The 288,358-nt window shown below is 41.4% G+C and overlaps 2 protein-coding genes and 1 long non-coding RNA gene across 10 annotated transcripts; 2 read left to right on the top strand and 1 right to left on the bottom strand.

The window, feature by feature from the left end:
• The first annotated feature begins 5,975 nt into the window (after positions 1-5,975).
• LOC136014253 (uncharacterized) lies at positions 5,976-15,332 on the top strand. Its single transcript, XR_010612574.1, has 4 exons — positions 5,976-6,025; positions 8,889-9,010; positions 13,641-13,687; positions 14,282-15,332. It is a non-coding gene; the product is annotated as an uncharacterized LOC136014253 (long non-coding RNA).
• Positions 15,333-36,205: 20,873 nt separating this feature from the next.
• MOCS1 (molybdenum cofactor synthesis 1) lies at positions 36,206-65,596 on the top strand. 5 transcript variants are annotated; one of them, XM_065680040.1, is made up of 11 exons: positions 36,206-36,336; positions 42,418-42,550; positions 43,227-43,394; positions 47,416-47,580; positions 51,828-51,889; positions 55,440-55,551; positions 55,870-55,982; positions 56,606-56,716; positions 57,525-57,645; positions 59,052-59,114; positions 62,253-62,341. In XM_065680040.1, exons 3-10 carry the CDS (start codon positions 43,238-43,240, stop codon positions 59,105-59,107), a joined length of 897 nt encoding a protein of 298 aa, XP_065536112.1. In that variant the 5' UTR covers positions 36,206-36,336; positions 42,418-42,550; positions 43,227-43,237; the 3' UTR covers positions 59,108-59,114; positions 62,253-62,341. The 5 variants fall into 5 exon arrangements, with proteins under 5 accessions (XP_065536112.1, XP_065536107.1, XP_065536108.1 ...); XM_065680035.1 differs by having other exon boundaries at positions 36,208-36,336; positions 59,052-59,099; positions 62,253-65,596; XM_065680039.1 differs by lacking the exon at positions 36,206-36,336 and adding an exon at positions 42,311-42,331 and having other exon boundaries at positions 59,052-59,099; positions 62,253-65,596.
• Positions 65,597-82,639: 17,043 nt separating this feature from the next.
• Positions 82,640-282,521, bottom strand: DAAM2 (dishevelled associated activator of morphogenesis 2). 4 transcript variants are annotated; one of them, XM_065680032.1, is made up of 27 exons: positions 257,890-258,176; positions 233,504-233,686; positions 204,110-204,312; positions 182,067-182,156; positions 161,003-161,077; positions 154,504-154,598; positions 147,597-147,930; positions 141,208-141,318; positions 140,118-140,221; positions 137,880-137,946; positions 136,842-136,959; positions 135,438-135,576; positions 133,956-134,014; positions 133,379-133,563; positions 132,104-132,421; positions 125,321-125,428; positions 122,506-122,538; positions 118,187-118,293; positions 109,507-109,591; positions 107,992-108,098; positions 107,197-107,285; positions 106,285-106,453; positions 104,437-104,544; positions 103,303-103,363; positions 98,678-98,809; positions 90,308-90,478; positions 82,640-88,388 (listed from the first exon to the last, which is right to left on the bottom strand). In XM_065680032.1, the coding sequence occupies exons 3-27, from the start codon at positions 204,281-204,283 to the stop codon at positions 88,173-88,175; spliced, it is 3,255 nt and encodes a 1,084-aa protein (XP_065536104.1). In that variant the 5' UTR covers positions 204,284-204,312; positions 233,504-233,686; positions 257,890-258,176; the 3' UTR covers positions 82,640-88,172. The 4 variants fall into 4 exon arrangements, with proteins under 4 accessions (XP_065536104.1, XP_065536105.1, XP_065536103.1 ...); XM_065680033.1 differs by lacking the exons at positions 233,504-233,686; positions 257,890-258,176 and adding an exon at positions 282,348-282,521; XM_065680031.1 differs by lacking the exon at positions 233,504-233,686.
• Between the last annotated feature and the right edge of the window lie 5,837 nt (positions 282,522-288,358).

The raw sequence follows: 288,358 nt of genomic DNA, 5'->3' as shown, positions 1-288,358 counted from the left end.
CTGCGCTGGTAAAGAAGGGGAAGAACAGTTTTGGAAGGAGGCTTGCCAGACTGGTCAAGGAGGCTTTAAACTAGATGTGTTGGGGGAGGGGGGCATTATTCCGTCCCAACACACCCAGTCAGTTGCCAGCACCTATAATAAATGCTCGGAGCAATGTAGATACATTCCAGCTGCTCCAGCCAACAAGCCAGCTTCAATTGGAACTCGCCTCAAATGCCTCTATACAAACGCCTGTAGCATGGGGAACAAACAAGAGGAATTAGAGATGTGTGCACGTCTACAGGGGTATGATATAATAGGCTTCACAGAAACATGGTGGGATGGCTCCTATGACTGGAGTGTTGGAATGGAAGGTTACAGGCTCTTTAGAAAAGACAGGCCTGGCAGGCAGGGAGGGGGAGTTGCCCTTTATGTTAGGGATAGGCTGGAGAGTATGGAACTCTGTCTGGGGGCAGGTGAGCAGTTTACAGAGAGATTGTGGGTCAGGGTTAAAGGGAGAACACCCTTGGGAGACATTACTGTGGGGATCTGTTACAGGCTGCCTGATCAAGGAGAACCTGTGGATGAAGCACTCTACAGACAGATAGGAAAAGCCTCACGCTCGCAGGCCCTTGTTCTCATGGGGGATTTCAACCACCCTGACATCTGTTAGAATGATGGCACTGCACGGCACAAGCAATGCAGGAGGTTCCTCGATTGTGTGGAAGACAACTTCCTTCTGCAAGCAATAGACGAGCCGACAAGGAGAGGTGCCATGCTTGACCTTGTGCTCACCAACAGGGAAGGGCTTGTTGAGAATGTGGTACTCCAGGACAGCCTTGGATGCAGTGATCATGAGATGGTCAAATTTGAGATCCCCAGGACAGTGAGAAGAGCGTGCAACAAGCTCACTGCCCTGGACTTCAAAAGAGCAGACTTTGGCCTCTTCAGGAGCCTGCTTAGTAAGGTTCCATGGGATATAGCCCTGGAGGGCAGGGGGGCCAAGACTGTTGGTTGATATTCAAGGATCACCTCCTACAAGCTCAGGAGTGCTGCATCCCAACTAGAAGGAAGTGCAACAGGAGAGCCAGGAGACCTCCATGGATGGATAAGGAGCTGCTGAGGAAAATTCAAAGGAAAAAAGAGGCTTATAAAAAATGGAAGCAAGGACAGACAGCCTGGGTAGAGTACAGGGATGTTGTCTGGGAAGCTAAGGACCAGGTTAGGTCCCTTGAGGGCCCTTGAGGAAGCTTTCGGGAGAACTGGCTACACAGGATTTGGAGAAGGCTGAGGTTCTGAATGACTTTTTTGCCTCGGTCTTCACTGGCAAAGGCGCTGACTGCACCACCCAGTTCTTAGAAGGCAGACGCAGGGACTGTGAGAATGAAGACCTTGGGCCCACTGTAGAGAGGATCTGGTTCGAGACCATCTTAAAAATATGAACACGCACAAGTCCGTGGGACCTGATGGAATCCATCCGTGGGTCCTGAAGGAGCTGGCAAATGAAGTTGCAAAGCCACTGGCCATCGTATTTGAAAAATCATGGCAGTCAGGTGAAGTTCCCGATGACTGGAAAAAGGGAAATATAACCCCCATTTTCAAGAAGGGGAAAATGGAAGACCTGGGGAATTACAGACCAGTCAGTCTCACGTCTGTGCCTGGCAAAATCTTGGAGCACATTCTCCTGGATGGCATGCTAAGGCACATGAAAAACAACAAGGTGCTTGGTGACAGCCAGCATGGCTTCACTAAGGGGAAATCCTGCCTGACCAATCTGGTGGCCTTCTATGATGAGGCTACAGAATTGATGGATAAGGGTAAAGCAGTTGACGTCATCTACCTAGACTTGTGCAAAGCGTTTGACACTGTCCCACACAACATCCTTCTCTCTAAATTGGAGAGATATCAATTTGATGGATGGACCACTCGGTGGATAAAGGACTGGGTGGATGGCCGCACACAAAGAGTTATGGTCAATGGCTCAATGTCCGGCTGGACACCGGTAACGAGTGGTGTACCTCAAGGATCGGTGTTGGGACCGGTCTTGTTTAACATCTTTGTTGGTGACATGGACAGTGGGATTGAGTGCGCCCTCAGCAAGTTTGCTGATGACACCAAGCTGTGTGGTCCGGTCGATATGCTGGAGGGAAGGGATGCCATCCAGAGGGACCTTGACACGCTTGTAAGGTGGGCTGATGCCAACCTTATGAAGTTCAACCATGACAAGTGCAAGGTCCTACACCTGGGTCGGAGCAATCCCAGGCACAGCTACAGACTAGGCAAAGAAGAGATTCAGAGCGGCCCTGCAGAGAAGGACTTTGGGGTGCTGGTCGATGAGAAAATGAACATGAGCTGGCAGTGTGCGCCCGCAGCCCAGAAAGCCAACCGTATCCTGGGCTGCATCAAAGGAGCACGACCAGCAGGTCAAAGGAGGTTATCCTGCCCCTCTACTCTGCTCTTGTGAGATCTCACCTGGAGTATTGTGTGCAGTTCTGGTGTCCTCAACATAAAAAGGACATGGAACTGCTGGAACAAGTCCAGAGGAGGGCCACGAGGATGATCAGGGGACTGGAGCACCTCCCGTATGAAGACAGGCTGAGAAAGTCGGGGCTGTTCATCCTGGAGAAGAGAAGGCTGCGTGGAGACCTCATAGCAGCCTTCCAGTACCTGAAGGGGGCCTATAGGGATGCTGGGGAGGGACTCTTTGTCAGGGACTGTAGTGACAGGACAAGGGGTAATGGGTTAAAACTTAAACAGGGGAAGTTTAGATTGGATATAAGGAGGAAATTCTTTCCTGTTAGGGTGGTGAGGCACTGGAATGGGTTGCCCAGGGAGGCTGTGAGTGCTCCATCCCTGGTGGTGTTCAAGGCCAGGTTGGATGAAGCCTTGTGTGGGATGGTTTAGTATGAGGTGTCCCTGCCCATGGCAGGGGGGTTGGAACTAGATGATCATAAGGTCCTTTCCAACCCTAACTGTTCTATGATTCTATGATTCTATCTCAGATACAAGCAGATGCCAGTGAGACACCAGCTCCCCAAAGAGAGTGCCATGATCTACTGCAGCTAGGGAAAGACATGAATCTCCTGCTCATTGCATGACTCAAAAAACCCAACACTGCTTTCATGGCCAGACACAGAATTGGCATGATGTCATTGATTACCAATAACCTGTTATTTTCTAAGAAAATCCAATAACCAGAAGTCTTGCTAAAGACAGTGTTAAAAACAGCCATTAACCATGCAACAGTCAGGTTTCCTGCAGAGACAGGATGATTCCTTGAAATGTGCTCAATAGCACTCTATCTAATCTGCTTTTCCAAATGGCCTGTGTAACAGAGCTTCCATCACAGCCCTTGGTAACCATCCCATAACCTAGTAGCTCTCATCTCTTCCTGTTCTGCTAAAGTGTTGTCTTTTAGCGTGTTTATCCTCATCTTACATTCTTGTACTCAATTTAAAATCACTCCTTTGTGAAACTATTTAGTACCCCCACTTCCCAAAAATCCAAGATTATTTTTCCTACACTTGTTTAAAGATTAAATGCATCCCTTTTGTAGTGACCAGAAAGAAAGACCGCATTGTTCTCTCCTCCATGCTTTTGCCAACCAGAAGGGATCGGGCTGTGCTATGCTTGGCTAAAGGAAAAGCATGGACAAAATACTTTATGCAGCATTTATTACTGTGGACATTATAACTGCATCAGTTCAGTGCCTACTCCAAGCTTTTTTTCCAGGTAAGGTATCCAACTCTCTGATTCCCAAAATTCAAGATTTACCAACACGTCCTAAAGGAGGCATAGTTGCATGTAAAAAAATGCAGCTATCTGTAGCTGAGAAAAGCCTCTGAGTATACCTCAGCCAGGGAAGACAAAACTGCACACTCCAGGATGAGTTAAATGCCAGAAGAAAAAAGGCTGTTTTCTGAAGCTTGAGTAAAGCCTTTGAGAAGAAACTCAGATCACAGGATAACACAGTGATTCTGGCATTGCCTCACAATGAACTAGAAACCCAAACTCTCTGGAACACAGAAAACCACACAGATTAATGCTCTAGAACACAAAAAAACACACAGAGAAACTATTCTGGTATTTAAACCTATGGGAATCAAAGGTTCTAGCTCCTTCCCTCAAAGTGAAGGATCTATAAACATTGACTACTCATTTCACAAAGAAAGAGTTATAATAAAATCCTACCCTTTCTTTCTTAGTGGTAAAGAATATCAAGCAAAACTTAACTCATTTTTGCTTGTAGTAGCTGTCCTTTTAATACAGAAAGCACTCCCTAACTCTGAAACCCCCACTACACCTACCCAACCCCCTCCTCCCCTCCCCCTTTGCTTTTACTCTTATAAAACCAGGTGTCCATAGTCAAACAAAATCCTGAAGAGGGAACAGCTGAGCTAACAGGGTCTTTACTCATCAGAACCATGCGATACTTTACATGGTCCTCCACAAACAGCATCAGACTATATAAAGTGGTTTACAGAAAGGATGGCAATATGTTTTTCCAGAGTGCCATGTGGGTGAGGAGGTCTGGAAAAAGTTAAGTCTTTTATTACCTTTCTTGGTTAAGCTAAGACTTTACTGCAGTGTTTATGAACAGAGGTAATCCTTTAGCTAAAAGGTAGCAGGTGCTTGGGGCTTAAGACCCTGTCTGTGGTTCTTGTTGATGGCTCAACTTGCAGAGCAATGTCTTCTGTGTGGTGCTGCTATCTGAATACAAATTGCTCTGACTTGTAGCTCCTTTAAGCTTATGGGAGGTGAGTAACTTAGGAAAAGAGAAAAAAAAAAAAAATGAGAGGGAAGTTGTCTAGCTGGAGGGAAAAACTGGGGGAAGAAGGCTTGCAAGCAGTTTGGTTTAGATCCGTGAGTGAGTATAAGGAAATGAATAAGTCCGAAGAACAGTAATGGAGGTAGTGGAGCATCTTACAAGGACCAGCTGAGGGAACTGAAGTGTTTTTAGCCTTGAGAAAGGGAAGCTTAGGGGAGACTATCCTTTCTCACAACTACGTGAAAGGAGGAGGGAGAGAGATGGATGTTGGTCTCCTCTCCCAGGTAACAAGTGATACGACAAGATGAAATGGACTCAAGTGGCACTAGGAGAGGTTTGAATTGGGTATTATGCAAAAAAATCCTTCTCTGAAAGGGTTATCAAACATTGGAAGAGGCTGCCCAAAAAAGTGATTGAGTCACCATCCCTGGAGGCATTTAACTTAGAGGAATAGATGTGGTGCTTAGGGACATGGTTTAGTGGTGGAATTGACAGTGTTAACAGTTAGACTTGATCCTAAGCGTCTCTTCTAATCTAAATTATTCTATGAACTGGAGTTTAACTAGTCTGTTTATCACAAGTAGGCCTCAACTTAGCAAACTTTTCAGTGCATTCATGTTAAGGACTGAAGAACTCTTCAGGAAATAGACAACATCTATGCACCCAAAGTGACTTCTGAATTAGCTAATAATTTTCTGTGAAGTCCAATTTCAATATAACATTTCTCATAGGGACAGCACATTCTGAGTCTTGCTGAAAAAAATATGGTCTTCAGGTCACAAAGATGTTTTCACCTTTCTCACCCTGAAAGGTCACACCTTGAGCAGAATCCAGGTGGGTGGATGCATAATGTATAAGATCACAACTGTAAGCCTGATTACAGTGGTTATACAACAACATTGTGCCTGGGTGAGTTTTGTCCCTGTGCGAGCTAATTTTGAGAACCACTTGCTTAGTGATTTATTGTTGAAGTTCCCTGGAAAAGTGAGCTCTTACAAGCCCCTGATGCTGCAGCCTAGAATAAATGCATTCTGATATCAGAAGAAACAGAAGGAGAGGTGATGCTTAAAAACTTGGCAGAGGTAAGCCTGTCTCAATATCCTTTTTTGCCATATGAGGCAAAGCTGATGTAGTATGATTATTGCTTTTGTAGAAATGAGAAACAATTGTTCAGTTGAGAGCAGATTTACCTATTTTTTCAGAAAAGTTTCCTTCTGTATTGGGGATCCCCCAAGCTGTTTCACAAAGCTCTTCAGAGAACCCAGAGAGTAAAGTGAGGTGAGCTTTTGCAGGTGTGCTAATGTAGATGGGTCACTCAAAGCAAAAAGGTAGGCATCCAGATATCTTTTCTATTTCTCCACCTCTAGTACTAATGTTCTGGGTATCCTTGAGTAGAACAATTGATCATTGCAAGCCTCACTTTTTAAAAAAGTCTTCCTAAGTTGAAATGCTTAGGTAGAAGCACCTATATTATAAAAGATAAATTCTCCCTCATTAAACAAGAGTGTCCAGATCATGAGAAAGCCAAAGGAAGTCAAGGAGTTTCTGTCAGCTCACAATAGTTCAGACAGAATCCTCAAACCTGAGATGAAAGCACATATAACAAATATTTAACTACAATCTTTAAGTGTCTTGAGAAATCGCTGGTGTCTGAACTTTACCTCACTAAAATGTACCCCAAGGTGCCCATTGAGTAGATCAAGGGTGAAATCATGCTTAAAAAAGAAGCTGTACAACTCAGTTATGTCTCAGCTGCAGGACAAGCATGCTGTATGGTAGCTACTGATTATCTAGGTTTGGCAAGGCAAGGCCTGCTCGCTGAATCACAGCCCTTTCACAATCTGTGCTATTGTGCACTGAGGGCTTGGTCACACCAGAGCACAGCTCATGCATGCTTAAATAGAAGTGTACTCCTGCCATAGTCAACAAGCAGCTTCCCTTCAAGGAAGTAAAGGCTAGTATGTATTTAAAAGCTTTGCTGTATCTGGGTAAATGTGCCTCATGACTTGAGGGCTTCTGCTTTCATTTCACAGTGATGCAAATTAGAATAACTCCACCGACATTAGTGGCATTACTTTAGCTTATACTGCTGTGCAATAATGCCATAACTCAACTGTATTAAGTGCTCTGCACTTCTGAGGATACCTTTGTCAGGAATGTTAAGTTTTTGCAGAACTGACTTGTTATATGGGGCAACTGAGAGATTTCCATCTCTGTAACATTAATTTGTTGGCTTCTATCGTCAGGGCCTGGAGGAACCACCTTTCAACCGGGATATCTATAAATTCACTAATATGTATATTCCTTTCCTTTTCAGTGCTTGAACTGAATACATTTATAAAGCAGATATTACTTTAATCACAAAAATATCCCCCGCAAGCAGACATGTTACTGTTCTGGTTTAGCAGGGGTTCTGGTCGTTTCTTCTTCTTAGTTAACAGTTTTGGTTGTTGAAAGAAATGTTGAACCAAGGAGATCTCTGGCCATCTAGTGGTTCACAGGGAAAACTGTATCTTCATCTGTTTTGAGGATGAACTGACGGCAATACAAGAAGAGCTGATAAAGAGTGCTACAGGGAAAAAGTTTTACCTATTCCAACCCCGGTAGGCAGGGAGCTCTTGTCTTCGGTCACAAAAGTTCCGTTTCTTAAAAGCTTTGCTTTGTCGCTGCCCAAGATTCATCACCACTATCAAATGACAGTGACAGGTACCAGGCAGGCTGGAGGAACACAGGAGTGTGATCATTTGCCCTTTGCAGCTTTTCACAGACTGTGATAGAACAGACTCCTCCTAACTTTGGGGGTGGAAGGGGAAGTAAAATGGAGGACTAGCCTTGTGATTAATGGGATACAAAGCCAAACGTGGATTTATGCCTCCATTTTCCTTGCGTGGTTAATGGCACATACTAAAAATTTAGTGTTTACAATATGGAAATGCTGCTTACTCCCACAAGAATTGTCTCTGTTGAGTAGAGAAGCAAAGAAGATGGAGTGTACCTGACACAGTCAGATATGTACCGTTCAAATCCTTATTCTTGTCGACCTAAAGTGCAAATAGCTTGGCTAACAGTGATAATTTTGCAGTCTATTAAATGTGTTTCTAAGGGCATTGTTTTTTGTATGGCCTAAAGCTAGACTACAAGGGGCTCCTTTCTAAACTCTGCACTTCGCAGGCAACACTTCACTTTTTTCTTTTTCAGACTGCCCAGCTGAGATCAGAGCTTTGCTCTGTCAAGCGTTGAGCAAACACATGAAAGAGAGCCCCAAAAGGTCTAAATTAAAATTCAGTAAGAAATTGAGGTGAAAGGAAAGGCAACTCATATGTAGAAACAGTATAAGAAAATAACACAGGACAGAAATCAGTAAGGAGGGCAAATAAATAAATGAAACCAATTGTCACTCCTATGGCCACACCATCTCCAAAGGCCACTCTAGAGCTCCCCAGGCTCAGACTGTTGCCCTGTGTTTTTTTGCAGTGCAAGATAAAGCACAGGCTCTCTGATTTAGATGCCACTGTTAGGACAGAAACAAGTACACTTCCCTCTTGATTGTAAATTAGATCTATACACTATAAGAAGTGAAAAGGATTTTATTAAGATGACAACTTTGCAGTGCAAAGTTAGAAAGTGGCAGAATGATGGCAGTACACAGAATTTCAGTTCAGTCCTCTTGTGTCTCTATTATGGCACACTTTAGTTTCTTGATTGTGTGCTATTATTATCAGCAGCCCTGTGGCATATTGCAGACCTGGGTTGAACTGATCAACAAAATTATGCATGGCAACTAGCAGGGAAGCTGTCAGCTGCTGCAGAGATCTACAATGAATTCAGTAACACCAGCAAAAACAGATACCCGTAGTTCACCTGATAAAGGTTAAAGTTATGATCAGTATATGTGCACAGTTTTCCAAAACTGCATTTGTGGGTCTAAAGTCCTCTAAAGTCATCAGGGAAGACCTATGTCAAATAAGTGATCAATGTGCCTATCAGATGGTGCACAGCCTAATATGTAAACATGTTTGGAGCCACTCAGCAAATGCATCACACAGTGACAGACCATATGGCTCTGTGTAAAGGAAAGCATAGTTAGTGTACGTTGGATTCTGGCTACCAGATGAAATGCTGTTGGTCATTCTTTCCCCAGGAATATCCAAATGCTGTGCTGCTTGGTGTCTGCCATTGCTAAAGTAAAAATATTTAAATAGCGGTTCCAGTACTAATTCAAGTCTGCGGCAAGGAAGACCAAACATGCATAGGCTGGAAAAGGTAGGCAAAGTAAGGGTGACCAGTGATAGCCAATTCTGCTGGAGCTGCTGCATTATAAAAGCAATTGGTACAACTTCTCTTAAGGGCTATTTGTTCCTGGAGCAAATAGATCTCAATGATGTGTTTATTCTCTGGCATAATATACAACAAGGCATCCCTGAACTCCCAACTGATCAGAGATTTGCATTTCCAGCAATTAATTTTAACAAATGTTACTGCATTTAAATGTTGCTATATGTAGATTGATCTTCACCATGTTAAAAAAATAGAATGAGATGTGAGAGATGGAACATATCTATCTTATTAAGACTATGGAGTTCAGATTGATGGTAAATACTTCAGAGAGACAGTGGTGCTGTGCAAATCAGAGTGCCAGACTTAACTTCAAACAGAAAGTATTCTGTGTAGTAGGAATGTTTAAAAAGGCTGAGAAAGACACATCATGACATAGACCGAAAAGAAAAACGTGATTGCAGCTATGTAGTGTTTTGTGATTCAACCACAGGAAAGCTACTCAAGGAAGATAATAAGATTTAAGATGTTAGATATAATAAAGGATAAGATTATTCAGAATTATTGCAAAGAATTACATTATCAAGAAGTGCATTTTAATGCTGAATGTCCTTGCTAGGATCAGATCACTGAACACTGGACAGGAATGCTCTACTCATATGCTTACATGGGTAGAAGTACTCCTACCCATTCTAACCATAATTATCCATGCCTATTCAGGGGTTATGTGAGGAAGACTTGTGCATATCCTTATTATTGATATACTGCCCTCTCCTGGTAACTTCAACTTGAGTACTTTGCTAATCAGTTTCCAATAATTTCAAATAAGCAGCATGCATCGCACAGAACTGAGTGAGGAGTTTTGGGGGAAAGATATGTCTATGAATGTTCAAATAAGTGCACTGAAGGGCAATTTCTTCCTCTGAGAAAAGAAAGTTGTTTGTATACATGTGAGCATCTATTTTTCCATAAGATTATGAAAAGAAAACACTGGAGAAAAGGAACCCTAAATTATTCTATTAGAAGAGGATAACCACGTCCCATCTCTTCATCAAAACTGTTTTTCCTTTCTTCTTGTAAAAGTATAAACAGCATTATGTGTTGCTTCATGATACTTTTTGCCTCCTCTGGAATATATGAAACTCCTAAGAATAGAATTGAGAGAGTGGGATTGTAAGAGTGGGATAATTTTTGTTTACAACTGTATCAAAAAAAGATTGCTTAAGAGCAGCAGAACCAAGAGAGATGACTGTTTCCTGATGTTAGCTGAATGGGCTGGCTCCACACTGCTGCTTGCTTCAGGTGAAGAAATTAGGCTTATTCCTACATTATCCTTTAGGGAAATCTGGTAGATACTGATTTTTCATTTTCATTTTTTTCTTCTTCTCCTTCCCGCCCCCACAGGGGCTTAATGACATTCAGGGCAGCAGTCTATTGATCCATGGAGCAAAGATTCTATCCAGTTCTTTTGTGGTGCAACCTCATGCCGAAATCTAACCAGTTCATCCACTTACTAAAACTTCTCTCTAAGCTCTTTTCTTTTTTTAAAAAAAATAAAAATTATTGAAAGCATTGAAAGGGAAAGAGATTTGAAGCAGACCTGAGTATCAAAACTCAGTTTCTCTTCCTGATTGTGCTCTGATTTACTGTGTTACCCTGCAGACAATGTGGTGACATCTCCTAATGCCTTGCCTGCTTCTGCTCTGTAATATGGAAGTAATTAAGAACACCTGTCTTAGGGTAATGCCTTACACTGATACTTAATGGATTAACATTTGTAAAGCTCTTTGAATGCCTTAGATGTGGGTCTGTATAGAAATTCAAAGTATTGTTATCTTGCAGGATAAACAGGCATTTCTTAAGGTCAATCCTGCTTTATTCAGAGTATGTGAAAGACAATAAAATGCGGGGATAGACACATCACTATAATTCACATAGAGCAAAGCCTGCTGGTTTTCTTGTGCTTCTCAGACTAGCATCCTGTCTTCAACATCTACTCTTTATATCTTAGCCTGACAGCAAAAGTCGCAGTGTAAGGGTAATTTAGGACCTAAAGACACAAATGCATGTGATAGTTTTTGGAGAAAATGGATATCCTGGTTAGAATCTAGAACAAATATGTGTTTTTCTTCATGTATTGCGCAGGCCAAGAGAAAACAACTTTAGAAGGAGTTTTACCCATGGCTGTGGAATGATGTGATCTTTTCAATTACAGGTGATATTCCCTCCTAGCCTCTGGCACCAAGAACACTTTTAACTCTGGCCATCAAAGCTGTCTCTTAGTTCTGACTGTAAGGGCTGTTACACCTTACAGATAAAGGATAAAAGTTCTGATCCAAGTTTTCTGTTTGTATGTAGATTATATATCAGGTTTGTCTGCTGTACAGAGAACAGGGAGGCCTTCACACAATCTCTCAAGTATGTAACTGGGACCTCTTAACAGGACAAATATGTAAGTAGCACAGGTCTTCAACATGCATGAAATCACACAACTACAAAAACCGGCAGATCATCAATCAGACCATGAATCAGCTTATGCATTCACTTTACTTTGGTGAGGGAAATGAAAGACACCCAAACTAAAACCAGGTTATCCTATTCATGTGCCTTGTGGCTCTTGGCAATAACACGGATTTGGAATACATTTTTTAAATGTAGGAAGGGCTCTTTTCCCATCTCTGTTCTAATTCTTCTGTTGCCATCTTCCTCCCTTACAAAAATCAGTCTATTCTGTTTGTAATTCTGCTTAATACAGGCAGATGAAGTGAGTCAAGTCCTTTTTTGTTATTTATAATGGACATGATATTTAGTTAAAATATTACAACCAATCACAAAACCACTGATAATAGAACAAATAAGATAGTTGTGGTTAAGAGCCTGAAGGATGTGAAATAGAACAATCTCATGCTGAGAAAATAACTACGAGGAAATCCTCAGATTTGAATTTGTTTTCATCTAAAAAAAAAATTAAATGTAGAGAGATATGAACTTTCAAATGAATAAAAATTGTATATACACCAAGGGAAAATGAGAAAGCCTGCTCTGGTTTTAGCAGATATTTAGATGGAGTTGCAGCCTATAAGGCAGACTAACCAGCTCGTTGGTCTTGTATGTATGAGAGTTAGAGGTCGGAATGTTTATTTGCCCTTTCCCCCCTGCCCCTCCCTTGAGATATACTAAAAAGGATCCCATGAGTTCTTTTCAACAACAATAAGCAGTACAACCTGATGTAATATTTGATAAAGCACATGAATTTCAAGGTACAAGCCAAGATGCAAGAACTTTCAAGATATTTAAATCTTTATTGACATAATTTCAACCATTTCAATAACATACAAATAAAGGGAAGCTGTCTTTGCAGTTGTCTTCAGTTTTACTCTGGAATAAATGAATACTGACAGTGGTGAGTTTGGGTTGGTTTTTTGAGTGATATGTTGTGAAACATTTAGTTGTGATCTTGACTTAATTATAGGAGTGGGAAAAGAACAAGCATTCAAGTGTTTTACCAAATACATTGTTTTTGTTAACTTCTCATATACAAGCAGATTAAAGAGTATAATGCAGAAAGCAAGTACATACTGTGGGTATAATAGATCTGATTAGGAAATAACTAATGAACATGTCTATAGCTTAATTATTATGGAAAGCCTCACTGTCGACTTCAGTGAGGAAGCTTAAATCTTTAACATGCATTAAATGTCTTCCTGAGTCAGTGCCTATAATGGGAAGTCTAGGGAATGCCTTCTTTCTTTTTTGGAAAAGGGGTTCTGTGAATTCTCCCAATTCAAGTGAATATACCCACTGAAGCATTTGCAAACTATCTTTAGAACTTTGCACAGTGGTCTCCAGTTTTGCAGATTGCTGTGTATTACTCAGTAAGCATGCATTCCTACCATTGCAACTTGTGTTAAATCCTGCTGACATCACTGGACTTACGCTAAAGAGGAATCCAAACCAAGTGCTCAGCAAGCAGCAATGCAATGTATGCTAGGACTTCGATCCATTGAGGAAATAATCATTATTAACACTCTGGGGTCCTATTCCGGCTGCATGCTGGTTTTGCACAGGAGTTATTCCATTTACCTCATTGAATTTGCACTAGAATCAAGTTTGTTCTCTCTCTTATTGCATATTTGGATACATTAATAAGTGTTTATTTTAGGGGGAGAGCATTGCTGAATTTCAGTCTCTTCTAAATTGTGGGATTCAATGACTAACACAAGCTAGATCCTGGCCACACAAAGCACTATGCAGCACGAGTTTAACAGCACAGTGTTAAAAATGAGTCACTTACTTAACAAAGGCAGAGATTGATTAGCATTGAACAGAATAAATTGTACACAGCTAAAATATTTCTCTGCTGTTTTCTTTCAATTTATTTCTTACTTTAAATTGCATGGATTAGGGAAACCAGGCTAATATATTTCACCATGCAGTCCCAGCCTGAATATTGTGGTGACAAATAACAGTGTAAGTTAAATATGCAACAAGTGACTCTATAGATACTCATTTAGATTTGTTAGGTGAGTGTTATTTGGCAGGGGAATATTAAGTTAGCTGATGGCAACTCCTAGAATTCTCAAAGGTGAAATATATTCTCTGCTGTATATCTTTCTAGGTGCCAGCCATTTCTCTGGAGAAAACATCAGGTGTATTAACATAGAAGTAAGGAAATATTCCAAACTTACAGTTTTATGTAAGAAGCTGTTGCGTATCCTATTTCTGACTATAAAGGCTGAGTATTTTCTTTTTCTTCTAATTTTTAACTTACAGATTGTCTTTATATAATCAAAGTATTGTATTCTGCCTTGCACTTCTTGTTTTCTGTCATGTCAGCTAGTTGAAACGTTTCTTCTGCTATTCTTCTATCAAACCAAAAAGCCTGGCTATTAGAAGGCTTTCCCTTTCCTGCATCTGCAGTTTTCATTTCTGCTGCCTCTTTCACTGATCATCTCATTAGTGGTGACAGCTCACTGAAAACATTCTTTTAAATGTCAGCAAATTCTGTGTACTGCCTTCTTGATGGCCCATGTTTGCATTATGAAGAAAACAGGATCATGATCAAAGCATTTTGAATCTTCTCTCCCCTACACCCTCATCTTTATCCTCCCCCTTTTTTTTTTTTTTTTCCCCTGGGTTTATAGGGACATTCCTCTACTCTCCACTCTGCCTCTGTTCTCTACCTCTAAAATGGAGACGATAATGGTGATCTAAAGAAGGGGAAGGTTAAAACAGCTAATGAATTGTTTCAAATTACAGGAACTATGAAAGTACTATCTATGAAACAAAAATACAGATCACAACTGAGGTATGGCAGACAACCATAACAGAAATTCCTGGACTCAGATAATGAAGTGCTGCAAGACAAAGATGGAAGATACAGTAACTTGCAAACTTCCCCATGCTGCACAAAGCTGAAGACACACTGACCAATCATCTTTTTAAAAAGTAAAATGCTGTCAGTTAGTGAATGGTAATAGGAACAGAAACAACTGCTGCTGGTAAGCTTATTATAGACTCTGATGTATATACCCCCAGGAGAATTACAGCAAAAGAGAATGTGATTAGAGGCAGCTGCCAGAACTAGAGGGTAGATGAAAAAACACTTCAGAGTTATATAGGAAATGAGGTGAAATGAAATGAACTAGCCCAGCTGAGATAATATAATGGTATATGCATTTGCCAAGTTTATAAATAAAACATAGACCTATTATTGCACTTCCAGGGCGTACATATCCCAGGGAATTTAATACAACATGATGCACATGTGGGGGCAGAAGGGAAGGTCATATACAAAAATATGATGCTGTAAATGGCTTTCATGCAGTCTGTACAGGGGGAGGAAAGAAAAAAAACCCAGCATTCAAAACCTGACTGTTGCTCTTTTCTTTAAGCCAAAATTCTGATCAGGACTTGGGCACAAAAAGTAAGTTAGACTTCTAACAGAGTCATTCAAATGATAGGAGATAGACGCACCACTTCATTTATTACTGTCTTTAAAAGCTTTCTAGCTCTCTTTCAATTTTTGTCACTATCTCAGTCCATTGGATCTTGATGTTGTTTTCATTTGCAGCTGGTGCAAACCTTTCTGATAAACAGGAGAAACCATCCAAATAATGCGAAGTGTCTTGTTGAACACACACAAACATTTGTGCTTTTAAAAGCAGGTTCTCTTTCTTTAACTCTTGGTGTTTTGAAAGGAAGGAGAAACTCAGTAGTATATGTTCCAAATGGAGCAGGAGAGTATTTGATGAATGTACAGAACATGAATAAAATACGGAGGTATCCTGTGGAGTGTCTTTGATGTAAACGTGATCTCAAAGTGCTATGTGATTTTAAATTAGGTAGAAGAATGAAGAAATTAAAACTCAGGCAGGTGAGGAAGTTGGGAAATATTTTTCAGCTGATAGGATGTAAAGATACAGACAAGTTTTCAGCTCTCACATGATAATAGAGAAAGGTCTTTCACTGAAGCAGTAGAGAGGAAGTTTAAATTAATAAAAAAATACAGAGGCAAAATCTGAATGTATTTACAAAATATGTGCATAAAACCTCTGAAGGTTTTGCATATTTCATTGGAAACCCGAAGAAGGAAGGGGAAATACCAAAGACAGGCAGAAGAATGTTTGATACTGTTCCAGAAAGATTTTAAGAGGTGGCAGAAAAACTGGATGTCTGCACTAATTAAATAGTTGTCCCTTTTCCAATCTATCATGCAAGCAACTTTATTTTCCATATCTGTGTCTACAGGTAGGCTTTGGTTTGATTTTGTGTGTTTGTGTTTGCACACCCTCCTTCAAGCAGGAACTGCCTTTTGCTGAGTTTTGTCGGTCTTTTGAATGACTATTGACACAAAATTGATTCACCTATGTTTACCTGCTTAGCTGTCACTCTCCAAAGTCTTCAATGGCTCCATTATTGCTGACTTCAAATATTTGCCCTTGTAGGTGAAGAAGGTCATTACAGGTATGACACCATGTTTTATATCTGGATGCTCCCTATCCTTACCATATTCCTGCAACCTAGAAATACAGCTGGAGAGAGGGACGTGCCTTCGGTTAGTTTACCTTTTCATAACAGTTCTTTGGCCATCTGACAGTTGCCTCTGTATTGCAGCAGACAAGATGTAATACAAATAAACTCTTGACTCTGAATTCTGCTTCTGCTGCACAGTGCACAGTACTTCTAAATGCTGCATGGAGCAAGACAAGTTACATCTGTCATGTCTTGAAGCTCTTCTACTAGGGAAAATGAATCTCTGGCATTCAGTTACATAGACTGATCTGGTTTTATATAAGAGATCTGTTTTCCAATTAGTGTTTGGATTACTATCTATAGTGTATTTGATGTTAGGTATCTGAATGTTAGCTCTGAAAGCTTTGTAATATTTACAGATATCTCAGCAATTTGCAGTAAGGCAGGTCTACTTTAATGCTGAAATGGCTCAATGCATTTGCCTAGCTCCAATAAAAATGAGTTAAAATTAATATCATACCAAGAGCAGCAAGGAGGATCATTTACAGGGCATGTTGACAGCAGACTTCCCTGACATTTTTTATCTGTTTTTTTTTTTTTTGTTTGTTTGTTTGTTTTGTTTTTTTTGTTTTTTTGTTTTTTTTTTTTTTTAAGGAGAAAAAAACCAAACCCAAAACATAATGACCATCATAGTCCATTTGTCCTCCAGCACTATGAACAGACTTACTCTGTATTTAAAGCTGTTCATGTACAATTAACTCTTTCAAACCAGCTGGCAAAAGCCTGGTCAAAGCACTGCGTTATGCAGGACCAGGCATAACCAATGACCCAGCATGTGGCCAACACCGGGCTACAAGATGATGGCATAAAAACAGCTCTGCTGAAAAACAGAGTATCATTCTCTGATGAGTAACTGGCTACACAGTGACAAAGAGACTCCAAGAAGGGCTCAGTATGTACTCTCACGCTTTCATTAGCCTGCCACCACAAAGATGGAACCTTGCATAGCGTTTACAGAAAGAGGCACCAGGGCAGCCTGTCATAGCCCACAGATGCTTACCCCATCCTGCTGCAGCATGTAAAGGCTTGCATTCTCATGTTTGTATGCACACCACCTTCAGAGTCTAAGTAAAAATCCCACTAGATTTGCTCTTCACTGAGTAAGGCATCAAGGGACTGGATTGTCATGCACTAGCTTGCAAGTGTGATTAGAAGCACAAATGGAAACCTTCCTCATTCCTATCACTCTCTGGTCTGGCTCAGGTTCCCTGTGATAATAATAATGGAGTTTCTAATGGCATTAGTCATTCCTTTACATTCAGGGAGTTTTGACTAGTAAAGGCATAAAAATAAGCAAGGCACAGTACAGATAAGCAGCAGGTAACAATTTTCTATACAATTCCTCTGAGCACATTTTCACTGCAAATGTCACTGTACAAAAGAACTATATAATCAAGGCACAAATAAGTAAAGAGTGCAGAATAAATACAACAGCCCTCTTATTGCAAGATACAAAACTTGTACTTATTGAACTGTAAAGAGTGTACTGAACACTAAGGAATGGATCACCTGCAGTAAGATAAATTGGTTTTCTTCTGGTGATATAGTTTCACATGGTGTGGTGTCTCAAGATGAGGGAGGGAGGAAGGCAGAAGTAGTAGAAAGAGGAGGAAAGAACAGAGCTTTCCATCATAAGAGGAGAATGAGATGCATAAACTAGTGAAAAGGCACTCAAGCTAAGAAATTCAGCCGTGAGATACTTTTAGTGCAGGGAGAGGCCCCAGATTTTAATCTACTTGGTGATTTCAGAATTAGACACTAACAGTCCTTTTTGCGGCCCAAACAGAAGCATAATTTTGCCTCTTGAAGCCACTTGAAGACAGATGGTCTCAATAGCTCATTGAACCTTTTGGCACCTGAACTTCAGACAAGTCTCTATTCAGACTGAGTCCCATTCCTGGTCTGTTAATGCACAGCTTCCAAAGGGACTGTGACTAACTGCATGAACTGCAGTAAGCTCCAGAGTAATAGAGAAGATGAAACTGACTTCTAGAAAGATGCTATATGGAAAGAGATTTAAGAAAACCACGCGTCTCAGTTCAGCTGAACTCCACCTTCTAATAATTGTGTTGTCTTCAGATTTTGCTATTGGATTAAAGCTGGTGAGCTACATTGTTCAAATAGTCTGTCAAACACATTAATGTAGTGATGATGCGTTTGTACTCGGTGTCATTTATACTGCACTACATAGTAATATAAAAATTAGAAGTTAACCTCAAAATCTGAATTGTTAGGAAGCACAGAAATGATTCAGCTACAACAGTTCTGTAGACCTCAGGAGCAGTATGAAAGTACACCACCTGGAAAATAAACCTTATAAATGCACTTAGTTTGCTGTTGCCCTTAGCTACATAAGATTTCTGTGGGAGTTTTGTAACAAAATACTTGCTATTTTTGAGGAGTTTAGGGGAGTCAAGGAAAAGTAACTGGAGAACTGGATAACTATTAAGGGTAAAGAACAAAATTTGAATATATTATTCAGGAGAGGGTTCACTAGAGCATGTACTTCCATGTGCGCAACTAGATAAATACCCCAAGCTTTAAAGCAGATTTTCAGTGTCTGTAACTTCTGCCGGGATTTCACTTTGTTCTATTCCAGTTCAAGTGAGACAATCTGCCACATATTTTTGGTAGATCATAGAATAGTCAGGGTTGGAAAGGACCTTAAGATCATCTAGTTACAACCCCCCTGCCATGGGCAGGGACATCTCACACTAAACCATACCACCCAGGGCTTTATCCAACCTGGCCTTGAACACTGCCAGGGATGGAGCATTCACAGCCTCCCCTGGGCAACCCATTCCAGTGCCTCACCACCCTAACAGTAAAGAATTTCTTCCTTATATCCAATCTTATTTCATGTCTAGTACTTGTAAGCATGAATTTGATTTAGAGCTTGTATAGAGTTTCCGTATTTCTCAGGAAAAACATCTCTTCCTCTGCCACTGAAGTTTCCCATTATTACCTCAATTATACTGCTCCACGGAGGGGTCTTGCTGTAATTTCTGTTTGATTTGGGGGCATCATGGGAGAGGAAATAATTCTGAAGTGACTAGTATTCCTGCAGTACAACAGACAGCAAAACATACTCTCTGAAGCAGTTTCTTACTCCTAGATCACAGCCTGCATTTATAAAGTATCATGTGTAGCATGGAAGACCCCTTATAAAGCATTACTAATTTGGTTAGGATTGCATAAGCCTATGGCACCACCTAGCTGCAAACAAATGGGTTTTATTTTTTCACTTCGAAAACCACCTTTTTAGTTCAGCTAGCACTGAATTAACTAACTAAAAAAATAGTTAGCCCACTTAAGGGCTAACTATTACTATAAATCTACTTACCATCTGATCTACGGTTCTCCAGATCTGTTCCAACTCTTCTGCATGCTTTGGCTTGTCTCACTGATTTGTTACAGGATGGTGCATTAGTGCTTAAGTTACGTGAACTGACTTAGTGGAAAGAGCTCAGCTCTCTCAGGTTCATTTTAAGTATAAGATTGCTCATCTGAGCCAAGTTCCTAATGCATATTTCTTCATTCTGGACCCCAGCACATGCTGAAGTTATTTGTCTGTTAAATCACAAATTTGTTTTATCACCCCAACAGAGAAAAATAATAAATCTAAAAACAAGCACAATAAATAAATAAATATTTATTTTACAGTAGGAATTACAGCTGATTTTAAAAGAAATGTTGATGAATAACTGTACCAAACTGTGCTGTTTTGTGGAAACTAGAAGAACTTTTTCCTTTGAATCAAATTTAGCGATTTTCCACTTCTCAAAAAGGGGTAAAAAATGTTAAGCTTTCCAAATTATCTTTTTTTTTTTTTCTGAAACCTCTCAAAAACGACAAATATATTTTTGAATAAAATCAAACACCCATATTTTTCAAGTTTAAATGAAAATGCAAATACAGAAATGAAACAGTTCCCTTAAGAGGGGCATCAAAAGAAACATTCTCACTCTATACAAAATGGTATTTTGTCTATTTTCTTTAAATAGATATTAATTTCTATGTTAATCTAAGCCAACATGTCTTCCTTTTCTGAGACATTTCTAACAGCCACTGAACAAAGTCAAATACCCTATTATTTAGCCAACTCCACACTGCAGGCTGGAGATACATCGAGATATATTAATACCTTCATTGCTCTTGATACATTTCCCTGAAACCTTGGCATAAAAGAAGTAGAACTTGACATTTACAAAATAGGTCATTTATGAACATGGTGGCCTTGCATAGGCTTTGAGTCAGAAAGATGCTTGAGTTATAATAGAAAGGTCTTCATGATTGAGTGATCATTTTACCATTAATAGTTATTATATTTGGCCAAAGAACAGAAAGCTGATGTTTTTCTTTGTTACTGTTCTTCATCTCTGGCAGGATTAAAAAAAATGCCTTTGATAAAGACGCAGTACCTACTTGAGAGAACAGAGAACAGTTTTGGGGGGCTTCTTTTTCTTTGAAATTGCATTTTCGACATAGAATCAAAGAATAGGTAGGGTTGCAAAGGAACTCAAGATCATCTAGTTCCAACCCCCCTGCCATGGGCAGGGACACCTCACACTAAACCATCCCACACAAGGCTTCGTCCAACCTGGCCTTGACCACTGCCGGGGATGGAGCACTCACAACCTCCCTGGGCAACCCATTTCACTGCCTCACCAACCTCACAGGAAAGAATTTCCTCCTTAAATCCAATCTAAACTTCCCCTGTTTAAGTTTTAACCCATTACCCCTTGTCCTGTCACTACAGTCCCTGACAAAGAGTCCCTCCCCAGCATCCCTATAGGCCCCCTTCAGGTACTGGAAGGCTGCTATGAGGTCTCCACGCAGCCTTCTCTTCTCCAGGATGAACAGCCCCAACTTCCTCAGCCTGTCTTCATACGGGAGGTGCTCCAGTCCCCTGATCATCCTCGTGGCCCTACTCTGGACTTGTTCCAGCAGTTCCATGTCCTTTTTATGTTGAGGACACCAGAACTGCACACAATACTCCAGGTGAGGTCTCACAAGAGCAGAGTAGAGGGGCAGGATCACCTCCTTCGACCTGCTGGTCACGTTCCTTTTGATGCGGCCCATGATACAGTTGGCTTTCTGGGCTGCGAGCGCACACTGCCAGCTCATGTTCATTTTCTCATTGACCAGCACCCCCAAGTCCTTCTCTGCAGGGCTGCTCTGAATCTCTTCTTTGCCCAGTCTGTAGCTGTGCCTGGGATTGCTCCGACCCAGGTGTAGGACCTTGCTCTTGTCATGGTTGAACTTCATAAGGTTGGCATCAGCCCACCTCATAAGCGTGTCAAGGTCCCTCTGGATGGCATTCCTTCCCTCCAGCATATCAACTGAACCACACAGCTTGGTGTCATCGGCAAACTTGCTGAGGGCGCACTCAATCCCACTGTCCATGTCACCAACAAAGATGTTGAACAAGACCAGTCCCAACACCGATCCCTGAGGGACACCACTCGTTACCGGTGTCCAGCCAGACATTGAGCCATTGACCACAACTCTTTGTGTGCGGCCATCCAGCCAGTTCTTTATCCACCAAGTGGTCCATCCATCAAATTGATATCTCTCCAATTTAGAGAGAAGGATGTCGTGTGGGACAGTGCCAAACGCTTTGCACAAGTCCAGGTAGATGACATCAACTGCTTTACCCTTGTCCATCAGTTCTGTAGCCCCATCATAGTAGGCCACCAGATTGGTCAGGCAGGATTTCCCCTTAGTGAAGCCATGCTGGCTGTCACCAAGCACCTTGTTGTTTTTCATGTGCCTTAGCATGCCATCCAGGAGAATGTGCTCCAAGATTTTGCCAGGCACAGACGTGAGACTGACTGGTCTGTAATTCCCCAGGTCTTCCATTTTCCCCTTCTTGAAAATGGGTGTTATATTTCCCTTTTTCCAGTCGTCGGGAACTTCACCTGACTGCCACGATTTTTCAAATACGATGGCCAGTGGCTTAGCAACTTCATTTGCCAGCTCCTTCAGGACCCGGGGATGGATTCCATCAGGTCCCATGGACTTGTGTGCGTTCAGATTTTTAAGATGGTCTCAAACCAGATCCTCTCCTACAGTGGGCCCAAGGTCTTCATTCTCACAGTCTCTGCGTCTGCCTTCTAAGAACTGGGTGGTGCAGTCAGAGCCTTTGCCAGTGAAGACCAAGGCAAAGAAGTCATTCAGAACCTCAGCCTTCTCCGAATCCTGTGTAGCCAGTTCTCCCGAAAGCTTCCTCAGGGGGCCTATGTTGTCCCTAGTCTGTTTTTTGTTTGCTATGTACCTATAGAATCTCTTCCTGTTATCCTTAACATCCTTAGCCAAGTTTAATTCTAACTGGGCCTTAGCCTTCCTAACCTGGTCCTTAGCTTCCCAGACAACATCCCTGTATTTTTCCCAGGCCGCCTGTCCTTGTTTCCATTTTTTATAAGCCTCTTTTTTCCTTTGAATTTTCCTCAGCTGCTCCTTTTATCCACCCAAGGAGGTCTCCTGGCCCTCCTGCTGCACTTCCTTCCAGTTGGGATGCAGCACTCCTGAGCTTGTAGCAGGTGATCCTTGAATATCAACCAACAGTCTTGGGCCCCCCTGACCTCCAAGGCTATATCCCATGGAACCTTACTTAGTATGCTCCTGAAGAGGCCAAAGTCTGCTCTTTTGAAGTCCAGGGCAGTGAGCTTGTTGCACGCTCTTCTCACTGTCCTGGGGATCTCAAATTCCACCATCTCATGATCGCTGCATCCAAGGTTGCCCTGGAGCACCACATTCTCAACGAGCCCTTCCCTGTTGGTGAGCACAAGGTCAAGCATGGCACCTCTCCTTGTCGGCTCCTCTATTACTTGCAGAAGGAAGTTGTCTTCCACACAATCGAGGAACCTCCTAGATTGCTTGTGCCATGCAGTACCGTTGTTCCAACAGATGTCAGGGTGGTTGAAATCCCCCATGAGAACAAGGGCCTGCGAGCGTGAAGCTTTTCCTATCTGTCTGTAGAGTGCTTCATCTGCACGTTCGCCTTGATCAGGCGATCTGTAACAGATCGCCACAGTAATGTCTCCTATGGCTGTTTTCCCTTTAACCCTGACATGTCAGCTTTCTTGTTTTTTTGCAATATGCATTCAAGATTCGTTTATGTCATTGCACAACATTACTTGCATAAAATTAGACTTGCAAAGTGTACAAACTTTTCTTTCTGTATCATTATCAAAGGTTCTGCAAAAAATGTTCAAATGCCAGCATTAGCACAGCTGGACCTGTGCTTTCTCAGCATACAGTGAACTCCTTCACACATGTCCTCTGATCAGTGGGGAGATCTCACGTAAGTCTGAGTAAAATTTTGCACACGTGAACAAAAAAGTACAGCCAAGCAAATCTGAAAGGCGAAAGCATCTCAATGGGAAGTTAAACACTTAAACATTTAGAGAGGGTGCCTGAAAAGATACTGAGGTGTTTCTGGCATTAAGACCTGCCCTTCTACACACACTCTTTCCCACTATTCAGAACATACACAGCTGCTTCTGCTGTATGGCTAGAGGTTGCTCCATAACTCTGGAATGGTTTGTCATTTCACCCAGAGAAACAGAATTCATATTTAGAATCATAGACTCATAGAATAGTTAGGGTTGGAAAGGACCTTATGATCATCTAGTTCCAACCCCCCTCCCATGGGCAAGGACACATCACACTAAACCATGTCACCCAAGGCTCTGTCCAGCCTGGCCTTGAACAGTGCCAGGGGCAGAGCATTCACAACTTCCCTGGGCAACCCATTTCACAGCCTCACCACCCTTACAGTAAAGATCTTCTTCCTTATCTCCAATCTAAACTTCCCCTATTTAAGTTTTAACCCGTTACCCCTTCTCCTATCACTACAGTCCCTAATGAACAGTCCATCCCAGCATCCCTATAGGCCTCCTTCAGATACTGGAAGGCTGCTATGAGGTCTCCACGCAGCCTTCTCTTCTCCAGGATGAACAGCCCCAACTTTCTCAGCCTGTCTTCATACGGGAGGTGCTCCAGTCCCCTGATCATCCTCGTGGGCCTCCTCTGGACTTGTTCTTATGTTGAGGACACCAGAACTGCACACAATACTCCAGGTGAGGTCTCACAAGAGCAGAGTAGAGGGGCAGGATCACCTCCTTCGACCTGCTGGTCACGTTCCTTTTGATGCAGCCCAGGATACGGTTGGCTTTCTGAGCTACAAGTGCTCACTGCCGGCTCATGTTAAGTTTCTCATCGACCAACACCCCCAAGTCCTTTTCCGCAGGGCTGCTCTGAATCTCTTCTTTGCCCAGTCTGCAGCTGTGCCTGGTATTGCTCTGACCCAGGTGTAGGACCTTGCACTTGTCATGGTTAAACTTCATAAGGTTGGAGTCGGCCGACCTCACAAGCATGTCAAGGTCCTTCTGGATGGCATCCCTTCCCTCCAGTGTATCAACCGAACTATACAGCTTGGTGTCATTGGCAAACTTGCTGAGGGCGCATTCAATCCCACTGTCCATGTCACCAACAAAGATGTTGAACAAGACCGGTCCCAACACCGATCCCTGAGGGACACCACTCGTTACCGGTCTCCAGCTGGACATGGAGCCATTAACCACAACTCTTTGTGTGCAGCCATCCAGCCAGTTCTTTATTCACCCAGTGGTCCATCCATCAAATTGTTGTCTTTCCAATTTAGAGAGAAGGATGTCGTGTGAGACAGTGTCAAGCGCTTTGCACAAGTCCAGGTAGATGACATCAACTGCTCTACCCCTGTCTATCAATTCCATAGCCCCATCATAGAAGGCCACCAAATTGGTCAGGCAGGAGATTTCCCCTTAGTGAAGCCATGCTGGCTGTCACCAAGCACTTTGTTTTTTTTCACGTGCCTTAGCATGCCTTCCAGGAAAATCTGCTCCAAGATTTAATGTAATAGGACAAAACAATAGGAAAGTAAAGAAATTTGCTAGAGCACAGGCATATAAAATACTGAAAAGAATTTCTTCCTATCCTAAAAAAAGGAGGAAGGGATTTATTCGGGGAATTAAGAGTTTTATTTCCCGTCTGTACCTACTCCTGCAAGACGTCACATGACATGGTGTTTGAATAGCCCTTATCTGGATGACAGTTGCATCTGGGCTGATAAATCCTATCTGTTAATTATAACCCTGTCAAGGGGAATAATCTGGAAGGATGAGCTTTAGAGATAAGAATCAACTAGGCAAGAATATTGGGAATGAGAATGGGGTGAGGAGGATAGCCTTGACCAGAAAAGAAAGTTATGCCCTGGAGATACTAAAGTGGAAGTACAAAAATAGTAAGAAATCATAAATGCCTGTCAGAACTTGCAGTTAAAAAAGAAAAAAAAAAGTTGCATATTTGTAGAAATAAAAACTAATAATGAAAGAAATGGTGCTGCTATGTATGGAGATGGTATGGACTAGAGATAACTGATATATAACCAAACAGTAAATACTATCTTATTCCCTGTTCTGCATATATATTCCTATTGAAAGTGCAGTAAAGCCAAGACTGTTAATATAAATGAGTGCATAGATATGGAAAGTATGCACATTCAACAGAGAAATAACTGACCCAAGGCTGGTGGCAAGGTTATTAAAAAAGCTGTCGCTTCTAGTCGGAAACGGTTCCATGAGATTTAAGGATAGGATATTTTCTGTTTAAGAAAGGAGTAGTGGTGTGATTCAGACAGCTGGCTGATTAGTTTAACCTCAGCTGGTTAAGCACTATCTAAAAATTACACACAACATTTTCCTGAAAGAGAAGGCCTAGAAAGAGATAGCTAGTGGAGCATTTCAGTATCTGTCTTCAGAATTTTCCTGTCCACTAATAATGCTTGCTCAGGAATCTGGTGTGCCGATGAAATTTGCTGCATAGACTTTGCAGTGATTAGCAAATTGGAGGAGGTATTGAATACCAGAGAGGAAAAATTGGATTACTACAGAGCCCTGAGTAAGAGAAATGAGATGAAACTAAATCACACAAAATGGAAGGACATGTGTTTACCTCATGTGTTTACGAGCATTATTGCTCGTTCCTTAGTGATGTAATAACAGAAGATTCTATGTTTACGTGTTAGTCATACTTGCCTATTACCACCAGTATGATGTGGTCTTCAAAAAGACAAATACATTTTGGGATCATATTAGGAAAGGGTTTTCCAGCAGCCAATGTGTTGAGAAAGGATTAATTTTAATACCTAACACAGTGTTCAGACTTAAGCTGCTGTAAGGATGTATCTTAGAATTTATCTCTAGCCAGCCATCCAGGTGAAGAAAAGGATTTTCTTATTTCTTAATGCTGGAAAGGTGCAAAGAGAATGTTGGGTCATGCAGAAAGACGATCAACATATATGCCACGTCTAGTGGCACTGGGAGTTTATAGCACTGTTCTGTAGCCGAGGGCCTCCAGGAATGACTGCCAAAAAGTAGCAACACTTACCTGGCTCACAGCACCCCAAGAATAGTAAGAACAGTTAATTGCCTGGGAGGAAACTTAATTACAGCAGAACAAGTGCAGAGAAAGGCTGTCCATTTCCCTGCTCACTCTAACAACACATCTACTAAGAGAAATCTGAAAGACATGTGCTTTATCTGCTCTGAGAAAGAGTACATATGAATGGAAAGCCAGGGAAAGATGTGCATATAGGATAGAGACCAACTTGCGCGTAAACTGCTGCTATTCTTTTTTTTTCAGGTTGATTTTTTTTTTTTTTTTTTTTTTTTTTAAGTAAAGGGTGGTTTATAGACATCAGAGCTCCTTGGCAATAAGCTGGCTTCTCAGCAACAGGAAAAGTACAAGTTTATGATGTGGCTATCTATCTGTAACAACAGACTCATCTCTATGATCCTCACAGTCCCTTCCTGTCCTACTAAATTTCTGGGCAAAAATTTCCAGCCAGTCTTCCCCCTTCGTGATTTTTCCCTCTGAGAAGTACCCCTGTGATTGTTGGAGGCCATAGCAATCTGAAAGGAAGACAAAGAGATGATAGCAGGCAGTGAAACAATTACAAAACTCTAGTAGGAGTCAGTTGGAAAGATAAGCAGAATCTGAAATGATGGTGGCTTTTGTTTTGGTCTTGCCTCTGTTGTAATATGTTAATTCTTAGAGTTACCATCTGCATTCTCCAGACTCTGCATGTGAATTGAATGAAGTCTTTGTAAACTTCCTCAAGACTGAGCTAATATCCTAACCGTAAATAAACTAGGAGGATTAGGGCCATATCCTTCCTATCAATCTAAAGACAAACTTTTTTCTTCATTTGAGCTGGAGTCAAAATTAGATCAAAGGGCTCAGTACTCTGTAGCCTTGTTCACTCATGCAATCATTTATCTGTGCAAGATGACCGTAAAATTATTGTACAAGGTAGAAGTCAATGATGACTTGGATTATATTTTCTACTTAAAGGAGGACTTTCTGTTCCCCCTCAAACACCAATTGTGTTAGCAGATAATGTGAGTTGTTAAACTGTTTAGTTTGTCTGAAATAGCTTTTTCCAAAGGAGGCATTTTCCATGAAAATTTTTCTGAAGTCTAAATTTTATGAGAAATTTCTGAGGAAAAATTTTTATATTATTTTTTCATATTTTGCATATTTTTGCAATATTAAAAAAAAAAACAAAAAAAACCCACCCAAAACAGACAAAAAAAAAAAAAAAAACAAAAAAAACACCAGAAGAGGAGGAAAGATATAGGAGGAAAATCTGAAAACACCCTCAATATATAAAGTGTCTATGCAGAAATGAACAGAAAAAAACCCTCTCAAGGCACTCAAGTTTACAGACCAAAGATAACAGATTAGAATAAGCCATAGACAGGAATGTTTCATTCAATTCCACAATTATATTTTGTCCTGATACAGTAAAATAGGCTTAATTTGTTTTTGATTTTCCCTGCATATTAATCACCCTAAAGGAAGTGCTTTATTATGGCTATGTTCTAGATCATATTTTTCTATGACAGTCAAATGTTTTGACAGTGCAAACAAATTACACAGAAGTTTCCAGAACATTTCTTTGTCATTACTCACCATTAGCTATCTGCAGAAAGTGGAGCCACCTCGGTGGAAATTAGAGATTATCACTAGGTCCTGCAGGTTCGGGGGTAATTTTTTTTTTTTTTTTTTATGTGTCTTACCCTCCTCCCTCACCTTTCTCCCATCGCATATCTTTTCAAGTCAGAACTAAGTTCCTCACTATGGGTACTATCTCCTCTGGTATGAGTGCAGAGCCCAGGTCCCTATGGGTATAGTGTGCTTTAGCACAAGAACTTTACTATGATGTTCCCCATGACAGGATTTTAGTAAGACTTCTGCTCTTGCTTGTATCCTTCTGCTCATGTGTGAGTTCTACACGCTGCTACTGACCAAAGAGGTCAGTCTCTTTCTGTTTTCTCATAATACGTCCAAATACTTCCTTGATGGCAAACACAAACCCACAGTCTAAGGACCTGCAGGCTGATGTGCCATGTCAGGTGTAGACTGCAAGGTGATCAGGTAATTTTCTTCATGTAGGAAATGAAGGGTTCAAATATCTGCATTCCATTCCCTGCCCTGGACTCACACACATCTTTGTGGCAGGATATACTTTGGCCCTGTGACAGTGCTGCGGCAGGTAGTTTCTCTTCAACATTACTTCTCCATCACCCCAATGAACTAAATAAATTAAACACTAGCACAACTAAGAAGTGGGCAGAAAGTGCAGCTGGGCTAGGGCTGGAGGATCCCATCTATCAGATTACAATGGTGGGAGAAGGCAGAAGCAAGCACAGGCAGTAAAATTAAATAAGTATTCCTACTGCATGCCCTTAATGAGGATTATTTAGTCTATGTTACAGCTATGTTGTCACTCCTTCCAAAACTATAGACATTTCCTATTGTCCACAATTTTGCCAAAGACCAAAGGAAAATGTGTATAATGAAGCTCATACAAGTAAGTGAAGGTAAAATAACTTAGGTTATTATATTGAAATGTGAGGATTTGATAAGACTAATTAAATCACTGCTCCTTAGATAACTGAGGGGAAAGAAGGATATCCCTGTTCAGATAGCGGCCTTTGAAGGACTTGATTTTCTGTTACACTATTTTACCTATTTGTAATCACTGGCATGAAGGTGAGTGTCAGAATGCTCTTCTCTAGAAATAGCATCTAAAACCCACTTTTCCATCACCTAAGTGACTAAAAAATGCAGAGGCAGTAATGATGCTCTCCCTAAAAACTCAAATAAAGTTCTTCCAAGTCACTGTTGTATTTTCACCTCTTTTGGAAACCAGCTTAGAAATTGACAATGCAGAAAACATTGGGAAGAGGAGACGAAAGAACAGAGTGAACCTGCAAACAGCTCCTTTTTGTCTTTCTTTTACAAGACGATAGCCCAAGATGCCAAAGAGGGAAATATTCAATGAGATTTTGTATGCTTAATCACAATTCTTTACTGTGATTTGCAAGAACTGAACACAACTGAAGTGCCTAGAGGATCTGAAATGACAGAGAAATATCTGTGGGATGCTAAATCTGGAAGTGACTTAACAGTATCTGAAAAAAGCACGGTCTTTGATATATGCATCTACCAAACAAAAATGCTAACAGCCCATAAAGATGCCCTGATGGTTTTATTATTTTGTTTTGTTCTATTTTTTTGCCTCGTGACTTTCTGAGGTGATATAACTCTTTGGATACAAATTAACTTTCTCAGAGAGCTGTTTGTTACAGTTTCACTTACCTTGATGGACTGTTTAACAAACTGGAAGTTGGCTTGTTTCAACAATGAGAAGTAAGGAGAAAAAAATACTCTCCTAGGCAGATTAAGGACCCAGCCATAAACACTACCACCTAATCTTGAAAGGGACAAAACAGGTATACTTTAGAGCCTTGATGGAACTTAATCAATTTTCAAGTCACATCAAACTCACCCAGCACAAAAACAGCCTTGAAAATCTGTGTTCTTGCTTATTGTTTTGTTGGGATGTGAAGGATTTTTTTGTTGTTATTGATAAAATTTCCCACTTCAAAGTAAATGAAATGGAAAATATTCATAATATTTCATAAGATCAAATGTCCAGCTGTATTGGAAAAGAGGCAGTATAATTTCTCCTCTTAGAGTAGATAAAGTCCAAAGACTGATTTGTTTTGTCCAAAATGCAGCTGAATTCTCAGATCTGAGTATCACCCACTCAGTGCCTTATGCCTGTAGCATCAATGGTGCTGATACCTAAAAATCCATCACACACCACCAACACATAAAGTGTGTTCATAAAGTTAAGCAGGATTTCTTTAATGTGGAAAGGAGGAATGAATGGGAGTTAATCATGGGAGGAGAGGGGAGAGCATCGGTAGTCCAGGTCATCTGTAAGAAAGGAATAAGAAGTCTCCTGGTGTTTTCTGACACTCGGGCACTCCTTTTACTGTGTCCTTGAATTCAGTAAAATATGAAAAAAAATTTAGGCATGCTAACAGATTAACCCCAAATCTACAACCTAGGGTAGCTGCCTGGGGCAGAATAAGCCCCCAGAGTTAAACTAGGACAATGTCTGACTTTGTTTAAACCTTCCTTTGGTTATGTCTGTGTCAACCTTACTAGATGGGGTTGTTGTGTGTAGTATATTTCTTCTTCTCCCAGTTCTCAGGAATTAAACATACTAAGCACTCAGAAAAATTGTGGTCAGCCCATAAACAGCCTGTTTACCTGGAACATTGAATAAAGGGTGAAACTGTGCAATCCTGCTCCAGACAAACAAAACCTCAGTAGCTGTCTTGCACAGAATTTCTAGATAAAAACAGGAGGGCACAAAGTGTTATTGTTCCTCAACTGTGTAATGCTGAAGGGTGGTGATGATGATATTTCGTGCAAATGAAGAAAGCCAAGAGAAAAAAGTATGGTCATACATACGATAAGGTTAAGCTCACAGCTCTTCTTTACTTTCCTCTCTCTTTCTTTCCCTCCTTCCCTCCTTCTCTTCTTTTCTGCTTTTCTCCCCTTCCTTCTCTTCTTTACTTTCTTCCTTTTTTCCTCTTTTCTACTTATGTCAGCTGCTATTTTTTTATGCATTTCTTAATTTCCTTTCTGTAGTGTAGCTGTGCAAAAGTATGGAAGAGTAGAATAATAGAATTGTTTAGGATGGAAAAGACCTTTAAGATCATCAAGTAAAGCCGTTAACCAAAACCTGCCAAGTCCACAACTAAACCATGTTTCTAAGTGTTTCCTCAGCTGCTTCTTATAACACTCGTGTTCTAGACCTTTCATCAGCTTCACTCTCCTTCTTTGGACCTGCTAGGTTTAGCATGTAGGATCAGTTGGATTTCATGGTATTATACAGCCCATTACTCTACACGCTGCTAGATACTGCTCAGAGAATGCCACAGATTTCATCACTATGAGCTTAGTAACATTAAAAGATCATTTTTCTTTTCTTGCTGTTGTAAGCAGAAAAACTGGAGGACATCAATGAAAATACAGCAAAGGAGGAGAGTAATAAGATGAGGAAGGAGAGTGTTTCTCTCATACAGAAGGTAAGGAGGTATAAGAGAAGATAGCATTGACACGTATTTTCTAACCAGCCTGGCTGGTTCTATGCTAATGATTCTCAGACCATTTTGATTAGAGTGGCAGGTCTTGTTTTAACTTCTGCATTTTTTGAGAGGCTGCCGTTTTGGGGCAGCCTTGGCATGGGTATTTACAAAATCCCTGCTTGCAACTCTGTGTGGTTTTTGACACATGCTTTTTAATTGCATAGAAGCAGTATGCCCTAGAGAACTGTGGATATTATTTTGTGCCAGCTACTAGGAAGAAACACCAGGAAGGCTCTCATGCCTTTTTCCAATGAGGAAAGCGAACTATAACAGAAACCTCTGCTGTATCAGCTCCCTATGATTTCTCATGTGTACATAATTATACAGTGGTATACTTCGAACTGAAAAATGCTATGATGTTCATGAGCAACTGTGAGATGTCCTAACCTAGTCATTAATACATCATATATGCCGTGAAGTTTACTAGTGAATCTCTATCCTCCTGGAGGTTTCTTTAAAGGAGTGCCCATGTTGCTCACTAGTAACAAACGCAGAGAGTGACAATGTATCTGCTCTTGCAGGAAAAAGACAAAACAATCAGCCTGTCTTGCAAAGTCTATAAATTACTTCATGCTCAAATTGCAGGAAGCTGGATGTGGAGGCTTTCCCTTAGTTTGCACTAGACTAAGCACTCCCACAGTCTTTCCTAACTGCAGTCCCAACACAAGCTCTGGCTGTTTTCCAGCCCCATAGGAGGACAGGACTGGGTCTTCCACTTTGCTCTGTTTTTTTTAGGCATGCAGCCCAAAGTTTCAGAAAGATGTTGAGAAACTCTTAACAGATGCCTAATCTAGATTATGAGGCAACCGTGACTCAGTGTGGCAGATCCACCCAGCTCAAATGCTGTGCTCTCTATTGAAACTTTTAAAATTATTATTAGTATTTCATTATTAACATATCTTTAAAACTTTGTCTCATGCTTATTTGAAGCATGAATAGCACTGGAAGTAGTCCAGCACTTTGTATTTTCATATTATACTGGGATCGGCTCCCAGAGGATGCTCGTACGTGACTGGACTCTGCCCTTCAATTGCTCATGTAGACATAGTGCACCCTGGCAGACACACAGTTTTATGCATGGCATGGTGCAGAGTCTCTCAAGGAAAGCTAATTAATCTCTGAATGTGCATGAATGCTGAATGAGACCTGTAAGGAGTTAAGTGTGAATTCAGCAAAATTTGAAGCAAACACACAGCTAAATAAGACATGCTAATATAGGCTCCCTGTATTTCATAAAGGAAGGCAGCAGCAGGAAGGGCAGGAAATTCCTGTCTTTGGAATTCAGACCATAGGATCACTCTGTGCCAAACACGAGTGAATATCTGCATAATGTCTAAAAGACAACTGAAAGACCAGTGGCAAAACTTTCTGTGGATCCTAAAAGCGCCTTGAGCAACTGTCTTGAGCTTCACTAGAGTGACAGTGGTCTCTGCAGCTAGGTGTAGATAGGAATGATTTTACCCACTACAATGCAAAGATATGACAGTGCACAGCACCTTGGCTTAAATATATAAGCCTCAAACCTTTAATTCTTTACTGAGTATTAGCTCTTTAGATAGCTGCTGAGAAAGGAAAGAAATAAACCTCCAGCTGCTCTCTCAGATGTGCAGAAAACTTTACTCTTCATTGACCTATGACATGACATGACATGACATGACATGACATGACGGTGTCCCAGTAAAGTTAAAACAGAATTCTCTCTTACGCAGATGCTCTTATTCCATTAAATTTATTTTATGGTTTCCTTTAATTTTTGGCAAATGTTTCTGTTAAACAGCAGCAGCTACTTCTGAGAGTAAGAAGTTGTCTTTGGAGATGTAAAAGCCAGTTTTGTGCTGGTTTAGTAAGATATGCTTCTATTTGTGCAATCTGATAAAACAGGAAAAATACAAGGCTTCATATATTCAAAGACATTTCACTTCTTAACTTTCCTCATATGCTCATTGTTGCTATATTCAATTGGATTACAGATGTAAGTCAAGCTTAACATAGTCTTTAAGTAAAATAAAATAACTATAGAACCACAGAAACAGACTCTTCACTGTAGGTAAGAACATTTACTGGAGAAAAATATTAGAGATCCTGCAGATTTTTGTTAATGCTAAGTGATATTTTTTTTCTCCCTGGGGTTGTAACAAATTTTGAACTTCAATTACTTTACATCTAATTAAACTTATTTTGCAATTGAAAGGTTCACTGAGTTGAACAATTACTACATCTAATAGGAAGTTGAAATGCTCTGTGTATTTCAGCCTTCATTGTCACTTGCTGTTCGATGAAATTTAGGAAAGCTTTTAATTACAGTTATTCCAGTTCTACAGGAAGAAGTGAGGCTTCATAAACCTGCTGTAAATGTAAATATCAAGCTTGTTTCTGCATCCTTTGAAAACTGTAATTAAAAACAGTATTTTGCTTTGTTATCTTCTCTATAATTTTGTTCTACATATATGTTACCTTGGCATCATACTGATGAGAAAGGTTTCAGAATGGGTATTTGGCCACAACACAAGTCATTAATTTTCATTCATTGATTTTCAAATGGCTTCAGGTCTTTTTTTTTTTTTTTTTTTTTTGAGCTGGGGGGCATAGGGAAGGAGAGAAATAAAAAAGGAAAAAAAAAAGTTGCATTAAGTTTTCCTGCTAGTTTCTACCCAGACTAAATTCTGAATAAAGTCTAAAGTCTAAATTCTTAAGACTGAATTGGACAGAAGAAGGTGTTTTACTACAGAGCAAAGATTTAAGTATAACCTGTCTAAACATTTCAGCACATATAACTATGTCTTGAAATAATGGCTGACACAAGCAATTACAAGGCCCAGTTACTCATACATCAACAAGTACTACACAGGTCAAACACTAAATGACTGTGCAGAGAATCATTAATGTTTTTGTAACCATTAGTTGAAAATACAAATACCCCTGACACAGCAATTTGGTAATGGAAAAGTATTTAAACTGGAAGACTTATCATAAAAGCAACAGGGTGTATAAAGCTGTGGGGTTTCACAGCTACAGCAATACAACAGCTGCACAGTTCTAGGGCTAAGAGCAGTAAAAGTCACTTAGGGAAAGATATGTCTTTCATAAGAGTAGCTGACATGATTCAGGAAGGGGATCCAGGGAAATTTTGGGCACCCAAGCTCTCCTTTCATGTGTGAATTAGGTTCAGAACAAGTGCTTCAAGTTCAGCTCGGCAATGGGTGACCATACTCTGCAGACCTATTGCCCACAGGCAGAGGACAGTGGGCCGCCAAACATTTTGCCAGAAGGCCCCTTGTCTGTGAAACGCTGGGAGTGTGGGGAAAAATATAATGGACTGGAAAACTTAAATACTGTTTTCTTATGTCCCGTTAAGACACATTATGCCCCACTTAGTTCCTGTGGCCATCTTCTCTCAATGCTTTACAGGTTTTACTTGTGATAAACACATAAATGTATTGGCTTTCACAAATCATAGGTGTGGTTATGTGGATATAACTGTATGAGTTTACAATAACAGAAACAAAGCTCACTAAAGACACAAGATTAGACAAGAAGTTAAAAAGGGCCAGAACTCTTGAGCAAAATGGAGTCACATAGTAAAGAATCTGTAAAGGTAAAGGAAGGGGGGGGGGGGGGCTGGGAAACATAAAGTACTTTTTAGCTTAACTTAGGTTGTAGAAAAAGAATGTTTATGTTGTAAGCCTGTGGAATGTAGTGGCCCCACTAAACATGAGTTGTTTCACACTAGTCTTCTAAAGTATCTTTAGCTTTAAAGAACAATGTTTGTGTTGTAAGTCTGTGGTGAGATAACAGGATTTAGTGACCCCACTAAACATGAATTATTTCACACCATCCTTCTACTTATCAGTTAGTTTAGAGACAGCCTCTCAAACATCTGCTAGCTTGGGATACTCCTTGTCTGCCCATCCTACAATAAATTTTGCAGGAAGGTTGCACTGTTTTAAATCTTTGCTGGTTATCAGAAGTATTACAGATATGGCTGGTTTTAGCTAGTTGTGTGATTACTGGGGCGTCCAACTGTGCCAAAGGTTGCTTTTGCTTTATTGACTTTGTCTCTCAGTAAAACCTTGTTATCTTGTTTAGAGGAGTGAGTTTGTATTTCACATACTTGAGACTCGGGCAGGACTGAGGCTGAAGCTGTTGTTCCTACCAGAAATGTGCCCAGCTGAGGATAACCGTGGATCCTAGTCCTCTGCTTGTCCCTGCTGGGACCCACACTCCGCGCGCGAGCCCTTCAACACCCGCCTCTCCCATGAAGGCCTCCCTGCCCAGGCCTCGAGCTCTACAGCTGGCTCTTGGTGGGCTGAGGCAAGGACAGCGGAAACAGGCAGTAAAGGCTGTCAGCGCAGGCTTTGCCCTTGCTGCTGAGGGGCATGGCGCCCGGGATCCCTACCGCAAAGAATACAGATCTCTGCCACCGATCTCTCCCGCCCTCCTCCCTGAGGAGAGCGGACTACAACTCCCGGCGTGCCGCGCAGTACGCGCGACAGCTCTGATTGGCTGCCGCCCCTCCGACCTCCCCCGAGTACGGTGTGAGGCTGGTGGCGGCGCTGGGGTTTCTTGAGTGCTGGGGGCTGGCGGGGCCGCATGGCGGCGGCGGCGGCGGCGCGGTGGGGGTGGAGCGGCGGCGCCGTGTTCCTGCGGGGGGCTCTCGGGTCAGGGCCGCGCCGCACCTGCAGCTCCGGGGCGCCAGTGTGGACTCCTGCCGCCGAGGCTCAGGTGAGGTCAGCGTGGTGTGAGCAGAGGGGTTGGGGGGGAAGGTGGTGGCCGGGGCGTGCGGGAGGGTGCTGCTGCCACGGGGAGGCGTGCAGTGCTGTTGCCGGTTTGGAGTCCCCCGACCGTGCCTTGCAGTTAAAATGAAGACAACGTCGTTTGTGTTTGTAATAACCGAGGGTTGACCTGACCGGGGTGCCCGAGCGGACTGCCCCTGCCATAGCAGTCTGCAGCGCGGTGGGGGGCCTCAGCTGCAGCCGGCCGGGCTGGGCGCACCAAAGCTGACCCGCGGTTTCCAGTAGGCACGCTTAATTCTGCAGCCTGTCCCAGGACTGTAGGTGATTTGTATGGTGAACGTGACTTGATTATATGGGGCGGGGGGGGGGGGGGTGTCAACAAAACGTGGAGTAATGTATAATTCTGTTGCCTTACTTTGCTGAATGGCACCTTCCTTTGGCATTAAGTAGGACATTCAGGCTCTGGGCTGAACCAGTTCTGTGTTCTCTCTTGGTTTGAAGAAGAGGTTACACAACATCATTTGTTCTTGCCTAGGTCAAAATCAAGTGGTTTGGCAGCTTTTGGTCGTTGTGCTCTGAGTAGTCATGGGAACTTTGTGACTGAGCTGTTTGTTTGTTCCGTCCCTGGTGTGAAATCAGCGCAGGTGTTGTCTTGATCCAGCTCCTCCTCGTTTCACTTTTGGTCCTCAGGTGGATCTGATCTCTTAGTGTCCAAATGCAGGAGAAAAAGCTGCGCAGAAAGGCAAAGGTTCTGTATAGCAGAAATAGAGTATGACAGGCAGAGTAATCCCAGCTGGGACATGATGTATTGGTTTACTTGCAATTACATGTCTGACTTTAAGGAGCAGACAATAAGCTAAAACTACTAGTGACAGTCTTTGTGTCACCAAAATTGAATGCATTCACTACCATTTATTTACAGAGAGCCAAATGGAGTTGTGTGTTGCTTTATTGAATGCTTACTTGCCTCAGGAGTCTTGAGAAGCTATTGAGTTTCTTCTGCTTTTTCTAAACCATGTACTTTTTTTTTTAATTTTATTTAAATACTTTTTATGAATCGAGTAGTTCTAACATACATTCAGGAATACTTTTGAGAGAGCTTGATTACATCAGTCATCTCTGAAAGCCCTGTTCCCTTAGGGGATGAAAGCCACAGTGGTTGAAGAATGGGATGGGTGATTTGAGGCAGGTGTGCTGGAGTACTCGTGATATCCTGCAGGGCATGAGAATCAGCAAGCTCATGCAAAAGCAAAGACAGTGCAAAATTAGTAACTATGCAGTGGTAATATACTCACTGCTCATCACTGTTCTCTGTCTCTCCCAGCATGCATCTTTAGGGAGGAGCAATTAGTGTTACATCCATAGGGCAGTGAAACATATTTTAAGGTGATGGGATGCTCAAAGCAAGTGTGAGTATTGCTTGACCATCTTTTGGGTTGGTTCTGAAAGTGGTCCTGGGTTCTGTTTAGTTTCATGAGATTTCAGTTGGGTTCAGGGGATGCAAAGGGGAGAAGAGATTCTGTGTTTAATCCCATTTTAAAACGATCCTTCCAGCTATGGAAAGAAGAACTCTGTGATTCAGGAGCTTCAGATGACTGAAAGCTGGTGTCCATTATATATCTTTAGGTGAGGTTATAAACAGGGGGGTCAGTATAGCTACTGTATTGGTGTTGTGTGGTGAGCTTGTGTTCAATTTATGATTCTTTTAGCTTGATACTGCATGCTGGTTTTTGAGATAGTGGAGAATGTATGCATAGTATATATAGTATTCTGTATCCTCCTGCATTTGCTATTTGTAGTAACACTTTATATGAATGCTTGGTAAATGATTCCTTCCAGCAGAAAGACTTAATAGCTTTATTTGTGTATTGAATGCCCATTTAGTTCTTAAAATGTTCTCTATATGAAACGTGATGAAAATGGATGTATTTATAAAATTGAAATTATACTGACTAGATAACCTTACTGGGCAAATATGAGGCTGTAAAAATTTGTGTCAGTTTTGAAGGTGAAATCAGATATGTCTGGGAAGCTGATCCTAAATTGTTTACAAATAAACCCTAGAACTTGGATCGGCTTATTACTGGATTATTTTGCATTGAATGAGCCTGTTTGTATCTTGGTATTTAAGATACAATTGTCAGTCTGGAGATGTGTGCAGGGTGGAGTCCCTTTTTCCGAAGACTACATAATGGCAGGTAGCAACAGGCTCTATGAAAGCAGTGTTTTCATGGTTGGTTGATTGTGTTCAAGCATTTCTTGACTAATTCACAGTTGACAGGATAGCACCAGACTTTCGTTTGTTACCTTGTACACATGATGATACTTGTCCAAATTATGTTCTCAAATTAAAAAAAAATCGTATAGGATTATGTATTTCTACTACAGCACTGTATTTTCCAGTATAATAGAAAAAGTACATTGTACTTTTAAGATTATTATTGTTTTTATTGTGAGCTGGAACTTTACATGGAAAACCACCAACTTTTTGAAACAAAGAAGGAAGATGAGAGGAGTCTTAAGATAGTGAGGCTTGAGAACAGTAACAGTAAGGAACGTAAGGCTTTTTTCCTGCTTTTCTTGTATCATTTCCAGTAAAGGTCTTCCATCCTGATACAAAGCTTCATTTCAGCTTCCTCCATCTGTTCATGTAGATCCTTTAATTCAAACAGAACCACTTGAAATTTTCTGTGGCCTCCATGAAGTCTTCACCACTGGGATAAAGGGCAGAGTGCAGCTTGTCTTGGAAGACCTCATACGGCCCTTATTTTTTGTCAGTCATGTCTGAAACTCTGTGTCCTGGAGCTTCATTTTGTGGGTAGCTGGTCGAAGCTGAGCAGTATCCTCTATGTGTCAGTAACCAGAACTCTAGCACGCTGTGTGGGGTCACCTGTTGGGCAGCAGCTGCTGAGCCCTCAGAAATACATTTTTCTTGGACTCTCACCTCAGGCCTCATACTGGCACTTGGCGTATTTAGACCCATTTCAGCCTTTGTGGTTGTCTAATTTAGAGGTTGAACAAGGACATTATGTCACCACTTCACTACAGATTATGGTATTAAAGGTAAGGCATGAAACAGAAGAGCTTTTGTTGAGTGGTGTCCATGATGCTGGCACAGCAACATTAGGTAGTGTGGTGAAGGTGACAGCGCTGAAGCACAAACCCAGCAGGATTGCAGGAGCTGAAAGAGGCAGTAACTGTGAGAGCAGCACTGGCAGTGTCATAAGTACACAGCCTGTGGTGGTCCCTGAGGCCTGTGTTTGCAAGCATTACTGTTTCACAGTGCACAAGTGTCACTGGTGATAAGGTGAAGGTGAAAAGGTAGAGGAAGTATAGTACTCGATCTTCAGTTTGATAAATAACTAACAGCTCTGTTCTCTTCCCCCTTGTGTTTAACTGAGCATTTCCAGTATCTATCAGTTTGTGGTGTTCCTGGTAGCTGTTAATACCCCTGGTGACAGCTTCAAATTTTGCTGCTTTGTTAGAAGAGTTCTCCTGGAAATTACAGGTGAATTGGCAGGTCTGAAAGCCTGACAGATTGTCAAAATATAACTGCTAGGTGCAGTTATCTAAGCTCTTGTTCGTTCATGTCGTGGTTTAAACTGAGCCACACAGCTCGTTCACTCACCCCCACCTCTTTCTTTCCTTCCCCTCCCCACTCCCGGAGGGATGGGGAGGAGAATCGAGAGAACGTAACTCCCACGGGTTGAGATAAGAACAGCCCAGTAACTAAGGTATAACACAAATCACTACTGCTATCACCAGTGATAATAATGATAAGAGAAAATAACAAGGGAAGAGAATACAATACCACTCCTCGAACTGGACAGAAATGAACTAAGCTTAAAAATTTCCTTCTCCAGTTCTTCTTCCCTCCCAGACAAACCCATCTTTGTACACAACAAGAAGCTGGAAAAGATGAATAGAAACTAGTAGCTCTGAAAAACTTTATTCTTTTTCCCATACCAGCACTGGGTATTTTGCAGCAGGAGAGCAAATGTTATTTCTAACAGGAACTTTAAAGTATCTTGACACCAACTGCCTGTTAAGTGCCTTTTAATACTTTTGCACAGTTCACTTTAGAGAAATTAATGAAGGGCAGTATTTCTCACTTCACTCCCTCCCTGTAAGGCACACTCTGAAATGAGGAGGCAGGATATTCCTACTGTTCTGTCATCAGGTGGAATGGGTAGGAAAGCCTGGCTCTGAAAAAGGTGCAAAAATGAGATACTGAGAGAAAAACAGGAGAGGAGTGCTTCTACAAGAAAGGCTCAATTAATTTTGGTAAGCTTGGGAGTGCTTTCCCTCTTGAATGTGAGCACCTTTCCAAAATAAAAGGAAGGAGAACATCAGAAATCAAGCCAGGTGAGAAAGCTCTGCAGTTTAAAATGAAAATAATATGCACAATAAATGCAACAGAGACAGCATTTTGAACTTAGGTTCTTGGGGAAACTAAGGCTGTGCAGAGCTCATAATGTGCAGGTGCATAGGCTGGATTAAAACCTAGACGGTTTGTGCTGTCTGTGCACGCTGGAGAAGATGGAGATGTAGGAACCTCTCTAGGTGTGAGCAGCGTGCATGACTGTGGAGGGGTTGCCACTGACACCTTTGGTGCTGCAGGGAGGAAAGGCCAGGCCTGGGGAGGGCCTTATCTATCTGCTGCTGTGGCCACCGCTACAAAACAGAAACTGAAAGAAATTGCTTTCTTGTGGCAGAAAAGCAATTACATGGAACTTCTGTTTTATCAGGGGTAAACAGATGCTTTCTGGGCTTTGAAACAGCCACTTTGTGTCTCCTTTATCTTCTCTGACCCCCCTGCAGTGGATGTTCTTAGGGATCTTCTTCACAGGTTTTATATGATGTTGTTTGTGGGCATTTGTATCTACTACCTGAACCAAGTATCCACCAGCTAATTAAAGTATGTTGGTAAAATTTTGCTTTTCTGCACTACTGTGATAAGAACTGGTTCTATTGCTATATGTTTCACTGAAGGTATTGAAATATTTTCCAAAAGTAGCACAGTATTTTCAGCTGTGCATTACAGGTGTAGAAAAATAGAGATATAACATGGTAATTTGAAAGTCATGGGCTAAAGGCAGTGGGACTCCCTGAGCTTAGACCTTGCTATAGTGTTTTGGTGTTGGCAGTAGCAATGTTTTAAAGATGCTTGGCATAAACTTGAAATGTATTTGCTTCCATTAGCAGCTACTGGTTTGGGATATTTTATACCTAAAGTGACCAGTCCTCATTGTGGAGGGCACATACTCAGTACGTCCTGAAAACTGTGTTGCTTTAGAATATGTGACTCTGTGCTTTAAAAGACCCAGGGTATGTAAACAGAAATTGCTTTTAATACTCACTTCATGACAGTTAATAAAGACGTCATTAAAATTCTGAATCTTTTCATTCAGGCTTGAACATGTGGAGTGTTCAGGATCATATATTTCTCTTCCAGTCCCACTGTGCCCTGTATTATTTGTCATCTTTTAACTGAGACAAGCTGTTTGGCATTATTCTGTTGGATAGATTTGAGCAAGACCATGTTGGAAGTGTTCTTGAAACAGATAATTGTACACATCAATAATTCAGTTTTGCTGTTAACAAGATGTTATGTCTTGCACATTAAAGTTGGTTGGGACACGAGCATTCCATCAACTTATAGTTCTCTCGTGCTGAAACACAGGGAGGGACCCTTCTATATGATTTCATTTATCTGAGAGCTTCAGTGAGATTGTGTGGTCCTGTCTCATTGATTCTGGAAAGTGAAGAGACGCACAATTGAAAAAAAGGTGCTTCTTATTCTGCACAAAAAACCTGAAGCACATGTGGCAGAGAAGTGTATCTTAAAATGCACAGGGAGGGGTGTGGTACAGTTCCATGGAATTAAGTAGGGTGTGAAACTTAATAAATGACCAGTTTTGAACATAAAACAAGTTACATTTTTCTCTTGTGCAGCTGTCCCTGTGAGGCAAAATGGAATAATAGTTAGTTGAGTTCACAGTTAATGTTTATACAGCAAGTTGGCAAGATAACTATTCACATACCTAGCACTTGCTTGTTTTCATTACAGGAATTGCAAAGCTCAGGAAGAAGACGCTTTCTACTGGAACATGCTGCTCCCTTCTCTGCTTTTTTGACAGACAGCTTTGGGCGTCAGCACAACTACTTGCGAATTTCTTTGACTGAGAAATGCAACCTCAGGTGTAAGTGTCTGCTTGCTTGCGCAATGACTTTGCGCACCATGAATGACTTTGTGTGCAAAGGCCAAGGAACCGAGTTAGGATACTTACTGCTGTGTTGGCTGTATGCTGTTTCTTGTCTTCACAAAGTAATGGTAAAGGATAGACTGATTTGGGGCTGAGCTGCTGGTGGGATGGGATGGGATGGGGAAGCAGGAGCAAGCCTAGGGATTGGCCAGAGACAGGTTGGAGTGACAGGTCTTTCACGAGAATTGGTGTGGTTTGGATGATGGTGGTTGTAGATGCTTGTATGCTATACCCAAAGTGTGTGATAAGCATGAAAGGTTGTACCTAGGTGTTCCCAAATTATGTCTGCAGAGTCTCTGGCAATGTCACAGTGCTTGCTAGATCAGTTTGGTGTTGCTGAATGCAGATTAGATAGCAGTAAGATCAGCTTCTCCTTCAAAGTGGATCCGTTGTAATTTTGAGACCTGTCAAATGAGTTCTGGGTTTTCTTCTGAAGGAAAGCAGGAAATTGTTAGGAGATTTTTTTCTGAGATTTGGTGTGTGATCTCATCTGTATTTAAGAAAAGCCAAGTCACATTAAAGACAGTTGTGCTTGGTGCATTTTGGCCATCAATATTAGGTTAACTGCTGCTGGTTACTTTTTCCCCACGTATTTCTGTGTTCTTTGTTTCAGGCCAGTATTGTATGCCAGAGGAAGGTGTTCAGCTGACCCCTAAATCAGACCTACTCACTACTGAAGAGATAATCACTCTGGCCAAACTGTTTGTGAAAGAAGGTGTAGAAAAGATCCGACTGACAGGAGGAGAGCCACTTATCCGTCCTGATGTGGTTGATATTGTGGGTGAGTTCCCAATAAATACAGTGTGTTTCAAAATAACTTGCTATATATTGATCCAAAACCTATTCTTATCTACTAATACAGTCCAACAACCTGAAGAATAATTATACATTAAATGATGGTGCTTTTTCCCAACATTGTTCCTTTTGGAAAACTTCTAGTTCTGTTCTGCTTAGAGGGAGCTTATATCTCTCCATATTATAACAGCTGAACTTACAGTTTTATTCAGAACCTAATAGAATTATGCAGCATATTACTTCAGTGGAAGATAAATTACTGGGTAATTTTTAGAAGTCTAGCTCTTTCAACTGGTATAGTGTATTGTAGGGAACTGAACTCATCTGTTTCTGCACATCTACTCTTGTAAGTACTGAAGATAAGAAAGGATTAATACTGAAGATGAAGGTCTTGAAAGTAGAGTGGCTGCCTACTGATATACTGAGCTTTGGTGCAGAGAGAGCAGTTTGTCTCTGCTCCTGGTTTGTTTTGTTCAGGATTTGGAAGATTTTTAAGGTCTTTTCCAAAGGAAGCAGCGGAGCGGTGTAGTAAGTAGAACTGACCTGTTCATAGCTGGGAAAGGTATGGTTAGAGTGAGCTGGCTTAGGTATTCTTGAACCTTGATTGTGAGGAAGCTGCACTAACTTCATCTTTTTGGAACTCTGGAATTCTGTAGGGCATTTTGCCCATGCATGATAGCTTATTTTTTATTTAGGATTGAAGTGCAGCTTTATTATTCACTAGCAGTAGCTGATGGCTTCTTGTACTCACCATGGCTACTCTGATATTGAGGGTGTAAGTCGAGTAGCCAGGTGGCTGCAAAATAATTACAACCTTTCTGCAATTCTGAAGTATTGATACTGGAAGGATAGAAAGCTTTTTTTTTTTTTTTTTTTTTTTTTGTCCTTACAGCAACAATAGAATTCTCAAAGGTTTATTTCTGTGGCTGAAAGAGGGAGATGGGTCTTTTTGAACCATTGGGCTTTCATTACTTTGTGTTCTTGTTAACATTTGAACTTTGTAAGGTTCGTAGTGATAACTTTAATGGATGACGAGAGTAGTGATCTTGGGGTAAAGATAATGGATGTTAAGATGATTATGCTGTTGCATTAGTTCATTTTGTCATGAATTTGTATTAGCCTGACTGTTTTTTAAGAAGGCATATTGAAAATTGCCAGATTAAGTCTATAAACACTTTATATCTTCTCAGACTTTAGTGTTACACTATGATGCATAAGCCTAGGACCAAGATAAAAGTCTCAAAACTGAATAGATCCCGTGTAGCAGCTATGGGAAAACTCACTGAAGGAAAAAAGCCCCAAAATGTCTTCTGCAGAATTTGAGTTAGGCATCTGTATTGAAACCATCTTTAGCATTATGTACTGATTCAGGCTGGCATAGAGTTAATCTGGATTTTTAGATGATTTATAGGAGCTGGCTGCAATATTTCGGGTGCTGAATAGGGTTGAGGTTTAAGTTAGGTTTGTTTTCAGCAAACCTTTCTCTTAACCATAAATGGTTTATGAAATACCTATAAAGCTCAAAAATATTAATGCTGGATTACCATTACTGTATTTTTCTAATACTCAAGTGAAAACTTTGTTGTTGTTTCAATGAACAAAAGTGTTTTGAAGCTACTGTAGGAGACCACGTTATTCAGAGACCTGCTATAGTTCTTTAGATTATTTCAAGTCTTTTAATACATGCACATAAATAAGCTATGACTTGGCAACTAATACTCGCTGAAAGCTAAATCATGTCCTGATGACTGCTGAGAACATGTTTGAGACTTTTCTGAAGCAGCTTGACAGTGGAATATAGAATCCATCTCCTTTGAACACTCAAAGTTTAAATTATCACTGGATATAAACTGATAGCTGTTTATTATTAATAGTGTGAGAAATACACTTCTCCACTGATAAAATAATTTTCAATGGGGTAGGGATGGTTGGTTAGATGACTGTTTATAGCTATATACACATTTCAAGAGTGAAATGATGTAGGATAGACTTGTTAACGTATTAGGAGATACACATACTTTATTTGATCAGGAGAAATGCAGTTGAGAAAATGATTGGAGGGGAACATGTAAGAAGCTTGTCTGTTTAAGAAGATGCTCCTGATCATAAATGAAAAAAGTAAATGTTAGAGGGTTTGCTTGATTGCTTGAGCCTGGCGTAGAAACTTTTAGCTTCATGCTGTTGAATTACAGCATCTGTTCTGTTTCCTTTCCTGCTTGACACTTCTATTGGTTGTCTTTTCTTGTGCTGATTGTTGCTAAAGCTGTGATCACTGATAAGCAAATGGAATTAATACAGGTACAAGGTGAGTTACAAAGTTATGAAATCTCTGTAATCTCTTGAACTTGAAGGTCAACAATCAAGAAACCAAGCAACTGCAGATGTTCCACTTGTTAGCTTGCACAAATAAGGCAGAATGTACTAACTGGTCCTTGTTGGTGTTAGTGTTAAGCCTTCGTCTCCAATTTCTCACAGTAAGCTTCTATCCAATTTGTTATTACAGGCGTTTCCACTTATTAATGTGTTTCTAGTGCCACATCCTGTCTGATGAGGAATAAGGTGCATTGGTAACAGCTGCTGCCTGCACTAACTGACCTGATCAATTACAGTTTTTTTTTATTTTTCCCATTTTAGTGCTACTTTTTTTTACTTTTCCCGTTTTAGGCTGCAGCATGACTGGTTTTACTCAATGCCTTCATGCATTTTGTGTTTCTAGTAGTGAAACCTGTATGTCTTTTTTTTTTTGCCTCTGTTGTTAGGAGGTTAAGCATTTTGTGCATTCTGAGGCTGTAAATAAAAGCAGTGGTGTTATATGCTACCCTCTGACTGCAATGTGTTCTTGTGCTCTCACAAAGACTAGGTTGCTAGTGGTAGCTAGTGTTAAAAAATCTTTGGCAAACTTGTGGCAGTAACACTCATCCTCTAAGAAGTTATTGCTCTTCTGTTACAACTTCAGGTTCCAAATGTCTTCACAGAGCTCTTACTCATGTTGCAAAATGAAGCTGCTGTAAATTTCAGCATCTTTGGTGTGACCCAGCTTGTCACATTCTAGATAGAGTTTTTTGCCCATCTTAGGGTGAATATTTTGAGAATAGCTGGGAAATGAGATAAAGCAGAAGTAAAGCTCTTATCAACATGAACAAGTAGAGGCAGAATAGGGAGGAGAGAAGGGACTAGGAAATATTTGTGCTGTAATTAAAGGTGCCTCAAGAGTAAGGGTTCTTCAAATGTTTCTCAACTAATTAGGGTGGAGGCTATGAGAGAAGGGAGGAAGGGAAAATAAGCAAATTACTTTGCCACAGCTCTGTTTCTGCGAGTGGTTTGTGAGGGTTTTCTCCTATTTGTTATTGTACTGATAACTGGAGGTTTGAAAGCATGCTGTCTGCAGAACTGGTGTGCTGAGGGTTTCTGCATTTGGCTTAGGAGAAGGCAGCTATTTTCTAAATGTTAATCACATGATATTAACTGTTTCTTATGTGGTTTTCTTTCATTAGCCATTTTTTAGTGTCTTGCATAAGCACACTTCAGTTGGCTGGGCTACTACTGTGGGTAATGAAAATATGTCAGTTGTCAACTGCAAGTGTTTTGTCCCTTGGAAGCTGTTGCCTTGGATTCTCTGTAATGGTCCAGTATGTTGACATTTTTCTGTTTAGTTAGGAGTATATGTGGTATTTCTTTCAGCAGCTCAGAGTCACAGCTGCTGGTAGCTACCTCTGGGTTAGAACTGGTTATTGGTATAGTAGGATAAAAGTTCAGATGTCAGATGTAAAAGGTGTGGCTTGCAAAAACCTGCTGTCTTTCATACCTTCTGGAGTGGATTTATGCTAAAATGGGTCTCTTAAACCAGTACAGCTGGAAGGAGGCTGAATCACCAAAGTGTCCGTGTTTTCCTCACACCCTCAATGATATTTTTCTTGTTTGTTTCACAAATCTCCTTTTGGATTTTCTGTGTAACTTATAGTTGAATTACTTCTCTTAAAGTGTTCTATTTACTTTTATTTTCCTAGGTCAACTGCGCAAGTTAGAAGGTCTGAAAACCATTGCTGTCACAACCAATGGGATGAACTTAACCAGATTGCTGCCCCGACTGAAGGAGGCAGGACTGAATGCCATTAACATTAGCCTGGATACTTTGGTCCCAGCTAAATTTGAGTTCATTGTCCGGAGAAAAGGTACAAGCTTGGCTTCTAATGCAGCTGTGTTCATACTTGCAGTAGTGTCAGGGGTTGTTTGGCATGTTGTTCAACTTGGTAACTTTGGTAGGGGAGTGAATTGCTATCCTTCCAAGGCTGGAAAATGTAGTCTATACTAGCTTAATTGGTAGTGACTCTTTTTCCTTCTTTCTACAACCTTTAGGCAGGTAGAGAGCCTTTAGTTGGAGCTGGTAGAGTAGAAGATGCTCAGCTCAACACAGTCGGCAGGACTGTGACTACAGTTGACAGTAAATGGCTGATTACCAGTTAGTCATGGGCATCAAGAGGACTTTCCAAATCTTGTGTTGGTCTCATGTGCTGCTGCTATTTAATACTGTTAAAAAGCCAGATGTTCCTGCTATAGCAGCCAGGAACTAAGATGCTGCAAGAACAGAACTTATCACAGATAGTGGCAGTTTCTGGAAGCTGTATTTGGGCATGCTAGCAGTGGTCTCCCTTTCGATTAGTGATGTTCCCTACTTCCATAATTTTTTTAATAGGAATAAACATAAACCATGCCTGAGGTCACTTGAGGAGGGCTATTGGCTTTTTAACTTTCATCCAATTGAGTAGTATTCCAAGCAAAGTCTCAAAAATGCTTGCGTGTGCCCAGTGTTACAGATTCTTGTCTAAATGAATCATAAAGCTCATTATGAAGTTCAGCTTCACGGTTGGGCTTCCTTCCAACCTAAAGCTGATTTGATCTTGTGTCATTCTGTTTCTGTACAGTAATGTAACTTTGGCAGTCTGTGAACTTCTAGTTCAGACAAAACCTTCGCATAGCCACTAGATGGTGCAACAACGTAAGATAAATGTAGAGAAAGGGCTGTAGAAATCTGGGGTGCTGTGAGAAGTAATTTCAACGTTTGAATCACTCTGCTATCAAGTTCTGCTGGCAGGTGCAGAAAGGTGTCCTTGTCTACAGTCTCACTAAGAGCCCTTCTTCAGATTTTTACATCATGATGCCAGAATCTGTTCCTTTCATAAATCTGACTGGAGCATTATTGTTCTGGTATAGGCTATTGCATTAATCTGGTTGTGCCATGGCACAGTTGGCTTCCAGAGCATATGTAATCACAAGCAGGTGTGGACTGTGCTCTTTCCTACTGTTCTCTGCATTTGAGTATTACCTGGTTTGTGACATTCACTGGAAAAACAGCCCTTCCTTTGCTACTGAAGGGACAAACCTAATCCTTCAGCTTCCTGAATTATATGGCCACAGCTCTTCATATCTGATTGGAAGCTGTTAGGAATATGCTGCTTAAAAGTAAGCTGAAAGCTTTTGGGGAATGGGAGTAATTTTTATTTATATAAACGTTCTCTTCCCCTCTTCCCCCTTTGGAGAAAAGGAAAAAAAAGTTTTTACCACAAAGAGAGAAATTGCTCAGCTGAATAGCATAGAGAACGAACAGAGAAGTTTCTATGATTCAGTATTTTTGAGGAGGAGAATACAAGTCTCCAAATCATAGATTTTTTGGGTTTTTTTTCCAAGTTAAAATTAATAATGCTGAGTTGGGATTTTTCTTTTATTAAGGGCTGAAATTATAAAAATGTATTTTTTTTTTTACTGTGTTTGAGGGTTTTTCATTTGATAGGAGATTTCCAAGTACGGAATGAGCAGAGAATAAAGTGCCTGCCCTACTGTGCTATCCTGTCTACTGTGGCAGTTCCAGAGGTGACAAGATGTAGCTCTATTAAGGTGAGAAGGATTCTTGATCTTAGAGTCCCATAGGCTGGTAAATTCTGTGGAAGGTAAAGGTGGCATCTGATTGTGGAGCTAACCAGGAGCTTGAGAAACTTGAATGAATTTTTCTGCTCCTCTCTTAAAACCATAGAATGAGTTTCTAGAAGGCAGGAATTTTGTGTCTTTGGTGCAGGTGACCTGCAGTACATCTGTTTTTGTTCCCAAATGATTGGGATAGAGGGACTGACTATGAGGTGATCAGTGTTTTCACTGATGTATGAAAGCAATTAGAGGACCATAGTATTTCTACTTCTCCCCATCTATCTATCATGTTCTAAGGGATGAACAAATTAAAAGTACTTTCTTGCAGGTAGCCAGTCTAACTTGTTTTCACAGCTGGTTCCTTCTTTTTTGTTCACTACAGAAAAATCAGATAATATTGTACTGTAATTAAATCATTAAACATTGGCTTTCTTCTTGTAAGGATTGAATGCTGGGAGGTGTCCCACATGGGGTTGGTCTGGATGTGTCTAAGATTATCTGTGCTTTAAATTTGGCTAAAGTTATGATTTCAGAAGAAACCTGAACTGATGAAAATATTGAAATATTTCATTGGGTGGATAAGAGGTTGTCAGTTTTTAAATATCAAACAAAAACTTAAAGAAGTTCTGACCCTTGACCATACTTGCTGACACAATGACATCTAGTATTAATTTCTGCTCTAATGTTTTGAAACATTGTGTTTATTCTTTTTGTTATTCCATTACCACACAAGGACTTTTATCTAGAGAGGGTGTTTCAATAAATGTGACAATAGAAATAAACTCCTAACAGCTTTCCATAAAAAAAGAACAGAAGACTGTTAACGTCAAAATAGGAACTGCAGCTACAGATTTGCTTTTTTTTACTGTAACAAATCTTTATTTTTAATATACCCCTGCCCCAAAATTCCTTTAGTAGAAATAACTCATAGTTGTTAATCAGAACAGCTTACTTTGTTTGTAGAAATTCTTGATAGCTGTTCTAAACCACACTCTTGTGCTAGCATAGCAGGAGGTAAGAGGCAGGACTGGGAATAACGCTTGAGTTAGATGCATTGCAAGCTGTAATCCTGTCCCATACCATCACAGCAAGCTGAGCCCAGCCATGTGAGTGTTTTGGGTTAACAGTTGGACTCAATGATTTTAAAGGTCTTTTCAAACTAAAATTACTCTGATTCTATTCAAACATGTGGAGGTTTTGATCTTTTGCTTGCTAGTTGTTGCTTCCTGGCCTTTTTAGTTAAGTTTCACCTTTTTGCAATCCTGAAGTCACACAAAAGGTTTTCTGAGCTATTGCAGAGATTTTTGATTCCATTTGTGGCTCTGGGATGTGCTTACAGCAATATATCATCTCTTTGCCACGTTCAGCCTGTGAACTTGCTGAAATATACCACCGGTACTGCAGACTTCCTGGGCACATACAAAACAAGTAGGTGGTGAAGGAGAAGGGTGACAAGTCATAACTTCAAACAGTTGCTTACAAGAGTTATTTCACTGTCTTCTCCTTGCTCTTCACTTCTCCTTTTGCAGCTAGGACTAGTATGAGGACTGGCTCATAAAGCTGTTTCTTCTGCTTTCTGGTTCCATGTGTAATAATGCCTTTACCAGCCAGATGGCAGTTAAGTGAAGTTTTTGTGTCTTTCCTTTAGTTTCTGATTTTGAACACATCCAATACTAAGTATGCACAGAATATGATTGAATTATTTCTTATTCCTGGTAAAGCACCTACGAACTTCTGGAAAATATTGCCCTTTTGCTAGCATGCGTAAAGTATTTGCTGTTGAAGACTACAGCTTTGGAAGAAGGAGCTCAATCTCATACAGTGTTTGGTTTCTCATGCCTGAGTTTAGTGTGCAGAACAGGATGGGAGCTTAAGTCTAGTATGTGGCAGCATAGGAGACTCATTCACAAACATGATGATAGTATTTGAGCACACCCGCTCACCAGAAATGCATACCCAGAGCTCGGTAACTTGCTGTCTCATTCTTGTTGCTATCACATTTCTCTGCCAGCTGACGAGTGTGGCAGAGAAGGAATAATATGTCAGATCTAAAATTGATATCTTGATGAAAGGTCTTAACTTTGTTTAAAACTGACAGAAGGTGTGGTTTGAACGAGATGATTAAGATGCTTTCCTAAAGGTTTTTGGAATTCCAGAATTACATTGTTACTTCATTTTTCCTCAAAATTTAAGAGGAACATGTATGGGTAAAGATACTTACCCTAAATTAACTATCTATCTCTCTCTACCTGGGAGGAGCTGACAAGTGGAGGCCACACTACATGGTAGGGTGAGGCTGGGCATTTTGAGGGGGGGTACTGGTGTAGTTTAAGCCTCTTTACTTGCAGCTCTTCTTACCTGCAGCCCTGTTTGCTGAATCAGATTGGGGTTTATTTCTTTTTTTGTCTTGTACTTAATAAATAACCTCTTAACAAATAAATAATTCAAAAATTCTGTGTTTAAACAGGAGAAATAAATTTTTATTCTTTTTATATCTTAGGCTTTCACAAGGTAATGGAAGGAATCCACAAAGCCACTGAACTTGGCTACCATCCTGTTAAGGTAAAGCCAGTGTTCATTTACACGGAAACTGTTGTGTTTTACCATAATTCTGATTAAAAGATGCAGTTCACCTAATGAGGAATTTATTATTCTCTCCCATAAATAATTTTTAGTGAAACTGAAAAGAAGTTTCCTTCTGCAAGTAATAGAGGAGCTGACAAGGAGAGGTGCCATGCTTGACCTTGTGCTCACCATCAGGGAAGGGCTTATTGAGAATGTGGTACTCCACATTCTTCTGGATCTACTTGGATGCAGTGATCATGAGATGGTGGAATTTGAGATCCCCAGGACAGCGAGAAGAGCATGTAGCAAGCTCACTGCCCTGGACTTCAAAAGAGCAGACTTTGGCCTCTTCAGGAGCCTGCTTAGTAAGGTTCCGTGGGATATAGCCCTGGAGGTCAGGGGGGCCCAAGACTGTTGGTTGATAATTCAAGGATCACCTGCTACAAGCTCAGGAGTGCTGCATCCCAACTAGAAGGAAGTGCAGCAGGAGGGCCAGGAGACCTCCTTGGGTGGATAAGGAGCTGCTGAGGAAAATTCAAAGGAAAAAAGAGGCTTATAAAAAGTGGAAGCAAGGATGGGCGGCCTGGGTAGAGTACAGGGATGTTGTCCGGGAAGCTAGGGACCAGGTTAGGAAGGCTAAGGCTCAGTTAGAATTAAACCTGGCCAGGGATGTTAAGGATAATAGGAAGAGATTCTATAGGTACATAGCAAACAAAAAACAGACTAGGGACAACATAGGCCCCCTGAGGAAGCTTTCGGGAGAACTGGCTACACAGGATTCGGAGAAGGCTGAGGTTCTGAATGACTTCTTTGCCTTGGTCTTCACTGGCAAAGGCTCTGACTGCACCACCCAGTTCTTAGAAGGCAGACGCAGAGACTGTGAGAATGAAGACCTTGGGCCCACTGTAGGAGAGGATCTGGTTTGAGACCATCTTAAAAATCTGAACGCACACAAGTCCATGGGACCTGATGGAATCCATCCGCGGGTCCTGAAGGAGCTGGCGAATGAAGTTGCTAAGCCACTCGCCATCATATTTGAAAAATCATGGCAGTCAGGTGAAGTTCCCAATGACTGGAAAAAGGGAAATATAACCCCCATTTTCAAGAAGGGGAAAATGGAAGACCTGGGGAATTACAGACACCTCTGTAATTACAGTGTCACCTCTGTGCTTGGTAAAATCTTGGAGCACATTCTCCTGGAAGGCATGCTAAGGCACATGGAAAAACAACAAGGTGCTTGGTGACAGCCAGCATGGCTTCACTAAGGGGAAACCTGCCTGACCAATTTGGTGGCCTTCTATGATGGGGCTACAGAATTGATGGATAAGGGTAAAGCAGTTGACGTCATCTACCTGGACTTGTGCAAAGCGTTTGACACTGTCCCACACAACATCCTTCTCTCTAAATTGGAGAGATATCAATTTGATGGATGGACCACTCGGTGGATAAAGAAATGGCTGGATGGCCACACACAAAGAGTTGTGGTCAATGGCTCGATGTCCGGCTGGAGACTGGTAACGAGTGGTGTCCCTCAGGGATTGGTGTTGGGACCGGTCTTCTTTAACATCTTTGTTGGTGACATGGACAGTGGGATTGAGTGCGCCCTCAGCAAGTTTGCTGATGACACCAAGCTGTGTGGTCCAGTTGATATGCTGGAGGGAAGGGATGCCATCCAGAGGGACCTTGACACGTTTGTGAGGTGGGCTGATGCCAGCCTTATGAAGTTCAACCACGACAAGTGCAAGGTCCTACACCTGGGTCAGAGCAATCCCAGGCACAGCTACAGACTGGGCAAAGAAGAGATTCAGAGCGGCCCTGCAGAGAAGGACTTGGGGGTGCTGGTCGATGAGAAAATTAACATGAGCTGGCAGTGTGCGCTCGCAGCCCAGAAAGCCAACCGTATCCTGGGCTGCATCAAAAGGAGCACGACCAGCAGGTCAAAGGAGGTTATCCTGCCCCTCTACTCTGCTCTTGTGAGACCTCACCTGGAGTATTGTGTGCAGTTCTGGTGTCCTCAACATAAAAAGGACATGGAACTGCTGGAACAAGTCCAGAGGAGGGCCACGAGGATGATCTGGAGCACCTCCCGTATGAAGACAGGCTGAGGAAGTTGGGGCTGTTCATCCTGGAGAAGAGAAGGCTGTGTGGGGACCTCATAGCAGCCTTCCAGTATCTGAAGGGGGCCTATAGGGATGCTGGGGAGGGACTGTAGTGACAGACAAGGGGTAATGGGTTAAAACTTAAACAGGGGAAGTTTAAATTGGATATAAGGAGGAAATTCTTTCCTGTTAGGGTCGTGAGGCACTGGAATGGGTTGCCCAGGGAGGTTGTGAGTGCTCCATCCCTGGCGGTGTTCAAGGCCAGGTTGGATGAAGCCTTGTGTGGGATGGTTTAGTGTGTGGTGTCCCTGCCCATGGCAGGGGAGTTGGAACTAGATGATCTTGAGGTCCTTTCCAACCCTAACTATTCTGTGATTCTATAAGTTTAGTAGGTTGAAGATTGTGTTCAGAGGCAATGGGAGAAATCCATATAATATAATTGCATAGCTGAGGGTGCTTGTCTGACCCAGCTATGAACTTGACCAGAGGAGTTAGTTAACAGGTAGAAAACTACCCTGCAGGAAAGACATCAGTTTTCTCTTAGCTTATCTCCTTAGATGCTTAGAGCAGACTCTGATGAGTACCAGTGTCACGGAGAGGCAAAGGGAGTCCTTCTTTGGGGTGCAGGTAAACCAGTAACATGAAACTTCACCATGACTCAGCTGTTTGAGGTTCTGCAGCTGTGGTTCCCTTCAGTTTTTCCAGTATTTGGGAAGATCTGTTACGTGTGAGTGGTTTAGTCTATAGAGCTATGAAAACCAGTTGAAATTAAACTAGGTTTTGGGCTTTCCTGAAAGATCTTAAGAATCATGATGCATGATGTTCAGACATACAAATCTGCCTTACCACCAGGGAGTGTTTCAGCAACTGCATAGCTATCTTTTTCTACAGATAAAGCAAAGAGGACCTGAGGCTCCAATATAAATATTGTTTATGAGGAATATGCAGAACACTCAGTTTCAACCTGTTTTGGAGGAAGACAGAACCAGTCCTGGAGACTATGGTTATCGAGTGCACTGTGAACACTTCTGGATCTGGGGAATTTGCCTATGCCATAATTAGTGCCATAGAAGGTCCCCTGCCAGTGCTTTTGCAGAAGCTGTGCAACATAAGAATGGGGAGTGAAACTGTCATTTTAGACAGTAAATACTGCCATACACTAGATGATCAAGATGATGCCTTTGTTGCCTACCTCTTGTTAGTCACCTTGCTAAATGGAGAACTAAAATCTTTAATGTTGTTGGATGCCAAAAATTAAAATGCAAGCTTGGCAGAAATGATTGTCTGTATCATTGCAGTCCTGCTGAATTCTCTCATCATTTTTGCTTGCAAAAAAAACCCCAAAAATTCTTTTTATGTTGCCTTCTACAAGGACTGTGAAACCTTGTGTTAAGAGGGAATAAAGTCATACTCTGCTCACTAATTTCAGGTGTTTGCTTTTCCTGCAGGTAAACTGTGTGGTGATGAGAGGCTTCAATGAAGATGAACTGCTGGGCTTTGTGGATTTCACAAAGGATCTGCCCCTTGATGTGCGGTTCATAGAATACATGCCCTTTGATGGTAAGCAGTCCTGCTTTGAGATTCTTCATGGCAGGCAGTGTGCCTTGAACACAGGTGAATCTAGTTGGTGGTTATTCACCCTGTTGACTCTTCTCTTAAGGTTCTGGTGAGCTCTTTTGGGGAATTAGGAATTGCTTTATGTTATATCTTTTGCAGCTTACCTGTCTTCCTGAGATAAGCTGGAGAAGGATTGGTGGCAGGCTTAGCGGGGCTGGGACACCTACAGGGAAAATGAGATTTGTGGAGAATGTAAATGTGGTTCTCTGCTAAAAAAATATATACCACAGTTTAAAGTTATGCTGGTTTTGTTAATTCTAGGCAATAAATGGAACTTCAAGAAGATGGTGAGCTACAAAGAAATGCTTGATACAATTAAACAGCAATGGCCTGAATTGGAGAAATTGTCCTGTGAAGCTTCCAGCACAGCCAAGGTTGGGGTTAGGCAAAGATCATGTGAAATGTGTCCCCATTCTTTCCCAACCATTTATCCCCAAATTCTCCCAAATCTAGCATTTATATTTGACGAGCAAAATAAAAATACTCTGCGGTAATGGTAGGATTTTAGTCAAGCTGCCTGCATGTGATTTGACTCATCACGGTCTTTACCTTTAGAAATACAATGTGTTTATTGCGTGCCTCAGTCAGATATAAAGAATGTGAGGCCTGTATCCTGTATTTACAATTTTTAAAACTGTCTGTCTGCACATCAACAAGCCTGATGAAACAGTTGTTCAATGAAATAACAGTACTGCTTTAGAGTGTGTAGTATCACATGGGGAGTTTCTAGCCTACATGAATCTATGGCTTGTGGTTGCCTGAGTACTGGCATCACCAGTCATTTGATAAGTAAGTACAAGAGTAAAAATTTAACAAGCTTGTGAATTTCCAGGAAAGGGCAGAATAAACAGGAACCCCTGACAAAGCTGACTTTGTTTTTTTTCTTACTCTGCTGTAACCTTAGAATTGAAGAAAATCTGTGGTCTTCAGACAAGTGCAGCATTAAAAATGAGGAGTAGATGTTTGACTTTCTTTATCCTCCTCTGTATTTCTGTAGGGTTATAAAGTGCCACATTTCCAGGGCCAAATCAGCTTTATCACCTCCATGTCAGAGCACTTCTGCGGATCCTGCAATCGGCTGAGGATAACAGCAGATGGGAACCTAAAAGTTGGTAGTGAAACAGGATTTTCTTTGCTTTCATGCGGCAAAAGTAATGTTGAAATTCTTCCCTACAACGTAGCTGGGATGTAAAGTAGGATGGAAAGATAAACAGGAGTTAGCTGGTAATCCTGTATGTATTCTTGTTCAAGCTTGTTGGGCTGTTAGGGAGATGTTAAATCACCTTTCTTTGGTTTCTCTGTTTCGCTACCATAGTTAACTTCACTTGTAAAACATGGTTGCAAGGCCAGTAAATATAAACATTTATTTTAATCTTTGATTCAAAATCATCTTAAACATGTGACAAGCAGATGATTTCCCAATAAAAAAAAGGATCCAAGCAGCTGTGAGGGCTGGCTTTTGTGTTCCACAAGGATCCTGTCGTGTTTCACCGAACATCTTCTTGCAGCTCTTCTCATTCAAAAGCAGCCCTTACATTTGTGGAGCGGCTGTAGGAAAGGGAAGGGGAATAACTATTTCTTGCCACGTTGAAGCTGGCGGTTTCTGGGGGAAAATTAAAGTTTTTGATTAAAGACTGGCATTTGCACATTGTCACCTGATATTGACAACAGCTGTGCTGCTGTCTAATGTCAGATGACCGAGGCAGCCTGAAGTCCCAGTAAACTTGCATTACATAAACATCCCAGTCTGTCTATGTGTGTACATAAAGAGAGATAAATTAAAAAATCTCCGTAAGTGTTCTTTTTCTTCAGTAGGATGGGCCTGTTCAAACCTCTTTACTCTGAGTTTACCATGAAATACTTGTAGAAGCTATTTATTATTTCTCATTTCTCCTCTTTGCTTGGGTTGGCTGTAGGTGTGCCTTTTTGGGAATTCAGAAGTGTCCTTGAGAGATCACCTACGGTCAGGTGCCTCAGAGGAAGAGTTGATTCAAGTCATTGGAGCAGCAGTGGGCAGGAAGAAGAAACAGCACGCTGGTATGTTTGTTGTACCTGAGAAATAACAGCAATGATTAGAGAAAGCAGTGTCCTGGTACTGCTGCAGAACGCACTGACTTGCCAGGAGAAAGAAGGAAAGGAAAGCTTCTTGAATGGAGCTGCATTATTTAAGGAAAGTATTTTCCCTTCTAGTAAGAGTATTGTCTGGTAGAAAGCTGGTAACATACCAGTCCTGCAGGTATTCCAGAGTCTGAACGTTAGTTTTGAGTCTTCTAATTTTCCATGAGGTAGAATCTGGACCATCTACTAGTCTTTCAGGCTGACTTTTGTCTTTAAAGAGATGCAAATACCACTGCTCACAACAGCAGGAAAGTGTAAAACTAAGTAGAAATTGATGGAGTTGTGCTGGATCCCTTTTTCTCAAAATTAGTTTGCTGTACAATAAGTACCAAAATGAAATTGAGCTGTTGGTCCAATTACTGCATTAAATGACAAATCCCTTTTTGAGTGTATAGAAATTCTTAACCACCCATCTATTGCTCTGCATCAGGTCATGACACAAGATCCATGATGATGCAGTCACATCCTCAGGTTAGATTAGTCTTCTGAATTTATATTCATAGCAACTGTATTTCAGTCACATCTGTACTTAACCATATTTTTGTAATCTGGCTGCAGCTGGTAATGCTGAACTGGCTGTATGATTACACTAAAAATACACTTTGGCCCTTTTGTTTTCTTGCAGATTCTGCCAGTTTACTTACAGTTGGTTTTGCCCTTTTTGCATGATGTGTAAAAACAAATGTAAAGGGAATTGTTAAGTCTGGGCATAGATTAACTTCAAAGTTCATTGATTTGCCCAGATAAAATAGTGCTGTGTAAACGTAAGGGAAGGGGTAGAAGGATTGGTTCCTTTCAGGCCATTCATTTCTGACTTTCTGAGTAGGGGAGAAGAGTGTTTTTCCCCTCTAGTAAAGGCATTTTGCCATCAGCAGCATTTACCTGGCATTGTCTGTCATCTTCCAGTTTGTGTTAATCCCAGTGTTGTCCCTGGCGCCCTCTGTGATTGGACAACTCTGAACTGGAGCACTGTTAACAGCTTATCCATAGAAGTAATACAGTTAAATGCTATTGTTAAGAAACAAGAGAGTCAAATTGTCTGAATTCTGTAGTAGGGAGACTATAATTCAGATTACGGAAAGCTTTCTGGGAAAGGGTTCTACAGTGTGCTAGAGCCATAGCAGCTGGATGCTTGTAGGCTGTGGCAGTTATGATTTTACATGCTGGATTTCGCCTCCTCCAGCTTCCTCAGTCTTTACTGAGCTTTGATTTTTCCTAGGATGCAGGTTGCACTGTGAAGAGGAGAAAACAAAATATATAAACCAGATGCACGACTTCAAACCTAAAAAGCTAGGATTTTTATGTGTTCCTTATTTTATTTCTAGGCATGTTTAACATTTCCCAGATGAAAAACCGGCCAATGATCCTGATTGGTGGGTGACAAATCAGTACGTAATAAACATACAATGATTTTGTTTGCTTTTTGTCTTCGGGGGAGCAGGGTAGATGGGTCTTTCAAATCTAACTTGTATTTGGTTCTGGCTTAGGTTTAGACAAAGAAGTGTGTTTCTATAAAAGGCAGTTGTGGTTCACAAGCCAAAGTAGAAGAGGAGAAAGGTTTAATGTCCCTCCCAAGCGTTATCCAAGACCATAGTGCTTGTACTTCTTTTGCCTTTGTTAGGAAATAGGATCTACAGCGGTCTTCTACCATAGGTTTTCACTGGGTTTTTCACATCACTTTGATGCCCCACTTTAGAAGTTCATCGCTTTTTCCATGTTGAATTGGTGCTGGATTTCTGTTTTCTTTTGCTCTTTTGTATTTGGCTACTGCTATGTTGTGTTCCAGGAAGAGGGGAAAGAGGACCCTTTGTTTTAAGTGGGTATTGACTTTCTGCATGAGGAGTAATGTTCTGGTTTGGAGGGTTTTTTCCTGGGGGGTTGTTTTTTGGTTTTTGGCTTTTTTTTTCTTTTCTAATAGTATTTCATCTTTAAAAAATACTGTTTATATTAAATATCATTATATTAAATATATAAATATATCAAATAGTATTTTATGTTTAATAGCATATATATTGAACTCTTGACAGCTCACTGGGACCTACGTAATTTTTCAGGATGCATTTGAAAAAATCTCCACATGCCAAAGTTAGCATTAATAGCAATGTTTGTAGGGCTACAGCTCTGATCCATCCAATTTCCTTTTGAGAAGTGCTTTAACATTGTCAGACATACTGTAAAAGAGGCAGCCTGTGCAGGTCCTCCCCCAGCTCTTCCAGGTCCCTTCGAGATTAACTGCTGGCAGTCACTGCAGGCTGGAGATGAATGGAGAGTATCCCGCTGTGACACATGGGGACTCATTAGGAGATTTCCCAATTGTGTTTTGAATTACTTACAAACTTCAAATAATGCTGGCATGCAAGCAGTCAGTGGGGGTGTTTGTATGGAATTAATTTAATAAAACTTAATGAATGCTGTGCAAATAGCTAATTGGTTTTGCTAGTCCCAGTGAGCCAAACCTGGCTTCTTCTCTGCACTGCTGTTGTCTGATCCTTTGCTGTATGGTTTGTATCCCGTTTTGCTTAATCAAAATATTCCTTTTGGCAGGTTGGTCTCCTCATGGGTTCACTTCAGTTATGGGAATTTCCTCTGTAATTTAAGTATCTCCTGCCTCCCTCCTCCCCCCAGGATTGTGCTAGTTGTAAGCTAACACAATTAAACTTCAGGTGCAGTAACACAGTAACAAAATATAAGGAGATGCAGTGTATCAGGTGGTTTCAGTTGTGTTATATACAGTGCTGTAGGAAACTTTTTTTTTTGTGTATATGTAAGAGCAATTTGGGTGAAAATAGAGATGATTAGGTACAACTTGAAGAAAATCTAGACTGTGATTGTTAGGAAAAGCAAAGATGTTTTGCATGCATTACTGTCTATTGCTGTCTTTTTACTTATCACTACTTGAGCAAACAGCACTTCTCTTCCCTGCTCGCACCCATGTGTGTCTACGCTGTAGAATACTAGTCCACCTTTGGAGTCCAGCTTCTGAAGACAAGACACCTTGCCAGAGGTTTAGCTTCAGCTTTAAAGCTAATCAAGAAATACAGAAGACAGTACTTTGAGTTCCTGGATTTCAAAAGGAATATTCATGTTAGGCCCCACTGTATAAAGAGAGAGGGAAAGAAAGAGTAAGAATAATTCTCTGTGTTCTTCTAAAGCAGAGCAATGTTGCGCTCAAAACATTTCTGTCCATTTAATTCCATTCCTCTGAGGGTAAACACATTAACACTAAACTTGCAGGAATTTTAATTTTAGTGGATAGGCCATCACTTGCAGATCAAAAAGGGACTTTGCCTGAATTTCAATGCAACAGTGATTTTTTGATTTTTTTTTTATTATTATTTTTTTTTTAATACCATGAAATCTATGATTGATTTAAGCTTTCAGATCAATGTTTGGAGGGTATTATGGATGAAAAAGCCGCTAAGCACATCAGAGGCTGGGACTAACAAGAAAAAGAGATTGCTTGGTTTGGTTTTAAAGAAAGAGGGCACGGTGGCACAACCAGTACCCAATGCTCTGTCTGTTACTGTCATGTGGACAGTCCAAGGGGATACTTGTAAGTGTGGTCTAATTCCAGATTTCTCAGACCAAAGAGAGCAGGAGCTCCAGAAAAAGAAACATGCTTATCAGTGAGGCTATTAAACTAGTGCTTAACCGCTTACCTCTATACTGCTTTCTCTTTACTTCCAAAACAAATGACTATTTATACATGAAAAAGGCTCCTTGTCTTGACACTTGGCATTTAGCCCTCTGCAAATGCCCAAACCGAGGGATTAAATGGTGAAAAGGGGCAGGAGGGCTTACTACCTCTCTGCCAGCTTGGAACACACTTCCGAGTAGATTTAAAATCTGTCTGTCAATGAGAGGAGCATGGTTTTTCCAGTGCTTAAGCTTCAACTGTCATTAACATGGTAAGAGCTGTTAGTAATAAGAGAGCTTCCCATCACAGAGCCACCATCTGAACTCATAGACAGTGCAGTTGCAGTGCTTCCATTTCCTGCTGTCCTTAGGTGCTGGCATGACCCTTCCCTGCCAAAGGGGATGCAAGCAGGAAGTGTAGCTGCTTGTGCTGGGAGGAAGGTGTTTGGAAAGGCAAAGTTGAAAATCTGGGTGCAAGAATTTCCCATTAACCCTGTCAAGCCTTTGAAAGAAGACTGCTGCTGGAACAATCTCAAATGGATGCTGGGATGCTGTGACTTCGTTTTCTTCAGAATGGATGTTCCTATAAGCTTTCTTGGCTGCTGTTTCTCAGTGTTCATAGCTTTGAAAGCAAGTTGTTTCTTCTTATCAGAGACCTTGAAATAAGTGGTTTGAGTCTTTGGATTTGTAATAACAACTACCAAATGCACAGAACTGATGAGAGAGAAAGGCTTGAGGATAGAAGGGGATGTTTGAAGGCTTATTGAGGTTTTTGGAGTACAAAAAGTCCCAAGCAGTGCTCTGACAGGCTTCTCAGGTACTGCAGACTCAGCTTAGCTTTCCAGTTAATAATATGCATTCTCATGTTACTCATGGTTTTTCCCCTCTAGAGCCCGCATTGATGCTGTTCTCACTATGCCAAGATGCCCTACAGAATTCACCAAATTCAAAACAGTGGGGTCACACATTCAGCCATTGGCTGACTTTGAGAGCAAGATTCCCCAAACAAATGAGAAAAACATTAATGGAAAACAAGCTTACAGGACAACTCTACCTGCCAAGATCTCGCCCAGAGCAACAGTGGCATATAACAACAGGAATTCTACAACCCCCTCTTAGAGGCTCCTGTGTCTTCCAGAAGGACCCAAGTTCCACATTTGACCCAAAGTGCCTTGATGCTTCTCCTGTAAGCCAAGTTTCAGTGGACTACCAGTCCAAAGGGGCAAGTCCAGGCTCAGAATTGGGCACTATGGTATCTCATGCCTCTGACAGCTTAACTCACACTGATGAAGAAGGATGGGCCACAATGGTAGATGTTGGAGGGAAGTCATATTCAAGAAGAAGTGCTGTTGCTGTTGCTGTGGTCCGCTTGGGTGAGAAGGCATTTGGGGTGGTAAGGCAGAACCAGGTGAAGAAGGGGAATGTGCTGGCAGTCGCCCAGGTTGCAGGAATTCAGGGAGCCAAGCTGACGAGCCAGTTGATCCCGTTGTGTCACAACATCCCCCTCAACCATGTGGAGGTGTCTCTGAGCCTGGATGAGGACAGATATGCAGTGGTGATTCGCAGTGCCTGTCAGACCTGGGGGAGGACAGGGGTGGAGATGGAAGCTCTAACAGCTGCCAGCCTGGCTGCCCTGACTGTGTATGATATGTGCAAAGCAGTTACTCATGACATTGTGATTGAAGAGGTGAAGTTGCTTAGTAAGACAGGTGGCCAGAGGGGAGATTTCTCAAGAGTTTAGATCATACCCAGACACTTCCATGTGACCACTGCTCATGTTTGACCTTTTACAGAACTACCTTTGCTTAGCTGGTAGGCTTGGAGACCTCAGCAGGTGTACCCTACAGCAACCCTAAAACTCCAGTTTGCCTTACACTGTCAGTTTACTGCTGGGTGACCAGTGGAGCCACTTATCCCTGTTGATAACCACGTGTGTTTTAGAGAACAAGCTTCTCCACTCTGCTAGTACCTAAATTTCAGTGTCCTTACCATGAGCTAGAGCAAAGATCCCTAGTCATGCCACAGAGTTGGGTTTGTTTTTCCTTCTTACTGTGAAATATTTGCAGCTGCTGTCATCACACCATGCAACTGTGAGTTCTGGAAATGAATCAAGTGCTGTTATTTGGCAACTGTTTTTAAGTCAAGGATTAAGATTTCAGAATTGTATCTTTCTCCGTCATGTGTTTGATTGAATTTAGAAGGTGACAGTGAGAAGAACACAGCTTGGGAACCTTACCGTACAGCAGAGATTATAGCTGGGTAACAGCCAGGTTCGGATGTGCAGCTCCCATCCCTTTGCATTGCTACTTCTTCCCCTGCCTGCAAATGGAAATATCCACTTATCAGTTTCCAAAGAAAAAACAAAAAGATGGCAGCTACTCAGTTCTCTTCTCTGTAAAACATGACGATGTGGAAACAGAGGATTTCTGGGTTTGGAGGAATTATTTTGCTGATCCAAAAGATACCTTTTACAATGGCAGAAGCATGTTCCAGCATTTTGACCTTAGCACTCACACACATAGAGGCCCTGTGTCTGCATGCTCAAGGACTTAATTGTTCCATGCACAGAAGTAGGCATCAGCTTTCCCTGGCTTTAGAAATAGGTGTCACACCAAGCCCCAGAAGACCCCAAATTTTTCAGTCCTGCAGTGCAGCTCCTACTAATGAGCAGCCTGCATTGTCCTGACAGATAAAACAAACTTTAAGACTAGCAGCCATTTGGAAGAGTAAGGTAATTGGTGTTGGCTAGGCGAGAGTGTTTTCCTGCACGTTTCTCCAAATCTGCTTTTGTGAAGTCTTCTGGCCTCAGAGCGTTTAACTGTCCCCATAAATGTTACAGTGCCCACTGTCACATAGCATTTAATAGCTTTGATAATTGACTATCCTACATAAGAGATTACTCAAGAGTGTTGTTAATACTGATAGATCCTTTTCAAGTGTTAATTTAAATTATCTAAACTGGGTGTTTCCAGCTTCGGTTTACTTGTTTTCTAGTGCTTATGGCTAATGTGAAATTGCATATGATTCAGGGTGCTCCCTTCTCCATACGCACAGAGAGTTGAAGACAGCTCTAGTAACATCAGAGAGTCTACCAGAAAACCATCTTAAACCTTGTGGGTAGCTGCTTCTCATGAAGTAAGGTTTAGTTACTATAAGCATCAGTAAAGCACACATCATACTGTTGCGCATCCTACTCGCTTTAAGCACAGGTCTAAGATGAGGAGGCAATAGGCCTTACGGTAAATCCTCTGCAAATTTCATACACTAGCTACCACAGAAGTCACATTTTCCATCATAGATTAATTAATTTTATTCTTTTTTCATTGTCACTGTGAGATAAGGCACACACACAGCAGCTACAGCTGAATGGGGAAGGGGTCAGAAAAGCTTGGTGCTCAAGCTCCATTAATGTTTGTACACCTACATCCAGTGTTACAGTCATGATGCCTGGACAGCACTGATCTTTCTGTAAGTTAATAGTAGGGGCAGGAGGATACCTACCACTGCTGTACTGAGCACCAACAAATCCCCCAGCCATGCAAATACATGATATTATGTTTACCTGCGGAGCTGCTGTGCCCATGGCACAAAAGTTTCCCCAGCTCAGCTTGGAAACAGATTGCCAGAAAAAGGATGCACGTGTGTAACCTGCTAAGTTAACCAATTACACACAAGCACTTAACTCTCCCCACCACGCACAACCCACCCTGCCCTCCCTGCTCTCACCCAGTGTGTAGCTAGCTTTGAAAACTAAAGGAAACTAGACATATTCAGTAATATTAAAATGATGCTTTGGGGCATATGGTACTTTGGCTTCTGAGAAGTTTGTGATCATGCTGTAAAGCTCACCCAAAGGAGTGACTGAAGGCTACACAAGGGCCTACAGAGCACATGCATGACTGCCGTGCACATTTTGCTACTTACGCACATTTCACTACTTTCTTAGGTTAAGAGGGGCAGAAAACTTTGGGCAAACAGATTTTGGTGCCATTTTATGGTTGTGTTACATTATCAAGTCTTGAAACTATGCACATATATATCTATATAGATATAACTATATATAAATATATAGATAACAGTCAACATTTGTGAGAAAAATGAGCTGACGGCAGTGTATGTATCAGTGGTGCTGGGTGGGCAATGGTGTAATATATATTCATGAACTGACTTTTTGGAGGCTTGCTTTTTTTTTTTTTTCTCCACTGCATTTTTAATAAAGACTAATTGTAATGTAGTATGTTTTGTAGTACTTTGGATTCACGTTTTATTCATTCAAAGGAACATCTATGTTTTAATCCACAGCTTCTATGAGTGGTTAACTCAGGACAAGCAACAAGGCAGACCTTATAAGTTACAATGATTAGTCATCAATTAGCAAGGAGTCAGTCACAATAAGTTATTACTATAAAGAATCCATTACTTCCTTTTTTTTTTTTTTTTTGTTGTGTGAAGCTCCTCTCTATCTGCTGGTCTTAAACTGAGTGATCCTGTAGGCTTAACATAATAATTTATCTCATCATTATCCCAGCTTCTCCCACATGCCTGTTTCAAGTGAGTGGCTGCATATAACAGCACTGCTTTGTGTTGCAAGGTAACATAAGGTACTGGTGCCTCCAGAGCCCTCGCTCTTACACTTGAGGGACTGTGCACAGAAACTGAGGTCTGGGGAACTGCCTGTAGAGAAGTCCATACCCCTTCAATCATAAGTCTAAGGAAAATTCCCCTTCTGATCCACCTGAGCTTCCAGGAAGTCTCTCACCTATTACCAAGAAAGCCCGTTTCTACTTGAGGAAGTTGATGAGCTATTAACTGTAGCCAGGCACAGTGCACTTGCAGGTGCTTTGCAAGAGGGCAGACAGCAGCTCTACTGGCAGAGGGTCTCTCCAGGTACAGCCTCCAAATGCCAGAATAACAGCACAAAGTTTACATCCGTTTTTTCTAGGAGCTGCTTCCTCATTTGGAATCAGTTTTTTGAAGGTTTAACCAAAAGAAACAGTACAAAGCACCGAGCCCACCACATCCCTTCTCCTGAAGGAAGCTGTAAGAATATGAGTCAATATCTCTAGCTCTGTGCTGCCAAACACCACACAGATGCCAACACTGCAGAACCTAGCAGCCCTTACAATATTACAGTATAGCTTTTACCTAATGGAAATTCTGCCTTATCCAAGCTAATGTCCCATTTCTGAATTCCTGCTTGTTCATTGCTAATCCAGCCTATGTCTTCTGTGGCAGTTCGGCCTGTCTTTCTTTCATGGCCACATCCTGAGGCTAGTCACCCCAGCCTCAGACTGCCGTGGAAAAAAATGGATGCAGCATAGAAGGGAGAAGCCAGCAAAAGCTGGTCACTATTTCTGAAGAGATTAAATCTAGGTCAGAGAAAACAGTGCTCCTAGAAATTGCTGGAGAAAGAGTGGGACTTTGAAGGAAGACACAGCTTGAAATACCTTAGGAAGGAATTTCTTTTTCTCAGTGGTAACCACTCAAAACCAGACTAAAAGCAACAACAGCTGAGCACTAAAAAAGAAATTAATTTTAAGCTATTCTAAGCCACTGGTGACCTGTAGTAATTCTCTGTAAGTAAGTGGCTGATATTACTCAGCTTTACATGGGATTTGACTGGACAGAATCTGGCTCTTCATCCCACCCCTTCTGCGGCCTTTCGATAGCTTGCAGCACCTTCTGGCTCCCTCAGCAGCACTTACGCAGGCATCTAAGAGCCTAAGAAGGGCTATAACATTGTGTGTGCTTTGGCTGAAATACAGCACTGCTAATTAGTCACACGGAAACACAGTTCATTTCACTTACTAGAGCCTTGCTCCGAGAAGCTTAATATTTCAGGGAACCCAGCAGTTGGAAGAGTTGCTGGTTGCAGTGGCATGACTAGATTTTTTATTTTTTTTTTTTTTGAGATTTCAGGTTAAAGTCCCAATGTAGGTGTCAAAATCAGTGGATCCAAGGAGCACTGCGTAGTCATGACTATGGTGGGCAAACCCCTCACACATCTGGCACACTCCCTGGAAAGGCACAGGCTGGAGCAGCCAAATCTTTTTTCACAGGCTGGGCTTGAAGTGCTTTGAACAAGCTCAGTGCACACTGTTGTAAGAGCAAGATTTTGGTCCCAACAAGCTTAAACAGGGGCAGCCAAGACACAAATCTCTTGTCTCTCCATACTGCCAGTGCCATGTTTAGGAAGCTTTCAGTTTAGCATCTCTGGTTTTGTACTTGCCTTTTTGCTCCTTTAGAGAGCAAAGGGTACCCAAAGTAACAGTTGTGAAGTGCAGCTGAGTACAGGTTCTGAGTACTGGAAGGGATGGGTGCCCTGAGACACTGCTAAGCTTTGCTCTGAACAGAACAGCACAACAAACCAGGCACTGCTCAGCTTCATGTGCACAACCTGACTGCAATGGCATGGCCATGCACCTCAGGCAGCCTGTTTCATGCCCCTGGCTCTCCAAGGGACTATCCACACAACACGTGCACCACGGAGCAAAACTTCACGCTTCGTTGTTGCTTAAGAGTTTCTTCTTAGTACTACTAAGCTGTTCCAGCATGAATTTAGCCTTAAAAAATAAATACAACAGAAACAGCCTTCTGTGCCCATGATACTTCTGGTGTGCACAGCTGGCAGGATGCAAGGCCAGCAAAAGCAGAGTGTCCAGTTGCAATGTCAAGGGCAGCTTGGCTGCAGTATGACAAGAGGCTGGGGAGGAAGAGGAGGAGATTGCAGGAGGGTCAGGCAACTGTGTAGTGTTAATATTATGCTTGGAAGATTCCACATGCCATCAGATACATAGCCACTCCATTAGTAGTGCCCTGGGCCAGTCGTGGCAAAGCTCAATCAGCACCAGCAGAGATGTGCAGCATTGCACAAGGCAGAGACCCTGCTGGTAGCATCTGCCTCCGTGGGGCTGGGAGAGGGGTTTCCAACCAGCTATTATTGCCACTCACCAAGGCCTTAATGAACTCCTGTTTCATTAACGGGATCATTTCAGCACTCACTCCTCCCCACGTGCAGCTCCAGCAAGGCTGGAATTGCTGTTGTCTTGAGTGGTGCATGGAGCTGCACCCTCCCTCCCTCCCTCCCAACCCATCCCATCCCCTCCCACTACCTCCCCACTGCCACCCACAGTCTGTGCGCCTCCAAGAGCTGCGCTTCCCCTCCCTGGTCCTGACGCTCGATGGAAATGTTTTAGCTCTGCATGGCTTACTTGGCTCCGGCAGATCAGCTCCCAGGGCCATCCTCAGTCCAGATCCAAGAAATGAGCTGAGCTGAGGGAAGGGAACAATTTCTGCTGCCCCTGAAGCCTCAGCTGGCAGCTCGAAAGGCTCCATCCTGCCAAGACTGAATCTTAATTGGGATTAGTGGAAAAGACAAGCTGTTGCCAGGGCAGCCAGAACTTATAGAGAGCATGGACAGAGTTTTCCTGGCCCCACAGGAGAGGGCCTTCACTAGAGTTTACAAAAAATAAAGTAAAATCCCCTGCAGGGCTGTGGTGTCAGTGGAAAAAGCAGGCTGAGGCCAAGGAGGAAAGGAAACAGCTTAGACAGGTAGTTTGCAGAGAAGGAGCATGCAGAACCAGACCATGTGGAAAATCATCCCATCCCACAACCTGCAAGGATGCATATGGCAATCCCCAGGACCTGAAGTGAATTAAATACTACAACCAGCCCTGAGCAAACACACAAAACTATCACAGCCTTGCATGGAAATGCTCCTGCTAAGAGCTATCGGAAAAAGGACAAGCTTGTCTTCTTCTGAGAGAAAGTCAAGAGCAAAGCCTCTTCAAGCATCCTGTCTCCATGTGGCACCAGGATGCTACATGATGCTTTTTCCAAGCCACAGACAGTGATTTCAAGCCCACTTTCTACAAAAACCATACCTAAAGCTCACTCATACCTCTCTGATTAGGCACAGTCTAGCCTCCCCTTTGGCTTTAAGGCAGCACCCGGAAGTGCTACTGCCAATTCGTAATGTACCCAAGATGAGTGCTTCTGGCCTGATAAGCTTATACATGCAGTGCCCTGTCATCTCAGCCACCATCCGGTACTAGTGGCAGCAGAAATGCACGGTGGGAGTGAAGCAAAGCAAGTAGCCAGCAGTTGGGGTGATTCTGACACCGTTCGTGCCATACTGCAGATTACGGTGAATCCCTGAAGTCCCTACATCAGAAGGAGGCCATCATGTCCTGCTTGGACAGGAGCTTTAGAACACACTTTGCTGATTCAGGGGTCAAGGGTTACCAGCAGCTTGTGCAACAGATGCCATGCAGGCATCTCAGAGCTGCTGCACCTGAGAAGTGAATGTGGGCTCTTGCTCTGGTAAAATAGCATTAATGGGATTTTCCAGGCAGCACTCTCCAAGGGACACACCCAGGACATTCTGCCATCAGCAACACACTGTGTACAGAAGGCTCTTGGCCAGCCAGACCTGGAGGTGTATTTAAACACAAGTTTCTCCCACTCATCTTTATAGCCTGCTGTTTCCTGCCCAGCTCAGTGAGGATGCCTCTGAGCACATCCCACTGGGATGTCCCACATGCAGTTAGCCCATCACTGAAAATCATAGCTTTTGCAAACCTATGCCAGAGAACTCTTGCTGAATCCCAGCAGCTGGAGGGGTTTCATTTCCACTTTGCCAAGGCTGCATTTCAAGGTGCTTTAATTTCTTTTTAATCAATGCACTTGGGCAGCTCTGGAGTTGTCTGGAGGAGGGGCTGGAGGCAGCACAGCCACTGTATCTGAACAAAATACTTCACATGCAAGTGAAATGACTCGCTCAGTGCTGTTGCAGCCCATCATTCCACCTCCACAAAGCTGTTATTTATTTACTTAAAGACTTGCATTCCATGGAAAAAGATGCCCCAAGATAGCACTGGATTTCTAAAATTAAACCCAGATGGAGCAGAGAGCAAGCGAGTGAGCACTCTTGTGCTCCCACCCTCACTGAGCTGCAGGACAGCCTGGCAAAACACCTCCCATGTCCTCAGCCATGAGGGAGGCAGCTGTCTGGGCAGCCAGGCTCAGACCAAGCATCTTACCCAAAAGCAGAGGTGCCACCACTTACTACACAGGGGATGAGGGTTTAAATAAGCAGTGATTGCACATCCTTCCCCAGCAGCCCTGGGAAAGCCCTTGCCCTGCTGCAGGGGAGCAGGCATCCCACCAGGCATCGGACACAGGTTTGAGTGTGGCCAGGAGAAGTAGTTTAACATAATTTATGAGAACAGGCAGCATTCCTTAGGCTTATCTCTTGTCTAACCTATGTGCTTGGACTTAACAATCTCAAAGGTCTTTTCCAACCTAAATGATTCTATGACTCCGTGCATCCTCCTTGCAGTGAAGCTCATTTATCCCTCGCTGTTGTAACCTAAGTTAAGAAACCTGTTTCCACAAAAAAAAAACATTTATAGAAGGGAGGGGAAAACCCAAGTGTTCCTCCAAACTTGTGTGGCACCAGCAAGGATTTCCCTCCTAGACAGGCTCTTGGCACCTGTTCCCCTGCCTGACAGATGTGTGTGGGGACCGCCCCTCCATCAGCAAGTAGCTGGGCTCAGAAACTAGTGCCTCTGCTCTTGGGAGCAGCTGGTGCCTGAGCTGCTGTCCAGGGGTGTCACCACAGCCTAGATTTAGCCTCATCCCTCAGACAAAATGTCTCCAACACACATGCAGCTGAAGATCACCAAAGGACTGGTCAGACGTTGGTGGAGCCCTACACACACGTGTTGGGGCCTGGAGCGCCTTGGAGGCACTTGGGAAGCAAAGCTCCCAGGAATGGCTGAGGTGGCTCTGTGAGGGCTATTGGAAGGACGGTATGGTTCAAACCCAAACCTTGCTGCTCTGCACCAGAAGAGTCATGAAGACAGGAAAAGACTGCAAAGCCTGAACCAGACCCAGAACCAGGGGTGGAAGAAGTGTGGATGGCTGATGGGGTGACAGCTGAATAACAAGGAAAACTATGAAAATGCTGGTGAGGTTGGGGGTACCTGTGTGGCTGCTGTCTCCTAGGCACACATGCCAGCTGTCCCATGGCTCAAGGACCATGTCCTATCCTGAGATCCCCCAAGCTGTGAGCAAAGAGACAGTCCCTGGCATCCCATGAAGCTTGTTGCAACCAAGGCAGGAAAAGGAGGACAGTACCACCACTACAGGCTTAGACTGTAATCCAGGAGGACCTGACCACAGGGATGTGGGCCAGACCACCATATCATGCTCAACAAATCACTCCAATTATTCTCTGCAGATGGGGACACTAACCTGGCCTTCCCATTGCTCTGTGTACTCACCAGAAAATGCCTGAAGACAGATTTGCAAGCCTGAGTGCTCCTCACGTCTGACCTGCATCCAGAGTGCTAATGTTTACCAGCAGACTGACAGGGTTGCTTTAGTAACCCTAATGTGGCTTTTGTCCCTCAGTTTCTCCCAAACATTAGATGAAGATTTCACCTCCTTGCCTCTGTGTGCATGGGTACCAGCTCAGATCCTGTTCTAACAACTAAGAGGTGCAGACATTCTGGGATGGCAAAGCTCAGTGCAGAGCTGAAAGAAGGGGTGGTCAGGAGGAAGAAGGCAAGCAAACTGGCCACCACTCCTGTGAGAAACTGTCCCTCATCAGAGCTCAGCTATTTCTGTGATTACGTCCATTTGCCCATAATTATACTGGTTCTGCTCCACACAGCACTAAGTCAGGTCTACTGATCTCTATCCAAACTTCTGCTGCCTTCCGGTTTGGATTAGGGTGGTAGCATTGGTTAAAACTTACAGAGTAAGTGCCTCAATATCTGATTTATCCCCTTCCTCCTCCCATCCTACTTTGGGATGTGCTGGTCAGCTTCCCCCTGGGAGAAGATTAATCAGGAACAGAGAACTGGTAACTGCCTGAAAAGGACAAGATCACAGCAATTGGACGAGCTGCAACTTAGAGTCTCTTTCATTGATCCTAGTACAAGTCCAAGATATGCTTGCTGATGTATCCCAGCACTGACACCCCAGGAGCTGGCACAAGATCAGCATCCCCAAGGCCACAGCTAGTTCTGGTCCCAACATCATATTGCCTCAGTGCTGGATCTGCCTCTGCGGTGAAAGGCTGCCTGTCCCTGTGACTGCAGAGGCAGCTTCAGCTCTCCAGCTGTGGAAAAGGCCTCTTCTCTGCTTAGGAAGAAGCCTGCATTTCAGGGAGCAGAGGAAGGGAAGATGTTACTGCCATTCTAAAAGGAAAACACTACACATTTAACATCACTCCCTGGGTGAACACCACCTCCACCACCAGCAGATCACACAAGGAGAACAGGAAGGTAGGAAACGCTCTCCTGACAACTCCTACCCCATTAGAGCAGCACCTGTGTGTGCTGTGTGAGCGTTTGTACCAGAGATAATCCTCTGCAAGGGGCTTTATCTGGAGCCTGAGGTGCCCAAGCTCCAGCAGCTGTTACTGGCACAGAGAAGAAGCAGCAGAACCTCCCAAAGTGGGCAAGCAAAGGGTCATGGCAACAGAAGGGACTTGTAAACCATGCCAAATGCAAGGTCCTACACCTGGGTTGGAGCAATCCCAGGCACAGCTACAGGTTGGGCAGAGAAGAGATTCAGAGCGGCCCTGCAGAGAAGGACTTGGGGGTGCTGGTCGATGAGAAAATTAACGTGAGCCAGCTTCAGTGTGCGCTTGCAGCCCAGAAAGCCAACCGTATCCTGGGCTGCATCAAAAGGAGCATGACCAGCAGGTCCAAGGAGGTGACCCTGCCCCTCTACTCTGCTCTTGTGAGACCTCACCTGGAGTATTGTGTGCAGTTCTGGTGTCCTCAACATAAAAAGGACATGGAACTGCTGGAACAAGTCCAGAGGAGGGCCACAAGGATGATCAGGGGACTGGAGCACCTCCCGTATGAAGATAAGCTGAGGAAGTTGGGGCTGTTCATCCTGGAGAAGAGAAGGCTGCGTGGGGACCTCATAGCAGCCTTCCAGTATCTGAAGGGGGCCTATAGGGATGCTGGGGAGGGACTGTAGTGACAGACAAGGGATAATGGGTTAAAACTTAAACAGGGGAAGTTTAGATTAGATATAAGCAAGAAGTTCTTTCCTGTTAGGGTGGTGAGGCACTGGAATGAGTTGCCCAGGGAAGTTGTGAATGCTCCATCCCTGGCAGTGGTCAAGGCCAGACTGGACAGAGCCTTGGGTCACATGGTTTAGTGTGAGGTGTCCCTGCCCATGGTGGGGGGGTTGGAACTAGGTGATCTTAAGGTCCTTTCCAACCCTAACTATTCTATGATTCTAAGTGCACAAGAGTGAGGTGAAAAGGGCTCAGATGCTGATGGGATCTGGGAGCAGAAGCAAAGAGCAGTTTATAGCTAGTAGTAGTTAATAGCTCTGAAGAGTTATTTGCCTGCTTGGGAGTGCAAAAGGAGGGAAGATCCTGGATTGGACAAGCCTGGGAAAAATCTGCCCTTGGGTGTTAACCATTTCTTTCTGCAAAGTAAGAGCAGATCCAGACTTGTCTGGAGACACAAACATAGTCTGTGTTACCCAGGGAAACTCTTGCCCAGTTCTAATACCTCACTGTTCTGGTTACTGCAAGGGTTAAGATGGCAGCTCCACTCACACCCAAAGGTCATCGCACACAAACAGCAGCCAGCAAGGCATGGCCTTCATCAGGCCTTTCTCAGTCAGAGGAACATGCAGTAAGTAGCAAAGAGATGCTTTAGAGCACCATTTCTTGTCTCTTGACTCTGGTGACCACCTAACCTTCTTGGGAGGATGGGGTATGTGTAATCCATCTTTGTTCTTTTACAATACTGCCACAATGCCATAACCAAATGAAAAATAGCTTAAGCTTTAAGTAGATGGACATTCATCTTCTTCCTGTTTTGTTTGTTCCTCCCTACGGGCAATGGAGTGTGCAAAAGCTTTTGATCTTTATTTCCTTCCTCAGCCACTGTCCACAGACCACCTTCTGAAAACTTTACAGGCCAGTGGCTTTCCAGAAACCACAAACTGCAAAACACTGGCAGAGTACGATAATCAGAGCATGAGCTATGGGTTCACCACAGGCAAGTACTCAGGACATCTCTCATGGGGTATCCAAACTGATTCTTGCAATGCTCCGTATATTTTACAGGACGACAGCACACAAGCTTTGCCCCACTGGCAAGGTAGATCCTTTACATACAGAGAAGTAGAGTATCCCTATTTCCCAGGTCCCTTGGGCACAAGACCCTGTTATCTTGAGAAATCTTACAATCCCACTATCTTTTAAAACCTCCGCAAGGAACATGAGGAGAAGGGAGCCCTTCTCTCTGCAGGGGCAAGCAGCAACATCACACAGTTCATAATGCACTTGCCCCATGGGAAGAGTGTCCAGGGCCAACGTGAGTCCTGCTCCCCAGACCCCTGCCGCCCCTGCATGACTTTTATGTGCTTTTCTTGCTTAGCAGCTGCCTCTGTTTTCAGTGGAACTGCTCTGAAGGGCCATTTCCATTTTATCTCCATAGAGGGAGAGGACAGCAAAAATCTTGCTGTAACACAACAGACCCAACCACCATTGGTCATAGACATCTCAGCCAGACAAAAGCCTTTTTCCACATCTCACACTATGCAATAAATTATTAAGTCCTTTTCTCCATTCCTTCCCCACCACCATTTTCTGGTTATTTTTCTTAGCTAATGTAATTAGAAACATATTCTTCTTTCATGAGTACTGCAAAGAATTGGCTCAGCACCATTGCACCCCACATCTAAAATAAGGTGGGCAAAGAACACTCTCTGGCTTCACACATTAAATTAATCACAGCATTTCAGACCCCTCTGGACCCCCAGGCTTCAGTGCTGCAATGGCAGGAAAGCTGCAGCAGTTCTCTCAAGGCAAGCCTCCAGCTTCAATGCAAACCCTCCAACTCCCACAAAGATTCTTCAAGACCAAGCAGGAAGAAATGATGGCATGGAAGGAGAGAGACAGCAGCACAAATAATTGCTCATTTAAAATTCCATATAAACAAAAAAAGGGCAGTCTACAGATACTAGTAGCTACCTGACATTGTGTCTGTAGGAAGAGACTGGAATGCAGAGCACACAAGTGAGTGCATATGCCAGCAAAGTTTAGCCCAGCATGTTCTAAGCTCCTATCCCCACCACCATACAGCAGCCCCAGTCAACAGAGCAGGCAACAGCTCACCTGAAGGTGAGACTGCAGAGGCTGGGAGCGAGACCAGACATTAAGGTGCTCTGTTCACCCAGGCAAACCAGCTGCTAGGGGATGTCTGGCACTTCCTTGCCCCAAGTAACCCTAGGAATAGTTCCCATCCCTCAATAGGTTTCCTTAGCCTGTGCAGCGGAATCTGCCTGCAGCTCCCCGTCCCACCCACAGCCAAGGGTACCCATCTCACCCTCAGCCAGCATCCCACCCAGAGGTAGTAAGTGAGCTGGAAATCCTCCTCAATACATCTATGTAATTTTTCATTCTTTGATCATGGCTGGAAAAGTATTTTTTAGTCAGACAACTCCTCCTCATTAATTAAGCATAGGAAGGAAGAGGGGAGCTCAGCTTTGGGAGAAGAGGGCTAATATTTGTCCTTAGAAAGCAAAGGTTAACCCTCTGGAAGAATCCTAGTTGCATTTCCTTTCAAAGACACTTCAGGTATTTTAAAAAACAGCAGAAACATACCTTGCCAGGAGACAACAAAAGGATTAAAACCAAGTATCCCAAACTAATGTCCTACCCTGGTTTATTCCCCCTCTGCTTTATTCCCCCACAAGGCACATATGAGCAGGGCATTTTGCTTTCTTAATGCATCTTTACATCACTATCGTATATAGAAATTCAATCTGGCAGGCTGGTGCTCATACAGACCAGATCTACAAAAATGGATACAATCCAATATTTCAGCAGAATTACGTGGCTCCACAGGCATCATCACCCTCATCTCACCTAGATAATCTGTGTCAAGACAGAGGGGGAGGGTAAGGAAAAAAGGAGAAGGAAAAAAATGAAAGGAGAGGGAGAGGGGGAAAAAGAAAAGAGGGAAAAAAGGAAAGGAAGAAAAAAAAAAAAAGGACTCTACTCCTGATGAGAGTCTGAGTAAATAGTGACTATGTCTCGGAGAAAAACAGCAAGAAGCCCATTAGTTAAAGAAACATCAGACAAACAAATATAGCACAATATAACTGAAAACCAAAGTTCTGAGCTTTGAAGCGCAGGGGAGGGGGAAATCTTTAATTATTTTATTTCCTAGTGTTGGTTTAAGCCCAGCCAGTAACTCAGGACTGTGCAGCCACGTGCTCACTCCCCTGCCCTTTCTTCCCCCCACTCCCGGAGGAATGGGGAGGAGAATCGAAAGAATGTAACACCCATGGGTTATGATAAGAGCAGCCCAGTAACTAAGGTATAACACAAACCACTGCTGCTACCACCAGTAATAATGATAAGGGAAATAACAAGGGAAGAGAATGCAACCGCTCACCATCTGCCAACCGATACCCAGCCTGACCTGAGCAGTGATCTAGCCCTTCCGGGTAACTGCCCCCAGTTTATATACTGGGCATGACGTGCTGTGGCATGGAATACCCCTTTGGCTAGTTTGGGTCAGGTGTCCTGTCTCTGCTTCCTTGTGGCTTCCCATCCTCCCTGGCAGAGCATGAGACTCAGAAAGTCCTCAGTCGGAGTAAACATTACTGAGCACCAACTAAAAACATCGGTGTTATCAGTGCTGTTCCCATGCTAAAAGTCAAAACCACAGCACTGCACCAGCTACTAAGGAGAAAAATGCTATAGTTGAACCCAGGACAGTATCCACCCCTTATTCCATACCATTCACGTCATGCTCAGATCCCACATTTTTCAATGTACCATCACTCTTGTCTCATAGATATATACACATGTGTGTATATACACACACACACACACACAAACACACACACAAAGAGAGAGATAACATTCCTTAGTGCATGGACCAATCCCTATAAAGCTGCTGAGTTCATCCAGTCCACAATGTCAGGCTCCATTTCTTGTAACAGTCTTTCAGAGCAGGAAAGGCTGTGTGCACTGTTGGATTGCTGCCTTCTGATGACACTGGGGAACTCGTCTGGTCACTGCTGAGCTTGTCTGGTTTCATCAAAGTTCATTCTTTGTTGGGATGATGGTTGGAGGGAAGTCAGGGCCAGTCACTGGTGACCTGAAGACATCTAGTTGGTGGGCTAAAAAAGTGCTACACAGCAGGCAACAGCATACAATTGAGTTCATTGGCTGTTTTCCCCAAAAATCAAATCACCTTGAGGTACACGTGGGACTTCCCCATCTTCCTGCATTACCCACCAAGTATACCTGGGTCCTGAGCAAAAGCAATTGCATGAGTGAGTTTGCCTTTACTTGAAGCAGGAATAACCCAGACTGTCTTCCCCAGCAAATTCTTTATGTGCACCACAGGAACTTTGTCCCCTTCTACAGTATGTAAAAATTCTGACTGGGCTGGGCCAGCCCTGTTGGCAGATCCTCTGGTGTTGACCAACCAAGTGGCTTTTGGTAAATGTGTATCCCAATGTTTGAAAGTCCCACTACCCATTGCTCTCAGTGTATTTTTTAACAGCCCATTGTACCGTTCAATTTTCCCAGAGGCTGGTGCATGGTAGTGGATGTGATATACCCACTCAATGCCATGCTCTTTGGCCCAAATGTCTATAATGTTCCAGAAATGAGTCCCATTCTCTGACTCAAATCTCTCTGGGGTGCCGTGTCACCACAAAATCTGTTTCTCAAGGCCCAGGATAGTGTTCCGGGCAGTGGTGTGGGGCACAGCGTATGCTTCCAGCCATCTGGTGGTTGCTTCCACCATGGCAAGCACGTGGCACTTGCCTTGGCAGGTTGATGGGAGTGTGATATAGTCAATCTGCCAGGCCTCCCCATATTTGTACTTCAGCCATTGTCGTCCGTACAAAAGAGGCTTTAACCCTTTGGCTTGCTTAATTGCAGCACATGTTTTACAGTGGGCAATAACCTGGGCAATAGTGTCCATTGTTAAGTCTATCCCTCGATCACGGGCCCATCTATATGTTGCATCTCTGCCCTGATGGCCTGAAGTGTCATGGGCCCACTAGGCCAAAAATAATTCACCTTTACGTTGCCAATCTAAGTCCATCTGAGCCACTTCAGTCTTAGCAGCTTTATCCACTTGGTTGTTCTGGTGTTCCTCAGCGGCCCGACTCTTGGGTACATGTGCATCTACATGGCATACCTTCACCACCAGGTTCTGCACCCGGGCAGCGATATCTTGCCACAGTGCAGCAGCCCAGATGGGTTTACCTCCGAGTTGCCAGTTGCTGTGCTTCCATGGCTGCAACCACCCCCACAGAGTATTTGCCACCATCCATGAGTCAGTATAAAGTACTGGCCCTAGCAAGTGATCCCACGTGTTAGTTTCCCTGCCTCCTAGTTTGTGACCCTCCGCCCCATTGTCCCAGCATCGGTGAAACCAGGTGATGATGTGCTCCCCTGGTTGACAGGTAAAATCTTCGCATATTCCGTAGGTCAGTTGAGGTCTAGGGGTCAAGAAGTCACCTCTTCTTCTTCCTCTTTCTCTGATTAATGTAATAATAACTCTTGATCAGATTCTGTCCCATGTAGTAATTGCATTGGTTCTTCATCTTTCTTCACTGTATGGGTTGCTTTTTGTGCCTCTTTTTTGCTTTTCCACTTGCACACAGGGGCAACTGATATTGGCACGAACTGGTCCTCTGGTTCAGCTGCAGTGATTATCACTGTGGTTGGACTGGCTGCAGTATCTGTTCTCGGGGTTACTGCGGGCACTGTGCTTGGGGTTTGAGTAGCACCAGCAGCTGCGCTGTCTGTTGCCATCGGGGTTTGGGTAGCTGCTGTAGTTGCCACTGGGGTTGGTGTAGTTGCTGTACTTGGAGTTGGAGTAGCTGTGTTATCTGTTGTAGTCAGAGTCTGAGTAGCTGCTGTACTTGTCGCTGGGGTTGGTGTAGCTGCTGTGTTTGGAGTTGGAGTAGCTGCGTTATCTGTTGCTTTGCCATCAGACCCAGAGACATTTTTTTCCTTTTGAAGGTGCTGGATAGTGTTGAACAGGGCTCTGTAAGCATAGGCTAAGCCCCAGCACATTGCCATGATTTGTTTCTCTCTGGTATGACCAGGATGACAACATACCCCATTCAAGTGTTTTACTAGTTTTTCTGGATTTTGCACTTGTTCAGTGGTGAAGTTCCAAAGCACTGGAGGGTCCCACTAGCCTAGATACTTGTCCATACTATCCCACACACCCTGCCACTCATGACTGTCCAGGCTGGAGGAAAATCTCTTAGTCCTCCTATATCATTGTCTAACCCTAGACAAGACCCAAACCCAACTCTGCTTAACTTTTGAGATCAGAAGAAATGGTTGTAGGTAAAAATACACTCTGTATGTGTACCAGCATGGTGATCCCCATCACAATGAGCAGGCAGGTCTCAAGGGTATCCAAAGGCCATTCAGAACTTTCAAATGATGCTGTAAATAGTCTGGTGGGGGAGCTGGGGAATGCAAGAAAATGTTTCCTTCATAGGTAGACCACTCGAGGAGGGGAAAAAAAGGTGTGTAATTGCTAAACACTTCCATTATATACCTCCCAAAGTATAGAGTTGATGACCACACTGGGAACACAAGCCAGATCAGTTTCATGATCAATGAGTCTATTGTATTACAAGTCATTACCACAGAGTACAGTGAAACAAGAACCTTAGCCTAGGCCTCCCAGCTGATAAACCCTAAAATAGCAGATACCGGCTGTAAGTAAGGTATGACATGCTGAAACTCTGAGATCAAGAGCAACAACTTTGAGAGCTGATAAATCAGCATTATGACGAGTGACTATTAATCCGAAACAATAAATGCTTATCACAAATATGATTAGACACACTCTGGTCAGATCTGCCATTATCTCAACCCTTTCTGCCCCACATTGGGTGATGCAAAGAATTGCCGTGGTTTAAGACCAGCCGGTAACTCAGAACCATGCAGCTGCTCTCTTACTCACCTCCTGCCTTTCTTCCCCCTGCTCCCGGAGGAAGGGGGAGGAAAATTGAAAGAGTAACTTCCACGGGTTGAGATAAGAACAGTCCAGTAACTAAGGTATAACAGAAAACCACTACTGCTACCACCAATAATAAGAACAATAAGGGAAATAACAAGGGAAGAGAATACAACTGCTCACCACCCGCAGACCGATACCCAACCCAACCTGAGCAATGATCTAGCTTCTTCTGGGTAAATGCCCCTAATTCATACGCTGGGCATGACGTGCTGCAGTACGGAATACCCCTTTGGTTAGTTTGTATCAGGTGTCCTGTCTCTGCTTCCTTATGGCTTCCTGTCCTCCCTGGCAGAGCATGAGACTCAGGAAGTCCTTAGTCAGAGTAAACATTACTTAGCAACAACTAAAAACATCGGTGTTATCAGCATTGTTCCTAGGCTGAAAGTCAAAACCACTGCACTGCACCAGCTACTAAGAAGGAGAAAAATGACTGCTACTGCTAAAACCAGGACACCTAGCAGTGGAAATCCCCAAAGAGCCAAGCAGATTTCTCCAAGAAAGCTCCATATCTGCTATGGCAGAGATAAAAGTCATCTTTGTTTAAACAGAAGCCAAAGGTTAAAGAAAGCAAAAACAAATGAATAATAGATGCTCAGCTCTTCCCAACAAGAGCAAAGAGCTCCCCTTACTCTCCTCCTCAGTCCCAGTCATTCAGGGCAGCTAAACCCCAACACTTGTTTTTGCTCAGAAAAAGCCATGAGGCACTCACCTTGCTTCTGTGCAGCAATGACACTGACCACAGGGAAAATGCCAAGTGGGAAGATGTAAGAAGGCTTCTGCACTGGACCCACCACACAGGGCAGAACACCAGTCCCTCGCTGCATGCTTCAGCCCCAGTCAGAACATTAAAGACAGAAAAATCTTGATAGAAGTCAGGCAAGACACTTCTCTTGTTGTTCAAAGCAGACAGAATTCAAATGCCACTGCATTTCATCTCTAAAAAGAGGAAAAGTGATGGTTTGGTCTCCTCTCCACAAGTACATTTCAGAAACATCCATTTGCCTCTGTAAAGCAACAACCTCATAATCAGACTTTTAGTGAAGTCTGAACCAAAGGGAAACTAAGAAGCCCTTTTAACAAACAGCACTTATGACTCCCATCTGCTACCTGTTGGTCCTCAGCCTGTGCAAGCAATTATCCCCTGATTACTTCTGCTCGTTTGTAATGCCCTTTCCACCTGAGAGCCAGAACCAACCTGCTGAGGCTTGCTTTGTGATTCCTGGGAGCCCAGGTACTGCAGGAATGTACTGCACAGCCAGCAAGGCTCCCACTGTAAGCTAGGCATGAGCTTCTCAGGAGCTCACGGTTAAAACATTGCCCTTTGATGGGCTGAAGGTAAACATGAGAAGTTGTGGCTTAAGGATGAATTTTGTCAGCACACTATCTCCATTAACAGAGACAGGGAGATCCATGTGTAAATGAAACAGCTGCATACACTGCATCTAAGATGAAAACAACGTTCTGCCCCTGAGCTGCAGGGAATTCCTCAGTACATCCCTTGATTCAGTTACAAATTAGTCCTAGCCTTTTGTGCCTCCTGCTTGCCCTGTGTCCTACTTCTCTCACGCCTTCCCTCCCACACCCCTGAAGTCTTCACTCCTCATGCTGGTTTTCTTGGCTTCTTTTAACTAGCCTTATTTAACTCCTTCCTTTGAAGCAAACCTCTCCTGCCCCCTCCTCCTTTGAGTCAACTCTTAACTGAGCAATATCCTGACAGCAAGTGAGCTTATGGCCAGTGTTGCAGCCATGTGCTCCTTTCCTCTCTTGGACTAGTTAGGTCCAGACATGGATTATAAACTCTTAGATAGCAAGACTGTCTTAATTTTATTTATTTTTTTTTTCTGTAAGTGACCTCCTACATTGTTCTGAAAAAGCAATGAAGGAGTGCTTTATAGTCTTTTTAAGAGGACCCTTGCATACCTGGTAACCTGGAGGCTCCACGGTTAGATTTTACCATTGCAAAGTGTGGGGAGGATGTGCTTGTGTTCCAACATGTTGCTTGTTCCCCGAGAACAACCTGTGAAGTTCCCCACCAGCTATGCAGTGACAATGTCATCTAAGGAGCTGTGTGCTCTTGACCAAAGAGAAAGACCTATAGTTTAGCAAAAAAGTGCATCCAGACTCCAGCTCACCTTTAAGTCTTTCCAGCAAAATGCACAGAAAATGAAACTAAAAAAAAAAAAAAAAAAAAAAAAAATCTACTGAGACGCAGTGGGGGCAATATATCTTTAATTTTTTTCTTTTGTTTTTTAGTATTACAGTGTATTCTTATAAAAAGATACAGATAAAAAGGACACTACAGGATTTGTACATTTAATTCACTTATAGTCTTAAACTGACTAAGAAATGAGGATATGCCAAGGCATTACAGGAGCACAGAATGACCTTCTACTTCAGTAAGCAGCACTGTACTTTCTAGCTTCGTGGGCAGGGGTACCTTCCAAAGTGACCTGTGAGTTTCAAGGTGAGCAGGCTTGCAGGGGAGGAGAAGGCTGAAGATGGGGATGGTTTGGAAGGGAGGTGTTGAGCACAGAGCTGCTCAGGTATCTGCCTTCCCCTTGCAATTCTCCTAAAAACTGCAAAGGTTTTTAAAAAGCCTGTTTAAGAGCAAGTATGGAGGTGATAGTGGGGAATAGCTTGTCATAGGGGCTTTTCTAGGTCACTTGGGTGAGAGCTTCTAGCAATGGACAGCTGAAAGGACCAAGCCCTTCATGAGCTCTGTGAGACATCTTGTAAATGGATGGGATTGCTTAAAGGAAAGTTTTGATCCAGATGCTGCTTTGAATTATGCTGGTGTAAACCCAGACCAACTTGTGCTGGTTACAGTGGATCTGTTCTGCATTACCACCTGGAACAGAAGATTCTGATTTGGAAGCATCCAGACTCTCTTCAAGAAACAAGGTGTCTAAAACACCATGCTAGACTAATGGCATCCTTCTCAGCATGCACAGTGAATAAAATCAGGCCAACTTCAGGGTCATCAAGCCTACTGCTTAGAGTAGTAGATAGCTTTTTATTTATAAATATATAAATTCCATATTTGTTGGTCAAATTGTGTTACCCGGGTTGGCCTCTTCAGTCTCTGATAACAGAAATGAAGGTGGCCAGTGGAGGCTACCTGTTTGGACTGCAAGCAACGAGAAATCTCCTATGTGAAGGAAGGAGAACTGTCCTGATTTGTCTCACCAGCATGTTAACTCTGGTGAGAAGTTACAGGGCATGAACCGCTTTTGCCCATCTATTGAAGCTTCTCTGGCATTATAGTAAGAACCAGGATCACCGGGTGAAGAGTGGTTATGCCCAAAGCAAAAAGAAAGCTATTTCTTGCCCTCCCTTCTGTCTAGCTGGTGTAATGCCCTGGCATGGTCTCAATAGTCTTTGCTGTAAGGCAGTGTATACATACGAACATAGCAAACTAAAATGAGGCAAAATAAATAGAGGTGTCAGATTTACAAGTTCCCGTTAGAGATTCTTAAAACCTTTTTTTTTTTTTTTTTTATTTAAATCATTTAAGCCCCAAACAAACAAACAAACAAAAAAACCCCAAAACAACCAACCGAGAAACGAAACTGCATATATCATGTACATCATCAACTGTACAACTGATCTCCTTTCTCCTCACGGAAACTTCTGACACAAGCTTCTCCCATGCAACCCAGCTCAGAGTGTGAGCTTTCCTAAAGAAGAGGAAAGATTCAGCCAATGGGGCTGATCATTATGGAATTACCTGCTCCACAGTCTCCTACCAGGGCCCTTTGCAATTCCTTTCCCTTCCTCAGACAGTGTAAACACATTACAGAAATGCTTCTGAAGGACTCCCAGGCTGTCTCCTAAGTGGGGAGTCTCTCACCCCTGAACACTAGTCCTATTTCTGCTGTTGTAGGGAAACAGTGCCCGGACAATAGCTGTGCTGCAGGGCATGGAAGGGCCTGCCCTAAAGTCACTTTACCTTGTAGCATTTCCAGAGACCAACTGAGTGACCCAGACCAAAGGCAGTAAGAGGGAGTTCTTCAGCCTTTTCTGGGATCATCCTAATGCAACCTGCTTAAGAACAATGCAGAGACACAGAGGCAAGTGAATGAGCGCTAGACCTCTAGGGTCAAAGTCTGGAAAGTTAGAAAGTACCTCCTCTTCTAGGTGTGAAAAACTTCATCATAAAGTTAGCAATGACTACATTTCTGCAGGAAGCAGAACAAGCCCTCAGTTACACCTTTTTTTCCCTGATCTCCTTCTCCTCCACTCATTTCCAAAGGCAGAGTGATTTAAAATGCTGGTGCTAGGCACAGATACAAGGCCAAAAGCAGACCCTAGCTTTTCTCCTGCTCTCAGTGCAGTAAAGATATTACACCTCTATGTTATACAAAGTCATGAGTGCTTGCTATACCTGCTCAGGCTCTGCTAGCAGTAGAGGACAAGAAAATAAGATTTTCCTTTCTCCTTCAGCACTCAGCAACTGTACTACAACTGCTGATGAAGAACAGAGCGTAGATGCACTCGCTGTACCTAAAAGATGAGAAGCAAGAATGTGACACCAGGCCCTAGAACAGGTCCATTTTTTTCCTTATCATCTGTGAGGCTAGCCTCACCTCATTCAGTAAGCCTATTAATGGGCCTCTCCACTTGTCACCACTTGTATGAAACCACTGCTTGCCTCAGTGTGTAACTGACCCTTTTATTTTTCACAACCTTCTTTATGAACATTCACCATAGAGCCAAGAGCCGGGGGGGGGGGGGGGGGTACTTCCCAACACACTGAACAAAGCCTTCAGCCACCACCACTGATCCAAAACTGGAGTCTGGGGTGCTGAGAAAGTTGAGCTGTAATGAATCAGGGCATGACTCTGAGCTTTCTGTCTGTCCCAATAAGTATCCCACAACTGATGTACAGGAATTGCACAATCTTATTATTTGCATATGAGTTAAGGAGGTGACAAAACTACAGCAGCTTTCTTTGACTCTGTCAATGGGGCTGGAGCACTGAGTACCATCATACAGGATCTCTTGAAATCAGTTGAACTGTGTACACAAATGGACAGAGGGCTAATTATTCTCTCTGTATTTGCTACATCTGTGGCCTGGCAAAGTGACTTCAGTTTCAAAAAGCACAGCATAAACCTGATTTAACAAATACTGGGGTGGGGATAATGCTGTATTTATAGTCAAGGTTTTTGTCCTGAGGTGTTCTTTGACAGCACTGCCATGCTGACAGTCTGCCTTACCAAACAAGTACCTGGTGAGCAGCAAGCAGTCGTAAGTTGGACAGAACCATGAATCACATCATCTTGCACCAGGGCTGACCTTGGCACTGTGAGTCCTAAACTCAGGAAGAACAAAGAGAGGAAAAAACCTACAATGTTCTAATCCTTAAAAGCATAATCTTTGGAATTCAGGGATTATCCAAATCTAAACTCAACTGTCCAATTTGGCACATATTACTACCTCTCATATGGCTTATGTGGCATAGGTTATATGTCATGCTTTAAAATAAGACAAACAAAAAGGGCTGGGATATAGCATGTCTACTTCAGGGAGCAGCAAGGAGCTTATTAATATAATTTACAAGAGACATTTCTAAAAGTCCATTTTGCAATTTAAAATAAAAATGCTTTAAAAAGTGAGTGTGTTTCTTAAACTTTCAAAACCATTATGAAACACAGTATTTCTTCTACAAGGTGCTTGTGTCCGCTGCAATGGGCATTGCTGTTAATAGCTAATCCCAGAATGGGAGTGGGATAGTAAGGGAGGAGAATGCACCCAGCTCTTGTAAGATACCAGCTCTTTACGATGAGTATTATACAGAGGCACGGCAGTCTGGAATGCTGTAAATAGGGAAATTCTGGGGTGGGAGACTCAAAATTCAGTAAACAATGAAACATTAGAGTTTAACAATTCTGACTTTTTTTTTTTTTTCTTTCTGCAGTTTACATAATTATTTTACTCTCAAAGTGTTCAGAAAAACACCCCAGTTTGCCTCTCCAATATTGGTAGTGTGTAATACTGATCAGGCAGTGTGCATGGCAGAGGAAGTTCTGTTCTGCAGACTCGGTGCAGAGCCTGAGGTTAAGTGACATTCAGAGAAAAATCAAACCAAATTACTAAAGTGACAAATAGAGCTTTTTTCACTTCCCTGGGATTCCTTGGCATTTTGTGCTGTTGACTATTGATATTTGTAGATGGGTCCCTCTTCTCAAATGTTCTCTGTTTTCTTCCTGTCTATGAGGAAGAATCCATCACGATGTCTTTTTTTTTTTTTTTTACTCTTTTCTTTCTCCAGGGAAAATAATTAAAAGGAAGACAAGATTATTTTTATATATATATATAAAAAGCAGCCCACAACAGCCCACACAGTCCAATTCTTTTCCTAGAGCCATAGTCACACAGAATTCAGGTCTCTTAGTGTTCTTTGCTTTCAACTATGTGCTTCATACATGTAGCTTAAACACAAATTTGTTTTTTGTTTATGGAAACCCATCTCCAAAGCCTGCTTGGCGTACACAGTTCTATGTCTTCCTGGAAAAATTCTCAGTTTTCATTATGGGACCTTCTGTTGATTCATTACAAGTGATCTCTTCAAAATAAATCAGCCTGTGGGCTCCATGGCTCTCCTTTGACACCATGCATAACTTAACTGAGTTACATGATTCTCTTAGGTGGGAGTGGGTATGTGCAGTGAAGGTCAGCCTGTTAGACAGAAAGACAAGTTCATGTCAACGGAAATTACAGCTAACATCAAGTGGAAATCTCATTTCCTGCAGCCAGTGACTGTTTGCTTTTTGCTGCTTGTGACCTGTGGATGATACTATGGAGCTCCAGATTTCCATTGGGCTGCACTAAGAAATCTTGCACAAACAGGTAAGAAATGTTCCGCTGTTTCCCTCCTACCCTCCAGCAATGACAACAGGCTCCACAGTCATCTATTTGTAATTGCTAACTGGCAGTGGCTTAGTTTTCTAAAGAGAAGCCAGAGCTTCTTTCCTGTGTTTGCATTTCACAGCTTCAAGGCTCAACCATCAAAAAATTCCAGAAAACTGCTTCTAGAAAATCAGAATCCAAAAGACTTTTGCAAAGCATTTTATGTTGATCCTGATTCTTGAATTTCAACCTCTTCCAGAACTTGATTACTTCCTTCTGAGCATCATTTGCCTTGGACAGTGTAGGCCACACAAAAATACTATACAAAACATGAGATCAAAAGCATTTTTTCCTGTGCTAATCAATGGCTTATAAAATCCAATTCTGGAAAGGAACTGGAAACATTGAGAACCACATCTTGATAAGCCCCTGGAGGCCAGTCTAGATCTTGAAGATGTGACAGGTGTTTATAGAGCTCCTGTGAAATTAGTCTTGTTATCGGCAAGATGGAGATGGTGACTAGTTTTCACTTTGGCACACATGAAGTTATCTTTCTCCAGCTGTGAGGCAGTCTGCAAGGCCCAAGTATTTTCTGTCATCACCATGAGGCCTCTGATGACACAATCAACTCCCAGAAGCAAATCTGTCAGCTCTGCATGGCCCAGTCACGGGCCCTGCTGGCTCCGCAGAGGCACTTTTATAATGGTTCAAAATAGGAGCACAGAAGACGGATGAGAGGAAAGCTGATCATGGAAAGGTAACATCTCTAGCCAAAGACCAAAGAAATCCTTTGGGGCAGCTGTCAGTCGGGCGCCATTGCACACATTCATCTTCCTTGTTTTGCACTTTTTTGTCACCTTCTTTTGGTTGATTATTTTTTTCTTCCTCTTGAAATTAATAATTTAGTTTTGTCACCACCCGCTCCCTGCTTGTCTCTAAGCCTTGGTTCCCCGAGCGCTTGCGGTTACGCTTGAGCTTGGATAAGTCTTTGTCAAAGACTTCACCCGACCTTAATGCTGACACCAAGTCATCAAACTCCCCACTCTCTTCAGAGATGCTTCCAGCTTTCGCTTTCTTTTGTCGCTTCTCTTTTTCCCTTTGCTCTTTTAGCTGTGGAGAAAGACACAGAGCTTTAGGATTAGCTAACCAAGATGCCAGATCACCCACAAGGCCATCACCTGTGCCAGGGGTAACAGGCAACTATGCTGGGTTTCCCTTCTTCTGCACAGATAAGCAAAGAGCAGGAGAGATGAGGAATGAGTAGCATTGTATGTCTGCCTCACAAAGTGTTACCTGGAGCAAAAAGAACACATGGGATGTGCATACTGCTGCTGTTTTACGCTAGTTTTACAGTAAGATAGTGGCAGCCAAAGTAGCTGTGCCAAACGACACTTTACAAGTGGTGCTGGCATAAGTAATTACCCAGCTTCTGGGGCCAGGCTTGTAGCGACTTTAGTGTGGCAGCACCACTGTGCTGACAATACCTAACCTAGTGAGTTTAAAGTTAGTTCGAATGTGTCTGTACAAACCACAGTCACTAGTATAGTGAAATAGCTTTGTACTTAGGGCATAGCTAGCTACATTGACAGGCAGAAAGGCTGCAGTCCCACAGAAGGAGGAAAAGAAGGAAGGAAAAACCCCAGAAAACCACAAGCTAAACATCCTGGAGAATGAAAATCGTGTGAGGTATCAAAACATGAACAAAATCCCTATCCACCAAACAGCTCATGTTTGGATGGAGGATGTGTGTTGCAGTGATGGGAAGAGGAAGGCACATTGTCTCAACTCTGGAAAGAGAAATAGCTTATAAATACGAAGAGCAATGAAACAGGATTGTAGACTTTACAAATCATTGGATAGGTCCAACTGTCAACATGATGCCCTTGATCTCCCTTGGTAGCTCCAGGGAGCTTGTATTTTCCCCTCCATTGCTCATCTTGAAGATTAGTGGAAATGGCAAGGGACGGATGCAGCTGTCAGGAAGCAGGTCACTCACTCCTGCATGTTGCAGGAAGACTCTTTCCATAAGCAAACTGCAACCTCTCATGGGGTATTAGGCCTACAAAACCATCCAAGGACTTTAACAGCAGGCTCCTGCACTTTCCAGGCTGGCTGAGAGGAATTATAGAATCAACAAGGTTGGAAAAGACCTTTAAGATCAAGTCCAGCCATTAAAGGAAGCTTAAATGTAAGTCCTAGCTTAGGACTGGATGTCCTGGCCCTGTGTCCATCAATAAGGCTGCTGGCATCCCAGAGCTTCACATCTCTTCTCTTCTAAAGGATACAAATCAGTGCTTCTGGCACAGCAAGCATTTAAAGCAACACCTGCCCACAGTGAGGCCACAGCAGGGGGGAAGGAGGCAGGGGACAGCTGAGCTGTTCTCATGCCTCAGGAAAGGCTGAGTTTATAGGCAGAGGCTCATTCACAGGAACCCCGGGGGACTCACGTCTGTCTTCCAGGAGCAAAATCAACAATGCACTAAATCTCTCTCACCATGTCAAGGCCAGAGACAGCCCCAGTAATCACAGCACTAGGACTGGCCAGAAACACTGACAGTGTGGACTGTAGCAGGTGCCAGGGCATTTGCTGTGTCACTGTGCACTGTCAGGTGACAGGCATGCAGCAGGTGATGATGAAGTCTGAATGGAAGCTGACCAGCTGGCAGGACCAAGGGGGATCAGGCTCCCAGAACTTTTGCACTGAGCCTGCAGTGTGAAAGCAGGGTAGTCTGGGACTGGGCAGGGGCAGCACAATCCTGCAAAGTGCTGGGCCAGAACAGGCAGGGCTAGATTTGGTATCTGAATCCAAAAGAGTAATGTAGGAGCCAAACAGCCCTTGAAAGCTGGCAGGACAGCCAGCAGGAAAAATAAAATCATTTGAGAAAGGAACGATGCCAAAGAGAGGTGGCATGGAGGGGGACATAAAACAGTGACAGGACATGAACATTAGAACTGGCCTTCTTAACCTTTCTCTCTTGAGACATGAAAAGGCGATGGAAGGAAAAGCCTTCCTGTGCCCAGTTCCTCACCATGGCCTCCATACGTGCCCTGCGCTCCTCTTCTTCCTTTTTCTTCCTCATATTCTCCAGATCTTGCTTGGCCTCTGCAAATGACTGTAAGAAAGTGTCGAAGATGCCAAAAAATTCATCTGGCTGCATCTTGCCCTCGCTTTCTCCAAAATGCTTCAGTGCCTTGGCATACTGTCAAGGGGGCAGAAAACACAAGAACAATAATTATTGCCTAATTATTATTATTATTAATTCTTATAATAATTATTATTATTATTCCCTAATTATTATTATTGCAGTTTGGTGAAGACAGCGAGGAAAGCTTATGAGTAACCATATGAGTAACCACACATACAATTCAATACCCCCTGATCATTCATGCAGTGTGATCAGAAACTTGCCTCCCTGCCATCAACAGAAGCACCCTTCCTTAAGGCAGATGCCTGTGTCCCTGAAGAATCTGCATTCCTGGATATCCTTTAGGCAACATGGGCCGGTGGTGCTGGAGAGCACTAGCTGTCCACTTATACAAAAAACCTATGTTCAGTGCCTGAGGGTGATGGAGTAAGTTCAGATGTTGACTGCCTAGCCACATCTCAGCTGCAGCTGTGGGACAGCAGGGGCATGGAAGACAGTGAGCTACTGGGGAAACAAGTAGTTATAGCCTTACTACCAAATAAATAGCCCATCCTTTAGCCCATCCTTTAGCCCATCCTTTAGCCCATCCTTTCCCCTTTCACATTCCCTCAAATTACTTTTTGAATGGCTGGAGTTAGAGTTTTGGGTTTTTTTGCAGTAACATTACATTCTGTCCTCTCAGGAGCCTTTTGCTGTGTCATCCATCACCCTGGAGTCCTCTGAGTCAGGGTGTTGCCTGGGAGAGAGGAGACTACGGACAGACATGGCATGAGAGCGCGGCAAGGAAAGCAGCCAGGGCTCCCAGGCAGACTTAAAAGAGCATGAATACATCACAAATGGCTTTTACTTTAAAAGGCAAATGTTGAGGCTGCAGAACACATGTGAAGGCAGCCAACTGGCAGGACTTCAATCACAGAGCTGTCCTGATTGGGATATGGTAAATCCACAGCATCCCCTGGCTCTTGGACATCAGTCTTGCAGTAGTTGTACTCTCTTCTTTGCTCTCCCACACTCACAAGCATGCCTTTCTAGTCACTAAAATGCACTCAAATACATGCACATATAGTCTGTCGACAGCATGTTCACATGTGTCCAAAGTCCTATATAACTGTACATATCTAAAAGCTTCATTGTCCAAACAGCTTCTCTCACACACGTTTATATCATAACAGGCAGCACCAGCAACACTTCCCCCCTGGCACTGCTGCCCTGGTACACAGCTCCCCTGGCATTCCCTGACTGCATGTCATACACCCACCCTGAGCAGCAGAGCATCCTTACAGACCTCAACGTTTACCAAACCCAGACTCTCCCAAGCTATAGACTGCCTTCACAAACTCTCTTGTGTGTGTGTACTCAGCTCATACTAACACAGCCCAGCTTCCCTTTCCTTAAGTGGGTGATCTTGCAGAATGGAAAAGACAGTAAGAACAGTTCAGGCTCCAATCCCAAGCACAAAATGAGTTTGGAAGCACGCCTTCGGAACCCCTCTGGCCCTGTACCAGGTAAATCATAAACAATGTCTCCCAGTCAACTGCAGGGGGAACAAATCTCCACAGAAAGCAGCTTCCTTCTGGCTCAGCCTGATTCAACATCTTCCCTTCTTTGCTTTCCCTGCCAGGCCCACAAAGCAGTTTGAAACAATAGATTCTTTTTTCTTTAAAAAGGCTTCATTCTCAGCCAGAAACAAAGAAACTTGAAGTATCTGGGAGGAAAAAAAGAAAAAGTGTTGGAAGAAATGCAAATTGCTTTGAGCTACCAAACATGGCAGGAGCTGAAGGAAGCACTACAGCAGCAATGTCAGCGAGGGACTTCAGAGTATGGAAACAGCAATAGATTACTTCCCTGATTTAATTCCTTTTCTCTGCAACCTCTGAAGACACACACACACAAGTATGTACACCTACTCCCTCTCTCCATCCCCATCTGTATATATGTATTTTCTCTGTATGTAACATACACAGAAGATGCTTCAATATTAGTAAAGTGCAGCAGTCTCACAGTAATCCAAACCAACCAGCACCAGCTCTTCGGTAGAAAAAATACAGGCTGTCAATAGCACAGGAGGAGATAAATCATCTCCATATTCTATACATTCTTGGCACGCCTGCCTCAGTGTGCCAATCAGCCAGAGAAGCAGGAGTGCAAGAGAAAGACATCAGCACAGGCATTGCCACCTTGAACACATAGAGCGCTTGAAGCTCATTGCTAACAGGAGATGTGCTACCTCGAATCTCTTCCCACTTGTGGTTAACTCCTGTGACAACTGAAGATAAGGTGCAAATTAAGAGCAGCAAGTAGAGCTGCCAGCCAGAAGGAAGACTTGTCAACCTCCTGTGAAGTGGAACTCAGGAGCAGCCCACAGGAGATGGCTGTTGTACCTAGTGATGCACTGCCTCCGTGCCCTGCATCCCTCCTGTGTACAGACAATGTGAATGAGGGGGCACACAGGAACTGAGCTGGTTTGAGCCCAAGAATGCCCACAGGGATTTCCTGGACTCTTAGGAAAGCTGGGGGTTGAAAAGGAGGGGATCCTTGCCTGGGGCTCTGGGATCCTCCATATATGGAATTCTCCATTAGCGGGTGGTGTTGACTGCAAATATTCTGCACATGGCCTGTCACCCACCTACCAACACCAGCTAGTTCTTGTCACACTGGCAAAGAGGCTTTTGCCACTGCCACTCAAAGGAGCAAGTGTTGCTGTGCTGGAAAGACCCAGCAGCCTGGGACCCTTCCAGAGACACTCATGAGTGTAAGGTGTTGTGGTCTCCAAGCAGCAGCAAATCAGAGGCTGAAAACAGCCTGTCTTTGGTGCCCTGTAGCATGGCTTACTAGCTCACAATCACTTACTGTAAAGCAATGAAAGACGAAAAGCAAGACTCTGAGCACTAGATGTACTAAAATAACTACAAAAGAGAAATCTGCACTTCACTGAAGTAAACATTTTCCTTCTTTCTCTCCTCTCCGGAAAAAAAGAAGTTGACTGAGCAGAGGAAGGCAAGTCAGGAGTTCCAGCCTCTGCTGCCAGCTCTGCACATAATGTGGCTTGGGAACTCATGTGCCCTCTCTAAGCCTTCCTTTTCCATTTGTTACAGAAAGGCAAGTGTTGCCCACTAATCTGGTATGAGAAACAGCAAAAAGTATCAGTTGCTCACATCTCTAGGGCACTGCATCAACTCATTGCACTAATGTAAACAGACCCTCACTGTATTGTCACTGTTTAAATTGCAATAGACCCCTCTTTTTTATTACTTCTATTTCCCCATAGCTCTGCTCCTGCTATCATGTGTGTTTTTTTAAAGCACTGGTGCCTGGATGAGGGTCAGCAAGCTGCTGGAGGCAACCTTCCCAACCCTGGTATGAAGCCCAGGCTCCTACCTCCTCACTGTGGCTAAAACCACACTGTATGCTTCACTCAGAGCATAAGAGGCAGCGCAGCAAAGATCTAGGTGCTCTGGACTCCAGCTCTCTCTTCTGCTCTCTGCCACAGGATCTCTGTCACCCTGTACTGCTCCATGGGCAGATTCCCTGCCAAACAGTACCTGCTCTTGCCACAGCTGTGAAATCTGTAGCTAAGACCTTATGCATGCAAAACGCTTCCCAGAATTTTGTGACGTGCTGTAATAGCACGGAACAAGGGCTGAAACTCGATTGTTCCTGAAGTCATTTGGGGACATATGACATGGGCAAAAGCAAGATGGAAAACAGTTTCAGCAGGTTTTCCACTGTAATACAGGACTGTGTATCTTTTTTTTTTTTTCCTTTTCATTAAAACATTAATTTCCACACCGTAAGGGCCCCCATGCTCCATGATATAACAGGTCCACAAGCTCAGTGCCAGCTTTGCTTCCTCTGCCAAACTTTCCACTGAATTCATCCTCTTGCCAAAGCAAATCGTTAGACAGTTGTTTATTTTAAAAAGCCATTTTAGCAGGGAGAGGGAAAACGGGACAGCAGCACACACGCTCACTGCTGTGCTTGCCAACGAAATGTTAAACAGTGGCAAGCTCTAGAAACGGCAGGAACAGGCCTCTATGAGGAGGAGGAAAAACAGTCATGATAAAAATTTCCAACTGTCTGTGCTGTCTGCTATTGCCAGAGGAGCCAATGTATGATGAATTATACCATATAGCCACGCAACTCGAATTGTGTTCCCCAGAGAAGTAATCTTGAGTTTGCTGTTATGAAGACCCCAAACCTATACTGAGGCAGTTCAAATAAATGTCTGTGTCTTTACGGGACATTCAGAATAGTCAATGGAAAGAGCCCAGCCAATTTCAGGCAGGGCTGGGCTCAGCACTCCTTGTGCTTACACGCTCTTAAAGAATTCTCCCAGGAGTTCAACAATGACTCTGGCAGCCCCAAAATTGAGATACAGGTACTATAAACATTTCATATGTTAGATGCCAACTTGGCCTGAAGCATCTGCTGTTCTAAGTTACCAGACATAGCTCGTAATTCATTTAACAAAAGGCTGTTCCTGATAGCCGACTGTGGTGCCAGCTCATGCTCTTTGTAACGCGCATTGTCTTGACTTCCTCAGTCTCCATCCTGATCCATTCCTTATTCATTAGCCCCAGCGGCTGACAGAAAATACCAGTCCCCCAAAATGATTGACTGAAGTGCACAGCCTGTAACTGGCACTTGGAGTACAGTATTTCTGTGTGCTTTATAGCATTCTGCCATTAATTACTATTTTCTTAAATGGATTTTGGCTTTCATTGCCTTTCTATTCTTCAAAACAGTTACTATATGTGCTAGGCTTATTAAATGCATGCACAGAGTCTGAACTCCTTTCTCCATGATGATGAACACCCTGTTTGAGAGGAGCTGTCATGAGAAAGACTGGGGATGGACACTTTTCCTACCCACCTCATCAGTCTCGCCCAGGCAGTGGCCTCCATTGTGCCTCTATAGAGAGGCTTAGTGTTTAAGACCAGGTTGGATGGGGCTTTGAGCAACCTGGTCTAGTGGAAAGTGTCCCTGTCCATGGCAGGGGGTTGGAACTGGATCCAGAAGGAACTTGGAAGGTACCTTCCAGCCAAAACCATTCTATGATTGTATGATCATAGGAATGGCAATGCCTGATTGAGCAGACTTTGAGGAATACCCAAAATGTCTTAAAAACAAGTTTGTTACAAACCAAGCACAAAGTAGAACAGTAATGAAGCAGTCTAGCAATCTAAGTTCATACCTCTCAGCATTTAAGTATGTTGTAAAACTTCACAGAGAGCAAATATTACCCTTTTCAAGTAGGAAAATGAAATTCATACCATGGGAGGTCACTGTTCCTCTGCCTGGGCATTTTCATTATTTCCTCACAGGAAACACAGGGAAAAATGTTCACAGACAAAATTAAACCCCATTTTGCTCTTTCTGATGTAAAAAAAAAAAAAAATATATATATATATATATATAATAATAATGCTTTTTGTCATCTGTTCAACCATGTAAAAACTGATGAAGGATTCCAGGGCAGAATTTCGCTTTCTCCTACCCCACCTCCCAGTTTATGGGAAATGGCAGAAAACATTATCCCTTGATCTACTCTATATATTCCCTTATAAAGTGGCATTGAAAGTGAGAAAAACACAAAAAGAACAAGAACCAGCTGTACTAGGGAGCCTGTTTAAAGAGTCAGTCTAAGTTTTCAATCAGTTCTTAACCAAGCCATCTGTTTGCTGCATGAAGATAAGTACAGCTACAAGGCTTCCTCTGCAAACATGGATGCCTGCATCTGACAACCTGGCCCTTTAAGTTTAAAATATCACTTCCTCCCCATGGTCACAAACTGTAAATGGTCCTGGCTTAAGCAAAAAGGCCAAAAAATGTACTGCATGGGATTGTGAAAAATATCCTCTATCGAGAAGGTCAGCATCACACCCTTGTAATGGATTGTTTCCATAAATAAAAGGAATGAAGAAATTACTTTTGTTAATACTAAAGGCATTTTAAAAAATAAAAAAATTCCCAGGTTTGAAAAGATAAGTTGTATTGTTTTAAATCCCAGCTGAGGAAACATGGCTCTGATTTCCTTGTGGCAATCAATCATCCACATCTATATTTAGAAGGATATTCAGCTGCAGCTGTTAAAACTAGAGCTTCATCATTATTAATAAATCTATGAACCAGACCAATTCTTCCTGGGCTCATTAGGATATTTTTCAGAGTCCTCCCTCTTTCACTACCTTTTTTTTTCAATTTGCTTTGAGAAATAAAAAAAGTACAGGATAATCAGATGTCTTGGTCCCTCTCTTCCTTTAATTTGGGGTTATAGTAGGTTTCCATGGTAAGAAAGAGCTTGTGATTCAACAAGCACAGAAAGCCCATTGAGGTTGGAGGATGTTGTAGGCTTTGCAAAGTACATCTGGTTTGTTGAAAATTTCCAGCTTTCTTTTTCTTTCTTTTTTTTCTAAGAAAAAAAAAAAAAAGAGGAAGAAGAGGGGGGAAAAACAATATAAGGCAAACATGAGAAATAGCTCACTATTGGAGCACTCATAAGGACAGACAGTCCCCTTTTAGAAGCCCAAAAGCAGCCAGTGGAAGACACTTTTTTGCCAGTGGAAGAACCAAAGCCATAGGTTGCGCAGAAGCTGGAATGGCACATGTTCAAACATAGTAAGGGTGTGTGAGGAGAAGGTAAAGAAACATTTCCTAAGCGTGTTATAGTCATTAAAATAAAACATCTATTTATGTTGAGTGCTTTATGTTGGCTATGTCTAAAAAAGCATGCAGCAACTTCCAGACATATTGGTCTGTCTGTAGGGAGATTCTCTGGTTATTATTAAAGCAAAAGAATGGCATTTTTCCCCGCAACTGCCTGATCAAGAAAAGTTGCACTGCTGTGCTGGACATGTACTGCTTGCTGGTTTTTAACCCCTGACTGACCTTGTAAAGAATCTGCATTGGGCTTTTGTCCTAGTGCTAAAAGAAACCACCACCATCATCTTAATACTAAACCAAATACTAAATCAAAAGCAGGTAGTCTAAACCAAAGACAGTGAATTCACTTTCAGAAATGTTCATGTAACTATAATGAAGTTGAAATATTTACCTTGTCATAAAACAGAAGCTCACAAACTAAAGAAAACCGAGCTTTTCTCAGTAAAATTTATGAAGATACAGAATATAAAATATTTGTTTTGTGCAAGCCCATATTAGCAACATTATCTCCTTACCAAGGAAATGCAGAATGACATTACTGCAGAGAGACTGGAAAGGTGAGGAGTCTTACTGTTCGGATCCTCAGCCTCTATTTTGCCTATCCTTCAAAATTTAAGGCTTACCAATCCATTGGCACAACACAGGTTTTGTTAATAATTCAATAGGTCCCTTAATGCTATAAGGACTGACACCATCTGTGGAAACAATTCAATCTAAAACAAATAACGTATTCGCTTCATAAAGCCAAGCACTTTAAACATGCCAGCCAAGAAGGGCAGATTTGCCATTACATATCATTTACTTTAGAACTTGCTCTTCTCTAAACATTTTCATATGCTTATGATCTTTTCATATAAATTCTTCCTCATTCAGCTGAGAGACAAAGGGATTAGTGCCAGACTCCAATCATCAGCAAAGAACAAGAACCTCTTTAGCTGTACAAATCCAGTAATGGAGATGCGGACAGTGAATGGACAAAATGATCAGAGCAGCACCTGAAGACTAACATGCACATGGTGCTGGCTGTGTAAGAAGGAACCAAGAATGTCAGACAAACCATGCATCTTTGGGATTTCTATCCTTGCAATGAAATACAGGCAGTAACAGAGAAGTATACATGGAAAAGATCATGTATTCAAGGTTACCAAACTACCCAGAGGTGTATTTTTTAAGAAAATGAAACACAAATGTCCCCAGCTGAATAAGCACAGTGGGATGAAGTCAGAAGGTAAAAGATATGAAGTCACTATCACTAAAGAAACTCTTTTTGAGAGACTTCTTAAAGCAGTCCCTTCAACACAACCACATGGTGTGATATCCTGGTACAGATGTTGCCATCGCAATTCTATGGCACACATGGATAATATTAAGAAAGATTAGTAAGAAGTGGGTAAGAACATTCTTTTAATCCTAAAATTTATTCTAAATGGCTACAGACTAGATTAGGAAAAGTAAGAAACTTCAACCTAAACCATTTTCAGTCTCTATTACAGTTTTCACTAGTCTCAGCATCTGGCATTACTGCTTCTGTTTTGATCAGGCTTTTGACTGAGCCAGTGAAACCCCAAACACTTCAGAAAGTATTCTTACCTTGTCTCTAGCCTCGTTGAGAAGGTCTTCTAACTCTGAGAAGCTAAAACTGGCCACAGTGATGAAATCACTCATGACGGGAACAAACCTGTCCCCTGATTCCCACATGCGTCTCTTCTGATAATCCAGTTCCTGAAAGAGAAGAAGTAAGAGATATAGACAGGCAAGCATCAAAGATTCTTTGCTGACAAGGAAGGGAGTAGGGAAGCCCATCTATTTCACTCTGTGCAGAGCATGCTGTGCTCCCGCTTCTCACACATTCATCCAGAGCTATTACTTAGAAACCATTTTCTCACTTAGTCAAAGGTTTTGCCTTTTCGGCATGAGATGGAAAGTTAAGGTGGGATGAAGTTATGGTTTCCTTTATCCTCAAACAACCATTCCCAAGAAAGCCATCAATATGTTGAATTTCTAAGTCAACTTTATAATCTAAACATCAAGTATATTAAATGCTGCATTTTTTTTCCTGTGCAAAATGACAAATAATAGAGAATTCAGATGGCGTAGCAAGTGCATTTGGAATTTTTAATAGTGAGTTTCCCTCCATCTTCTCTTCCCATGGTGACTCAAAAGCTGTATTCTTGGGGAAATGTGTACATGTGTGTATAATCTATATAGTTCCTAGCTCTGGATCTCCCCTTTAGTTCTCTGAAAAGCACTAGGTAGGCAGCAAAAAGACATCAAAATTAGTTCTCCCACTGAAGAACAAGCAGACAGATGTCAGGTACAGCATTTGCTAGAACCCTGCTAACCAATAAGCATTAGCTTGGAATCATAAAAGTCACACTTATAAACTGGGGCTATTTGATAAGATGATTTATGAAGAAGAAAAAAACCCACATAAAACCACAGGAAACTGAGCTCTGTTTGTCCACTACCTACAGAAAGAAGAGAAAAATGAATTGTAAGAGTCTTTCTTTCTGGTTCAAGTTTTTTAGTTTTAAGTCAAGATTACTCACGCTATCTCTTCCCTTACTCTATTCACCATACTTGTGGCACAGAAAGAGCTACAGAGCTCATCAAAATGACCAAGTTATAGTAAGAATGGCAGTCTCCCATGCCTGTGCTTGGCTTGCATGCTATTGACAGTCTCATGAGGACAAGGAAATCATAATCTGGGCTCATCTTTATTCTCAGCTGAATAATCAGTGGGAATGATGAAGCCTTATTTCCTGTGTGGGGAAAATCAGCATGAAACAGCAGGTCAAGTTGCAATCTGACCCTCTGTTCCCTTTGGAAAAAAAAACAGTTTTGTGCTGGCTGCAACTCCAGCTACATCCATGTTTGGTGCTCTGTGTTACTAGACATCAAAATATTGGTGCACAGAGCCAAATGGATAGGTTTATAAGCATCTATGCTGAGAAGCTCTTGGGATTTGCTCCATAGTGCTGCTGAATGCCAGGAATAGCTTTGGCCATCAACAATCTAAAATCAAATGTGATGTATCTATCTGGTCTGATGTGAGTTGGAAAGAGAATGTAACCACTACAAGGAAAGACCACAAGGCAGAAAAGGAAGAGAAAAGAAATGAGCAGATGGCCAGAGAAAAATCCATATTAAAGAAGTGCTACTTCCCATGATTTATATTACATTCTCTTCTCCACTTGTTTTCCGAACACATCACAAGGGATGGTGCTGGGAGCACGACCCATTTACATCACTTTGCAATGAATTGTCTCTAGTTACAATTACTTTGAATTGGACTTTGTGCATCCAAGAAATGTCACTTCACGTGCTTCTAAGAATCATTCATATTTTTTTTCCTCAGCCACTTTTTCCCACTGTAATTTATAAGTTAATTTTAGCTGAAAGTTGCTCTACCCTCTCTTCCCCTCTCCTCAAGCAGGTGGGCAAAACAGTTCTGTCATCTTACACACTGTTGAAAGCCACAGCACTTGGGACGTTACTGGAGAGCAAACTAAGATTAGGTGGTCTTCTTTTCAGTTTCAAATTCAGTCCTCCCCTGCAGAATAATTCTTCCAAAATAAAAACCAACAAAACACAAGTAACCAGCATGATTATGTAATCAGCCCAAGAGTGATTCCAGAGAATAAGAAACTCATCTGTATCTTCTAGAAATGATATATACTAATCATAACAGCACAACTGGAGAAGCTAGGAGAAGCTCCTGTGGGGTGGGCTGCTGATTCTCTAGAGAGATTAAACATACATACATAGCACTGGTTTCTCAAGCAGTTGTTATGATCTTGCTGTGTGAGAGAAGGGCTCTGCTGATAGAATTCACTTCCTGATTTGGAGAAGACCAAGAACTACTTAGTTGTCCTTCTGGGACCATCCTACTCAAAGGCAACAGCTGCATGCACCTCTTGAAAATTACTGTCTTATTTTTACAAAGAAGCTTCCAGCCCAGGACTGCAAAGGCTTAACAGTACCTTTAAGAACATCTGACTGTGAAACTATTTTTAGCTTTCTATTCTTAAGGGGCCTTGAAGAAACTTCTCAGTCACTGGAGCCAAGGCTGTGCTGAGAACACACTGGAATGGAATCAAGAATCACACCTTCCCCTCCTCCACCTTCCACCTGACAGTGATCTTCTATTGTTGCTAAAGTGCTGCTTTTTACATGCCAAAAAAACATGAACTGAGCAAGCAGACAGGGAGGTGCTGGCAGCCCCAGTCGAAAAATACCATGGCAGGGAGAACAGTGAGGTGGGAAAATGGTGATTGAATGGGGAGGAAAGGTTGTCCATGGAACCCCATGTATGGGAAAGAGATGAAAAATTGGCTGTAAAGGCAAAATAAATAACCCAGTCACACAAAGTAAAACAGAAGTACTCACTCACATTTCAATGGGGGGGAATTGTGGGTCCCAGTCAAAACTTGGCCTCTCTTCATGACATGAACTCCATGTCAGCCTTCCCTTGCAGGTGCTTTTAATTCTCAAGCACTGCACTCCATGGATCCATAAGTATTTTTTCTCATTGCTGTGCTGTCTCTTACCCCAACAACCAAGAAATAAGCTTTAGAAAGTTTGTTTTATTGTGGGAAGATCACTGGCTAATTACATGATGAACTGCTGGAGACAGTTGTTGCTGACAGGCCAGATATCCCTTCCTCTACCCCCAGAGCCCAACCAAACTCAGGCCAGATAAAAGGAAAATTAAGTCATCACTGTTTCACAGTGAATGAGGACTGGAGGGTCCTTTGTTAGTTCCTTGTACACAGGTAATCCTTGCGCAGAAACCACCCAGTGCAATTCCCAACAACCGATCCATTTACCAGCAGTCCCAGTGCAGAATGTTCCCCATCTCAAACACACCACTAGAACATTAAACTAGCATTAAACTCACATGAGTTGAAAAATACAGGTGAAACACTTGAAGACAAAGGGATTCTGAAAAGTGTGTCTAATAAAACTCTGTGTGAAAGGGCAAAGAAAGTTAAACACATCAGGGACTTTCTAGAGCTCTGAAGACCTCTGCCTTGCCTCTCAGCAGTACTATTCCCTTAGTATATCCAACAGGCAAGAGATGCCAGCACCAACCTAAATGTAGGATTTTGTTTCATATTTGCAGAGAGACAGAATGATGTTCGTAGGGTCAGAATGTATTTATCTGTGCAGATGATGGTAGACATTAGTGGACAGAGACAACAGAATGACTTTAGTGCTAATATTTACTTTCCCAGCTGTGCAGACACTAATTTGACATTTCTCACATCAGGCCTTCTAAGAATGGCAGCTATTTGTAGCTGCCATTTCACAAAGAGGAGGCAAATCACAGAATCAGACTAGTTAGGGTTGGAAAGCATGGGGTTGTTCAAAGCCTTGCTCATGTCATTGACATGTATATGAGGCAAATATGACAGTTCCTACCTCCTTCCACCAAACATGGTGTCATGCTGTGTGCTCTCCTGTCTCAGTTAGGCTGGAGTCTTTCCCCAGGAACAAAATCAAGAGCTTAACTAACGCAGGCTTCCAGGGAGGGGAACCACAGCTGACACATGAACTTGTGGCTCCAGGGAGCATTTGGGGCCATCCCTCAGCTTTAACCCTTGTAATTCAGTACACACAACTGTGCCAATGCACCATTTGTACTGTTCTGTGTTCAGAAGTAAGGTTCTGCACTATGTAAGTATAAACAGGACACAGGCAAGCTAAGTCCAGCTTAAAAGACTTTCATTAACAGCAGGAAAAACCACCACTGTTGCTCTGCTTGTCAGCTCAGCTCCCTCATTTTTAACTAGTTTAACTTTGCCTTACCAAGGAGTGCTTAGGATAGGTTAGGGTTGCAGTTAGGAGCGCACTACCTGTTTACTACTCCAAGCGCCACGTGAAACACCTGCCCAGCAGCCAGACATCCCTCAGTAAGAAGGAGCAAGAATTTTATTTCTTCTTTCAGTCCATACCATTTGTCAAACTGTTGTTTTACTTTCCAGGCTGAGATCAAACAAGCTTTTCATTAGGCTTAACTCTGCTAAGATCATCAGCAGGAGCTCCACATGAGAAGCTTTTATTTGTTTTTATTTGGTTAATGCATTTTGGAACAGAATGGAAAGGAATGGAAAAAAGAAAGCCCACTTTCTCTTATCATAAAATATATACTGCTCCTGACTGTGAGTGAGATATTTTAAGCATGGCGCTTTGCAAACCTTCAGAATACTTACAGCTTCAACAGCTTTCAATCCGTTCTTTATGTTGTTGACTTCCTTCTCCAGCTCTACCAGGCTGCAAAGCAGACAGACACAGGGCAGACAGAACAAAAAGAGCAGTGTTACTGAAGAATACAGGAACTGTGAGGCAGAACAGACCATTGGCCCATCAAGTCTGGTATCCAGCCTCTGGCACCAGCCATGCCGAATAATTAGGAGTGAGGGGAAGGGGTCTGGTAATGATCTGTGCTGCCTTTTGTATGAGATATAAGATGAGGCAGACCCTGCTCGCCTGTCATACTGAAGATCAGGATTTTCCTGGGAAGAAGAGAAGGGGTTGCTGTCAGAACACCTGCTCTGCTGAGCCTGACCCTCCAACAAGGAGTGTATGCCACATGGCCAGCTTGCAATAATAAGCATAAGCAAGGACCCCAGCTTTACCACACACATCACTGGAGTCTCAGATCATCTCTACAGATGATTCTTGAACTACTTAACTACTAAATCCCATTAGCAGTACACTTACTTGTGATTTTTTACTTCCTCAGAGTCCAAATACCGTTTTTTCTATCTGCATTTCTACCATATGGTAGTCCTTGCAAGCTTACATTGTAACTGAGCATAGAACTCTGTTAGTACATGCTTCTCCAGACACAAGCGTTCTACTGAATTTCTGCTCATCATATAGAAACCAGGTTTTTTCTAGGACTTTAAAGAAAAAAAGACAAAACTAGGTAGTACCCATTTGTGATAGGCAGGTATCTCCTCCACGTATTTGGTGAGTAGTAGTTCACGTCTCAAAAACACCACTAAAACCTTAATAAGTTCCTCTAAGTATGAACCTACATTTATTTTTTCACTTGTCTTTCATTACCTTGAGTAGTTCTCTAGTTATCTACAGATGTATTTGGACCAAAAGTCTCTGATAATTTTATTAATTATTAACAATAATTAATCAATAACAATTAATAATTGTTGATTATTAACAATAATTAATTGTTAATCACACCAAGGATGTGAGCAAAGGCATTTCAGCTGTAAGGCTGGCCATGGGTCTAGGAAACAGCAATGAATAAACTAATGATCATTGAGTTAACAGAAATCACTAGAAACTCCAGCTCTGGGAGCGAGCAACAGCACTGGACTTACTTGACTTTTGCTGCTTCTGGAAGATGCTGCAACTCAGACTGAATATCCAGGATATCTGGATAATTCTTTTCAAAGATCATAATTAAGTAGTGCAAAAGTGTAATGTTTCTAAAGAAAAAAAAAAAAAGGAGAAATGAGAAGGAAGAAGGAAAAGGATGGTGGGAGAATTGTGACAAATCAGTGAAAAATATTTGGGTGGGAAATGTGCTTGAATGATCAAAACAAACAATATATCAGCAGTTAGCAGCTCTGTAACTGAAAGAAAAGTATCACAGACTGAAATGAATTAGTTGTTTATGACACATCCTTCCTAAAACCTCAAGCAATGTATTGTGCCTTAATTTATTCTGGAAGTACCAGCATGCTTCCATCCATCTGTGTAAATGGTGTAACAGAAAAGAGAATTGTGTAACACAGTATAATATTTGTCCCCACATACTTCAGGGAATAAACAACTAATAGGACTAAAGTGACATTAACTCATAAGGGAGAAGTGAGTTGTTCTCAGAGGCTATGTGAATAAAACATAAGAGTTAACTAAGAAGAGGAAAAGGTTCTTGAGGAGTGAAGAAGCTGAAAAGAAAACTACAGTAATGAAACAGCTATACTTACAAGTAGTGGTCAGACTCACTAAGAACAATGGGAGCTCAGGCAGGAGTGGTTAGAAATGAGGCGTATGGGGGATGCAGGAGAAGGTTTAAGAAATTTTGTAAAGTAAATGATGAATTCTACAGTAGTGAATTTTGCATGTAGAGAGAACAGCCAGCCACAACAGCTACTTGAGGTGGGTGTTACGCAGTTAGCTGACAAGCAAGACAGCAGATGGCCACTGCTTCACACAGACTAGAGCCTGGGAGCTGGGAACTTGTGAGAGAACAGAATTTGCACAGGACATTCAATATATGAAAAATCAAGCCAGGCTACATTAAAGCAAAAAATGTTCAAGACTAACAACACAATTGTTAGCCTTGGAATACAGAAAGGACATCGTGGTAGTCAAACACGACTCTGTTAGGTAGGGATGAATTTCCCATGGCTACTTACTGCCATCACTCATTCTGTCACAGCCTTCAATCATTTCACCACAACTATGGTCTCAGCAGGTCTCACAAGTCAAGGAAGGTTTTAGTTAGTAAGAAATAGTATAGAAGACCTACAAGGAAAATCTTCATGCTGCTGGAGCCCAAAAATAGTATTGTCTCACCAGTCATAGCTCGGATAATTTCCAGAACCAGTATGGGGATGTGGGGCAAAACACGGGGTAACCCATGTCCATAAATAGTAAACTCCACTTTCCTTTCCAAAACCAGTTATTTTCCTTAACTGCTCTAGATACAGCCTGGCTCAGTCTCCCAAAGCTATGCACTGTGGTTCCATTACTGGTGTAGGTAGAGAGCCAGTTTATGACAGTCCTGCATCAGAAACATATGCCATGTTTCACAGGAGACATAAAACTGTGGTCAGAGTTTTTGTGTTTTCTTTTTAGCAAAACCATGGCCATAAAGCTTTGGTATAAAGGGCAAATTCCATAGAAATCCTCCCTCCCCCAAAAACTTATTTCAGTTATTTGTGAAATACTACTTTTGTCATCTTTGCATAGTGCAGCGGAAGCACTATCCAGCAACAGATGTGCAATATCCAAAGAAACAGCAGAACTTGAGTGCTGTATTAATAGCTGGTCTTAACTACTGCAGGATCTTTTAGAGTGAAAAACACTATTTAAATGCCAAATCTGACGTTATTTTAAATGGTCTACAGAGTTAAAGAACAAAACAAAACCCACTTTCATTACTATGGTAAGAAATGCAGCAGCACAGTAACTAACTCATTTACAGCCTTCTAGCATACCTGTCTATGCTGGATTTGGTATCTGCAATTTTGTTCAGGCTGGAGACTTTGAAGCCATAAGCACTCCCCCTTTGGCCCTTGTTCATAAAATTCCCAAAGGCCAGAACTACCTCCAGGAGTTGCCTCAAACGCTTGCTTCGGATGAGTTCTTTGGATGCCAGAAGAATGGCTTGGAAAGAAGAAATAAAAAGAACAGGTTATTGTGCACAGTAGCTGTTTTTAACATGCTGGGCCCTGTAATTCGAAGTACCTTAAAATGCTCATCTCACTATTGCCCAGCAAATGCTGCAACACAGTCTGTATGTGTATTGTCCTTCCTGCACCCACACGCCCAGAACCAGGAGAATGGGAAGGAAGATGAACTACATCTAGACTGCAAGATGCTCATCTGAATGCAGGAGCAAGGCTGTGCTCCTGGACCTCACACTCTAAAAACACAGCTAGCGAGAACAGGGGAAAGGCTTGAGCAGAACTGGATACACTTACCTCTTCCCTGCAATAACCATGGACGTGGTGCAGAAGCCATACACCTCCCTCCTTGTAAGTTACACATTCAGGAATACCAATGACCTGAGGCATCTATTCTGACTACCCTAAGGAGAGGTAAGGTGCAAGGACTTGAGGGTGAGAAGTGAAGGCTGACCTGCACAGAGACGCCATGAAACCTTTTGGCAACTCAGGACAGCCTGGCAGCACATTGCCACATCTGACAGTTCATACTTACAGTGTAGCAGACATGAAGATTACTTCATTAATTCAATGGGTGAAAGAAGATTGTTAGACAGAATTAATTTCTCAGCACATGACATGCCTCAGACTCACTGGCTCTACAACCATACCGCACATATAACAGCGCCTCCTTTGGAGATAAGCCTCTCTTTACCCAACTCTTAGCAAAAGCTTTAACCATACCTTCCACCTTTGGTTTTGCTTCTGCCAGCCTCTCTGGAAACTTCTTCTTAAAGAATAATGCTTGCAACCGCTGCTGATAGTGGTCAATTCTGCATGAAGGGCAGAGGAAAGCCAATATTGAACTGGAATTGTACTTCTGAGCACAGGGCCAGTATACTGCCTATGTAATCTAATGATTGGATGTCAGTCCCACAAGGCCTATGCATGGGATTACAGACATAGTTCAAACATCTGACACTACATAATTAACCTTGTTATGAAAATGGAGGAACTCAAGGCATATTTTGATCACAACTGAAAAGCAGGTGGAGGAATTCCCATTACTCCCAAAATACAAGACTCATGGGAGATGCCAGCTGCATCTCAATTAGCAGAACAAGATGTTAATCCTGATAAGGAGTGCAGCAAAGTTGGAACAAGAAAGGTGGTCAGAGGATGAGATAGCTGAGTGGAAAAAGGGATCTATATGAAATCCTGACCCCTGGCTATATTACATCTGATAGTTGGATCTGAATTCGTTTTAGAGAACACGTTTAGTCAGAGGAGGCAAATTTCTGCTTGTCATCAGGGGACGGGTCCTTAAATGACAGCACAGAAAGTGCTTATCGTCAATAAAAACTTTGTGTAATGAACAGAAATATTTGTAACATTTGTGGGCTTCTGCCAAATGCAGGGTATAATGCTGGCCCACAATCTCTTGCACATTCCCCTTCAGTGCCAGATAATCCATTTTCAGTAATTACTGCTGCTTCCAAGAAGCCCTTTGTGCACTTTCCCATAATGTATCAAACAGACCTGCTCATTTCAAAGAGGAAACGATCTGCCCGGGCCATGCGCTCAATTTCATGTTTATGCTCCTCCAACAGGTCGGTATCGCTCTTTTCAGGAACAAACTTCAGCAGCTGGAGTGACAGACACAAACCAAACATGGAGATAAGAGGTCCAGGGAAAAGGAGAGAGGGACAGTGAAGCACAAAACACCCTGATGGAGAGACAGAGGGCCCTCAGATTTCTCTGCTACCATGGGGTAGCATTAGGTTGACTCACCCGTGTGACCATAACTTCAAAATAGCACAGCTGCGGATACAAAACTGACCTTTTTTAAACCTCTGCTTGCCATTCTGTCTTTATCCCTCACTGACCCCATTAGATTAATTCTTAACGCTATAGGGAATTTCCCATTTCTACATCCTAAAGGCCAATTGCTACTGCAACTTATCCAACAGGAAGTACTGAGAGAACTTTGATTCCTACAGTATTACTTGGAATTTAGATTTCTGCAAAAAGAGCAGGATGTGTCCTATTCAGTGTGAAGTACCCATCGTGCCTATCTTAGAGTACACACAAAGCCTCATGTATCTCTCTCTTGGGTCTGCCCTACTCTGCTGAAACAATAAACAATAACCAAGTGACTAGATATGTGTCTGACACTGACTGCTATTCATATGCTGACGTTAAAAGCATAGTTTCACGGATTTTTGACATATCTGGTGGTAGTTGTGCTTTAGTATGGTTATAAATATTGCCATGCACGCAGCCTCAGCATACACCCACAAAAACTGCTCACAAGGCATATCAAGCACTTGGCTTTTTAATATTTTATCCTACTCCCAAAAAATGTGATATTCAAAAGTGTGGAGCATCATAAGCTTGCAGAGACTTCTAGAGCAGCTGTGAGCATTCAGATAACAAGTAGGCTATAAATTTAAAATGTAAGATCTTTTTTGTACATGATTAAATACCATGGCTGCACACAAAGAAGGAATCACATTTGTTGGGTGAACCAGCTGCAGAAGATAGGAGACCCTGACTCCCTTTCTAACCCTTCTAGTTAGAATGTGAGATCTCTTCTAGTCTCAGCTCTAACCATTGACTTAAAAGACCTGGTTCATGGCATTTCCCAATGGAAAAGCTGCAGATAGGGAAGGGAAATTAAGAAAAAGAAAAAAGAAGAATGATAAAAAAGTAATCAGCAGTATAAAGAATAGATGGGGAAAATTATGGAAAAGTCACAGGTGAGAAGAGAGGACATGAAAGGAAACTTCATACCAACAGTAACCACGCATATTTTGCATCAAGAAGAGAAAACTTACAAAGTCAGCCTGATACAGAGTTACACAAGGAAGGTATATCTGACAATACCGGGAGAAAGACTTTCCTTGTGCTCTCATGTGCTCCACTGACATTATGGGGCCAAGTTCAGATCTGCAGACATGTCAGCAGAGCCAGTATTATATCTATCCACTTTAGGTGAAAAAAGGGCAGTGAGGGACTTAAGAATAAGATACATCCGATTGCAAACTTTCTTACCTGCTCAAGCATATCTTTTGCTAGATCTTCTTGTTCATCCATCTTCAAGATTGCTTGTCTGATTTCTTCATTAGATAGCTTCAGCCTTTCAACAATATCAACACTGGAGCATTAGTGCAAAGTTTAAGTGCCTCTGACAATTTCAGAAAATAGGAAGCCAGAAAAACTGCACTTAAAAGTTACAAAAGAACCATGGAAAGCTCTAGTATGAAACTGCTATTCTAGAGTATTCAGTAAGATGAACAAATCAGTTCCAAAGCAGAGATTTTATAGATCATATATTTTAACCTCTTCAGATAATCAAACATTTATTAAGAACAATCAGAGCCTCAAAGATCAACTTCCAACTTCCCCCATATCAGATACCTCCCTCATTAAGTTCTTTAACTATACTAAAACCCCTTGAATCTATGTGACTTGTGACTGTAAGCCCATGTAACACCCCAGCTTGTGAATATTAAAGCATCTCCCAAGTAACAAGTAATGGGACTGTTCTTTCCATTAGAGATCTGCGAACAGAGTTTCTTGTAAGAAGACTGGTTGTGTTAGGTAAGTTTGCTCTGTTAGCAGTCACAGCTGAAGAAGTAATTAACAGCCTCTACATATCCATGTTTTGCGTCCAATAAGAAAGTGCTCTGAAAACAATAGCTTATTAATATTATCTGAGGTATTAAAATTACACTCTCCTTCCCACCTACACCTGTCCATCTGTGTGCGATGAATAGGAGTCTTCACTTACAACAAAAAACAGCATCAAAAAAAAAAGCCTCTCAAGGTCTCCATTTGAAATCCAGAGCAGACAGGAGTCATCAACATTTGTGATTATTGAGAGATTCCTTGACAGATTATATGAAATGAACTGGGTAGTTCTCAGCACAGATGTCCTTGAAGAAATGCACAACTGACAAATTCTACCCCACTACCCCTAATGGTGACACCCTCATTAGTCATTTCAGGAGAGTAGAGGACCAAACGAACCATAAAGGAAAGGCTATCCACAAGAAAATCTCAATTTTGTGACTAAACCAGAAAAGTGTGAAAAGAAATATTTGAGAAGTGAAGTCTGCAGTCTCCATGGACCTTTTACAATCAATATAATTAATTGACAGCAGAAAGAGAAAATGCGAATGTGAATGAGAGATGGGCTGATGCATGAGGCAGAATGTTGTCTTCAGTGCTAAGAAATTCCATGTTGAAATTTTACATTGCTACTGCCATTTGGATAGAATCATAATTTTGAAACTAGGTAAAAGCAAAAGAGCAAGTTTTATTTTTACAGACTAATATTACTAAATCTAAGAGACTTAAACCATTTTAATATTGCTCAATATAACCAACACCTGGAAACTAAAATATGAATCAGCAGACATTCAAAAGCTTTTACATATTACACCTCTGAACTAATTGTTCTCGCTCTGTTCCTAGCTGGTCATTGTGTCTATTTTTGATAAGGAGGTCAAAGTGATACCAGCTAAGATAAAGCTACTGAAGTTCCAAAAAAGCTACATAATTGGCCCACGCATGTATGAGATACCAGGATTAGATGTTTCACAGTGAAAAGGCTGGAAACTTTTTACTTTAGATGACCAGATTGAGGATCAAAACAACAAACCTCAGAACAGGGGGTTCCGCCTAAAGCTCTACAATCCCAGTCACAAAACTGAAGGGTTTCTTTTGGCTTTAATAATAATGAATTGTAAAGTCTATGGCTGTGTGACCCTGAACTGATCAAAAACACTGATCACATGAGGACTGAGAAGCGTATTAGTGGGTATGGGCCTGGCTCCTAGCAGACACATACACACATGCCCAGACAATTTGGTGCCTGCAGTTTTCAAACTGCTAGGTTTTGTTGGTTACTTTTCCTTTAGAGAACACTTTTACATTTTCCACAATCTGGAGTCTGCAGATTAGCTGTGTCTTGTAACAGACACACAGTCTGTCAGACACAAGAAGCCAACACATGAACATCAGGGAGTGGGTAAATTCTGTTGGTACTTTTGCTGAGGATAAAAACAGTAAGAGCAAGTTTAACATGTTTTTTTTCCATGCAAATAACTTGAGCAATTACTGAATTGACCACTCCACTGCACAGTGCAAGTAACTCTGTCTGTGCCTGGGGAGGCAGTAAGCAGGACCAAACAGGTTTGAGATACCTCAACAGAAGGTGCAACACACATTATTGCTGATTTGCTGTCCAGGAGCTCAAGGACATCAGATTGCAAGCTCCTCTGTTTGCTGCCATTCATCAGCACTAAATACACTTCAAAACATCTTCCATTCGAAAATAATTGAGAGCCCCAAGGTCAGACACTTACACAAACACCTGGATTTCTTGGATGAGCCTGTCCCCTGCCATCAGCAGGAAAGCTTCTGAGGGACTGGTTTAGCCCACAGTAGAGAGGAGCAGAAAGCTTGCCAGCCCCCTGCCAAGAAGCACTTTAACTTAGTCGCTTACAGGTCTATAACAGGGTCACAATGCCTGCAGGTGTGCATCCCAGATTATTACCGATCCAATTACAAGTACAGAAGGATTTCCAGCAAAACAATCTTACTGTTCCAAAGTGGGCTTGTTCCTCTTCTGGGGCAGGATGCATTTCAAGAGCTGTGCTTCAACAGCACAAAACAGGGATCTTCCCACTTAAAAACTGGCTGAATAACTGGCTAAAGAATTGTTAATCAAGTGATTCTTACTGCATTTTCAAAACTCATGCCCAAGCCATGCAGTAGATCTTAAAGATGGCAAGGAGTAACGTGAAACAGATGTGCTGCTTTTAAATAGAAACAGGTTAACTGATTAAAGAGGAACCTGAAGCAGATGTGTAAAATCTTTCCATTTAGAACTGAATAGAGGCATGGCTTGAAGCCTAAAATTCATATGGGACAGACAGCAAATTAAAGTGGAATTACAGCCCAAAAATTTACACTACAGAAATTGCATTTCAGTATCTAGTGGAAAGCCTGCAATGACTTTCTTACAGGCTTCGCAGATCCAGGCACTTTTCCTCCAGCTGCTGGAGACAACTCAATTCAGAGCAGCATACAATTCAAGCTGTATTTGCCCTGCACAACACCCCACCAACTCACGGATCCTGCCATCAGAACTCAGGAAGTAAACGTGACCAGAAGGAAGTGCACTCCCCCTTTCCTCAGTTGCAGCACATTCATTCATAGCACAGATATTGACTGGTTTTGTTCAACAGCAGCCTGATGCTGGTCAGATGAGGAAGGAAAAGGATCTTTACTGAGAGTAGTCCCTCCTTCTTCCCTCGGCTGTACATCTGGTGGCAGCATATGGAAGTCCAACTGCTTGAGTCATTTTCAAGCAATCTTAATCGACAAGTACCAAATAACTTCTGATATGGTACTTAGTCAGCCTCCCTCTATCACCTCCGGCTCCATAAATAATCTCTACTGACTCTGCAGAGTAATTCATCACTAATCTCCCCAAGACACCTCGGCTGATTTAACACCAGCTTCACTTGCAGACATCAAGTGGTTTATTGTTTCGTCCCCCTGGAGAACGCTGGCAGCCTGACTCTGAACGTGCCTGGGAGATGTTGCAGTTTTACACCAAGTTCCCTTATAGACATCCAGTGCTTGCTCATTTTTCCTCCTTAAAGATACCCATTGATTTAATTCACAGTAATCTCCCCCCTTTATTCCTCCTTCCCGTGGATCAAAGCAGAATACTTGTCACTCACTAACCATCTCCCCCTCAGAGGAAAAAGTGAGTTATTTCATGGGCTTGTTCCTTCGATCTTGCTTAGCTCTTGAGAAAGAAGCATGCTTGCCTACTACCAGAGAACCTAGAGCATTGTTGCAGCTACAGTAAGCTCCCATACCACAGGGATCACAATCCCACTCTTCCTTTTAACTTGGGGAAGAGAACTTATTATCATATATCAAGGCCATTTTCTAATTCAAACTAAACTGAACCACAGTGCTTCCAAAAGATGCCAACAGCAGTAGATGTGACACCAAGAGGCATTAACTGATACTTAGCTAGTTTGTGTAGCTCACACAAATCTTAGCTTTTACTGACTGCAGAACTTTCTGTCTCCATAAACCATTTCACACAGGCTACTAGTTATTTCACTCCCAAGCTTTGTGACTGGGACATAAGGCTTCTTTAACTCCTGAGCTCTCCCAAGGCTCTGTACCACTGCCAATCTGGGGGGCTGTTAAATACCTGTTTTGGGAATACTCATTGTCACTATCCCATCAAGGCAGGAAAAGATGTTTCCCTGTTCTGAGAAGAAGCATTCAGTAGTCAGGCTGGTCTAACTGTGCATTCAGTAAGAAGGCAGAAAGATGCAGTCAGTCTTTTCACATCCTCTTATCTCAGCTGCCAACTCATCTTGCCTGTGAAAAACATAGTGCCTTAACCTTTGCAGGACAACAGCTGGGACATTTTACCAGGTACATCTTCCACTATTATAGCAACACATTGGGAAAAAAAAAAAAAACCACCAGTGCCTTTTCAGCACTTCACTGTGAAAGTATTCTGACAAGTGCATAAAGAAACAGGCTTTTTTTTCTGTCAGCAAAATCTGATAAATGACCAAGATACTTTGTATCCAAACATGCCCAATTTTCTACCAAGAAGGATCTGGAGATGGCTGTCTTTCTATGCCAGGCAGAGCAAATCAGAGCCAAACTTGGGAATCTTGAAATTACAATAACATATTGATGAGGCAGTGGTTTATCCTTTACCAGAACCCTACCTATCAGTTCCTAGTTGTGATCTAAGGCAGGATGGTACTGACTGATGTGTTCAGTTTAACCTTGGGGTTCATTATACTTAGAATAGCAGATAAAGCGATTTATTGTGAACCTTCATTTAAAATCAGAAAATCGCTCGAGGAACCCAGGAGACACTGTTTATTGCATAGTGTTTTTCAAGACAGCACACCGAGGAACTGAACTGCTAAGTCCAATGAGCTCTTTCTGTATCAAGATACAACCTATACCCCAAAATCATGTTGCCTGGAATCTACCTTGAAATAAGGGTGAACACTGTATTGTCACATGGCAGAAAGGCACAGCACTGTCAGTACGCTGAAACTGACATTGGCCGAATAGCTTTTCCTCTTAATGCCTGAACTGAGCAGGTTTAGAAGCACTGAGGAGGCACAACTAAGTGAGAGAAATACTTGGTCTCTAGTATTCTGGTTAGAAACATTGCACGAAACCGTTTTCTTCTTCCTTATTGATATGTGTCTGAATCATGAAAACCACATTTGGTAAAGTGTCTATCTACTGACATACAAAAACGGTTATTTGTGGCCTTTTGCTACTACTGGTTTTATGACATTTTGCTAGCACTCCTACTGTTTCAAGCCTCTTGAGAGGGTTACTGCTGACTAGCTGGGCTACAGCAATAACAAACATGTCTCAGGAGAACACTGACATAATGATTTTGCTGGAATTCATGCACAATAACTTGCACAAAAATGTTCCATAAGTATACATTGAGCTTTCTTCTCAGCAATGTCTTTCACAGAACTGCACCCCTCCAGAGCATTTCACACAGCAAGACATTAAGCAATACATCTTAGGCATGTTCTGCAAGAACTTTTAAAGATACGGTACAACAAAAACACTAGAACAGTGAAAATACTATCCATTACTTAAGTAATGGAGGCAGGAAGAAGTCATCCTGGTGAAAAAGGTCAGGGACATTTCCAGCTTCTAGGTGAAAGCAGGGATGTGGGATGGTTCTTCCAGACCACGCAAGTCTGACAGTAAATCTCCAGCCTAGTAGAAACTGAAGGCATCAGGAAAACCATGAGAGACAGCAGATTTCCAGTGTGACAGAAATAACTGCATGTTGGGAACACCATTAAGAAAGCCAGATTTGAAGCTGGTCTCACCTGTTTACCTGGACTCACCACAGACAGATTCTTCCATGTCCTGGTTGAATTATGTCCTACTGGAAATACTGTGAGATTAAACTGATCTTGTGCTTATTCAAACCTTTACAGTTGGCTTAGGGAACAGAGCTTCTCTTTGGATCTGCCAGACTCCATTAGACGAGGAAAACTGCATCCTTCTACTGCAGAAAATCTGAAAGATGCTGCTATCGACTACTTGAAATACAGTTTTTTTTTGAATGAAAATAGAGATTAGAATGGGGAGGAAGTTCTACAAATCTGCCGTCAGTAAAAATCAACTAGCAATTCAATTTCCATCTCAGCCTACCATGCTCCAGTCTCTCTGCAAAAGAAAGCAAGAAACATCAACTTCTCACTCTAGCTAAGTTTTGGCTTGTTGGACCATATGAAATATGAGCTCTGCCTGACCCCTTCTAACACAGTGTTAGTAAAACAAAAACATTTGAGTAGTGGAGGGAAAGAAAACCCAACCCATGCAGCTATTTTGCTTTAAAGGACCTGACAGTTTAGTGCAAACAAAGGGGGAATAAACTACAGAGATATATGCACAGTAAGAGTCAATTGGAAACAGCTGTTGGCAGATACTGTGGCAACCTGAAGGCTAGGGCTGCAGCTCAGGTTTGCACAAACTCTGTTTGTCACTGGTTTTAAATCCTCTCTCAACTGCACATGTGTGCACACTCACATGCACACACGTGTAAGGTGTGCTGTAGCAGCCAGGGCATGGCAGAAGCCAGGGCTGATTTAGCTGGGAGCATCTCACCTTCAGGGTTTAACCTGAAGAAGTGGGGTAATGAAAAAGAACTGCAAAGGGGTTGTAAAACCCTTTCAATTATTGTCTGTAGCAAAGCAGGCCAATTGCTCTCTTTAATAACAGAACCATATGAGCAAAAAGAGCAAAAAAAGGCATCAACGTGGAGGTGCCATTTTCGCTCCCAAAGATTTCTGCTTCCCTAGTTTAAAAGATAAGTTTGGGAGGAATAGCAACCTTGGGCCACGCTGTAATATATTTCTGATACGCTGGGTGTAACACTATCTTACAAACACTAAATGATGTAAGACAGTGATAGCTATGCTGACTGGTGTTCCCCATAGCACAGTGCAATGAAGTTAACAGGGCACAATGTAAATCGGCATGCTTCTTAGGGATAGCAAGCTCATTTCCCAAGTCGCTAACATCCATGTTATGCCTGCTACCAGTAAGACCAGGATATTTCCAGTTGGAGAAATTGGCAATCACAAACCACAGCTTTTCAACTCTGGTTTGAGCCCAGACTAGCAGCTTGAAGTGGACTGCCTTCATGGCATACATAGAGCAAACACAAGCCGTGTTCCCTGAAGTGCAAGTTCATGTCACTTTGCTGGAGCCAGCAGAAGGGAAGGCAAACCACAGAGACTGTCCTTTCTCTCCCACTATTTAGAGAGGATTCCTCTCAGGCAAGAATGGGCCAGACTTGCATGGCAGAAGAGGTGAATGGTGAAAAACATGTACTGCTGCTGCCCACACTGCTTTTGGTTTGAAGATGGAAGATTTTAATAAATATCTAGTGTCATACCAAGTTACGGACCACCTTCCTGAATCCTCCTCAGCCTAGCCACCTGCACACATTATATTACCACCTCTAGGAAATGTCCCATCTGCTCACATGAGTTAGTGTGAACACCTCAGACACAATTTAGCAGGTCTGTCAAACATCATAAAAATCCTGTTGCCCCAGTGCCTCCCCATTTGTCTGCCCCAGCCTGCAGTCAGCTGCCAACACCAGCAAAGGCACGCTGGCAACCGTTGCAGAGAGAGAAACGTAAGCCTTCCCTCACTGGTCTGGACGGTGGGGTTCCTGATGACATGCAGGCTAATGCCACCTAGGTAGCATCATGAGAGCCTCCATGGGTTTCACTAAGCAATGGAAAGAACTTACTCCAGTCCTGGTGGTCTGGCTGCAAGTTTGCTTTTAACTGTTAGCTTGCCAGAGCAGACAAGCAATCACATCCACACGAACTTGCATTTTCTACTGATCTATGACACAGTTGTACTGTTCAGTACTGCCACAGCTTTCCCAGGTTCTGTCTAGAGCCCTGCTGTCCCTCCTCTAGTAGGAAAGGCAGCTCTCTCTGGTCAATCATTGTCTGCACAAATCTGGTATTTAGTGACAGACATCCGGCCTAGTACTCATGCTGGCAGAAAGACATGAAAAGCGTATAGAGTGCCCTGATGTCACAGCATTTGAAGGCATTAGTCATTGCATGAGGATGCAAAGGCAACTCCTGGCTTCCAAAACCTTATTTACAAATACAAGACCTGATTCTTGAACATATCTTCTTACATTTACAACATTTCCCATCAAAAGTCAAAACCGACAAAGATGAACATCACTCTCAGCTCTGTTGTATTCCAGGGAGGTGCTCAGAGCATTAGAAAGAAACATACATGACAAACGACATGGGGGGGCATATTACTTAAGAGTAAAGAGCAAGCACTGCCAAAGAGCTGCTTTCATTTGCCTATGAGTTCTGATATTTTTCTGGTGATGAGTCTTCAGACAAATCTTGATGCTTATCTGTTTAAAGCACAAAATGTGTGTTTGCATATGTTTATTAAGTGAGCTAATACTTGAGAAAGACATGCTTTTATGACACTGCAAGAGAGGTTTCTCTTAAGTTCTGCAGGTATTAGAAAGCTGTTCTAGTTGGGAAATGAAGCATGTCCATTTGTTTAATTCCACCCTCTCTTGCCTCTATGTTGACCATGGCATATCCTATGAGCTAAGGCTTAGCACACTTACTTGGAAAGGAGAATGACACAATTCTGGGCTCTCCTGCCATCAATCACAGAGAGCTCTTTCACTTTTCGTGTAGAGAGGTAAAGGTCTTCAGTTGAACCCATCTCTTTCTGCATATAATTCAAAAGGGAAGGAAAACAATCAGTATTATGTTTCATCCAAGACTTAGTTGAGTGCAATGAACAAAACCCATCCAACCTTGGAAAATCTACCCACATGGTGAGAAAATGAGAGAAGGGCAGAAAACATGTAGGTAGATCCTGTATTATTAGAGAAACAGAAACCATTTATTGCCACCTATGAGATCATCTTTGATAACAAATACTGGATCTGATTCTGACCTACTGGACTCTCTACCAACAGTTACGTTATTATGTTAATGTACAAAACTGGCATAACAAGAAAATTGGTCACATTACAGTAAAGCCTACTCGTGTCATAGCACATATTCTTCAGCAGATGTCTCCTGTAAGGGTTACACAGCATTCTTAAAGGCTGCAGCACAATCAGGAAAAATCCTGCAATCACCTCTTAAGGCTGCCACTGGACCAGTCCAAACCATATTATACGAGAGATACAACAGTAAAGCAAAATGGCATCTATCTTACTAAATATATCTTACTAAATGGTCAATATCTACATCTGAACTAGCTTCTTTTTTTTTTTTTTTTTTTAATACTTTTAATCATACAGAAACCACTCTTTTTCAAAGTTCTCTGCATATCCCCATTGACAAACTCATCAACTGGGGAAAAAAAAAAGGAAAATCCCATCCAAAATGTTTGTCACAGCACACAGAGAGAAACTATTTGCAAATCCTGTCTCCTTGTCCTACTTACACTTCAGAGCAACGAGATTTATTTTATTTCCAGAGATTGGCTTTCTGTAGTTGTTTGAGTATCTTTCAACACCATTCCTTAAAGGGAAGTAGAGGTAATAAAAGGTGTAAATCCTGGATAACAGCACTCTAGTTGCCAACAGAAAAGAGTTCCCTCTGTCCTGGAAACAGGAAACAGGTTTTTATTTTCCCACCTACCTTTTGGTAAAAAATACCTTTTCATGATGCCCATATTGTCATGCCTGGAGATTTTGAGATTTACGAGTATAATCTAGCTCTGAATGCACCTATCAAATTAGCAACGTGACTTCTTTCTTAGGACATAACAGCAAGCATGCTGAGTTAGATCAAAAGGTCCATCTATCCTACTATCCTGTCTGTAAGAGTGGTTAACAGCAGACACCCAGGAAAAGGTATAAGATCATTACAAGCATATTGCGGTGCTTCCCAGAATTCTCTCCCAGGACTCAAGTTTCTACAGCTCAAGGTTTACTTATATCAGCAAGACTAATCCACTCCAAGAGATATTAACACCCAAGTATTTGAGAGTTAAATGTAAATCATAGATTCACACTGCTAATTGCCATTTAAGCTCCCGGTACAATCAGCTATAACATCCCTGTGTTCCTGGATATTCAAAGGATACATACAACCATATCTGAATGTTCTGCAGTGAGCCACCACCAATAATAAGCGTCAGTTATAAGCCGGTACAATGCACCAGCTGAAGAAATGAACATGATAGTTCTGCTGAATGTGTCCAAAGTGTCTAGCTTGACAGAAAAGGCCAAGTACAAGGTCCTCACCTAGACTGGGGCAATCCCAACGACAACTACAGGCCGCACAAATAATGAATTGAGAAAAGCCCTGAGGAGAAAGACTTGGAGGTGTTGGTTGACAAAAAGCTTGACACAACCCAGCAGTATGTGCCTGCAGCCCAGAAACCATGTATCCTTGGCTGCATCAAAAGGACTGTGACCAGCAGGTTAATGCAGGTGATTCTCCCCCTCTACTTCACTCTCATGAGACCCCACCTGGAGTCCTGTGTTCAGCTATGGGACCCCCAACACAAGAGGGACATGGACCTGCTTGAGAAAGTCCAGAGAAGGGCCATGAAGATGCTCAGAGGGCTGGAACACCTCTCCTACGGAGACAGGCTGAGAGAACTGGCCTTATTCAGCCTGGAGAAGAGTCTAGGGAGACCATAGAGCAGCTTCCAGTGCCTAAAAAGGGGCTACAAGAAATCTGGAGAGAGACTTTTTACAAGGGCATTTAGTGACAGGACAAGGGGGAATGGTTTTAAACTGAAAGAGGGGAAGATTTACATTAGATAAAAGGAAGAAATTATTCACTATGAGGGTGGTGAGATACTGGAACAGGTTGCCCAGAGAACTTGTGGCTGCCTCATCACTGGCAGTGTCCAAGGCCAGGTTGAATGAGTCTTGGAGCAACCTGGTCTAGTGGAAGGTGTCCCTGCCCATGGCAGGGGGGTTGGAACTGGGTAAGCTCTAAGGTCCCTTCAAAAGTGTCTCCGAAAAAGGAGAAATTGGGTAGCGGGTAGGTTTATTATTTCTGAGAGTATAACTAACAATAGCAAAAAGCAAACACTCCCAGAATAATCTGACATGTACAAATGTCAAAGTTCTTCTGAGTTACCTCAGTTTATGGGGAGGAAGACAGGGCGAACAGGGAGATAGGCAGCTGCTGAAGGTAAGAAAGACACTTGCTGGTCTGTGCTCTTGGCTTAAAAGCTTCACTGTCCCTCCTCAGTAGTTAATGTTTGCAAACAAGGACACCTGGTAAGTGTTAACCAGCACCCATCTTAAGGCAAAAAAACAAGTTGTTTCAGGGTCTGGCTATTGCTGTGGTGTGGGGATTAAGACGGCTTCCCCTAAAGCCATGTAGCAGGGATTCGTATAATAGTCTCCATGCCATTTCCAACTCCCCAACCCATAAGGTTCAACACAAATTAATAACTTGAACTATTCAGACATGGCCCATTCCTTGATCATAAGGAGTGGGCTAGTCTCATCTAAAAATACATACTCTTCAACTCGTATTGGAGAGAGAGATATTTATAGATACTTGGAATTGTGTGTAAGCAAAAGCAGATGAAGCCTCGGGTATTACCAGAGCCAGATTCCAAGCTTAGCTGAAGGAAAACAGATTGCATATGGACTATCTGCATTTTCTTAGACATAGAAAAAGAGTAGCCAGGGGGCAGTAGTGACTAGCTTAAGTGAGATAGGCCAGGCGTACAAAGCAAGAATAGTTGGAGCTCTTGTCAACCTGACAGACATACCTAAGCTGTATCCCATTGTTCTTTACCAATTTTCTATCTGGGATAGCATTATGTTATGTGCTTCAAAGAGTATTTCAGATTTGAGACTTTAATTGCAAAATAAAAAATCAACTAAAATTTCAGTGCTGGAATGACTAGATATGTGGAATGTGTTCAAAATTTTGCTGCCCTCTTTCAAATACAGTTTACTTTTGGTCAGCTGCAGAACTTGTGGTCTGGTACCATGGCAGCACCTTAGGTTATAGTAATCATCAATACTTCAGGGAACTATTTCTACCCTACTGGTGCACCTATTCATGGTGCGTGTTGCCATTATGAAAGCAGATAAAAAGTAAAGTAGTGAGATAAAAGGTAAAGAAAGTAAATGTCCCAGGGCCAGGTATTAACTATATCCTGTGAGTAGGTTTTCCAAATAGAGTTCTCTGAGCACTCACGGTGAGGACTACTTCCTTCTTAAGCCACCAGAGACACTTGTGACAACATTTGAACAACTCTCTTCTGAGAGCTCTTCCCAAAAGTGTTGCCAAGAGTTTTACGTAGAGGTAGGCAGTTTGAAGAGACGTAGGCGGTCTGATATTTCTACCTCATTTAAACATCATTTCAGCCTTTTGCTGAACTTTCTGAAGGTTTCAGCAGTCTGAAATGAAGCAGGTTTTCCTGCAGTCTAAGCCTTCTGCTCCTCAGCTGACACAAATCCTTCTACCCAACCAAAGACCGGGTTTACAGAAAGAAAGATTTTCTTTATCAGAAAGTCTGTGGCTAGTAAATACATCTGGAGACTTCAATACTGTGCAAAGCAGATGGACCACAGATGGGAACAGTGGGAGTGAAGGCTCCTTGAGACCCCCTTTTGTTCTCCACTAAAGAGACTCTTACTTTGGTTAAGAGTCCACATTCACATTAGACTTTGTCCCTGGTCTTTGCCCTCTGGATCACCAAAAAGGGAACTACAGACACCTGCATTAACCATAGTAAGGTTATAGTGAAAGAATAGGAACTACTTCCTATCTCAAAACTAACACAACTAAAGGAATTTTTTGTACCACCTTCTCCACCCAGAAAGGAGAAGTGCAAGAGCATATGAAAGAGTAGCATGAGATGAGTTATGACCCCATAATGGCATGGTGCAGGACTTCCCCTTCCCACACCCTGCAAGATCAGGAAGCACACAATGATACTCACCTGCTTACAGGAGGAGGGGTTAGTTAGCAGGTCCTATGCAGGCAGCAGCCACAGATAAAGAAGGAAACATGCCAAAATTAGTCACATAGAAAGATATCCAGTTTAACAAGGCAGCTGAATTTAGACACACACTAAGAGAATAAAATGCTTAGCAAGTAATACTGGCCCAGGTGGTTCAAAGGTATTTCAGCATTTCTTTGCATATTTTATATCAGCAGATGCTGGGGAACTAAGAGTTCTAGGTCTTTTCTGAAAAGAATAAATTCAGTCTCCAAACATTAATCTCTTAGGTCTTTAAAGATTTACTAGTATAATGCTTAAATACCTTTACAAAACTAGGCTGGAGCCTTACTGAAAGAACTGCCAAGGTTAAAACTTGAGGGTCAGTTCTCCTCTCCTGATGCACATGTATAGTTTGCCACTGTTAGTAATGACTTATTTCAATAACATATTATATCCTTTAACAACTTATATCCAAGTATTTTGAAAGCACTTTGTAACCAAAAGCAGCCTTACAGCACTATTGGGTGACAGACACCAACTGTTCCACATCATATTCCATACTCCAGGAAAACATCAGATATACTGAATCAAAAGGTCAATATTATACAGTAAGATTGAAGCAAGCTCAAAAGACAAATGTAAGAATTCCTGGTCCAGGATTCTGTACACTGGACAATTCTGCTTTCCCTCATAACCACTAAAAATGATACACTGGGCTTGAGAGAGGAGAAGAGACTCTTTGTCATTAACAAAATGAAGAAGAAAGAAAAGCTGTTTAATGTAAATTAAACTGGAAAAAATTATGAAGATCATGTTATTCGCAGCAAAGAAAGAAATGTCTTTATCTGTACTCATTCAATGTTGCAAGTGCAAAAGATCAGGGCTTTGCACTGACATTTTTCTTTACAGATATTTAGATGAAGCATAAAATTCACGAACCCAGGGTAAACACATACGTGGCCAGAATGGAGTTTTTTCCAAAAACAAAAAAGGAGAAAAGATAAAGTGTGAACCAACTGCAGATGTTCTGATTAATTTTGATTCAAAAGCAATTTTGGTGGACTGGCCTTTAAAAAGTAAAAATAAAGAAAATTGATAAGGGCTTGTTGACTGGAATCCTCTTCACATGGAGTGAGTATGGATGAAAAAGAAATTATCATGTAAAGTAATAATAATGGAATACTGAAGCGGGGGAGAGAAGGCATACACGTGACAAAACCCAGCAAAAAATCCAAACCAACAAAATCCTTAACAGAAGCTCGAAGGGCAGCAATGTACCTAACTACACAAAAATACAAATAGCTTACATAAGCGATACTCTAGTGTCTGGAGCCACTGTCATAAAATGTGTTTAATGATGATGGAAGAGAACTGTTCTGAGACACATGGAGGTCACTCTGAGATGATGGCTCCATTCCAGTGGGTAGGGGTAAGAGACAAGTTAGTTTACAGTTGAATAGGCCAGGCTGCTTTCCAGTGATTGGTAATGCTGCCATAAATATTCCAACTGAGAGTCGGCCGACAAGGACAGCTTTGGCTTTGGATTTTGGAGCCCAAAGGAAGCAAAGCTTCTAGTGAGGAAGCTGCATTGTTTTCATCTGAAACATTGGAATGGCAACTTGATGCTGCAGCGGCTACTCACATGCACAGATGACAGTCTGGCTACTTGAAAGACAACTGACACCACCATAGTTAAGCTAAGCTGTTGGCACAGGGTCTAAATCCATCCTTGTAACAGCACTGAAGTTTCATGTACCTTTCTTCCCTCTGAGAACTAAGTTCTGTTTCAGGAAGAAAGAGGGACCCACTGAAATGTCAGCAGCTATTTGTAGGAGCAGAATGAGAAATTAAATCTCTCATGCAATGGGCAACATCATATTCTTCACAGATCAAGTTGGGATGCTTATCTATGTGGCTGTGAGCTAGTAAATCCAAAGAGTTATTAATTATGCTTATTGGATTAAATAGAAAAATGAGAGAGAGAAGGGAACAGATGAAAAGCCCAGTGACAAGATGTTTGTTAATTTTAAGGTACTGAATAAGTTAACAAAGTAGCTATCATCACAGTAATACTTAATCATAAAGGCTGCTTATAGCAATCACGTCTGTGTCTTTTCCTAAAACTTCAGAGCAATGACCCAATTCTGCAGATTATGAAAGACTGAATTCTCCAAACATATTCCAAAAGCAAGGAAAGCTGGGGGAGTTCAGACTGTGAAAGTACAATCCCTCTCCTGCTAAATCTCATTCAATGGAGACAGATTGAAGGTGACTTGTTTTCCAAGAAAAAGAGGAGGGGGAAAAAGACATTCTAATAAATGTCTGCTTTTAAATATGCTGTTTGTTATAATCTGTAATTCAGACAGTTTCTGTCACTTAGCCAGCAGGGTCAGTTGGCTGTTTAAATAAAAATAGACAAAGCCAAAGACAGCTAATTCAGTCACCTCGCTCAGTACTTGGGCAGCTACAGATTTTTTTCTCTGGATGAATGAAAGAAATAGAAAGATAGGTATCAGGCATGAATGTAAAACTCAGGAGCTTTTGGAAGCTAGGGGCTGCTAATATCAAATAGATTATTACCTGTTGGGAGCTGTTGTCTCTGAGAGCTGTCCATTAGCATGAAGTATGTTGATAACAGGTTATACTCTGCCTTATATGTCCTCCCCAGTTCTTTTGTGAATTTTTTGAACAGTGGCACAGCAGCAAATGATGCAGCCTGACTGAAGGTGGACAAGGACCCAGACCACTGTCATTTGTTCTTTCCTCCTCTAGAAATTCATGGAAGACAAGTTGTGCACAAGTTCACCCCTACCTGGTGTCTCTGATACGCGGAGAACATCTTTTCAAAATCTTCTAGATCCAGCACCTTGAATGCTTTTAAATCATCAATCTCATTCCAGATTGTGCCATGGATCCTCTCCTGAAGGAAAAGGTCATATTTTAATGAGACAGCAAAAGCTTTTACCTAAGAACATCCAATCCCATTTGGAAAGCTCATTCTCTCCTGCTCTTTGGCCATATTCCTATGTAATACTGCTGTAATTTTAGAGGGCACATTTTAAGTGTCAAAGGAGAAAAAAAATAGTGGTGTCTTTTTTTTTTTTTAAACATACTCAGTATTTTGTATTTTTCATCACAGCAAGCCTCTGATGAAAGGGCACATTTCAAGACTAGCAGACCACATCTCATGCAATATCCATGATCCCACAGTACATTCCCTTTCAAGAGAGACTATCTGTCTATGACAGTCATTGTGGTCATGCTGACAGAAGTGTTATCATTATGAGAAAGAAGCTTAGGAAGGACACTGATGCATGACAAACCCCAGACACATCTTCCTTTCTACAAATTTTGCCAGGTTCTGTTGTAAAGCCCAAAGGGTGTGTGGTTTTCATCCTGCCTGCCTGTGAAGGTAGTTTAAGATTTTATTTTATTTTACTTTTAAGGCCCTGAGACTTTGAAGTCTAATTATTTCCTATTACATGATCTTCCCTGTCTACATGAGTTCTTTGCTGACTCCCATAGACACAAACTATATCTAGATCTCTGAAAGAGCATTATCCACACTAACTGGAAATGTTCACAGCCCAGGTGATATGTTATCCTGAACGCCAGGGAATTCTAGCATGGAGGGAGACAGACAGTCCTTCAACTTTGCTGTCCACCAACCCTGGACCAAATAAGCTCTTGCAGTACATGAATTAGCTAATCAGCAGTCATCCTAAACTAGGAGAAGGCCTTAGGATGTCCTGCTGACATTCTCAGGACAGATGTCCTTGCTGACAAAGAGGACACAAAGATTGAACTACCTTCTCCTCCCTACTGACTGTTAAGGTGCATGTTGTGTGGGACAAGCTTTGGGCAATTACTGATTTAGAAAAGTTGCCCTTCAGACTTGACAACACTCTCTTTCAGTTCATGTAGTTAATGAAGTGTACATTTATTGTACTTTATTAACTGGAAAAATAAGGAAGGTATTGATTAAAAGGAAATGGACAGAAAGGATTGTAAAAAGACCTAAGCGAACCTCAGGAGATGAAAAGCCAGCAAAACACTGATGCAGAGAAAGCCAGGAACAGCAAGCAATAGCAATGAAATCCTGACACAGGCTCCAGCTCTGGAGTACCTGACCTGTACCTACACAGCAAAGTGTGTTAACACTTAATTACCAGAACTAATTAGGAACAGGCTTTACTTCCTATTCACAGTCATCAAAGGAATCAGGGAAATGTGCTAAGCCACAGAACTCAAGGAGTAAGGAAAAAAACTGATGAGAGGATGAAATGAGGGGGAAATAGAAGTGTGAAGTGTTCTGGAGGAAATTCCTGGCAGGGAATTTCCACTGTGGCGGAAAACCAACACCCTCCCTCCAGAGGCAGCCCGAGTGCCTGAGGGGAAAGATGGGTGTCTGCAGTCCTGCAGTGCCATGCGCAGTGAGAGCGTACACTAGATGGGAACAGCACCTATCCCTGAACAGTCTCACCAGTATCATTGCATTGTTCCTTGCAATAAGTGTGGATTTTCTTTCCACAGCAGGAAAAACATCATGACCCTGTGACTGTAATATGATGAACGAGCTTGGGAGGCTCGTCTCAGCCAAAGGAATAGGAGACAAAGTTAATTTTCATTTTATCCTAACCCTGGGCTCTACTGCCAATCTTAGCCAGAAACATCCAGGCAGAGTGTTCATTCACATTCAGTTTCCAGGCTGGCTTTATAAACCCTTAATTATAAATCCTGAGGGATGTATTTGAACAGCAGAGGCTCACTGTTTCAGATTGTCCCATCAAACACTGAAATGGAAGAATATTTCTTGACAGGAGCCAGTGGACATGACTTCAGGAGCAATCCTTAGAGTCATCATCAGGCTAGAGGCCTGAGGATGCCAAAAACTACATGCTGTGTTTGGCAGAAGGCTGGATGTGACTTAGGAAACAGCTACTCATGAGAGTCTTGCCCATTTACCTGTCCAGCTACAAATCCCTCATGGGAGTGAAGTTTCCTCACAAATGGCAAAACCAGTGAAAACGTGCTACATAATGGGTTAGTCTGAATGAATTGCAGAGGTGCCAGAACAGGCAGTTTCGAGATTTACAACAGGATTGCAGAGAGTAATTCTCATCCATATTTTACCAGAGAAAGAACCCAAGGAAATGAAAATTATTCTCAATTCAGATTCATTTTATCAACCCAGGTTGAATGTGGCCCTTTACAGGATGGTTTATATGCTACTTGTAGAGAAAGACAAATTCCAAAGCAGCACCTATTGCAGTGGTGTGCACAAACAGAACTTCAACCCAAGCAAACCAATTTGAGTGCTTAAACCCCAAATGGGGTAATCCAAAGAACAAACAAGGGAGGCAGAGATATAAACAACCTTTGTTATACAAAACACTTACAATGGAGCTGTCCTTTCTATTTCTACCTAAGATCTGCCCTTTAAAACTTTCATGCTGCTGCCAGACAACTCCCTATACTGAGCTCTTGCTACTCCGTTATGGATTAACTGGCTGATAGTTCCTTGTCATCAGCCAGGGAGACTGAACATTTTAAGAGAAACAGACTTGCATAATGTGGTTGCTATGATAAAAGATCCCCTCAGAATCGCAAAAAATATTTATGGTCCCTAACTAATAATTTAAAAATAAAGCAAATGATTTATTTTTTCTTTCATTTTTTCTGTCTCCTAATGAAAAAAAAAAAAGATAAAAAAGTTATTTATTCATTCTACAAGTCTTCCAAGATCTGTAGTTCCTCTGCTTTGCGAACTCTTGGCTACCTTTGGGAAGCAAATCCTATGAACTACATTTCCCAGTGTCCTATAGCAAAATGGTAGTACGTACTAGGTAAGGAAACATTCTCTTATTATCAGATCAAGTATTGACAAGGCATTTGCTCAATCAGGCTGAGCTGCTAAACTCAACTGAGGTTTTTGGTATGTTACATTTAATAACTTGGCTCACTGTAGCTGCTGCAATTTTGTCATTTCATAGAATCATAGAATCATAGAATAGTTAGGTTGGAAAGGACCTTAAGATCATCTAGTTCCAACACCCTGCCATGGGCAGGGACACCTCTCACTAAACCATGTCACCCAAAACTCCATCCAGCCTGGCCTTGAACATCACCAGGGATCACCTCTGTGGAAGCCCAATTTGCTGAGACCTACCAAGATTAGAGAATGACAGTGTTTCATGGAGCTACAAATCACATCAAGCTGTCCTCTGCTATATCTAACAGATGATTTTATTTATCCTGAAAGATAAACGGCGATACTCTGCAAGCCACTAAAGTTCATCATGCCCCAGTAACCTCACAGCATGAGTGAAAACTTACTGTACTTTAGGAAAGCCTATTGTTTGTCCTGCAGACACAGATAAACCACAGAAACTATGAGCGTTCTGTGAATACCGGAGCAGGCACCCCTGCTTATTAGTAGGTTATATTTCTACAATATTAACCATCAAAAAATGAAGCATCTTAAAAATTTTAGTAATTCCAGTATGAATGTGAAAAAGGGATATGAGCAGAGAGTGCTTTTCAAATTTCTCTCTTGATATCAGATCCTCTCCTCGCTGTAAGAAAAGTCCACTTGGAGCAAAAATTGTATTTCTGGCATGTTTGTTAATTGAGACAGCTCTTTCATCCCACTGTAGGACAAGGCACACAAAAGGTGTTATGAGTAGCTTCACACTCAGATTTTGCAGAAATTTTTCCATTCATTTTGCATCTCTGGCAGCAGTTTTTCATCACTGTTTGCCATGATACTCTGGCTGCTTTTAAGAAGAAAGTTCCAGAAATCAGAATCCTCAATAACATTACAGAAATATAGTTGGGTTTGGTTTTTTTTTTTTGTTTTGTTTTTTTTAAGTAGTTTCAAAATGAACATTTTCCGTTTATGTGATTGTTGGAGTTTTTTTTGTTCTAGTGATGTTTTGTTTTGTGGTTTTTGTTTATTTGGTTTGGTCTGTTTCTTAATCCTATGTAGTATGTGGAACAAGTACCTTTCTTTTGAAGCAATTTCAGCCATATCTATTTAGGGCTGGCTAAAGAAAGCCCCTTTCAGACCACTGACTAGACATTAGCAGCCTGACTTGTAATGGGAAGCTGCTCTTCTAGCCATGAGATAACAAGCAGTGCAGTTGAAGGTTGACTTGATTTACTCTGATGGCTCCAAATCAATATGTTTATATTTATTAAAGAGATAATTATTAAAACTCATTATTAAATATTAATACTTACACTTCCAGTGTGCTTGAAACGAGTCCATCATTTGGATTAACTGTGTCTAATCCCTGTTTGACCTTGGGTGTTGTGTAAAATGCAGAGTGAGAGAGCAAACTCCACTTGCTCTGCAGAAACAAAGGAAGGAATCTTTCCAGGACATTGCAGTGGTTACACTGCAATATCTTTTTTCTTAAAAAACAGAGAACCTTGGCACCAGCACTACTGAAGTGCTGCATGAATGGAATTCACAGATGATGCTACAACATTGTATGAATGGAGCTGTGATGTGGAAGGGCTTCATCAGAACTCAGCCCATCCATGCATCTAAATGGCTTTGCAACTGATCATCAGCTCACATCAAGGCTAGTACAAAAATCTTTAATTCTCAAAGGAAATTAGCAGGTTATTGGAGCTTCCTTGTTAGAAGAATGAATACTTTCCAGTAAAACCTTTTTTCATGGTGCCCATGGGAACTGTGGACAATCTGTTACTGTCAACTGCCAAGAGTTTGAATATATTTGGTCGTTTTCCTAACACCCAGCAGCTCAGCCCTTTCCCTCCAAAGACAGTATTAACATTGGGAAAAAAAGGTGTCATATGAATTGCCCTGGAGAACAGCCTTGACTCTGTTACTGAGAAAGTATATTGCAGACAAATCTCTCTTGGCCAGCTCTGTTCATCACAGTCAGCCTCTGTTGGCTTTCTCTCACTCTCTTGAGGCAGGCTGCATGGACAGAAAGAGATTTGCTCTCATATGGGCTGCCTCAGTCCTGGCATCATCTTCGCTTACTGGAAGAAACCTCAGGAGAGAGAATCCCAGCCAGTGTGCTTGTTGTGAGCATTCATTTATTCATTCAAGTATGGCTACTTTGACAGTTCAGGCGAACACCATGGAAGTGCCACAAAGGTAACGAAAGGCAAGATGAGGCCATCTGACCTACTTGTGACATTGCATTCAGAGGATTCATAGCCATGTGAACAGAAAGTGCCTGTTACTGAAGCAGGAATCTAGGATAACTGATGAAGATGGCCAAAAGGTATCTCCTCCTCCAGCAGCCAGTGGAATTAAATAACTCCGTAACAAAGTGCAACCCAAATAACAAGGCAAGCCATTTATGTCTACAACACAATCTCTGCAGTTTTGCAGAGACCTTACCAGGTCAAAACACTGGCAAACACTCAAAAATGAAGCCCCACCCTCTTATGCCCTCTTTTCCACCTAGTTTGCCTTCCTCAAAATAGCATATTTTACCCACCTCACCACCCAGGTCTTCAATTTTATTAGCACAGCTGCCTTCGCTCCTAACCAGAGGGCAGGATAAGCCTACAGTTACTGTACACTAAGCAGAAACACCTGTGGCTCTCTCTTTTACATACACATTCATATATATACATATATTAGTTATTATTTCTTTTCTTCAGAGCACTAAGTCCCATGTTCTGCAAAGGAAAATAAATCCTCATCCTTACATTCTCTGCCACACCCCCTATGTGTCCTTGACAGAGAAGCACAGACAGTGCAGCAAATATTTCACTTTATTTTAAAGAAAAGGAGAGAGGGGGAGAGAGAATTCTTGCAGTATTCCAGAGGTCCCTGGACACTCATTCCAAATGCCGGAGTACGGCCCTGGGTGAGTTTCAGTCTAAAAGAGAACCTGGCTTTCTAGGAAGCCATCCAAACTCAACACAGACACTTTTTTCCTTTCTAAATCAGTTAAAAAAAAAAAAAAAAAGACACCTAAAGAGAAAGGGGGGGGGGGGCAGGGCATGGAGAAGTGAGAGAGCGTGAAGGAAGAGAAAGAAGTGGAGGGAAAGGAGAGGCAACCAAGGTAGCAGAAAAAGAATGCAACAGGAAGAAACCAACTTCTCCATTTTTATTGCCTATTTGGAGTTTTATCACCAAGAGACAGAGTTGTAACCACGCAAGAAGAGCAGCTTCCCCTGTGGCCATGAAAAAATGGCTACCTTTCTCTCCCTGGTGACAGATCCCACAAGGCGAGTTGTTTCTTGAGCTGGTTCTCACCATGCTTTGTCCACACTAGCTCTGTCCATCCTTTTCCCTGACACACAAGTGAAGGCAGCTCTGGCACACCAGTCCTGGAGATGTCTAGCTCTGGCTTACGTATTCAGTTCCACTACAGCTTTGCCTAACCGATAGCATGCCCAGATCAACTGCAGCTCAGCCTAACTGGAACCTTGGTCATCACAGGATATGTGCTGCACTGGGGACTCCCTCAAGACAGTTACTGTCTCCTACTGACCTCAGTCCACAGAAAGTCACAATATCCCTTGCTTCTGTCACGTTGCACTTCATGGCATTAATGAACACTGAGTTATACTTAGGAAATTAATTGCTGCAATGTCTTACCTCACTCAGCTTAGCCCAGTTGAATGACTTCAGTGGGTGCGAAGGCTGTGGGACAGATTTCTTCTTCAGGCTGCTGCCACTGTTGCTGAAGGTGGTTGCTGAAGGGGGTGGAATCCCCATGCTGAAGAAAGGTGGTGCTCCCGGTGGAGGAGGAGGTCCTCCTGGAGGTGGTGGTGGAGCAGGAGGAGGGGGACAGCTAGAGAAAGGCAGAGGAGGTGGCAGCGGTGGCAGATTCTCAGACATGTGAGAAGAGGACAAAGCTAATGGGCCACCTGGAGGGGGTGGAGGTGGGGATGGGAAGGAAATGCTGCTCCCTTGCTGGAAAACAAAAAACACATAGAAAAAGAAAGCAAACCATTTAAAAGGCACAGTAACTCCATGTTGCCAGCTGATGTGATTTTGTTATGAGACTTGAAATATTTGATGTTTTCTTTAAAGCCTCCTGCACTCAAAGTCAGGCAATAAAGGGAGGAATCTCAGCTTTCGTTTAAGAGAAAGTTTCAAGCCCTTGAAGTTATGGAGAAGAGCTTGAAAAAAGGGACCATAAATGGCTCAGAACAACATAAAGCTATCAAAAGCCAGAGAGTATTATTATCTCCTTACATATGAATAAAAAGAAAAGTTCGGTCTTATGAACTTTTGAACTCCTGGGTATTAAACTTCAGGGTTTGAAATATGGAATGCCTGTCATTAGGCCCCACTAATACAAAGTGGGAGAAGGGAAGAGGGAATGAATCTGCTTTCTGCAGTGTCTAATTTCTCAGGGCTGTGTTCTGGCACGTTGAGGCTCAGGCACACTGCAGGGATGGAAGTAGCACCAAGCAGGAGGAAGCAGCTGCAAATGTCACTTCTGCAGGGCTCCAAGGCAGTACAGATGCTCTTGAAACATGACAATCTTCACTGAATTCTTCACTAAATTTACTTTTGTATCTGTGAGGTTTCTCTCTATTGCACTGAAATAAAAATCAGAGCCATCCCACTCAACAGTAAAAATTATGGCTGAAGGAGGACACTTGTGCCTCAATAGCTTCTGCTAGGAAGGTGGCTGAGGAGAATGAACAGAACAGCCCATGCATTATCCATTCTATACCACCACCTCAGGGATTTCAGTCTCAGGTAAAAGTCGAGCAGCTTCTAAGTACTCATCTTCAGAGCTGGCTAGACAGACTCTCTCTGTACTGATCATAGAAAATATTTAACTCATAATGTGCCTTTGTTTGTCATTCATTAGTTAGCAGGCTTTAAACAAGGATGGGAAGAGTCCCAGTCTCATACCGAGAACTCATTAAGTTGAGCCACCAGGTCATTCATCTGGTCCCGGGTCTGGCGCAGCTCAAATGATTCCTTCTGCAGCTTGTCCTTCATTTTGTTCAGTGTCTTCATCATTTCATCTTTCTCCTGGGTCTTTGTCTCACATTCCCGCTCCTTCTTCTCTAACCTGCTCATCAGCTCGGCATGATCTAGGAGGAACAGGCAAGTGGGGATGATGAAGTAGAGCACATGAACAGTCCCCAGAGAGATGCAGGTTATGCTGAAAAAAAGCTGACAAATCTGTCAGTTCAACTGAGGATGCACGAGAGTGAGAAAAAGAAAAGAGTCTGTCTTGACAGTGATCTTCAGTGATCAAAATAGAAATGCCCAAGTTTCACCTGGAGTGTAAAATCACTTTATTTGTGGATTGAGGGAAGCTCAAAACACATAAACTGATCACTATGAGACAAAACTATTGGAGGAAATATAGCAGGGTTTGTCCACAAAAGGAAAAGTTATGTCCAGCTCTGCTGCTCTGTGATGGAATTGGCATCAGTCTTCCCTCCTCTTTGGCCTCCCCAAGCACAGAGGATGCACTCACCTTTCCGAAACTTCTCTGCCTGGTCCCTCCACTGCTTGACTTCATTTTCATTCACCAGCCTGAAAGATTACATCAGATAATTTAATCTTGTTCTGAGCTACCCAGGCCAAAAGGCAAGTGGCTACTCTATACAGTGACCAGCAAAAGGCAACCTGGTGAATTTATATATTTATACAGGATCATAAAGGTGGTCAGTCTGGTTCGAGATCCTGATCCTTACTGTAGCCAACAGCTAATATAAATGTGATGGTTTGCTGCTCCAAGTGCTAAAAAGGGATAAACAAATGCCTGGGGAAAAAATCCTGATACATTCCTGTGTTTAGGTAAGGCCCTCAAAATGCCAAGTCTACTTATCTTGAAAGAGAAGTCATCACTAAAATAATTATAGCTGCTGCGGGTTACAAATTACCCCACCCTTAATACAAGACCAAATGGCCATCTTTTTTCTGCTTTCTGTGGCTCTATTTTTCCTTTCTTATAAGGAGAGAGGATGCATATCTATTGGGTAATATATCACTAATATCTTGAGATATGAGCATTTCACATTACTATTTCCTATTACTGACAGAAAATATGCAGGGCATGCTGGAGATTGATTAGATATGCAGAATGAGGAGTAGCCATAAAAGTAGAAAGGGAAGATCAGGCACGAGGTCTACAGTGAAGTCTGATATCCAGATAGACAGAAACAAATCAACACCAGTGTACTTTTCCATTACAAGAAATCAGTTTTGATTTTGGCTCCTGCCTCTAACAGGAGGGACTGTAAGAATTTTAGTATAGGAGAATTTAGTTTCATATGTGGCTTATGTTCTATAAAATGCTCTTTTCAGTGGATAATACAGAAGGTTAATGGGTCAGGAATTACCTGCAAAGGCATATGGATGGAATAAAGAGTCCAAACGTTTGGCTAAAAAAGGACTGAAAACAAGGAAGTTGAAATAAGAGCCAGCTCATGCAGCTAGACTTCTCAAATGATGCATCCTATAGGAAAAAATAATGGCAATGCCCTTAGCCAAGTCTGTGGGTAAGAGCACACAGACATTTCATGAAGAGGTAAAAGGTTTTGTGTGCTCGGTGGAGGCTGCTTTCCTCTATTTGAAATCTTTCTAAACCATGTGCTCACTAGTGAGGAATGAGATCTAAATAGAGATTACCACTTACTTTTTTTTTTTTTTTTTGTGAATATCAATGAGAGCTTTCATCAACATTCTGAATACAAAAAGGCACATGAGGAAGCCTTGTTATAAAATCATGGGTATTTCTTCTGCTCTTCTAACCAGCTTAGTATTTAATAAAAATTAGAAGTCACTAGAAAATACTATCTAGTTAAGATGTCATTCAAAGGCAACTACAATGCTAGCAAGACAATGAGGAGCTATAAGTTGAAATAAGAAGCTCCTCAGATATTATATTTCCTAAGCACCTGCATATTTATCATATACCTGCAAAACAGAAATAAACAATAATAATGCAGCTTACATTTTAATGATATTTTTGACATTGAAGTTTTCCAATGGAGCTATGTCTGGATCATCCCCCCGCTCATCCTGAAGAACAATTTGTTGGAGTATTCTGTCCAATAGCTGCCATTGCTGGAAGTTTCCTCCATTCCTCTTATCTAAATGGAAAGAGACCAACCCATGAGAACTTTCATTTCTATGCCAAAGTGCACACACCTGCCAACAGACTGGCATTCCTTCCTTTCCACCTTCCATCTCAATCCTGTATCTAGTAAGTGTTAGAACACAAAGCCAAACCCCATACTGTTGCTAGCAGATTATTTACAAACCCCTAGCATACTTGAACAACACATAAGAGGCATAGGCAACTCCACACCTGATTTGCACATTCAGGCTGTGCAGCCATTTTGACAGATTAACTCAAACTTGTACTTTAAACATCTGCAGAAGAGACTCCTTTGTGATAGCTGTTACTCAGTATTTTCTGAGGCTTGATGTTGGGGGTTTTTTTGGTACCAAGGTAACACTGGGGCTGAGCACTGTAAAAATAGTCAGATATTCTATCGCATGCTTGGTTATCTGAAGGTGAGTGAAACTCAAATGGCATGAGGAATTTATACAAACATGACCAAAAAGTACAGAAAGAAAGCAGAGATTGAACCAAAGGGACTGATCCCATGGAGCCAGAGAAACAAAATTCATCTAAGCTCCCTGAGTTGCACAACCTAGACCTTTAGATTCTTTAAAACAGTCTGACTGCTCAAGTACAGCTGTAATAAAGATCAGCACCTGATACCTAACAGGACCAAGGCAGGCAGTTATTTAGTAATCTCAGTATGCCTTTGCTCAGCTGCTACGCTCTGGAAGCATAACTGAATTATTTTATTACAGTTAACAAGAAGATTCCTATCACTTCTTTTGAAAACAAATACCAATTTTTTTTTTCAGTTAGAGTTCAGGAGCCCTCCACTGATGCACTGCCATGAGGCAGAAGCCTGAAGACTTACTGTGGAATTTCCCAGTGACAGAACAGCTTTCAGTACTGCATTGTTTCACCAGAAAAATTCCTCACTGCATTTTGTTAATATTCAAAATGGTATCTATTTCTGGGAATTCCCTGCTTCACAGCACAAGGGCTCTTTCTTTTTTAAAACTTCTAATTTAAAATCATTACAAGCTCTGTCAGTGACTAACTGGAATGTCTCAGGTACTTAATTTTATTTACAAGTGCAGAGAGGTCAAGCTGCTACTTTAAGTATTGGTACAAAAATCTGCTGGATGGAGTCAGTGTAAGATACCATGGCCCTTTGCCACTGCCAAGTTCTCAGTGAAAGACGGGCAATGTGTGTTCTGGTATCTCTGATCCTGTACCTACACCAAAGCTTTACCAAGTTCTTGCTCTGGAAAACTATTATGTACTCACATGGCATCTGCAAACAGTGCTGGAGGATGGATAACAAATAGGGATAGGCATCTGTGTGCTTCAGTCTTTTCTTGATCAACTCAAACATCTGAGAGGCACTTTTTGTATCAATGTGGATCTGAAGTAAGAGAAGGTAGTGAAAGAATAAGAGAAAAACCATGCATAGTGAAAGCCTGACTGTAAAAGATCTGATCAACACAGACACAGGCAAATTTCCAGCAACTGGACCTCTGTAGAGTCTCCTGCAATGTCCAGCTACAAGTTCTAGTGAGGAGCAGGCATATGGGTCTTTGAGACCATCATTGACATCACCACTCCAGGATGGAAAAGGTCCCCAAAGTAAAGGGTTAGAAAGGTAGGAAGTAGGTAAAGCCACCAAGAACTGTTCTGCAGCAAGCAAAACATTTGGGTCCTAGAAAGTGGTGACACAAATAGTAAAAGCTGAGCAGGAAAGGGCTAGTTGCTCTGTACAGTGTACGGCCAGAACTGGTCATGAAAGAAAAGGAATCTAACTATTCTAGACCCTACAGCCTTTTATTGCTGCTAGAGGTTGTGGAAACCACCCTTGTTCTAGTCTCGTGCTTAAAATCCACCCAATACTGATCCTCTCCCCAGGCTGAGGTGATAGTCTTCAGGAGAGTTTCCTGTAATCTTGGAAAGAGTATCAGAGAAGAGCTCAAGCTTCACCCATAGTCCTGTAAAGGGGATGTCTGAATTTAGAATGCACCTGGATCATCAGGACTGAGAACATGAGAGCAGGGTTGAGAACCTCTGCATTCCTGAGCCTTCAGCCAAACAAAAGAAAGAAGTCTTTGTCAAAGATACTTGGCAGAAGCCCTGTCTGTGATCATTGTTTTCATTATTCACACATCACAAACCCACTACTTGTTAAATGAGAAACAGTTAAAACAAAAGCACCAGCCACTCTCAGTACAAAAGTCAATCACTGTTTTCAGGGAACACAAAGGGAAGTTGTGCTAAGCATCCAAAGTGGAAGTTCAGTTTTGGCAAGTTCAGGTACTCCAGAGAAAAACTTACCAGGTCAAACCGCTTGGCAAGTTCCAGGTCATCTTCATTTCTGACCATCTCAAAGAAATCTAAGTGCCTAAAAAAAGACAGAAAAACAAACCAAACAAAACCTGCCAATGTTCGTAGCACAATTCAAACTGAAACTAAGCACGTCACTACAGAAGAAGCGAGACCACATTTCCAGTTAGAACACCTGGAAATTGGCAAGCACTTCTCACATGAAGTGCTGACGTAGGTATGCAAGGCAACTCAGGGGGGTTAGCAACAAGCCAAAAGGAATGGCTGGTGGAGTTATACATGCTCTTTAACCCTTGTGCTAGGTTACTGTGTTGAGGTAAGGCTGCTGAAAGTAAACCTAGAAAAGGAAAGGGATATTCTATATGTGGTGAATGCTGTGCCTGCAGTGACAATACATTCCTAAAAGTCCATGCCATACTTGTTCACCAAATATTAGACCACTAACAAGTTGTTTCTTTCACACAGTGGAGCAGAGATGCATTCAATGGATTAGTTAAACAGCAGCACTCATAACTGTCTACATTTGTATATTGATGAGCACAGCAGCATGCCTCTGTGGAATTTGGGGTCCTGGTGAAAGACCATAGCAACAGGATTTCTCTTACACCGAGAGTAGAGCACAAAAGATGATGTGGAGAAAGACTGTGGCACATCCCCCTGTATACAGACTTGGCATATAAACTGTGTAATCCAGGCATTTGGAATAGTCTCAGACCATTGTTATCATTCTCATGACTCACTTGTAAAATCCAAAAGTGCCCCTAAGCCCCTCCTGGTTACAGACTGAAGGAACACAGATTGCCTATAGGACAGATTGTCTTCTTGGTTATTATGTTGTAAATCAAAAGTAACATAGAATCATAGAATAGTTAGGGTTGGAAAGGACCTTAAGATCATCTAGTTCCAACTCCCCTGCCATGGACAGGGACACCTCACACTAAACCATCTCACCCAAGGCTCTGTCATGGCCTTGAACACTGCCAGGGATGGAGCACTCACAGCTTCCCTGGGCAACCCATTCAAGTGCCTCACCACCCTAACAGGAAAGAACTTCTTCCTTATATCCAATCTAAACTTTCCCTGTTTAAGTTTGAACCCGTTACTCCCTGTCCTGTCACTACAGCCCCTAATGAAGAGTCCCTCCCCAGCATCCCTATAGGCCCCCTTCAGATACTGGAAGGCTGCTATGAGGTCTCCACGCAGCCTTCTCTTCTCCAGGATGAACAGCCCCAACTTTCTCAGCCTGTCTTCATATGGGAGGTGCTCCAGTCCCCTGATCATCCTTGTGGCCCTCCTCTGGACTTGTTCCAGCAGTTCCATGTCCTTGTTACGTTGAGGACACAAGATCTGCACACAATACTCCAGGTGAGGTCTCACAAGAGCAGAGCAGAGGGGCAGGATCACCTCCTTCGACCTGCTGGTCACACTCCTTTTGATGCAGCCCAGGATATGGTTGGCTTTCCGGGCTGCGAGCACACACAGCTGGCTCATGTTAAGTTTCTCATCGACCAACACCCCCAAGTCCTTCTCTGCAGGGCTGCTCTGAATCTTTTCTTTGCCCAACCTGTAGCTGTGCCTGGGATTGCTCCAACCCAGGTGTTACGTTTTGTGCAATTGCAGGGTTGTTTGAACATGCTCCTTACTTTTTTCTCTTGTCACCTTGGCATCTCTACCCCTTTACCCACCTTCTCTTGTAGTTGTGCTAGTGATGCTGTTAGGGAGGTTGTGATACAGCTAGATCACAAAAAAGACTGAGCTTAAAGAAAAAACTTGGAAACTCAGAACCTGCGCTTTTACCACACACACTCAGTCTCAGTGAAGTCAGTTAACTACTGACTTCCCTTCCTCCTGCCAGAACTGGCTTTTGTTACAATTTTGCTACATGGGAAACTCCCCCCCCCCCCCCCCAAAAAAAAAACAACAAAGAAATAAAACCAACAAACAAAACCAACTTTTTTTTTTTTTTTTTTTTTCCCCATTCTGATTACCATCCCACCTTTGAAGAAAAGCAATTCAGGAACTCCTTGCCACAGCCACTGCTAATTCAGTATGGATGTTTCCTACTTCATCAGCTGATTTTAAGGACAAATCTCCTTTTTGTCTTTAAAGGAAGTCAGATTTAGGAAGTGACAGAGATAGCTTTATGCTTAAATCTGAAATCCAAATGGAGGAGAGTTTCTAAGAACTCTTTCTGTTGGTCAATAACTGTTCTCAGAAAACATGTCTTACCTGTCCAGTGTGGCATTCTCATGTCCCCTTAGCTTGTCAATGACAGGTTGAATACCCAGCATTAGAAACTCATATCGTAGGTGTAATCGGAACTCCAAATTATCCTTAAGAAGTGGGGGAAAACAAGTTACTGGATTTCAAAAGCTTTTAATTAATCACATTATACAAAAGAAAAACTACTTAAAACCTCAGTTCTTCTCTATTGAATATCTTCTATCCTGACACCAAATTCACAGAGTAACTAATTCCAGTAAAAATAACTAATGCCTTTACATCCATTTCATTTAAAAATACAGTCTTTGCTTATTTACAGTGAGTTCTGCATACCCAGTCAGAACAGCACACCCCATGCTGTTCCATAGAGAACAGAAGTTATTAGCATTTGTCCTGCTAGTCCATTAGAGGTCTACCTGCTGCTTACAGATGAAAAGTACTGCATTCTTTCTCCTAGCTTTTATGTTTATTTGTCAGAAAATCACCACATACTCTAGCAAAATTTGAACTTATTCAGCAGGATGTTACAGGACAGACAAGCACAAACAGTGCCAGACAGAGCTCTTATGGGCTTGTTTATCTGTTGTGGCTTAACCAAAAAAAGAAAAGCCAGGGTAACACAAATAACAATTTTAATGAAACAGTATCAGTTTAAACTATCCTCCAGACTCAACAGAAAGTCTTGTTAATGAAAGAAAAAACAACAAACTATCTGTTCTGAAATTTCTCCCTTTGACATTTTTAAATCTAAATGTTTTGAATATGGTTTTGAAACAAAACAAGATTTCAAAACATTTCTGAGGATAAACCAAAATATTTTCCAAAAGGCTGAAATCAAGAGGTAAATGCTTTGCAGTTCTTGAAATAAAACAACAGAAGACCCCAAACCAATCATTTCAGTAGTTTATGTTGTATTAGAAGAGCCTGGGAATGAAATAATATGGAAGACACTGATATTAACAATTAAGTATTATTTTCCACAAACTATATCCTCTCAATAACACAAGATACGTGACTTAATCTACTAACAACTATTTCCAAGGCAAATTAATACAAGCGCAACATTTCAGAAGGAATTTCCAGGATAATGACTCACCTCACCAGCACCAGCATTCAGAACAGCATTGATAAAGGACATGATGGCTGTTTTGAGATTTACTTCATCTCGGTATCGTCCCATACTTCGGTCTAGCTCATTCAGCAATGTCTAAAACAGAATAACAGTCTGTGTTAGATGATCTAAACTGATTTCTTGCACCATTGTGCATACTGTTCAAGGGATATGTACAGAGTCTTTTTTTGATTTGCTATATATTTACAGGGCGGATGGAACTACATGATCTTAAGGTCCTTTCCAACCCTAACCATTCTGTGACTCTATGGTCTAATCTCTAACATACATATAGATATTTTGCCATGATTTTGAGAACATTAGGAGACAAACGAGAAAAAAACTAGACAAATACTGTTGGTAGCCTGTGTTTATACGGTCTATTGAGGATTAATTCCACTTGAATATTTACCATAGAGTTTATATGTAGAAACTGATTAACCATGAAAGCAACTCTACTTTTAGCTTTCTGCTGATGACAGTGAATCTTCTCTTGAGGATCTCCTCTAATCAGCTCACAATTCCAAGGGTGATTTTCCTTACTAGAAGAGTAACAAATTCCACTTGAGATCTGCCAGTTCAATTGTATGCATCTCACTCCAGCATTAATAATAAACTCATATATTTGTTTTTGCTGACACACTAGAAAAGATAGAATTATTTTTACTCTTCCCAAGAAGTTTTGGCCATAAAGCGAGAATGAAGACAAAAGTAGCTTTCTAGTGTTCAGCTCAGCAGACCATCTAAATAATATTTTGAAGCTATAATGCTGAGTAAGGAAGTTAATTTTCCTTTAGTCAGTCCTCTCTCCCTAGGTGCTGAAAGTGTTCATTCATAGCAAAATCTTTCCTGTGATAGTCATCAGTTTCATAGGTCTGGAAAATGGAGATCACCATGGAGATATGTCTCAAGAAACAGGGGGAATATATCCTCCTGTGCATTCCCCAGGGGAAAGAATACTCCCATGGCTTCACGCAAACGATTTGCTTGGTTTTGTGTAAAAGTATTTTATCTATCATGCACTGCTACTAACAGCTTTTCTTATATCTGAGCATTATATGCTCAATATCAAGCAAGCTTGGTTTCATGCGTCTTTCTTGCATCTTCTAAATTGCCCAGCTGGTATTTGCAAATATCCTACTTCTGGTATTTGAACGTCCATCACATCCGTGATTTCCCAGTAGTTATATAATGACTAAATATCAGCTCTTCCCCCGTTTTGTTAGAAATGAGTCTTACATAAAAACACATGAAATGCCCTACTGAGCCAGACTGATGGCCAGTCCAGTCCAACATTCTATCTCTAACAATAATAGAAGATTATCTAAGAAGTTTTTAAATTCACCAACAAAACTCTCTCTTCAACATGACAAATAAACAGAAGTAAATGATAATTTAATTCTCTTGCTGTCAGATCTGACATTGAAATCCAAAGCACCTGTGTCTTCTTGGAATAATTTAAGTAGCCAACATTACAGAAGCATCAAAACCAAGAATAGCTTTGCTAGTTTTCTTCAGAGACCTCATTCCTACCATATATTCTCAGAAACGTTTGGTAACATGCTAGAATCTATGAAACAACATAGCAGATACAGCCTCCAAACAGGATGAAGAATGCAAAAATTTTCTATCCCCCACATTAGAAGGCTGGACTAGGAACAGAAAACAGTGAGGGCCAAATTTGCACTAAGCTAACTGAAGAGCAGCACATCTTCATACAATTGTTCAGGCCTAGAAGGAAACACTGTAAATTTGTGCTGTTCCTAAAGATCAGAGTCTACACCCACACACTGTGGCTGAACTCCAGTATCTCCAACCCTTTGCAAATGGCTGAGGTTCAAGTCTTCACTTGAACGTTTCCTGTGAAGAAGAATTCACCACACCTCTTGGCAGCCAGCTCTGTGGCCCAATTGATCTTATGGTTGTAAAGGTTTTTCCTACTATTTAAGCAAAACTTTCCTCACTTAATCCCATTATTTCTCACCACTGACATCTAGTAGGGTTTTGTTCAACCTGCAGCAAACCTCAAAAGGCTTCGGTTAAGTGTTGAAGGGAAGAAGCAAATCAACTGGGAATACAGAATTTTAATTTGTTCCTTGTTAGCTCCCCTACTACAATTCCAAATTGATCAGATTTCTTCCTACAGATTATGTAGGTACTGAGCATGCTTAACACAAAACAAGCAAGAAGGCTCTGGACGGCATGCTCCTAATCTCCACCTTTTCAACTGATGATATCAAGCTTCCTTTATTCCTTCACTTCAAGTTTTAAACTTCCTAGTATCATTAAGGAGGAAAACAAGGGTTCTACTCAAAGAAGCCCAATTAATATTTACATCAGCAATTTAAATCAGCTCCTTTCAGACGGTATTTAACATCTAGGTTCCCCCAAGACTAAAAGAAAATTTTTTTCTCCCCCCAGTGGTCCCCAACCAGGTAGGTGTCCTAGATCACAGACTAGGCTGGAAGGGCACTGGAACACCCTGATAAAATTTTATGGGCTAGTACACAGCATTATGACTTTGCAACATGAATTTGACTCAAAATGTGGAATGTTAAAAAGTACAACGTGTTATGATAACACAATGCCTTCGCTCCACAGGAGAAGTGAGGGGAGGCAGAAAGCACAACAATAATCAGAGAGGTATCAGCTTAGGGAAGAGTAAGACTGTGCCCCTTTCACAAAGGAAACCAGTCATAAATGGGATAATTAGATGCAAATGAGAATGGAAATCAGTCAATTCTTCTTTCTCAGTACTTTTTTTTTTTTTTAGAAACCTCCATTTTCACAAGAAAAGAACCTGAGAAATTCAAGATAAAGTAACTTTTTGGACTTTTGGATGGTCATGCAGTAAATTAGTGATGAAATTACACTAGTGCTGGTTTTGAATGCATCAGGTGGAAAAGAATCCCAGCAAGGACACCAAAGGCTCATCTTCCTAATTCCACATTCCTGCTTTGAGGGTTTATTGTCTGGCTTTCCTATGTTTAATTTCATTTCTCTTCTGTAACAAGTAGAGTAGAATTTGTAGGCACAGAAGCATATTTCAAACAATAATTGAATGAAGAAATGACAGCTTTTCCAGACTGCCTCAGGAAGAAGACTGAAGGCATGCCTTTATGTTATTGTGGTATTTGAGTAAAGATGGAATACTGCTCTGGAGAGGACAGTTTTCAAGGAATATCTTAAAAGAGGAACTGAAGACTGCCTGCTGGACATTAAATTGAGAGTTATTCCAGGCAGAAGGGCAGCATGAAAGGAGGGTCAAAGATTAAAGCAGGAAAAGCAATCATTCAGGCAGAAGCTGTGACAAATGTGAGAGAATTGGAACAGCCACGATATATATTCACACACAAACATAATGCATGGACTCTAGTTGCAAGTGTCAAGACAAAGATGATCCTGATAGACCTGTGAACACACTGACCAGTGGAGACATAGGGTGTAGCTGAGTGCTAAAAGGCATTTGAGTGAAGACTGCAGTCTCAACAAAGAAGGGTAAATTCTGGAGAATCTACCATAGCATTAAAGTGACTCCTCCCTGAAGTTAAGGATTAGATTGATAATTGCAATCAGTAGATGCAATGCTGACAATATAGAAAAAAACCAGTATTTACATCAACATTTCCACTCAGAGCAAAAGATGAGATTTTGTTAAGGAGATATTCCTTCATATTCATAAAAGTTCTATCTATATTTTACATTAACTTCAATTAAAAAAAACCAAACCAATAAGAACACATCAAAAAGCAAGGAAATCTTTTCCAAATAGTAAGAGTTACAGCAGGACAGAGACAATGCAAGTTTAGCAAGAACCATGTCTTAAGTTTCAGCCTTCTTTCTCTATTAATTCACTGGTTGCTGGGTCTGCTGACTACTTTTGACTAGCTGTGCCAGGTAGCAAGGGTTTTGCTTAGAACGATGACCAGCAATAATTTCTGACATTCAACAAAACATGCCATGTTTTATGTTACTGTATTAAATACATGATCTCTACATCACTCCACTACACCTGAACACGTGCAAATTCAAAATAACCAATATTCCAATCTAATGTTTTCAGCAGCAAGTTATGCACTAGTTCAAGTTTTAGGTGGTTGCCAGTAAATTCCAACCCTCCCTTCTTATAAAGAGGAGTTAAAGCAGAACTGTGCACCCCAAATTTTTATTCATCATGATGATATTCCTCTGCAAGAAGCACAGCAACACATCTGGAACAGTGTTTCTTATATATACCTCCTGATTCCTCAAAGTATGTAGTGCTGGTCACTGCAGATAATATGGGGAGAGTGGGACAATTATATTTACTGCAATACGCAAGAGGGGAAAATAAATCCAAACACATAGTATACAAAGTACCAGCTTTCATAGATGAGGAAGGATAAATTCACAGTGAGGTGGCTGAAATGCTGAAGAATATTATCAACCACTGTTGTCAGGAAGGCAACTTAAGGAAAAGCACAATTGCACTGATGTTGTCAGAGGTTAGCATTATCTGTAAGTTCTTTATTGGACATTCTGATCAAGGTGAGCTAGTACAGTTTCCAGAAATCCCTAAACTTTTTCCTTTCTTTGATAATAAGCTGCAAGACTGGTCTGAAGCGTAGATGTAGGAGGACAAGAGGCAAAGAGATATAACAGTCTCTTAACTTACAAGTCCTGGAGTATCAGAGAGCCTTCAACTAAAATGTAAGGAAGACCATGACCACATTTATTTCACCAGCATTTAAAAAATGCTCATCTCTCTGTTAGACAAAAATCCCATTCTATCATCTAGATACAAGTGCTAGAAATTGCACACACGAACCCTTCCCTTCTGCTAAATAATTCTGGGGTTTGGGTGGGTTTTGGTTTTTTTTTTTTTTCTGTAAGAAAGAAAAAAGAGATAGTATCCATTTTTCCCCAAAAGATCTGTGCACACTTCGCCCAGCAACTAATTACATCAGTTATTCAAAAAATTTTAAGCTAATACAAAAAGAGAGGCGGAGAGAACACCCAAATAGGAGACTCTAAGTAAACTCAGCATCTATGTCCCATATGAGATTACTAAGCAGAGTCCCTTCAACAAGGATAAGTTAACACAGTACTAGAAGTGTCAAAGCCATGAGTTACCTCTGCTTTTTGCTAAGCATTGAAGGTTATCTGCACCTGTCTCTCAGGTATACAAGAATGTCAATTCAGGAAAGATTCCTTATTTCAGCTAATTTATAGAGAATAAGCTGGTTTAAAATCTTTCCTTCTCTCTTCCATATGCAGTCCACATAAACCTGTACATCATAACTCTATACATGGCTTAATTTTCTGCTTCTGCATTGGTCATTCCTATCCTACTCCTGTAACTAGAGAATGGTGAAATTCTTATGATTGCAGCTGTAATCTCTTCACCTTTCAACTTTTGCTGCAATTATTATTTTCTCTTTTGAAAGCTCTGAAGAGATTGAAAGCCCCTCTGTCCCCCTGTCTGGAGTCATATATCATATGTGTCATATTTGCATATTGAAGACATGCATCAAATCTGAATGCAAATGCGGCAGTGCACACAGAGGGGTGACTTGCCAATGCCACATATGGGTTAAAACCCAGCAAGATCTCCTGCACCCCAGTCTCAGGTGTGAGTTACAGTCAGTGGGTGTTGGCTCAACACCACTCTTATCGTTTCAGCTATTGAAAGAACGGTAAATTGGTGAGGTTACTCCAAAGTTTAGGAACTACAGCTTCATACACAGCAACATATTCTGTTACATTTTTTGTAAAGGTACCCAGTTCACTAGGAAGAGGAATGTTATAACAGTAGCCAGCAGTATCCACAATAAAAGCCTGCCAATGATCTACTGACCTATCTCAAGGTCTCTGAGATTGAGTTTCCCTTCTGTGTTCTGAATGGGAGTTATCTGAGCTAACAATTGCTAAGTGGTGACAATTCATAAGTTGATTCCTAAGTGGCAGTTGAAGTGCCTCCACTGTACGTTATTTAATCCACTGTCTCTGTTATTTAAACAGAAACTCCTTTACTACTAAATTAAGGGCTTTAAAACCAAGACAGAGGCTCCTGGAATTCTGTGGCTTTGGCTTCTAGAGCAGAACCAATCATTACCACCCAGAAATGCCATCTGGTTATAGTATGAACAGATTAGCAGTGTTCACTTAACACAGCAAATCCGAATTTGAAGTTAGCATTAATGACAAGCAAACAGGTCTTTGAGGAAAAAATAAAAAATTGCTGATAATCTATTTGAGGAAGTGCCTTTCCTAAGACAAAATGAGAAATCTTTGCTTTTTACTACCTAGTAAGTTTGCAGTATATGCACTGTAAAAATCACTCGCCACAGAGATTCATCATACTGGGTATTTCTGGCAAAGTATCCTTCTTGTACCTGGAATCTTGTCCTTTCTGCAGCATAGACTTGGTAGTGAAGCATGGCTCGCAAGACTTTCTTGTGACCATCTGGTACCAAGCAGACAGCTCCTAGGATCTCCAGCACAGCAATCTTGGTCTTAATGTTCTCAGTCCGCAAACTCTGGGAAATGATGTTGATACTCTCTGGATGAGCCAGGACATGAGCCCGCCCCTGGGAGTTGTTCATCAGCGCCTTGATACACCCTATAACAGATGTGTGGATACGACTCTCTGAGGTCTCGTAGTCCATGCTCTTCAGGAAGTTCAGCAAACAGCTCAGGCCATCCAGCTCAATAAACCGGGTAACAAACCTGGAGAAAAAAAAACCAACAACCAACCAAACAAACCATAAAAAACCAGGAAAAATAAGGAAACCAGAATAGCTAATAATGGTGTGTCACAGTTTCAGGGTAATTATATTCTATCACTATGACCCTACTGTTCCATTGCTGTGCTCTTTGTTGCAGTTACCACCACCACCTGCTGTACTGCACCCCAACAATCGCTGCATTTTCAAGGTGGAAGAGATTCTTTCAAGTTGCTACATCTTGCATACATGTTAATACACACAAGATATATTTTCATGCACACTGATCACCACACTTTTGAGTTCAGACTATCTCGAAAAACATTTTTAGACTTTGGTCAGACTTAGCCAATACTGCTTATAGGCTTCCACCTCCAAGATTTTGGTACACTGGGAGAGGCAAACTCATTACAACTTTGTCAGCTGCACTGACTTCACACTCAGATCCTGTGAATATATAGAAGCATATCCTATACTGTTCCTATATAACTTGCATGTCCTCCAGTAAAAGGCAAAGCTCCTGTAATGGCCTTGGGTGATATTTTTTGCTGTTGTTTGATTGTTTAGTTTTAGTTTGAGGAGGTATATTAAGGATGGAACAGCTCCATTGTCAAGCAGCAGTAGCAAAACATTCAGTAGAAGCATCATAAATAGAGGAAATACAGAATTAATCAGCTAAATGACACATCAAAGACTGAACCTATAGTAGGACAGGATTATTTTGACAACTGACATCACTAGAGTTCTGTTTCCAATGTATTCTAACATAAAATTTGCCTTTCTTCAGGCTAAGATTATGCAAACTGAGGATGAAAACAAAGTCTTGGAAAAGTTGAAGGTTTTGTTGAAAACCAGGGTTAAAAAATAGAGATGGGTCAAATTAGACCATGCAGACAGCCTCCTAGACAAATCAATAGAAAAGGATGGGATTATATAAATCAGTTCAATCATTCATTTAGAGTTCCCAGGCTTAAAAATGGGGATTCAAAGATACAAACTGGGCTGGCAAATAATTTCTCTAGGTAGCTTTGTTTACATCCTGCCTCCTCTAACAGGTCATTAGGGTAGGTGCACTTTTTTAGAATGAATGCAAAACCATGTGAATTACATTTGAATTTTCAGTATACCAAAATGCACACCAACAGTAATAAATTCATGACCAGACTCTAAAAAGCATAATGTAGAAAGACACCTCAAAGAAATGAAAACGTTGTTAACAATTGCTACCTGTGTAACAAATTAAAAATATCAAAAATCTATGTCATTGTAATTTTACCCAGGCCCTCTTCTTCCCTGTGAGATGTTTCATAATGTACTTTCTCTCTTCTGTCCTTGAGTGAGATGCTGTTGCTAACATGAATCAGTAATGGAAACACCACAGTGAAAGACTGAATTTCACTGGTCTCTATTCATGTCTCTGCACCAGCAAGACAAACCTGAGCCATACTTACTGCATCTACTGGAAAAATGGTCTTGACATATGTATGGTCTTCTGGTGGTTACACCCCACACAACACAGGAATTTTCAGGGCCTACCTCAAAGTTATGCTCACTGTGCTGATAGATTTGCCAAGTTTCAGTTTGTTTGGGGCAGCAGTTTGACCGGAAATATGGCAAAGCCTGGTGCTTTTAACAAAGTTTCAGTCTGAGGTTTGGGTATTGGTCAAAATTGGATTTCAAAGTGAATATCAGAGTAAGGGCAAGCACATACAGGAACACATGTGCACCAAAAATGAAAACAAGATTTAATTGAACCCCACTAAGACAATCTGCCAAGTTTCACACAGGTCTGATTACACTTTATTTGGATGTGTCATCTTATCTCTCTAACAGATCACAGGAGCAAAAGCCCCTCTGCCTACAGGCCGGAGTGTGGGATCAACATTGTGCACCAGGAATTTGGTAAGTCACTCAAAGCAGTTTGTTACTTAAACCAGTTATAGAAAGATTAAAACTTAGTTCAGTTTCTGTAATGCATTTAGCTGCTAGCATGACAAAGATGACTGAAATAAGTGCATTCACTGCTAAAAGAGTTGCTGCAAAGGATGCATTTGGAACCAAAATAAGCGCAAACTCAACATGTTATCAAACAATGTGATGCCAATGGCTTCTGAGCATTTCTCTGTCCCTTGGCCTAAAAAGCAGAGTTGCTCTTTGCCTGTACTATGAAGGGACTAATTTAAATTCTCCTACTCCTCCTCACCTCCAAAATACAGTTCCACGAATACATCCTATACCTTAGCTATTTCTTCCATCTTTTAGGGGAGGGAAAAAAAAAAAAAGAAAAAAAGGAGGGTGGAAGTGGCAAAAGAAACCAACAAATCAACAACACAACAACCCCAAAAAGCAGATGTTTTGCTGTTCTTTTCACTTCCAGGGCTGAGGGCAGACTTACTATGGATGCCTTTCTGAAAATATGAAGATCTACTGATGGAAGAAAACATCCTTAAGAAGCAGCTGAACAACAGTTCCCTTAAACATACTGTTGGATGGAACACCTGGTCTGATGCTGAGACATGCAAGCTACTACAATCTAACCTTCATGTATTTTAGCCTGCTGTAATGAAAATGTGAAAGAAAAATTGTAAATACACAAAAGTCACATTGTCCCAATTAAGTACAATCCCGTACTAAATTCACTGCAGAGCAATTTTTCTAGTACTGTCTGGGTGAGGTCATTCAAAAAAGGAGGCATGTGCAGGAAAGTGGTGTGTATCACAGACCTTGATTAATGACATAAGTTAAAACAATGTTGGGATTTTCCTGTACTATTCCTAGTCCGGAGAGCAAACACTAATCTGCATTACTCAATAGGAAGCAAATCCAACTACCTCCCTATTTCAGCTGACATCAGAAGCAGGAACCAAATTATGATTTGAATCTTTCTTTTCAAAACCACTCAGTTTCCTATTCTCCAGAAAAGCCAGAAATCATGCAAGAGATGAAGAAATGGCAGTAGCAGTTTCTGGGCCGACAGACACACTCAGTATGAAGATCTGCTCAGTGTGGGAAGGTGTGTGCATAAATGTGTGTACAGCAGAGAAAAAGGAGGAGTTTAGCTTACAGGCTGAGAGCAACAGTCTTCACACTGTTTGGTGTTTGTGTATCTGTATGACTGTAAGCAGGGATGTGTGTGTGTGCATGTTCATGTGCGAAAGCAAACCCAACTCATACACATAAAGTACCTTCTTCCCCACAATATACACATGTATAGCTAACTGACATCCTATACATCCTGTATGTTGCAAAGTAAGGTCTTGTTCTAGACTAGAAGGTGTAAAGTTACGCATGTTTGCCAATGCATTTTGGCTAACACATCCAAAAGCTCAAGTTTTAAATAAAGCAGGGTGTGTTTTAATAGGTGCTAAACAAGCAAATTAAAGCCTAACCTCACCTCAGACTCTCACTTGACCAATTTAGCACACTTTAAAAGTCAGGGTGTCTCTTAGCCTCTCAAATTTTAGAGAGTGCTGATCAGAATGGGTTAGCTAGCTCCAGAAACAAACTTTTCATTCAAATGCAGTTGCAGCAGCCTAAGAGGCAGTGACCAAATGTAGGGGAGGAAAAGCCTCCCTGAGAGTGTTGATCAGCTCAGAAAGAAGGATCATATGTCATGGGTGTGCAGAGAGCAGGATTTTCACACACTGTTAACAGCCAAGGCTATATTTCCTTGCAGCATCAATTTTTGAATCAGAGGGCATGCATAATCCTGACAACTACTGAACTGCTGACAAATTCAGCATAATGGATTTTGCTTGCTGGATGCATAGATGATCATCTCCAGTATGCACTTAATGCAAGATGGCTAAGTTAAACAAAAATAACAGGAGGTAAATCCAAATTAAACAAAAGGAGAAAAGCAGACAGCAAAGGGAGTTAGTGATGAATCAAACTAAAGGAGGTATTTTTCTGGGGTTCCAAAACCTGATTTTTATTTTTTTTCCAGTCCCTTTAAGTTTTTACTTTTATTGCACTTCTGAACTTTCATTTTGGGGCACTAAAATACCAAAAGGAAAGCTCTTCTTTCAGTGCTTCTGTCCAACAGTTTGTCATCACATTTGTTTATAGTCATAAGTTCTTACAAACCTAAAAGAAAATGTGTTTCCTTACAAGATGCAGATGTGGGGTTTTTCTTCTCTAAGTCTGGGGTTGTTCCTACATGTTGAGATGTAATCTGGCTTTGTTATTTCAGGGCAGCTCTTAAACACCAGAACAAAATGCACTTGCTCAGAGGGAGTCAACTAGTTGCCCAGGGATGTTTCTATCACCTTTTCTCCAAAGAGAAGAGGAACTTGGTTTTGGATTGGTCTGCTTCAATTTTTGTTGCTGTTAGAACTCAGGTGTTGGAGTAGAGGCACAGATTAATACCATTACTCTGCATTTTCTACTAAAAGAGTCATGGTTCTACAGTAAAATAAAACACAGAGCCAAACACATGCATTTTTCTTCTTTTAATTCCTCTAGATTGGAGAATTCAAGCAGAGGATCCTTGGTCAGAGCCCCTGTATACCTTACCACCACAAATGGATTCCAGACAGCTCATCCTGTGTGAATTTATGTCTCCATTTTCGTCAGAGGCCTGATGAACAGAAGTGGCAAGGAAAATAGGATTTGATGTCCAAATTCAACTACAAAGACTAGTATTTTGAAGGCTTGGGTATCATAGTGCTTATGAGAGGGATTTGATGGAGCTGAGGGCCTCCCTACTGCAACCTTTCCATCAAGAAGAAATTGGCTTGTTGATCAGGCATTGGCATGCAGCCCATTTGGCAGCTAACAAACTGAGTCACTGGAAGTTAGTTGAGACATAGTACTTAACTCAAAATTTGGCTTGGCTTAACTATTAAAAAAAAAAAAAAAAAAAAAAAGAGAGCCCCCTAACCATCGCCAGCGATTGAGAAGCAAACACTTTACAGGGCAGCTCATAGATGCTTATACTGAAGCTAGTTAGGATTATTATAAACAGATGAAGCAACAGGCTGTTGTCAAGGGGATCCATCAGAAGCCATACAGGTCTGAGAAAGAAAACCTTGCAAGGCTTTGAGCAAAAGACATTTCTCTTTCTTCTTCTCTATTGCCTCGCTCTCAATAAGGAGGCGGGGATGTCTTATTCAAAATGACAGCAGAACAACCAGTGGTGGCCACCAAAGTGTTTCAACTGGACACAGCAGAGAGGCTTTGCTGCCATGGCTATGCTCAAGGAAAGCTATTGCTTTCACAGAGTAAGCATCAAATCAGTTCCACTTTAATGTAACAGAGTTGCTACAGCAAGTCTCAGCAGCAAAGGACTTTGTTTTAAAATCCTTTTGTGAGTTGGTAGTTTGGCAGCTTCCATTTTAACATAAAGTCTGGATGCATTTTACTGTGTTCTCTGACTCAGGACAGTGATAGACAAGATCGAAGAGTCACTTATTCCCTTGGCCTAGGTCTCAATATAGGCCACTGTTTCTCCACTTCCACATTAAAAGCACTCACCCTACCCATATACTAAAGCTACCAAAGCCTGATGAATCTTTATGCCTCAGGAGCATCAGAACCTGGCTTTGTGCGCTCTTACAGGCCATCACAACAGGAGGTAAAAGAAGCTGAGGTTTAAGCGGATGTGTTCTACCTCTCACTTGCTGCAAGGTGAGAAGCTGCATGCAGTTGACTTTTTCACCATCAGGAAGGGGAGGAAGCAAAATCAGCACTTAGCTCTGCAAGAAGTCTCAGAATATATCTTTACTTCAAGTCAAAGTTACCGTAATGCAAATTCTTTGATATAATTTTATTTATTTATTTGGTTGGTGAGGTTCCTAATGCTTAGGCATCAGTGAAGCTCTCTGAAACTATGACTTCAATACAGTGTGGATGCAAACGCATTTGGCCTATTTTGGCCTAATCAAAGGCATTCAGACACTTTTTGACCAAGTGTTTCCTGAGATCATATCAACTACAGTTACTGCTTCTGCACAATGCTCTTCTAACTGTTCAATGGAAAAAGTTTCTATGTTAGTTAGCTAGCTAATGTTCAGAGCTTTGTTCACAGATAAACAAAGATGACCTTACCTTCAAAGACACAGTACACAATAAATTCTCTTGACATTTCTCTACAGCACAGTTACACATAGAACAGGAAGAATGCCAAACCAGGTGATGTCAGATGGATTAGCTGCTTTGTACCAAACAGTTCACATTACATAAAGATAAGGGGAAGATTAAATTCAAAGTTCAGAGCAGATTTTTCCTAAAGTTAAATTACATGGGATGTACATGGGATGTTCAGACTTCAGATATGAAGTCTACAATCTGATCTTCATAATCATTACATGTGTTCGTACATATCTGCCACAGATATGTGGTTTTTCATAGAAGACTTTGTGTTTTATTTTCCTGAAGTTACGTGCTTCAACATTAATGTGCCCTCCCAATTAGGCAGGTTCAGACCAAGGTCTACAAGGCTCTCTGTGGATTGTCTGAAATATCAGAGAGGCTTGTGTGAGATGAGACAGTGAGGTTTCTGTCCTTGCCACTCTCTCCTGTGTCACATCTGACCATAGGGAAGCAGTGAATTGTGATGAAAGACAAACAACATTACCTCATAGGCTGAGTCCGTAGAGCTGTCTTCAAGTCTTCAACTATTTTATTTTTCATTTCTGTTTCTTCTTCATCGAAAGCATAGAGAGTCTGCATCTGTTCAGAATAGAAGATGACAATCAGGAAAGCTCGGGCTGCCTGGAAGCTAAGAGACAAGCCAAGAATTATGAAAAACACCAACCCATCAACCCATGCAGAGGTGCCTGCTGAGCTCTCACCAGGAAAGCAACACCTCAGCTACAAAACTGAATCCAGATGAGGCTGCTCATGTGGACTGGCAGCAGTATACTGCTTTGTCACACTGGCCAAACTAGGATTCTCAGATTACCCCACCAAAAAACATACACCAGTACGCCATCAGAAAACAGCACCTGATTTAGAACAGTGATCAGCTATGGTGATCTATGGATACGTGAAGCAAAGTCTGTAGGAAGACATAGTATCTTTTATCAGACTGACATGGCTGGAGGTATTTGGAAGGAAAACAGAAAAGAAAAAGAATCATAGACTTGCGTGTCAGATTTCAAAGCATAAAAGTTTCTTTCTTCAAGTGACTAAACAGCCTGTAAGTACCTGAAATCACAGTTTGTGTACTTACAAGTCTGACTTTCCTTCCCTGTGCTACCACTTGTTTTAAGATATTGATTTTCCCTATGCAATTTGGCCTTGCTAATTAGGAACATTTGCTACAAAAAGTTAGAGCATCATAAAATCGCTGTTTTTTATCTAGCAAACTGAAGCACACAGAGACTAGATTACCCCCCATTATGAAGCCAGAGATAATTAGAGCTTGCAGTCAGCTGGAACTGAAGATGCTGGGGTAAATTGGAGTGAGAGATGATGAGTGGAATACATGCAAAAAAATAGTTCTCAGACAATACCATTAAAAAAAGTGGTGTATCAGGAAATCAGGGATCCTGATCTCCTCTCAGCACCACTGCAACTTTGTGATGTGAAGAAAGACTCTTCAGTGTCCATCACACATACAATACAGGCTCACAACTTTAATGTGTGACTGTAGAAAGTCAAGACTCAATCCTGGAAATTCTTAGTCTATATAGTGTCTTCTAGTCACTTTAATTGTAAAATAGAGAGGTTAAATGACTTTTATTGGCAGGACTCCCTGGGGATATCACTCAGTGGTGTCTGGAAAGCAGCTCTGAACCCCTTCTCAAATGAATAACCCAATTAAACTAGTATCATCTATCACATATTTGATATTATACATCTTTGTGGTGGAATCTAAGTAGCTACAATTATGGCCCATTACAGCAAAATATTTAAGTCCTTTTTTTACTGTTTAGCAAGCACCAAAGAAAACCTCCCTCTCACTGCAACTTCCTTTAACCCTCCCCCTGCCACCAGCCCGACACCTCACTTCCCTTGGAAGTTCTCCCATGTTGCTTGCTTTTGCAAACTACAGGGTGCCAACATATGCCAGATCCTGAGGGTGGTCATTTGGCTATATGCCATTGCAGCCTTATGCTGAACAGCTGGCAGGGGGAGATGTGTTTAACTCTGGGGGTCCTCTCTCTGATCCACGCTAAAGTCAAATTCACTCAGTAATAAAGCAAGCTATTTCCTGCCCTAATGGAATGACAGAGTGCTACTGATGGAAAATGAGCTGATGATGTTTTATCTTTTGCCAGCATCCCCCAACAGCCAGAAACATAAATTGAAATGCTTAAGCCAAGCCATATATGATCCCTCTCTTTGAAAAATAAACAGAAATCCTGAACAAGCATTATGGAATCTCAGTGGCAGAGTCCTGGGGTGTGATTTGGGGCTTGATTTGTATTTTCTTGGGTGACAGCCCACCTGTTCATCTTTCCTTTGGCCCATAAATGCTCCTTTGAAAGGCTCCCCTTCCTCCAATAGCTTAATTTCTCCTCTGAGCCATTGTGGAGGGAAAGCAGATGGATGGTAGGAAGGTCCTCAACAGTATTTCGTTCAGAGTGAAAAAGGCCATTTTCCAAATGAAACAAATACAAATAATCCTGCCTTTACAACAGAGGGTTATTATAGAAAATCCTTTTCTTGAGCTGCAGGCAGCCAAGAGCCATTCATTTCTCACTCCTGTGCATGGCCAGGAACTCAAATCCTCTTGCCCTCTCTAAAGACAGACTGGTCACACGTTTGCATTATGAAATAGCTTTCTTGGCAAGAATTATAGAAAACATGACTGTCCCTGGGAGCCAGAGGGGAGGCAACTGTCATTGTTTGAGGCTGGATTTCATTAATGTGGCTGACTGATGAATTGCTTTCCTGAACTACAAACTGCACCCAAGGACTAACGTCTGCTGTGCTAGGATGCAGCTAGTTACTAACACTTAACCAAACATACTAGGGATCGGAAACAAAATAGTGTGAGGCCCTTACCTGGTCCCTAAAAACAAGTATACATAAGGCTTCTTTTTAATTATATTTTAAAAAGACATTTTGCATATTTAAAGTTGTAAGTCCATCACCCAGGAAAGCAGATGATCCCGCTGCTTGATTCACCAGCTCAGAGAAATTAATGAATTTATGAAAACAATCATTCACATGGAATTTAATGGGTAAAACTTCAGGTAGTCCAAGAAATTATTTTTGAAAAATAATAAATTTGAAAATTGGTTCCATTTACAATTAAATATTTTATTAAAAGCATGGATTATTTCCCACACCTTATCCTAATGGCTAGTCACTCCCTAAAGTGCTGCTAAGAAAAATATAGGACTATAATGACAGTATATGTGAGAGAGAAAAAAAAAAAAAAGGAAAAAAGGGTAAAGAGGTACCATCAGCAATACACTCTATGATGGGCCTAGTTTTACTTCAGAGTCTCACACATATGAAATGAAAAAAAGAAAAAAGCGAATAAAATAAATAGTGGAAAAGCAACCCAGATGTTCTGATTTCTCATTATAATCCAAGCTCTTTCTTTAAATCTTGTCTAAAATCATAACTAACAGTGTTCTCATTACTGAAATCATTTCCAGATCATAAACAAATGCATGTAAAATCAAGATCAAAATTTGAGGAAAAAAATATTGTACTGCATGCCTCCTACGATATATCTGGATAATACCTTTTCTTTAACACATTTCTTCAAAGAAAACAAGACAGTTGAAATTCAAGGTGCACCACATCTCTAACTACACCAAGACTGAACTAAAAGAATAAGCTATGAATCATATACTACAAGTAGATGTAATTTAGAAAACCTGAACTTTTAAGCAAATAAGTTTAAAGTAACATAGATGTCACCTAACCCAGATGGAGGAAGACAATTGCCATCCACCTGTTCAATTCTGAAAATATACATTTTCATATCCTGTGAAGCTGCCCTGCCCTGAACAAACACCTTCTGAGTCAAGGAAAAGTGCCTGGTTACAGCAGGCCCTTATTACTCTTGCCCCTTGTTTCCTACTCTTGACTGAGCCATCTCTCCAGAAAAGCTGGATCTGCAACTACTGTTCACCTGAAAGTCTCTCTATGGAAACACATATGCAGCCAAGCTCACAAAAGTAGCACAGTGCTATCAGAAGTTTTCCTCCCCAGTGAAGTGAAGGCTGTGTTTATTTGTGCTGCCAAGCAGAGAGTATCATGGGGTGAAGAGGGCAGGAGAAGCACAGGGAGGTTTCTGTACATGTGATTAACAGGGCAGCTACTGCATTTTTAAGAAAAGAAATTTTGTGTACTAATGAATCAGCAGAAGATGACAATGACCTTGATAATGGAAATGGTCTCTAACTGGGTGTACAATCTGTCCATACTCACCAGTATTATCTATAGCATGTAGACATCAGAGACCTGAGTAAATTTGGAGGCTCCTCTTTCTAAATCAGACATTGTTAGCAGCTGTCCCTTTCTCTTAAGGACTGGTCTAAAAGACAGTCTACCAATGATCTACCTGTCCCCTTCCTTCCTTTCAGTCAGGGTACCTGAAGGATTGGACAGTCCCTCCACAGGAACTGCACACTGCTGACTAGTAAAGAGATTCAGCTTTACTGTCTTACACTTTCCTGAGAACTGGGTTTAAAAACTATTAAAATCTTAGAAATCACAGCAACAGAAATAATTGTGGGAACAGAACTGTGCTTAAAATGTATGGCTTTTTGAACTGGATGAGGAATCTGCAATTACTGATATAGTGGTTCCTAACAGTTCCTGAAGTGCTTCCTAACATAGTGGTCTAAGGTTACAAGTAGGGAATGTCAAACATGTCAGGCATCATCACATTCCTCTCAAGCATAATCTATGAGGGACAAATATGATGAGTAACACTGCAGAGGATCTTCTGAGAAAAAGATCCTTGAGCTCTGGGGGCCTGGCCTGCTGAATTCCACAGAAAGATGCTTCATGATATCAGCAGGATAAAGGTGCCATTTCCATATTACCAGCAGGTAGAAAGAACATTTTTGCCAAGCTAATATATAAAAAAAAAGAGCTTCATATATTAAACAAAAGGATATAGATGTAAAATCTGCATGTACAAAGATTCTCATGCAGTTAATTCACAGGAGATGCAAAGATTAAATTTTATTAAATAAAACAGGACTTAAGGCATTTTAAACTAACACTTTTGTGATTTTTGCTACCACTTCAACTCTAATACTTCTTGCACTATTTCTAATTAAAGTATTGTAATACCTGATAGTACCCAGGAGACACAAACTGACATAGACTAGACAGTGTCAGGAAGCAACATGAAACATGTTTTTCTTTCACTACTTCTGAGCCAACTAAACTCGGACACAGTTAAAAAAAAATTAAAATAATGCTAGCACTAAATTTAGGTCTGAAATTATAAGGGATCCAAAATAACAGTTTGGAAGGTAAGAATCTCAGAGGTCTAAATAATAATGAATAGAACATGTCTTTTAATGTGTGTTGGAGCTGGTTCTCAGCTGTATTACTCCAATTTTCCACTGATACAATTCCTGTGAAATCAACTCAACTAAGTTTCATCTGCCTAAAAGTGAAGCAACTAAGTGCTAAATCAGAAGCAGGGGTTTTAACCCCAGTGTGTCTTCTCAACACTTCAAGCATAAGAGTAAATCATGAGGCTTTAAGCCAAATAAAAGGTTACCAATCATTCAGCGCTGAGGCACGCAAACAACATTACTAGGGCTGGTGTTTATTGGTGCTCTTAAAACATGTTTAAAATTAGAAACATAGGCCAAAGTATAGTCTCATTCCATGGAACTGCTCCACATTTACAACAGCAGTATGTACATATTCAATCCAGGTTTACATCAAGTTCATTTAAAGAGCAATCCAAAAGTCACTGAAATCACTGGAAAACTTGTAGCGGATTCAAGATGCCTTGGATCAAATCCTACCAGAAGTATTTGGCTCGGTGAGAATGCAAGGTTTCATGCTCATTCTTTCCTTAATGGCTTTTGTAGAGCAAATTTGTTCAGTCAGGAAATAAAAGCATAGTGCCATGCCAGTCATAAAAGCTCAATCTTTTTTCTCAAAACCAGTCCATAAGAAATTCTGTCATGAAGAAAGGTGATCATTTTGTTTATTCATGACTAACAGAAGAAAGCAGCTTTTATCTTTTTACAATGAGTTACAACAACTTGTAAATCTTGATTAAGTTTTTTTACTAAGCAAGACATATTTTACCATAAGAAATGCATCAGTATTAACACATTTAGCATCCATTAGGACATTATTTTTATGGAATTATTTTATAGCTCATAACCACAATACAATACGTGCAGAAAAGCCTTTAGAAATCAAACATGAAAGCCTATGTAAACAAACAAGGTGTGATACTTAAGATGATAAGAACGGAATTCTATCATCATTTCTGCACAACTGTCAAAGAAAGCTGAGTAGGCATTCCTTATGAATAACTGGAGGCAAGATTTGACTGTAGAGTTACCATATCAAAGGAGATCAGTGGACACTATCTGCAGGTGGTGTTCTGCTGGTGACCATCTCTACTGCATGATTCAGAGGAAGAGACATACTATTAACTATTGAATGAGGACAACAGAAGAAAGTTTTCCTCAAATATTTTGTTGGCTTGTATCTGATGTCTCAGATGTTACAGCCTTACATTCCTCTATTTACCTGCTCTTAGGTAATAAGTAGATATCATAAACAACTATATTTTCTTTAATTCTTTTACTAACCTAATAACCCCAGTGCTATTTTGTAGTTAGGAATCAATTTGAAAACATACAAGACAAAACTTCACCTAGTTTTCAAATAGTTACTTTTCTCATCAGATATTCTCTTGAATTTTCATTCCAGAATCTAATATGACTGTCTTCAGTGCTCAGTATTTTAGAAATAAAACCTGGAAATGCTTATGGTATTTTCTAATCTCTTCTTCTGCTGCAGGAAGGGTCTTTCTTAATACACATATCTTTCTTTGAGAAGCCCTATTTTAAATTAGTCATGCATTTGGGCTAACGTACTTCTTCTCTGGAGACATCTTCCTAGAGAAACACTTCTCTACGGTAGGAAACCTTCCCTGCTTTGCAGGAGAGGTAACTTACTGCTGCCATGGAATTGATGCGGTCAATGTAGTAATCAGGCCAGCTGGTAGCAAGCTTATTAGGATCTTCTTGTTCCTGAAACAGAAAGTTAAACAAGGTTACAAAAGGAGCCTTCACAGGATTACATACCACTGTAGAACCACCTGTGATTCTTCACTGCACTGCTCTTTATTGTGGTATCTCCCCACATATTCTTGTATAATGCACATAGATGTGTCGCATTTATTACAAACTTTTTTGAAAGTGTAATGTTAGCACTGTCAACATGGTGTGCCGGATAAAAAGAATCCCCTTCAGCTAAGGTTATTAAACGCAGAATGATAAAGGTTGATGGAGACACAGTTATCTCTGGCATCTAAGCAGCAAAACCTCAGTCCCTGAAACATACTATGTTTCCAAGTAGAAGGATAGCCCATTTACAGATATCAGGTTTAAATTTTGTTGCTTTATACTGAGAGATTGTATAAATTATTTTGCCTCTACTGCTAGAGTGATGGTGGGATTCACCAACAAAGGAGTTTAACATCTGCTATGGAGGAAAAAATAAAATAAATCAAGAAACCTGAAAAGAAACCAAAGGAATGCTTCATTTTGATGTGGTAAACCAAAAAGAGATTTAGACTAGTTTATTCCATTCTAGTCCATTCCCATCCAGTCCAGTCCATTCCACTCAGCACAACCTCAAAGCACCCAAAAGAGCAGAACAGCATCCCCTTAATTACAAAGCATCATTAATCTGTCTCTATCTCCCAATCAACCTGATATGTTCAGTAGACTAAACACCACAAAGCTCACCTTCTAAAAGGAGACCTACCCCTACTCAGGAACCAATTCTACTTTTTCCTTGGCCACTCAATGAAAATTAGATTTCATTGTAATAGGTCTATTTATTTCTAGATAGGTGTAATGGTCAATGACAAAACAAGGGTTGGTTTCTAGAATCCTAGTCTCCTATTATGAACTACAGATAACTCTTATTAAGACTCCTAGCATATGGTAAGAGATTGAACCACTTGAATCATCCTAAGGATGCACAAAGATGCAGGACAACTGTGTGGATCTCGCCAATGTTCTCTATGAATGTTTACTCACACCAGAAAAGTTACTCTAGAAGATATACAGAAAAATACTATACCTGTAGGTCTCTTGGAGTACCTCAGATATTCCAGAACTCTCTGGTTTAGAGATCAGAAATAGCCCTACATGCTCCCTATTGAGCCACATTCATAAAACATCTTGCTACCTGGCAGGTTCGTGCCAGGCTACATACCAACACCAGACAACAATTCTGCACAAATAAAAATCTTCATATTTAGAATTAAAAACAAAGTCATGACTGAGATTTTGATCTTTCCTTCCCGTCTCTTCATTCCACTGGTCTTTCAACAGGTAACAAAAAGGTATGTCCATTTACAATACCATCAAAAGAGCTTTGTCCCCATATAGCTAAGGAATACAGTACAGACACATCCTACACAGATCACAACTCTTTATTCAGCCCTTGTATCCAAATGAACAATTAAGAAGCGCAAAAGATTTAAATAGAGCATCATATAGTAGACTACCACTGTATGAAAAGTATGAGAGGCTGGCAAAGTGGCAAGAGATCCCAACTACACCCACAGTTTCTATGCACACACCACCTCATGATAATAAATGGTACAATTAAGAACAAGGTGACCTTTCTCAAATTAAGTGAGAAGTTCTGCTGCTTTTCCTCACTTCCTTCTCCTGGCCACAATCAGCAGGAATCCGATGGACTCAAATCCATATCATATGCTACATTATAGGAATATGCAACTCCCTAGCAACAGCCAGCCAGAATTGCCACACTACATGCAATGCATAGATTGCCTTTTGCTGCCCCTTTTCTGTGTAGAATATCCAGTGGGAATCATAACCCTCAGCTGACCTTAATCTCTCATGCAGAAGTCAATATATTGACCTTGCTGATGGAGAAATAAATTAAAACATACAATAGAAAAATACAGCATTATGTTTATAAGATAATCTTATCCACCAAAGAGAACAATAGAGATGCAGAGGTAATCTAGGGGTGGTGAAGGAAGGTCATTCTGCAGGGAACCAGGTTGAGCCACTAATCTGAAATGCTAGGTGTGCTTTTATGTCTTTCTGAAATTTTTCTCTCCATAGAACTATAAGTGTCAAAGTAACAGCTATAATTGTTTGCAGAGTACAGGTGACAAGAACATCACCAGAAGAGGTAATACATATGTACTCTATACTTCTGCCTCTGTTTTGAACTTCAAGTAAAGAAACAAATGCCTGTAAATTAAGGACTATCTGGATCCATCCCTTATATCCCAAAATAAGCTACAATACTTTTTCCCCTTTAAATTCTGTGGGTGTGGGGGTCAGAATATTCTGATCCCCTAAAATATATCTGCATAAGTGATTAGCTTGGCAAATAGTATAAGCTCCCTGGTGTATCCTGCTTTTGACCATTCTTCACCCACTACAAATTGATCTGAACTCTGAGTGTGTCAGTCTTACATTTGGTTTTGGTTTTAATTAAAATTGGCAGAAAATTTGTTTCAGTGGAACACAGAATCACAGAATCACAGAATCCCAAGGGTTGGAAGGGACCTAAAAAGATCATCTAGTCCAACCCCCCTGCAAGAGCAGGGTAACCTACAGTACATCACACAGGAACTTGTCCAGGCGGGCCTTGAATATCTCCAGTGTAGGAGACTCCACAACCCCCCTGGGCAGCCTGTTCCAGTGCTCTGTCACTCTTACAGTAAAGAAGTTCTTCCTGATGTTAATGTGGAACTTCCTATGCTCCAGTTTACACCCATTGCCCCTTGTCCTATCACTGGATATCACTGAAAAAAGCCTAGCTCCATCATCCTGACACCTACCCTTCACATATTTGTAAACATTGATGAGGTCACCCCTCAGTCTCCTCTTTTGCAAGCTAAAGAGACCCAGCTCCCTCAGCCTCTCCTCATAAGGGAGATGTTCCACTCCCTTAATCATCTTTGTGGCTCTGCGCTGGACTCCTTCAAGCAATTCCCTGTCCTTCTTGAACAGAGGGGCCCAGAACTGGACGCAATATTCCAGATGCGGCCTCACCAAGGCTGAGTAGAGGGGGAGGAGAACCTCTCTTGACCTACTAACCACTCCCTTTCTAATGCACCCTAAGATGCCATTTGCCTTCTTGGCCACAAGAGCACATTGCTGGCTCATGGTCATCCTCCTATCCACCAGGACCCCCAGGTCCCTTTCCCCTTCACTACTTTCCAGCAGGTCAACCCCCAACCTGTACTGGTGTAATCTTTTTTTCTGGAACTAAAGCCCACACAGCTGTATACTGCTGAGGTCAAAAAAGTTTTACCACATACTCCACTACACCATCCCTTCTTTCTGAAGTTGTTTCAGCCCAGAAGCATATTAAGCAGGAAAGTCCATCTAATTTCAATGGTCCTTCACACGCCCTGCTCAGATCAGAATTTGTGTTTTACTTAGGTAGAATAAACGTGATTATGTACTTAAACCCTGGCACTCTATTTCCACTATGAAGCACCAAAAATCTACTCAGGATGAACATACAGATTTTTAAGCAGCCCCATGACATCATTAGGCTGCAGAGTGTTATTTATACCAATGGCTGGGCGACATTTTTGAAAGAAAGATGAGTTCACAAGTGTAGCATCAGGGCCACTGAGGGGAAAAAAAAATATTTCATTGCCTTAATTATGTGATTTCTGTCCATGGTAAGCAATTGCTATACCATGTTTCCTCTCAGAGAGTGGAGATAAGCTGAAAACAGAAAGCAATTCAGGGTGTGTGGGGTCTCTGTGTATGGGGGGAGCAACAACAGGGTGCTGTTTGTTTTTGTTTGAGGGTTTTGACCCTCAAATAAAACCTCAGAGAAAACTGCCAGGCAACCTGATGATAATGTCAAACCCTTTCCCTTCCTCCAGGAGGCACAGAGAAGGAAGAAAAAAAAAAAAAAGCCAAACAAAAAAACGAGTCCCTAATATAAAAAGCCACATAGGTATCAAAAACCTGGAAACAATAACCCATCTGTATAAGGGAAAACATAAGCTGAAGGAATTTATTAAAGCAAAGCCTTCTTTTAGCTCCTTGAATAGTGTAAATATCACACTAAAAAACAGGCGTCAGCTTGTGGACTTTATAAGAGGCCGTATCATTCTTCAATGGAGTAACAGCTATGTAACTGCTGTGAAAACAGGGTCTTGATATTATGCAAGCCTGCAATATAGCCAAGGTATTATATAGGCTTTGACACTAATTTGGACAGGCTCCATGCCTTGGTGGAAAGTGGAACTTATGACTTCATACTAAATAGGACTTAATGGAGTTCTGCAAATATTTGGACCATCCGAACCAATCAAAATGAAACAAAGTAAAGCAAAGTACTGTGTGTACAGCTCAGCTGATCCTGAAAGCCTTTTTGCAAATCCTGGGAGACCTGACCCATTGGGCAAGGTGTTCTCTAGTGAGCAGAGACCTTTAGTAGATGCCATGTTAGTAGGGCAAGCATTTGCAATACACACACTGCTATAACAGACATAATCAGGAATTACAGACCACTGCCATGGTTGTGAAACTTTCTACAAAGAAGTACCAAACACTAGTGTTACAGAAATCATGAGGAAATGGCTGAGTGGATCATGAAAATGGAAGACACTGTTTATATGGTGGGTGCTTCTTTCAAGATGGTTTCAGCCTTGAAAGAAACAGCACAGGGAAAGCCTGAGCAGTTACTGCCTGCAGTGAAGCTCTTTTGTGGTGAGCATGGGCTTTCAGTTTCCAGTGATGATACACTGGTATTTTACTGCAGCAACAGACACCAAACAATGTTACGCATTTCTCTAGAGCATGTCCTGGAAACCTGAGCATGTCAAAACAATAAATGCATCCACAAAATCAGCAACTGTACAAGGTTCCTTTCCTGCAGATGGAGACAGGGAGACATATATGGTGACATGATAATTATAACAGGAAATCACTGGCAGAGTTAGGAACAGACACCAATTTGACGCTGAATTTAACAGACTCTTATTTCCACCATAATTTATATCACATTAGTTTTGTGCAGTATAGACAAATCCTAGCTCCCCGGGACCAGCATGTGTTTGGCATCCCTGCATGACCAAGCATTTTATGGACTTTGACACTACCCGCACACACACCTCTGTGATAACTTGCCAGGGCTAATGACTCATGAAACCTTTTAATACGCAAACTGAAATAACACTTCTTCCTTGAACAGATGCACCAAGAAACGCACCATATTTTATGGATGTCATACAAGCATGAATACTACTGTGATGACGTCTACTCATTGGCATCATGACTTCCTTCTCAAACCAATCTCTTCAGAGCTGCAGAGTTGACCTTACTGCCTTGCAGTGTTCAGAATAGAATGGGAACAAGCCACATACCTGGTGCCGCAAAATGTGGGTTTAAAAACCTTTCTTGGACAAGGAACTATGGTACCATTCATTGAAATCCTCCCTTATATCAATAAAAAGAGTGCGCAAACACAGACAAAAAATGTGAAATGAGGCTACTGTAATGTAAATTCCTGTTCTAGCCTGCTCGCTGTATCATGTCACTGCATGCTCACGTTTATACTTGGGTCACAAATAATTGCATTTTTTTGCAAAAGCCACGTGACTCTTAGTGTGGTTTCTCCTCTCAACAGGCTGCACACATCATTCTGGTACCTCACAGAGCTGAAAGAGGTTGTTTCACCCGGTGTGAAGGGTCAGCATCATCACATACAGTACAGAAAATATAAACATGGAGTTCAAGTAACTTCAAGAAACTAATACCTTCAAACTCTTCAGAATGACAACTTAGCTGGTAAAAAATTCATCTGAGATGTGAAGGATTGTGTCCCCATTCTGTTTCAAAGTGAGGTGCATGACTCTTTCTCTCGACATGAATATTCTGGCCACTATAAACTGTGTGGTTTTTGTTTGCTTCGAAGGTGGAAGATGGTTATCACTTGCGCTTCATTTCCCAAAAATGCTACTTTTCTCCCTTCAGATACTTTTAAAAAAGAATCAGCTTATTGCAACATCTGTTATTAATGCTGAATACAATACAGTCTTGTAACACCTTGCATTCTACACTGCCAAAGGTCCTTAACGAAATTCACATATCAGGTTTTTCAGTCTCTTTTTCAGTGAGATCAGCAGAAACCAGGAAAATGGGATGCAGACAATTACACAGTTCCCAGTTACACAGGAAATCTGTAGCACAGGCAAGAAGCAATCCACACTGAAGCTGTATTGCACTCTCATCCAAATCACTGCTCTCCCTTTTTTCTATGACTGACTTACCAACTTTTCATCATTTTATGGATAAGTTCAGCCTTCAAAGAAACATTTACCTGTTCATTAACACACTGACCATCCTATTGGCTATGTCTGAGTTCAGAGCAGCCAAAGTTGCATAAATAAAAAACACTTTCATTAAAAGACACAAGATGTATTTGACCTGCTGTGGGATGAATACTAATTCAGAAGTGGAGCTAAGATACATCTAAGCTTTTCAGACAGTTTATGCCTCCAAAAAAACAACCATGTCCCAGGAGATGCTAATTTTGAAACAGGAGACACCACAGGACTGAGCCGTTCACTAAATAGACGTGGTCACTGCTCCATTTCTCAGACTCCATGATTAGTATTTTCTCAGGGTTTGGAGGAGGGAGCTATATCCAAGCTTATCCAAATTTTCTCAGGGTTTGGAGGAGGGAGCTATATCCAAGCTTATCCAGAGTGAGAAAAACATTACTTTTCTCCCTGGAATTAATCTATTGGTGTGCAGACAATAATCATTCTGCCACAAAAGCAGTCTACTGTGTAACTTATTAAAAGGGAATATTCAGTAATTACCAGCTGGAGCATGTAACTACAAAGTTCTAATTGCCTGTCATAATGGTCAGGTATAACCATACATGATTCCAGTTCACTGCATTATGACACAGGAATAATTTACCTAACAGACCACAGGGGTTTTTTTTCTTTTTTTTTTCTTCATTTAGCCTGATCTCTGTCCTGCTACCAGTAACATGATGGACCTAATAATAACCTCTGACGCCGGTTATGAATCAGCCTGTCAAAGGAAGAATTAAAGGCTTCGTATTATTATTTATATCACAAAATGCTTTATACTGACAAACTGTGGAACTCACTGCCACAGAATAAAGTCTAAAATCAGAAAAGTGAAAAAAAGAATAAATTTATGAAGGATGAGGATTTTTTCTTAGCAATGTTTTCATAATACCAAGAGAAGCTTCAATGCTGCTGAAATTCACCAGCCTTTAGAAAGTAAAAGGGACTATCAGTCATTTCTGAAAGATGGTTTGCACTATACCACAAGCTGAAAAGCTTTCCAATCAAGTTAAATATGTGCTTTGTTTTGAACTGCTTATTCTTTCCATGACTTTTTTTTGCTTTCCAAGCACTCACAGATATAGCAGCTCTAAAAGCTGCATATTGTATACACGCAATGTGTCATTTCCAACCTCACCTAGCACTCAAACCCATTTCAGACTAATTAATTTTAATTGGTATGAGTCTAATGGAGATGAAACCCACACTTCTATTTCTATCTTACACAAAACATACCAGATCCACTGCATACATGCCAAGAGACACACAGTTTCTCACTACAAATGGAGTGGAATGCCATACATGGCAGGTGGAAACAAAACGTTGTTGGTGCCATTTTATGAGATGAAGGTAAGAACTACTTTTTTTTCTGAAACCTCATAAGTTTCAAACACTGGTTTTAATAACCTGAATAACTGTATTGTTTAAACCAACATTAAGTTCCTCAATAAACATGTCTGGCACAAGACTTGCTATAGATGACTGATGGAGGGAATTCCAGTTTAAGGAACTTTGAATTATAGCAGGGTTGGATAGTACACTTTTAGTTTTAACAACCTTTCTTCTCTTCTCTTTCCCCTTCTATTAGTTTTCTATTCTTCTCCTCAATACAGACAGTTTTAAACTTGCTGCCAGAACTGACTGCATTCAGCCTCCTCTTACCATTTACGGGTCATGCAAGTGTGCTTGTCCCTCTATAAATATATTTAGCCCTGCTGTAGTGTGGGGATCCTGCCATTACCAGGCATTAATTTATGCATACAGCACAGCAACCTATCCCTATATTTACAGAACAACTTAAATGTACAGCTGAGGCTACACTGAAATACACAGTGACTTCAACCGTCAGGACAAAGCTTACTCACCAAATTTAAGTCTACTGGTATTATATATTGTTGCTCCAGTGAATGTTTTACCTTTATCATGGAAGTTCATCTCTTGTTGGATATGATTTTGGGTATGCTTCCCTGACTTTTGCTGCTGTAAGGACCTTCTGTCCTATTAACTGAAGTCCATACTCATGTTTAAAATCTCTTCCACACTCTACTTTTCACAAGCCCCAAATCAATCAAGTGATATTTCACAGTTGATAACTGTATAACCTAAATAATGAGCTGACAGATAAGGCTATTCATGCCTTCCCTGAACTTCCAATGAGGAAGTTCTCACAAGCCTACCTTCCCTCAGCCCATTCTGCGTAATTCTTTCGGAGGTGAAGGGAGAGGTCCACTGTGGAGGATCCTACCAGTAAGGGTTAGTTTTTGATCATCCTACTCAGGGGGTCTTCAGGAGAAGACAAAAAGTTTCTCATGGACACAGCCTGCTTTCCAGGTACTTGGCTGTGGACTTAGATTGTACTTTTGAAACCACATCTCTGTCCCCACAATTTTGTGGTAATGTTGAGGTCAAGGTTCTGCTGTAATTCTAGTGGCACATAGAGCCACTATCACTATCTCAACAAATCACAGAATCATAAAATAGTTAGGGTTGGAAAGGACCTTAAGATCATCTAGTTCCAACTCCCCTGCCATGGGCAGGGAACCTCACACTAAACCATCTCACCCAAGGCTCTGTCCAACCTGGCCTTGAACACTGCCAGGGATGGAGCATTCACAACCTCCCCGGGCAACCTATTCCAGTGCCTCACCACCCTAACAGGAAAGAACTTCCTCCTTAAATCCAATCTAAACTTCCCCTTTTTAAGTTTGAACCCGTTACCCCGTGTCCTATCACTACAGTCCCTGATAAAGAGTCCCTCCCCAGCATCCCTATAGGCCCCCTTCAGATACTGGAAGGCTGCCATGTGGTCTCCACAAAGCCTTCTCTTCTCCAGGCTGAACAGCCCCAACTTTCTCAGCCTGTCTTCATACAGGAGGTGCTCCCTGATTGTCCTCATGGCCCTCCTCTGGACTTGTTCAACAGCTCCATATCCTTCTTACGTTGAGGACACCAGAACTGCACACAATACTCCAGGTGAGATCTCACAAGAGCAGAGTAGAGGGGCAGGATCACCTCCTTTGACCTGCTGGTCACGCTCCTTTTGATGCAGCCCAGGATACGGTTGGCTTTCTGGGCTGCAAGCGCACACTGCCGGCTCATGTTCGTTTTCTCATCGACCAACACCCCCAAGTCCTTCTCCGCAGGGCTGCTCTGAATCTTTTCTTTGCCCAACCTGTAGCTGTGCCTAGGATTGCTCTGACCCAGGTGTAGGACCTTGCACTTGTCATGGTTGAACTTCATAAGGTTGGTATCAGCCCACCTCACAAACGTGTCGAGGTCCCTCTGGATGGCATCCCTTCCCTCCAAGGTATCAACCGGACCACACAGCTTGGTGTCATCAGCAAACTTGCTGAGGGTGCACTCAATCCCACTCTCCATGTCACCAACAAAGATGTTGAACAAGACCAGTCCCAACACCGATCCCTGAGGGACACCACTCGTTATCGGTCTCCTGCCAGACATTGAGTCATTGATCACAACTCTTTGTGTGCAGCCATCCAGCCAGTTCTTTATCCACCAAGTGGTCCATCCATCAAATTGCTGTCTTTCCAATTCAGAGACAAGGATGTTGTGTGGGACAGTGTCGAATGCTTTGCACAAGTCCAGGTAGATGACATCAACTGCTCTACCCCTGTCCATCAGTTCTGTAGCCCCATCATAGAAGGCCACCAGATTGGTCAGGCAGGATTTCCCCTTAGTGAAGCCATGCTGGCTGTCACCAAGCACCTTGTTTTTCATGTGCTTAGCACGCCTCCCAGGAGAACCTGCTCCAAGATTTTGCCAGGAACGGAGGTGAGACTGACGGGTCTGTAATTCTCTGGGTACATCCTAAACAGCCACAGCAGTAGGAAATTGTTTCGTTAGCATCCAAACTCTGCATTGTTCCTACTACTTTTATTCTGTGTTATGTAAAGGTATTGTGTGTACATTTCCATTCTAGCATTAACCTTCAGTTTACAGTCAATATCCTGTGGATACAGAAAGGGACTTTTTCCTCACCTATCCAGCTTAACTTTTTCCCTTTCCAGCATCACTGTTTTCAACTGCATCACTTCCCCACTACTATTTATATTATTTGGGCTGTCTCTTTCCTCATTTTCATCCCCCCTCCTCCTGCCATTCTTTAGGCAATGTGAAAAGCCACAGAAGAGCCCAGCCTGCGTAACAGCCTCCTGTCTGCCAAGATAAACTTGCCTGCACTGCAAGTTTATCTTTTTGGCATACTGTTTATCTGCAGCAAGTAACCACTTACAATCTTTTGCAAATAAAATGAAGTCACCTACCATTCATGGCAATCACCTTGCATGTTACTTAATGATGGGAATGAAGCGTCACTAATTGTGCCCCCAGATGCATGGTGCTACCCAGGACATATGCATGGAACTACCTAGGGCCAGCATATTTATCCAGGACAAGTCCTAGGAGCACACACAGTATTCGTTAATATCAAACTAAAAGACTTCACTGTCCAAAGCATGTCCACTATCTGTTTTTCCAGTAATACTGCTGCTTGTTCCACGTCATTTCTGCTCTGAGCCCTTTACTAAGAGTGATAACAGTTTGCATGGTCAGAGCAGCTGTGTATTTTATATCTGTCTCCCTTATTTAACCCCAGCCACTGCTGGAAAAATGCTAAAGTCAGGAGCTGTTGGACAGCTGAATAAAGGGAATAAATACAGTCTGAGAGGCCCATGGCTTTTAAGTTGCTAACCCAATATTTGAATGTATTTTTCAGTTGCTCTATCTCACCCTTTACCATAAACTCAGGTCAAACTATTTCCTTTCTCCCAGTCTTCATTTCTGTTGCCTATTACGTTTGCAAAATATTTGGGATGCCAGATGCCTTTCAATAGGTGACTGAATAGCAATGGAAGACAAGGTGTTTTTCCACCTTGATTCAAGTGTGTAGCTAAAACTGTCCCATCTGACAGTAATTAAAGTTAAACAATACCACAGTACAGTAGAAAGAAATTTCTTTTTCTCTTCATGGCTACTTCTAAATCCTGACAACATTTCCTTACTGTGCCTGTTTCTAATCTTTTCACTGAAATGACAAGGAATTCAACAACTCTTCTTGCTCAATATTCACTTGCTTTTGAAAGGCTGGTGAGCACCCAGTGAATTTCAGGATACAAAGGAGAGTGAGCCCTGGTCTGTACCAGATTTGCTTCTCATGTGGCAGAGAAATATGCTAGTTATTTACATATTCTTTGCTTGCTTACCCACCTAAGACTAATCCGAATGGTGAGAACAGCATTGTACACAAGTATACGTTACTATTGCATACCATCAGCGGGTCTGATTCATATTTGGATTTTGGAGACACAGAACTTTGCAAGAGGACAGGTAAGACAGAACACAACCCAGTGGCAGCAACTAAATCACACAATCAGCATTTACAGGTACTTTCTATGCAGGAGAATTGGATTGCTCATCATTATGTTTGTTCTTAAGTACAGCAAACTACACCATTTTAGGAGGATGACAGCTGGATAAATGTGTTTTGGGGTTTTTTTCCCTCTTCTTTTTTCTTTCTTCCTCCTTCCCACGCCACCCCCCCCCACCCCTCCCCCCCCCCACCATGGTAGGCTTAAATCTGCTCCCACTGAGCTCTCCCATTCTCCCACAGAATGCAAGCCGAATGTGAAACACAGCATTAGGCATGATGATGACAATTTTCCAACTATCACTTGCATAAACCCAGGACTATTTTGGGCCTGATTTTTAAGAAGTGTTGAGTGCTAACTTCAACTGGAGCACTACTAACACACCTGAAAAATGCTGAACTGCAAGATGGACACCCGGATTCTACATGCTCAGAATATCTATAGCAAATACCATGGCAAGTTTATGGCATTTATATCTTCAGTAGTCTGAACAAAAGAACTGGGAAAGCATTTTGTAAGCAACAGCTAACCTTTTTTGTTGGAGAGAGAGAGGGAGGGAGAAACTAAAAACATTCCATACTGTTCCCATGGGAGGCAGGGTAGAGAAGACTTTTCAATTATACAAAAATAAATATATAATTTCAAGCCCATGGCCCAAAACGACCTCTTATACCAGTATAAATAAATGCATCTGTTAGCATTGAAACATGGAATAAAGCAAAATGAACTATTAAGAAAAACTCCTTAACTCCTCTTCTATCTGCTACAACGTGGTCTTTTAGGTATCACAATGCCAAGCTGTAAGAACGGTATATCAGCTGAATTGTGTAGCATTTTTAACTCTTTGACAGCAAATTAATCCTTTAAAATCACTATGAAAGTGACTCCAAGGGGGAAAATATATATATACTATATATATTTATATTTTTTTAAAAAGTCTTACATCATTAAGCCTATTATGTTGTTTCTCACATAACCTCTTCGGGGCACTTGCTATAGAAGGGAAAACATCAAGAAGAAAAAACATGAAGATGCAATTACAGGAACTTAATGATAAACTATACAAAATGGCCAATATTTCTTCTCAGGTATGCTGACCTACACAAGGAATAATGGGGTCAATGTCAACAAATTTATACTTATGTGAGATGGGAAAAAAGAGAACACTCATTTTATGGAACTATAAAAGAATGACAGGTATGAATCTCAAGTCTTATTCTTCTAGTGAGAACACATTCTCTGCATTAAATGACCTAGAAGAAAATTTATATAATTTTAGACTTTGTTGTACACTGTATTAACTTTGTTGCCCAAATTTGGGAACTAATTCTTCAGCCTACAATGCACATTAACAGGTGCCATTAATCAAAGAGCTCTTTCACACTGAAAAGACCAAGTACTTCATTAACGAGGAAATGTGTGCATTTGCTGCATTAGTGGCACTCTTGCTGCATTTTGTTGTTTCTAATTATGTCCTGTGCTTTTCACAGGCCGGAGGTTCTGAATACACTGCTCCAAAGCCAGCACTCATTTATAACAGAGTAAGTTTTAAAGCCATGTGCCCGTCTTCCATACCTAGACTAGATATACTGGGATGACCCAATGTCAGCATCAAGCTAACAAATCATCCGAAACATCTAAGCATGAAGTCATTCTGTTAACAGAAAAAGGAACAGAAGCTGGTGGGAAAAAAGCAAGTTAACTCCACAACTGCTGGTGTCTTCCAAACAACCAGCTACAGGAATGTTGTAGTTTGCAAAGCGCAGCATCCTCCCACTGTGACTTAGCAGTGTTATGAGATTTCCACCGAGCCATAGGCTAACTGAAAGCAAGTCTATTTAGTCTATTTTCAGAGAATTCTCTTGAGAAATTCCACATTTCAGACTGTTTCAGCAGCAGCCTCCTGAACTGTCACGCAGTCTCTCAGACCAAAAGCAACCATAGATCCCAGGCACTGGGAGGGAACCAAATAATATCTTCTGCTACAGCCTATTTTAAGGAGTTGGTGTCATGGCAACAATACAGGAGATAATAGGTTGCACAGAGCCTTATTGTTACAGCCTTCTTTTTTTTAATAGGGCCATGCAGCTGTTTTCCTGGTTTCATTTATGGTCAGCTCAAAGAATCACAAAACAATTTAGGATTGAAGTGACCTCAGGCAGAAGGGACCTGATCAAAGAAGAGCTAATTTCAAAGTTAGCTCAGGTTGTTCACGTCACTGGCAATGTTTCAATAATGAGCTAAACTAAAACGTTGACTAAACTTCCCGCCACAAACTTCTAAAGCATTGCTAGGAAAAGAAACATATTTCTGATGCACCGAAGATAGTCTAATTTTCCAGCTCCAATATCTCCTTGGGTGAGCTTTGCCCTGTGGTCATCAGACAGCCTGATCTTTTAGCCAGCAATACACTTCCACTAAGCACTCTTAAGTCCCTCACAGCTTTTTCAGCCTTATACTGTCAACCTCATACTGCTTTTGCTTTTAGACTATCACACATGCTGTAAGGGTTACTGTGCATTTTTCAGACTTCCCAGGGGAAGAGAGAATAGAAGAACCATACTCCCCCCTACACACTTGATGCTGGAAGAAAAACTGTCATGAAGTTGCATCCAAGCCTCAACAAACTGGGACTCCTCACAAATGGCTTCTCAAATACTACAGGAAATCATCGTGTGTGTTCATGTTTGCTTCTCCCAGACACAGCATGTGGAATAACAACTCTAAAGAAGGGAACTTATAAGGGAAACATTAAATGCTCCTTATAGCTATAAATCCATAACCAAAACAGCTTAATATTCCAAGCCAGTAACAGACTCTAAGTGTATTTCAAAGAGGAAAAAGTACTTCAAGAACATAGAATAGAAAACAATGCAACTTCAAACCACCCACTTCATTTATTATGAGACAACCATGTGCTTGGCAGTCTTCATACAGAAAGGATGAATCCCAAAGGGCTTTCATAGCTCAGAACAGACAATATAAAACCAAAAAACCACACTCAGACAACACAATGATGCGATCTTCATCTGGTATACTGTATCACTAAATGAGACCAGATGAAGATCCATTTTGTCTCAGGGAATATCTTCCTCTGAATATCTTTATGTATATCTTTTACTTTAAAGTAGGAGCACAAAGAACACTTTTCCTACAGCAAGAACTGCAGAACTCCTATGCAGGAGTAATGCAGGCTCCTGCTCTTAGCTGCTCCACATAAGGCCTTAAATGCAAAGAAAAGACTTTATGGTTTTGGAAGAAAAGCCCTGCCAGTTCACTTTAGCTGAGAAATAACTGCCTCTTCATTGTGACCAAGCTGAAACTACACTTCACAGTGCAAAAACACAAAATAAAGCAACCCAAGAACAAACAGCAGGTGAAGGAACTTCCACCACTCACTTCAGAAACTTTTCCCCAAAGGCAAGGGGGACTCCGGGTTTTATATTTGCATCCATCTTCAATTTCACTTAGAGCTCTGCAGGAGTCTGAAGGCAGGTGTGGGCATGGGGGTGGAGGACAGAGGTATCTTAAACTATACACAGCTGCAGAATATCAAGCTCTACTTTTTATGGTGATATTTTGCTGACAATGCAAACCTCAAGGGCAAAGTTAAAAGAGAAACTCTCAAAGAGAAAAAAACCCAACCCACCAAATAAAAAAACAAACCCAAACCCACCCCCCCGAAAAAACAAAACCAAAAAAAACCCCAAACCTGCCATGTAGACATTATCTTCATTAACACGAGAGAGTCAGCATGGGACCAAAGTGAGAGTTTGTGACATTAAGCTGCAAATGGTATAAAAAGACTGCAGTAAAAGTACTAAAAGTTAAAGTCTGACTAAAACTAGGATTCCCCACAGCGTTCTAAGCCTAATGTAGGTCTGCATGCAGCCCTCACATTAGAAAAAGAGAACTGAACACAAGGTGACGTGGCAGTATCAGCTGCTTCTGCGTGCAAGAGGTATAAACCTTCTCTAGAATGCCATCTGGGGCACTTTGCATCTGGGCTTCCGTTTCACTGGTTTCAGCACTGACTCGTGGCCTCAGCCCAAGGGACTTGGACTTCTTTCTGATTGTGTAATGCATAGAATCACAGAATACTTAGGGTTGGAAAGGACCTCAAGATCATCTAGTTCCAAACCCCCTGCCATGGACAGGGACACCTCACATTAAACCATCTCACCCAAGGCTCTGTCCAACCTGGCCTTGAACACCGCCAGGGATGGAGCATTCACAACTTCCCTGGGCAACCTATTCCAGTGCCTCACCACCCTAACAGGAAAGAACTTCCTCCTTACATGCAATCTAAACTTCCCCTGTTTAACTTTGAACCCATTACCCCTTGTCCTGTCACTACCTTCCCTAATGAAGAGACCCTCCCCAGCATCCCTATAGGCCCCTTTCAGATGCTGGAAGGTTGCTATTAGGTCTCCACACAGCCTTCTCTTCTCCAGGCTGAACAGCCCCAACTTTCTCAGCCTGTCTTCATACGGGAGGTGCTCCAGTCCCCTGATCATCCTCGTGGCCCTCCTCTGGACTTGTTCCAGCAGTTCCATGTCCTTTTTATGTTGAGGACACCAGAACTGCACACAATACTCCAGGTGAAGTCTCACAAGAGCAGAGTAGAGGGGCAGGATCACCTCCTTCGACCTGCTGGTCACACTCCTTTTGATGCAGCCCAGGATACGGTTGGCTTTCTGGGCTGTGAACACACACTGCTGGCTCATGTTCATTTTCTCATTGACCAACACCCCCAAGTCCTTCTCTGCAGGGCTGCTCTGAATCTCTTCTTTGCCCAACCTGTAGCTGTGCCTGTGTAATGCACAGAAGTGCCCTCCACTTCATCCTTCCTGCTGCTTGCAGTGTGCTCTCCCAAGTCTAGAGACTTCACCACAAAATCCATTCCTACAAGAATACCTTAGAAGGTAGCAGTAAGGAAAAAGAATGAACAGTGCTTAAACTGAAAATTTATTCAGATCTTTATCTAGGAAAAGGAATGCAGTATGCAGCTAGGAGACGGGGATATAGTACAGGGAAAAGGTGTAAGAGGACGGCACAGCGAGAGCACTGCCACAGTTTCCTAACTTTGTTACTCTTTCTTTCATGTACAGAGAAATGCATTTATACGTAAACATATTAATTAGAAGTTCCTTGAAATCATACACCGATTTAGGTAAAAGACTTTTAGAACTAAGGAGTTTCCTAACTTCTGTTCTCATATTCAGTTTACTAGGTGTATTTTTAATCATCAGGTAGATGAAAACTATAAGTAACAGACAATAATAAAAAAAAAAAAAAATTGTGGGGGATGCAATCATCAGGAAATTCTCTTTTTTGTATACCTGCTGTTATGTATATGGTTCAGAAAAATTTTCCTCAGAACATTTATTTAAGCCCCTATTTTGCTATTGTACAGAAGCCTTTCTCTAGATCTGTTTTCCGTAATAGAAAAAGTATAGCCAATTTAAGGATTATAAGCATGTACTCTTTTTTTCAGATACCATAAATGCCTCTTTCCAGAATGTCACAGTGCACTGATTACTGCTTCACTATTTCAGTTTGAATGATCTCACTTGAGTAGGTAAAGCACAATCAACACAAAGCAGCTTTTCTAGGGTTCAACTAAAATCAGAAGAGTACAAAATAACCCAAAAATATCTCAGAGAGCTCAACGTATTTATTAGGATTGAGAGTTTTGTTGGGTTTATTTGTTTGTAGAGAAGCTGTACAATACAGTTAGTCCAGTTTGACTGTACTTTGAAAAGAGATTTGTTAACAATTTTTCCCTCAAACATAGAAGTAAAAACAAAAAACCCTAACTTGTTTAACTCTGCAAACATGTGTGCTTCCTACTAAAATCTTCTCAACTGAAGGCTTTGAAATTAGTCTCTGGAGGTGAAAAAGGCCATAAAAAGAAAACGATTTGCTTTCCAATAGTAATAACTAAGAGCTTGTAGGATTGTGCAGAAGGCAATAAGCTATTGCCTGCACAGTGAGTTCTCATTCTTAGAAACACAGGCTGCATCCAAAGCAGTTCAATACCTGCATTTTCAACCCGTTTTGGGATCCTAATATGAGCTCATTTACAGGTGAAATAACTGAATTGGCAACTTCTTCTTTCCATATCATTATTTGACCAGTAATTAATGAGATTATGTACTTTAATACCAGATTCTGGTAAAACAGCACCGCGTAACAGCAGTTTTCTAAACCTTGACATCGAAATTTATGAATAAATACACCTGAAAGCTTGCTCTGGTGCTTTTTCTAATTCCTGCAAAACACATAACTTGTAGGAAATCTAGAGATAATTTACATGAAGGAATTACAGAAGTGGATTATGTTTTATGTAAGTATAAATTTCAACTAATGGCGAGACATGAAGCTTATCCCAAACAAAACCAGAATAAAGAACCTGAACTGGGGAAGGATGTCATCATTTTCATTCTGTCTACATACAGCTTTATTACTCAATATGGTAAAGTTCATACTACAGAGAAAGAGGCATTATAAAACATGTAGTATCAGTGTTTTGAGCAGAGGTGGCATCACTGGTGACTGATTAATGATTCTTGTGATGCAAATTAACTGTCTCTGTAATTGTCCACCCTGTACTGATTAACAACAAGGTAGAGGACAGCTGAAACTGAGAATACATGAACATTTTTCAACAGAGCACCCTTTATTCCTTGTGAATTGCTCCTCCACAAATGAGAATTAAGCATTCCCTGTAGCTGCTTTAGATCAAATAATTGGTGATTTGTTTTTAGTACTAATGATTTCAGCTACAAACTTAGAATGGCCAAAAGTAATAAAAGCAAGCGTGGCTGTATAATACTGTGTGAACACTCCTCTGTAGACAATAATGAAATTTCAACGCACAGCTGAACCTCCTTTGAGTTCTGTGGAATGCTGGCTGGCGAGCAGTGCCCCTGGCTTATAACTTCATATGCACAGACATACATGCCTTCCTCCATTTCTTAAGAAAGGCTTGGTATCATAAGCAGGTGGAATAATTTTTTTGATATAACACTGACTTTCTGCTACCACATTAGGAATAATTACCATAGAAGATTACATCCAAACTCTAACTGCCAAGATAAACGGACAGTGTGCCTACAACAATTTTTGCAAGTGACTTTTATTGACTTAAGACAATCCACTAATTTTGCCACCTTTAGAGCAGATCAGCAAGCTCTGACCTGTTACTTTTAGACAAGCAAAGGCATCTGAGAGTAACAACTGCAAGCAGTTGCTTCAACCTGCACTCTTCATAGTGATTTCATGTGCCACATTACAAAGCATAGAGCCCTCACTTCCCAGAAAACTCAAAGAACCCAATATCAGCAAGGCAGAGCTCTCTGGGGGCTGGGTCCTGCATGGCTGCAGTGTTCTGCCAAGTGAGGAATTTGGCCCTTTGTGGATAAAGTTTGATTATAAAACCTTCAGAGAAAAGACAACTCTTCTCTAAAAGGAAGCCTGCACTAAGCTTCTCTGTCACTGTAAGACAATGATGATAGGTGGATGAGGTAGTAAACTAGAGATACGTCATCACCCATCAGCTGACTGCCTGTGAGTGAAACTATGAGTAATACCAGACAGTTAAGGTTTCAAGTACTCCAAAGTATCAACAATGTAATGAATACACATCTGGCAACAGTATCCTGTTCCAGTTTGTACATGGTTTTGGACAGCTCGAGTTCAGCTAACTGAGGTTGCACTATAAACGCATTGTAAAGATTTTCCAGTACGTAGCTTCTTTAACTCTGGAGGTCTTCAAGAACCTTAGATGAAATCCACTGCTTTTTTTTTTAAAAAAAAAAAAAAAAAAAAAAAAAAAAGTGTGGTGTAGTGAATCCAACCAATATATTAAATACAATTAGAGCCTGAATTTTCCTGCCAAGGCTGACTGGTCCAGGAGGTGGAATGTGTGGCTCTCTAAAATGGCTACAAATAGATCCTCTGCCACCAGAGCTGAAAAAGCCAACTGAGCTGGCCAGCAAAAGTGTAAAGCAGACATTGATCACAGCAGCCTGCACCCTCCCTCCACTTGCAAGCTCTCTGTACTGGCAGGAAGAAGAATGGAGAGAGCACAAAGACAATTGAGCTTAGACTGCTCTTACGCACTTCCTGAATTATTGCTAGATCAGAGGCACTGTAACTAATTTGTAACTATTAACTTCCTCATGTTAATCAACACACATGCAAAGCGCCCATCTGATTGGTTTGACTGAGATTTTCTTTAATTACATGGAAAGAAAGCTAATTCCCTCCACCCTCCCTGAGGAAAGAAATGCAGCAAACACAAGCTCAGAAGGACCATCAGCAGGGCTTCAGCTTGCCATCTTCAGTACTGAAATCTAAACCTTCTCTTTCAGCTTCTGTTATGCAGACTTAAATAGAGAGACTGATGCTCTCACAGCATGACTTGCACATTTGGAAAATAAAACTACTCAAAAATTTGCTGCATCTTTTTCCCCTAATATTTATTGTCAACAAATACATACTATTGGGGCTATCTTTGTTTCTGTTTCCTTCCTAGAGCAGCAAAACTTCCCCACCAGACAGCTCTGGCAGGAATCCTCCCTTTACAAGTTTCATAACAGCCACACAACTTGTCAATTCCCTTGGCCATCATTCTGGCAGTGACAAAATACCCAGTGTGATACATGAGCCTCTGGTTTACTGCCCTTCTCATCAGTTTGTCAGAAATTTGAAGACCTTAAAAGAAGAAGCGTTTCACAGAAATTTGTAGGAGCAGGTGGTCTTCAATTTCCAGTGCAATATGGCACATTTTTCTACTGAAAAAGGCCCTGCAAGGTCTTGAACTACCAAGTTTTAAGACATCACTATTACTATGCATTTCAGAGATATTTGAAGTCATCCTGAAAGATTTAAATCAATACACTTTCTGTTCTAAACACCTACAAAAATGTCTTAAAAATTCCTTAAAACATTTCCATTATAGCTTTACTTCCAGCTAAAAAAAAAAAAAAAAAAAAAAAAAAGACAAACCCAAACAGATGAAAGATTCAATATGGGACAATGTCTTATTTTAACTTGTTAGCATTCTCTTCAGAAATTACACATGCATGCACTACTTATAACAAAGTTGTAACGTATTCATGCTGATAAAAATCCCTACATCTAGGTGATTAAGTTATCATTTTCTTCAGTAAACAGTAGATAAACATGTAGTTCAAATCTAGATTTATATCAGTAATTAGATACATGCACACAGAATTTATTGGTGGGCTACTTCAATCAGGACAAGCATAGTACCTTCTTTTTGCTGCAGTAAATCTGCCATTTCTTCTCTGGAGGGAGTGCAAACATAGCCTCTCTGTTCTTGTCTGTGAGATCCAATTCATCCTGGAGATTGTGAAAAAGAGAAAGAGGAAAAAACAGTCAGCACCTGCACTGGTAACTTGTAATAGGTACAGAAGAATGTGGGCCAGCTATGTTGACTAGCCCTCAATCAGAGGACTTAGTGGCTCCCAAAGACTCCAAAGATTATTGGTTTCATAATTTTTACCTTGCTACTGTGGGTTCTTCCTGTCAGAGCAGGACCTATGAAGAGAGGCAGCCTAAACAACTCCACTGTCAAACTTCCATTACTAACGGTTAGTCAAGGATGGGAAAGAGCACATGAAAGGTATTAAGTGAAAAACTCAAAGCACTGGCTTACATGACACATTCACTCCTCAGGACCCCTAGAGAAAATTCAATACATCTTTTTCCTGGCCTGCAGTACCAGATTGGTCTTCCATAGAAGGAGATCAGTGAAATCACTCTTTCAAGCAGAGGTCACAAGATACTTGCCTAGTGGCAGTAATGTCAACAGCAACCTACAGGTTGGACAAGGAAATGCTTGTCTAGATGTTTGGTCTCTGAACCACAGTCCCCAGCAAAAGACAACCAGTGTTCCAGACAGAGGACATATATCCACACAGTGTCACATCAGGTTGCAGAGACCAGCAAATTCAGTCTCTGCTAAGAAAAGCAAGTTCAGTGGAACACACTCTTTTAGAGCCCCAGCCAACCTTGCATTTGTAAAATGAAGGATAATGCTGTGAACTGACTCTCAGATTCCCCGCTTCCATTTCTCTTCTGTAAAGGGTGGATAACAACAGACTCTCTTCCTACTCAATGTGTCTCTAAAACCATCAAAGCAAAGACTGCTACTTGCTCTGTGTTTATTCAGCACTAGCCAGAAAAGGGCTTCAATCACAGCTGTCAGTTTCAGGTGCTAATGGGAATTAAGCAAATAAAAATTATCTTCCTAGCAAGCAGCTTGCTTGAGTAGGGACAGACAAAGAAGTCTAAATGAGAGTTTCAGCAATAAAAGAAAAGCTTCCAATAGCGTTTCAATGAGTCAATTTTGGCAAGGTTTTCTTTCTCCTATATATTTGAAAGCGTTTGGAGAAAGAAGTGTCCAGGGATCCCATACCAAGATGACATTGCAGCATTATGAATACTGCACATGCAGATTCTGGCACCCACACTAAACTATCCCAAGCAGAGACAATACCTCTTTAACTCAGCCCAACAATGGCTCATTTGGAAAGCATTCTGAGCTGGGAAACTTGTGAAAACAATGAGCTAAATTGCACACTGAGCCTGGTAGCGGCTGCTGACAGATTTAAAAGCCCATAGAGATTTTAGCTGCAAAAAGGTACAAAAGAAATGCAAACAGTAACAAGGTGAGGTCAGTGCCAGCAGCCCAAGGTAGAAGCAGCTTGAGGAGTTCTGTTTTTTTTTTTTTTTAATAATAAAAATTTTAAAGGAAAAAAAAAAATCCAAAATTTTAGATGTGCAAAAAGAGTGCAAACCATGTGGAAATGTTTAGGGTGAGTTTCCAAACAAGTGGGCAGCCAAGTGAGACAAAGAGTTTTATCCTTGCTACACACAATCAGATAGCTCAGGCCAAGATCACATTCTTGGGGAGAGAGTGAGAGTGAAATGACATGTAAGGTCTTAAGACAAGTGAAAGAAAGCTGTTGGAAGTCAAGCATGTGGGAGGGAACAAAGGGGCAGACAGGGCATCAGAAATGCCAGGTTTGGAAGAACCACCAAAGAGGCCAGAATAGACACCTGATATAAATTGGCTGGGCTCAGCTAAACACTTAGAAAAAATCTGATAGCTTTATTGAGCTACTTAATAATCTTAGCATTATTTGGGGTGTGTGTGTGTGTTAATTTTTTGTTTGTTGGATGGTTTTTTTTTCTTTGGGTTTTTTGTTTGGTTGGTTTTGGGTTGTTTTTTTTTTTTTTTTGGGGGGGGTGTTTTCATTTTTGTTTTGTTTTGCTTTTAATGCTGAGCAGCTAACTGGGTTTCTTAATCCCTTCTGCTCTTTCTGGACTCTGGTGGCAGATCAGAGAAGCAGCACAAGCTCTTCCTAGAAGCTACGCACAAAACCAAATAATGATCTCAACCAACATGTTCAAGACAACCATTTCATCAGCTGAACACTCCTATTGACTAAAAACAACCAAAGGGCAGGATGCTGACACTTCATAGCTTCTAGACACTGCCCTGGACACTGGCACCATCAGGGACACAAAGAGCAATAATGGGGCAATAAGAATCTGAAATTTCCAGTCATATAACTTTGCATGCTGATAGCATGACAATCTTTTCAGAACAGAAGCCTGGAAAGGTAGCTTGAAAGGATGGAAGATCCAGTGAGAACAAAGTGCATCCACACCCCACTTGATTGTGGCTCAGGAGGGTAGATTAAGCCAGAAGAACATTGAGCGATTACCATATTAGCTCAGGTAATGTAGTAACAAGGAAATTGCTCAGGGTTCCAGGCATAATCAGGTCCAGGTAATCACCCGAGACACACCACAACACACCTGACTGGAGGATAGCACATTTCCTTTCAAAACAGCTAGTGTTTGTTAGGAGGCAAAATGCTGGGTTCTAACCCCCAGGTCAAATGGGCAAGAATGAATGTTCAACAGGGAAAGAGACACCTTCTCCAATATGCAAAGCAGCAGTCAAGTTCTTCAATATCTTTTCCTGAAGTTAGTCTTCATTAAGTGTTCTCCTTCTCTAAGAGGAAGAAAGGAGTAGTCGGAAGTGAAGAAGCATATATAACCCCTCTACCTATAACATTAGTCAAGTCCTACCCTATAAAGAATTAAGAAATCCCTGCAAAATACAAGAGATATGAACTCTTCTTCTGGAACCCTCCAAATCACATTACCTCTCCCATCCCCTCTCTATAGAAGAACAGAAGACCACTGTGACTGCACAAGAACTCCCTGGATCTAGCTAAGAAAGCTGATCATGGAACAGGCAGACCATTTTCCTATTCTGACTTAGGATACTAACAGATGGCACATACGGAAATTTGCTGCCCTGGAGGTAAACAGGAGGAAAACCAGAAAGAATAAATCTTGGAAGGATAATCTGGTCCACGAATAGGTCATTCTGACCCAGTGACAGAGGTAGATCTGTCACTGTGTAGAAATTCAGACCCTAGAGTTAGCTCGGTGACAGCAAACAGCTATTGAAGGAAAAAGGAATTGCAAAGGCTGGCAGGAAAGCAGAGCTACAAACTCTGAATGCAGTCATCACAACTGGAGTTGGAGACAGGCTAAGGAAGACGATGTGACCAGATGTCCAGAGAGTAAATGTAAACAGCAAGAAAAAAGGGTCAGTCAGAACAAAGCAGGGAGAACACCCTCCTTCATCACCTGTGCCAGTTTCCCAGCAGAAACATAGTAACTCCTTTTCTGTGCCTTGGATGGGCAGCTTAGATACAGCAATTCACGCCAGCATGACCCTGCACAATGGAGTTCAGCCTTCTGGCTCTTAAAAATACTTGAAATTGTTCTTGTGAAACACTGATTAAAAAGATATTTGCCAGGCTGGCCCAAGGGAGATGTAAAGTACCTCCAGTTAATATTCCTTACCTTTCCCTCCTTTGTCTATTTCCTATTTTATTTACTGAGAGGGATCCATTCAGTTAATTTCAGTTAAATTCAGCTAAACGTTCTGTTAAATTCAGGCATTCTTTTTAACTTACACAGATTGAATTTCAATGATAAAACATTTAAAATGTGCTGGAGCTGGATTTGAGGTTCAAGCATTTCCAAGTCCAGTTCTTAGGCCAAAAGGGAAGATGGCCTTAATTCAAAATGGCTATAACCCAAGGAAATAAGAGACAAAGAAAGAACAAGATGGAGTAATGGGTAGGAAACATAAAACTAAGATTTTGTGGGATTTAAAACCACATTATGTCCCTTGTCTTTGGGAACATTCATCAAAGTGTAAAACCTAGATTTGATGCTGGGTAGCCATCAGCTCAATAATGATATCACTCAGAGCCCCAGAAGAGCTGAACAGACAAGTACTTCCCCACCTAGACTGGACAGAACTTTTGCTAGTGATATGAAATGAAATAAACATAGAGAAAAATTAGTATGTTGGGAATGCAGAAGAGTGGATCACTTGGAGAGAGAACCATTAAAGGAGAACATTTAACGCCTACCAACATGCTTGCTTCCCTAAAGAGGAACTTTTAAATCCCGCCAGCATCTTTGTACTGAAATGTATATTGCATCTCCACCATTCAGTCACCTCTGGAAAAGTGGGACAGAACCACATGGTAGCTGCTCCTTCAGGAGTCTAACTTTACTTGGCCTTGCAAGAAGACTTATACAGTCCATAGGAATTTTGGAATTTAAATGAGGAAAACTTTAAATTGTTTGAAAGACAAACTTAGTAAAACACTCACAGACACAACGAGACTTCCCATTCTCAACATAATAACACTGAAGTCACGGTAGACATAGGATGGAAATCTTAACACTCAGTATACGGGGCCTTCCAGGCTCCAGCACCTCTTGGCTTCAAGTCATAACGTTGGAGAACAAGAGCCCCAAATATCCAGAGATATCTGGACACTCACAGGGTATTTCCTCAGTTCCAGTTTCTCATTCTACTTGTCCCAGTTCCACTGGTGCTGGACTGCTGGACTTCCTGGTCACCAGGGAGCTCCCCCCTGACTTGAGGTCAGACAGCTGCTTCATTTTTGTCAAACGCAAAATACAACACCCAAATCAACAAACCTTCAGAGGCTGTTGGGCTTGGTTTGGGGGTTTTAATGAATCCTGCATAGCATTTCCAGTGTGACGAAGCACAGAATCCTGTCATGGTTTGTTTATCGCAGGCAATAACTTGATTAATATGGGCATAACAGATCCTGCCAGGAGGAAAAGGAGATTTTGCTGATTTTCTTATGTTTAGTTGGATACCTGTATTGTTTCATCGATTTCTTATAATTTCAGCTACAGGTAGTTGAGTTTTGTCCACAGGTCATGGTCTCTCATACTCACAGTGCTCTTGAAATCACATCCTTTCCGTAAGCACCCTTCCCAGACCTGTGTTTCACACTTAACAGCATTTTTTTTGACTGAAAGAAGTTAATGACTTCTAAAAGCATATTCTCATTTCCTAAATGTTTATTTCTGCTTACAAATTCATTTGGGCAATTATTAAAGAATTATTAAAGAATGAAATCCTTTTACCATCCACAGAGGGCTCTGGCATGAAATCAATATTTATTTGACACCACAGAATGTAACACTAAGAAATACATTTGCAAAAAGGTTTCACCACTTCTGCTGTTCAGAGATGCCCATTTTGACTGTCTGATTACAGGTTTATTGCACTGTTTGGCTCTTTAGCAGCAGACAGGTGATCAAGCAAAACAACAGCCAGGTCTCAGCATCGCTAGGAACCATGGGAATCAAATATTTAGAGTGCACAAACTGGCAAAGCTCCCTAGGAAGGTTAAACTTTACTCTCCCATATTAAAATCAGAATGAAAACTTAAGAACTTCCAGAACAGGTTAGACTGGCAGTTACCTGACCTGTGACCAGCACCAAAAGCTTCAGAGGGCTGTGGAAAAGCCCTGCAAGTACAGAGCCATAGAGTAAACTCTGTACATGGTTAAACACTTCCCAGATCCCTACCTTAAAATTTTAGGTTCCAAGTGTGCATTGATTTTCACATTATGACCTTGCACTGTACAAGTTTTAGTTAAATGAACTGTTCTTATCTTGCTTCCTGATCACACCCCCATTCCTTCATCTTTTCTCTTCCACACACCTACCTTTTCTTCTCCCCCAATCTTTATCTCATCCCCCTTGACCCTTTTCTCCTGTCATGCACAAATGCACCCTCCCTCATCCACCTCATCAATCATTCTCTCTCAGTCTTCTAATGGCATCAACCCCACCCAAGTTACAAATGAAGTATAATACACTGTTGCCACTACAATAAATTTCCTCTACAGAATAATACCTCATGCTCCAGGATCCCCAGTGCCATGTTTATACATGTCTGTCACCGTGTCCCCAAAAGGGCCATATTCCAGTTCCACTGATGCTCCCAACTGGCATAGCACAGCTGATGGCCTTATGCCCCAGATGAATTTATTTCAATCATCTACAAAGTAAACAGTGATTATGACACACCATGGGACCCCATCCAGCATCCACTGGCAGGCCCCAGAGAAGGTTCATGCTCATGTCCAGTCACCTTGACGGAGTAGTTGATGGTGGATTAATCAATGCCGAAGTACAACTCAAGCTGACGTAAGATAAACGGCACTGACATGTCTGGGACTGTAGAGGAAGGGGAAGCAATGGAAGCAGATCAGGGAGAAGGCTGTCAGCAGCACACTACAAACTTTTGCAATAGAAAATCCAATCCAGCATAACTATTACAAGCTTTAACAAGTGACCCGAGTAGGACAACACTGCTAGCTCCTGAAAGCTACACTTTCATATTAACAATAGTCTCAGGAACCTTTATTTTTCAGTTCACATTGCCTATGCCAGGTTCTGTTGGCAAATAACAAACAGGTCAGTCTAGTGGATCACATTCAAGCTGCACCTCTGCCCACCAGGGAGGAAGGCTGAGGAGGAGTGGAGACATTCTCATCAGAGGTCCAGAGGAAACTGTCCAAAATGATGCTTCAGAGATAACTACAGTGAGTGAATATAATAAAAAAAAAACCAAATAATAATAAAAATATCTTAAGTTTTCATTCTCTTTGCAAAGAGCTTATGAATCCTTCAAGTAGAATAGATAAATCTTTCCCTATTTATTCACTGTGTCCACCTCCAGGGGACAGCATAGGATTGTCCCCCTGCAGTCTTCCTTCCATTGCTTTGATCAATACAGCTCTCCAGGCTGATATGCAAGAGGCAGCCTGCTGGAAGAGTGCACATTTCCAATACTGAGGAGGTTGATAAGGCATTCTGAAAGACAGCTTGTCTGAACTGTCAGTGAATGAGGTTCATCAGACTGCAGAAATTCCTACTCTCATGTACAAACTGGAGCAACGAGCAGGGCAAAAAAAATATTACTCAGCAAAGCTCCCTAAAAAAGAGAAACATTTCACAGGCTTTACCTAATGTGCAATTGCAAACACTGGAGTGTGATTGATACAGGTATTGAGAGAAGAGAAACAGAGCTTCCATCTTTAGATAGCAATCAGTGCCCATTCCTACCTTCTCAGGGCTATGCCTGGCCACAAGTGCATGGCTGTACCCACAGCAGAGATTGATGGCAGATGCTCTTTCAACAGGCAACATCACTACCACCCATACAGCTAGCACAGCTCCAGATGCAGCACATGGGTTAAAACTCCCAGGTCCACCAATAACCCGTGAAGAAAAACAGCCCCCAAAACAAACTTTTCCTTTCCCTCAAGGGGCAATGGGTGTAAACTGGAGCATAGGAAGTTCCACGTTAACATCAGGAAGAACTTCTTTACTGTAAGAGTGACAGAGCACTGGAACAGGTTGCCCAGGGGGGTTGTGGAGTCTCCTACACTGGAGATATTCAAGGCCCGCCTGGACAAGTTCCTGTGTGATGTACTGTAGGTTACCCTGCTCTTGCAGGGGGGTTGGACTAGATGATCTTTTGAGGTCCCTTCCAACCCTTGGGATTCTGTGATTCTGTGAAGCTCTTCTATCTCATCCAAACTCGGAATTAAAAGCAGCCTTTGTAAAGCACACAGAAACAACACACCATATGAGGCTGTGGAGTAAGACTTTGACAAGTTTCCCAATCGATAATAATTAGGTGGATCACTGCAAAACATTACTGGGTTTCCATGCATTTGCAGACACATGATACATGTGTGTGCAGATACGTATGCCACTCACACCTTACATACACTACAACTACAAACATATGACATGTGACATAACATCTGTCAATACCTACAACATTTTATCATTACATTTGTGCACGATGAAACCACTGTGCGCACTTGAGTTGCTCACACAGCCTGTTGACATAGGAAATAATGTTTACATTTCAGCTACTGACATAGATCTGACTGTAAAGCAAACAAACAAAAGTCTGCAATTTCTTTCATACACTTCTTCCTTCTTGCTTTTCAAGCAAGTTGCAGCTTTAAAACTCCTTCAGTACTAAGGGCCAAAATAACTTGATTCTCAGTCATCACAGTGCAAGACAGAAAGCACCTGATGTTTATGAAGTAGAAGACGTGTTTCTCTACTATCCTGCCAACACAGAAGCTACTCATTTTTAAGGTTCAGCAGCAGAATAAGACTCTCATCCATCTCATACTGCTTTTTGGTGGAAAAAAATTTATCTCACAGAAAGTCAGCTAAACATCTCCCCTCTCATTCCTCAACACCACCACCATTAACATAGCGCTTCCTTTTTCCTAATTGCTTCTTTGCTTCCTGGAGAACTGCTAAACCCTGTCTCTCGCATTCCTCAAAGCTCTTTGACTTGACAGCATACAAGTACCTATGACTAGCAAGGCCTGTTGTGGCCAGTCCCCTTTCACAGGCCACTAGAAATGGCACCTGCTGTTAGTTTTATTGCCCTTCACAGCCAAACCATGTGCATTGGACAACAATCTGCTGGGCTAAATAGAAAGAGGAAGAATGAGGAAAACCAGTACCTGGTTCATGCAACAATACCCACAGACATTTAGAGAGAGGTCATAGCTTAGATATGCATTTTCATATGCAGGGCTACAATATGGGTAGAGCAAGAGGGATATGGATGGGCATATGAGGACAATAATGCAAGCACTTGACTACCATCACTGCTTTTCTGTTAAGGTGGCATGCATGTTCATGTCAGTGAATTGGAATGAGCCCGGTGAAAGGGATAGGGATGAAAACTGAATGTTCAGGCTCATGCCTAATCTAAACCCCAGCTACAGCAATTTAAGCCTATTACTTCTGTCCCCCTCAACCACAGACATGGTGAGCAGATTTCATCCTTCCTCTTGATAACAGTTTTCAAGCCCATTAATGACTGTTGTAATGTCCCCTTCTCAGTCATCTTTCTTGAGGCTAAACAAGCCCAGCTCTTTCAGTCTTCCTTAGAGGTCCTGTCCTCTGGACCCCTCATTCCTCCTCTAATTGACTTTCGGGCTCTTCCCAGTCAAAGTACATCTTTCTTGAAGTGCACTGTTCAAAAGTGGGGACAGTGTTCTAGCTGAGACCTCATCAATGCTGTGTACAAAGATTACTTCATGCTTCTATACTGCATTCCTGGTTATGTATTCCATTAAGACAATGACTTTTTATTTTAATAAAAACACCAAACCCTGCATGACTTCTGTTCATTCATGATCTACTATAATGCTGAGTTTCCTCTCTGAGGAAATGTACCCACCTGGCTGCTTCCCATCCTGAATTACCAGACTTACAGTAAAATTGTATGTTTTATTGTCCTCATCGAATCCCATCCTTTTTAACAGAATTTCTCCATCTTCTTTAAAGCTTATCTTTGAACATATCCCCACTGCTTACAGCCTACTGATGCACTCTCTAGAGAGGCATTCTAATCACAAGGGGCTTGTATCTGGGACATCATGGAGAGACTACCAAGCTTTGCACAGTCCACTGTGACAGGTGGCAAGCCCTCTAGGACAAGCACCACATTCACCTCCACATTCTGATTATACATCAAATATCTCTCAAACAGAGCTTCTAGTATGAGCATATATACCACGAAATAACAACAAAAACTGCTGTTTCAGCAGTGCCCATTCTCCACCCCTCATTTCCTTTCTTTCTCCTCTCCTCATTTCCCCCTCCCTTCCAGGGGACCCTTGCCAGGGTTTGTTTTTCATGCCAAGGTCCTTTAGATGAGACCCTGTATGGGAAGGTAGGTGTGGGAAAGGTTATGAGGAAACTGCCGTCTAAACTGCTACCTTTCCGGCTTCCCCACTTTTCCCTCCCTACAAAGTCTCCTCTGTTCTGTTTTAATGCTAATGAGTTCAGAAGAGGTTCCTAGGCTGGAGCAATTCACAGTTCAGACTGCCAAAGCACACAGGCACACACCTCTCTGATCCCTTCCTGCCCACAGTCCTGCTGGCTCAACCCTCCAAATGTGCTCTGGGAATTGCTGCTGCGGCCCCATGCCAAAGGCTGGCTGAATTTCCGGGGGTGTTGGTGCCACCTACTCCTCTCCTCCCAGCTTTATCCACTTGTGTGCATCTTATTTGCCATATGCCTCTATGGAGGAAAACAAGGGTAAGTCAGAGCTTGGCTGACCTTTAAATCTCTGATAAAATATTACATAAAAGGGCAGGAGGAACTGAGAGGTTAGTTAAGAATTTAATGAGAAAAATTAACTTCTTAGTGAGCTTCGGTTGTGCAGCTCACACACACAACTTACATGGAAGCTAAACTCAAAGGAACTCATATAAATCACCATAAATTTCTGGCACGAATTCAGGTTTACACAGATAGAAGTGAAACCAGAAGCTGCCTTTTGTTCCTCTCTTGCTCTCCAAATTATTCATCCCAACTTAGTAGTGGAAACCAGAGATCAGAATGTTCCTAATTCCATTAAACTGAGTGGACTTGCTCTGGATTTACACCAGTGCAAAAATATAAATCAAATTACCTGCTTTAAATTGTAACAGAGACTAAACCTCTCTGCTAGACAACTTGTAACACCGGCTTGTTCTACAGTCTACAACACAGATATCAGACACAGACTATGTCTGAAATAGACCGTCACAGAATAGACCATCACAGAATGGGCTGAGCAGTCTATCAGTCCCCTTTTTACTAATTGTGAACTTCAATAAATGGAGATGAGCTGCATTTACTACAAATCAGTCTAGATCAGCTAGAAGAACACCCCTATACGAGGCTTCTGTTATCTCCTCCTGGATGAGATGGAGGGCAATTCCACAATGCTCTTCACACATATAAACCAAGTATTTCCATAGCCAAGCATGGAATTGAAGGCATGACAGTGTTTGATTATTTACTCACACCCAGTCCTGTCTCATTGTTCAAGTATCCTGATAATCAGAAGAGTATTCTGTTCAAGTATTCTGACAATCAGAACTGCACTGACATCACTGGGTTTAAGAAAATAGCAGCCAAGATGTTTTTCTCCAAGTATTTCTAAGAAGGAAATTACCAGAAACTTTCACAAAATACAGCAAAAGGAAAAAGCAAAGGATGATCACGCAGAATGAACTAATCTCCTAACAACAAGTTATAATTGCATTTACTGTCTGGTTAAGCAATTGTAATCCAAAAGTTCTCTCTCATCATTAATGTAGAAGCCAACAACTTTACACTGACTGACAAACTCATCCAGCTGTTGCTCTCTACACAAGATGTAATGCTGAAACACAGCCACTAAAGCAAACCCAATGGATTTTCCATGACTTAAGGATCTCCCTGGACACCTTCCAAACTGGGAAACTGCAATCTGCTTTCCCCTTGTAATTTCCTTTGGAGAAGTTATTCTTCAAACCTCCACCTAGTAAACCATTGCATAATATTGTGCACAGGAGGCAGTGGTAGATATCTGCTCCCAAGATCTTCAAATACAATACGTCTTGCCACTGTAAGACTCCTGTATATGCACATGCTGCATTTTTTGAGCACATTTTCAATCTAGTTATAATCCTATACTATAACTGGTTAAGAAGCACTACTGTTCTCTGTTTCACATCATGGAAACAAGTTCACGAATACATGAAATGAGTTGCATAAACTTGCAGAGGTAGCTAGGAAAAACACACAATGCTCTTGAAATGTTTTTCCCCCAGCAAGCTTTATGGCTTTTTTACTTACAGAAAATGAGGTATCTAGCATTAAAAGCTCTGTCTCAGTGGTGTTCCAGTGCTAGGTGGAAGGCATCTGACTGTACTTCCTCTGAACAAAACATGCCAAAGACAGAGCAGCTATGGAGACAGCCCAGTGTGATGAGTGACAGAAAAAGCACCTTGTGACACTTGCCTTCCATGTGCTGCTCCCAATGGTGCTGAAGGGATGAGCAAAAAGACTACTTCAGTATTTAGTGAAAGCAAAAGCTGCTCTTTAACCAGTGTGGAGGAAGGTACAAGGAAGCTGCTGATCTGAAAACGTTGTACCCTAAAAAGGTGCTACTGTATCCACCCAGCCTCACCTATGACACCTTGTGCTCCCCATTTGGGTGTCTTGCTGACTAGGGCAAATGACAAAAGAAGGACATTTCTCTCCCAACAATGGAAAAGCCTTCCTAGAGGACCTTTACAGGTCCCCTGAATGATAATCTTGAACACTGAGGACACAATCTGCCTACAGAAGGACAAAGAGGCATAATTATAAACCCTTTTCCCCCATTCTCCTTCAGGCTACATGATATATTGTCTGAGCGATGATTACATCTGATATAAATTGCTACTAGGTGAGAAAATACAGAAACTAATTTGAATCGACACATTAAACAGGTGATCCTTCATGACTGTTACCTACTTTACCATTCAATTACCTTATTTTGTTAATAGTTACTCTTAAGCCCCGTTTGTACTGTACCTCCACAGGGATAAGTCTTATCCTGCAAAATACCTGCATCCCATCATCTTTCACAACTTTTCCTCCTCTGGAAAATTCCACTGCTTTCCCAGCTTCAGGTGGTTACTTTTACATCGCTATTTTGTTACAAATTTTATAAGGTATTCATCATTACAGGGACCTGGCTTCTCTTTCTTGCTCAAATCAGGCTAAATGATAAGTCATACCTCCTACAACATTTCAGATTTGGCTATTCTTCTATGAGATGTAGAAGAAGCAGACATCTGACGTTCAACCTCCATCACCATGCAAGCTCTTTCTCTCCAAAAGCACAGCCAGAAGATCATCTTGGCCTACCATTCGTCTCATGCCACCCCCATCTTTGCAACGTCTTTGCTCTCCCTTCAGCACCATAGCTACTTCATTTGTTGTGTCATTTTCTTCAATGCTTTGGAAAATTTTATTCTTCCTTATCAGAATCTCCTGTTGAGTTATGATCTGTCCATCATGCTCTTTGCATGATGTAGTATTTTCCTCTGCCATTTCTCCCAGATGCATCTTGAGGTGGCACCTTCTCATCCCAAATTATCTTTCTGACCTTATTCATAACAGTGTCCTGTCGCTCCTTAGTGGGCCAAATCTAGGTTCAAACATCCTCTCTAAAGGGTGAGGAACAAGGACTTAATAGATATGTACATCGCCTAATACAGCTCTGAACAACATAAGACACAAATAAAGAGAAGTAAAGAAAGGACAGAAACTGTAGAAGGGCAGGAATCATACTCAGAGAAGTGGAGCAATATGACATCCCTGTACTGCTGCTGCTGGCTCTATTTCTACTGGAAAGCGCAGAGCCTGTTACTCTAAGTCAGCAGGCATCGAAGTGACAGGAACTATACAAGAATGCTGGTTCAATTCTCGGAGGAAGGGTGGAAATTGTCTACTCTGTATCCACACAAGCAGAGCTGGAAAAGCCCTGGAAAGCTGAAATAAAAGTAAATTAATTTGATCCTTCCAGATAGCATGTGTAACTCCTACTAGCAATATAATCTCAGTGTTTTATGACTTCAGAAGCCTTGAGACTTAATCCAGACAGTTCCTGACTCTTTGTTACAGACATAATGGAACACAAAAAATATTCAAACATTGATGATGTCCTAAGGAAAAGGACACAGTAGAGCTTCATGTTAGGTTTTTTATTTCTTCTTTTTATGCAATGCTGCCTAACACTTGCAGCTATGCCAAAACAAGACAGTGTTGCCAAATCAGCTGATAAGGTATTAGAAATATGTGGACACAAGTTTTTTGAATAGTAAGCCATCCATGGCTTAAGGGATAAGATATCATGACAGCATCCAAGCATTCAGTAGGGGGAAGACACTAAGTTAACATTTTAGCACATCCATTCTTCAGTGGCAGGATCTGTTCTTTCCCCTCTTTTTGCAATCTCAAGCTATGTATCTGCTGTGCTTCCAAAATCCAGTGCTCTCTTAGGGAACATTACGATTTCCCTGTTAAAAACATGTAGTCCAGTAAGTCCTTCTTGGATGTTTCGTGTCTACTGTTAAGTAAATCATACTCAGAACACACTCAGACATTCCCTCCAGATATTCCAACCAAGACCACAACTGTCCCCACCTTTCAGAAAGGTGACCAGTATTGTCTGCTTGGGATAGTCAGAAGCCAACAACCACCACACACACAGAAAATATCACATAGATCAAAATTTCAGGCAATGTAGAATGATACAAATCCACTACTGTCTTCAATAGAACAGAACTGTTTTATATCAGATACTACAAGACTTATGGACTGGTAGTTAAAGTAACAAGATCTACAAGACTGTGTATCCCTGCACAGAAGCCTTTTAACCACGGGTACTTTGGTAACACCCCCAGCTTCTTCCCACCCCAAATCTGGCACGTAAGCCTGGGTCTGGATTTACGTTTGTTTACACAACCTTATTGATTCTTAGACACAGAATGTGAGACCTGGCTCCCATTTCACGCTCTTCTCACGGCATCTGGGTCTCACACATTTGCAGCGCAGTGACTGCTGCTTCTTACACAGCTAGTCAGGGAGATGTCAACCAGCTGCACCTACTGGAAAGGAGCCTAGAGAGCGAAAGTGATGGTGCTGCACTCAGTGCCACAAGCTTGTCCCTATCTCAGGACTCCATATGCAGGTGAGTGCCTGAAGGGGAAAGCCATCTCTACCACAAAGCCTGAAAAGTAATAACTCTTCTGTACTTGAATTCAACTATAGAAAGCTGCAAGTAGCAATATGTGCATTAAAATCGGGGACTTGTACACATGCATAGCATACGGGACACATGTAAAACTGACCCAACATTATGAAAAATTCTCTTTTTTGAAGAGCAAGAAGAAAAAAGGTATCCCAGATATGGACAATTAAAATCAAAAAAGGTATCCTGGGTATATACAATCTTGGACTGAAGCACTGTGCTGGACATCTGTGAACATCTCTGCATAACTAGACAGACTATAATACCACAAAGAGCTTCTGCCTCCCAAGCCTCAGTCTCCTAATTGCTTCAGAAATCTCAAACCACCCAGTACTTCTGCTATTATTATAATGGAAGACAAGTGCATCTAAGTGCATGAAAAATGTTAATCTGACAACTATAAACTAACCCAAGAGAAAGGGAAGTTTTTGTGGCCTGGCCCCCATCAGTGAGGAAAGCAATCTGCTGCCTCAAAGCTTTGCTTTTTTATGCCTTCAGAGTCAATGTCTTCTACTCAGATGGAGATGCCAACCCTTCTTCTTGGATATGAGCTTCTGGTCATGAAAAAAAACAGCTTAGTCTCATCAGTATTTTCTTAGAGCCCCCATTGTGGCATTATCATTAAGTGCAAGAAAGGAAGAAATAATTGAGGAGGGGAGTCTCCACTGAGCCAAGACCAGCAAGGCCTACTTAGCTTGCTGGAGTCAGAGCTCATCATAGGCAAAGAACAATGAAGAACCTCTCCAGATCTTGATTGCATATGGCACTACACAACTTTTCTAACTGATTAGGTACAATCATCTGGGGATTGGGGATGGGCACAGAGAATAAAATAACGTCTTATGGGCAAAGCAGCATAGAGGCCCTCTTAAATTATAGCTGCAGAGAAATTTGCATTTATCAAGAACTCAAAGCCACGGGCCTGTCAGAGGTGTAGTCTGAAACTATGATTTACAAGCAAGGGTAAGTGACACAGAAAGCAAATCACTGTATTCAAAAGAATCCAGCAAGAGGATAGAATGACTCAAAAGACAGATAATTTGAAGCTGAAATACTCAAATCTTGGTAACATGTCTGAATTTAAATGTGAGTAAATACTGTTATCAATACACATGATATGTTTGGGGTTAGAAGTGAGGACCTAAAATGCATGTCTTTCTAAGCCACAAACTTTCAGTGAGAAAGTAAGGACTAAACAAGCTTCAGACATGGAGGATAATTTCTGGGAAGGTGGTGCTCAGCTCTGGGAGCCAAGAGACAGATCAGGCAGCTCTGCATATCTGTTCCCTAGAAGCATTCCAAGGGAGCTGGTTGAGGAATAAAGAACTTTGTTCTCCAGGTCTGTCAACAAACACAGACACAGCTGTTGCGCTCTTGTACACGCATACACTCACATATATTGTCATGTTCACGTGAAAGCCCACAACAGAGGCATTTCTTGTACTTTTTTACACCATGAATACTCCTGCAGGTTGAAGAGCCAAAGAGGGGCCTCATGAACACTACCACAGCTATGACTTGGCAAGCTTGAGTGGGACAGGTGATATATGGGAGTACTTATTCAATGTGGTGAAGCCTAGTTTTCATCTAAGGTTTATGTTGTATCCATTACATCAAATGGCCCGCATGGGAGAACTAAGCATGAAGGAAACTTGCTACTTCCAAGTCAGCTGTTTGCAGTGGGAACTGCTACTACAGTTCTTTAGGTTTGGTTCTCATCTCCCTTGAGGAAGGTGTGTTATCTGGCGTGTGCCAAATTGATAGCTTGCTCTGAAATTGTTTTGCTTCCTCTAATGAAATAAATAAATGTTTTCTGAGACACTTCCATGCTGTACCTTAATCTCCTTCAACATAAAATTCCTTCTTTTTTTTCTTTTTTCCTCAACTTTCCTCTAGGAAGAGAGACTGTAATGACTGAATTTTACTCTCTGTGAAGATGGAAGAGGAACAGATGTGGAGAAATGTCAGAGTAAGCAAAGACCATATTTTTCCCAAACCTTCTGTTATTGATCACTTCTTTCAATGCTACTAGAAATGTGTCCTAGATCTCTTCAGAGAGGGAGGGAGACAGAAGAAGAATGCATGTTGCCTCACCCAATCAGCAAGCTCTTTCAGCAACTAAAGAATGACGGGAACATGAAGTTGTCATTTCAGCGCATGAAAAGAAACATAACGACAGGACAAAAAAGATGCTGGGTAATTCTGAAGTTTTCAAATACAGAGAATTAATAAGTATTTATGCTGCTCCTCAACTGTAAATAATGGAACTCAGTAGGCACTTTTGCTGGCATAAGGTCCAACATTTTGCTCTGGAAAAGCCTGGGAAGATGGTAAATTGTAATAGGGATAAAAGCTTTTTTGAATCTATAAAGTCAACAAAACATTATATAAGGACTCTGAGGAAAACAAAAAAGAAGGAAAAAAAATTATAAAACAGGTTCAGATGCAACATAAAGAGAAACAAACTATGAGAGAAGAATCCAGTCAATGTCCCACCTGAGCTAAATACCAGAATGCTTCAAAGGCAGCCAAGGCTAAAAGGGGATAGAAGTAATAATTTCCTCAATTCTTTCCCAGTGTAAGAATCTAATGTGGAGTAAGTAACTCATCCAAGCTTGATCAACTTTGAAAGCAGCAATTCAAAAGACAATTCCACTTCTTCCCTGTGGAACAGTGCATACTAAAGTAGAGAGTCTTCATTTTCACCTTCTGAAATACCATGATAACCTCAACAGAGCCGCTAACAAAAGAAACAAAAAGAGAAACAACGAAAACACAAATTCTTTTGTAAAGAACTTTTTATAGAGAACTTTCACGTCTTTCCTCTGTGCTATCATTCTTTACATTTATTACTTTCACTCAATTGCTAACATTGAAGTTACACTTCTTGGCATGGTCCATATTCACATCTGGGATCAGGTTGCTCATGTAAGAGCGATCTAGATGGCAATATCTTTAGCATCAAGCAGCACACCACCCTTAGCCAGGAAGAAGAGTTCAGGGCTCTAATACTAAGCAAAAGGAATCAGAATCCACTGTGACAGGAACACACTGCTGCTAAGAAATATGAACAAGGACATGAAGAACTTGTTTCATGAAAAAAATTATTTCCCCTTGCCTTGCAATAGTTCTTCCAGATTCTTCTGCAGTTCCTGTTCAGTCAATAAATCTGTACAAGCAAAAACACATGTGCTTAGCACAGCCATTTTTGCCAGCAGGCACAAAACCAGCTTCGCGCCTGCCAATAAGACCACCAAGTGCAGCAGCACTTTACGGTAGCATACACAGTGCCAGCTGAGAAGACAGACTGAAGCAAAAAGCAGAAGTGATGCTGGCTAGAACAGCCTTGATGGTCAGGTAGGGCCAGTTTCGTAATTTATGAGGTACATATACCCTACTCTCAAGAGCTTCTCTTCCTTGCCTGTTCACTGAAAGAGATGCCAATGCCAGCCATTCTGCACTCTTTCAGTTGGGTGCACAAAAGTGGACCTTTGAGGGGTAAAGCTTGTGGTCATAAGCATTTTTGTTTGCTTTGTTTCTTCTGCATCTAGACTTCATCTAAAGACTTACCTGTACTGTCACCACTGCATTAGTCCCAAGGCAATTACTGTCAGCAGACAGCCTGAGAGCTACTACATCTTTTCCTACCTTACCCCAAACAAAATCAGTCCGAATCACCCTGAGCATTGTCTTCATTCAGACCTACTCTCTGTGCGTGTTCCCAATGGAATAAATAGAGATTGAATTAGACCCATAATAGGAGTAATCCCTTCTGGTTTAATTTTCTAATCCAGGAGAAAAGGCCTCATCACAGCACGCAGCTTCAAATAACACAAAATCTTGGGATCCTTCCTAGAACTGATTTTCTGGTTGAGCAGCATCAAGAACAGATATTTCTGCTGAAATCAGCATCAACTTGTCATTGGACAACCACTGCCTTGGTCAGAGTCCAGTTAAGGAGCTGCTGTTACGCAGCTGGTTGGTCTGGGTGCATCCCCAAGACAGAGCAGCCCATACATGTTTATTCACCTTAGTCTGGCATTTACAAAGCAAGCTTGCTAACTCTGGAGGTGTCCTGGGACTCCACCAAAAATAAACAATCCCAACACATTCCTAATTCCTCCTCTTGCGAAATGGACATCTCCAAATTCACTTTTCATGATATTAATCTAGGGGCCACAAGAATAAGAGAACACATGCTCAGGCCCTCAGAATTACCATTTTTCTCAGAAAGGCATGTAGAAATACACTGAATATTTATTGGACTGGAAAACTCATCACAGGGGAGGCTTTTCCAGCACAGCTAGGCTTAGCTCTTTTTGTCATTAACTCTTACGTGGGAAAATGCCCCAGATTTTAAGGGGGAAACAAGGGGGGGAAACAAGGGGGAAAATAAGGCTTTTAAAAATTCATTCAAGCACACCAACATTATTTTTTTTATACCCTTTGTAGAACAGATGGCAAGATGAGGTGATACCCCCTGGGCCTGCTTCAGGGACCTAACACAAATGCTCTTCTCAAAACAGATCTCAGATGATGTTGGTGTCATCATTTCACTCGGGGATTTGGGTCAGAAGGCTTTACACTCAAATCTTTTTTTTTTTATATAGTACAAGTGCACCCAAACTAGACTAACGGATAAGCAGCAGGGAGGGTAGTACACACACAGAGCCCTCTCAGGCACTTTCAGGTTGCTGATTTACACTGGTGCATTTAGACTGAATCTAATCCAATTAAAATCTCATCTGACCTGTCAATACAGATGCAGCCTGTTTTATAGTAGTGCCTCATAGAACATGCATTAATCCAGACCTGTGGACAAACTAGCCCTTCTAGGCAAATTCTGCATTTGGCCAGTCTGGTTTTTCACCCAGGTTCTCTCACTCAAAGGCCTTAACTGCTCCCATGCTACCTGCCTACCCAGGAACTCCTCTGGACATGCATACTTATCCTATCCAAGTACTTTGTAAAAATGTACAATGCACACCACTGGCCTTCTGAAAAATAGCACTTTTCTCTCCCAGCTCACTTCTCACGTAATGATGGCTAAGTTACTATCATTAAATGTAAGAACATTAATATGATCTATTTTCATTTCAATAGCTTCATTTGTTTGAAATGCATGTGCCAGTTACAGGCTGTCAGCACCAGCACATTTAATAAGTTATAGCACAGACCAGCAACTCTCAAACTTCTGGGGCCAAAAACTTTTACAGATCATCATGTATACTTGTCATTAAATTCTGCACCAAACATTATAAATTATACTGTTTAATAGACTTCCAGAAAGCAGCTGTGAGCTGTTTTGCCACAAGCCCGTGAAACCCAGTATTTGCCAGGCATAAAACAGAAAGCTAAAAGCACCCTTAACACCACCATAAGCTCTCAAAACTCCTCATAGAAACCAATGTCCTCAGTGAGCAAAAGCCCAGCAGCAGCTAAACCAAGCCTTTCACAATGACCCGAAGGTAAACAAGTTCAAGCTTTACATGCCAAGTTCAGAAGCAAAGTGTTTCTGTTGGTGACACCTTCATAAAAGCTGATTTGAATGCTTCAATAGATCTCAGTACTGGTGAACTTTGATACAGCAATTAAAGCTTTGCATGTGAAAATCAATACTTAAAACAGCACCCAGAATTAAACTAACAGCAGATTACACTCTTACTCATGACAGATACGTGTCACCAAGCAGAATTCTCCAGTCAGTCAGCTGCATTTTCAGAGAGAAATTCAAGTAGTCTCACATAAAAGATAAACTGACTTAAACATAGACCAGGATTTTGTGAAATCTCTCTATTAAGAGGAGATTCCTCATCTGCTACTTAGAAGCAAGTAGACTCTCTTTTTGCTGCACACCCTATTCTTCCTGAAATCACTGCAAATCTTCTCATTCCCACAGTCCTGTCATAGAAAATCGTAAATGCTAAAAAATTGTCATGGGTGCTAGGGGACATGGAAACAGTTAAAGGAAAAGAAATCAATACTCAATTACTATGTACACAGAAGGCAACTTTGGCTGAGGAAGCCCTTGAGCTGAAAATTGTTAGAGGGCTGGAGAGTAGCATGGAAAAGACCACCTTAAGGCCACATTTTAAATGTGGCCTAGGCATCTGCTTTGGACCCCATCTTGTAATAGAAGCATAGGCTAGGTTGTCAAGACCACTGATGTGACAAACTATAGCTGCCCCTATGTTTAGTATGACTTACTATAGTTGCCCACATGTTGACCTCCACTTACATACCCAAATTATGTGGTTATTTTCATAGCACTCTGAAGCCATGGTTATGGACAAGAACTTATTGGGCTAATGTTGTTAAGTGTAATGTAGGAAGGTTATTGTCAAATTCCTCTAATTCTGAGATCCAGTATTTTCTGTTCTATTCCTCACCTCACTGCCAGCACTCAGGCTTATATATACACTCACTTTACATAACCTCCAATCTCAGAGTGGTAATGAGATAGCTGATCAACTGCATCAAATGGGCATCACCTCTCCAATGCAGACTGCAAAATATCACAGCCCTATGACCTCTGCCTGTGTTTTGCATTCAGGCTGAACAAAAGGACAAAGACAGTGAAGTTATCTGATACGAAGAATGAACAGTAAGTGCAGTGCCTGCTGCTGAAATCTTTGACATTTACCACAAAAACAAACAACCATGTTCACCTGAAATATGTCCTTCCTTTCCTGTTCATGTCTGTGCTGTTACAGACATTATGAACAGGAAGGAATTTCATCGTTCAAAGGCAGCTGGATGATGAAACAATCAGCATGGTCACCTGCTTTTTGTACCTCACCAGAAGTATGCTACCGATCAACAAACAGTATAGTCCTTATTTTACAGGCCCAAAACCCCTATTGTGCTATATCATGCGGCAGATTTCATACCAAAGTTGCTAACAGGAAATCAGCTGTCAGGGATTCTTTCTCTACAAAACTTGTGAGGTTCCTTCTAATATGCCCAATTCTACATCTGGAGGATTGCATAATGCTGTGAGAATAAATAAGCATATTTAAGCATATTTAAGTATCTTGTTGCACTTACGCACAGAGTGCCACTGTCATCCACCCTGTCATTTGTCTCCTTTCTCCCACCAAGGAATTGGTCATAAAAGAATGAGGGGGAGGGAGAAGCCTCAACATAAGCATTTATCCTATCCCTAATAAGTTCCCTAAATCCCTTTACTCCTTTCTCTGAGAGGAGAAGTTCATCCACCCCCTAAAATATATCAATCTGCCAGCAGAAACTTACCACAAGTTCAGAGAATCTGGCATTGAGCTCTTCTGCTGGTGGGATTGGGACAGAAAACTCAAGGAACTGGAGGGGGTTATTGTCCTTGAGATTGATTTCAGGGAGGTCACTACCCCCAAAACAGCAAAGAAACCCCAATGCATGACGATTCCTCTTCCGAGCTGCCATGGTCATGGTGTATGGTGCTATCTTCTGATCATGTTCTACAGGAAGAAAAAAGAAAACAAACCAGACATTACTTGATAAACAAGACTCTGTTGGACCTGTGCAGCACTCTGTAGTTACAAATCACAGGTCTAACAGCTGAAACCGAACAGAAGGATCCGAGACACAAAAGAGCAAAACTTTCCAAAACACTCAAGATAGACAAGGTAGCTATGCTTTAATATGGTATTAACATGTTCCTGTATGGCAGCGTAAATCACTTCTCTCAAAGTTTCTAAAGAGACTTTACAAATTCAGTGTGGGACTTCCCAGGAGGTAGATTTATCAGCAATACTCAGTAAGCAAGGTTGAATGCTACCGTTGAATGCCATTGGCCTTTCTCTCACCATTATAGAAAAGGAACCAAAGTATTGGAAGCAAAAAGCATACACTGGAGAGTTTACCCAGAATAACTGGAAGAATCCTCCAAAGGCATGACATTTGGTCAAGATAAAATGAACAATGAAGCATTAAAGCAGAAATCAATTCCCCTCTCCCCCCAGGCCAGACCACCAACACTATGGCTCTATGTCCAGGAGTATTGGCAATAGGACCGTTTTGTCCATCCCACTTTCAAACACACATAACTAGTTTGGGCTGCTTATGTATCCAGGGGAGAAAATGTGCAGTGCTAATTCATACTTTCAGATGTACATTTGAGCTGCCCTATCTTGACAGGACCCACGCTTGAGGAGCTTTATTATCAGGAGTGTAAAGGGAGGCAAAAGGAGGCCTGAAGGAGGAGTTAGGAGTCACTGATTTCACCACACACCACCATTTGTGAGCAGCCTAACCAAACAGGAAGTCTCCTGCCAGCAGCTGGAAAAGAGGGATCTGTGCAGTCCACAGAGAGCCACATATTTTGCCCTTTTAAGGGACTTGTTGTTTGACAGCTCAGGGGCTTATTTGTGTTATATTTTCGAAGGGCTCCACTTAATCTGCAGAATAAGCCACATCCTTAGAGAGTGAATAATTAAAACCTGTTGTGAAGCCCAGCTTCTGGGCACAGGGCAGGAGAGCACGGAGGGAGGTGACAGGTGAACCAAACCACAGGATGCTGGATGCTGTATCAGCAGCAACACAGCTGAGCTTTGTGATCAGAGCAGCTGCTGCTCTAACCTGCCCCACAATGCTTTAGTCTGCTTGCCAGAACAAGGCTGCTTTGAGCTCTCATAAAGACTAAGTAGCTGTGCCAGGAAAAGCACCTTTAGGACAGCAGTTGCATGTTGGGTCTTAACATACTGCACACAGCCAGAGGCTCTCCAGGGACATTTTGTATAGACATCAGCATGCTTACTTAAGAAAAAAAAAAAATAAAAAAAAAAACTAAGCAACAAACAACAACTAAACAAAAAACCAAAGCACCCAAACCTCCACCCTTGCAGCACTATGTGCTTGGCAGGCACCTGCCCTACTTTGTGCTAGGATTAATTTATGTACCACCTTCTCTTATGCACTGGAAGGGCATCAGCTGCAACTCTCACACAGCTGAAAGTGAGCTGGTACCAAGCACTGTCTCCTGGAACATCCACTTTCCTTTTCCTTTGCTCTTCATACCACCCCTGCAAGGGGTGGTTTGTCTCAGCAGGACACTAGGGTAGTGTGATGCTGGCTTCAAAAGCACATTCATAAGAATATCCTCACTAGGAGATGCCAAAGGTCAACTTAACCCTGGAACCGATCTCTGACACTGTCAGCATAACCAAAATTCCCTGGGGCATGGAAAGTGAATGATCCTTGGAACAAATGGCTGAGAGACTGAATTGATCAGACTGTAATATTTTCCTTTATGAGTTGAGGACAAGACTTTGGTAAGCACTCCTCCAAAAGAGGTACTTTTCCAGAAAATCAGTACTATATGAATGGATAAGAAGAACAGCATTTTCGACAGAGCAAGTACTGCAGTGCAGTACCTGTGGTTGTCCTGTACTGACATTTCATCACTCAGCATCCGTCTTGAGCAGGTTTACCTAAGAGGTGAACAGTCTCCAGGCCTCCTTCACCCATAATGCCAAAAAAACCACACAAGCTAGTGCTTGTTCCTGCAGTGTTTTTACAAAATCAGCATCTGGTCCTTGGGATCTATACTTGAGAAACTCAGCAAAAGCTACTCAGCTTTTATTACTCTGCAAAAGCACGCAGAGCTCACATAAATAGTAACCTTGTAGTGCCTCACTTTCACAAAGCAACATTCCATTGCACAACTTGTACTCTTTAATACTGGCATTTTCCAGGTCTGTCCATAAGCAGCATGCAGGAAATTCATACTGACATAAAGGGGTAAAATGGTACTTTTGTATTACTACAATATCATAGCTATAGACAGGTGAGGTGTCTAGATGCTTTTAAAATAATTGAACACTTCGAGAGGAATCCAGCATAGGTATTTTAGAAATTAATCACTGAATGAATGAATGATATTTCTAAGCAGGAGCACTATCTTTCTAAAGATTAACTCTGCCACTCACCAGATGCTGAAGGTCATTTACTTAAGAACCAAAATCTGCGGGAAATGTGCTTCCAAAGGACAGGGTGGGTGTAGGGCAGAAGGCAACAAAGAAAATTTAAAAATAACATCTTTCATCTTTGAGTGGTAATTGATAGCAAAGCTGTCAAAAATAGTAAGTATGGAAACAACAAAAAGTGGGTTTTTTTTTTTTTTATTCTAATAAAAGCTCTATTGCCTTTAACTTCTTGCAAGTAAAGCAATTGTAAAAATGAAACATGTTCAATTACCTATTTCTATATATACCTCCAGCAGAATCAATGGGAAGTCTCTCCCTGGAGAGAATCCCACTATTACACATAGCTCCCTCCCTCAGCTCTTCTCGGTTGTACTGTTTTACCCTTTTGCAAAAAACAAACAAGTTGCTGTCATTTCAACAGCTAACCACACACCTGCTCCTCATAGCTATCCCCCTCCTGGTTCCCAGCCCCATCTGTGGTTCGGCTCAGGTCAGGAGTCACAGTCTGGAACACTGCTGAGGTCTAATTATAACAACGTCCTCTTCCTCTGATAAGGGCATATGTGTTCATTTCTAAACCGTTTGGCACAGTGACCAAACAGAATTAAGCTAATGCAATTTTTCAGTCTTATCAGAAGCTTTAGCTACATGGAATGGGATCCATGCTAACTGCACACCAGGATCCACTTTCTAAATGGAGGTTCTAAATGGTTTCTTCAATCTCTTTTCTTCATTCTCATCTCAGAAATTATAATTGTCATGTGAACATAGCCTGAATAAGCAACGTTCCACAAACAAGACACCTGAAACAACTGCTATACCAGCAGCTCTCCTGTGCAAGATACCTGATTAACCTAATTCTTACCTCACTGTCCTGTCCTTCTCCACAGTGAACAGCCAGAGCACAACTATAACTAAAACAGAGAAAACTATTTACGTATCATCACCTTTGGAAAAACAAAAGAAAGAGAACTCCGTGCATTAACTAAACACATGCAGCCCTGCAAAAGTAGTTTGCAATGAAAGGAAGCATTAATGGAAAACACTGACACACTCATTTCCAGAGCTGAATCTTTACTGATCATCAACAGATACACATATTTGGTGGATGTAGGCACAGTTCCCACCTGAGTGGGAAGCATGGGACTCAATGTATGATGCAGCATCACTGTCTGCACTGGTTTATGCTAACAGAAGAGGAAACAAAGTAAATCACTTCCATTTCCCTTCAAATCTGTACCTTTCTCTATGGCAAGATAAAACATATAAATGTGATGTATTATTACACAACTAGAAAGAAACCTGAATTTGGACTGGTATGGAGCATAAAGCCAACTTGCCTTCCACCCCCAAATCCAATATTGAATCTCTATGTTACTCAGCTATTAAATAATAAACCACAAGAACTTCATGGCATTATAATAGCTACCTTCATCATCACTTGCTGATAATAAAAAGGAGAAAATAAGCACTGGTCTAAAAATTGTCAAAATATATACATTGGGTAAAGCTAAAGAGCTCCATACTGATCCTATGCTCAGTTCCCTAGACCACATTGCTTCTTCAGTACACAGATGGTGAAACTATGAGCTTCACACCATGTTCCAATTGCCATGGGAATTCTCAATGTATGTCACATGTAACATGACAGGTGTCAGATGCAACATAAAACAATTACAGCATGAGGGATAGGCCCAAAATGGATCAATAGATCACAGGAAAGAAAATCCTGGTATATACATAGTATTATATGTTATTAATACTTTATTCTTTAATTTTTTATTCACTATTTATTTATTTATTCATTTATTGCCTAGGAAGTATGCCCTGAGAGAAAAAGCTAGGGTTATTAGAAGAAATACTTAATGCAACGTGTCTGTCAAAAATGTGTTTATTTTTAATACTTTAAGGATGCTCAAGATGTGCTGGATGACTAATGACCAGTAATGGTAGTCTGTTAATGCCCACAAATCCATACCTCTCACCTTGTACCAGCTTACCAACACAAAAAAAGCTAAAGAACTGTAAGAGATCTTTCCTTTTCAAGAGACGAACTTGTAACACTCTTGCTGTCCTCACTTGGGAATGAGGGGAAAGCACTACAAAAAAAATAAAAACCCAAACAAACTCAAAAACTGTACAACAATAGAAAACAGAAAAAAGATACCAGCAGGCTCCTTATGTTCTTCCCAATCCATTTACCGTCAAAACTGCATTCATAGAAAAGCAATGCTAAACAATAGTCAAATCAAGATTCAAAATAAAAAGTGGAAAGAGCAACAAAGCAGAGTCAGTATCATAAATCTGGCTAGTAGTTATTTATTTTCTTTACACCTTTTTGTCTACCTTTTAATCAAGTAGAGATTAATAATTTTCTGTGCCTGACTTAGCTGACTGAATAATCCATTCATCTTTTTACCTGCTAAGAAGTTTTATTTTCACAAATGTATTGGTTTACTATAACTCTGACTTCACACAAAAATTTGCAGGGTCAAAACTAATCTGTCCTCCTAGAACCAAAAGCTGAGTCTTAATTATAATCTTACATCTCATTTAAATGCAAGTAAGACTACACATCCTTAACACTTCTGAATGGCGATGTGATCACCAGTTTCACCCGCAAACAAAACAAGTAAAATACACAACACACAACACAAGTGTTTACCCAGAATACATGTGTCCCTCATCTCCTCAGTGTCTAAGCACACAAGATATTTGGCCAAGAGCATAGGCCAAGATGTCCTGTTAAACAGCAACTCTGGAGGCAGGAACACATTTTTACTTAGTGCTTATTGTACTACTGGTTCCCATTCCTATTTATCAGTTCCACACTTAGGCCAGTTTGCCAACAATTCCAGCCAACACATTGGTGGATCCAACAGGTCTGCATACCATCAAAATATAAGCAACCTTTCTGGTCTGAATGCAGTAGTCTGGTGTCCTGCTTTTCTTTCCTTGACTTCTCCTTGTTATTACTTCCAAGTTTTCTAGTGTTGCAGCACTGCAGTTTCAGCAACATCTACCTCTTCTAAGTCAGAAAGTCTGGATTGCTACCAAAACCAATTTTCCTGTCTTTGTCACCATGAACCGTATTTGTTCTATTAATAAACCTCCCTAAAGATTACTCCATTCCCTACTGCTAGAATAAATAAATAAATAAAGGCAAATAATTCCTTTAGGCAAGGATGAACACTTTCCAGTTTTCGCCTTAGGCCTCTCTTTCTGTCTAACAGCTCTAGTTCCATTCATGATAACTCTTAGATTTGAAATATGTTCTTAGTAGTAGCTTAGTAGTAGCTACTTCCTACGGCTCAGACTGCAAAACTCCTCTTTATTTATTAAGCAGATATTACGGACAAAAAAAGACCTCTGAAGAGACACCTATTGCATGACACAAGATATAAGTCTACACCCTTGTGTAAAATTACACAAGGTGTAGATTTTACAATTTACATTGTAAAGATGTATGTTTTATTTTTGTTGTATTATATTCCATCAGTATGTTTCAGTTATGTTGCATTGTACCCCATTGTCCTAGGTGTGGCACTGAGGTTATAGGTTTTCCAGTGTAGGATCTAAGCCATCTGCTTAAGTCACTTATTGTACAGTGCCAAGTAAACTTACAGTACTATAAAAACAGTCATAAAAACAGTAGGTCAGCAAATATAGTCACCCAGCTGGAATCTTTCCAGGACACAATGGTTCACACCCCAGTAATGAAGCTGCTGCAGAGGCAGCATTTAGCAGTGTCCACAAATTCAGCATGGATAAATTTATGCTTTATGAAATAATGGTATTTATGCAATGATTTCCCCTATCACAGCATCATCTTCCCGACAGGTTGGTTAGTTATGTCGTTGATCTTCTTCAAATCACTGTGATAGTAAGAGCTGTGGGAAATAAGCTACATAAGAACAAATACAGGGAAAGAACTCCATGGCTGCCACCCCTGGACCCAATCATAAATGAGGATAAAATCATCCAGCAGTAAGTCTTTTCAAACACTTTCTACAATCCCCACATTTTATTCTTGAAAGAATTCAGGTGTTAAAGATGTTATTTTTAGAACTTGCCAAGTATATACTGTAATCTCAAGTCCCTGACTACAGGAGAAGACGACAGTCCAAGTTGTGCCTCTGCTACCTATCAGAGTAAGTCTGAACTGCCTTTTCTGCAAGCTATAGACACACCCCAGTCTGCTGTCTAGACAGCAGTCTCAGGTTAGACTGTAAACTTCCTTCTCTTTTGGTGGTGAGTACAATGCTGCAATGCAGTTTCACAGGAAAGAGTGTCTAGAAAAGATGGAGTGTGAGATGAAACCCATATTCAGTGTAAGAATTAATAGACTGAAGATGAAATAGACCATGATAATGTCAGTCAAGCAGACACACACTTTAACAGCCAGAACCAGCATATTAGTCTTCTGCTTTGGTATTGAAGAAGCATTTTCCCCTACAGAAGGTGAAGTCCCATGCCTTTTACAGGTCTTATGGTACTAAATGCCTCTAAGAATGTCACTGTTCTGAAACTAGCCCTCATTGGCAACATCTGCCAGTTCTACTGGTAAGACCAGCTCCCAGAGATGAGACATGCACCCTAGTATTGAGTCCCTGATCACCTCAAGAAAGAAGACAAGAATAGGCTGACCTGGAGAGCAAGCTATCCCAGTCAACCTCTAAGCCAAAAGACCAGGAACACTGGTAAGGCAGATTAATACTAGAGCTTGGTCTACAGACTTGAAATCTCTGCAACCTTTCCACTGGGAATAGTAGAGTTTAGTTAAAAGGGATGTCAATCCAGAGTCTCCCAGTAGCACTAAGAACTGCTACGTTCAGAGGAATGATCACACAAAACCCCATTACTAAGAGCATCCTCCCTTGTTCGAGTCATTGTAATTTTTCCATTCTGTCATTGCCCAATTATTTCCAGACATGATGTAACTATTTTGACAGGGGATTTGGGAGTCAAAATGTTGCTTTTGTTGTCATCATTATCCTGGGTGCCTGAATTTTCCAGACAAAATAAGCTGCTGAGGGCATTAGAGTGCCTCTGATGAGGGAGAAATAATCTGTAAGAACTGCCAGTGTGTTCTAAGAAAAACAAACGAATGGTAGAGGTCCAATTACATCTTCCCAAACTCCAGCTCATGTCCATGTGAAATGATGTATTCTTATTCAGACAATTAGTAGAAGAATGTTTCATCTGTTGTCCAATGTTATCACAGCATTTCCCAATTTCCATTCTAACACTGTGTTCAGGACCACTACAGGACAATCTCAACTTGACTAGAAATATGTCTTCGTTATAACCAATGGAAACTAGCCACAGATGTAGGTGTACAAGTGCTGTCTTCACTATTGACAGGCAAATCAATTGCCTGCACTGGTAAAATTTTCGTGAAGTTCTCTCATTGGGAAAAGCAACTCAGTCTTTACAGCAAATGGGTATAACTGGGAGAAACCAAACACAGACACCATTTGGACTTTTGCATGGTTTTCATGGATAGCACTGAATATTTTCAGAACTAGTGTTCATCAACACCCAAGTTCCAGGCTGCAGATCTACCACTTTCCTACTTGGTACCTCAGCCAAAGTGCAGTGTATTTCTACACGTCACTGAAAACCTGTAAATAAAGTTAAATGGTAATTCTTGGTTCAATTCCACATACTGAAAAGCAACTTGTGGGGATGATAGTTGAAAGACTTCTTAAGTGATGGAAGAAACAGTCAAGTAGATGCATCACAAAGAGAACGGGTCTAGAGGATTTTGATGCTCTCTTCATCTTAGAGATAGTTTCTGTATATCAAGACACAGACAGGGTTGAAGTGTCATTTTATGAATCTATTTTTCATGCTACTCAGATTCCAGAGTTGTCAATTTGGCACTGGAAATAACTCTAGAAAATTAAGTTAAGGAAAGGTCATATACAGCATTTATTTTAGCATTTTTATTTTTGTTCAACATTCTGACAAGGGATGCTCTGGGTTCAATGCCCCGAAACTTCAACATTACGCAAGTAGGTTTGAACTCTAAGCCAGCAGCTTGGTGAAGCTGTTGAACTTTTAACCTAAAGTGTCTTCATGAAGAATGGATATTTGGAAAGAGTTCTGCTCAAAGATTTTGGGTTGTTTTCTGTGTGTATTTTTAAGTGGCATCCAGATAAAATATATTTTCTGGCTGCTGTAATATTTACAGGAGGAGACTTTACACCAACACAGAAAACTGTGTTACACCTTCCTTTCATGGTCAGTGGGTGCTTCTGGCAAACAGCAGTATGCAACAATGACTGCATAGGAGGGACAGCGAAAACCCCCCTAAAATACCCAAATGAGAGAATCTGCTCTACAAAACGATACATATCCTTGTAGTCTAGAGCATGTGATACACAAGGGACTGGTGGCTGTGCCAGTTGCTACCAACTCTATTCCACTTTCTTCTCTGGGCTGCCAATAGCTAGTTGTAGTCTCCTGGATTCTCATGGCAAGAGGTCATGTTCATGTCGAGGCTTTTTCTTGGTCATGATTAAAAGAGAAGTACTAAGGTATACCTAGGGAAGTTTTCCTAGGACTGTAACTGTCCAATACACTCTTCTTCCTCAAGGATACATCATTTGCTTAAATGTGTGCTCAGATAACTAAACAAAACTGCAGAGAAGTGGCACACAGTGGATAATTTCTAAGTACCTACAGCAAGCCAACAACCTGCCTGAAGATACAGCAAGTTCTTTCAGCTTCTGAGCCCAACCTGCTTGCGTCTTGTTGGGAAAGATTTAAGCACACTCCACAGAAAACCAGATTGCCTTATAAAATCCCCTCTGCTATCCAGCACAGCTTCCCACTACAGGAAAAACAAGCAAACAAAAACAAACAAACAAATCCAACCCTGCTTGCGTTGCCACTTGATCTGGGTACACAGTCCTTAGGCATGATTCAAAAAGAAGGCCGATTTGTATACAAATAGAACAGAAGCCTATCCTCTGTTATAGAAGAAACATCTGCCTTATTCCCTTAGGGATGCAAACATTACTATTATTATGTTCACTGATTTATGTCTTTGCAGAATGTGTGCCGATATCACTGCTTTTTGTCTCTAGTTCTACACAGCACTGATTTATTTGAGAGATTGTACAGGAGTTTATCCAAATCATCACCTGCTGCAGTTTGTATTTTCTCACCCTTTAGAAGCATATTTAAAACTTAATTTTTCTTGCATCTTATGGCTTAAATTTAGGGATGGAATACATATGGTTAAAGACAGTAAGTAGTTGTATATCGCCTCCTACAACCACCTCAGGTCTTGGCTCTGCTGCTTCCCTGGTCAGGCAGGGAAATTTATAAAATAAATACACAGTATGCAAGAATATTCCACTGCAAGGATGACTGAATTTCCCGTAATCCCCATTTGCTACTTGCTGTAAAGAAGACATACCCAATGTGTCAAAATGTGTATCAAAATCTTTTGAGCAGCAAGAAGTACCTGCTGCTTTTTACCCTTCTCCTGCCCAGAAACCCATCTGAAAAAGGAAGCACTCTCAATTTTCAAACTTTTCGCCTACCTCCCAGGAAAATAAGTGGAAACTGCAAAATGTCAAAAGCTCTGAAACTTCAAGACCTATGTAGTTGGACTGGATGGCAAATCCAAGCAGAAATATGTAACCCAACAATTTACATGCAAGCTGCCAGCCTATCATTAGTTTTAAACTATCGCCTCTTGGACCAGTAAATATGAGATGAAAATGGCACTAACACTATTGAATCCCCATGTTTTACTTCCCCCTGCCCTCTCATAGTCATTCATATTGCAAGCAAAGGGACCACCACACTACAGTGGTGCCTGACTGCTTAATACAGAGAAAACTGTACAGAGAAGTGGCTTCATCTCCAAATCTCTGAAAAAAATATAAACTAGCAGATGTATAATGCAGACACTGAACCCACACCACTGAGACACTCCTCAGAGTGACCTTTTCCTTACTACTTGTTCTGTCCACACCCTCACATCAGTCAAACACAGCCTGTAAGAAGCACGGCTACTGCCCAGGTAATATTCTTAGTGGTGGGTTCACAGTGGTATCAGCTATTAATCACAAAAAGCTCCACTGGGATAACCCCAGAATTAAACAAATTAAGCAACACAAGTCTAGAGAGGGGAGTTGGTGTGGGAAGTAGTTTTAAGGAACGTTATTTTTTTTCCAAGAATAAAATGATTCTTTAGACAGAAGCAAATCCACAAGGGCTTAGAATGTCCCATTCATGCTGAGATTTCAAACACAGGCAAAAATTTTCTACATTTTTATGAGGTCATACACAGTAAGGAAACAATTCATCTCCTACAGGGCCTACTAAGAGCGGCACTAACTCTCATGAATTCCCAGAGCATATTTCAGATCTCTATCAATAGTACAGGACATTTCCAGTATCTACTGGAATACCCTGACAGTAAGAGTCTCCCCATTTAAATTTCAGTTGTACCTCTACATGGTGAACAGTTCTCAATCATCAAATCCCAGCATGATGACCAAGTCACCTGTGTCCCAGAAAGCTGCTCATAGTAGAAGTGATTCCAAAAAAAGTGACTCTATGCAAAAGAGGATGAAACATAACAGGGCCCAAATGAAAAACAAAATGGAACAAAAATCTTTAATACTGGAACTGGATCCACCTTGAGAAGCAGTTTTGCCTTATATGTTAATAGAGAGAAACAAACACTGACAATATCTTGGAAATGAGATCGCTCTGTCCCTTCTAACCAACCACTCTAGACCAAAGGAAGTCTTTCTCTAAGTTGGAAGGAGTGTCTCTAAGGACCAAAGTCTGAGCTTTGAGTTACTAAATAGCTGAATAGAGGCAAGCCACTTATCACAGGAAATGGAGCAAAGGCCAAGAAGAAAAATCAGTTTTCTAGCTGGAATGCTAGATGCTATGCTCTGTGGGATACTATAGCAAGTCTTGTGCTGTGGAAGGACTGTGGTGACAGTGGGTCAAATAGCCAATAGTTCAGTCAAGAAAATAAATTTATGCTTTTGTATTAATTTCTTCATATATTGAGGCTGAGGTCACTCCAGATGAAATATTTTTTTTTATCGAATGCTATGGGTCTTATATTCTGTAAAGTGAATTATTTCAGACCTTGACCAGAGAAATCCCCAAAAAACCGTATTTATATAGGCAAAGTCAGCAGGAAAAGAAAGAAAAGAAAAGAAAAAATTGCAAAAAGAAAAAGAGGGAAGCATTTTATCCTTCTCTTCAGAAGGACATTGGAAAGTATAGTCAAAATTCTGTTCATCGTATCAAGGCAGTAAATTCAGAGCGAATTGGAATTAGGTCATAGAGACTTTACAAGAGACTTTCATTCCTCAGATGAGTGAGCAACATACCCGTGGAGAGGAAACTACATAGGGAATGCATAACAAGCTCCTGTTAATTCTGATGGAAACACAGAACCTTGCAAAACAAGAGACTGACTCTTCCAAACAGAACTCAGTTCATTTCTAGTGAAATGTCCCTCACTGGAATTGTGCCAGGTGGACACTTGAGATTATTTTTTTTGTTTTAGTCCCCCAAATATTTCACTTTCTCCAAAGGTTCTTTGGGCTAAATTTAACAAAGTAGAGCATCCAAATCATCATTTCCTGACTCATGGGGAATGTATTCTAAGTCATATACAGACTTCAGTAGGAGCCACTATGAATGCCTCTTTAACTGCATTCACTCATGCAAATTCTATCATTTAAAAAGGCAAAGAAAAGCTGATGATGCTAGGGCAGAGCTGATAAAGAAACTTTATTTTAATAATTCAGATTTAAAATTATTAAAGATGAAACACCTTTTCATTTGCACTTTCAAACTGCTCAAGAAGTGGGCAATGCAGTGAGGCAGAAATCTAAATTTAAATTGGAGGTAGTACCTCACACTGGAACAAGAAAGTGTACATGTATTTGGTTAATGTTGCACAGACCTACTGACAGGCTGGATGTACTCAAAAAAGGTTTACTTTTCAGCATTAATCCCAATTCTGTGAAAGTGCCTGACTACAGATTCAGAAAAACAACATGTGCCATACATCAGTAGTAGTTTTACGCTTCAGCTACTCTAGCACACCTCTCCTTAAACCTTCCTTGCCCAGAAATACTCTTCAGTGCTGGTTGTAACAGCTCAGCCAGCTTGCCTCAAATTGGAAAGAACGTGAGGGCAGAGTTGTCACTGCTTTGATGCCCCTAAGCAGGAGCAGCTTTCAAACTGTGCAGAAAGTCAAAGCTTCCTTTCCTCCCTAGGACCTCTGCACCTTCACCACCAGTGCCAGAGGGCAGAGGTGCCCATCATGGAATTTACTGCAACAACCTTCAGCTCTCTCCATTCTGTGCCCCCATCACCACTGCCAGCAAAGACTTAGATGTAGTTTGCTCACTGCTCCTCCTTACCGACAGATGTTCAATGCATCACAGCAGCAGCTGATAAAGAGCATTCACTCTGCAGAGGATAACTAACACAGGGGAAAGTGACTTTAGATGCAGACTTTTTCCCCACACTGCCTGAAGAACTTCTCGGGATATGCCAGTGGACTGCATGTCTCTTAGTTGGTTTCAAAGGAACATTTTATGGTTTCTTACTTCTACTTGCAGATTCTCTTCACCAACTGTAGCTTTGGAGCGCATAAAATAAAATTCCTCTCACCTGCATACCACTTCTGAGACAGCCCCATGGAAATAAACTAACACCAGCACACTAACATCCAAGAACTGCTCAAAAACCACATAAGATAGTAAGCATCAGCCATCCACGTACAATATGCATGTATTCACAGCCTAAGGCACTGTCAGACTATTGGTGAATAGTAAAACAATGTCCTCCTGTTCTGCTGGTCAGTTAAATTCCCACAAGTAACTAGTTAATAAACATGTCAAAAATCGGTAAAAAGTGTGGCTGGGAGAACACATACTTTAAACTCAGCTATTGAAATACGAGTCAAATTTCTAAGCTGCTTTCACTGCTTTGGTCATATATATCCCTGGTTTTCAGTGGAAGGTGTTTTTATGCAGTAAATGCTTCCAGAATCAAAAAACTAAACATACACACACCCCCATGCAGTTTTAAAAGAGAAACACAGAAAACTTTCATGTAAGTCTTCCTTCCCTATCTGAAGATAATTAAACAGTCTCAGTCCAGACTTCTGCATCCTCTTTCAAACTGACTGCCGTTGTATCAAATACTCCACCCCAGTTCAAGCTCTCTGTGCCCTCTAGATAAAGCAAAAGGATTTGCAATCCATCTCAAATAATCTGCTAGAAGGAATTCCCTTCTACCAGGGGAACACAGGGTTTTGCAACACCTCTTTTCTATCTTTTTCCAGCAAAGGAAGACTTCAGTAAGAATATTTAAAGATAGAGGGCCTAAACCAAAGCTTTACTTGGTCCATACATATATATATATGTATATATATATAACCATATATATAATCTCTATAATCTCCTTGTTCTTATTCCCACCACCAGACAGACTCATAAGCCCACAGTGTTTTGATAAACACACCAAAAGTAGCTGGGGACATAATTATGAAAACATGCACAGCAAGTTTGTTTTATGGCAGTTTGCTTCATGGCTCTCCTCCAGCAGTTTGGATGCATAGCTCCAATAGGACCACAGTGCTAAAATTTTCCTTAAACAAGTCCCACTTGAAGGTCCAGGCCTCTTTTTCTCTCTCCATAATACCACCTGCATCCCAACACTCCTGGAAAAAAAGTTGAATTTATCCACTGCAGAGAAGGATGATGATGTGTACATACATCCCTCTTACCAAGGCCTCTCCTAGCTTGGCTGTGCTACACCATACCTTCAGTCCGCAGTGCAGTTTCGCAAGCACTCTTTGAGGAGAGGATTTGTATAAAGCCACAAAAAAGACTAACGTGTTTGGCTCATGACATCCAAAAGTTGGTGGGAATGCAACGTGAGAGTTTTGAAACAAGCTCAGCAGACTAGCTAGAGCATCTTGGTCCCCTCAAAGCCTGGGTGAGATGAGACCCTGAAAGGTGAGGGTTTCCTCAAGTATTACATCCCATAATGGCTTTACAGAGAGAGAGAGTCCCATTTCACAGGGCTCCAATACCCCATTTTATGCTTGAATACACATTTTTCAGAGGACATCAGAATTCCAAACTACATGTTTTATTCTGTCCACCTCAGAAAGGTAAAAAAATTACAAATTCACATTATTTTACCAGGCAGCTAATTTATATGAAATACATGTAAGAAAAGGCAGAAAAATATGGTTGAAGGGAAGGCAAAAAGAAAAAATGAAAACATTGTCTTCAGCCTCACTGAGGAACATGTACGTCTTTCTCAAGGAACGATGCACTTATAAAGAGAATTTTCTTTCTTTGCAAACACTCCACTGTAAAACTAAAAGTAAACAATACCCAGATTAACAAAAAAGATCTGACAGGTTTTCTTTAAGAGGCAGAATGAACAACTCCTGGAGCCGTTAGAGGTGGGTTGAGCCATGACACACCTTTCCTTCAGAAGCTGATGAACAAGTTCTGAGCAACTTGTAGAGGGAGAAAAAAAGATAAAGAAAAGGCAAATATGAAATAATGAACCATATATCCCCTTCAAGAAAGAAGTATAGTTTTGGTCTGCAAGGGGGTTTAAAGAGGACATTTAGAAGCATCATGTACTACCAAGAAGGGAGGCCCAACTTCCTGGTCTCAGAAGCCACATGCTGAAAACTTTCACATGGTCAAAAGCCAAAAAACACATGCCACACACCTTGTGGAGCTGAGGAAAGGGAAAGCACAAGGAAGTATTTCATAGGCCGGATAAATAAATCCTCATGACTGCTGCTACCTTCGAGATAAGGTTGGGCCAGGCAGGTAGCCAGCTCTTAAGAAAATGCTGCAATATTGATCTCAGCAATTGAGGTTGGAAGGGGCCTCTCGAGATTGTCTAGTACAACCCCACAAGCTCAAGCAGGGTTAGCTGGGGCAAGATGCTCAGGACCGTGTCAATTTGGGGTTTGAGTATTTCCAAGGATGGAGACACAACTTCTCTGGACAGCCTGTGCCAGTGTTCAGCCATCATCACAGTGAAAGTTTCTTACATTCAGATGGAATTCCCTGTGCTTCAATTTATACTCATTGCTTCTGTCCTAATCTACATGCTAATCTATTGGGCACCACTGAAAAGAGTGCAGCTATCTTAAGCAAAGAGTCAAATTTCCCAGAAGTCCTCTTACCAGCAAAGCTCCTGCTCTAAGTGTTATGGGGACTTACTCCTGTGTACAGATCTAGATTGGCTGCATGACAGATCACAGAAATTCTTTCCTAAGCCAACACCTGCTGATGACACACAAACTCAAGCTGAAGAACAAAGATCCATGCATTGAAGAGGTATGTTAGGAATAAACACACCCATACATTTTCCCACAAGTCAAACTCATAGGTTCTCACACCACAAAAATTGGCCAAATGACACCCTGACTGTGAAAGAGTCTCCATAGGTGAGTCTTCACAGATTGTTACTCCACTGCATTAAGCTTTTGACCCATTCTTTCTCAAAACAAGATGTTAATGCCAACACAATTTTGTCATTAATATTAACAGCTGTGATTCCCCAGACAATTTAATACCAACAGAAGCAGCTTTAAAGAAAAGCTCTTGAATGGTAATGCTTACAAGACTTTATTAATGACAAAACTATCACTAACATTAAAAGCTGTGCTTCCCCAGAGGTTTTAACAAACAGAGGCAGGCTTAAAGAAAAGTTCCTGACTCATAACGCTTATCAAACTGCTGTTTCCCAGTGCTAATACCATTTACAGCATAGACCCTGTCCCTGCATTAGCACAGTGACAAACACAATGGAATTGTATGTCTACTGGTTCACATAGCAGGTAAGGTAAGACCACTGCTATCGCACTGGCTTGCTCCGAGACATTCCCTAGACATGCTAATCTACAGTTACATTATTTCAGTGCTTGGGAATAAGTCTCTGTCAATGGAGATGACCCCCCCCAAAAAAAAACCAAAACAACCAAACCATGAAAACCAAGAGAAAAAACAACCCAATGTTGGGTTTGACTTTGAATTCTCCAGAGGTTTAGGGCTTTGCAGAATTGTTCCCCTTGTATGCCTCTGCTGCTTGCACCGAAGTCAGTGGATGTTTGACCACAGATTTCTGTGGGAACAGGATAGGATTTTAGCCACAGCAGGACTGCTAACCACTACCATCTTGTATTTGCCCTTCAGAAGCTTTTCAAGGCAAATGCTTAGAAAGTAGTTGAATCCAGTTTTTGTAAGCAATACCCCAGAAAAACCCTTTCCCAGAGGTCACACCTGGGTCTGGGTGCAAGCTTTCTGGTGGACTTCTCCTCAGTCTGTTGTGTGGAAGATAAGGAATTTGGAGGATTTCCTGCTCAGCAGCATGTAGCTCCCCAAACATCTGACAGTTTATGTACTAGGGACTGTCTCCACAGAAACCTGGCTAAAAAGACCATAATGATGAAAATTACAGCTTTCCAGAAGCAAGCAGCTGATCTTCTCTCCCTCACACTCTCCGTCCTGTACTATTTTCTAACTGTATTCTCTTGCCTGCGTTTTTTCCAAAGCACACCAGGTACCACACACCTCCTCCCAACCAGGTCTGAAGGAAAGGGTATTAATATCCACACTAATGGACTAGCACTGCAGATAAAGCCACTCCCCATGGGGTCCTGAAATCAAATACACTCTCCCATTCACCAAAACATCATGGGCCAAGCGAGTACACAGTTAGCCCTGACTTGCCACCCTACCACACTGCATATCTCTCAGATAAGCCTCTAATAGAGCCCTCAGCTGATGTCTTTTTCATAACCATTTCAAAATCAGAAGGGCTTCCCCTCAAGACAGCTTGATTTTTATCTCTAAAGATGTAAAAGATTCAGGTGAATGAAACCCTTACATTTACCCTTACATTTCAAGTTATCCTAAAACAGGGCTGCATGCACCTCTATGCCAAGGACTACAAGATGGGTGTTCTTTCTCTTCAGGCAACCTTTTACTATGCAGCTGCTTGATCTGTTCAGGATACTCGTCTTCTAGTCTAACCACCAGTGTCAGTAAGGGAGATAAATGCTTACCAAGACCTAGTCTGTCTTCTGAGAATAGCCACTCAGCCAACTCAAACTCTCCAACTTCAGCACCTGTAGGCTATTACCAGCTGCGGCCCTTCTGTAACATTCATTATTTAGCTGCTGGTTTGGTCGGGAATATGGAGCTCTGCCTTGCCCTTGAGCTGCCTTATCTTCTCTGAACAGGTAGTACAGTACAACACTAGAAGACAAACAAAACTCACTAGGCTAGTTGCCTTCTGCCATAACGTACAGGGGAAAAGTAACAGTGGATCTCCATCTGACCTGCTGGACAAATGTGTGAAGCATGGATAACAACTCAGGAATCAAGAATCCCTTGTTTGCTAAGGAATTCTGAATGGTACAGTGCTTGAAGAAATATAATTAAAAAAATCATAAATATAAATACACATGAGTGCCCTATATCAATCATTGCCAAAGGGACAGCAAAGCAGGAGTGTTCAGCTGTGTCCACAGCCTGACATGCTACCTTTTAAATCTGCTCAAACCTTCTCACTTTCCAATTCTCATTTCAAAAAAACAACAACAACAAACAAATAAAACAAAAAAGGAAACATCCCACAGTTTTAAAGCATGTGTGGAAGGTACTGCAGATCGGAACATGGCAAGCTAAGTGGCACTGTGCAGTGATAAAAGCAACACAGGAGGATATTTCCACATGTTTGGTGGGCAACAAGTGAATACAGGTTGGAAGCATGAAGGATGTGGAAGAAAGCAATGTAAAGCTCTGGCCTCAGGTTTATCTGGCTTCCACTGGCCTCAGTAAGACTTACATTCCCAAATCTGACAGACAATCTTATAAACGATAAAGCTGAAAGTGTTGTACCAATCAGCTAGTCTGACCTCATGAATAGCACAAGCCACAGGATTGACATAAACTAATTCCTGACTGAAGTAGAATATAACTTTTCAACAGGCATCTCATTTGATTTAAAGATTTCCAGCAGTAGAAAAATCTACCACAACCCTCAGTAAACCACCTCTCACGTTAGAAATGTGTGCTTCATCTGCCAAGTTTCAACTTCCAGAGCCTGGGCCCTGACTTACTTTTCCTAGACTGAAGAATGTTACAGCCAAATGTTTTCTGTATAGCTAATTATAAATGGTGATCAACAAGTCACCTTTTAAGCACCTCTATAAATAGGATAAGCTTTTGAGTCTCATCCATCAATACCCAGGATTAATCAATGTTAAATCTGTAACCTTCCATTTATGACCTCTGCAGCAGTCTGTCACATATACAATGGTCACTTAAAACACAGCTCTCTTGGATCAAAAGAGTTATTCAAGTTTAAAACAAAAGAAGCTATGTTTCATGGCAACCTGGAAAGACACAAGGATATCACAATATAGGTATGAAAAGAATGATGGTCTGCTTATGATCATACAGCAAGTAAGTGACAAAGCGCAGAGTAATGCCAGTTAATCCTGATTTTAAATCCTCATCCTTGTTCACAATGCCATCTTTCTACACGACATAAGATAGAAGCTATGCTAAAAACAAAACAAAAAACATCTGTAATCTCTCCAGTCTTAAAGCAAGCTTTTAGAGCTATTCACATGCAACTGAAAGTAATATAGAAAAAAACTTGGTATATGCGTAATAGTATCCTTCCTGATTATCGTGAGGCATAGAAAACATACCAAGCAAAAGAAACTCTTTGGCCTGCACCCACAGCAGGGCCACTCACAGATTCTTCATTTTTTTGCAGCTTCAGAGATGCTTGGCAAGACCAGTTTCAACAGCCTACTGAGGCTTTACTATCAATTTGATTTCTAAGTACTAAGTAGTCAACAAATTCTCCTAGTTCCAATCATAAGTCTGTCCAACAAATTCCAGTTTGCAAATGTAAACACCATTTAAAAAAAAAGAAAGAAAGAAAAAACCCACAAACTTTAAAACCAAAATATTTGACAGTCAGTTTCTCTTCTTTACTAGCTGCCAAAAGCAGAGTTCAGGGCTCTGTGCTTCTCGAGTTGATGAAATCATTAACACCTACAGCAACGTCAGGAATGTAATGCTGCCCTCAGGACTTGGTAAGTAATGAGAAACTGGTGTCAGTTTCACCTTTAAAAACCAGTTCCAAGTAATAAATTTCCAATTTCAGATCCGGATGGAAACCCAGCCCAAGCAGCATAGCAGAGGCACGACTCAGAGCACTTCGTTCAAAAGATATCAATACTGGCAACCATGCCAGCAAGATGCTCATGAAAACAGTCAGAAGACACATACCATGAAGTTATGCCTTGCTGCAAAATGCATCCAGCAGAGTGTGTGGAGAGTTACTAGAAAGAACAGTGTACAGTGTTCACAGCAAAGAAAATTTGATTCATTTTCACTTTAGCTAGTCCTTTTTCTTGCTACAGACACCAGACCAAGACTTAGGGAGACCTTGTGTGGCAACATCAGGCAGCAGGCAGCCAGTCTGGAAGCTAGAGAGCCAGTGTGAATTACAGCATCTGTATGCATTTAGCAACTTCAATAAAGGACCCTTTTTATATTCATTACAACACAGTTCTGTCTTTGCTGCTACAACGGGTACTATAGAGAAGGCATCAGCAGCTGCTCTCTGGATGAGTCAAGGCCTTCCAGTAGGATAAAAGTGGGGTGCAACCCTCCTTCCAGCAATGTGAGTCTCAAGTGCCCCACAGCACGTGGTGGTAGCTTTTTCACCTCCTTCTTCACCAGACACAGCACAGCAGGCACCATCCTTTGCAAACTGTATGTGTCCCTTTCCATTTCACTGGGGAGGGAGCTATAACTGAAAGTTCAATGCTGTACTCATGCTATGAATTTATTTAAGTCTGCCTAAGAGAAGCACAGATGGCTTTCTAGTGCAAACCACTTATACCGGCACTTTGCTGACTGTGCTACCTCCCATCAATGCCCTCTGGGCTTTAGGGTAGAGCAAGAAATGCTACATGGCCCCCTCTCTGCTACTTTAATGTTCCTCAGCTGATTTCATTCTTGAGTTATAAGGCACAGGGGGGAATGAATACCACAGTGATAAGCTGCCATTTATTCTGTATACATTTTAAGCTTAAGGCAAAGTCTCCCTATATCTTTCATCGTGTTAGGATAGGATACACAGAGCATCCTAACATGCCAGATGTCCTGCAAGTTGCTGCATACATTGATGCACTTCTTTTGACACTAGCGCTATGTTTTGTTCTTCCATGTAAAAGTACATCAGATATCCTTCCCGAAAACACTTCCTCCAACACATGGTCCAGTGTGCTGCTGGTATCATATGCCAATCCTCTTGTAAAATTTACATCCTTGTGTCCTACCAACAGCTCAAAAGTTCAGGATTCTCAGTCATTTCCTGTCCCTTGGATTAGCATCCAACAATGTCCTGTTTACATTTCAGGGCTGTGGTGGAAATAAACACCATAATGTCAGGACATTCCATCAGCAGGATTCCAGAGCAACCATGCTGGGCTGTGAGCAGGATGCTGAACCAAGTATGGTCTGAGTTTTTATCTTCTTTCGTCTTCCTTATACTTCCATTACCTAACTGAAATACCAGAGGATGCCTTCTAGTGAGTCAGTCCATGCAAGTAGTGAACACACAAGAGGGATCTTTAGAATCACAAAGTTACTAAATTAAGGGAATTAGAAAGCAAGCAAATAAAGACCACAAGAAGGATTTTATTTCTTTAGGAAGCAGAATTTCAAAGCAACATAATCATCCCTCCATCTGGCAGGTGACAAAATTGAGATATAGACAAGACAAAGTCATTTCCTGGTTCGATGGTTGTAAGGACTAAATTCTGCTGTCAATACGGTAGCAGTAAAACTGAAGATAAGCCAAAATTAATTTTTCTCAATTATTCCTAATTATATTTCACCTACTTAAGTACTACTACTGGAATAATCAGAGGAGACATCACAAATACATATGTTATTAAATCTCAGCCAAGAGAGACTTCTCTTTAAGTAGGTTAAAAAATCTCCAGAACAGAAAACAGCCTGTTAGCAAATAGGCTGTCCTGTGGTATTATTTAAAACTCTTTATTTCTTGCCCCAGCAATGTACAAACAAATGCTGTCTTCTCCATTCCAATCAGAATATTAAAAGTAAATATTATGAAGAAGCATCTCTTGAGACACACAAACTGGATTGCTACCAAGGACAAGCCGAATGCTCTGAAAATGTCATTTTCTGTGATGCACTGGATCTCTCAGAATCAGAGAAAACAAAGACGAGAAAGATGTACGAAGGTTGTATATTCTATTTGTCACAGACAAAAAAACAGTGTGCTGGACAGTATTTTGTTGAGTGCTCAGTGTAATACAGACTTCAAGCATTGACATTTTATACACAGTAGAACCTACTGTACAGGTATTGAGGGAATAGAACTGGAAACCAGAAGGTTGTGCCATTGGAATGAATGCTAGTTGGGATTGAACTGGCATGGAAATGGCTGCCTAGCACTTGCTTAAGATTCTCCCAGTGGCAGCCCAGGCTAAAGCTGACTTTAAGACAGTTTTGTACAATAATTAGTCCCACAGGTATCTCATTTACTAAGAGTAATAGCCCTGAGACTATCTGGAAACTCCAGCAAGTGTGATGAGAGCTGCAGTCTATCCCCTAAATAAAGCAAGGGAGATAAGACCTGTGCCCCAGGCTTAATAAGGTGTCCTTCACTTCTAAGTGTTGGTTATTAGCCACCATTTATCAAGCAGACTAGACCTGCCAGATGCCTTCATATGACAAGAACAGCTTGGAGAATCTGCCTCAGGTGCCACAGGGCACGTTCTACAGCGTTTGTTGCAGAAGAACTGTATGGAAGCCAAAGCCTCACCACATTTAGACCATTACAAAAGACTCATCTCTTTGTCCAAAGCATAGCATGAACTGTAGACTCAGAACCCCCTGGTGCTTTTCCATGAGCTGTACTTTTTCTTGCTCCCTATCCCTGAAGTTTACAAGCACATTGTTGGAGGCAGGTAGAGAGTACTGGTGCTTTTGCTCCCCCTGTTAGGGAAACCATTAATTTAAATCACGTGCATGAAGCAAGGACATTATAAATGTATGTAACAATGTGATGGCTGCTGGCAATCAATGGGGAAAAAAGGTGGGGGGGGGGGGGGGGAGGGAAGGGGGAGGAGTTTACTGTGTCTTTGGGCAGATCCTAATGGACAACCTCCACATCACAAAACCAAACACTGCAGCTGCCACTAATCACATCAGTCAGCCCAGAACAGCCAAGCAGCAAATAGACAGGCACTGCCCAAGGTGCTCTCTCCCAACATGCTTATTCAGGACTGTGGAGTGCACTGGCAAGACAGGTTGTGAGCAAATTTGATGTATATTGCCTGCACTTTGCTTGCCATTTTAGCATCTTTAACAAATACTACACTAACTTTAAAAATAATCAGTGGGCCCAAGTTAAAAATAAAGTGCAAGCTGGCTTCCATGAGAAAGCAACTGAGCCAAAGCCATTTATAGTAATTCAATGTGTCACTGAATAGCATCGGTTTATAAATACACTGAAAGCCGGACATGAAATAACTGGTTAACAGCTCCCTAATCACAAGGGCTTCCTCTGCTACACATTTTTCCTATTTATCCAATGGCTTCTGTTTTATATCTAGTTTGCTAATGGAAAGAGGGGATGGGGAAGGGGGTTGGAAATTGGCCTAAACTGATCCAGCAGATGCACAGAGCTGGGGCCTCAAACACTGGCTTCTTTTCTGCAGCCACCAAAGCTGGGGGGGGGGGGGGGGGGGGGGAGGGTTTTCCACAAAATTCTTTCTCTGCAGCAGCTACAGCAGAAACACATTTCCTCTGTTTGGAGCCACTCAAAATAACTGCAGTTCAAATGCCAGACGAATATTTTGTGCTTCCTGCACTCATAAGGAGAAAGAGATGTGAAAATACTGAAGAAAGTTCCTAGTATGGTGGTCTTGAAACAGCAGCAGAAGGCATTAAAAAATTAAAATAAAAATAAAGTGCACTCCCATAAAGAAAGCAAAACGAAACTAGCCTAAAATATTTGTTCTTTAATGATCCTAGAGTGTTTTATAACCATGCACAGGAAATACATTATTTTGTAACTCTGCTCATCTTCTAGGCCATGCAGACCATTCAGATTTTTAGAACAACTCTTTATACCCAATTTCTCACAAATGGCAGGAGTTCCTTTGCAAGTGTGACTGCATGCAGCACAAGCTGCTGTCATCATTTTTGTGTGTAAAGTAAACAAAACTTTCTCAGGTATGTTGATTTTTGTGTCTAAGCTTCTTAAACAGTAGGACAGGAAAGCACACTGGAGCCTATGCACTTCCACTGTGCATACCCTGCCTTGTGTTACCAAATGAAAAGGGGCAGAGGATGGGAGGAAGCCTCACACTGTCATGAGAGCATGAAGCCAGTAAAAAGGTAAGGGCTTCACCATCTATTCAACTGTACCCACCTTTGCTATGTTCACTTTCATTTTAAGCTGCTCAATAATTACTCAAGTCTACAAAGGTGAAGGAGGGGGGCACTGTACATGCAAGCAGAATGTGGTTGTGAGAGTTCTACAAACTCAAGTCAGAAGCAGAGGCCAAGAGCAAACACCTGTCTTGTGTTCTTTGTCCATGAGGCCCTTCACTCCAGTGAATTAAGTATCACCATCTCCTCTATTTCTGTAATGCAGTATTAGTAGCATTAGAATTAGCCCCAGAAACAGGCATGTAAACTTCCTATGCTAACCAAGCTGTAAGCATCTTCACATCAAAATTATGCCTATGTTACTGAGTCCTCATAAACCACCATCAACACCTAAAGGGACAGTTTTCTGTCTTGTGATGACTGATACTCATTTCCCAGTCAATTGTCAAAAACTCATCTATCCAGAGGGGAAGGAAAGAGACTGGTGATAAACATGGGAGGGCTAATGGTGCTGAAATAATCTTACCTCTGTACTGACTGCAGCATGGACAGGTTCTAGCCCCTAACCTATACTTCCAGCTGCTTAGGGTAACTTGCACTTAAATCACCTCCAGGTATGGGGCAAAGGTGAACAGTACTAGTGAATCTTTGTGAACAGTATGAGTGAATTTAGGAAAAAAAAAAAAAATCAGGAATGTATCAGAAAGAACTGGGCTCTGAAGATCACTTCAGACATAAACAAAAAACACATGAAAAAAAAAAAAGACAAAAAAAACCCTTAAACAAAAACAACAAAAAAACCCATCACACTTTGATCCACTTTGTGAGGCAGCCCATTTACGGCCAAGTTTTGTAGTTCCCCCATAAGGCATTCTGGCACAATAGGAGACAACCAAACTAGATGCAGACTCAGGCATGACTGACTGCAGTACAGGGTCTTTACCGCCAGAAGAGTAGGCAAAGGGGAAAAGCAAAAAGAAGTTTCACTGGAACAACAGACATATGTGAGCCAAAGACACTGAAATCTTTTTCTTCCCTTCAGGTCTCTATCTCCTTTCACCACTTGCAGTCAGGGCATAGCATTCACAGAAACAACCCAGCAGCTTTTCTATAATAAACAATGCAGCACTCCAAAGAGTGGCTCCTCTCCTCTTGCTAAAGAGTGAGAGGAAAGGTGCTACCCAAAGCAATTAGTATTGCTGGTCGGAACGCAGATGCCTTGAGCTACATAAAAATCAGAGGAGAGGATGGACCAGCAGTAAATGCCTTGACATGCTGTTTGGGATTACAAACCAAGGCCTGCACTTTGTATGAAAAAGCAGCAAGCAGACTGCCAAGGCCCCTCTCTAAATACATTTCAAAGTAGGTTATTGTGAGGAGTGTGAGCACTATGATCTCAGCTGCCAACAAGTACTTCTGTGGGAAGCAGTTTGCAAGTGGGAACTCATTCTCCCAACAATCCAGGCTTTGACCCATATTCATGCTGTGCAGTTAATCTAAGTGGAATCAGTGCTGGTGAAAGGGGTCATATGGACAGCCCTTGAGACAGAAATCTTATTTATCCACAGAAATTCCCGTGGCCAGCAGCATTATAAGATACATCTTACAAGCATGGGTCAAAGCCACCTGCAGCTCTCTCCAGCTCCCTAAACAACTAATCCTGGACTACCAGACTACCCAACCCCCACTTTCTGTATGATTACAGGGAAAGTTTTTGCAATTCATGGATTCATGCAAAGTAAACAGAAGGATAACTTGAAAGCATTTTTATATAGCACACAGAACACCTATCTGTCTTCTGATTAGTGCCCTGTTTGTCTGAGTTTGAACAGAGGACATCCAAAACCAAATCTATTAGTATTCTGGTCTAATTACAAAACAAACACATTGTATTATAACCAAAATGTTTTTTGCCATACTTGCTGGATACTGTTTTCCTCCCTCTCTTCTCAGGCTACAGCTCCTTTATCTCTCCTCTGGAGCTCCTTAATAAGTACAGACCAAAACTTCCAGTTAAGATCTCCTTTAGGTGTTATGATGAAAGCCATGAGAAGAACATAAAGCCAGTAAGGCAGAAGTTTAGCCTGGTCTTATATCCTATTTTTCCTGGAAAATGAGGCATATAGCATAATTCCCCTGTGTCTTCAGAAAGCACATGGACTGTGTCTATGCAAACTTTGAAGGACTTTATGCATATACCTCACACGTAAGATAGCAGCATATCACACAGCTGTCAAAGAAGCATCCCTTGTTAACATTCTTCAGCTTGTTTTATGAACTGAGATTTCACAGAGGAGAAAAGCAAATAAGCTGTCCAAAACCAGCACTATACGATGGTACAGGAGTAGAGACACAGGCAAAGATAAGTGCACCAGAGGTCCATGCAATGACTGAGTAAACTAGAACACTTCTAACTGTGAGGAAGATTAGGGTGCTAGAACATTTATAGTAGCTTGGGATCCTTTAATCTCTTAAAATGCAATGGCAGATGGCATTAAGAAAACTGCAGTTGGATTCAACATCTGGCTCCCTTCCTTGTGTTTCTCATTGTTTTCAAATGGAAATATTCCTTATTTAATTACTTTCTAGCTACCATACACAAGGCAACCCACACACACTCCACTGGTGGATTCTTCTACAAGAGTGCAGGTTGAAGTATCACAGCAACTCACTGACTTTTGATATCATGTGCTTTCATGGTAACCACTGAAATTCTGGATTGATCACCAATAACAGGTATTAAGACAATTCAAAAGCTCATTGCTGCCGACATCCTAAAACTATGTATCTTGAGTCTACCCCTGCTTATGTTTGCATGCCACTGCCCTAATGCATATTCCAAAGTAAAACTATGCAGGCTGCATATGCAGGATGCTATGCATCCCTAGTTTCTACAGTTAGAGGGCTGTATGTTTGAGAAGATAGGGTAGGGATTCATTTGTGGCATGTCTGCCTTCAGCCCTGGCAAATGAGACTGGCAAAACATTGCCTTCCACCTTCCTATTGAACTTACGGGTAAACTGCAATTCAGTGCTGAATGAATAAAAATTTTCCCCAGGAAAGTGAAAGCCAGCAAGTGTTTACCTTGGAGTTAAACCTTCTGTTCCACCAAAGCAGTGTGTTGGAACAATTATGCACCAGGATAGTCTTCTTAGATAGAAAGTCTTTGGGGAACTCACAATAATGCTTTGTCCAGCCTGAAATCCCACTTGGACAAGGCTCATGAAACACTAGACCTTTCCCCCACCAAGCCACATAACAGTGTTAACATCCCCTGCATAAAAGGCAACCCCAGTCCTGCTTTTGCTTCTTAAACTAGTACTGTTCCCACAAATTCTCCTGTATCAGTTCCTCAGCTTGTTTATACTTGAAGTTCCTTGGAGGAGTGGCAGCTTCTCCTCTTGCTCCTCATTAGAGCTTAGCTACAAATAGTCAAATTTGCATTGGCAACATCTTCGATGGCCAGGCATCAAGCACAGAGAAAGCATCAGAAATTCACTGACCTTAAATATATGCTCCTGTGCTTGCTCTGCATTCTCAGTTACAGCCATAGTTCACTTCAGAGGGATGAGTTTGCCTTTGAACCTATTGATTATGATCACACAGTCATAGCAGTGCTTTTCCAAAACACTGCTCACACTGGACACAGAGAATAGTATCACAGTGAATGAGTAGATAATGGGATGAACAAATTCAATTCATATGAATTACTAGGCACCAAATTCACCAAACCAGACTAGCACTGCTACTTACTGGTTACAGTATCAACACACACATGGGTTTATGCCACAGGGTCCTCCATTCCAGGAATCTAAACACTGTAGCACAGAGGGCAGAGCAAAGCCAGGCACAGAAAAATAGCTGTATTTCCTCTTCTGGATTAGACTCCCTTGTAAAACCCATTCTTCGGCCTCAAGTCTAGTCTAAAGGTCCCCTTCAAGTGTTCTCATTAATGTTGTTTCACACACTAACTCAGCTCTAAGCTTCATGGATAAATGCACAGCCCATGTTCCCTAGCATTCAGTGGAAAGATACTCATGTAAGATGAAGGTTAGAATGGACCATTATGATCACCAAACCTGACCTTTTGCAGAGCACAAACTGCAGAATCTCACATAATAACTTCTCATTCACTACCCTGTGTATGTTTCTGGTGTCCTCAACATAAAGAGGACATGGAACTGCTGGAACAAGTCCAGAGGAGGCCCACGAGGATGATCAGGGGACTGGAGCACCTCCCGTATGAAGATAGGCTGAGAAAGCTGGGGCTGTTCAGCCTGGAAAAGAGAAGGCTGCGTGGAGACCTCATAGAAGCCTTCCAGTAGCTGAAGGGGGCCTATAAGGATGCTGGGGAGGGATTCTTCAGTAGGGACTGTACCAGTAGGACAAGGGGTAATGGGTTCAAACTTAAACAGGGGAAGTTTAGATTGGATATAAGGAAGAAGTTCTTTACTGTGAGGGTGGTGAGGCACTGGAATGGGTTGCCCAGGGAAGCTGTGAACGTTCCATCCCTGACAGTGTTCAAGGCCAGGTTGGACAGAGGTGACATGGTTTAGTGTGAGGTGTCCTTGCCCACGGCAGGGGAGTTGGAACTAGATGATCTTGAGGTCCTTTCCAACCCTAACTATTCTATGATTCTATCTCTCATAGAGGTGGAAACAGAGCTGGCACTGCATGGTACAATTACTCATTTTTCTAACTCACATCTATGAAAGTCCAGGATGTGTCTCTTTAACAGCCAAAGACACTTCAACAAATTATGTTTGATAATCACTCTAATTCTGGATCAAGTTTTCCATTTGACCTTCCTTACCCAAGGAGCAGTAAATGCTTTACTAGCATCAGTGAATTTAGTCTCAGGTTGTGCCTTAAAGGAGCTTGTTTTCCCTGTTTCACAGATATAGAAACAGAACGAGAAATCAGAGAACTACAGTTGTACAGAGTGGTATTCATAGAGCTACAAGCAGAACTTAAGCATCCTACTTTCAAGATCAACTCCAGTTGTGGTACAGCAGTTTCTTTTAAATTAATCAGGTAATGTAGAAAACTAGTCTTTTATTCTTTTTCATAGAAGAGTCCAGAAGGGACAGCCTGTGACCTATGCTGTACTGCACCACAACAAAGAGAGCTTGCCCTCTTAAGTGCCTTCCCACATCCTTCCCTAAAACCCAGAATTTGTCCCTCACTGAAAAAGGTTACAGAGTTTTACCCAGTAATACCTGTAAGGGTGTGGTAGGACTGCTCAGTTCTGAAGAAAGTAGCACATCTTTTAACATGGGGCCCTACAGCTTCTAAACATTAAAGGAGAAACAAGATCCAAGAGTCAAGTCAGGGTTGGTTTCGCTGGTGTTTGTTGGTTTTCCTTTTCTTTCAGGAGCAGGGGATGAGGATGAAGCAGTGAGCTGAAAGGATAAAGCAAAAAAACAAAGAAACTCTCCATACTACTTCAAATTTCATTGTACTCAAGTGCTTCTAAGATGTCTCCTGCCTTTGTGTAAATGTAACACAGCCTTGAATCTGTAGGATATAAGCTTCATCTCAAGACTTCTTTCTACAGATTAGCAAACATCCACTGGTAGATCCAGTTTACCAGTAGATTACCAAATTGCAGTTAACCAGATCTAGACAGCTGCGATTCCTAAATGTTGCAGGGAAAAAAACATTTAGGAATCCTACTCAAATAAAATTTTCGTCCCAGTCCAGTAGTATTTGTGACTGAGGTAACAGAAAGACCATATACTCTATCCCAAAGCTAAGAAATATCTATAAGTTTGATGCCTCTGGCCAAATTCTTTGCTCAGTCATAGAACAGAAGATGTATCTGCCTTCAGCAGGATTTTTCCTAGTATTTCAAAGGTACCCTTGGCCTCCAGTGGGATGCAAGATGTAAACAAGCCAAGGACTTGTCTCAAAATTGCCTACAGTTACTAAGACCCAACTACCACGCACAATTCCCATTAATTTTTATGATGCCATTATTTTGTTCACATCAACACCACTTGAACTCAGCAGCTTTCCTTTTGACCTGTTCAGGTGATTCTTCTTGTCTTCCAGGCTGATCCTAACACCCTATTCAATGTTCTGAGAAAGATACAGTCTTTTCCTCCACTTTGCTTTTTAATAAATCTAAGCACTCTGGTACTAGCCTTCTGAATCCTATGTAGTTTCTTCTCTTAGAAACAGCAAGTAGGCTCCTCCACTGTGCTTCGTGCAGTTTGTGATCTCTACTACAGACAAGTATTTCCAGGGTCAAGGAAACCCTGTATGCACTACAGGTACACAGTGAAAAGAAGAATACCTAGAGACATCAGATAGACACTGTAACTAGCATAAAAACCTACAAATAACTGTATTTGTAACCTTCAGGATGCAAGGTAACCTCTGACAGGAGTCAGGAAGAACACGTCCTCTCCATCACCTTTCTTAACTTGGAGGGTGGGGGCAGGGAATAAAAAAAGGAAATGTTTCCTTTAGAATGGAACTGTGTTGAGCGGCTCCAGAACACAGGAAAAGTAACACTGGCTCTACCAATAAGTATTAAATATGGGAATCTCAAACCATGTGATTTGTATATGATGAAGAACATGTAACACCCTGAAATTTCAATCATACTTCCCTCAGAATAATGCTTTTCTATTTTCCTTGACCAAGTCATTACTCTTCAAGATGTAAGTTGATCAGAAGTTGAGAGCAGGGACATTTACTCTTGTAATTTGTGCAAGGAATGCAGGGGAGTATGCACTGGGTTACATTAGAGACAAGATTCCATCCGGAATTGTTATTTGGTCCCTCTTGGCACAACAGTTGTTAAACTGCTACATTTTGCTACTGTAACAGGACTTTCTAGCCTTGCTGTGTCTACACATATTGAATATTGATTTCTATTGAAGCTGCTGCTAACACAAGGCCCTGAAACATGGCGCCCCATTGCAGTCAGAAGGAAAAGATGGTACAGTGGAACCAGGGAGGGGTTAAGGATAACACAGAGAAGAACATTGTATTTGTCTGTACAAGCAACTTGAGAATATGTCTCAAGAAATGTCCTGTATTGTCAACTGTAATAAAATCTCTCAATAAGGAAAACGGGGATGTCCTAGAGAACTAGGAGTTCTGGGTTTGTTTTTTTTTTTTGTGTGTGTTCACTTCATGCATGGTTTGAAAAGATTCTCTTTGTAAAGCTGGGGAGAAAAAAAAAAAATCCTAAAACAACAAAGTCACAGCTTGTCTTTCTAGGTAGCTGGAGACAGATGTAAACACTGCTCCTTTAAGGAGAAAGACTGCAAAATACCATTTGGGACATGGATGGGAAAGCAAGGGTACAGAAATAAAGAAGGGTTTTATTTAGCTCTTATTCAGTCAACTTTAAGTGGGAGACTGAGAGCCTGACTGTTACTTTAGGGACAGCAACTCCTCTGTGGAGAATAAGTCTGAAGAAAGGAGGATGAAGTGAGGCTGAAATAATTGAGGAACAAAATGGTCTCCGAATTATGCAGGTGTATGCTTAAGGTGGGAAGCTAGCTGTCAGGCAAGAAGACTTTAGAAACAGCAGCAAAGATCACAGATTCTTTTCTTCTTAAAGTTAATATAACCTGATCCTCTCTATATCATCTGCTCATGGAGTAGTCCTTTTCCCTATCTTTAAATGACAGTTGATAGTATCTGTACGATACAGGCCAGAAACAGCCTTCTGCACTATTACAGTACTAATTATTCCCCCGAGTTGGAGGAAGACTGTGCAAGTTTCCACATATGCTCCCCATTTCCTATTGAAACATAATGGCTTAGCACATGAACATGTCTCTCCTTCTAACACCTGGATTTCTTTGAGTAGGATGAAGTAACTAGCCAAGTTCCTCCTTTACCTATAGGAACAGAAGCTTATAATTTTCATGTTGATATCCTAAGATCATGCCAGAAACACAGGACAAGTGCCTGCATGCACTTGGATAGAAAGACTACTTGGGCGAGTTTTTTACATTTGCTTTACCACCATCTTAATATGGTGGAAAACTACTTCAACCCCCTACCTGCTGAGGTTAAGCTGGTTTTTTTTTTTTTTAATTTTTTTATATTTTTAAGCTGTTATTTTTTTTTAATTTGCTATTAATTTTTTAACAATAGCCAATAACAATAGAACTAGTCTTTGAGGGAGCCACCTCAGAAAAATCTAGCAGTCTGTTGTAAATGCTGCTTGAGGGGCTAAGCTCTGCTTTATCTCAGGCATGCTTTTTAGGATGCCTCAACTAAGTGCAGGGACAAAACACAATAAAAGAGTTTTAGGAAAGGAAAAAAAGCAAGCAACAAACCTTATCTTCCCATCTTCATCATAAAAATGTAAAGCTACCCATGTAGCCCACTGCAAAAGCATGAATTTCCTGGAGGCACCATGCTGTCTCACTCATGCACACATACAAGATGTACTGTACAGATATGAATTGGAGGTCAAAAAATCCCACTGCTGACCAGCAAAAAAAAATTCCTCATATTTCACAGTCAGGAGATTCTCACAGAGCCGCATTTCACAACACAGCAGCTGAGTAAGGATTTTTAAAAACAGAAAAAACATCAAAGTGTGTAAGGTCACAGATACATGATTTCTCCTCAAAATAAAAAGTATCTGTTCCCACTGTTTAGAAAAAAAGAGAGTTGGATGTGGTTGTAGGTTTGTACAATGACGTGCATGCACAGCATCATGCTAGGAAGCTTGCAGTTCTGTGATGAAGAGCATGAGCATGTGTTCATGTACCCCAGGACAAAAGCATGTGATTGCATGCTGACTTACATACTCAGGCATACACATGTTGATCAGGCAGGATGAAGGCAGAAACACAAGTTTGCACACATACAGTTCTTACCTCTGCTCTGTATACAAAACACAGATCTAGAGCCTGAGTGCAATAACTTGGCAGTCAGAGGAGAGTGATGTTTCTCATGTAGAAAATACCACCCAAGCTGCAAAAGACATTTTTCTTGCTGCTCTTCCATTCCATGTACACGTTGGCAACTCACGCTGACATGAAGTCATAGCATATTCCAGGAACAGCTCTAGGGGATTTTTTCTTCCCTTTTTTTTTTTTTTTTTTTAAGAAGGAAAAATGGCAAGTTTACCAAAATTGGCTTGAACATGAATACTGAGACCCTGAAAGATATGTAGATGCTTTAATCGCAGGACAACCATCCTCCAAGAGAAATCCTGGGAATCTGTTTTCTTGTGAACACCAGCAGAGTCAAAACCACAGTGAGATCATTTGATGACTGTGGAAGAAGACAGAGGCTTCTGCAGGCTCTTACCCAGTTTGCCTACACTGTATTAATAACTTGGGACTTCTGACATTCATAATGAAATCCAGTCATTTCTGATAAAAACAGGGGAGGATTATGTACATTTCCCTGTTTATGACAGCATCAACTGAGGCTCTGAAGCAGTGCTGTGGGTCTTGGAGGGCTTCTCTATGCTTAAGCCACTGACTGCTTCAATTGGAACCCGAACAGTGCTTTCCCGTGATGTGTCTTCCTTCACAGACATTAATTATTTTCTAGAGCTTTCTAGACCATCTAATGAAACAAAGGATCGGAAATGTGAACAGCTACTCTGCCTGCTCACTGCTGCTACCAATATAAGATTTCCAGTGACTCTAAAACCACAGAACCTATCTTCTCCAGTTTCACAAAGCCATGCCACAGGATCCCTATCCTGTCCCTTCAACTTCTAACCCACCGACAGCATGACAGGAGCCTCAGGCATTAAAGCTGTGGACAGCAGGCGCCACTGGAATTCCAGGCAGAGAATTAAAAGCTGGTAGTCACAAGAAATTATTCCAGCTAACAAATGTGCTGCAGTGGGAAGACACAATGACTTTGTCATCTCTATCAATTCTGACCAGGCAAGAAACTCCCAGAAGAAATCGGATGTTACAGAACCCTACCACTGACAAATATTGATACATCTTACACCCTGGGCATTAGATTGGCATGCCCAAGAAGCTGGGAAGAAACAGTTGTCTGAAGCTATGACTCCTTATTGTCAAACCAGCTAAAGGATGATAGTTATTTATCAGTCAGCACTGCTTACTGGGTTGGTATTTTGGTGGGTTTTGGTGGCGTAGGCTGAAATCAAAAAGAAACACCATGTATTGCCTCAAACACTGAGAAACAAAGATGCATCAAATAATACTTGTACCAGTGTTGCAGATCTGTTATTGGAAACTTCTTCATTGTCAGGGTTACAGTGCCACCAAAACGTTCAGATAAAAGCGCAGACTGATGAGAGATATTCCTTCTTAAATACATTTAGTCACGTGTGCAGAGAGGCAAAGAACACATTATCAAGAGACTAAGAGCAACACCAAACACAAGAATAATTTTATCAGATTTTCCAACTTGCTGCATTGGTTTCAGGCACACAAGTGGCACTTTCATTTGTTTTAACAAAGCTTTGCTTACAGGACAAAGCACACAACTCCCTTTTATTCTGAAGCCTGTGGACTTCAAATAATCCAGCCAATTTTTCAAGTTCAGATGCCACAGAAAAAGAGGAATGATCCCTGGGTCATGCTATTTTTAATGCTTGTACCCCTGCCATGTAATCACTTCCACGCAACTTCTACAGAGGATGGCAGCTTTGGAACAGTACTCTTAGCACTGGGAAATGAAAAGAAAAAAAAAAGTGAAAGAGCAAAGAGCAGAAAGAAAAAGCGAAAGGGGGAGCGAAAGGGGGAGCGAAAGAAATCTGTGCAGGAATAAAGATGTTCAGAAGAAGAAAAGAACATGTCTAGAGACTCACTGCGACCCCTAAAGTTTACCAGAATCAGACATTAAATACAAACCAAAGACCCATACTTTCTGATATATGAAAGAATTTTTTTACGGTGAGAACAATTACTGGGAACAAACTTCCCACGGATGTGGTAGAGCCCCCATCACTGCAGGTTTCCAAGATGCAACTGGACAGGATACCAGATAGTGTCATCTAGTCTCCCTTTCCCATAAAAGGTTGGATCAGATGATTTTTTTCAAGGTTCTTTCCAACATGGGCTGTGTAATGAATCTATGACCATTCAACTGAGGATTTGCTTAAAGCAATTGAGGTTTAACATCCAGCTGAGTGCATCCTAGATTCTACTTTCTGAAAGCCACCTATATGGATCAACATTGCCAAAAAGATATGCCGTTGATTTTATACCAGTTAGGATTTCAATGTGACATTTGTCCAGCAGTAACATCAAAAGTACTTCACAGTGGTTATAGGACTGGTTGGGCATTTATGTCTGTGCTGTCTATGCTCTTTCAGCTTTATTGTTGGCTTTGGATCCTCTACTTGCACAGCAATAGTATCTGTAATATTATGATTATTAGCTTTGCAGCTGGAGCCAAACAAGCACACAGGTTATTTCATCTACGGCTTTCCAGTTGCCAGTCTTTAGACCACTGAAGTTTATGTAGAACACCCCTTTGTTCTGCTGACCTCTAGTGACTTACTTCTAACCCTCCTCTATGCATTTTGTGCTGTCAACAGAGAAGCCGAGATGGTTGGAGTCATTAGATGAAGGAGCCAGTGTTGGCAAATTGTAGCTAGGCTAATGCAAGGGAGTTATGCCCCAGCTGACCATAGCCCTTCATGTTTCTGAAGCTTCTAGGTACAAAGAGGTGCACAAATACTGGTACACAGAAGAACTGAGGTGAGGAAGAACTAGACTTTGTGCAGAGGAAAAGCAAGGGAATATGAGGACAGACATATGAAATATGTCATCCCCCTAAATGGGGCAGTGAGGTATTTTTAAACCCACTTACTATATGAGAAATTATTGTTGTTTCTAGCTTTACTGAAAGGTCTGATTGTGGCACATGAAGCTATGGCCTTCTAAATTTAAATTTCTTGAGTAAAACAGCACTGAGGAATCACAGCAGAGCTTTTTGGAGTAGTTATCTAAGCCTGCTTAAAAGTCAGGTTACTTACCCAGGTGGCTAGCATGTTCTGAAGTTCAAGACACCACAGCTGCCATCCATTTCAAAACTCCCCAGACTAAACTTAGTTCAGGTCTGTCGGTGTGCATCATGCATTTTTTGTCTTAAGCAGTGGTACAGCAACATTATACCGGCATGTTGCTGTTGCTTTCATAATTTCATTTCACTATCAGCTAACATACATACTAATGGTTAAAAATGGAAGAAAAAGGAGACTGTAAGGTACTGTGTAAGTCTCTGTCATGACAGAGTCAACTTGTGTTGCCTCAGTACAGTGGCAGTAAAATCATCTCACAGAAAAGTGAGAAGTCATCACATTAACTGTGTTTGTGAAGTAGCTCAGGATGAAGAGTAAATGGCCAAGAGTGAGATTACTGCTTATGTTACAGTGCTATTCACTAGAGCAAATGCCTGTCTAAATTGTCAAGACTTGTAAATTCATCCTCTCAAGTAATGTTCTCAGTTCTTTGTTATTTAAACTCATTCTTGGTAGGACATCAAAGCAGTGGTATTTCTCAGCTATTGTATCACAGACTGCCTTAGACAGTAGTGTGAAGGTGACTTGTGAAGGGGGCATTTTCTTCCTGTGGAAGAACAAACTTCTGGGAAATCTGTACTATTCCTCTACATGGAAGGTAGAGATAGGAGGCCTGAATACACAAACAGATAAGCATAAGCTGGAAAAAATAGCAAATAGGGAAGAAGAAAGGTGATAAAAGAAGACTAACCAGAGCCAAAAATTAAGGGAGGACAAATATTTCAAGAGGGCCCAATCAGAAGGTTAAATGTGGACAAAGCAAAACTCAGTAGCTATTCAAGTTTATATGAAAGACAAACCCTGAAAAAGAACAGACAGCTCAAAGTAGAGAATGAAACCAAAGACAAACCGTAAGGCAATGACAGGCAGAGTCAGTCAGGAAAAGATAAATATGGAACTCAAGAGACAACAGTTCAGGAGAAAAAGTGTAGGAGATTCATAGGAATTTTAAGGCTGCAAAATTCAGACAAACAGTGTTGTCTGAGAAGGCTGTGGTACCATTTAGAGGGAGAGCTCCCAAAGACCATTCTCCCATTGCTTGGTAGAGAATCTGACACCTGTGAAACTTCAGCAGAGGGTAGCTCAAGACAAAAATGCCATAGAGGCAAAATGATGTCTGTGTCATGACAAGGAAAAATACCTAGTTCAAGATTTTTCAAAGCTATAGAGAATGTGAGGACACTTTAAATGAAACTTAAGTCCACAGAAATGGGAATATACAAAGTCAACGGAGAAGGAAAAGGTCTGCCCAGGTCACTTCTACATACTCCATGCACCAATTCCATCAACCTGACAAATCAAATTAAAAAAAAAAAAAGTGAAGGAGGGAAAAGTGATACTGAGACACTGGGGTTTATGGAAGCTTTTCTGGTTTTGTTTTGGTTTGTTTTTTGTTTGTTTGTTTGTTTTTGTAGAAGACATCAAAAAGCAAAGAGCATATTTTGACTACCCCAAAAGTTTCATTTTGGACAACTTAGCCGCTTAAGTTCTAGCTAAGGTGCACAGCAAAAAGTAGGAGAAACACACTCATGTACAGCATGGTTTGAAGAGGCTATGTAATCGTACATGATCTGTGAGGAGGGAAAGCTTGTGTATCTGCATGTGTATGTGCATGTGAACATGTGTATCCATTAAAAAAAAAAAATGCGAGGATGAGTGAAAGTTTTAATCTCCCAACCTAAACATAGAATCTTATCATTATATAAAAGAATGTGAGAGATAGATTTAATTTCTCTTTATTAGGAAGGAAGCTTTCAAATTCATTCACTATTTCTATTGCTGTATTATATTTCTTTCATCCTAGGGACTCTGCCTAATTCAGTTGAGTTCACCAGTTTAAGCCTACCCACCCTTGCAGGGAAAGACAGCGGAGACAGAAAATCAAATGTTAACAGACTGACAAATTTTGGAAAATACCACATGTGTCTGTGACAGGTAGGGCCAATATGACCAAGTCATAAAAATTTAGACTCACAAAAATATGATTACATAGAAATCAATGTCACTGAGAAATAACAGACTTTCTGAGAAGCCAAAATAAGGGTGCTGGCACCAGCTGTGATGAGGTCTGGATCCCACCCAGAACAGCTTGGCGAATTACCTAAGTTAGGCAACAAGTCAGTCTTCAGAATCAGACACTGCTCTTCCATACCATACAGACAAGCATGAGCATATGCTTAATAATCCAGAAATCCATTATCCATCCTCTGCTGTGAGTGGTAAACTGTATTTTCTCCTGCCTTATCACAAAGCCAAGAATACAGTCAGTAGGTCAGGATTCCCAAGAGTCTCTACTATTCTCCTGGAGAATAACTAAAGTGCAGTAAGACATGGTTTCTTGTGCAAGTTGCATTGGAAAGGGAAGACTAGGTTACCATCTGTTACTCATCATTATCTCTGCCTGCATGAAAGAACATGTTCATAATTAAATTATGCTTGAAGTTAAAACAAGAGGGAAGGAAGTAAAGCTGCTTAAGAAGAGCTGCTTTGAGGCTGCTCAAAGGAACTAGAATAAGACAGGTTTTTTTTTTCCCCCCAGGTTGGGCCTAGGAGATGCCACCAAGAGATATTTATTCATTTGTAGGAAAGGTTAAAGTACCATCTATTTTTGCTTCTCTTGTTACAGAACACACCCAGAATCAAACTATGTTTAGACAGGTTGAGCAGGGTATAGTTCATGTTGATAAAGACCCAGTAAACATTGTCCAGAAAGTGGCACTGCAGCCCGCCTCAGGAAAGCTGAGCTCCATTTAAAACCACTTAAAAAGGAAACTCTTTACAAATTAAGACTTGGTAATGAGGAAAAGAAGATCAAAGGCAAAACTACATGCTGATTATGAGAGGACTTAATTAAGGAAATTGTACCCATCTGCACAATGCTAAAATAGCATCATGTTCATTTCCAGAATTACCAATACTCCTAACTTCACAAGAAAAATCAGAATAGTGCCCAGGCTAGAGCCATTTCATAACACTGCTGTCCACGTATTTTCCAGAGCTTTGTCTTAGGTGTTAAGCACTTACAGCAAGCTCAAGGTTCCTTGTAGAAATATGTTCAAGCAAAACCAAGGTCTGAATGTCAGACTCTGTGTCTGGTTTGTGTGGCAAGGTTTTGATAGCAGGGGGGCACAAGGGCGGGCTCTTTAAGAAGGTGCCAGAAGCTTCCCCGGTGTCTGACAGAGCCAATGCCAGCCGGCTCCAAGAGGGATCTGCCGCTGGTCTGAGCCCATTAGCAGTGGTGGTAGAGCCTCTGGGATAACATAGTTAAGAAGAGGGGAGAAATAGCAACTTTAGCCAAAGAGCGACATGAGAATATGCAACAGAAACAGCACTGCAGAAACCAAGGGCAGTGAAAAAGGAGAGGAAGTGCTCCAGGTGCCAGAGCAGTCTGCAGTCTGTGGTATCACATTTTAAACAGAGAAAAGAGACTCCAGCATTAGCGCTGCCTAGGAACTTTCAGGTATATCTTTTCTTTGTGGAAGTGTTGCCTCACTGGAAAAGGATAATTTTGGTCATTTGCATTGGCATTCTGAATGAATGGCAGCTGTGAGCTGCATTAGCAAGTGAGCCTTACAGTACCATGCACAGTATGCTTAGAGTATCACAAATGTATATATTTACTAAGAAACTAAAGAAAACATGAGAGGAATGCTCAGCATCAGGCCCTCAAAGTTTGAGCCTGTTAAATGTATTCAATATCACATTTGCAGAGGGGGGAGGTAATAGCAAAGAATTTTGTTCTTCTGCAAGCTGAATCCAGCCACTTGTTTCCTTCTATGGATATTATATTGCTTTTTTAAAGTATATTTATTTCTGGCTCTGCCTCTCCTGTATGAACAGTCTCCCCAGGATTCTGTACAACTGATCCTGATCAAGGAACTCTAACAACAATCACCAGCAGGAGTTGAACAGCAATGTTTGCTTGTCATGACCCTCTTCTTCAGTTTCTGTACAAGTGAGGAACCAAAAAGAGAACAGTGATGGACTGTTTATTAATGCTTGATTAGAGTCCCAAGGAAGCCAAATTTGGGCATGCAGCTAAACTTCAGCCTCCTAAGTCCTTGTGAGGGGTGACCAAGCACCAACAAGTATACGGACCCTCCTCTTTTTTAGGGTCCTGAGAACTCCTTCAGCACCTATTCCCTGCACACAGGGCTGAGACCTCACTGTGCCTTCTGAACTGAACCATGGGTGCTACACAGAACTTGCATTACCTCCGTGGGAGGAGTGCCCAGATAACACAGGAAGTCTAGTCAGGCATCCTCTGCCAATCCTGTCACACATTTCCAACAAGAGTACATAAGTATAGGTGTAGTACAACTAATGTCACTCCTCCGTCTTAGGAGAACCATCACAAAATGAAATCAGCATATCAGAGATATACTCCAAGTAAAAAAAAAAAAAAAAAGAAAAAGATTTTCAGCAAGCCTATTTCCTTAGATGAATAAGGCCAACCCTTATCATTGATATTTCATGAACAAACAAACAAACAAACAAAAAAAATCTATGAGTGACTACAAGGGCTTGTCATAAAACAGAAGAGTATGCTGAATTCTGAAAAATCTAGTAGGTGCAGGGCACCTGCAGCTAGTCTATGCTGGCAGTGACTAGAGACATACTTTAGGTATAAGCTTAGGCTCTTCCTGCTAGAGATCATTAGGATGGAACTGAACAGAAAAAGACGGGTTCTGCTTCTTTGCATAGAGTCAAACAAAGGTTATTTAAAATGTATTTACTTACAGTCATCAGATCATCAGCACCTCATGCAACAAATGATTAAAACTCTTCAAACAGGGTATAAAAGCAAAAATGCTTGGATAGAGCTAGCAAAGCTACAGTCCTGCTGAATTTTAAAAGTATATTGCAACACCTTTTTCCTGGAATGTAGCTGCTGTACTTAAAACTGGGTGACAAATACTTTTTTTCCCCTGCCTTTGTATAAGGGGGAGAAGGAGGGGATATTTATAAAAGAAAGAAGTGTTTAAATTTCTTTGCTAATCAAAAAACTCTACATGCATAGTAAAATACATATACCAACTTCAGAAGACCTCAAAACCTCAAAAAGGTGATTAATCCAAACAGAACTTCCACTTTTCTCACACTACCTGCTCTACCTATCTATTACCTACCATCCACTCTAATCCAGGAGCGAGACCTTTTGTGTTGGCTCTCCCTCCTCTCCACCCTTTGTCCTCCTGCCCCAAAAATTCTACCCTGAACCTCAGACAGTTTACCTTGAGACTTCTCTGCATAAAGGCCTGGTTTTGTTACACTCTGTTAAATAAAAAACTGTCTTATAAGAGACATCCAACCTTAATCATACCACTTTAAATCAGTAGCATGCTGATAAGTCTAGCATAAAGTATAGTAGCATGCTGAATGAACCTTACATTTTTTCCTACTGAGTTTAAGGGCATTTGAGGAATCTTGTAAATTATGCCACTGAGCACTGCCCGGAGAGGGAAGTTGCATGGGAACGTATCAAGGTCACAGCAAACCTTACTCAGCTCTCTCTCCTCTCTTATGCCTGCCCTCAGCTACAGTTTAGCGTGGGATCCTGACAGCAGGAGGTTCCCACTGACAGGCCTCCCACTCGTAGGCCTTTGGCTTCATCTCTCCATCAGTCCCTGGACTCTCAGCTCTTCTCAGTAACCCTCCATGCACTTTGAAGAAGAGAGATCCCAGGCATTTGCCTGGGGCTCTGGGAGCCGCTTGCCTCATTCCTTCTGAGGAAACAGCTGCAAAGATGCCCTCAAAAACTCATTTGTGAGCTGCATTCCCTCCAAAAGCTTTATCAGCCGGCTCATTTAAAGCAGGTTTTTACAGAGGGATGGGAGAGCTGGACTGGATGTAAGAACTGGATGAATGCCTTTAGCTATCCCAGGCACCATATCCTCAGACTCAAGTCATTCTTCACAAAGTCCTCAGTGAAAGCTTTTTACAGGTGCAAAAACAAACATGCAGGCCACTTTCTCCTTCTCACCATCTCACCTTCCTGGCCCCAGAGTTACTGGGAAGTTACACATAATCTCTGCCTATTTAAGAAGATGCAAATGGCCACCTTTTCCTGCTTCTGTCTGTCTGAGAATTGACTGGAAAGACTAAAAAGCTCCAGAGACTAAAGAATTTATCAAACCAAGGCACAATGACACTGACAATGAAGAACATTGGGAAGAGAAACACAATTTTAATCATCTTCACTTCTTAGGGAAAAACAGAAGGTGAGAAAGTCAAGAATCCTCTCATATAATAGGAAGATTGTGAGAAGGGGGAAGAACCGTTAGAGACCAGTATTAGCACAAAACCAAATGGGCATGAACTGACTACAAACAAATTTAGTTCGGGAATTTGAAGCATACTTCTAAACATCAGAGGATCATGGTACTTGAATGGCTTCCTAATAGGAAGCAACAGAAGCAAAGACGTTTAATTTTGAGAGAGACTGGTAAATTTACAAAGGGTAAATTATCCTGCAGTATAATTTCCTGCAACTACAGAAACACTGTACTCCATGACTCAGGAGATCTCTTTGAGTCTTGCACACCTCATCTTCTGCTGAAGCAAGATAGGATAGATAAATAAATACATAGAATCCAGAGACGAGGAGCAATAAAGCCAGATTATTTAGCAGGGTGAGTCTGCTTTCTTTATTAAGCAAACTGATGGTGTTTTTTTAAGTGGAGTTTGTCCCCCTGTGGGGACTTTGGTATTTTTGGGTGAAAATTCGGATCATAAGGAAGACTGAATCAGGAACAATCTATATATCTATGACCACCTGCAATGAGCAGTATGGAGGTGTAACCTCTCACCTATCATGCAATCATCAGACTAGACTGTGAGAAGTTATATTCACAGACCTGTATCCAGGGGCAAAGCTGTCAAAAGAAACTGTGAAAGGAGGTAGATAAGTGAGAAAATTAAAACAGCAAATAATTGATGAAGAATCCAAGTTAAACAAAGAAGTTTCATTTGACATGTGTGGGTGGGTATAGAAACAATTGCGTCTTTTTCAGACTTGACTGAAGTTTTACTGAAGTCTCAAAACCATTAAAAAGAGTCAGCAGGGAGAAATCTTTTCACATCCTATTTCTATATTAAAAAGTCCAGGATAGTACCACCCTATTCTACACACAGGAGAAAAAGCAAAACACATGAAGCTGAAAAAGCATGAAAAATATAGTACTGTAACATAAGAAGTCATCTGTGAACTCTCCTATAGCACATCAAATATGAGGTATTCATTCATTCCCACAAATGGAGTCAGTGTTGATCTATAAGCTGCAGCTCTGTATTACACATGTTTCATGCATTTAAGCCAGACAAACATTCCCAGGGGATAGAAAGAACCCGCTACAGTGAGTTGTGGGTCTATTTCGGATCACATCACAGCATAACAAATCACAGCCTCAGACACTGGGATAAGGGACTCAATGAACCAAGTAGCATGATAACTTCATAGAATCATAGAATAGTTCATGTATATCCCTTCGACACATGTAGCCATGTGTAGAACCAAATCCCTTCAAACCATACAACTATAGAGCAATGATCACTCTTCTGCCTACATGTATCCATGTATCATTATTCACCCAGATATATATCCTTAAATACATTGTTTACTACATACTGTTGTGCAGTAGTACTATCTAACCCTGTTCACACACGCACAAGACTATTTATCAGTCTTGACCTCTTACATTTGATGGAGCTGAAGAGAACATACATTTTTAATGCAAAAAAGCTCTTTTGGTGCTGGCTTGTTCTGGTTTTTCAGCTGTGCTCCACAAAAGGTGGTCCTTGGAAGTAGTCACTAGACCTATTTAGTAATCCACCAGCTCCCTGTGACCATTGTTCCACAAGAAACTCTGAGTGCTGAGAATGATACAGTGGTTCCCCTGTTCGTCTAGCATATTTTTAGAGTCAAAGTGGTTTATAAATTAAGTAAATATTTTGAAGGGCAAAAATAACAACCCACAATTTAAAGGTTGGATTGGAAAACCAGCCATATTGCAAGTAGCCTTTACTGGAACTCCAGTTCCGAGTCTGATCTTTGCTCCGGTTCCCAAAGAAATATTTTGAAAACATGCAAGGGCATTAAAAAACAGCTTCCTTTAATAAAGCATTTACAGCACACTGTGCAGATTAGCAAAGCTATTTGAAATATGGAAAGGTTCCTATTAACCACCAAGTTAAGATGAGAGACAAGTCTTTCAAGAGAGTTCAAATATTGCTGAGGTATGAGATGCTGTATTTTCCTAAAGAATTTTGCACATTGAATGCCTGGCTGTTAATATCATTTGCTTCTCAGGCTGAGAAACTGAAAATGCAACTCTGAGCTATTTTGACTGTCTGGGCCTTGGGACATGAAAGTAGTCAAAGTAGCAAGCATCAGCTTAAGTCTCCAAACCCTGACAGTCACACTTTCTTTTTCTTTCTCTATTACTCTCAAAGTCAAAGCTCTGCAGTAGGTACCTTCTTCACAGCTAATTAAGGTGTCTTGTAAAGATAAATGAAACAGGGGAAAAAAATAACATGACTGGATTATATATATATTTGCATTTTTAATTTCACCTACCAGTCAGCCACCTTAAACATGACACAGGATGGCTGGCAAGGGCACAACATTATTGACTGAAAGCTAACTCATCATTTGTTTTCAGTGTTTTCTTAAGTGGAAAAAAAAAAGAAAAAAAAATGGTTGTTCAACATGAGTAATTCCCTGACGGGCTTCCAACCCAAACACTGCACAGTATTAGACGACGAAAGAACTGTTAGAGAAGTGAACAAGAAACAGGAAGTGAGAACTACCTTGCCAAGTTTCACTCTATAACCTGAGTAGTATTAAAAAATAGCCAGCACAAAGACTGAAAACCAGCTTCCAGTACAAATTTATACTTTTATAACCAAGTGCTCTATAGACAGAAATAAAAGATTATTTTTTTTCTACTGAATTTGCTTAAAAGACAGTTTAAATCTCAGGGAATAAAAGGACGACATCATATATGCAAACATGAAAATACAAGTTTGTATAATGTTTAAAAACATTTTGTTTGTTTGGATTTTTTTTTGTTTTGTTTTGTTCGTTCATTTGTTTTCTTAAATACAACATCCTGCCAAAACCAGTTTAGTCCGTGCTTAAGTTATTACACATCCTTGCAGGTACTATCACAACCTCTGTACTGCTGTCATACAGTCCCTCTGTTCCACCTCCCACTCTCAAAGGAAGCGGCTGCAGTTCAGTCTTTGACTTATAGATGAGCTTAATGCAAATTAAGCATGCAATTTTCCAAAGTGCCTGTGAATCAGGCAAGGAATGTGGAGCCTAAAACCACAGGACTTGTGTAATGCAAGTGGGGTACTGAAAACCGCATCAGGTGATTGAATGATTCACAGAGCTGGTAATAGTCTACAGTATGCCCTCCCATCAGGTCACTAGGCTGAATCCATTCTGGTTAACCAACAAAACCATTCCCATTTCGTGGCTGCTCATGTGAATTGAATTGATCAAGGCTGTCCTGACAAGTGAGCACGTTTGCCATAGTATTATTTGTCACTTGAAACAAAAACATCACAAGGATTTCTATTGGCATAAACAGATTACAGAATAAGCCATCCCAAATCTACCCAGTCAGGCCCTTGTCAGTAATATGACAACGCTGTCAAAAAAAAAAAAAAAAAAAAAAAGGAGAAATTTAACAGACTTTTAACACAGCTAGAGAGCAGCACTGGGGAAGCCAACTCAGCCATGGCCCAAGGCACCACTTCTTCTGTGGCTGAACAAAGGGACTGTGGTCTTCCAGGGATGTCAGTTTAACAGCTTTCACCCAAACTAAATTAATTTGGCTTTCTTAAAATGAAAACAAAAGAAAACCAACTCATCAGTGAAGCTGTCCAGGATTTCTAAAAGATAATAATCCTTCAGCTTACTGAGATGTGTGGTTAAAAAGAGATGTGGGTGCCAAGAGGTAGCTCAGTTGCCAATGTACCTTTCTATTCATGTAAACCCAGCCTTTTAGCACACACAAATTGCACACGTTTCATCAAATTACTGTCCATTTTACAAAAGTACCAAATTGCCAGAAAAATGGGGTTTTGCTTAACAGAAGATAAAATTGAGCCTTTAGCATGTTTTCTTCAAAAAGTACCCTAACAAAAAAATTATCATTTTGATGCAGACACTGAAGCTTTTAGTTTATTTTGTGTCTGTTTCAGCTGCACTAAGATGTATTAAAAAAAAAAAAAAAAGAAAAACAAAACACGTACCAACTAGGGGAGCAGCGCTGCTAGATTTAGTACTCGCCAACAAGGAGGGTTTGGTCGAAGTGGTGACGGTCAATGGCAGCCTTGGCTGCAGTGACCATGAGATGGTGGAGTTTAGGATCCTGTGTGGGAGGAATAGAATACCTAGCAAAGCCACAGTTCTGGATTTCCGAAGGGCCAACTTTGGCCTCTTCAGTCAACTGCTAAGGGAAGTCTCATGGGAAAGTGTACTAGGCGGTAAAGGGGCTCAAGATAGTTGGTTAGCATTCAAGGACCGCTTCTTCCAAGCTCAGGATCGGAGCGTCCCAATAAGTAGGAAGTCAAGTAAGGGATCTAGGAGACCGGCGTGGTTAAACAAGGAGCTGCTGGGCAAACTCAAGTGGAAAAGGAGAATCTATGGATTATGGAAGGAGGGGCTGGCCGCTTGGGAGGAATATAGGACAGTTGTTAGAGGATGTAGGGAGGCAATTAGGACAGCTAAGGCCTCCTTGGAACTCAATCTTGCTAGTCGGGTTAAAGACAATAGAAAGGGCTTCTTCAAATACATAGCAAATAAAACTAACACAAGAGGCAATATAGGCCCACTGCTGAACGAAGTGGGTACCCTGGAGACAGAGGATATAAAGAAGGCAGAGGTGCCGAATGCCTTCTTTGCCTCTGTCTTTACTCCTGCAGACTCTCCCCGAGGGCCCCGGATTTCTATAGCCCCAGAAGGAGTCAGGACAAAGGAGGAGTTTGCTTTGGTAGATGAGGATTGGGTTAGGGATCAGCTATGCAATCTGGACATCTGTAAATCGATGGGTCCGGATGGAATGCACCCACGGGTGCTGAGGGAGCTGGCGGAGGTCATTGCTAGGCCACTTTCCATCATCTTTGGTAAGTCGTGGGAAACGGGCGAGGTGCCTGAGGATTGGCGGATGGCAAAGGTCACACCAATCTATAAGAAGGGCAAGAAGGAGGACCCGGGTAATTATAGACCGGTCAGCCTTACCTCCATCCCTGGAAAGGTGATGGAACAACTTATTCTTGACTCCATCACTAGGCATATCAAGGATGAGGGGGTCATTAAGAACAGCCAACATGGTTTTATGAGGGGGAAGTCATGTATGACCAACCTTATAGCCTTCTATGAGGAAGTGACTAGGTGGAGGGATGATGGTAGAGCGGTAGATGTAGTTTTTCTTGATTTCAGTAAGGCATTTGATACTGTCTCCCACAGCATCCTCATAGATAAGCTAAGGAAGTGTGGGCTTGACGATCAAGTAGTGAGGTGGATCGAGAACTGGTTGAAAGGAAGAAGGCAGAGAGTTGTGGTCAATGGCGCAGAATCTAGCTGGAGGTCTGTGACTAGTGGAGTTCCTCAGGGGTCGGTGCTGGGACCGGTGCTGTTTAATATTTTCATCAATGACCTGGATGAGGGAACTGAGTGCACCCTCAGCAAGTTTGCTGATGACACAAAACTGGGAGGAGTGGCTGACACACCAGAGGACTGTGCTGCCATTCAGCGAGACCTGGACAGGCTGGAGAGTTGGGCGGGGAGAAACTTGATGAAATTTAACAAGGGCAAGTGTAGAGTCTTGCATCTGGGGAAGAACAACCCCATGTACCAGTACAGGTTGGGGGTTGACCTGCTGGAAAGTAGTGAACGAGAAAGGGACCTGGGGGTCCTGGTGGATAGGAGGATGACCATGAGCCAGCAATGTGCTCTTGTGGCCAAGAAGGCAAATGGCATCTTAGGGTGCATTAGAAAGGGAGTGGTTAGTAGGTCAAGAGAGGTTCTCCTCCCCCTCTACTCAGCCTTGGTGAGGCCGCATCTGGAATATTGTGTCCAGTTCTGGGCCCCTCAATTCAAGAAGGACAGGGAATTGCTTGAAGGAGTGCAGCGCAGAGCCACAAAGATGATTAAGGGAGTGGAACATCTCCCTTATGAGGAGAGGCTGAGGGAGCTGGGTCTCTTTAGCTTGGAGAAGAGGAGACTGAGGGGTGACCTCATCAATGTTTACAAATATGTAAAGGGTAGGTGTCAGGATGATGGAGCTAGGCTTTTTTCAGTGATATCCAGTGATAGGACAAGGGGCAATGGGTGTAAACTGGAGCATAGGAAGTTCCACATTAACATCAGGAAGAACTTCTTTACTGTAAGAGTGACAGAGCACTGGAACAGGTTGCCCAGGGGGGTTGTGGAGTCTCCTACACTGGAGATATTCAAGGCCCGCCTGGACAAGTTCCTGTGTGATGTACTGTAGGTTACCCTGCTCTTGCAGGGGGGTTGGACTAGATGATCTTTTTAGGTCCCTTCCAACCCTTGGGATTCTGTGATTCTGTGATTCTGTGATCATCCATCCTCTGCATCCCTACATCATTCCATCCTGTAGCTGAAAGTGTATAGTAACACCTAGCCTACTGTAAAAGGCCCAAGCTGTCAACATGACAGTCAAGCACCAGTATAGGCATGCACATACATGCACATGCACAATATTTATAAAACTGCTGCTGTAAGGGATTCGGTGTTTATTTGTTTAATTAACTGAAAATGATAACACAAAAGCTTTTCATTTGGCACAAGCTCGGGTTTCATGAACTCCTGGAAAAGATTCTCTTGGAGAAATGAAATTACAGTGTTTCTACATGTACTTTCTGTGGATTTCAAAATAAACACAACTATATGATCATGCCAGTTAGCAGACAGATGTAGGTAAAGTTATAGGTCTTGATACATCTAGAAAGAGCCTGCACAGCTAGACACACAATCTGGCTAGTGCTTCATGTTGGCAAAATGACACAACACCCTGTTAAAGAAAAACAAACCCCAAAATCAAACATGAAACATAAGCAAAAAGAACTGAAAAGGACAGTTGCAAAGGGTGCTCGTAGCCTACCTGGTGCACCTGGATGTTGTGTTATACACCACATGGCATAAAAGTTCATTATTTGATGCTCCTGCTCATCCACATTTCTCACAATGTCAAGTTTCTCAAATAGAACAATGCATGAGGGCAGGAAGCTAAAAGTGATGCAGACTTCAGAACCGGTTTTGCTCTATACTCCACTTTAAAAGTCAACAGTTGCACTGTGAATCAACTACCCTACCACCCCTACCCAAAGGACCATTTGACAGGATGGTAAGCAGCAGCCCTGAGTATAAAACCTAACCTTTCCAATGAAGGCACACAAAAGTGCAGCCCATACTAAATAACAGTGCTGCCAGCTGCCACTGTCTTTTCTTCTCATATGGTACATTTAAAATCCATGGTCTCTTGAATTTATCCAATCATAGAAAAAGAAGGGGGAATCTCAGCAGGGCCTTTTTTAGTCCCTAAGAATCTAGAAATTCCTACCTCTTTTCCCCATTTCATGCTCCAAAACACAGCAACTTGATACATACTTTTGTTCAGTGCTCAGAAGATTATTTCACAGGTTTCAGGGCGTAGCAGAGAACAAAAGGGATTTCACCATTGCTTTGATTTACTGGCTGGCAAGGTCAGTGCAGTATTTAAATTTGATTATTTAATGATATATTAGGTCACTACCATGTTTTTGTAGGTATAATTAAACTGGTGCCTAATTTATTTTTTTTTTTTTTTTACAGCCTTCTTGTTCGTTAATTTTTACATTTAAGAAATAATATTCTCAATAATGGATTGAGATCAAAGGCAGACTGAAGTTTTCCAAGGATTCTGATTAATCTGGTCAAGAAAAGAACTTTGGAACTACAGATAAGAAGAAGGAACAACTCAGTCATCAACTTTCTCAGATACAAGATGACAGCTGTACATATGTGAAGACAGAAAGAAATTAATTCCTTGGAGGATGCTCATGCACACGAGCATTGGCTAATAGTCTGGAGGAGTTGGGACTAGCTGCATACAGGGATGTACTCCACCAAAATTGTTCTTTGGGGAACACATTCCTGCAATAATTCATTTCCATTTCCACCTTCAAGAGCTATTAAGTCTTACTTACTTTTCTTCACCTTCCCTGCAAGTCAACATTTTTTGATGTTGCACAGGACAGCAACTTGAGAGGTAACCACTTATACTGATAAACAGATCTTTTGTGTAATGGAAAATGTGGCAGTCCAAATGACTGCAAAAGTAGAGACAGGCAAATAAATCAGACATAAAAACACATCTATCACTTTTCAGTGTAAAAAATTGTCTATGAAAGCTGTTATCAAAGAACAAGTCAGGTCACTACACTATGAGCACAGTGAGCATTTGATATGAAACTGAAGTTTTAAGTTGGGATTCTGCTTCTGTTACATAAAGCAAAAAGAGGCCTTACATACAACAAAGAATAAGATCACATTCAGCTCAACTATGTGAGTATCACAGGCCTTCATAACCCTTGATGAAGCCAACCTGCACTACATGAAGCCAGAAACTTCCTTAGAGAAACAATTTTGCAGTAGGCTTTATTAAGTAGACTATATAAGATGCTCAAAGATGAATTAACAAGAACCTGAAGTTCTGCAAAACAATGACGAAAAACTAACAACATTAGAAACTGACCTGTCAGTAATTTGTTGAGTAACTATGAGTCTTGCTCTGGCAAGACTCACTCAGAGGGCAGTGTAAGCAGTAAGTCAGTGTTACAAGTAGTAGACAAGCACTTTGATGGCAGGCACAGAATTAATAGTACTGCCAACATCATGAGTTATCTCCTGGCAGGTAGAAAGAACAGTCTCTAATGAAAAAAGCCATTCAAGAAAGCTCCATTTCTTTAACTTGGCATAAATATAAGTGGAGGATTTCTTCACATTTTAAAGATCACACACATGTCATATTAAGCTCATGTTTTGGAGACTCTGCAGGAGTTACCTGCATGGCCTCAGCATCAGCCACAGACAGACTTACAGTTTGGACTCTCAGGTACAAAGTAACTCAAAGAAAAACACTCAGGAGCAAAATAAAATGCATATTGAAGTGAATTTCCAAACAATACAGTAAAAATAGGAACAGACACATCAAACTGTGTCTTCCATTTGTGAAGCAAAGTTTTTAATTTGAAATATCGGCAAGTAGAACTGAACTAAAATCACTTTGCCATATTAAACATGTCATGCAGACATGAAATAGACGGGGAGACATAACTGATAGAGCTTAGCTGAACATCAGTGACAGTGGAGGAGACACACTTCTCAGTAGATAAATTAGCCTTGTAACCAAGACAATCACCTGCTAGGTACAAAACTGTTGCAGGGTGCATAGATGATGACAGCTCTATGATTCTCAATGCACTTGCTCCACTGCCCAGGGGTTCAGCATATCCTGCACAGCACACAGGGGACAGCTAAGTAATCCCAAGTAGTCTGCTAATAGGAAAGTGAAAGAGAGTCCTCAGTAAATTACAGAAGCAGGAGCTGGATATCTGACTAGTGCCTGCTAGTTCAAAGATGAACTAAAGAGGGAAATCTTTCCTCTAATCTAGAAAATAATTTCAAAGGGCCATTGTTACATGGATGTCAAATGAACTATAAGGAGTACAAAGAAATTACTATTTTTATCCTCAAAACCTATTAATATCCCAAAGACGCACTCCCTCATAATAACTGTGTAACTGACTCTTGCAACTAAGACAGTTGACTTCTGCTCACATACTCCACTGATTCAGCAGAGATAGTAGCAGTCTAAACTTTTCAATGAGGTACAATAATTGGGAGTTTGAATGACTGCATTTCGTATGGCCATTCAGTTCTTCTAATCTGCTTTGACCAGCATGTCCATTAAGGACCCAAAACCTGCAAATCTTTCTGCATGTGCTTTGTCAGTTACAGGAATAAAGCCAGACAGAAACACCTTGTTGTTCAAGGCACAACCAGAGCCCTAAGAACAGAAACAAGTTCTGTAGTGGTTGTATCAGACAGGAACTTAACAGCTCTGATCCTTCTCCACTTACAATAGAACTGGACCACTTAAAATAATACTTTCTTTCCTTTCAAAGCCTTTGAAACCTAAGTTCCTACTCCAAGAAGCAGCAGAATATTCTTAGACCCAACAGGGTATGCATAAGCGAATATACACACACAGAGGTAAGGACAGTCTATTCCTGTATTCTCTCTTTTTTATATATGGGTAGAATATGGTACAACTATCAGCCTCTATCAGTACCAGTAGTGGTACTGGGATTTCTGTGAAGAAAGCTGCATGCCTGCCTAAACATGTCCCTTCCCTTTCCCCAAACTACTTCACAATATTCTGTTCAGTCATTAGGGTTTACAGGTTTTACTATTCATCTTATAGATCTCCAACCTCTGCTATATATCTATACTGGATGCAAGGAATATGTTCCCATATCAGATGTCTAACTTGACAGTCAGATCACCTGCAACTTGATCAACTTCTTCATCACCTCCTACACCATTACTAACATTTCTGTCAAGCAATTCCACGCTTTCCTTGCCTTTCTCTATCCATGCTGACCCCACAACACATTCCAGAAAAGATAACAGGGTCATCAGCAGGCTTTAATTTCTAGATCTGATCAACATTATTTAGGATTTTTTTTTCTTTATAATTCAGATAATCTCTTAAAAAAAACAAACAAGCAACCAACCAACCTCCACAACTTAAGGAGACAAAAATTAAAGACATCGACTAACTGGATGCTAATGCTAATGCTGCAGCATTCTGCATGTGTGAACAATTTCTGCTTTAATGATTTAAAATATCGCTACTCAATTTTTGACTTTTTACCACCTCCCCGTTCCAGGGAGAATTATCCCAGGTGCAGCAACGTCGCCCTCTGTCCGGAACAAATAAAATGGCATTTACTGCCTCTGCTAGTCCAGGGCTGCCCGTGTATTTAGTTAAATTTAAACAAACATACACGACACTCGCTCGGCAATATACTTCGGCATCCAGATTTTCACTGATAACAGTTTTAAACAGATTCTTATTCCTGTTGCACACATTCCAATGCGTTTTAAAACTGTAACAGGAGATTTGTTTTCACTCTGGAAAACTAAATGACAAGTCACTTCAAGCTTCTTGAAAGTTTTTTTGTGGGTTCCCCCCTTCTTTAATCCTCTCGTCGAGAAAGTCAATGACAACTCTTAGCAGCTTGCTTTCCCCTCACATACAAAAGCACTTGCTGATTTCCCCTTCCCTACTCCTGCAGCAAAGCGTCAATGTAGAAAGAGGATTTAAAAATAGCACGAACGCTGACAAATCCTCGGGGTTTTTTACACTTTTATTTTGCCTCCATGTTTTCTCAGCTGCTCTGCTTAGAAGACAATTAAAAAAAAAAAAAAAACTGCTGAAAAAAGACAAAAAAACCCATTACAAATTAAGAGACTGGAAAACTGCAGCCCAAGGAGGAAGATGTAACATTAGTTTGACTTACCAATTTTATCCAGCTGTATACTTTCCTACTTGCTTTTTTTTTTTTTTTTTACAGCAGCCGAGCTCAGTGGTCATGAACGTCCACCCCGTGCGAGGGAGCCAGGCGGAGCGCTGACACCCGCGCTAGATACTTCTGAGCGAGTGGAGTCGGGGTGGCTGTGCTGGCAGCTCCTGCTCCTGCTGCTCCTGCTCCTGCTTCTCCTGCTGCTGCTTCTCCTGCTGCTGCTGCCGTGTGCACTTTCTCGGCCCCAGCTCAGGAACTACTTCCCATTCCGCAACCCCACTAGGCGCTATAAGCTTCGGGAGGCAGGGCCGGCCCCTGCTACTGTGCTGCGCTTTCTTAAAGGGACAAGCTCCGGCCGGCCGTGGGTCACCAGGACTGCCCGGGCCGGCGCCTGGAGCGGGGGGGGGGGGGTGGTAATTGGTCTCTCCAGCCCGGGCGTAACCACTGCAGGATGGGCTTGGCTCCTACGAGCCTTGGCAACAGGGGCAACTCTCCTCTATAGAGTTTTCATTAAAGGCTCCCAGGTGTTGCACTGGTTTTGGTTTTACTTTTTTATTCTAGTTCTGCTCCTTCGCACCCTCTGCGGCTAGGCGGGAATCACGGCGCCGCGGAAGAGACGGCAGCAGCAGGAGCGGCCGCATTTTTCCCTGGACCGCGGGTGCGGGGCCCCTTGTGGGGCTTGGTGCATCCCCTCCCGCCCTGTGCCCCGTGCCGCACGATGTGGCACCGCTGCCTTCCCACAGCCCACGGCGGTACCAGGGTCAGGGATATCCCCTGGCAATCCGGGTCACTGAGACCTTAATGGATTTTATTCCCTGTAATGGAGAGGGTCTGACTTAACTGAATAAAAAGCCCTCATTTCCCAGTTTTTCCTCTTCAGTCATTCTTTGGATAGCTTTAATCCCGTGTAAACCTCTGTTTCCAGACTGTTTTCTGACTTTTGCCTGACTCATGTGCTGCTGTCTGCATTGGAAGAAACCACATTTTATGTCAAACAGTAATGCTGAAATTTGGAGATAGTAACACCATCTGCTTTTTTAACTCATGGAAATATATGGTTTGCTCTCTGTATGTGAAAGTCATTTGTTTTCATTACAATAACTGAACTCTCATGATGACAACACCAATCAACACATATCACAAGTCATGTGTATACACAACTATGTATATATTTAATGGCACAACCAGAGAAAGCAAGTTACAGGGGAAAGATACTGCCTTCAAACTGGCAGGGCAAACCAAACAAGATGAGACCAAGCCACCACTGTCCTGTCTTCTCTGCCTTCACATACACACGCCAGTGCACAGAATGGGTGCAAATGCTAGCAAGCTATAATGTCCTTCAGCTTCTTTGTTCCTTTGGTAGAACATGGGTACAAACCAGAAGCTGAATCCAGCCCTTCTGATGCTAATGGTCCTTCACAAGCTGGCTCAGTAGCTACCTGCTAACTGCCAGCATGTATACATTTTACCCTGTAAGCTAAGTAGCCATTTAGCCACATTACCGAATTATAATATTCAGCATTATTAACCTTGTATTAAACCACAGGGACCCATAAGTGTTCCTCTAGCATGAGCTGTACTGTGCTTCTGCCTTTCTCAGCATAAAGCCTGGGAAAGTTTTCTATGATTTACACATAGAAGCTATATGTGATGCACAGTAGAAGAGATCTTCTAAATTACATCAATCCTTCCTTCTGTTCACATGTTTCCATTGGTCTATTACTCCTCACTTTCCACTTACATCTCTGCTTACTACTTTTTTCATCTTATCCTCCAAGTCCCTGTCCCTTTATTCCTTGTTTGCCCCTTCTGCATGCCAGGTACTTCTGCAGCTGATCTCCATTTTTTGAGCTTCTCCTATCATTCTTGGTCCTCCCATTTTGCCACCATCCTCTCAGTTTCTCATTGGAAGAGGAAAGAAGAGCTAAAAGAAGAGGTGAGAATGATTAACCAGTTCCTTCTCTTGCTTCCCTCTCCTTCCTCCAGCCAAGATTCTGGAGCCAAAGACCTGTATCAATCCCTAGAAATTAACTAACCTGCAGCAGCAGGCCAAGGGAAAAGGGTTAGGTAGGCTCACATTACTGACACTATCTCCCTTCTCACCTTAGCACACTGTACCATTTATTATGATACAGTGTAACCAAGATAAATAGCTCTTGTCCATTAGTTAAAAGTTAAAAGAATGTTCATCTTTAAGACAAAGCTGATCATCCATTTGATACCTCAGCTAAGGTTATTCTGGTATGCTCAAAACAGTCAATCTACAAGAAAACAGGGTAAGGTGCTACAGTGGATGGGGAAGTGAATGGCAAAGACACCAATAATGGAGAGAAATGGGGACTTGGGGGAGCTAAAGCCATGCTCCATTGCTCCACGTACACAAAACAAGAACATGCAGAATACCAAAATATGCCCAGCAGGAAACAGGCTTGTGCCACTGGACCAGAATGATCTAACCACCATAAATGTTAAGGTGAAAAAAGAGTATCTGCTGTTCCTTACATATGTTGCTCCTTACTCTGTTTATAATCCCTTGTGAAAGCTGCACACACACCAACCCCCACCACCCCCCTGCAACATCTGGATGTTCCATTGACAGTGCACTGTCTAACGGTTACAGCACAACTCCTGGTTTCTATTACTGGCTGTAGGAGAAATGTGTGGTATATTAAATAAAATAAAGGACATAGAAATTGAGTTCTGCTGCATGCTTCGATATTTAGTCAGCAGTAAATGAAACTAGATAAATCACTGATTCTTTCTATGACTCCCCAATAACAAAAAAAGTCCATTAAACTGTGGTGTTATATAATTGAATACTTGTATTAGTAACAGCTTGGGCCAAAAGATGACAGATAAGCCAGCTTTTTATTATTAAATACTGCAATGCAGATACCTCAGTGAAAACTGGGAAGTGTTGTAGTTTGCAAAAATGTTTGATTCTGCAGAGCAATCCCCTTGCACAAGAGGTGACATTTAATAGGAGCTATTTTCGTGTCTTAGCTTATGTGGGGCAGCAAACCAGAAGTCATTTCAAAGCTACCAAGAAAGATAAAAGGTATATTTCTCTTTCTGGACAGCGTATTACGTAAGGTCTACATCCCAAGACAGCATAAACGTACCCACAAAGGCAGCTCCTTCTGAGTTTGGGATTAAGGCCATTAAAGAAATCACCTGCTTATTTCTACAAGCATTTTTAGGCTATGATGACCAAGGTCAAGGCCAAAAAGCTACAGTATTATTGGTGTATAAGGGTGCCTATTATTAAACAGTGAAAAGACAAGGGGAAAGGCACATACAAAACCAAATAGAGTTTTTGCTACTCAAAACCAGATTCCTTATAGAATGCAGAAGCAAAAGCTTCTGTGAGATGTTGCTCCACCTCTGGAGATACAAACTGTTTGTTAGATCCCTTGTCAAAACAATAGGACACGGGTATATTAATCTAACAACAAAACTGCCCATTGTGAGAGGAATCCCAGTGCCAGGCTGCCTGCTCCATCTGACAATGAGATTAAACACCACAGCCCTGTGAACTCGGCTGCATGCCTTGCCTGACACCACCACCCAGGGCAGCTATAGCTTTTGCAGCTCAGTCACCACAGGCTACAGAGCTAGCAAGACTTTCACAGCCTCCTTACAGAGATTGTTTCTGCATGTCTCCCAGTCTGAAATACCACACAATGCTTTGAGCATCTCTTGAGTCTGACATGCAAAGCAGTATTACCACTATATACTAACATTATCTTTACTTATCACTATCTTTACATATCAAAGAGCCACAAGAAATTCTGTCGCCTGTTGCTGAGGGACTGAAATGAGGCATATATGGTCAATTCAACACTGACATGCATATACGTTCCTTTAGGTAATATAATTCTTCTAAAATTATTTTTATCTTTGGGCTCAAACCACACCATCAGATCTAAGGGCTAGATTCCACTCCCACTGACTTCCTGATGAAGAAGGATGAAAATATACTCCATTTCAGGGATATGAAAATTCCAGACTAAAACTTTTCAATCCTTACCCACATCTTTCATGTGTTAGTACTGCAGCTTGAGAACTTGCTTTGAACTTTAAAAATGTAGGGATCTGGACAATGCTCATCTGAAATAATGTTCATTATTAATTAAAAATTAAAACTATTAGTGCCACAAGATTGTTTTCCACCTGATGAATCACAATGTGTGTACATACCTGCATGTGAGTGTACGCATTTATACATGTGCATGCATGCAGATGTTTGAGTGAAACTGCAGCAAAATTTACTGTTGTTGAGGTTAGCTTGCATCTGATGTATTGCTGGTGTACTTTTTCTGCAGCACTCCTGACACCTTGGAAAAATGGTTTAGTTAGCTGCCACTACAAACCCAGTACAAACATTTATTTTTAGTGGGTTTATTTTCTCAATAAAAAAAAAAACCTAAAAATAAAAAAAAATGGTTGAAAGAAAATTAATTTGTTCCTTAAACTTAAGCCTTATCAGGTCTGTAGGATTCGTGCAGGTAATGAAAGTTATAGCCTTCAACATGCAGATACCATTCCTCAGCAATGCCTTCAATCAATATACTAGCTATCAAACTACTTCTAACAATTGTTTTTAAATTAAAAGTTTTGTTTTCCATATTATAAAATGTCCATGCCACAGAACTTAGTCAACTACAACTATATTAAAATCTGTATCCATCATAATGAGATGTAAGATGTTAGTCTGGACTATCCTGGAGATGGTAGATTCCAATTTCATCCTTTCCCCTGTGTTTTTCCTGTATACAGCTGCTTCTCTTTCATTGGCTTCCAAAGCCCATTATAACCCTTTCTCCTGTATTGGTCAAGATTTAGTGAGTGGTCTGCACAGATTGTTTGCTGACAAGGGAACACACAAGCCTGAAAGAAAAGCCACCAGTATTTGCTGCAACTCAGACAACAGCTATGGAAAGAGGAAAAAGGCATTTGCTATTCAGAAAGGAGAAAAGGTTTACAAGCTGTTGGAATGCAAAAGTTAGAGATTACTCCAACTGAAGGAAAAAAAGAAAAAATTGTGGAAATTCTATAGGAATTGTCCCATTTCTCCCTTTAGCTTTGGTTAGTATTTTTCAAACATCTTGAAAGTACAACTATGTTTTCAGATAACAGCCCAGCTCAAACCCAGATCCCTGAAGGCAAAGGACACAGAATCAACCAGAATTAGATTAACTTTCCTGCCACTAAAACATCGATCGTCTGCCGGCAATTAAAGGTAGCTGGCAGTCTCTGACTACTCTAAACATTTGTAGCCAGCAACTTCACTGTAACTTCATTTGGCTGCCTTGAAGAAACTTGGGTTGTGTTCACACCTAACACCTTATGAATGTTTTGAACCTATTCACGATACTTTCTCAGGGATAATAGACCAGTTTTTAGGAAAAAGAAAAAAAAAAAAACCAACAAAAAACCATGTCAGCTGAACTTCTTTCAGTTTCTTTCTGCTTTTCAGTTAGTTAAACAGACGGCACTGATTCGTAAAATGGAGTCCTCTGCTTTCCCCATCACTTCCTTCTGTGTATATCTTCTTATATTCAGAAGGAATCGTTGAAAGATATAACAAAAACCAACCAACAAAAAACTATGTTCCAGCAAATGGTCACCTTACAGAAAGGTGCAGTATGCAGACAGATGATCTGTAGCACAAACATTAGTAACCACATGTTCTTGGCTAGATCTACTAAATATCTGAACTAGGGAGGGCTGGAGTGGACTTGTCCCTAGGCAGCTGTTCCAAAAAAAGTCTGTATAATGATATTCTTCAACATTTTTCATTTCAAGGATTTTTCCTCCTTTTTGCAAAAAAACCAAAGACCACCTTGGGCTGCACTGTAACATAGGATTTCACTAATAATAATTTTAAAATTAGGTTGGGATCTAAATGGTCTGGGGAGATTTTTCCTTTTATTTCCCTGATTTATGTGCATGGATTTGTTTAGCTGCATGGTGAGGAGCGGCATGTGGGCTTTTAAAGTTCTGGAAGTGTTTAAGGAATGCTTGATTTTGTACTGACCATCATTTAATTAGCAATGATCTAAATCAGCATGCTTTGTTCCAACCAAGAGTAGGTTATTAATACAGTCAATTCCTAGTCTTTAGCTATGAATGCACAGACCTCAGTGACTTCCAGGAAAATCAAAGCAATGCCTATACAAAGGAAGAGGGAAAGGCAAAGGGAAAGGCTCATTTCCCCTTCTTACTCTGATACAGTCTAGGCTAGATCTTTTACTCTGGTTGACTTCTGGTTAGCACAAAAACAGAATGAAGAAGTAATGGCAGTTTTTAAACTGCCCTTGTGACTCTGTGGTCTATAAGCTGCTGAAGGTATGTTAAGACTGATACCAACTTAGAACAGCCTTGGGGTTTTGTAAATGAATCTTGGCTATCATGGATACTGAAACAGCTGCTTAGCAGGCAGGGAGCTCCAGCTAAATATTTACTTCTTTACAGTACTGGTTATAGAGCTATCATTCTATTCCTATTCTACCCACTTGCTTCAAAAGTGACTTCAAGGTTGCCAGTTCTGCATGCTTCTTTCTGAGTGCTTTGTAACATCTCCGTGGAAAAAAAATAGCTGGAACAACAAGCCCTGGCTGTATCTGTGATGCTGGGCAGGGGACGATGTTTGCTTACTGTGTATTCTTTGCAGAAGAGCTAGAAGGATTAGTTACAGTTGGTGTGGCTTGCTAAACTCTGATTATTCATGTCCTCTGAAGTTTACATGCAAACTAATTAGCAGCACTGATCTCTTAGTTAAAAACTGAAATCAATTAGGAAGAGAGCTGACCCTATTATAGCAATTAATTGCAAATGACATTTAGCTTTGGTACTTGATAGCCAAGCTCTTTACTCTGGCTTTTAGGGCTTTGGTGTTTTGTGGTTGTAGTTTTTTTCCCCTCCATTACACCACTGTTAACCCACTCTGATTTTAATTAAGACATAACTTCCATCACACAGAATGTTTCCTATTTTGTGACACATGCTTTCCTGAAGAATACTTGGCTTTATTTACAGGAATTCCTATGCTTAGGAGTCCTGGAAATGTGACAAAGTTCCTATGGAAAGGTGGCTCCTTACTTCTAAGCAAAGGATGCTGAACTGCTCTCTTGGAAATCTGCTTGACATGAGGGTGAGGAGAGGGAAGAAGAAATGTTTAAGCCATCTTTGTTGTACTTGGCAAGGCAGTTCAGTTCACTGGGAACACAGAGTACCAATGCTCCAGTGGAGTGCTAAGTAGTATATGTGTGATTACCAGTAAGACTGAATTGTTCTGGAGGCAAAAAATATATTACTCTCTCTGCATAGTAGTTGACTGGGATACAAAGAGGGACACACCAGATTCTGCAAGGTCTAATTCCACTGTGGCAGTCTGAGCCAGAAGGAGACCTGGGCTATGCCAAGACAGCAGCACATATTTAAGTAGGTAGTGGCTCTGTGTCGTGGTTTAAACCCAACCACAAAGCTTGTTCACTCACTCCCCCGCTTTCTTGTCCTCCCCCTGCTCCCGGAGGGACAGAAAGGAGAATCGAAAAGAATGCAACTCCCACAGGTTGAGATAAGAACAGTTTAGTAACTAAGGTATAACACAAATCACTACTGCTACCACCAATAATAATAATGAAAAAGGAAATAACAAGGGGAAAGTATACAACACCTCAACACCAGCCGACCAATAACTCACCCCACTGCCCCCAGCCAAGCACCGACCGATAACTCCTCCAACCCTGCAGTCCCAGCCCTTCCTGGTAACTCTCCCTTACATCCTGGGCATGACATGCTGTGGTATGGAATACCTCTTTGGTCAGTTTGGGTCAGGTGTCCTGTCCCTGCTTCCTCCCAGCTTCCCCTCCTCCCTGGCAGAGCATGAGGCTCAGAAAGTCCTTGGCCAGACCAAACATTTGAGCAGCAACTAAAGACATCGGCGTTATCAGCACTGTTCCCAGGCCAAAAACTCAAAACACAGCACTGCACTAGCTACTTAGAAGGAGAAAAATAACTGCTACTGCTGAACCCAGGACACTGATTCTGCACAAGATGTTTATGAACAGAGACTGGGCACTAAAATCATTGTTTGCTCCTGAACCTCTGCACATGCCAGAGAGGAAACTAGTCACCTCAAGGAATGTAGCTAATCAAGGACAATTCAGTCAGTTTTCCAGAAGTTTTTGAAGTTTTACTTCAAAGATGTAAAATGGTAATTGTTTAAAATTATGGGGAGTAAATGCGTTCCTCTTGAATACATATTTATAACACAGCTAGAGAACTAGAGCTGGGAGCAAAACTTCATCCTTTGTTCCACATAATAGAATCTGAAGTTTAGCATTTGTATGTTGTGTATTGGCTGTCTGTGAGCTTCTAACAGCTGTGGGAAATATTTAGGATACAGACAGAAGGGCAGAATCATGCCTATGGAGACAACTACAGGAAACTTACTACTCATTCAGCAGACATACGATTAAGCTTGAGCCCTAACAACTGATTCACTACTGCACTGCTGCTTGGTGTACTCATTTGCATCAGCATGAAGCACACACCATCCTAACCCAGCCACACTTTACACTTGCATTGCACTCATGCTGCAGAGTGTGCGTCAGTGGGAGCTGGGTCACATGGCTTCACAGCATTTCAGATCCTGTGAAGTGGAACTACCATGCTAGGAAGAAAAGGTTTCAAGTTATTTTGTCTCTGTAAGTGATTTCTGCAAGCACTACAGACAAATAGTAAGGACACCAAAAATTATGAGACACCAGGTGTAATTAGGCTTCATGCACAAATTGAATGCACAAGGCCTTCTTAATAGACTAAAACCCTGCAGGATTCTAAATTGCAACAAGGAGAAAGATGCTGACACTAGGTTTTCTTCTAATTGGTGGTCACTCTAGTGAAGAAGAGTGAAGGACAGAATAAAGAAAGAAAGAGGAAAAATAGAACAGAAAAGCAAGAACATTACCAAACTATCACTTCCAATAAACATATTTACTAGCTTACAAGAAATGCCTCCAGTTTAGACTATAATTATAATCAAAACCAAGTTAATATGCTGGCCCTTAAAGTGAGTAACAGCATGACTAACACTTGTAGTGCAGCCTGGACATGAGTTCTGTTCTATTGAAATGGTGATGGGGTAAAGGGAACAGATGGAATAAAGGTTACAGGTTTTATGCCATTAAGGATATATGTTGTTTCTAAACACACCTGGCTTGGGGATAGTGAGGCCCTGCTTGCTCTAACTTTGCTCTAAAGTTAAAAACTGCTTTTCCACAGGTAGAAGATTCCTCTTGTCTGGGGAATTTAGGTAACACCACACAACTTTAAGAGAACAAAGATGATAGCTAAAATACTGCTCCCTGAGAATCCATTCATCTCCCATTCCCCACATGGAAATTAGAACTAACGTGAATGATCTCTGTAGTTTCTGATTTGCTCTTCTCTCCTTCTGTGTAGGTCTCTGTGTTCAGTTCAGGTCCTCACTGTCTAGAAAGAGCCCACCTTCATATGAGTTAGTATAGCTATTTTGACTGTAGAGGTGGACTTCTGTGGAAACAATTGCAAATGAATAGTTCCTGTTAGTTTTCTATCAATATAAAAGGTATTTCCAATATTTTTTCAATTTCAAAAGAAATTACAGAACAAATATGTACAAAGGCTCCTGTATGGTCTCTGTTAACTTTAGTATAAGTAAGTTAACAGGGTGGGTCTCTATGAGTTTTACAGTGTTCTGATGAAATTACTTTGTCTTAAACCAGAATGATTTGAAGCACATGCTTAGTGTGCATGAAGCACACAAAGCAAGAGAAGGTGCAGGTTGTAGATACTATTTGGGCATGTAAAGACAAGAAAACACTTAAAGGCTTCTGTGCTGAAGCAGTCAACACTTACTATACTCTAGAATCAAAACCAATATGTGTATCTCGTATGTACTCATCTCTCTCACATATACATATACCTTCAACACTGATTGCAGCTGCATTGCAGAAAAATTGTTGATTATTTACTCTACACATTAGCTTTGAGTACAGGGATCATAAGTGATCACTGATAGAGAAAAAGAAACGCATTCATCTGCACAGAGTGTGATTAACATATCCAACAATAGTTTTCAGCTGATACCGAACTACTGGCTTTGGCTTCTTTCTATCAGCTGCTCTAGACAGATGACTTCCAGGATTTAGGAGGAAATCTGTTATGAATTATTTACTTTTATCATTCAGCTAATTTTCTTGTTGCTGTGGTTTCTTCATTATTTTCTATTAAAGCCAAATGATTGTGCTCCAGGACATTCCACAAATGCTGCTATACTGTCATTTTAGGAAATATCATTAAAACAACCTTTACCTTGTTTTCTCCCCGTGACATTTAACTAAGATGCTTTAAAAGAAACATCATTAAAATTGTCAGTTCTTCCCTGGGTGCCTTAAGACTATTCATAGAAACTGTAGTCTTTTGGGGATAACAGAAGCACAGGGCCTTGTTTTCCGTTCATTAACCCCATTTTCCACTGAAGTAACAATATCAACTTTAACACAGGTCTACCAACACTGGGCAAATTCAGGCCTCCTTCCTTTTTTTTTTTTTTTACATTTCTGTATAAATTTCCTACTAGTGAAAGACACCACATTAGAAACATGAGACAGTGAAGTCCTCTACCCAACCTCAAATTATATATAACACAGGAAGCAACTCCACTGCTCCCCTCAAACCTTTCACCACAGTTCCTGATTTTTGTCCTGGCATAATTTATTTTAAGACGACATGGGACAGCACATCCCAAGTAGTACTTGGCCCAGAATAGGAAGTACCAGTTGTGATCACAGTTCTTGAGCTTTTTTGGCTCAGTCATGAGGAAAAAAAAATAGCTTAAGATACCACAGAACACAGAACAGTCAGGGTTGGAAGAGATCTCTGGCAATCACCTGCTCCAAACCCACTCCCCAAAGGAGGGTCAACTAGAGAAGGTTGTCTGGTGCCCCATCCAGTCAGGTTTTGAATAACTCTGCACATGGAGCCTCCACAACCTCTCTGAGCAACCTGTTCCAGTGTCTGATCATACCCACATTAGAAGAGTACTTCTTATGTTTAAATGGAACTTCCTGTTTCAGTTTGTGCCCATAAACGCTTTTCCTGCCACTGAGCACCACTGAGAAGCTTCTGGCTCCATCTTCTTCACTCTCCCCACCATCAGGTATTTACACATATTGATAAGATTCCTTCAGGCTTTCTCTTCTGCAGAATAAACAGTGCTAGGTCTCTCAGTCTCTCAGTCTCTCCTCATATGTCAGATGTACTAGGCCTTTAATGACTTTTGTGGCCCTTTGTTGCCCTCTCTCTCCGACATGTCCATCTCTCTCTTGCACTGGGAAACCCCAAAACTGGACTCCAGTTGTGTTCCACCAACGCTGAGCAGAGAGGAAAGATCACCTCTCTTGACCTGCTAGCAGTGTTTTACCTAATACAGTCTAGATGCTGTTGGCCTTCCTTACCACAAGGGTACATTTCAGAGTTGTTCAGCCTGTTGCCTACCAGAACTTTGGGTCCTCTTTCACAAAGCTGCTTTCCAGCTGGTTGTCCCCAGCATGCACTGGTGCATGAGGTTATTCCTCCCCAGCAACAGGCCTTGGCATTTCCTTTTCTTGAGTTTTATGAGATACCTCTTGAGGTGCCTCCAAATATGAGAGTGATTGTCCTTCCTGTGCTTTTCAGGGAACACTCACAAATTCAAAGATACCCCATTCAGGGAGGCCTCATGCCCATTCAAAGCAACAGTACAAGATCAACTTAAACCCATGCATTTCCCTGCAAACTGTAATTCCTTCCCAGTTTGTTGGTGTTGATATTTCTTTCCCAATCTCCAGTGCTGCAGCCTGGGATCTCACCACACAGACACAATAGGCCACATTTTAAGACTTGGACCTTTACCTTTCCAGAAAGAAGTTTTGACTAGATCTCTCTATCTCATTAATGTAGAGAAACCCTCACATGGTCCTGGTTACCCTAGGGATCTCTGATAAAGATTATCTCCATTCATTCCCTATGTTACCACTTCATTATTCAGTCTGTCCTTATATTCCCTAAAGAGCTATCTTTAGTTATGCAGTTCACATGGCACTGTATCTTCTCATCGTTGAGTTTAAACATAAGGTAGCTTATCCTATGACACTTGAAATTGTAAGAATTTTTCAATCGGATCAACTGAAACTGGATTTGAATGGCTGACCAGATCTTCGTTTAGCCCCATGTATAACTATAAGCTTACTTATCAAGCAGGCCTACTTATTTCGATAGCAGTACTTTTGGTATGGAGCACTGGCTGTTTGATCCTGCATTCATGTCTGCATTTGTCAGTGCCACAGCATCTCATTATGCGATGAAGCAATCCTCATCCACATCTTCCCAGCACAACTTGTAGGAGAACTAGGATATAACATCTGACAAGAAGCAACATGCAGGCTTCTGAGTAGTCCTTGTTCATCTCAAAGAAAGTTCCCACCTCAGCTGACACTAGGGCAGTGAACCCCTGGGGCTTTAAGAAGCATTGCCTGGCACATTATCCATATGCAGTCCTAAGTGGTTTTCTCAAAAGAGCTGGCAGAGACGGAGCAGGGAAAGGAAGGCTTAATGCCAATTTTTTTCACTTGATGCAAATATCAGCCCCCTTGAGTAATAATTTGACATTCCTCAGCAAAGACACACACTGCTTTTAACCTTAAGAAAATTTTGGAGGAATGTGAACTGTTTGGGGTTTTGTCTTCCTATGACGGCAGAGATTTATTTATAGCCAGAAACTGCAGGACAGTTCTCACGTGGCTGCTGAAAATTGAAACAGCATGTAGGGTTTTGTTTTGTTTTGCTTTTATGCCTCTGCTGCTACAATCTCTCCCTGCGTTCCCTAAATCCTTGTTATTGTAACCAGAGCCACATTTTGCATTGCTACAATTGCAGGGTTATGTAAATTCCAAAGGCTTTAAAGGAAAGGGCCTGCAGATTCTGCTCCAGGCCGCAGGGAAGCCAACACAGTTATGCCCAGCATCTAGGGAGGGCAAAGGCATTCATAAACTGTCAACAGAGAGGAAGCCTTCATCTCAACCTCAGCATCAACCTGAAGTTTTCTAAACCTTTTAGAACTTACTGGTTTTGGTTAAATTGATTGTCCTCTCATTTTCAGTGCTGTGCTTTGCTGTGGCAAGGAAAATTTCCTTCAGCCACTTCTTGAAATCTTCATGTCCTCTCTTGCTTCGCATCAGTGTGTAGCGGTTTACCCATGAGAGTCAACAACAGAAAGTTCTACAGGTACAAACTTTTTCAGACTCAAAGAGCTGTATTTTTACAGTCATCATGAAACCATAGTCACTGAAAAGCACTACTTTACTCATTAAGACTTTTATATTAAAAAGGAAATTATACCAGAAGACAATCATACAAAAACAGCAAGAGAACAAAGAGTATGCATCTGATCCCTTGCAAGAAGTCTTTACAGCAAGTAGAGGTGGGAAGAAGTATGATACATACTGAACATCTGTGTGCTTCTGAGTAACCAAGTTGTAATGCTGACACTAGCTGTGCATTTCTGTGTGGGCATGGGCAAGCCAATTCTTGTTTCTGACTCTGTAGTCTCTAAAAGAGGGATAATAACAACTGACTCAGAATCAGTGTTAGAAGGCTCTGCATAAGCTCATTTTAGGACCCAGTGTTTTGACAACTCAGCTAAATGAGAACAATGTTTAGCTCACTTCTCCAGCCTTCCTTCTATTTCAGCTCTAAATCACCATTAGTCATATCATGCTTAGACCTTAGACAAAAACCTAGATTACATTATTCCTGAAGTATGTGGAGGTTTTGCACAACATAGTGCACCCTGATCACTGGAGTGTACTAATAAGAGCTCAGGGAAATTATTGGTTTTGTGAAAAGGTGCAGCAAGAACTCCCTAGCCAGTTCAGCTGACACTGTGAGGAAGGATGAGGCTGTGGCACCACTCCAACCTGCTGCTTTCTATGGCTGCTGAATCTTCCAGGCAACCTTAAGCTTATTGCAGTGGATATGAAAAATCAGGGCTTGCTGCATTGTTTACCCACCTCTTTGGCACAAAGACAACCATGTCAAGTCCTCAGGAAATAAAACCAAAAAAAGCACTGGCTTAGTCCCTTAGAAGGGACATTCCAAGCAATTCCTAAGCTATGATATTTTTAAAACAATCACTATAATAGAAGAGATATATTCAGTAGTGGACAATAGCTCTCACTCAGCTGGTAGTCACTGTTGCTGCACAGGTGGCAATACTTATTATTATGCAGCTGTAGCTGTTAAAATTTTATTAAGACAGGACCCATGTCTGGAAGTGCAGCTACACAGGATCCCTGCACAGCACAGAAGTTTCTACCAGTTTGTCATAAGTGTTTATTTACTTGGAGCCAGGAACTGCTCTGTGGGGCTCTTATCATGACCATCACTGTGACCTTGGGCAAGTGACTGAATGCCTTTGCACCCATAACTGCTTTTGAAGTCCACTGGTGGTGTGGATGCTCAACAATTCTGAATAAACAAGCCCTACAGGTCAAAACCAAAGTCTCTAGAGCTGAGGTGCTTTGGGTCACATCAGAAATTATATGGATTTCGAAAATAAAAACAGAGGCATTCACAGCTAACAAATAGTTTTGTAAATGTGGTTCTATAATTGGCCCAACATGACACAACTCTCATACACAGGGGGTTGGAGTCCAAGGGACCATCTATATTAACACTTTGAGGAAGAAGACAGTTTATTAAGGGTCTGTGTGGAGTCAGAAGCAAGCAGTCAGAAGATGAAGAGAAACCAAAAATCAAAGACAGCTATATTACGCTGTGTCCCATACTCAGTGCACCTAATGATAAGTATCTGAGGATGATGCATTTTACTGAACCAGGTAAAGTACTGACAAAAATCACTACTTTATTCTGTAAGTTATGTTTCTTATTAGGAAACTCTTGAATTTTCTTGAAGATTCAACTCTTGAAGATTCAAGGGAACTCTTGAATCCCTTCTTCTAAGAATAGTTAGGTGCTCAAAAGCACTGAGGAACACAGGCAACAAACTCTGATATCCTATAATGTCAAATTCCACAGATTTTGGTCTTGAACTCAAATCAAAATTGATACATGCCCCTAAATGACCAGCACAGCTTTTTATAGACTTTAGTATCTTATCCAAGCATTAAGCAAGGTAGAGCTTGTTTAGCTTTTGGAACCTGTGAAGTCTACAGCCTATAATTATTGGCCAAACCAGCAGAATAGCTTCCATCTACAACTCATTTTTTTCCTTGAGTTAACAAAACTCTTCCTTGCCTTCTATGCTTGCATATTCAATAGCTCCTACTTGGCTCAGCACAATTAGCAAAGAGGGCAGGAAAAGGGGCCACTTAGTCAGCTCTGATGAATTTTACAGCAGAAGCCCTCCAATAGCTGACACAGTTCAAACAAGGCAAAAGAAAAAATCATGAAACATTGATAAACATAACCAAAGGCTTTTTGACACATCAGACAGGCCCAATGAAACAGATGCATAACAAAATACCCTTACTGAACCAAACGGCAATAAAAGAATGAAATGCCTCTATTGGCACATATGGAATAGGATAGTTCAGTTGGAAGGGGCCTATGATGATCACCTAGTCCAACTGCCTGTTTTAATGATCTCTAATGATTCAACTCAGGTGAGCTGCAAAAGGCAGGCTTGTGCTGTCCTCTCTCTCTACTGCAATCAGCTACACCCAAAAATACCTGGAGGGAAAATGACATCTGACACAGCCATGGTAAAAATGACCCAAACTAAGAAGTGGCAACTCTGAGTGTGTGGGAAAATCTGCAAACAAATCATTAGGTGTGTCAGATATACAAACGCTAATATAATGCAGTGATTACTATACTTCTGCTCAGTGAGTAGGCAAAAATGAGCTTGTTGTTTTAAGAACCATGCACAACGCTGCAAAAACTCAAGACTGGGTACATTTGCCTGGGAGCGGTACCACATTGCTGTGACCCTAAAGCTTCATGGGACACTCAGAACACAGCTGAAGTTGACAGACACAAAACAAATCCAGCATGGTATCTTACTTAACATGGAGACTTTTTAGACTGCTTCTAGGCATCACAGAACTGAGAAAACTACTTCTGTGATACTATGAGTGAATTTCTCAGGCAGCTTCACTGTGACTACAGAGCCCATTATTCCCCACGATTAGCATCACAAAATCCAGTGTGTATGATCCACCTCAAATGGCAAAAGCCTCCAAAATGCTAGTGAGAACTTCAGATTTAAAAGTCCAAACACCACAAATGCATGAACCTAGAAGGCTCATGGACTTACAGTTACACAATCTAAACAGAAAATAAAAAGGCTTATACATCCACATGATGTGGCCGTTTCATTACAAGCAAACAAACAGGTAGGTAGATAGATAGATAGACAGACAGACAGACAGAAGCACACTGGAAAGCACATACCCCAAGTCATGCAAACAGTTAATGGCAGTGGCCAACCCCCAGAAGCAAGCCCAAGATTAACAATGGGAGAATTTCTAATGGAAGTCAAAGATTATTTCCTACTTCTTTGGAGGCATTGCCCAGTATGGCACCAAACTGCCCAGCTCCCTCTAGCTTCTTTGTGAATTAAGTGTATTCCTGAAAGAGCTAAAGAATCCCAAGAGACCATGACTAATGAGTGCCCAAAGGAAAAACGAAGGTTGCCTATCTCTCCCCATCACTGTGTAACCACTTAGCATTCAGTACCCAGAATTGAAAACAGCGTTCCTAGTGTTGTTTCATCATAGCTCAGAGACATATTTCCTCAGCAGGCTGTTTGAATCAAAGACTTAAGGCAGCATCCCTGAAAGAAAAGGCAAAACACAGAGGGGACTTTTTCACCATCTGCTTCCATTTTAATTTGTTGCACTCCCACATGTCACTAGAGCCTGTAGGGTGGTCAATTGAATTCTGTGTCATGTGCATTCATGGGAGTATAGGACTACAAGGTCACCATGTCCTGTTTCCTACAATCACAGACAATTGCACAATAGACACATGGTCCAGTAGACTCCACAGCACATTTATTCCAATACTGTCACACATTAAAACCAGACTTTTCAAGGACCAGTGAGAAACAGAATTAGATAAATTTTCCAGTCTGATGTGAAGCAGCCATGTTCACTCTTAGTTTAAAGAAGTTGACAATGACAAATTACTTCATTGAGCAGATTATATAGTCTCCCTGACCTCTGATATCTGGTTCTAGAGATCATAATTCTGTTATAATTTAGTCCACTCTTACTTGAATATTTATGCTCTGTAGATAAAAATACATACAGCTACAGATAGTATCTTTAAAGTCAAAGTGAGAAAAAATATTGATATCTATGTAATCTGAATTGTATGTTGATATATCTTGCAAAAATAGAGGTTGGTAATTTAAAAATTGACTCTCAGATGAAGTGACATTCTTAAACTGTTTTTTATTTGAAGTACAGTGACACCACATGAAAATGTTAATATATTACGTTAGGTCAGCTTCAGCTTATATTTACAAGTGAGTATTTTCTTAGATAAGGCTCCCATTTCACAGTAGCACAGCTACACTAACAGATGTGTAAATCAGAAAGACTATGGGCCTCTGGAGATGGCCTGATAGATGTGAATGCACTAAACATCACCACGGCAAGTAAGCAGGGGATAAGGCAGTGAGGAGTTGCTTGCTAAATTTTGCCTCTGTTTAAACATAAAACGTGTCATGAAGGGCACAGTAGGACATTTATAGCTTAACGCATGTCCCCCAGCAGGTACTTGAAACTATTCTAGATAAGCCCAGACACAGCTGGAAAACAGTTCATGGGTCCCCCAAGGAAAACTTCACCTACTCAGAAAATGCATCTGTTTTTCTCCCTATAACTTAGTAATGGTGAGTGCCAAAGACTTTGTAACATTCACAGACTGCCTGAAACCTGCTGACAATGAAAGGCTAAGGTCAAGCTTTGTACTTCTGTCATTGGCAACACATTTTAGAGCCTCTACAACAGAACCAGAGAGTCACTCATTGGGATGCCTGACCCACAGGGCAGTAAAAGTATGAAACAAGCAATGAGGGCAAGTTCATATCTCAGTAGGGCACAGTTGGAAGACAGTTCATATTGGCAGGACCCTAGCATAGTTATTACTCTATCCCTGCCTAACAGTGCAGAAGGATGCTGACAGATCAGAGCACAGGCGAGAACAAAACCAACTGTCTCTCTGTGCATTCAGCTGTTTGTTAGAAATATAGTTTAATTGGTTCCTGCTGTATACTTGGCTGCAAAAGTAGCAAAGGACTGAAGTCCCCTCGTGTTTGGTCAAGATTTTGCTTTCTTTCATCTGTTGTGCAGATGCTGATGGGGTCACCTGCCTAGAGGGGGTCAGGATTCTGCCAAATGGATTCAAGCAGGGCACTCACAGTCCAGACATCCCATCTTAATGGTCAGTGACTCAGTGAGAAAACCAAGACTGTCTGCACTAGTGGATGGTCCCCATTCCTGGCAACATTCGTAAGAAAGAATGATATCCTGGCAAACCTTTTCTAGAGATGTCTGCTTTTTAATCTAGCAAATAAACCCATTCTACCTAGTTAGGGCAGATCTCTTAAAATCATTATCAGCAGTACCCAAGTTTCATACTCTTCATGTAGGCAAAAAATTAAATGAAGGCAGAGAGTAGGAAGAACTGAGGATTATAACTACAGGCTCTGGGAAGATACAGGGGAGGGAGAAAGAAATGGGAGTAGTACCCACTCTACAGTAGGGCCATATATTTGCATTCTGGGAGAAGAAGGATGTTGGTGAATATACGGATTCTCTAGCAGGCACGAGGCTACATGTGCCAATTATAAAGATGTTGTTATAATATTTTAGTTTAATTGTTATTATTTTGTTAAACTAACACTTCAGAGGACATAAAGATAGCTAAAAACAAAAATATGGGTCTCTAGCCCACCTGCAGTGAGAGTATTTAAATGACAGTACACATGACTGTTAGGTTGCAGGCATCTAAGAAAGCTGTGCCTCAGTTTCCCCAAATGCTAAATCCATTAATATTTGTAAAGTGCTTGGAAATTTTCCAAAGGAAAGCGCTGAATGCAAAGAATAGATTGCTAACTTTAATTATATATATGTTACTTATCCTCACATATCTATACAGTGTATGATTGCAGAAAAGAAAATATGCTCCACATTTACTAGTTAAATAGGAACTGTCCATTGAGATCACCCCAGTTTTATCAGAAACAGTCTGGCTAATGAGCATATGATACCCACAGCACTCAGGGTTTAATCTTAAATCACTGGAAGTACAGAATTTTCTGTATTGTAGGCTGAAGATTCATTGACCACATGTTTTCAGAGGGACTGGACTGTTATAACATTCTTGGGGAAAAAACAGCCACACGTTAGAAGGAAATCATTTTACACTTCTACAAGAGTCCAGGAAACTTCTACTCACAGATCAGCAGAAGCAAGGATGCTTATACAGCTCCACAGCTGTTTCATTCCTTCTTGGAAAGGTTGCTCCCTTCAACCTGACAAGGAAAGGAGCAGATTTGGCAGGCTGACGCAGAGCAACATGGAATTCCCACGTATTTCTGTCACAGCCTTCTGGAGATTTGAAAGAAAACAGATGACAGTGCAGGACCAAGATCGTGCAAAGAGATTAATGATTTTTCAAGACCAGCCTGAAACACCTAAAAATAGCCCTTTTTTTTAAAGCACGGAGCTTTCCTGGAAAATGGAAGCACTCAAAATATCTGTTATTTATGAAAATATCAGCAGCAATGATACGATACTACTGATGAGTAAGCCTACTTGAAATGTTCAGATTTAGAGAAATAGTTAAACGCAAAGGAAAATGCAAAACACTCCTAAAAGTAACTGGAGGGGGCTAGCAATTAAATAATTTCTAAAAGAAAAAATTGTCACTTTGTAATCTACTTTTGAACTGGGGAACAAGGAGAGATGATGGTCACTTTTTTCACTGACAAAGAGACAGACACGTTCTAAAAATGAAGGTAGTTTCTTCACGTGCATTTCTGACACTTAAAGGACTGTAAAATGTGAATAATTTTCTGGAGTTTTGTAATGTACCTGGTCAGGTTCTTCAGGCTACATCTTACAGAAACAACTGTTTCTCTCTTGCAGAATAGCTGAAACATCAGAGGTTCTTTACAGTTTTCTCTCTCAAAGACCACAGGAATAAAAAAAGTGACTACATAGAGTCAGATCAGAAGCCTATCTAAACCAGTGCCCTATCTCCAAGTAATGGTCAGCTGCAGATGGTTAGGGTAAGCATATAAATATACCATATATAGTCTGATCCTACCCCTGCTAAATCCTTTTAGTTGTTTAGGACTTGGAGATGGGAGTACAGCCAGATTATCCTGTTTCATAGCTACCAATAGACCCATCCTCCAAGATTTTTCATCTCTTCCCACAGATTTGTCTTGGGAGAAGGGAATCTTGCCACGTGAAATGAAACCCTTGAAATGTATCTTTGCATGACTTGTTGACAATGAAATCCAATCTGGATTGTGCTCCTTGGCAGAAATGTTCCTCCCCCTTTTGTGTGTGTGTATTTAATTTATGAAAACATCCTGGGAACAGCTCTTCCAACCATATCTAAAAAGTTAAATTGGACCTGAGCACTTTCTTCAAGGATGAAGAGAGTACCGTGTAGATTTCCATCTCTTAAGACGTCATGGCTCATTAATTCAATTTTCAAGCAGATAAAATCATAGTCCCTCCAAACATCAAACAAAATACAAAGTCCCCCAAATCAGTCTTGTTCACTACCTGGAATAATAAAAGCCATAACAGTAAAAATTAGTCCTTGTTTATGCCTCCTTAAAAAAGGTAATATACCAAAGAGGCAGAATAGAGTTGCTGGGTCTCACAAATCAGCTTTTTCCCCAATTCAAAGAAGAGCTGGGCTTCCACATGCACTGCCTGAATTTAAGTCATCTTAGGACACAGTGAAGAGAAAAATACTCTTCAACAAAAACAAATGTGAACTTCAAAGCTCATGAGCAGAAATACCAACTTCAGTAATTATTAGTTTGAAGCCAGCAGAACTGGGAAGTGTGAAGCACTTGTTATTCAGGGAGGGAGCCTGTTCCTTTCTTGCTGCCAAAATTTTACTCAGTTCCTCAAGGTTACCCCATTAACATTTTCATACAGTCTAAACACATCCTTCTGATCTCCAGCTCCCACTCCTTGCATTCCTGCAACCCTTCTGATCTCCTCCGTTTCTTATCTACTTCCTTCTTTCCACCTTAAGTGTCTGTAATTCCTAACTCCACAGAAACCTTATTACTCAAACAAGCCTGTCATACTCTCAGAATAACTTTTATACAAAATCTAAAACCCATTAACTTCTCCTTGTCAGATATGTTACTCCATGTTGTCCCAAGTCTAGAAAACTCTTCCTACCAGAAGACATTATCTGACATCATAGAAATCACAAGAGAAGATAAAATCTCAAGTGTTGAAGTGAAACACTGAAAATATAAATCTGACATGGAACATGGACTGTGGGCAACCTAAAAACTGGTCACAAAGCTTAAGGGAGGGGAAAGCCCATTTGACCATCATCAGGTACACATTTAACACACAACACTCAGAAAGCCTGATGCTGCACTACTGCTCAGCATATGATGTGTTTGTGGGGATGTGGCTGTGTGGTTCTCAGCAAATCAAAGCTGTGTACATCCTGGACATGTCAAGGGAAACAGAATGTGGGTACAGAACAGATATACCAAAGCTCATGGGAGCTTACAGCAACCTAGGACTCATTCCTCTGCGACTTTTACTGCTATAAAACAGCAGTAGCTTTACTGACTCTCAGGGAGGGTCACACTGCTGTAAAAAGTATGTGAGAAGAATCATCCACTATGTAGATTTGTTCAAGTCAGCCAACATTTCAAAAGCAGCTTATAATTTTGGCTGTCTCAATTTTTGACTGTCTTGGTGCCTTAACAAAACACTATAAATAAAGAGCCAAAATTACAGGTTACTTTGCACAACTTAGGCCTCAGTTTCTCTGGACCAAACGCTGATGCTACTTGAGCTTACTTGTAATTGAAGCCTGGAATAAGTTTCTTGAACAATACAAAGCTACAAAAAACTTTCACTGGTACAGATGAGAGCAGACTTGCACTGTCAGTGCCTCAGGTCACTCACTACAACTCTGAAGATACTGGGCCAAATCCTCAGCTGGAACACATTTGTCATAAGTACAGTGGACCCCTCACTCCTATTTGACCTGGCTGAGAATCCAACACAATAAATCCCATTTAACTAATTTACATAGCATTATGAAATTTAATACCTACAGAGAGCTTGGAAGATGACAAGTCCTCAGCCTGATTGATAATGACTGAGTAGTGCCAAAACCAAAGTAACTCCACTGTTAAACTGAATTGCAGAAAGATGAGAAATTAATCAGATCTACTGCATACTGCCACCAGTTTTCTGCAAATGCCTTAGTTCAAATGAATGTGAACACAACTGGTAAATGGAAAAGCCATGAGAGACACTACTGTCAATCATTAACACACCAAAAAGCACTGGAAAATACATGTAAATGCTTTCATACAATAAAAATTTGAGCAGTCAGCTTCCTTTTAATTCAGGAACACGCTGTTCTTGCCTGAGGGCTTCAAGGGCAGGGAAGGGAGAGAGGGTCAGCTCTCCATAGGACTGACCCAGGTTTGAAAATTCACAGTGATTAAAGTGCTGAGAGCCAAACCTCCCACACATCCTTCCCCTAAGTGTCAGGAAATGGTGTCCCCTGATTGCTCAATCGCTAGGTCAGATGGCTGGCCTGAAGGGATTAGCTGGGTTTCTGGGATTCCACTGGACGTTGGGGGAATTTTTTGTCAACTAAGGCAGATGGAGCAAAACCAAACTATCTGGGAGATGCCTTCAAGATGCTATTCAGCTCTTGCCATGCCTCCCTGCCAATAAAACACAGTCAGTGCACACCATGTCTGGACTTGGTAAGAAAAATTTTTGCAACTGATTTCAAGATGCACCAAATGATCTCCATGACACGTAAGGAGCACAACTGAAATAAACAGCAGCAATAGCATCATCTAAGTGATACAGTGTGGTAAGACCACTAGGATATCTAGAGAATTTACTTACTCAGCTCTATGAAACTGTAAGATTGCACTTCATAACACATAATATAGACTTTTAAAACCTCAGGGTTGCATTGTGACTGTCATAAGCTCCAACAGGGAACTGCTTTCAGTTGCACAAAGCAAAAGTGAAAAGATGCTTGCCCTGTCCATATAGCGTGTTTCTTTTGCTTCCAGGGTCAGTGTCCACCAGCAGAACTAGCAATTTTCTGGATTGTATAGCCTCATTCAAACTCAAGGATTCTGAGAGATGACCCATGCACTCTCATGAGACACTAAATTTATCTCCCCCGCCATTCCTCCTCCCACCCTTCCACTCTGTGCATTTTTCCTCCTGAACCATGACTAAGAGCCCTTGCAAGCCAGGCTTGCAAATCCTTGCAGGTAGTATCGCTCACTAGTGGGAGGATAGAGAGAGGAATCATGAGACAGAAAGAAAGCAGGCAGCTTAAAACACCCCAAAATCTGGAATTATCTCCTCCCTTAGCTCCTCTTCTCACCCCCTCAGCTTTCAGCAGTTCTGTATGTATTATTCTTGCATTGCCCAATACACTTTAGACAGACTAACTGCTGAAGCAGGTAAAAGTGTCTGTGGCTCCCAGACACTTGTCTTGGCTGTGACAGCTCTTAAGCTTGTGTTAGAGCATACAGGTTCCTAACATTTCACTGTATTTCTCAAGGATTTATTTTCTGTCACATTGCCAGCCAATGTGATTAGGCTGTTGCTAAGAAAATAAAGCAGTTTCTTGGGAAAGGAGCTGTTAGGCTACTGGAAACAAAGTATAATAAGAAATGAATGGGGGAGAGGAAGAGGATTCTGATATGTCATGGTAAAGCAGATCAGATCCAAAATGATTCCTTCCAAGTCTAGCGATTTCACCTCCAAAGTACATCCCTGCAGGATCTAGCTCTGAGAATATATGCTCCCTTACACATGCAGTCAGTACAGCTGCTTTTTCCCCAGCTCAGCCTAGCTTGCTTTACATGGCATGGCATCTCCTACTGGGTATTAGACCTTGAACATCTGCCCAGTAAAGGCCACCCCCATTACATTAGCCAGCACAATGGTTACATCAACCTGCTGTTGCACTCAGCACAGCTAACTAGACTCTCCTACTTCATTTTGCAGGGGAGATTGCTGCACAACTCCCTCCCAATCCTCACCTTTCCTCCTTTACTTCCCTTTCCCGGCCCCACCAATCCACTCTGCCACTCTCAAGAGGAAAAGTGTTTGCAGACTTACTCCATTAGCAAAACGACTCAGCCCAAGGAGCGCCGACTTGCAATGGCCTTTCTTGTGACTGCTTGTTAGCTGAAGGCAATTACTAAGAACACGGAGCGTTATATTGTGCAATTCACATAGCTTCTGCTTCTCAGCCCAGATTTGTGTTTATGTCCAAGGGCGTCATCCTTCCTAACAGCAATTGCACAGACCAAACACCCTCTCACTGGCAAAGAACTTTCTAAAGCTACAAGTGCTAGCTAAGTATGTAAGTTTTACACAGGAGGCATTAAACTCTTGCACCTGCCTGGGGAAATGAGCTGTTTCTGTCATGGGTCTCATTAGAAAAGATGCCAGTGAAGAGGACAGCTGCCTCTACAGCTGTTGCCAGAACTACTCCCATCTCTGCTTGGGGAAGGAAGCTGGGACATCCAGGTGTGAGATGGGGGAAGGTAAGGTTAATTACATGAATGCAGCACTGAATTTTAATTGTAAATAAATACAGCTGAGCACCCCAATGAAACACTGCCTTCTTATGGAGAGGGCTTGGGAATATCTGAAATGCTGAGGTAAAAATAATAACAAAAAGACATTATTAAGAATCATTGGGACTTACACTATGTGTCTGTAGCAGTACCTCTGCAGGTTTCTCATGGAGAGATTCTCCTTGTAGTAGCTGCCTCCTTCAAGTATGACCCTATTACACCTAGGGTTTGGCTGTGAGAGACATGTCTTTCCTCTGCAGAAGCAGTGTTTTTTTTGGAGAGTGTTTAATATTAAGCAAGTACAGGCTCAAGGTGCTAAATGCATCAGATTTTGCAAGCTGCATCCCATACTTGTTTAGGATCTGCTATTGTCAGTAGCATAGCAAACAGAGTAGAACAGGACTTCATTTTCAGGGAGCCAGGAAATTGCCTGTCATCCTCATAAAACAGGAACTGCTGGCTGCACAAGGGATTAAAGGGTTAAAAAAGAAATCCCTGCATTGTGGAGCTGCATAAGGAAGTTGGGTTTTGCCTAGAGCTTATTTGGGATTTTGCTGTCCTGCTACCAGGACATGAAGGAGCTGAATTTCAGTTAATTTTACAGTTTTTCAAAGATACGTCCTTCCCTCCCTCTCTCCTTTCACCTCACTCATCCCCTGTGACCCCTATCCACATATCGAAGAGTGCAAAAGCCTGCACCATCAGTCCCTCTGCATAGCTTTGGGAGAAGCTATTGCTAAACCTGAATAAGTGTGCTGCCAAGCTGGCTCCACAATATTTCAGAGGAGAAAGAAAAGAAAGGCAAGCAGTACTTGCAGGGATTTGTTCTTGAAAACAAGCAAATACACAAGAACATTTGCTGCTGCAGCTGCACTTACACCATAGTGCCCGTGTCTGCACAGCTCCACCCTGTTCTGCAGTCCTGTAATCTACATAGAGAAATGCCTGTGCTGCTCCTCTAGCTGTCAGTGCTATTGTAGTGAGACTGGAACTGCTGCTGTTTTCACTTTCAGACCAGCTTCTTTCCCTCCAAGTTAGACAGCCCCTAAGAGGTATTTATGGAATGAACAATCTAAGCTTCTCTAGGTAGAGCTCAGATTGCAGTTTTGGGGGATTTGCAATTTTTACATTTTTTGATAGAAAACTACTCCAAGGGTGGCAGGGAAGAAATGGTGGGGAACTACAGATGTGGTTGTATAAGTCCCTGGCAAAAGACAACCTCTGTACTTTTCTGCCCATGGTATATTATATCCATACCCAGGATATTACTAGCTGTCATGAAAGTCCCCATTTGGAAAGCTGTATTTTCCAGTCTCTCAGCTGTGCCAAAACAGTGTTTGAATCAAGGCTGGCAAAGAGGTCTCACACACACACTCCTAGCCCAGACCTCTGCTGTGTCCAGGCTTTGACTGGATTTAACTATAACAGGAGTGAAACAGCTCTTCCAAGCATCTTGTCCATGTCCTCTTTCAGTTTTGTACTACCCTCTTCCAACTGAAATGTTTGCTCAGGCATGTGGGCCAGCTTCCCTCCTAACTTCAAAATATCTTCTAAAAGTGTCTATCTCAGATGAATACAAGCTCAGAAAATTAATCTGATCTCCAATCTCTATTATGTTCTGCCTATTTGCGTCTGTATTATTTCTTTAGTGTTATACAGTCTGACATGTTTCACCTGCTCTGAAAGTCACTTAAGGTGTTACATAGAAGAGATGCTAGAGCAGAAACTGAAGTACAAGTATTAGCATTAATGTTAAACAGTACTTTAAAAGTGAAATGCTCTCGTGGTGTTATCCTGCTGAGGCAAGTGATGATAAATTTGGACTGATAAGACCTCTTCGTTTTGCATTTAGGAGTTGAGCTTGCCTAGAAGCCTGTAAGTATCAGTAGTCCCATCTAAGAGATGAGGAAACTTGAAGTCTGAAGTTGGAGAGATGTAGGTTGAAAGTCTTTGACTGAGCCCTGCCCAAATACAGACAGACCTTTTTAAGAAGTTCAAAACATGTTCAGCGTATTTTGGAGGAGTCTACAAATGTGCTGCTATTATAAGCAACTGTTGTTTGGTGTTTTTTTTTTATACCCCATCATTTCCATTTGTAAACAATTATAAGAAGTATATATTGTGGTACTGCTTTTGGAGGTGTGAGTGCTATTTCAAAATGAAAAGCCAAGGTTCTTTTCTGTGCAGCTTACTGGCAGAAAAAAAATTACCATTTGGGGTTGTGTGGATTAGTTTTTTCATATACATACACTTTTTCTTTTCTGCTCTACCATCATCACCTTTGGGCATGAACCAGGGCTTTTTGAAATCAGTAATAATGATCTGATCAACTTCAAAAGCCTTAAAATCAAGTTTGCTCTGACAGTTTTCTAACGGCAGCTAGCCCCACACATTGCCATATAAACATTAATATAGCCAAAAGTCTTGATATAAATTCCAGAAGAAAATGGTATCTCTTTGAAAAGATTTCCATTTTTATACTTATAAGTCTAAGAATCTGGCAGATGCAGGAACAAGAAAATATTCCCAGCCCCAAAGCAGTATTCTGTTCAGTAAAGGAAGTAAAATGTTTTCATATGTAATGAAAAATAATAAGAAGAACCCAGTCTTGACAAGGTAATCCAACCACTGAAGAAATGGTGATGTTGGCCCATCTGGCTAACAGATTTGTCACTTGTCTACTTCAGATCAACAATGATAATTCAGGGCATGAGGCCCCACCCTGCCATGCTGCATACTACTCTTATTGAAGACCAACCCTGGCACTACATTGCTACCTGTTGGCAGCTTGTCCCATAGATATCTGCATGGGACTCTGAAGGGCAGAGTGATTCAGGGTTTCTTTGTAAGATACCAGAGCTGTTCTTTATGGGTAGTTCCAGCTCCTACCAGCTTTCAATCCCTAAGCTCCTGTGGTCAATAAACTCTTTAAATCATGGTAAAGGCTCCTCGTATTTGCTGAAAATGAGATGGCTATCCATGACTCCTGCTTTCTCTGTTTAAATTACAAGATTATATTAGGCCTTCTCCCTAAAGAGTGGAAACAGAAAAACATGGACATCCTGATTACCACACAGAAGTAAAGCATGAATAACAATAGTGTGGCCCAAGCACAAATGGGGTTCCTTCATTTAAAAAAAAAAAATGCAGAAAGAATGAAATGCTAAAAGAAATGCTCTTTTTACCAATACATGACAGGGACAATGACAGTGAAAGCTGCTCTTAGACTGTGTCCAGAGTAACACATTTAATTTCTGTCCTGAAGGGATGTGCCTCTTAACATGTAGTTGCTAAAATAGAAACATCCATCCCATCAGAAGTGCTATACATTTTCAGTTACTATGGATTAAGTCAGTTTCACTATGAACCTTTTGCATTTCTTTATGGAAATGAGAATAGCCTGCTGCATCATTGTATACTCATAACCTCTGCACTGAATCACATAAGAATCACTTCCAACAAGAAGCAACAGGAGCCCTTTATAGAACACACCACCACGATATGAAGAGTATGAAGACCCCATCTGTGGGCAATCTGTACTCCTGTTTCTTATACAGGAGAACCCTTTCCATTAGGCTGGGAGTGTGTATGTGGGAGCACAATTTCCTCCATTTTTAACATAATTTATTTAAAACAGTACTTCTCCCAAAAGATACTAGGGGCAGCCATTTTTGGAAGGTGAATATCAACCTTGTGCACTGGACCAACACAAGCATAGGAATTATTCAGCCCAAAAGACAGAGAACAGAGCGAGACTCTGCATCACTTGTGCATGACTGACAAAACAAGACAATATGTGCTCCTCCAATTCAAACCAGTCTCAACACATATTTACATGAGCAACTGTAGCAGTCCAGTTGTCACTTCGCTAGTGCTACATAACAAAATAACCGAAGTAAAGGAAATGAAACCATATTAAAATACTATTCTTGGTGCCATAGTGGAGCAGACCATTCAGCTTCCTAGTCTAGCACACTGCCTCAAGCAGTGGTTAGATACCTGATGATTCAGAGCATGAAGAACGGAAAACACACTACATTCAGCCAGTTGTGGGCTGGAATATTATATAAGAACTGGGAGGTAAAGAGGGAAGAGAAATTCTTCCTTGAAGCCCACACTTGATCAGTTTACACCCTCAAGCATGAGGTTGTTTCAGATGCTGTTTTTTTTTTTTTTTTTTTTTTTTCCCTTGCACTGGTATTGCTATGAATGTTATTTCTGCATATATTTCAGTTTTGGGAACATGCCAGGATATTTTCTAATCCACTGAAGTCAGAAAATGCAAAGTTATGGCATACATTCAAAAGAACAGTACACACCAAAGCATGCAGAGTACCCTATCTTTGTCCTTAGATGCACACAGCCTTGGCCATAGTTTTAAAATGCACCCGGTGATTTTCTTCTCATTTTGCATGACAGAATTCTATTCTCTGTGTAATTTTAGCCTCCAGATTTAATTCTCCACTGTACTACAGTGGAGAATTAAATACACTCCACTGTACAGACTGAAATCACTTACAGCTCTCACAGATGGCTTCATTTCTGAGGCCTGAAGCAGTACCATGGTTTACCAAGTGCTAGTAAACGGTTTAAGCAATGGGAAGGCAAGCTGGTGATCAGCTGCAGATACACATGTGCCAGCAAGCATGATCATTCTAAGACACTGCCACAATTTTTTCCCATGCAAGGGATTGTACCCTGCATATCAGGAAAGGGGAAGGAAACTGTTTCTGGTGCTCTATCACAGTGTACCTGCAATGTCCCTTTGGCCACACAGAATTGCACAGAGGATGATGTCTGAGTATCTTAATCAGTAGATGGCACTAGATAAACCTGTATTTAAAGCTAGGCAATGAAGTGACTGCACTCTAAACTCGGTTTCCTCCAGTGTCAAAGTTAATAAAAGGTGAGAAAAAGCCTCACACAGATGGAGCACTTTCAATTAACCATAGCACAGTGTTAGAGTAAGACTTACAAAGTGAGTATCTCTGCAGTACACTGAACTCAGAGACTGAGGGACAGACTGAACTAAATTTAGCAACAGGCTTAGCCTTGCTGGACAGTACTCATAGACAGAAAGCATGCAGGCTGAGAACACCCTGCCTCCACCATTGGCAGAAGAAGAGGCAGGAAAGAGTGAGCTCTGTCCCATACGAGGAGTTGTGGCTAGACTCTGACTCCTTTGCAGCAGTCAACTAGACTAGAGAGAATTGAGTAGGCCAGACTACTTGGACAGTTGTAAACTAAAATTATTCTCTGGATATATAATATCAGAATTAAAAAACATTTTTGTAATATATCACAGCCTAACTAGCTATTCCCAGAGCTAACTTAGATTTGTTTTCCACCAAAAACTATATAGTGAATTCAGGTTAACCAGGGTCCTTTGAGAGCTTCGTGGGACAACAGTTTCTTGGCTTCTTTTACACACGTACTGGATTGACAACTGTTAGAGCACAGATGCTTTGAAGAAGCCAGAGATAAGACTTGGAGGGGAAAAATCTCATGCATACAGCAGACAATCATACAGTCAGAAATACCACCAAT

This window comes from Lathamus discolor, chromosome 5, assembly GCF_037157495.1.
Source record: "Lathamus discolor isolate bLatDis1 chromosome 5, bLatDis1.hap1, whole genome shotgun sequence".
In the NCBI taxonomy this organism is placed as follows: domain Eukaryota; kingdom Metazoa; phylum Chordata; class Aves; order Psittaciformes; family Psittacidae; genus Lathamus; species Lathamus discolor.
Note: the sequence above shows the minus strand (reverse complement) of the source record. Positions and strands in the feature narration are given on the sequence as shown.

Excerpts from the sequence above, each read along its gene's own strand:
- MOCS1 (XM_065680035.1), top strand. The coding sequence starts at position 43,238 with ATGCCAGAGGAAGGTGTTCAGCTGACCCCTAAATCAGACCTACTCACT. Across the intron at positions 47,581-51,827 it reads GTTCATTGTCCGGAGAAAAG|GCTTTCACAAGGTAATGGAA; the intron begins GTACAAGCTTGG and ends TTTATATCTTAG. Across the intron at positions 51,890-55,439 it reads TTGGCTACCATCCTGTTAAG|GTAAACTGTGTGGTGATGAG; the intron begins GTAAAGCCAGTG and ends CTTTTCCTGCAG.
- DAAM2 (XM_065680033.1), bottom strand. The coding sequence starts at position 204,283 with ATGACCATGGCAGCTCGGAAGAGGAATCGTCATGCATTGGGGTTTCTT. Across the intron at positions 125,429-132,103 it reads ACTGGGCTAAGCTGAGTGAG|GAGAGGATCCATGGCACAAT; the intron begins GTAAGACATTGC and ends CTTTTCCTTCAG. Across the intron at positions 103,364-104,436 it reads CCAGAAGCAGCAAAAGTCAA|CCTGGTAGAGCTGGAGAAGG; the intron begins GTAAGTCCAGTG and ends TCTGCTTTGCAG.